Source organism: Rhizophagus irregularis, chromosome 30 (genome assembly GCF_026210795.1).
Source record: "Rhizophagus irregularis chromosome 30, complete sequence".
NCBI lineage: Eukaryota > Fungi > Glomeromycota > Glomeromycetes > Glomerales > Glomeraceae > Rhizophagus > Rhizophagus irregularis.
In genome coordinates this window covers 2,431-225,479 of record NC_089458.1, presented here as the reverse complement: position 1 = coordinate 225,479, position 223,049 = coordinate 2,431, and the positions used below count along the sequence as shown (strand labels likewise).

The following is a 223,049-nucleotide window of genomic DNA, read 5'->3' as shown; positions in this document are numbered from 1 at the left end:
ATCTTAATTTAGAAATTGCAGGCAAATTTACTTGCAATACAGTTTATTTTTTATTTTTTATTTTTTTTTTTGCTGTAGCACATATAGATCTTTATTAAGATTTAAAAAATAAGTTGATACAATACACGTAAAACTAATATAAATCCTAATTTAGTAAAGAAATACACCACCTGCTAATTTCGGCAAAGCAATCATATGTGCACTGTCAGTAAAGAACTTAGGCTAGGGGAGTAAATCTGCCTTATAGGCGGCCTTTTTTAGAAGAACCCTCTCCTCCAAGTCATGCTGTATGAGTGTCTAAAGACTCACTACTACGCGTGGACAAAACCCATTCAAACAAAATAAAATAAAAGGAGCAAAAACAATAAATCAGGGGTAAAAAAAAAAAAATTAAAAAAGGGATAACTAAAATAAAATATTAGTATTCTACAGATATAAAGTCTATTATACTGTCTACCACAAATTTACATATAGTCATCAAGGCCAAGTAGTCATCCTGTCAGTTCTTAAGCCTTCTTAGTAATGATCTAATTTCTGCTAACAGTGTAAGTTTGCCAGATTCACTACTGTCCATACCTTTTTTCATAATCTTTAGAATTGAAGATACGTATTTCTTTCCAATAGGCTTGCTTATCTTAATCTTGTTATCTGTAATATTTGTTCCAACCTTGTTAGCTGAGTTTTAGTTCTGCTTTTGATTTTGGCCATTTTTTGGTGATCGATTACGACCTTTAGATAGTTGAGAAGAAAAGTATCTAGTCCAAACACCTTCATATTCTTGCAAGTATACTTCTCCGCTAATTAATTACGTCATATTTCGGCGAACGGACCAATTCACTATTTATTATAAAATTACTATGAATTAATTACGTCTGTCAAAATACATTACGTCTGTCAAAATAAATTTAATTAGTATTTTGTCATTTTGACGAAAAGTATACTTGCAAGTTCAACTTGGTATTCGTGATTTTATCCAAATCTGCCCAATTTTTGTAATACGTGATGAGTTTGCGGGTATTTTTTTCCTGAACTACCTTGAAAGCTTTACATTCCAAATGGGATACTATGGATGATTGGGAAGAGTCTAAAGGATACAATATTGAAGTGATGACAGTTCCAAGTAAATCTTTTACTACAGCCTGAAATCATTCTCGTTCTTTTTTTTGTTGAAGATTTCAGTTAGCAGGATACCAACAAACAGGGAAGCCTCCTAAAGGAGCAGTCCAGACTTCTTTATTCCATAGATTTATTGCTCACTCGTTGAAGTTGATTGATATGGTGACCATTAAATATTTCTTCTAATGTTTAGTCTTGAAAGCGATCATGTAACCTATATTTCTCAAAATACTGAAGAAGTTCGAGCTAAGCCTAGATGGAGGGAATGTCGTAAAGAATAATTTCCCAAACGTTATTCTTAAGTACTGGATCATATCCGGTCATTACTGATTGAATTTCTTTCAAGGAACGCGTTGTTATTTTTTCTTCTGGCTACCAGTTCCTTCGCTATCCGATTTGACTCAATTTGTTGATCACGTTAACTTTTTGCTTATTATCAGATGGAGTCAGAGAAGTATTACGGTTGCTGCTTACATTTAAATTCCTGGAGACTATTTCTGCAAACGTAATAGTACGTTCTTTTCCTTTTGGGATATAAAGTATGGCTTTGGCATTCAATTTTGTAAAACTCTGTTTAGAGTTTTTTGTTAAAGATTCTACAATCACGTTCTTTGATTGGTATTCGGTATTTTGATCATCATGTTCTATATTTATTGATTAATGTTCGACATTTTCAAAAATTTCCGTTTCTATTGGCTATACTTGTGTTGATACTGGCGTATTATTGGCTAATTCTGATGACTCAAACTGCGCCACTTGTTCTTGGATTGTTTTCTCAATGTAATTCTTCAAAGAAACTTCGTACTCATCACATCAGGAAATTATATAGTGCGAAAAATTGCGCAAGTTTACACATCATAATATTTCGTAAGTTTCCAGACCCGCCACAAGTTTGCGTAAGCGTAATATTTCGTAACTTTTTAAAATATTTCGAAATATTACGATATGCAAAGCTTCGTAATTTTACGATTTGTAATATTCCGTAATTTTACATAATATTTCGTAAGTTTTCAGACCCGCCACAAGTTTGCGTAAACGTAATATTTTGTAACTTTTTAAAATATTTCGAAATATTACGATGCGTAATGCTCCATACCTTAATATTCTGTGATTTTACACAACGTAATATTTCGTAATGTTTCAAAATATTTCAATAAGTAATACTTCATTTTCTGTACTATAAGTTTATATAATGTATGTTTTATTAGATATTATTAAACCATAAAAAAATTACAAATATATACAGAATACATAAAAGTAAAAAGAAGAAAAAGTAAAAAGTAATAGACGTAAAAAGAAGAGAAACAGCTATAGTAACGTTAGTATTAGATATAAAGATAAAAGAAATATTGTTATTATTGTTAGCTAGTATTAAGGTAAAAAGAGTTAAAGAAACAGTAAAAAGAGTAAAAAAAACATGGATATTATCGTTAGTATTAAAGTACAAGTAAAAAGAAATAAAGGAAACGTAGATAGTATTGTTAGTATTACGACATAATAAAGTAACAAAGAGGTAAAAAAAAACACGTTAATATTAAAATAATTAGTATTAATAAATAAATATTTCTATACCTGCAAAGTAATTGAACAAAAGAATAAAGAAATAAAGAGAAAGGAAAAAATAAACATGTTGTTAGTATTGTTAGTATCGTTAGTATTAAAGTACAAGTAAAAAGGAATAAAGGAAACATGGATATTATTGTTAGTATTACGATACAAAATAACAAAGAGGTAAAAAAAAATGAAAATAATTAGTATTAATAAACAAATATTTCTATACCTGCAAAGCAATAAATTATGAAATATATGTAAATATATTGTATATAATTAAAGAAATAATAGAAAGAAAGAAGAGACAAAAAAATTAAAAATATTGAACAAAAGAATAAAGAAATAAGAGACAAAAATAAATAAGACAAAAAATGCGTGCATGATTAAATGATTAAATCACATGCAAAGATCAGCCTAATTTTGATTGGCCAGAAATCATGTACATGTGACATAAATAAATTGTGACTGAAATTTGTGTTCAATTTGTGTTCAATTTGTGTTGATAATTCTGGTAAAAAATTATTAATTTTGGCCAAATTAGAGCTCCGAACAGGTCAGCCAAATTCAGGTAACCTGACCTGACCTGACCTGAAATTCAGGTCAGGTATGAGATTTTTAAAAAAAATTCAGGTCAGGTATGAAGATTGACCTGACCTGATTGACCTGTTGACCTGAAACTATTGATTCTACTATATAATAAAAGTGAGTTGCAGTATTGCGATTCACTTTTTTATATTGATTTTATATAATAAAAGTGAGTTGCAGTATTGCGATTCACTTTTTTATATAGATTCTATATAAAAAAAGTGAGTTGTGGTATTGCGATTCACTTTTTTATATAGATTCTATATAAAAAAAGTGAGTTGCGGTATTGCGATTCACTTTTTTATATTGATTTTATATAATAAAAGTGAGTTGCGATATTGCGATTCACTTTTTTATATTGATTTTATATAAAAAAAGTGAGTTGCGATATTGCGATTCACTTTTTTATATTATTCTATATAAAAAAAGTGAATCGCAATACCGCAACTCACTTTTTTTATATAGAATCTATATAAAAAAGTGAATCGCAATACCGCAACTCACTTTTTTTATATAAAATCAATATAAAAAAGTGAATCGCAATACCGCAACTCACTGTTTTATATTGATTTTATATAATAAAAGTGAGTTGCGATATCACAACTCACTTTTTTTATATTAATTCTATATAAAAAAAGTGAATTGCAGTATTGGGATTCACTTTTTTATATGATTTTAATATAAAAATGTTGAATCGCAATATTTCGAGAAAAAACGTTGCGAAAACGTTTTTTCATAATATTATATTAAAAAAATGTTTCGTAACATTTTTTTTTTTGATATTTCAATAATAACGTTGTGAAAACATTTTTTTCATAATGTTATATTAAAAAAAAACGTTTTGCAATATTTTTTTCAATATTTTAATACAAAAACATTTTTTTTCATAATATTATATTAAAAAAAAAAAGTTTTGTACTGTTTTTTTTCAATACTTTAATAAAAATAGTCCTGAAATTTTTCAGGTTTCAGGTCAGGTCAGGTCAAACAGACAACCTGATATAACCTGACCTGACCTGACCCATTCGGAGCTCTAGGCCAAATTTCGTTAAATTTGTTAAATTTGTATTGAGTTTGTATTGAATTTGTGTTGCGTAATTTTTTATTTATCACAAGAGGATGATATTTAGTAATTGCATGTACGACGTACAAGATTTTTTTTTATGATTTTTTTAAGAAATGTACGCAAAATATTTAATCAGAATATAATTGTTTTATTTTTAAATATAATATATTGATGATTTTTTTTTTAAAATTCAATAGAATGTGCTAATAATAAATTGTTTTATTTTTAAATATAATATATTGATATTTATATTTAAATAACCAAAACATGTACATGATTTTTAATTATTTTTAATTGAAATCAAACTAAGATTTTTTTTTTAAAAAAAAAATTAAAATAAATTAAGTGATTTATATTTATATTTAGAATCATGATATTTATATTTAGATAATCCATATCCGCATGAGATTTAATAATATGTTTAATGATGAAAAGTCTAATAAATTAAATTTTAATTGAAATGAGAAATAAAATCAAATCAAAGAGGTATTGTTCAAATTTTATTTAAAGTGACATTTTACGACTTTCTTTCAAATTTTTACTCATCCCAAAATCAAATTATAAAAATCAAATTTAATCTAATAATGCCTCGCCACACACGTCGTCGTTCCCACTATAACATCCATTGGAACTGGGCTATGATGGACGAACTTGTTGACATACGCTGAGACAGAAACCGCGCCTACCACAATATTAATGGTAGAAGCCGCCAAGATTTTTGGGACTCTGTTGCCAATAGGTTCATATGACTAATATCTATAATTTCTTTAAGAAAGAATTTAAATTCAAATTAACCAATCCATTTAATTGAATCAGAATAAATAGAATATTTCAAACGAGGGTTTCCGGGCAACAGTGCAGCTAAAAGTGGAGGAACCTCGTCAGGGATTACCATGTAAGTAAATAAATAAAATTACATTCATATAAATTAAATGTATTTACCGAATATTCAAACTGATTTTGATATTCAGAACTATGTCCTTTATCGTAATGGTAAACCTGGGCGGCAGCTGTGGACGCGTACCAGCGCAAGATATTATCACGAATTTAGAACGAGATTTTGGGAGAGGCTGGGTAATTATACTATAATAAAATTTATAATTAATATTTACGTTCATGTTTTAAATTTGATCAATTTGATCAATTTTAGTCACGCGTGACGATCGTAGGACAAGGAGAAACTTACCTACGTATCGTAGAAGAAGATAATTATTTTTATTTTTTTATTATTTATTAAGTGAGTAGCTAGGCCCAGTCCGTACCAAATATCGGCTGGAGACTCACGTTTTTTTTGGGCTGTGACTGATACTGACGTCCACGCCGTACAGCCTGGGTACTATTTTATAAAATAGTAGCAAACAAGTATCAAATGTGTATTTTTTTATTAAGTTATAATAAAAATTAGAATTTACTTTAATTTTTAACATAAAAATTGTAAATAATAAAAAATTCGTAAATAAAAATAAATTTGCTTTCCCAAACTTAAAAAAAAGGTGTTTATATAAAAGAAAAGGTGTTTATATTATTTTTGATTATTCAATAGTATCACATGCCCCTTGTATACATTCTACTGCATATGCAGTTTACAATCTCGTAAATTTTCAAAATATTTTAACCGTAATATTACGCAGGTTTACAGTTTCGTAAATTTTCGAAATATTTCAACCGTAATATTACGCAGGTTTACAGTTTCGTAAATTTTCGAAATATTTCAACCGTAATATTACACAGGTTTACAGTTTCGTAAATTTTCGAAATATTTTAACCGTAATATTACGTAGGTTTACAGTTTCGTAAATTTGCAGAATATTTTGACCGTAATATTGCGTAAATCTTATGATATTGAAAACTTATGTAATATTTTAACCGTAATATCACATAAATCTTACGAAATTGTAAACTTACGTAATATTTTGAAATTTTTCAAAATATTATGCCATAAACTTTCGTAAACTTACAAAATCGTAAACTTACGCAATTTTTCGCGCTATAAAATTTCCTGATGAATAACTCAAGCCAGCTCAAGCTTTTTGAATTGAGCCTATTACTGGCTTGAGTTTATTGAGCCAAGCCTATTACCAGCTTGAGTTCTTTTCAAGCTAGTTTGCGAGCTACTAAGCCAATTTAATCGTGACTCAGCTCAGCTTAGATTGAAAAGCTTGAGCCAACTTGTGAGCCAACTCAGCTCATGCAGAGCTTTAAATATTGGATTTTCTTTTAGTATTTTTCTAAATGGATTATGAATACGAATGCATCACATTTCTGGTATTTCATAATCATATCACTTACCTAAAAGATATAATACTTCTAATATTCTTCAATATACTTTAAAGTTTACATCACTAAGTCTAAGTAAAAGAAACTTAAAATAGTTAGGCTTTACTATCTAAATTCATAATAGTATTTTAGTAGATTATAACAGATTATAATGATTTTAAAGTATTTTATCAATTTTAGCAATTTCAGTATGTTATATTAATTCTTTATCAACCTATACTAAACAATATCACCATTCAAATTTATATAGTAGATTTATTAGTTAAGAGATTTATAGCAATTTCACTGTTTTTTATCAATTTATAGTGATTTATAATAGTTTGTAACAACTATATTATAATAAAATATTGGATTTATTTTTATTTGATTACAAGCATACCAGGATTTATATAGAGTGCTAAGCTAATTTTATATTTACATGTATATGCAGTGTCTTTAGTTAAATTGGATTGTAATATGATGTATAATATACCACATTTGATCTCCTAAATCTCTGCCAGTTCCTTGATAGTTCTAGAAAAGTTTCAGGAACTGGCGAGTTTCTATAAATCACAAGATGATTAGCCAACCAGATTTCAGATTTTTTTTTTTTAACTAGATAGCCTTTAATCTAATGGAATTCAGAAAAATAATTACAAATAAAATGCACATGTTCAAGATGATTAGTTAATTTAGTTATGTGGATTTTTATTCGAAATCTTATTGGGAAAAGTATAACATTATTAATGTCCAATAAAACCTGGCAAAATTTTAAAACAGAATTATATATTATGTAGTAAAATGAGAAACCAGCAACTTTATAATTTTAACTCTGAGAGCCGTGACATTAATGTCATACTACTTTACAAATAAAAAATCAAAAATGGCTGTAGCTAACTCTTTATTATTAAGAGTTACACAAAATATATGTAGTGTAAGTTAAGGTTGCTGGAGAAACTAGGGGGTTTTGGGCTTTTGGCAAGTTGGCGAAATGCCAAAATAGCGAAACTTTGCCGAAACTATATAAAAGTTTTATTAAAAAGTTGGCAAAATTCTGGAAAAAAGCGAAACCTAATGAAACTTATTATAAATGCTGAAACTGCTAAAACCCTACTGAAACTATAATAAAACTATAGTAAAATCTTGCAGAAACTAATCGTAGAATTTTGGAGAAGTTTAGGCAAGCAACCTTAACGTAAATACTATTTATTCATTTAATCTAACAATATAGCAATAGCAAAATCAACATCATCTGGTATAACATAAATATTATTATATTAGTGAAAAGAATTTTATTTACAAAAAAAAAAGAAATTATTTTATCATATAGATTATAGTATAACTAGCTATACACTTTGAAAATATGCTTTATTTTTATCATATACATTTTATAAAATGATAAAAATAAAAAATAGATAATACACAAAATCTTAAAAGCTTATGATTAATTAGTAATTAATAATTCTTACATTTTTATTCTTAAGATGGCATCCTACTCCGCATAGTGAATTTTTACATTTACATCCATAGATATTATTTTCACACATGTCTTTGCAATTACATTTTATATTCAAGGCAGGCCAAATCAATTTCCAAAACATATTGCTTAAGATGTTTTCCAATCCAAGGTTCCATATTTAGAGCATTTTTGTCACCAGTAGTAGAATATTTCTGCTTTTTATAACTACTATATAATTTTGTTGGTACTACAAAATAAAAATATATATTACTTTCTGTTTCTAATTTACTTTGAACTCTTTTCAACCCACTAATTTTAATATTATGATCCTTTGCAATAGTCATTTGTAAAAGACAATTAGGAGCAATAATCGCATCTACTAATGGAAAAGATTTATCAAGCAGTATAGAGTAAGCTTCATTTTGGATCTCATCAATTTGAGTTAATAAAACTAAATCATGTTTTAGAAAAACAATTGAATCTTCTTCATTTGTATCTAAAGAACGACGTTTGAAAGTTCCTCCATTTTGTAAGATTTTGTGAGCAATCTGTTCAAAAACACAATCAGTGACTGGATTACTTTTACTCCCATTTATTACTGCATTCACATCTCTATGACATTTATCTATTACAATTTTCTTTAATTTAAGAATCACCTGTTGACCTATATAATTTGATGCAAATTTTACAATTGTCTCTGTATAATATTCCTCTTCAATAATGCATTCAACTTGAATTTGAGATTGATCAAGTGATAAATCAGTAAGAGGTTGATTGAGTAATAGATCAGTAGAAGATTGATAAGATTGATCAAATAATAGATCAATAGAAGGTTGATTAGATAATAGATTAGTAGAAGATTGATTAAGTAATAGATCAGCAGGAGGTTGACCTGATAATAATAATTTGAATAATGGACCAGTAAGAGGTTTAAGATTATCATTACTTCCCTCAGGAAAATTCGTCCAGATATGGATAAGTTTGTGACTAATATCATCTTTAGCTATGTCTCCTTCAATATATTTAAATATGCTTTCATTGCATGTATTTATTGCTTCATCAAGCTGTTTTTGAATACCTTTTGCATGAATACCCTCCAAAATATATCTAGGAATCCCTCCCCACTTAATATATAATTCTCGAACTTTATCTTCATTAAGATGTGTAAAAATATCAGTTCTACATTTATTGATTTCATTCCAGGACCACACTGGCATATACCGTATTTCTGGTATACGATTATCAAAAACTTTATAATGACTTTTAAGTGATGAACATATTAAAATCGTCTTAGCTTCAGAATCGTCTGGCGATTTTCCATCTACAATATACCAGGTGTCCCGATTTGACAGGCTTGTTTTAATTTTTCTAGCATTCTTTATTATATGAAGATAAGAAACTTCTTCTATTGTTTGACCAAATAAAATAACAAATGTTTTCATAGTATGGATATCATATATAACTGTTTTACCATTTTTCACAAGATGATAAATTAAATAGTAACCAAAAAAAGTTTTTCCAATGCCAGAATTACCAGTAAGACGCAGATTCCTTATTTTGTCATTATCAACAATGTTAAGCAGATCATTATAACATCTGCGAACAAATAGCTTTAAAGGTATACTTGGTTTCCCAAAAAAATTTACATCTTCTGTCAATTCCATGTGCGAGTGAATAATAATCAATGTTGATTGTATTTTTTAAAGCCTGCCAGAAATGCTTTAAAAGAATTTCATCAACTTCTTCTATATTCTCATAATCTGTTTCTTCAATTTTTGCACGCTTTCTAGGAGGTTCTGATAGAAATAAATGTAAAACAACAGATAACAAAAAAAATAAATTCAAGTTGTATTGATCAAATTTATTATGACTCACTTACCATTAGTAATAGTTTGCTCTACAATAATGCGAATGTGTTTTTTGGACGGGTTTGATAATAAGAAGCAGAAAAGAAAAGCACAAGATTAAGTAAGTATTTGGTATTATATAATTATATAGTATAACTTACCAGTAGAAAGTCGTATGATAATGTGTAAATTATCTTTATTTGGCTGAACAAAAAATAATCGCTAACTTTTTGTAATCCTTCTGACATTTCCACACCAGCATCACCTATATTATTGGTACAAATATTAATGACATTTTCATCCTTGTTACCTCTGAGGGGAAGATCGACTTTAAATAATTTAAGATCCTTTGCTTTTATACTATCAGGAGCAGTAATATCTTCTCTAATAGCTTTTTTGAGAAGATTAATATTCGTATCAACACCTATATTAACTGAGAAATTATCTTTATAAGGATTATTTCCAAAAACTACCCAGTTTAATGTGTATTTCATGGCTTTTGGTCATATCACTTTCTTTATTAGTAGTGATGATTTATCAAAAAAAGAAAAAAAAAATTGATATAAATATATACTCACACAGTGATACAGATCTGCAACTAATTCCCTTATGCAAATTAAAAATATCATGGGATTTCTGCATATTACATCATATGACTTGTTTGATCTTTAATTATTTCCATAAGTAACCTTAACAATAATTTTAAATAATTCTTTTTTAAGCAAAAATTTTAGTAATAATATATATACTATGCCTATAATTATTTATTACTGTAAAAATATCAAATGGCATGCATTTAAAAGTGATTTATCTTATAAGTATTGTCAAATACCACTATATCATTAAACCTACTATAATTAATACATTGTTTAGAAAATATCCAAATTATATACTTTAATCTTTGTGTATTTTTATTAACATCTATATAATAAAAAAATTCATTATTATCATATTTAATTTGCTTTAATACTATTATAAACTCTTTAGCGTCAAATTCTTTCTTTTCTGAACCAGAACTTCTAACTGATAGATAAAGTTATAAATATATTGTATACCTATGTAACACAATTATCAAACTCTTCTTTTAAAATTGCACATATAGTTGGAACATCTATACCAGCATGACACTAGCATGATATAATAATGCAATTCATTGCTTAACATCATCAAGAATATTTTGTTCATTAAACATAAAAAATTTATGGTACTTATCAACCATTTGATAATTGTAAGTAATATTTATATTAATAATATATCATAAACTATTGGAACTATTCAAAAGAAAAGAACTTATAATATTAAGATTTCAATTCATTTTTTGATATTTGAGTTTTCATTATCTAAAATATATTTCTTTGGTATAAAATAATTGGTTCTAAAGTACAATAATGTTCTTTTTCAAAGTTTTTTTGTTATATTCTTTTATTTTTTGGTATTTTTATTTTTGGTAGTATTTACATATTCAAACTTTTCAAATTTAATAATAAAATTAAGATTATGTGCATAATTTTTAATTTTATTAGCAAACTCATCATGATTTTTGCCAACTTAAAGTTGATAAGTTTGGGAAGAGGTCAAGTCTTTAGCCATACTATGCTTTTATATTTTACTATGATATACGAAAAACTTTAGAAAAAATTAATTCTGAAAAAAATACTATAAAAGTTTTTTATACTGTGTATAAACTTTTACACGTAATTTTTATTATAAAACTAGCCAGTATTTTATTATAAAAATAACTGATAACAGGTCTAGAATAACAAACTTAAACTTTAATCTAATAAGTTGTAAATATTTTATGGCAGGTTTCAGGAAATTGTAATGTCTTATAGCCCTAAAGGCAAATTAGTGACTCTTCCATTTATTTGTTAGTCGTAGATTGATGAAATTAAGGAATTAAAGTACATTTTTCATTTGAAGAAGAAAAATCAAAAATTACTTTTCAGGACATTACTTTGTGAAAAGTATAGAAAAATGCTAAAAGAAACACAGGAATACAAAAAGGTCAGGAATCAATATTTTCAAATGAATAATTGGCATAAATACATATTTTTAATAAAAGCAAAAAATCTTATTTGCTATTTATTATCTTTGATATCAGAGCAACTTTAATAAATACTAAACTATTAAACCATTACAAAATAATATATATAAGCTACATATTATATAAAAGCAATTAAACTATTATAAGATAAATAATAAATTAATATACTATATGTACATAGAACTTTGCTTACTACTAAGATATGTTACTGGTAAAAATTTCACTTTCATATGAATCCTTATCTTAGGATTTGCTTATTATTGGTTAATTAACTAAAAAGAAAAAAAATCATAACTAAGGTTGCTTGCCGAAACCTAGGGGTTTAGGCAAGATGGCATTTCGCCGAAAAGTGAAATTTTACCGAAACTATATTAAAGTTATATTAAAAAACTGGCAAAACTTTGGAGAAAGGCGAAACTGCCGAAACTTATTATAAATGCCGAAACTGCCGAAACTCTGCCGAAACTATAATAAATCTATAGTAAAATTTTGACAAAACTAATCGTAGGATTTTGAAGAGGTTTAGACAAGCAACCTTAATCATAACAATGTAACATAAAATTTCCTTTTATAGTAGGATCTTTAAAGAGTTTTATATGTAAACCTTACCTTAGGCCACAGGTGACCTATCTTAATAGTAGGCGAGTCCTATATACATACAAAATATATTTATTAATCATTTTTTACTTTAATCCTTATTAATCAGTATTTTAGTAATATTCTTTTTTCAATAACTTCTTCGCTACCTTTTTTTGATGATGTTATCACTAGTTAAAATAGTCTAATTTAATCAGATTTTATATAGGTAAATTTGGCTAGAATTATGGCTGAAATCTGGCCAAAGTTAGACGAATCTTCTAACTTAAAGTTTTTATTAAGTGTTACCATTTAGATTGCCACTTATCAAAATTTTAGCTAAATTTTGGTAGATTTTGATCTACTATTCACATGACTTTGGTTGCATAAATTTTGGATATATACTAACATTCAGTTACTTTTTAATATTTGCATTATTATTTTTTTTTTATTTTTTTTTAAACTTTATTATAGATACGATCATGTCTTATGCTTACTTACATATATAAACTTACAAATATAAGATAAACAAATACATATAAGAATTAAGCATTATGAAACAAGATTACTTTTCATAAAGAACAAGTCAACCTGTCACCTAAACGGTCACATTATTGTTAAAAACCATGATGCAACCTTAAATTCAAAGGTGACTGTCATGATCTACCTAAAAATTTGCCACCTTGATAGAATGCCAAATCATTCCATTTATTCCAATTACTTTCTAACATATTATAGCCAACATCTTTGACACCCACATCAGTGCGTTTTTTACTATGTGACTTAGCTTTTTTATCTTTACTGCTAATATAGTACCACTTTTCTTCCTTTATTTGTAATTCGTTCCTTGGTTCCCAAATTAACATTTTGAATTCTAATAAAACTCTTCCAGTTATTTGCTTCAGCACTTTATACAACAATTTTTCTTCAGTTATTTTATAGCACCTTAATAATTCTATTAATTGACAACTAACTTGATTCTTCATTAAAAATGTAAAATCATATAAACGTCTAATTTCCTATATACCAAGCTCGTTAATTTTACCTTTTAATTCTTATATATCTATATCATCTCTTGAATACTCCTGTATAATTTTAGCTAAAAAAAATTTTAATCGTTTAATTATATCTTTTACAACATCTTGAATCTTACTACATTTCCAAAAATGATCAAAGGTTTCTTCTTCTATTTTACAAAAATTACATTTCCATTCTTTATCATATAAATCTGGCTTACGTTTTTTTAAATTAGCACAGGTTGGTAATTCATTACAACAAATTTTAATCCTAAATGATTGTAAATAATGGTCCTCAAACAATGTATCATATTGATTTATATTATTTAACTTTAAAGATATTTTTCAATCTATTAGCCTTAATAGGTCTGATTGTCTATAAACTTTATTTTGTTGTAGCATAAGAAATTCTTCTATAAATTGAGCGTCCTTGATTCCCTTTATCATCAAAATAGGGTTACGTTCTATAGGCATATCTTTCCAACAAATCGTACCATTGTGTAATAATAATTTATCCTCTATTATTAATACACTTTTCTCAGCACCAGATTTAGCGAGCTTATCTGCTTTCTTATTAAAATTACAATCACCATGCGCTTTAACTTTGGTTATCTTTACGTTAAGACTATAGATCCTAATTATTTTAAATAAACATAACTATAAAACCCTATAATTAACTTTTGATCTTTCTATATCTTTAATCGTCAAAAAGTATAAATCATCAAATGTATTAACTACCCATTGAGAATCACTATATATTTTAACTTTTGCAGCTTTAAGACAGATCATTAAACTTAATATCACTGCCATTAATTCAGCCTTATTAGAGGATGGATTATCTACAATTTCACAATTAAAAATTTTCTTTATAGGAGTGCTAATTACAAACACACAACCTATCATTATTTCACTAGTCACTACATTTTTCATCAACCCATCTGTATAAATTTCTATATCAGTTTCTTGTGTTAAACTATTTGCAATTTCTATCAACACATTACAATAATCACTTGGAATATTTGCATTATTGTATTGTATTATAAATTTATATTACATTTATTTAATTCTAAATACCAAAAAATTGGAAAATTATTTAGTGATATTGTTATAGCCAGTTCTTTAGCGTTTACAAATATAAATAAATGGAAAAGGGTAAGCAGAAAGTATATAGGTAAACATAGCATGAGCTTGAATTTTATTAATTAATGCCGAAGTAACTTTAGAGAAACACAGAGTGATCTAAAAAGTACCGCAACAAGTGCAGAACTAATAGAAAAATAAAGAACAAATAATCTTCCGAATTATAAATAAGAAAAGCTAAGATTAAAACCGGCACCCTCTCTATATAAATAACTACAGCTACTCCCCTCAAATATATCTCAAAATGAGTAAAGTCGACTATACTATACGTAACCCATCCAGCGCCGTATCCACTCCTAGAATCGGTAAAGAACCTCTGAGCTACCATTAGCACTATCAGAAATGCCTAAAATTCAATTTCCCTTATTTGACTACATACTATAGATAACAAACCTATTTCACAAAGACCTCCGGGAACTTTTTAGTGTTGTACAGTCCAGCCGATGGGGAACTTTTTAGTGTCGTGCAATTCCCAAAGGGACACCCACCTCATTTCGAACGATCCCAAACGGAGGACACCCACCTCATTGCGAACGATCCATCGATCTAAGATCTACCTAGATAAGTCAATCCAATGATAGTCCATCATGTGACAAGCAGAAAGTATATAGGTAGGCGGGTATAATCAATAAATAAACTATATGTATAAACACTTAATAAACAATTCAATCAGACGTGTAGTATAGCACTGTACATCAGCATATTCTCCCAACACGAATAAAGGATAACAAATTTATATTTCATTAAATAAATTCAAATAACAGTTTATTTAATATAATCATTAGAACTATTTTTATTAAGAAAACTCTTTTACTTGAACTTTATTCAACTACAGGTCTAATTACAGGTTTATATATATGTAAAAATACTAGACTAAAAATATTTAACATATAAAATATTGCATATATTGAATATATTAAATAAATTAAATATATTTGATATGTTACATATATTTGATATGTTGAACATATTTGATATGTTACATATATGCAACATATGCAACATTTCAAACATTGATTATCACCTCGTGATTAGGCCAAATTTTGGTCACGTGATCGATCGTTTTGTTACAATATATTTAAAATTCTGATTTATATTACACTTTAAATTAAATTACATTAAAACTTCAAAACTAAAGATTCTTATTTCTTATTTCTTTAATCCTAAAATCTGCAAAGGAAAAAAAATAAGTTTTAAAGGCCAATCCAATACCTATAAAATAAAAAATTAAAATTTTTTTTTAATAAAAAAGTTTTAAGCAAAATTTTCAAAACTCACCTATTCAGTATCCAAGAACCGAAGTTGAAATCTACAAAATAAAAAAAAAATTAATAAATTATTTTTTTTAAAACAAAACTAAGTTTTGAAATGTTATTCAAAACAAAACTCATTTATCTAATATCTAAGAACCAAAGTTAAAACCTACAAAATAGAAAAAATTAAATTATTTTTTCTAACAACCAAAGTTTTGAAATGTTGTTCAAAATGAAACTCATCTAGTATCTAATGCCTAAAAACTGAAGCTAAACCCTACAAAATAAAAAAAAAATAAACTTTTTTTTTAATAATCAAAGTTTTAAAGTGAAATTCACCTATCCAACATTTAAAAAATGAAACCAAAATCTATAAAATAGAAAAAAAATTAATAAATTATTTTTTTAAAAAAAACAGTTTTGCATAGGTCGAAAAGTGAAAAATCAGGCATCAATCAGTTACCAATCGGTCACCAATTAGGTAACTAATTGGTAACTAATTGGTGACTGATTGGTGAGTGATGACTGATTGATGCCTGGTTTTTCACTTTTCAACCTGTGTTGAAATATTATTCAAAATAAACTTACCTATCCAATATTTAAAAACCAAAGCTGAAACCTACAAAATGGAAAAAAAATGGGTTTGAAATGTTGTTCAAAATGAAACTTACACAGGTAAAATGCTGACTAATCGGGTATTTACCCGATTGGTAACTTTTTTTTGATTGGTTACTTGATTTATTCAATAGTTAGAAATTGATGTACACTTCAATCGGGTATCAATCAGGTCAATATCCGATTGATAACTATTGTTCAGTTTAAATTTACCAATTGATTTCTATTGTTTTTTAATTAGACTATTGATAAACTATATATTTTTCTTTAACTAAAATTAAACTATTTTATATTATTGAAATTTACACTAACATTTTTTTCGAACATTTACTTTTGAAACTTTAAAAAAATTTTTTTTTTTAGGAAATTGGTTTTGATTTAGATACCGGAATCCTATAAAAGTTTTTTTTAACATTTTATGGTAAAGAATCAATTCCAAAGTTTGATAACAAATCCCATAGGTTAGTTTTGAAGAATTTTTTTCAAAACTATTAAAATTATAGGGAATTGATTACAACGAATCCCAAATCCCATAGGTTAGTTTCAAAAAATTATTTTTTGAAACTATTAAAAAAATGGTTTTAACGTTTTTTTCTAATATTTTGTTATAGGGAATCAGCTCCAAGTTGAATACTGAATCCCATAAGTTAGTTTTGAAAAAAAAATTTCAAAACTATTAAAAAACATTAATAAACATTTTTTTTTATTTTATTGTAAGAAAACAGTTCTGAAGTTGAAAACTGATCCCAAAAAGAAAGTTTCAATTTGAAACTTTTTTTTTATTTTATTATAGGGAAATCAGTTCTGAAGTTGGAAATTGAAATCCTAAAGTTTTAAAGTTTCTTTCTTTGAAACTTTGAAATATTTTTTTAAAAAAAACATTATTTTAACGTTTTTTTATTTCTTTTGTAAGGAATCAGTTCTGACTTGACATAGGTTAGTTTTGAATAATTTTTTTGAAACTATTAAAAAAAAATGTTATTTTAATGTTTTTTTTCTTTTTTGTAGGGAAATGGTTCTGATTTGGATACCGGAATTCCAATATTTCAAAGTAACATTTTAAAAATTTTTTTTTATTATTTTTTTTTATTTTTTTTTAGGGAAATCAGGATACTGGAATCCCAATATTTCAAAGTAACGTTTTATTACTTCGTTATTTTAAAATTTAAAAAAAAATGTTTTTTTAACATTTTTTTTCTCTTTTTGTAGGGAAACGATTCTGACTTGAATACTGGAATCCTAATGTTTCAAAGTTTCGTTATGAAACTTTAAAACTTAAAACTTAAAAAAAAATGCTATTTTAATGCTTTAAATAACATTTTTTTTCTTTTTTTTTAGAGAAATCAGTTCCGACTTGGATACTGAATTCTAAAGTTTCGACTTTAAAACTTTAATTGCATATCTGTGTATGCAAAAATTTATCAGAACGTTTGTTCTGATTTTTTGATTTTACCTTATATTATGGAATTTACCAAATTATTTATATTTTCCATGAATAGATCTGTAAAAGACTCATTTTTACAGAAATAATAGTAAAATTTTTTATAGAATCGATTCTGCTATTTTGACATTATTCCGTTTGATGTTATCATATCAGATAGATCACATAATCTGATAAGTCTGATGAACAACAGATTATCAGATCATGATATTTTTTTTTATAAAATTTAAATAAAAAAAAATTTTTTTATTAATCTTCTAAACACAAAACTAACAGAACGTCTCAGAAGGTAATTAAAGAAGGAGAAGTGGGATTTTTAAATAATAGACATTAGTGCCATTTACTAACATTCCATTTTCTTTTTTTTTTTATTATAGGACTCTCAAGACGCTTGGAAATTGACGAAACGTCTCAGAAGGTAAATAAAGAAGGTAGGGGAGTGTATTATTTTTAAATTATGGATGTTAGTATCATTTACTAACGTTCCATTTTCTTTTTTTTTATTGTAGGAATCTTCAAGACGCTTCAGAACTGACAAAATGTTTCAGAAGATAAATAAATAAGGAGGGGGAGGGAGGGTATTATTTTTAAATTAAAAGCATTAGTAAAAAATTAACTATAAATCATAATTAAAAAAGCCAATCAATTAATAATAAGAAAATTGTTAGCGTTCTACTGCGTTGATTTCTCGATTGGAAAATCAACTATAAATCATAATTAAAAAAGACAAATCAATTAATAATAAGAAAATTGTTAGCGTTCTACTGCATTGATTTCTCGATTGAAAAATCAACTATAATTATAATTAAAAAAGATAAATCAATTAATAATAAGAAAATTGTTAGTGTTCTACTGTGTTGATTTCTCGATTGGAAAATCAACTATAAATCATAATTAAAAAGTCAAATCAATTAATAATAATAAGAAAATCATTAGCGTTCTACTGCGTTAAAATTTGATATACTTTAATGCAGCAAATTATACTTTATCGAAATTTGCAGTAAAATCAAAAATATTCCTTGTATATTTAAATTCTGTAGCGATATTGTTATTATAGCAATACCACTTCGATTAATACAAAATTGTTACTTTTCAACTTTCGCTAAAATTTACAATTTCTTTTGATAAGATTTGTTTGGCATCCGAAAATAATAAATAAAATAAGCTTTTTATTTTAAAAATGAATGATTTTAACGCTCACCAGTGGTGAAATTCACCCAAGGTAAAGTTCACCTATATTACATAATTTATTAAAATTTAAATTGTTTTGTTTTAAAAAAAATAATAATTTTATTAATAAAAATATTTATATAAAATATATAGTTTAGATATAATAATATATTATACAATAATTCATAATTTAGTATTATTATAAAAAATGGATAAATCCTACAAGTATTAAGTAGATTTTATACTGCTAAACAACTTTCAATTAATAAAGGAAGTAAATTTCATTTGACTAAAGTGGTGAAATTACACTCTAAAGTTAGTAAATGGAAAAAAGAAAAATTTGAAAGTTAGTACTATGATGAAAAACGTAGATTTCTCCATATGTATTATACCTATATCCATAAAAATTAATATATAAGTAGTTTCGACCTTGCTGAACAATTTTCAATTAAGTTAGAAAGTCGATTTTATTTGACTAAAGTGGTGAAATTACGCGCTGAAGTTAATAAACAGAAAAAAAAAATTCAAAAGTTATTACCGTTATGAAAAATGTAGATTTCTCCATATGTATTTTACCTACACCCATGAAAATTAATATACAAGTAGTTTCGACCTTGCTGAACAATTTTCAATTAATTTAGTAAGTCAATTTCATTTGACTAAAGTGGTGAAATCACGCGCGGAAGTTAATAAACAGAAAAACATTTCAAAAGTTAGTACCATTATGAAAAATGTAGATTTCTCCATATGTATTATACCTACACTCATGAAAATTAATATACAAGTAGTTTCGACCTTGCTGAACAATTTTCAATTAATTTAGAAAGTCGATTTTATTTGGCTAAAGTAGTAAAATTACGCTCTGAAGTTAATAAATGAAAAAACAATTTTGAAAGTTAGTACTATTATGAAAAATATGGGTTTCTTTATATGTATTATACCTACACTTATAAAAAATAATATACAAGTAGTTTTGGCTCTGTTGAACAACTTTTAATTAATAAAAGAAATTGATTTCATTTGACTAAAGTAGTGAAATTACACTCTAAAGTTATTAAATAAAAAATATAAAACTTTAGGAGTTCCTGAACTTACTTTTAAAGCTATAGATACAAAACTTTGTAATAATAATTGCCCTCCTATTATCTATAATTTTGTTACTTAAAAAGTAATATTTAATAATAGTAATTTTTATTTTTTTTGTATATTTCTATGTATACCGATAGTGAAAAAGTGTATATTTTTTTGCCAAATTTTGCCTGTGTAATGATACTTATCTCAAATTCTAATCAGTAGATTTACAAGATTTTGGTATCAAAAGATTCTTCTCTTCAAAAGAAACATTTTTTTCTATAGTAAAAAATAATATTAACTTAATAAAATTACATGTTAAAAGAAATATAAAGTTTAAAACATAGTAAGATATGACCTCAATTATAATTATCCGGGGTCCTGTCTATGTCTGGTCCTAAGGGACGTGCATTTATAGAGAGTTGACTATACCAATATATATTATAGTATATATGTTGTGCCTCAAATTGATTCTTGCCTCAGCTGACTGACGCACCTCAGATCAAAATTGCCATCTGACGTGCCTCACTTTATAATAAAAATTTGATTATAATTAAGCATTAAATTTTCTAATCTAATGTACATTTAATTATTAATAAAACTTATTTGCTGTATTTTCAAATATTCAATCCTAAAATTTTAGATCAATTGGATTCATGATTGCTTTTGAAATCTTCATTTAAAAATGTGTTTATAATGCAAATTTTCCAAATAATATTTGCATTGTATATTTAATAGGAATTAAAATTGTATAAAAATTTCAGAATATGTATACATTATTGTGACAAATATATTTACTTATAATATGAAGGCAATTTAATTAATAGGAAAAAGTTTATTTATAGTAGATTAAATTTATATGATTCAAATGAGATGCATCAGATGATGATTTTAATCTAAGGTGTGTCAGCTATCAGCTGAGGTAAGAATCAATCTGAGGTACAACATATATATCAAATATTTCTTTTTATAATGATACCTATTTTACAAAAACTTTTTTTATAATTTTTATTTTTCAAAAAAGGAAATTTTTGAAAAATCATATATAAGTGTTATAATATTATAATACTTTGACTTTAAAAGTAGTAATATGTTGCAACTTTTACTATTACTACAATATAAAGTAGAATTATTAATTACATATTACATTTTTAAAAAAAACATTAAAAACATTTCTTTAAAAAAAAAAATAATATAAAATAGTATTTACTTGAAAATTTATTAATTTACTAATTTTTTTATTTAATCTGAAAAATTTAAGCCAATTTGGTAACCTGATAGATTATTTTGATTATCGGTATTTTTTAATTTTGGCTTTGGCTAAAATTATAAACTGGCATTTTAAATTCTAGCCAAGTTGTAATTTTGTCTAAAATTAAGTGGTAATTACTACAATACAAAAAATTTTATTGTTTAAAGTAAATTATTAATATATTAGTTTACTAATTAATTAATGGATTTTTATATATTAAAATTATTGAAATTGTTGTAATTATAAATTTTATTATAATTATAAGAGTTTAAATTTTTTAATATTTTATTAAACAAATTTAATTGTTATATATTACCTCTTTTAAGCATAATTCAACTTTCTTTAATCTTTTAATTAAAGAAGTGGCATTATAAGGAAACAATTTTTTTTCCATTAATGATTGTATTGATTGAATCAAACAATTAAAAACTCTTAGTACTTGTTCAGCACAATTCTCCATTTCTGAATTTTTTTTGTCAAATTTTTTACATATAATAAAAAATTGAGAAATATCTTGTTCAAGATATTTGCAATATTTTAAAAGAAATTCTAAAAAATTTGTTTCATTTGAAATTATAAAATCCAATAATATCGAATGATTAAATCCAGTTGAAATTAAAAATCTTAAGAAAAAATCATGCGAAGTAAAATGGTTTAAGATATGATTCATTTGTAATGAGACACTCTCCATTACCGATCTACAAAATAATCAAAATTTAGGTATTTGCTAAATAACCAAAATATATAAATTAATCAAAATTTACTTTATAGTTCTTTTTTGGGATTCTCCATCAAAATTGATTAATTTCTTTTTAAATTCTCTAAATGTAAGTTCTAACCGTACAAAGTTCAACATAAAAAAAGTTAGATCACTATCATTATTAGTGTACCAGTTGAATAAATATTCAACTGAATTTTCGTTTTGCAATAATTCTAATAAACAAAGGATAAATTATTAAATAATTAATTAAAATTAATTTATTAATTTATAATGATAAACTTACCATGACTGAATGATAAAATATTCGTTAAAATACGAAGTTTTATATCAGCTGAAATGTTAATCCCAATCATATTTATATTATTTTCCATGAGTAATTTCATAATATTAGTATAAACTTCCATATAAATGTCAATTAACTTCTTCGTACATTCAATATTGATAGAAACGTTAGAAACAACCTTATTGTTATCTTTTTGCCTGTCGAAAAATTCGGTGTAATCATTATCAAGCGTAGGACAGCCATTAAGCTTTTGAACATCAGAAGCAGCCAAAATTTGCCCAGTATAATCTCTTATACTAGTTAGAATTGTAAATATCTATTAATAGAAAAAAAAGAATAAGACCATGTAGTTTCATTTAAATGATATTTTAACATCTAAAAAGTAATTGTTTTCTTACCATATCAATGTTACTTGTAGATTTCACTGTTTGATATAGAATGTTCAAGACTTTTCTTATAGCAGGTAAATATCCACAGCACAATAAGACACATATTGATTCAATCTTTGAATCTACTTTTTCTAAAAAACTCTGAAAGATCTTCACTAAATAAGAATCTAATGCAACCTCTATTTCATAAATTTCAAGTTTTTTAATATCCAGTATGACAGTGAGAATCGGAACGATGATCAAGTTATTACTCGTATCAGCAATATTTGTGATCTGTTCCACTTTAAACTGTTCATTGAGTACGTTTAACAATCGACAACCCGCATGTTGTGATAAAATATTTTCAGCATCTTCATCAATTACTTCTGATAAACAATGTCGAAAATCTTTCAATATGCAATGAAATATTTCCAGTACTGATTCAATAGTAGCAGAGGAAGACATGTCTTTCAGCTTATCATTGTATAAATCGCATATTTTTTTTAATAATTGTCTCTGAGTCTCTTCTATATTGATATTGTCTACTATTGGCTTTTTTTTTGGATAAAAACAAATTGTAATTAAAAGTAAATAATTGAATAACACTTTTTTTAATCATTTAAATTATTACACACCTTCTCGTTAGATATTAATAATAACCATAGCGTCAAAAGTTTTTTTGTCAAGTATACAATAAAATTATCATTATGAATGAGATATTGTGCCTAAATTAATTAATAATTAGTAAATAATAATAAATCACGATAACTTTCCCGCAAGTTGTAGTATTATATAATAGTTATTACACTAGAATAAGTTGATTTTTAGAAAGAAGTTTGCAAAATTTTATTGCACATTCGTTATTAGCAATGCGAAAATCTTCCTGATAGCAACTCCTCAGTGCATTTGTTATAATAGATAATCTTTTTAAAATTAGTTGTTGATATTTGAATTTCTCGGAAACGTTATTTGTACTACTAAATGTACTTGAGAGTTGAAAGTCCTATTATGAATAAACAATAAATAAGCGCTAACGCGACGCGGAAAAACAAGCAAATTTTTTTTTTTTTACATTTAAGAAATCCTTTAAAATTTCTACGTGATATTCAGATAGTTCGGTCGTAGTCTCCATAGCAAACCGACGCAGTCATTTGATTTCGGTGTTATCTGTTATAGTTCGGAAAACGTGACAATCGTGACAATTGTGACGCAAAAAATTACGGAGTATGTACGACAAACATTCTTTTCTTGAAAATTAAAGCGTTGTATTTTTTTTTCTTTTACAAGAGTATAAAAAGAATTTTTTGCGGAAAAAATGATACGGTATGTACTTATTTTTCAAAATTAATTTTTTATTTTATATCAAAACACTATAGAACAAAGTTATTTTTATTAAATATCCAAAAATATTTCTTTTTTGTTTACAGTAAAGAAAAGAGAATGAGAAGTAACATTTATATATCACAATTGCAAAAGCAGTAGTTCGTGAAGAAATCAATTTTAATTATATTCATCATGTTCGTGGTAAACAAGTTTATACAGAAAAGCTTCAAGGAATCATTTTGGCAAAATTAAAATATGGAAAAAGCATTTGGTTTTGCAAAAAAGACTTTGGACTTAACACAAAAATTAGATTATTATAATGAGTTGAATGGATTACTTCAAACATATATTAATGAAAAGCAACAAGAATTACTTTGTAATCAAACAACTGATGAAAGTATTACAGGAAATCAACAAGAAAATATTGAATGTTCTAATACAGTAACTTTAAGATGGCGTGAATGACCCCCTAGGTCGATACTTAAGTGAAGGAGAAACTTTAAGACAGAATAAGAAACAAAAGAAAACTGAAGGCAACTTAGAGGTTAATGGAAATAATAAGAGTGTAAAGAATGTGGGGGTACAGGTCATGATTTGCATAATTGTAAAAGAAGAATCCTTAGTGAGAAAAATTGATGAATTATAGTTGAAACTAAAGTAAAAGGATTCTTAGTGAGAGTAATTAAGGAATTTATAATTGAAATTGCACTGTAAAACTGTAAAATTATTATGTATTCATATTTAAATTTTTAAATTAGCTTTTAATAAAGGATTTTTTTTTTTATCGCTACGGCGATACTTACGGCGATATATCGCTAGTCCTCAAATGTCACGTGTTTAGACTATTATCATGTGATTAGTTTATCGTTTAACATAACGTGTTCTATTGACATATTACTATTATCTTTTCTATTGATACATTCTTTCTGGGTTTTCAGTTCTGACTTCATTCTCAGTTTCAAACTGTGCTCAAACCGCTCAGTAGTGGAACTTTTCTATCCCTAAAGGAAGTTGTCCTTTAAAATAAAAAGAACTAGTAAAGAACATTAGTGAACGTTTTTACTCTCCTTATCAAAAGATCATAACAAAATTCATAAATCCTTACAGGTGAATTTTACATGAAAAAGAATGTAGTTAAAGGCCGTTTTGAAAATAATAAAAAGAATCCCTGAACTCCTGAATTCTGAAAGATAGAGGGTATTATTCGTGATTTTAATACCTTATGGCCTCAAGGGCAAATTAGTGACTCTGTGTAAAAAAATTTACCTTATGTGATTTTTCTTAGGTGTTTTATTTTGATTACTAAGCAAACTTTATATGTTTACGATCATCATGATACTAGTCAAATACAGTCAACCGTATGACTAAAAATTTGAGTAACTGTAACTTTTAATAAATATTCATGATAACTTATAAATACTCATCATTTTGTTTTGCTACTTGCTATGCAATAGCAGCTTCTTATTTCTAAAAATACAATATATCAAATATATCAACAAACTGATAAAGCACCTAAAATATACCAAAGCTCTTACAGAACTAAACGTGAATGATTACAAATATTTGGTCTCGTACTTCTTCAATTTAATCATGTTAATATTACTCCTGTTCACGTTGATACTATTCCTGTTTATTGCTGATATTATTTGCTATATTTATTATATTTATAATCATGTAAATATCATGTATCAATAAAACTAAAGTCTTGTTTTTTCGTGTGATTTTTGAAATTGAATATGATTTGTTTTTTTAGGAAAAAATTATGAGTAACTTTTCAAGCAAACTAAGTACTTGTCGTAAAGTAAGATGGGAACCCAATGCAAACAAAATAGGTATATCTTCCAGTTATAATTAAAACACTTTTGTTGTTTTTGTGAATTCATCTTAGATGCAAGGTAATTCCACAAGATCAATCGCCTATCAGTGGTTAGTTTATGTCCACAAAAACATTTTTATGAAGCACCTATGTATGCCATAAGAAATGATTTCGCAGGATCAATTAAAGAAGTTTCTTTAAATAAGGACTATTGATTTTGGAGAAGGAATCAGTTACCTTTCTTATTATAAAGAAACTTATGTTTATTTATATACTAATAAAAATACTACTACTTAATGAATTTTATTATTAATGAAAATTTTTTTCTTTTTAATAGGACAACAAAGAAAATGTCAATGAAGAAATTTCAATAATTAATAAAGTCATGAATATTAGAACTGGAATTTCACACTACAAGATAGTATTTTTATCAGAAGAGAATAATCTTGACCCAATCAAATCAAAACTTAGTCAGGAAGAATAGATTAAACTAGAAATAGATTGGTTTAAGGTTTGTTTAATTAATTGTATTATTATCAGAAAAACTGATATAATTATTAATTTTTTTTTTCAAAATGATTTATCCTATTTGTCCTATTAAATAGTGGTATAAATGAAAATATAGGAGAACTTTTAGAAATATACAATAATATGATTAGTGAGGCAATGTTTAACTATTATATTAATTTGGAATTTAGATCACATAGCTCTCAATTTTAATAAAAATGCTCTAATTAATTCAACTATACTTCTCAGTAGAATTAAAAAGTCAATGTCAAAATATTATGGCAGTGAATTATGGCATTTTAATTATGTCTAGAGCTCTGATCGGTTTCAGTAATTACCAAACTGAACTGAACTGATCAGTTTTGGTATTGGAACGGTTTTGGTATTCTGATTTACTGAACCAAACCTTTCAGTAAATTTACCGATCAGTTTTGGTAATTTCAGTTTCGGTATCGGTTTTGCGATTTACCAAACTGAATTACCGAACTGATACTTTCAGTATCAGTTTCGGTAAATTTTACTGATCATTTTGGTAGATTTTACCGATCATTTCAGAAGATTTTACCAGTCAGTTTCGGTAGATTTTACTAATCATTTTGGTAAATTTACCAAACCGATTTGCCAAACTTTTCACGTTGCGAATGTATTTTGACAGGCAATTTATTTTTATAAACGTAATTTATTTTGATAAATAGTGTAATTTGTTTATGACGGTTTTAATATATTAAAGCCATTTTTTATTAGTATTAAATTAAATTTTATTAAAATTTGATTTGACTTACAAAAAAAAGTAAAAGAACGTTAATAAACGTTCTTACATAAAGAAAAATTAAAAAATCGCTTCTCCCCTTTGAAAATATTCACCGGTCCCTATTTGAGTTCTGGATTGAAATCTACAAAAAAAATAGAAATAAAAGAACGTTAATAAGCGTTCTTACATAAAGAAAAATTAAAAAATCGCTTCTCCCCTTTGAAAATACTCGCCACCTCTCTCATTTGATTCTGGGTTAAAATCTACAAAAAAAAGTAGTAAAAGAACGTTAATAAACGTTCTTGCATAAATAAAATAAAAAAACCCCCATTTCCCTTTTTTAAAAATACTCACCGATCCCTATTTGAGTTCCGGGCTGAAATCTACAAAAAAATAGAAATAAAAGAACGTTAATAAATGTTGTTACATAAAGAAAGATTAAAAAGTCTGCTTCCCTTCTTTGAAAATACTCACCACCGGTCTCTAGGCCGAAATCTACAAAAAAAAAAGTAAAAGAACGTTAATAAATGTTTTTACATAAAGAAAAACAAAAAACCTTCTCCTGCTTTCCCCTTTAAAAACACTTACTGATCCTCATTTTCAAGCTTCCAGGTTGAAATCTACAAAAAGGAAAAAAGTAAAAGAACGTTAATAAATGTTCTTACATAAGAAACCCTCAAAAAAAACTCGCTTTCTCCTTTTAAAAATACTCACTGGTCTCCATTTCTAAGTTCTGGCCAAAATCTATAAAAAAAAGGAAGTAAAAGAACATTAATAAATGTTCTTACATAAAAAAAACAAAAAAAAATTAATTTTGGAGACACTTATCCGTCTCCATTTCCAAGAATAAAAAAAAAAAATTTGCCGTAATTATATAGATTGGCCAATCAAGTGTGTGATACATTGAACAGCCGCACCCATGTGGATCAGCAATTAATTTATTTAAAAAAACGTTTTGTAACAGTTTTATGATAATTTAATAAAAACGTTGCAAAACGTTTTTAAAACTGAACTGATAATGAATCGGTAAATCAGTTCAGTTTTCGGTAATTACTGGTCGGTAACGGTATTTATGATTACCGAAACTGATCAGTTTCGGTAATTAGCAATACTATTACCGATCAATTCGGTTCAGTTTCGGTTTTGGCAAAAACTGTACTGAATCGAACTGATCAGAGCCCTAATTATGTCTGTCATAATTCAAAAATTCAATTCTGCTGATAAGTATAGATTCAACAACCTATAGTTTTAGCTGAGATTAACTGCATGAATAGATTCAATCAGTATACAAAGTTTTGTAAATTACTATGAACTTATTATTTGAGTGTTTGGCCAACTGTAACATCTAAATGATATAACCTAATATTTGAAAATAGTTTATTATATTTCAGACTCCCAGTTAATCTACTTCATAATAAAAGCTTATCAGAATTTGTATATCATAACAGAATCATTAATCGTATTATAGAAGATATTTTTTTAGATATTAATAATACTATTAATATGATGATGTAAGTCATATTTTATTATCTTTATTTCCTATCTTCTGAAAAGATATTTTTAAAATATTAATATAAAATTTTATGACTAGCCAGAGGTGAAATTAAGAATCCAGATCAAAAAGCACAAAAAAATTTAAAGCGATTGTTAGGAGAAAAATATGTAATTGGTTGGTTTACAATATATTATTATTAATTAAAGTAAATAGCTCTGATCATCCTGTAGAATTTGGAGAGGTTGTTGGAAATGCATGCAATCATGATAATAAAAAAATGATAGAAAAAATCTTGAAGTGTAAGTAGTTTAAAAGTTTGTCCTTTTTCTCAGCTATCTGGCTAATTAAACTGTAGTATACTTTTAATTTTAATAGCAATACAACTTGGACTCCTCAAATTATAACTAATGCTACAAGTATGAGAAATTAATAAAAAAAAAATTAGAAATATTGAAACATTTAGTATTTTAGTATATAGTAAGTGAGTATTCAGTTCTGTAAACATTCTGTTTTTTCATTAGTACTTAATATTTTCTCATACATCCATTTATGTAAAAAAAGATTTTAATTTTTATGTAATGCATTGTGTTGATGGATTATATCTCAGATAGCATTACTTAATTTTCTGAATTATTAGATATTATTAAGATAATGTTTACTTTTAAGGTAATATTTAAATATAAATATACTTTTATGTAAAAAAAACCTTTTTAACATTGACAGGAATCTTATTTTATTGGTGAAATTGAAACTAAATACTAGTCAAAATCAAAAATTTCGGTCATATGACTTTTGGTTAAATTTCAGTCAAAATTCAGTTTATGTAAAGTTTCAGCTGAAATTTCAACACATGACTTTCTGAATATTATTTTCAAAGTTGGTAAAAATTATTACATGTATATATAATAATCTTTTTTAAACTTTTTTTATTTAATTTGATACATAAGTTTTAAAGTTTCATTTTATTTAAAAATTTTAAAGAAACTTCTTTTTTTATTAAAAAAAAAATTGTTTTTTAATTTTTAATTTTTTTTTCTTTTATTTTGTATAATTTTTGGACATTAGATAGGTCATAGATAACACTAGTCAAACAATACATGTCAAATCAGGGACTAATCAGGTGACCGAATTCCATCCGATTGGTCTCTATTTTTTAAAAAATTTTCATCAATCGGTAAACCCGATTGCTGCCAAAAGATAGCACAAAAGGAGGATATTCAGGTACCAATCAGAATATTCAATAAAAAGCAATCGGGTATTAATAGTTACCAATAAGATATTTACTATTTGGCATATTAGTATACTGATTGATAACTTTTTGATTAAATGTCAGTGTACTGATTGATTACTTTTTCGATTAATTTATAACAATGCATTTTTATTTAAAATTATTTAGAATTTATATTAAAATATTAAATTACAAAAATCAGTACATTATTTAATAATTCCATATATAAATTATAATACTAATATTATTATATTTTTATACTTTCAAAACTTTTCTAGAATCCAGTAAAAAAAGTTTTAAAATGAAACTTTTCAAAACTCACTGATCCAAATCCAAGTCTAAGATCAGAGACAATGGTACTTAAAAAAAACAGAAAAAAGAATAAATATTTTTTTAATTAAAAAAAAAATTCCAAAACAAAACTTTTCAAAACTTACCATTACCGATCCAATTCTAAAGATCAGAACCAATAGCTGATAGTACTTAAAAAAAACAGAAAAAAAATTAAATATTTTTTTTAAATATTAAAAAAAGTTTCAAACTGAAACTTTTCGAAATTTACCATTACTGATCCAAATCTAAGGAAACCGGTAGTACCTAAAAAATAAAGAAAAAAAAAGTTAAAATCTTTTTTTTTAAAAAAAAGTTTTGAAGCTTTTAATTGCTTTTCAAAACTTATCATTACCGATCTAAAGTCCAAGTTTAAAGATCAGAGCCGATGTACCTAAAAAATAAAGAAATAAAATAAAATTATTATTTTTTAAAAAAAAATATTAAAAGTTTTGAAAGTTTAAGTAAATTTTTGAAACTTATCGATCCAAAATTCATATCAAAGTCCGAAATCATTCCTAAAAAAAAATTTGAAAATTGAACATTAGTAATGTCTACTAATATTCCTAATTTAAAAAAATTATGCCCTTTTTTATTTACCTTCTGAGACATTTCATTAGTTCTGAAGTGTCTTGAGGGTTCCTACAATAAAAAAAAAAGAATTGGAATGTTAGTATTGCCAGGTTTAAATTTTTTTATTAAACTCAAATCCAAATAAAACAACATATTTTGCGAAAATTTAGTGAAAATATGTGTTAATGTCAGTTTGTTGTATTAAACTATTTTTTTTGGCCCTAAAAAATTTTTCAATCTTTTCTACTATCTGTCTCCTTAAAAAAAAATCTTCTTGCTATACTAATTTAGGATAATTGATCAAGTAAGATGTTCACACGCTTGTAATTTATTCCAATTTATTTATAATTTAATTGATGATGTTATAGTAGTTAGTACTAATAAATTTTATAGTCAAATGTAATTGCTTGTAACTACAAAATAAAAGTTTACTGTTATATAGTTCTCCATGATTTCACTTCTAAATTGATAAATTAAATTAATTTAAAAATAACCGTTATCGATGAAAATTGGTCATTTGCATTAAGTGCGTGAATGCAGTCCAGTGATGTAATCATTTATAGAAGGTATTCTAATATACCCGGGACTCAAATTTGCTTGCAAATGCAGAACATAGAGGAAGTGCACTTAGCTCTAAGTCCTGAGCTTAGGACCAAGCTATGGAATGCATATAGAAGAATGCAACTTATATAAAATGCCAACATAGTGGTGTTACTGTAATAAAAATTTCATTTCGTGCATTAAGAAATTGTGAAGTCACATGATATATATGATCACGTGATACCGATGCTGACTACCAGATGGTAAATAGCAAACTTCAATGCAAAATTATAAATAATTAGTAATTAGATTATATCATTAGATTCATTTCAATAAACAAATCAAATAGTAGTAAAATAAGCATAGCGGACATGCTTTTATCACTTTGCTGATCATTCATCAATCATATAATATATCATATCACATTAATTTTGAAGCTATGGTTAAAGCCATAAAATGCTTAGCCAAACAATACTAATGTCTTTTTATTAGTAGTATAATTTATGAAAAATAAAAAAAATTATATTGTCAAAGTTAACTTTAAACCGAAATTCTCAATAATTTGATATTTGCCTATATTTGCCGATCATCTGCTAATTTGACTTTGGAGCTTTGGGCGAAGCCACAGATTTATGGGCGAAACTTGAAATTTTCAAAATATATTATTTAGGTATTCAAGAATCAATAGCCAAAATAATCATGTAGAATTTTAGGTAATCAAAAAGTTATTATTAAGCAAATGTTTATGAATATTATTAAAATACACATATAGTCAAAATTTGTAAAATTTTATTAACTGTTTAAAGAATTTTTTTTGGTAATTTAATATGCAGTAAATTTAAATGAATGTTAAATTGTCTGTAAAATTATTATTATGTAGGATTTTCAACTGAAGTAATTATAATGAAGTGATAAAATTGAATAAATGATTGACAAATGATCGACAAAATTGTGATAAAGTAAAGATGTCCGCTATGCTAGTAAAATATCTTTCTACAATTGATATTGATAGAGTATTAGGGTTATAACTATAGCTCAAAAAACAATTTCAGAAATTGATCTAATGATTAAATCATAATAAAATTTATATATTAGATTCTTCTTATCAAGATGAATCAAATGGTGGTAAAATTATTTCTCTATAATCAATATTGATATAATTACAACTCAATGAAATAATTATTATTATTTGAATGATTTATTAATAATTAAAATATAGTAAAGAAATACATCTTATTTAAATTTTATTAATGGGATATTGTTGAAGTAAATCTTTTATTGATATATAAATTTGCTTTCTTGAATAATTTATACGTTCTTGGTGATAAAATCGGATGTAATCCATATTTGAAAATAAAGGTTTCAATGAGAGTTTAACTTCTAATTGTTGAAGAAATTCTTCATAAATGAATTTGTTTTTGTTAGAAAGAAAAACAAATTCCCGTTGAAATCCTTTATTTTTATGGTTATATGCCAACATGATAATAAATATATCCAATTTTTTTTCGTCTTTAAAATATTTAAATGAATCAATTAGTTTATCAATATTGTCATCTTCACGTTGAATCCAACCCTCTAAAGACCAATTTACACTACTTATACCAATATTAAAATTATTTAAATTCCACTCCTTATAATCTTTACGCAGCAGGTCAATATTTGACAAATGAGAAATATTGAATTTAGCAGATTGAATTGCATTAAAGTAATTACTTGTATAGAAATCTTGATCAGACTTAGGTATGTTTAAAATATCTAATAAAAATTGAACTGCCTCTTTATCTTTGTTTGATGTTCTTTCTTTTGACACGTCTAATAATATAGTGTCTACTAAAATTGGAGCTAATAACAGTTTGGCTAATCTAAAATCATCTCGGGAAATTTTTTTCTTCCAAACGTCTTTAAAATGTAATACAACTAGCGAAGTAGCAGATCCGACAAATTCAATTTGACGACACTTGATGTTGAGATATAATCTTTCGTCTTGATGATGATCCAAGATTGTGTCTATTTTATCATTAAATTTCTCACTCCAAGGAGAAATTAATTTATTATGGTCCACTAAAATCAGGTTTACATCATAATTGGAAGATAATTTGTCCAAGTGAGGTAATATATCATCTAAGAAAAGTAGTTGAGATATGTCAGATTCAGTAAACTCACATTCGCTAAATACGTAAGAACATTCTGGACGTAATGAAAAATCTGATTTTGGAATTTGAATGATTGGAAAATATATAAGGAAGGATGAAGTAGATAACGAGTTCAATTCATCAGGAGAAATTAATTGTTGACTTAGACATGCATATGCTATCGACGATATAATCGAATCCAAATCTGTACATGTATGAAGATAATCGGAATGAAATTTTAATTTAAAAAATAAAATTAATTTATTCATGGAAATTTGACTAACCAGCAGATTCATTTCCAAGCACAAAATAAAGTTTCTTCCTTTGTTGAGTGACTATAACTTCATTATTTAACTTATTAATTAATAATGAAAATTTTTTAACAAATTCAAACATTTTTTGGGAAATATTCGCTCAAAACTTTGATCAAACCAATCAATAATTAAGTACTAAAGTGCACGTGAACGCAAAAATTTTAAATCTGAAGATAAATAAATGTTGATTAAACTTCTAAGCAATATATTAACCGCGTGAGTTCTTCGAATAACTGAGACATTCTGCCAAAACTCCGCATAAATTATGTATGTAAAAACATATCTGGTCCGAAGTTAAAATGAACAGAAACACATGACAGTACGTATACACTAGTGGTTAACATTGAATTTTATCTTGCTCTAGAAAAACACGATCAAATTTCTGAAAATACCGGCCATGTCACAAAGTAAGTTTAATATGACTAATTTATTTATTATTTGATTCCTTTATGTTAAATAATTTTGTGTATATAATAACTTTCAAAATGTACACTAACATTTTAAAAGATCCACCTCCATTACCACCCCGTCCTAATAATATGGATACAAGCGAACATATGGAATTTTCAGCACTTGGAAAAACGCCTCCTGCTTGGCTTCATGATTTGATACGTTATAATCCTGGAGAGGATCACCAACACGAGTTTTATTTATCTATAGAATTCGATAACGACGTTGAAACTGTATTTTTGTGTCAAGAATGTCACTATTGGTTTTTTTTAACAACCACTCCGAATGCGATAATGGAACAATCAAATTGCGGGTTTGAAAATACTTTACATCACCTTCATACGACAACTACGACAAAAACATCTATATCGGCTAAATGTTGTGTGTGTAATCTTGCTGTGAATATCGAAATTAAAGAACCTTTTATCGACTTGAGGTTATTTAATGATTTGGGTAAATTAAGGAAACATTCGTACGCGAATGCTATAAAACATGCTGAATTTGAATATAAAACAAATTTAATCGATACCATTGAAAGTATGATAAAAATACTTAGTAATATAATTGATGAAGATTTACAAACTCTAGAATTCAACTGTAATAATTTTGAGATGGATAAAGTGAGGTTGGTACATCTCTTTATCCTTTATATGTTTGATAAGGATTTAGTAATTACGGCCCTCTGACAAACAATTTTACTCTAGCCAGGCTTTATTTGAAAAGCTTGGGTTCAAATTAATAGACGACAGTCTCAATCCACCCGATTTTCCTTTGTCTGATGATGAGAAGCGGAACATTAAATTAACAAGGGAAGAGTTATTAATGATATCTTATAAGTTGAGTGAGTGACTTGTTATTTATCATGAGATATTTATTAATCATTGAAATATATATATACTGTATGTATAATATATATTAGTAATGTGTTAGTGTAGTATTGATACATTTTGTTCTATAGATAAGTATTCGAAATACTCTGCAAAAAAACCGTATGAAAAGTTGAATAATGTCCTTGGAACGTCATGTAAATAACATTGGATTTTTTTTTGAAAATATTATGAATAATTCCTTTAGCGCCATTTCTTTAATTAAGAAAATTTTTACATATGGATATGCTAAAGATAAAGCTCTTTTCGCCGATTGTTCGAATTTTGACCCAGAATCTGGATATTCATTACACTCTAGCTGCTTTATCTTAGGATGTGTTCCTGATATGGATGATCAAACTTTAATATGGGCATATAATTTAGGAGTGCAAGAGGTTCCAGAAAAAGCTCCAGAATACTTGCAGGCTATATATGAAATGTCAAAAGAAAGGAAAAGCGAAGCTCTAGAAGAGCTAGTCGCCGTAGAAAAATCTAAAGGTAAATAATTTTCTACTTTAATATCATTCGGGTTGTGTTCTTAATAATTTATCATTTTACGAATTGTTTATGTTTATAGGTAGATTTCATGAAGAGGATATCAAAGAAGCTTATAAATGTTTAAACGTTGGAGATGTTGATGGTTCCACTGTTTCCGACGAATTTCTAATCGATACTTATAGCGTATTAGTAATTACTTATTTCTTATATTCATTTGTACTATTTCTCTTTTTTATTTTACTTTGAAATTAATATAACGTCTCTCTAGAATACTGATAATCCTTCTTCAAGAGCAAAATACCGAGAGGCTTTGAATATTATTGGAAAAGCTAGAAATAGTACAAAAATATTACGTTCTGTTAATGAAGGGCCAGTAAACGGTGAGAATATTCATATTATTATATAAATTTGCTTTGGAAATTATTATTAATAATAATTATGAATAAATTTTATTTTAGAAATGCCTGATTATCTTTTGGAAATGTAAGTGATAATTTTCGATTTTGATTTTAAACACACAAATAGCGATTAAATCATGTAATATGTTATTAGGCCAGTGGGGTTAGACAACATTGGGAATACATGTTATCTCAACTCTTTGTTACAGGTTTTTATTGATTAAGATCTATTGTTCGTAGTTGTGTAGATATACTAGATATATTTATATTATTTTTTTTCGATTTTAGTATTATTTTACAATACGACAATTACGTACAGCTGTTTTAGCCACTGATTCATCGGGTTCTAATGGCTATGAATTAGACTGGCAATCTATAACTATTGGTCATAGAAAGGTGTCAAAATCCGAGGTTAAAAGAGCAAAACAATGTACATTATAATTTCATTTGTTTTAAATATACTATATTATATTTTAATATATTTTTGATTATTTATATCTTTTTTTTCTTTTTTTTGATTAATTATAGTTGTTAATCTTTTGCGAGGACTATTTGTAAATTTAATACATACAACACAGAGATCTATCTCTCCAGATATAGATTTAGCATATTTGGCTCTTGTCAATGCCAAAAATGATGATGATGAATACAAAGATACGTCAAAATCTCCTATGGATGACAACAAGATGGCTATTGATGATTCAAGTCCAGGTCCGTCATCATCCAAGACCGTAGATAATGGTAATTCAGATATTTATACAGTATCTGAAGAAGTAACTGTAGAAATAGAAGGCACAGCACTTTCAGTAGACGATAGAATTGTCCCCGACCATTTTTATAATGAATCAAATACATCGCATTCTTTAAAGGGAAAGGAAAAAGAAAATACTGGGCCAGAATTGTCATCTGATTTTTATAACACCTCCAAAGAAGATAAACTTAGAGCGGCCTCAGAAATGCTGCTTGGGAGACAGCAAGATGTTACCGGTATTTAAGTTATTAGTCCATATAATTTGTTTGGTAAACTATTAGACTAAGATTCTTTCTGATGAATGTTTGTAGAATGTATGGACAATGTGATGTTTCAACTCGAAGCTGCATTGAAATCGCTTCCTATGACTGATGAAAATGGCGATGAACAAAATATTATCAAGAGGTAACGATTTTATTTTATATTATTTGTTATATAAAATTTTACATGCTCAATTGGGTTTTCAATCTTATTAGTTTATTTTATGGCCAAACAAGACAAATTCTCCACAAAAAACAAAATAGTGGTGAACTATTGACAAAAGAAGAATCATTCAACCACCTGATATCCTTTTTTAATTAAATAATTAAACATATTTTTCTTTCTTTATTTATTCTTTACCTTAATTTAAATTTGAACATTGTAGTTGCCGCTGATGGACGTGATCTTTATGATGGACTGGATGTTTATTTTGATGCGTCACTGGTGAATTAATTATGCGTTATCATTTGTTATTGGTACTTCCTGCCATTAGATTTTAATTTTAAATACAATTCACTCAGGTTGATTATGATGGCACTCAAGTGATAAGAGAAGTTACTATTACTAAAATACCTCCTATATTACAAATCCATGTTCAGGTGAGGTAATTTTGTAGATCATAATGCAATACAGAAAGAAATGCTTTTATTTTCATTACCAATTTTACCAATTGCATATTGGTTAACCTTGATTATAGCGTGTGCAATTTGATCGATCCACGTCCAATATTTATAAATCAAATGCATTTCTTCGGTTTGACAAGGTTATTTATCTTGATAGATACTTAGATAAGAATTATGAACTGTTAAAACAAAGACGACAAGAAGCTCATAATTGGAAACAGGATATCGATAGACTGCAAGCGGAACTTAATGACTATGAGCAGGATAAGGTAAAAGAGCCAAATTATATTCAGATAGATATAATAGAGATTCTAATAGTTTGCTTTTCATACATGAAAAAGACAACCAGGTTATCTAAGGTCGATTTACTTAAATTGACTGCCGATTTCATTCATGATGAAATGAAAAATGACATAATAGACGAGAATTCATTGGTTGCTGTGGAACAAGAAAGTAATCTTGTTAAAGAAGAATCTGAAGGCAGGTTACAATTAAGTGATGTATAAGATGTTTGCATGTAATGCATTGGTTAATTCGACGTTAAAATATGTTTTGAATTACATTATAGAATATCATAACAAAATATCACAATTAAAGTCTCAATTAAGCCAACATTATCAAGATTTACAGGAATGCGCATATCGCTTACATGCTGTTTTCATACATAGTGGTAAGTTGTAGGTTTGACTATTAGTTTACATTGATATATTAATATAAATTATATTTGTTAGGTCAAGCAAACTTTGGCCATTATTGGATATACATATTTGATTTTGAAAAGGATCGATGGTTAAAGTTCAATGATTCATATATAACAGAGGTATTTAAATTTACTAATTTAAACAAATAATACTGGTGTTTAATTGTAAAATTATTTTGATAATTTTTTATGAAAGGTAGTAGATCATGAGGTCTTTGCTGATACCACAGGTTCTTCAGCAAATCCCTATTGTATGGTTTATGTTCGAGCACAAGGTATTTTATAATTTTATTTTTTTTTTAAAAAAAAAAACGTAGAATGTATGTTTAGAAAGTATTTACTATTTGTTATTTATTTCAGAAGCCAAAGAATTAGTAGAAACAGTATGCCGACAGACTAATTGAAAATTTTATTAGTTTAATTATGCATTTTCCATACTTTTGAATTAAAATTGATTTATGATAGTGAATGTAATTTATGGTGCTTCTTTTATTAAATTTTATGCTGTTGATGATAATACCAAAATAATTTTAATTTAAATGGATGTAAATATTATATGTTTATTAATAAAGTTATTGTGATATATTTCACATATATAAAACATGTATTAGAAATCTTAGTAATTTTAAAGCTTTGGTAAAAGGCTATATTTTTCACCTTATAAAAAATACGGGTTAAAATATTCCAAATATTGACTAGTAAATCACTTACATCTGATGAGTATACTTCCATATAGTCACACCTTATACAACTTCTAACCCATCTTTTATGGTATAAGTAAAGTTGTTCCCTATACTTACTTTAAAAATTATATGAAATTTTAATAAAAATCAATTGATATTTTGTAAATTTGTTTGAAAAATAAGGATTTTAAATAGAATTATTTGTCATAATTTAAAACATATTACTGAGATTACTAACAAATTACACAAGTTTAAGGAAATATTTGATATCTATCTAAAGAACAAATTATGATCTAGAAAATTTAGTTATAAAAAAACCTTAAAAAAATTGGATCACTAAAAAATTTGGTTAAATAATTTGGTAATAATCTGCAAATAATCGGCAAACCAGTCAAATTTGCATAATACCCAAAATCTCAATATGCTCCAAATTGATGATAATTAATAATTAAGGCATTATAAAAGCTTTTGATAAGCTAGGCCAATCATTAATTTAAGGTACATGGGGCATAATATAATGTTGCAATACAGTCAACTCTCTTTATAGTCACACATTTGGGACAGTCCATATTTGGTAATTATAAAGAGATGTGACTATATAAAAAATTCTTATATTAGTATATCATAATTCTGGCCAAAAATTAATATAATTTTGGCTAGAATTATATTTAAAACTTTATTGTATCGTAACTCCGCCAATATTGATTGTATAGTAGAGAGATGATCTTACTGCCATTCGATTCATCTTGATAAGACAGTTCTAATGGTATATATAAAATACATTGAAATCCAATCACTAGATCAATTTTCAAAATTAAAAAATATTAAATGGTTTTTAAGTAATAACTCCGTCAATATTGATTACAGATAGATGTGCTTACCACCATTCGATTCATCTTGATGAGACGATTCCAACGAACTATTAATCGTCTTTTTGCAACCACTAAATACCGAGAAATTTAGCAAAATGTTAAATGGTGCAGTAAATGTAAATCAAGAAATATAATAATGCTGATGCTTAACATTTTGTCAAATAATTCATCAGCCAGTGATCATAAAAGGATAAAACTACCACCATTCAATTCGTCTCAGTGAGACGCTTCTAACAAGCTATGGTACATCTTTGTATGATTATTAGATGCCAAATTATTTAATATATTCTTTATATAACTGTGATTATAAATGGTTCTTTTTAATATAAGATTTTTGAGGATAGGTGTGATAGTGACTATAGATAGATTGTGACTATATAGAATAGATTTTAATAATAAAGTGTTTTGAACATTCAACTGGTGTGACTATATAGTAGAATGTGACTATAACGGGAGTGATTATAGAGGGAGTTGACTGTATATAAATTCAGGGAAAAAAATTAAAACCAAAAAAAAGCATTATCTTGTAATCTGGTGATTGGATTTTAATGATCTTTTTTCAAGTTTATAGCTTTCAATGCACTCTTCAAAACAAAAAAAAGATATTTAAAATTGGACTGGTATATCACAATATAATCACAAAAAATGATTTTTTCCAGGTAAATCTTCTGAAGTTCCAGATAAATCTTCCGCTGTCCATAAAAAATTATGGTTTCAATTATCTTGTGATATATCAGTCCAATTTTAAATATCTTTTTTTTATTTTGAAGAGGTACCATTAGCTACTAATTAGCAAAGAAATCATTGAAATCCAATCACTAGATCATGAGATAGTACCTTTTTTTGGTTTTAATTTTTTTCCACAAATTTATATAGTAATTTTCTGTAGTTTTTAAGCGGATTACTTCTTAAAACAATAAATTTTTAAAAATAAAAATAAGTAAAATTTTAAAATTTTAAAAGAAAACTTTGAAGTTAAATAAAATTGCTAATTTTATTTATCTTATACTTCAAAATTTTTAAAAACTTTACTCTATAAAAAATCTTTATACTTAAAATGTACTTAAAATTTTATTAAAATATACTTAAAATAAATATCTATTTTAATTTGTGATATACTTATAATATATCTAAAATATGCCTAAAATATTTTTAAAATTTTTAAAATATACTTTTAATATATTTGTTTTTTTGCCTAAATACTTAAATTATACTTAGAATATATTTAAACTAGAATTTAAGCACATTATAAATGTATTTTTTATATATTTAAAATATTTTTAAAATATGTTTAAATTAAAATTTAAGTATAATATAAGTGTATTTTTTATATACTTAAAATATACTTAATTGAATTTTAAGAATATTTGAATATTTTAAATATGTAAAAAATACACTTATATTATACTCAAATTCTAGTTTAAGTATATTTTAAGTATAATTTAAGTACTTAGGCAAAATCAAGTACATTAAAAGTATATTTCAAAAGTATTTAGACATATTTTAAGTATAAAAATTTTTCATATGGTTATAAAACTGGAACCTCTACAAAAATTAATTTTTTTTTAAAAAAAAATTTATTTTAACTTAACTTCAGTTTTTAAAAGAAAAAGATTAAATTTTAAAATTTTATTAAATAGTTTAAATAAATATTTAAATTTGACTAGTAATTAATCAACTTATATAATTAATTAATCATATGAGCTGATTTGTCTACCTTTAATTAAAATATTAAATTTGTTACATTTTTATTATACAAAACACTATATAATATACAGTAAATTGGGGATGAGTATTAAAAAACTTTTATTTAATGTTATTATACTATAAGTTGGTAAATATTTCTTTTAAATTAATGTAATTCTTAGCATTTACTATATATATTAAAAATTTGTATCTTAACTTTAAATGTAAATATCTCCAGATAGATTCAATGATCCAATTGGCAAGCTCTTTTTTCGCTCATATAGACCAGATCAAGGACTTTCTGAAGAGCCTAAATTTATAAAAAACAGATCAGTGAATCCCAAGATATTAAGCATGTTAAAAAGTTTGTACCTCAACTTTAAACATAAATATTTCCAGATTTAATGATTCAATTGGTAAGCTCTTTTTTCGCTTATAAAGTCCAGAATAAGGGCTTTCCAACAAGCCTAAAATTATAGAAAATGGATCAGTGAATCTTGATATATTTGCATTTAAAGATGGTAATACAAATTCTAACATAAAATAATTATTTTTATTGTTTGAAAATATCTATTATGATACCATCTTTTATATGATATTTTTATTATACTTTTATAAACATTTATAGCTACCAAGACTATATAAATTTTTATTTTACTTTATATTTTATTAAAATATATGGTCCGGTGCGAAAAGATTTGTACCTCACCAAAAAAGGGATGGATTTACGCCAATAAAAATATCGTACGACTTAAATAAGGTGGGCTGATATTCAAGAATTTGTTAGAACATATCCAAACACACATTCTCTCAAAAATTTTTTTCCATACCATGTATTCTCATTTCCTGAAACGAAATGGTGCACCATTAACAAATAACGAAAAATCAATGATAATTAACATTCACAACTATCTTTTGGGGGATAGCTCTACAAGTAATGATCATCATAAGCTAACATTACGCAAGCATATTGCTGAGATATTGGGTGTAGCTGAGGGTACAGTTGGAAGTGTGGTGTCAGACTGGTACAACCGCAGTGATGATACTTTTACACCACATAAAATCCTCGGAAGACCTAAATTTCAACCTGATGAAAATGTTTCAGAACTTTTGCGTACAAAAATTTTGGATGCTAACAAAAAGGCTGAGCAACTTTCCACAGTTATCCTACGACAGTATCTTCTAGAACAAGGATATAATTTTTCTAAATGGAAGCTTCTTCGAGTATTACATCGCTTGGGTTATTATTTTGGCCAGGGAGAACGAAACATTCTCCATGATCGCCAAATAATGTTGCATACCGTTGCCGTTATCTTCGATTTCGTTTTGCTAATTTAGAAGGAAAAATGATTGTTCCACGTCATCCAGAAGTCTTTCTTGATGAGTCTTACTGTCATTTACATCATACTTCACGCAATACATGGGTTCCCCATCAAGGTGTTGTTTAACATCTGGATACGGTCCATTAGTAGTAATTTTTGGAGCAATTATTGTATTCCGAAATAGATCTTCTAACAAACTACATGGTGAACTTGTTCCCAACTCTGTTCACATTTGGGACCCAACAATTAAACCAATCCTGGAAACCGGGGACGAAAAAGAAACAATGCTGATGAATGGGATAATATTCCCGATGTTGTCAAAGATGCAAATATTATGCCAAATCAAGTAGATTATCATGGAAATTTTAATGCAGAAATTTTTGAAGACCTTTTTTCAACTCTTTGTAAAGCACTTTATGAAAAATATGGACCTGTAAATATTCATATGGATGGAGCAAGTTATCATAAACGGTGGGTTGAAAATATTCCAACTTCAAATACAAAAAAGCAGGAAATAATTGATTGGCTAAATGCTCACAATATTGTTTTTTCTGATGAATTAAGAAGACCAGAACTTTTGGAGCTGGTTCAAATGAACAAAGAAAAGGTGACATTTGCTTGTGTTAAAATTGCAAAACAGTATGAACATGAAGTTTCATTTACCCCTCCATATCATTGTGAACTTCAGCTAATTGAAGGTATTTGGTCAGTTGTGAAGGGTGAAGTTGCACATTCAGGCCCACATCCAAACCTTTTATCTGTTCGAAATACACTTTTAAATGCTTTTAAAAAAAAAATTACATCACAGGTAATCATTGGGTTCTGGAGAAGAGCACTTAAAAATGCTAAGGAATACTTAGAATTTGATGATAACGCACAATTAATGGATGAAGATTTTGACAAATATGATAATTCTGATGAAGATTGCGTTATTTAATCTAATATTCATATTTTGATTTTCCCAACATGTTATTGATATAATTAAATAAATAAAAAAAATTTACATAATAAAAAATTTTTTTTTCGGTCCTCTGTTTGAGGTATAAATCTTTTTGCACCGGACCATACTTACTTTTTAATAATATATATTAAAAATTCTATATATATAAGAAATGGGTTTTTTATTAGTGAAATAGGTTTTTTCACACCTCTTTTACATTTAATAATTTAATTTTATTACTAAAAGAGTGGTAGTGCTAAAACTATTACAAATAAAAATGAGAAACATTTTCATGCCTAACAGCTAGTATACGTATATAGAATTCAGAACTTCATTCTCTATAGGACCTTACCCTTTAGTTAGACATTTAAGGTGAATTTAATGATTTAAGTTTTGCAAATATAAATTTTTGTTCAACTTATTATTTAGTCAAGTGATCATTAATCAGATGATTTTTTAGTATTACAAAAAAATTTTGAATAATGAAAATTGTGAAAATCAATTCAATAACTCTTTTTAATGCAGAGTAAACAAATCAGCCCATATGATATAAACTCTTTCCCACTCCATACAATTTATATAGTAGAAAATGAGATAGAATATCTATTTAAATTTTATTAAATAAAATACTTTATTTTCAGTTGATATAAGCGGTTGATGAGCCAGATTTTACTGAAGTGCTTAGCAAGCGAAATGTAAGAAAACAACAAAAATAACAACAACAACAAACTACTAGGCAGCATACTATGACCATCAGGTCATCTAGTACTGGTCCTTGGGTCGTTGTCGAATAACGAAGCTATGATAAATCAATATACCAACAGGCAGCCTCTAGTGTTTCATCACGAAGGCTGCAAGGTGGCCCTCATTTCCAAACGCTTCCCTCAAATGATTCGGGTAATGATCAATAAGATGAAACATCAATGGATCTCGATAATAATAAAACTGATAATCAACAATCTACTAGACAATCATCTAATGATAAGCAGGCTTCAAACCCGCCTTCAGAAGATTTAGATAATCAACAAAATGGCAAATTGTCTTTTAGGGCTAGAGCTCCATTCAATAAGATTCTGGGTAACAATAGGATCACTAAGATAAAATTCCTTAAAAGTCAATTGTATAAAGATTATAATATCGTGAAGATTACAACTATCTATCAGAAAAAAAATAAAGAAAACCTTTTCCAAATTGAGTTCAATAATCAAGATCAATACAACAAATTTATTAACGCTGAATTCAAATTTATGGAAAATGATGAACCAATAAAATTTCAAATAAAAAATGATAGTGATAAAATCGAAAAGACAAAAGAAAAAGAGGTGCAGAAGTTGTGTGTGATTCAAGTTCTTAATATTCCCCTTAACTATAAACCATACGAAATTCGTGCGATATTTAGTAAATATGGAAAGATTGAAGACTTGTATACTAGAGTTAAAGGTCTGTACCAACATGCCTATATCAGATACGAACGAGAAGATGATATCAACAGTTTTTACTCCCAATGGAGTTGCTATTTAGAATAACATACAGTCAGAGTTATTCCACTTTTATTAAATGACGAGTCTAGAGAAGATAGATATGGATATGCTCTCAAACTCACTGGCTTACTATTTGGTACTACAGGAAGAGAATTGACCGAATTGCTTAAGGGATCTGGCGCTAAAAGTGTAGTTATTCCCAGAAATCCAAAAAATTATAACTTATTGAAATATGCAATGGTGTATTTTCCTGACGAAGATGTGCTAACAGAAGCAGCAAGTTTGAAATTAAACATTAAGAGAAGCATACTTTTTTGGTTTAACCTAGACGAAAAAGCTTGTCACGTGTGCGGCTCTCCTGAACATATTGCCAAAGATTGCGACAAAGAACGACAAATTAAACCCAAATACTTGAACAGAACACAAGCGTTTAGTCAATTTAAAAAAAAGAAATCCTCTTCATATGCAGATGTTACTAAAGAAGGAAATAATAATAAAAGAAGACAACAATCTTATCCTAATAATAATCGTAGAGAATGGAATGAAAAAAATATTATCCACGACAACCCATATATGGGTAATAATGGTCATCGTCAATCCAAATCAGTCGACCCAGTCCGACAAGATATTGAGTACATTAAGGATGCGGTAAACCAGATTTTTAGACAATTCACAGCAATTCAAAAAGATAATAAAGCATTACATGAAAAGTTTATTGCTTGTAGAAATAAACAACAGACAAAATAACAACAACAACATAAATCAATCTTAAAAAATAATAATCAAAAATCGAAAGAAAAGGCTACTACTTCGTTCAACAATAACAATAAAAGAGTTCATATCGAAGATTCTGGATTGTCATCTGATTCAGGAATGGACGAATTCGAAGCTAAATTATCCAAATCTGATGAAAAAATTGAACAAAATATGACCTTATTGACTCAAATCGCGAAAAAACTCGACTCCCTTTCATCTAAAATTACATCGTCTTCTAATACGGCAGGACTAGAAGATGGAGATAACGCAATAGTGGAAGATTGATCTTCCTCTTAATTTTTTTATATATATTTTTAATAATAGTACAACAAAAAATACCTCAAAAAAAGAAATAAAAGAAAAAATTTTATCCTGCCTCCCCAAAAATTAATATTTATACTAACAAACAAAAAAATAACTTGTTTGAAAATAACAAAACAAAATGCTTCCAATTACAACCCTATCTTAATATAACTACTCTTAATGTACAGGCCTAATAATAGAAAAGCGTCAATTTATATTAGACCTTTTAGAGAAAAAGCGAATTAACATATTAGACATTTCCAAAACTTCATTAAAGAATTTTGAAGTTAAATTTATATATAAAAACATTACGAACGATTACATATCTTATTTTACAAATTTAAAAGATGAAGACTATGTTGGATCTGGAACTGGAATTATAGTATCTAGATCTTTAGACGCTCACATCTTTAATATAATGGAATATAAAGGACGAATCATAACATTAGATTTCCAATTTAAAGAGCACTTGAAAATTAGAATTGTACAATGCTATTTGCCAGCATCTTTACATGTAATATCAATTCAAAATGATTATATGAACGAAATCAAAAGACTATTAGATGAAGCTAAAAGAAAAAATTATGAAATAATAATGATGGGTGATTTAAATAATCACTATGATTCATTTTTAAAAAGGAAATAAAAAGGATAACAGATAAAATTAAAACATCAGATTTTTGAATACTTAGAAAATATACTGATGTTTGACACTACAAATCTATTATTTGATATTTCTGAAACAAATTCTAGACATACCTTTTATGGTAATGGTAATAATAAAGCCACGTCTTCAAGGATAGATTACATTTGGACGTCTCATTTTTTGGCACTTCAGTTAAATAATCAAAAACTTTACAGACCAAATGATATAAAAACAGACCATCTAATGATATTAAATCAGTTTTTCACACAAGAAATTGTTGGGTTAAAACAATTAGCTAAGCTCCAACAACAAAGAAGATGGAAAATGATATATGCATATGACGAAATGACAGATGAAGATTTGGTTGACATATAAAGATAAAACAGCAAAACTTTTTATAGACGAACCCCAATCAACAAGTAACAATATTAATGATTTAAATAAAAAATGGATAAATTTTAGGAAAAAATTAATCGAATTGATGCAACAGTCATGTGATAAAGAAAAGTCACGTGAGACATTGATTAAACAAAAGAAAATTATCATGTTAAATAGGAAAAAATCAAGTCATTTTAAAGATTCGAAATCTTATCAACATATATGCTTCATTAGGAATCTTAGAAGAAAGTTACAATGAATTTCTAAATCTCAAAAGAAGGATTCCTTTAATATTAATCACATGAGTAAATCACGAGCCTAGGACCCCGGATATCTAATATAAAGGTCATAATGGACTTTTGGCCAAAAACACCCCTTTTTGCTGAAACTCAAAAAATCGTTTTTTGTAAATATCTCAGCATCCAGTAATTCAATTTTAATGAACTTTTTTTTATTTTGTAGCCCTCATTTAGCTCTACAATTTAAAAAAATGTTCATCAAAATTGGACCACTGGATGCCGAGATATTTACAAAAAACGATTTTTTGAGCCCCTGAAAAATGGGCCAATCTGCCGAAAGTGTGACTTATGACCTGTTTTGGAGATATCCGGGGTCCTACGAGCCCTTTTCACAAAATCTGAAAGCGTTAAAAAAGTAGTACTTAATTATAAACAAAAAACAACATTAACAAGATAATGATGTAGATTAAGTTACTGTAGCTGTTTCAACAAGTGATATAACTCCAACAAATATTTTTTTATATCTTGAAAAACTCAAAGAATTTAATAATTTGTTAATAATACAATACAAAACAGAACTTATTTAGTATAGAAATATTCAAATGAAAAACTATATACAAGAAAGATGTGACGATTTAATGAACAATAAAAAGAAGATGATTAATTCATTCATGAATTGAGAAATAAAATCAATTGTCATTGATCGAGTAATAGTTACTGAGAATAATGATGATGTTTTAAAAACAGATCCTCAATCAATTAAAAAAGAAGTTAACAATCATTTTCAACAAATAGCAGGATCCACAAATCAAGAAAAAATATTGTTTGGAATATGGATTGATCAATATTCCCCTAGAAACTATGTTGATGAAAATATTTATGATGGTCTTATGAATCACATAACATAAGAAGAAATTGAGTATCATATTTCCTTACTTCTGAATGGAAAGGCATCAGGTCCGTCAAGAGTATCATACGAGATGATTAAACATAGTAGTTTAGAAATGAAGACATACATTAAAGATTATTTAAATGAATGTCTAACTTTAAAGAAAATTCCAAAAGAGTGAAAACTAGCTGATTTATATCCCATATCTAAACCGAAACCTTGGGCTTGTAAATTAATGAATACTCGGCCAATCGTCCTATTAGAAACAATGAGAAAGCTTTTAGTATCCATATTAAATAAAGGAAATAATGTGTTAAGAGGGAATTAATTTGCAGAATTAGAAGGTAATTCTACCTTTGAACCAATTAAAATAATTAAAGAAATAATACAGGATGCAATTGAAAATAAAAAAGAACTATGGATTTTAGTTTTCGATATGGCAAAAGTGTACGATAGGGTTAACATTCATATGTTAAAAAAAGCAATGGAAAGATTGAAATTACCAAATAATTTCATTTCAATTATTTGTGATTTATTCTTAGACCGAAAAAATCAAGTTTTTACCGCAGTTGGTAAAACTAATCCTTATAATGTTTTAACAGGAATAGACCAGGAAGAGATTATTTCACCACTCCTCTGGTGTATATATTACGATCTTTAACTCTGCCAATTACAACAAGGAAGTCATAGCTACGAAATTACAGCGAAATATAAAAAGGATATTTATTCTGATTATATTAAAGAATCGATCATATTTCCAGAAAAAGTGTACATGGACGATACCATGTTATTGGCAAAAAATCAACTTCAGCTGGAAACAATATTAGATATAGCAAATGAATTTTATAATTTGAATGACATTAAAATCAACAAAGATAAGTCTGAATTATTATTGAAAAAAATAGATAAATCATTTAATTATTTGAATAGTTTAATGATTAAATTTGGATCAGAATACATTAATATTAAACCTAAAAATCCTAGTAAATCTATTAGAATATTAGGTGTTTAGTTCAATGTCAACGATGATAAAAATTTCGGGCTTAGTCAAGCTAAATCAGAAGTTAAAAAGTTGATCAATAATATTAAACATAAGAGGATTTCTGATAAACAATTGCAATATGTATTCAACGCTCTTATTATCCCTACGATTAAGTATTGTGCTCAAATGACAATTCTTAATGATCGAGAATGTGAATCTATTATGTTACCATTTAGACGAGCCTTCAGAAAAAAATTAAGATTTTCTTGGCGGATGCCAACAGCAATAATTAAGTCATGATCCGTGAAAGATCGACACAAAATTACTATTAAATTTTGGGGTAAAAATTTGTCGATCATTTATTAAATAAAAATAACTGCTATCATTCGCAATAAGGCAAGTATTACTAAAACAAATTCACAGCTCAACCAGATCACGCAATAATGTAAAATATGGTTTGACAAAAAAAATTTCATTTAACCGACTTGACGAAAAATTTTTTCTTTGTAGCAGCTGTAGATTTTAGAGGTACACGTATATATAATACATAAATTTCACCTTTTCAATTTACGAATTTTTAACATTTATTAAACATTATTTACATTTCTCTCTTTATAAGTACTTGCTACAAGTATTTATTATGAATTTTCAGAGTCCATATTTTCTTCCAAAGTACGCAAAGCCATAGCCTCTTTCCATTTGCGTGAAAAAGTTAAAATCCAGTTTGTTATTGTAGTTACTTTAGGTATGTCATTTTCTTTAATTTCTCCAAGTTCTGCACGCTTTAAAAGTTCTTCATGCATCTGTTGTGCATTTAATTTTTGACGAGGATTTGCTGTTCCAGTATGGAACATTGATTCTAAAAGATACTTTACTTGGGGAGATATTCTTTTTACTGGTCCACGCTGACGAGTTTTTTCATTTTCTTTTAGAGCCCATCCACTGGTAAACGTTTGTTGACTACGCAAAAAAAAAATAAATAAATAATACAATCAACAAATAAAGATGTGATTGTTTAATATTTATACCTTTTGGTTTCCAATGATCTATTGTTTTCCAGGTTAGTCAGATCAGAAAGTATTTGGTTCACATATTCTTGGCGCTTATTATTGGTAATACAAATACATAATAGCAAATAGGATTATAATAAAGAATATAACGAAAATTCTAGAATTGAATATCACCTACCGATTCATTCTGTGTTGGATCTTGTTTGTCTAACAAGCAAATATGTTACTTTTATTTAGGAATAATATGGAAACAGGTAAACTCACTTTCTTTATTTAAAATTGGTATATTCCATTGCTTAATTGATTGTGTATGAGATGTAAAAGTAGGATTTGGTTTTTCAATTTTTCGCTTTTTAACAATCTTTTCTATTTTTTCAAGTGACCATTCTTTCCACTCTCCAATTCCCTGGTAGTGCACGTGCATGAATATATCCTACTTTTTCTTCGTCCGTGGGCCAAGTCCATTCTTGCAGGTTGGATATTCCCATAATTGTGCCCAATTTTGCTTTATCTAAATTGAAAATAAATATTAGATTTATTTCAAGTTTTACAGCTTGCTAATTAGAACTACAATTTACCATTATCTCTGTTAGGATTCAAATTAGAAACTCGGACGCCTGCTATACCTTTTACTGCTAATTCGATATCATCTCCAGAAATAACATCATATCCAAGCTTTACGTATCTTTTCATTGCTTGAGAAACCTTATTATTATCAATGAATTGATCAATCACTCAATCAGTATTATCTTTGACTCTCAATATAATAATATAGCAGAATGCACCTGTGCATGATGTGAATCAATCGAAGTTTTGGCTTCTCCTGCTTCAAGAAAGATCCATTTGCGAGGAATTATATTATACCACTCCTTCCAATGTGCAATAATCAACATTAACTTTGTACAGTGGTAATGCATGCCGTTATCTGACATTATTGTTACCCATTTGGGTTTTGGATTCAATGTTTCAATTACAGTATGGAGGGAAGATGCAGTAAACCATGCATCTTGGCGCGTATCGTTAGATCACAGTGATCAAATACTTGAACATCCAGTTGATTTTGTTCCATATTTTTGGTATATACAAGTACAGAATGAAAACTCCAACCGCGTTTTCCAAAAAACTCTGTTTTGGCTCACGTGCACTTTGAGGTAATATCCTCATTTTGTAATCTACAATCATTACAGCACCTTCTTCATCCAATTCTTCTAAATTTGTTCGTACATGAATATTCAAGTATATTTTACGGGCATGATGTGCCATCCATGCTATGAGTTTTTGCTGATATTCATCAAGAATTTCAAAATACTCTTCACTTATTGCTGCTTTTAATTCTTCAAAAAAACTAAAAATACTTTCACATTTTGAACAGGTAACTGGATGATTAAGATTACAGTCTCCAAAGGCATGTCGTATACAATGACTAATACAGGAATTATGAACCGCGATACCAGCTGCTGTAACCTCCAGTTCTTTTGAATATTCTCGACGTATGTATCGACGCAATTCTTGTGATTTTGTTAATAAACGTTTCTAATAAGATAAAATATATTAGAATTCATACTTGCAAATTTTAATAAAATTTATTTTTACCTTCAGAGGTTCATCCATAACATGGGCAGAAATAATTACTCCAATATCTCCAAATACCATATAACCACAGTCATTACATGTAGAACATAATCCACCTAAATTTTCTCGGTACACATATTGACCACCTTCAAGACATGTCATAAAAGATGTACGACGCATACCATTAGGATACTCTTCTGCAAATCTTTCCCATAATGCTTTTTTCGTGTCTTGTAAGTATTTGATTGGTTTTCCCGATTTTGCATCAGTTTTGTATGAACTCATATTGACAAATTCTTTATCATTTAAAAATCTGTCAATTTGTTCAAGCATTTCAGGTGTAAACCTTCTTCGGCAAATTATTGGTTTTACAAGTGGAGGGGATCCATAACCATTGATACGTGCATGCTTGCGAGATTCTACAATAGTATGTGAACCAACCTGTATATATTTATTATAAAAACAATATAAAATTTTACATTATTGTATCAGTAATAATTTTTTGCAAATTTTTCATTGTCTTTTTTACGTCTAGTTTATTTACATAATTTTAAAAATAAAAGAATAAATAATTCAAGAACGTGTACATTAAAATTTTACATATAAAGCAAAACTATAAAATATTACATTCAAATTTTGTTTTAGTTCTCCATAGGTAAACTCATTGGAAATTATAGAAAGTATACGTCTTTTTCCATCAGGAGTTTTTTTGTTGTTAGCAAGTGCATGTTCAAAACACATCCAAAATGTATGTGTTGCGTTTGGCATATTCTTTGGAATACTAGTAAGAAAACCACTTTTATATAAAGCAGCAAATGCTACCTTGTCTGCTTTTCCATTTGCGATTTTGTCCATAATTGACGCTAATAAAAAAATATTTATTTTAGTGTTTGAAAGATAAAAAAAATAACAATAAAAATATCACAAATTTACTGACCTTTGATTCTTCAGATAACCAAGGAGTTATATTTGTTGCACCAACTGCTTTTAGCATGGTTTGCCACGCACTTAATTCACGTTCACTAAATTCATATCCTTTTGGATATATAGCATGCAAAGCAGGTTCTAATTCAATTATTGGATTTTCAGTTTTAACCCAACTTGTAAAAAAATATTTCCAATTAGCATTTGCCAGAGTTCTTCTTTTTACATGATAATCAAATAACCTTTCTAAAATATATTCATCATTCCAGTCATTAAGAGTGCATTGAGTTCAATACTGCTGAATTAGATTTTTTGTAATTGGATTATCAAGACCATAAAGTTGTGTGCCGGTAAATTTTTTCAGTTGTCCTGTTTTTTCCCACACTTCATCTGGCGTTGCGCCTTTAAATTGTTTTATTAAAGCAGATTCTCGGTAAATTTCAACAATGCATTTTTTTTCTTCAATCCGTGATACAAAAATTGACTGCTTTCTTTCATACATATGAAGAAGGGATGATTGAAAACCTGAACCTGCATAACGCCATTTTTCGCGTGAAGAAGTCCCTATACCATAAATAAAAATTATACAATTTTCTACATTAACAGTAACGGGAATATGTTGAATATCTTGTTTTAAAGTTTCAAGGATATTTTTGTCATTCCAACCCATTGCTTGATACCCTGAATAGCGTGTTGAAGTATTGAAACGGTTTTTATAAGCTGTAGAAATAGCCTTTGTAGAACTTGGCTCTGTAACAACATGTAAACCACTTTGACAACAATACATTGGCATTAATTTGTTATTACCAGAACCAGTTTGTATAGTTAAAATGAAATCTACTTCGTTAAGACAAACTTTAGTCTGTTGTCCCAGCCTAATCGGAAATAAAGTTTCATTTTCGTTTGAAATTATCCACCAATAAAAAGAATAAGGTCCATAGTGAAGTTCAGGAACTATAGTTCCTGGTTTTATTAAAGTAACGCGTAAAGTTGGAGCCATTATGACAGTTTTTAAAGGTTGTCAACGAGAGATTTAAATTTATTACAACTGGTTATAATGTATCTTATCCCCAAATTTACTATACACAACTCATATGATCTGATGCCGATCATTCGCGGATCACGACTTAATCATAATTTGATCTATAATATAAAAGATATAGCAGATAATCAACTACAAGCAAAAGGTACGAATTTCCTAATATAATTAAATGATACTGAATTATTAGAAAAAATTACGACGCTTAGGTTTAAACAACTACAACATAAATTTTGGATCGAAAATAATATAGTATTAGTATTTCCATTTGATAATAATTTTTATAAAAAATTATTTTATAGTAAAAGAAATTATGATAATTGGATCTTAGAAAACATCATGTGTAATAAAAATATAAAATTACTATAAAATGTAATAAATCAATATGCAAGTCATAAAAAAAATTGCTTATTTCAATGTAATATATAAAGTCATAAACCAAATTTGCGTATTGATCTTAGTATAAACATTTGCTTATTTTAGGCTAAAATTTTGCTGATTATCTCTGACTTTTATATGTATTTTTCGGGGTTCTGGCGTACCCACTTTAGGTATTTTACTCAATATAAAAAATTTCCCTTGGCTTAAGACCCGAATATAATTCACAGAAGTTTTGTATTAGAACTCAGGTAGTATTTATTATACTTTTCGTCAAAATGACAAAATACTAATTAAATTTATTTTGACAGACGTAATGTATTTTGACAGACGTAATTAATTCATAGTAATTTTATAATAAATAGTGAATTGGTCCGTTCGCTGAAATACGACGTAATTAATTAGCGGAGAAGTATAGTATTTATATAAATTATATAAAAAATAAAAACTAACGAAATTCAATAAATAAACTGAATGCTGATTTTAAAATAATCCTATGACTTGTGCAAATATATATGTGGCTTTGATTTTATTGTGACATTAAATTTTTTACTAAATCATTTTGTTCAAATTTAAATTTCACGAATTCTCTGAATTTATTATATCTTACTGATTTGGTAATTTTGTTGTGTTACTCTTTCACTTCATGTAACATTTTTTATTATATTATTTGTAGATTTTTTTTTTATTCTTCTCTCAAAGCCCCTGAATACACAGATAGAACCCAAATTTTCAGGTAGTTCTGTCACATGTTTCTATAGTTTCTGATATAATGTTTAACCATTTTGATACTATAAAAACCGGTTTATACTAATTTAATTCTCTAAACAGGTAATTAGTGCTTCTAACAGATCAGTTCAGACCAGATTTAGCTTAAATCTGATCTGATCTGATTTTTATTTTAATAGATCTAATCTGATCTGAATCTGATTAGATCTGGTTCAATTTAATCCAAATCTGGTTTAGATCCATTTGAATCTGATTTGAATCTGATCTGAATCTGGTTCGGATCTGGTCCTTGTACTAAAAAAGGAAAGGAAACGTTAATTACGTTTCTTAAAGTAAAATAAAAATAAAAATAAAAATAAAAAAATGAACTTACCATAGTTCGTTCTTTTAAATCCTGATCGTTCAGCTTCATCTCGCATCCAGGTTTCTTAAAAATAAAAGAAAGGGAACGTTAATTACGTTCTCTTAAGTAAAAATAAAAAAAAACCTAAAAAATGAAATGAACTTATCATAGTTCATTCCTTTTTTAAATCCTGGTCGTTAATGACTTTTTCCACATCCAGGTTTCCTAAAAAAAAAAGAAAGGGAACGTTAATTACGTTCTCTTAAGTAAATTAAAAAACTTAAAAAAGAAATGAACTTACCATAGTTCATTCTTTTTTTAAATCCTGGTCGTTAACGACTTCGTTTACGTCCAGGTTTTCTAAAAAAAAAGAAAGGGAACGTTAATTATGATCCCTTAAGTAAAATAAAAAAAAACTTAAAAAAAGAAACGAACTTACCATAGTTCATTCTTTTTTTTTAAATCCTGGTCGTTAATGTTTTAACGACTTCGTTCGCCCAGGTTTCCTAAAAAAAAAGAAAGGGAACGTTAATTATGTTCCTTTAAGTAAAAATAAAAAAAAACTTAAAAAAAGAAATAAACTTACCATAGTTTGTTCTTTTTTTAAATCCTGGTCGTTAATGGCTTCATTCACGTCCAGGTTTTCTAAAAAAAAAAGGAAACATTAATTACGTTCCCTTAAGTAAAAATAAAAAAAAACTTAAAAAAAAAATGAACTTTACCATAGTTCGTTCTTTTTTTTAAATCCTGGTCGTTAACGTCTTAACGACTTCGTTCGTCCAGGTTTCTTAAAAAAAAAAGAAAGGGACTTCAATAATTGGGAAGCATATTATTCAGAACAATCATCAGATACAGCCAGTAATACAAGTAAGATGTCAGGGAAAGTGAATCAAAATAAGACAGATAAAAATGATGAAAGTTCAGGTAGTGAATAACAATTTGGAGGAACTGAGCCTACAACAAGTATACAAGACAAAGCATGGCAAGACCAACAAAATGAAGAAGGTGAAAACGAATAAGCAGAAAGTATAATATCACATGATACAGTACTCAAAAATGGTGAAGATAGTAGTTTCAGTCAAATAAGTATAAATGATACCTCAAATGACCACATTTATGATCCAAAAAAAGAAGTAAAAGAGAAGCAAAAGGCTAAAACCAGCAGTAGTTCAAATAAATGGAATACAGAACCGTTTTCAACTTATAAACCATATTCTGGTACTGGATTATCATTAAATCCTAAATCATTTGTAACTGTAAAACCGTTTCAGGGTTCATTCGGTTCTTCTAGTATTAGAACATCAACCCTGAAAACTTCTCGACAGAATGACCTTCTTGATTTTTCTAGTAATAATTTACAAGATGATGTAGAACCAGAAGAACAAACTCCTATTAGTGAAACTGAACAAAATAAGATCATGTTACAGTTTTTTCAACAAGTCCAAAAATTTTATGCAAAAGGAGTCGAGCCTAGAGAATCTAGACTAGTCGACTTTCCAGTTTTCAAAGGAGGAAATCAGGATCCTGTCGAATGGATTGAAGCTTTTAGTAGAACTTGTGTAGCTAATAGAGTCAGCGAAGAACGAGCGATTGTTTTAGTAGCATTCTATCTTAAAGGGACAGCATTAACTTGGTACAATCGTCAAAATATTACTTTTTGGGAGAATGATAATAGCCCTCAACGATCATTTACGCATTTATTTAAAAATCATTTCTGTAATCCCTTCAGGATTAGTCAATGGAAACATCAACTGCGAAATAGGAAACAAAAACAAGGAGAAACAATTGAAGAATATATCGCAGCAATCACAGAATTATGGAAAAGAGTGGATCCTACGAATAAACGAATGGAATTAGATAAAATCCATGAATTTATTGAAGGTTTAAGACCTGAATTTGTTGTACCTGTACAATCCGCTATACCTCAAACAGTAAAAGAAGCAATGGAAAAAGCACAAGCATTAGAAACTGCTTTTTCAATGGGAATGAATTTATCAGTCTATTCAATGATGCCAGAATATTTACAAAATATGAATGGAGGAATGATCCCTGCTCGAACCAACTTAGCTATGTATCAACCTGCCTATTTGATAAATTATTTCCAACCAGAAAGTGTAGAAAAGATGGTTGAATGGAAAATCAGTGAAGGAATTACTGCAGCATTAAGCCAAATGCGCACAGAAACTAAACCAACCAATCCTACTCCAAATAATAACAACAATAATAATCAAAACAGGAATAATTCAGGATGCTATGTCTGTGGAAGAACTGGACATATTACGAAAAACTGTCATCAAAGAAATAATCAACAAAATAATAATAATCGCAACAATAATGGAAGAGATTTAAGGAATGTTGATTGTTACAATTGTGAAAGAAAAGGATATGTATCTAGGAATTGCAGGTCACCACCATCAAATAATAATAATAGTAATAATGGAACCAATAATGGTTTCCAAAATAATGGTCGTTTAAACTACTGAACGCATCTCAGGAGGGGGAGAGTGTGAATTTTAGAAAACCCTCTAACGAAATTAGTACTAAAAGAGTGAATTGGAAGGATCCATTAGAAGAAATCAGACCTTTTGAAAAACCAATTCAACTGTTAAAAAGACCTACATATATTCTCAACATTTTATATAATAACTTTGGAATTTATTTATTGAAATGACTACAGAAAAATAAAATAATGTATAATTTATGGCAAGTAGCAGGAGGAAAAGTAGAGAATCGTGAATCTTCTCTTCAAGCTGTGCTTAGAGAAACAAAAGAAAAAATAGCGCTAGATATTAAAAAAGATGAATGTGTATTTTTATTTAATGATCCAGCTTTTAATTGTGATGTTTATATAACAAAAGTACCTGATTATCAAGAGTTACAGCGAACTGAACCTGAAAAACAAGGAGCTTAGACAATTACTTCTTTTGAACAATTCCAATTTATGGCAAAACATAATGAATTAACTCCAACACTAATTAATTATTATACTGATATTCTTAACCAATTGATTAGAGAAGAACCAGCATATCTTAATCAAAAAGCCGAAGAAGCTTTGTATGGAGAAGCGATTGTATATGGACAGCCTGTTAATGTCTTAATAGATTCAGGAGCTGTAGGTTGTATTATTTTTAAAAGATTCCTAGATAAAGTCAATAAAGGAATTGAATTACCTACGAATATTAAAATCATCGATGTAACGGGACAAAAGTCATCACCACTGGGAATGGTTCAACAAGTTCCAGTACAAATGAAGGATATTAAAGTTTATGTTAATATGATAGTTACAAACTCAGCTGAATATAATGTTCTGCTTGGTAATGAGTGGTTGAAAAAGGTTAATGCAAACATTGATTATGGACAGAATACCATTACCATTAAATATGAAGAAATCCAACAACAAATTCCTGTCACATGTTCTCAAAAATTGGACCCAACAAAATATACAGTCATTGACCCAGTAGATGAATTAGAATTAGAAGATGAGTTAGAAGACACCATAGCAGTTTCATTTTATAAGACAGAAATAACCCAAAGTACTTTTCAAATCAATGATCGAGAATATCACCCAGGATATTTGGAATATATTAAGCAACAAAGTCACAATAGTACTGGCGTAATTAATAGTAAAGGGCCAGGAAAATGCCTATGTAAAACCCTAGAAGATCGAGAAGTTTGTGATAATTGTCAAATAGTACAAGAAGATTGGAACATTTACCACGTGATGCAAGAATCAGAAAGTTCGAATATATCTAATATTCAATTAGAACCAGAAAAAGTTGTTCCGATTGGAGAATTAGAGGAAAATCAATATCAATCACTTCATCAATTATTAGATAAAAATAAAGACTTATTTGCTAAATCATTGCAAGAGTTAAAACAAACTCCAGAAGGGGAACATATTATTATCACTGAAGAAGTGCCACCTATCAAAAAGCGAGCTTATAGGACAGCACCAAAGGAAAATGAATTTATTGAGAGTGAAATTAATGACATGTTAGAACAAAGGCTAATAGAGCCTTCAACTAGCCCCTGGTCATTTCCAGTAATGGTAGTGAAAAAGAAGAATGGAAAACTTAAGTTTTGCGTTAATTATAAATCTCTTAACAATATTACAAAAAAGGATAATTACCCGCTTCCAAGGATTGATGAATTATTAGATTCTCTACAAGATGCACAATGGTTCACCACTTTAGATTTAGCATCAGGGTATTGGCAAATAAAAGTAAGGGCAGAAGACCAGGAAAAAACAGCCTTTATTACAAAATTTGGGACATACGAATTCAAAGTCATGCCTTTTGGACTTTGCAACGCACCTGCGACATTTCAGCGAACTATGGATAAAGTTTTACAGTGATAAAGGGAAAAGTTCGTTTTAGTTTATCTCATGATGTCATTATATATTCAAAAACTTTTAAAGATCATATTCAACATTTGAAAGAAGTTCTTAATAGAATTCGTAAAGCGAATCTAAGATTAAAAGCAGAGAAATGTCATTTTGCAGCAGCTGAACATCCAATTTTTAGGACATGTTGTAGGAAAAGAAGGTGTTAAACCTGATCCAGAAAAAGTCAATAAAATGGTTAATTACCCAGAGCCTCAAAATATTAGAGAATTACGCAGAGTCCTAGGATTATTCTCTTATTATCGACGCTTCATCAAAAATTTTGCTAAAGTTGCTGATCCAATGTACAAGTTATTAAAAAAGGATACACCCTACGAATGGATGAGTTTACAACAGAAAGCATTTGAGAATTTAAGAGATAAATTAACAATAGCACCGATTGTACAATATCCAGATTTTTCAAAACCGTTCTTTTTATATACTGATGCTTCAATTATAGGATTAGGTGCAGTACTTGCAAAGAAAACTGATAATCAAGAGCATGTGATTGCCTATACTAGTCGAACTTTAATACCGGCGGAAAAGAACTATGCCATCACAGAATTGGAATGCCTTGCGATTGTATGAGCAGTTAAATATTTTCGACATTATCTTTATGGAAGTAAATTTACAATCATCACTGACTATGCAGCGCTTAAATGGTTGTTGAATTCAACAACAGAGAAGATTGGAAAGATGGAAGATTGTCTTATCAGAATATAAATATGACATTGTATATCAGAAAGGAACTAAACATGCGAATGCTGATGCATTCTCTCGTCTTGACTCAACCTCAACCAATAATCACACCAATCCTTCAACCTCACTTAATGATTATGGATGAACAACTATATAATGAATTAATCTTATTTTTAACAACTCTCACTTTTATGGATGGTATAACTAATAAACGGAAAACCCAAATTCAAAAAAACTCAACCCAATATATTTGTCAAAACAATATTTTATTTAGAAAAACAAAGGATGGTATAAGAAAAGTAATTCTATGTGAACAAGTAGAACCTGTTTTATATCACTTTCATACAGATATGAGCGGTGCTCATTTAGGAATAGACGCTATAATTGGAAAAATCAAAGATCGATATTATTGGCCACAATTAGGAGAAGATGTAATAAAAGAATATATAAGAACTTGTGATAATTGTCAAAGAAGAGGACCTACTAATCGGCGAGAAGAACTGATACCAATACCAGTTAAGGGACCATTTCACAGGATAGGAATTGACATTAAAGGACCATTACCGATCACCAGTAGTGGAAATAGATATATTATTGTCGCCATAGATTATTTTACAAAATGGCCAGAAGCAAGAGCGATATCCAATATTAAAGCAGAAACAGTAGCAAAATTTATTTATGAAGAAATTATTTGTAAACATGGAATTCCACAAGAAATTTTATCAGATAGAGGAACATCATTTATGAATAAATTAATTGATGAATTATGTGAAAATTATCAAACTAAGCATCGCCTTACCTTAGCTTATAGACCTCAAACAAATGGAATGGTTGAAAGATTTAATTGGACAATTGGTGAATGTATTGCAAAATTAGTTTAAGATAATAATAAGGAATGGGATCAATTAATCGATGCAGTACTTTTGGCATATCGAACGAAAAAACATAATACTACAGGAAAAACACCATTCTATTTAACTTATGGACGAGAAGCAACTTTACCAATTGATTTAAAAATTCCATCACAAATACCTCAAAATGAAAAAGACCCAATGCAAAGACGAATTTATCAATTAATAGTTGAATTAGAGGAAGAACGAAATGATGTTTCGTTAAGAATTGAAAAAGAACAAGCGAAGCAAAAACAAGTATATGATCAACAAGGAATTTCAGAAAAATTGAAAATAGGAGATCAAGTCTTAGTAGAACGAACGTGGCTTAAAAATAATTTCTCAGCAAAATTAGAAAATAAGTGGATAGGACCTTATTTTATTCATGAAGTGCTTAATGATAATGTTTATAAACTTAGAAATTTAGACGGAAAATTAATTAAACATGTAATTCATGGAAATAGACTTAAAAAATATTACGAGCAAAGATTGAAACCAATAGTTATAGTTTGAAAATAGTGCAAAAGTTTTATTAAAAATAAGAAAATTATTATTGTTCATTACTAATATTATTATCAACGTTATTATTATTATCATTATTATTATCATTATTAATATAATCAGGACCATCAGCAACAAATATTTGATCGTAAGAAGAAGAGGAAAAAGATGAAGATGAAGATGAAGGTATGGGTGAAGAAGACTTGAGCATACTATCGTCAACAACAATCATACCATATTTTTGTATAACACTCATCACGTGATAATATTTAGTTTCAAAATATTTTGTACTATACATAGCGCTTTTGTTCTCCCTTTTTAGTTGTTTTACTTCGCCATTTAAGCCAACAATTTCTTCATCTTGTTGAATAACCTTTTTCTGGGCCTCCCAGCATTCCACTTTGGCGATAGCCCACAGTTCGTTATTGGATTGCGCTTCCTTTTCTTGTTGATGGATTAGCTCTTCTTGTTGATAGAGTAAACCAGATTGTAAAACTCCAAACTCTGTCAAAGTCATAACTTCTTCTTGTAAGGAATTATTTTCAACTTGTAAGGAATCATTTTCAGACTGAAACATTTGAACTTGATCTTGTGTTATTAAATGGGAAAGTAGAAACACCAAGTTAGTCAAAGACTAAGTGAATAAATTGATAGTCCAAAAAAGTTCTACAGGGGAGTCCATTCAAGACTAGATATCCTGGAGGTATAAATACCTGTCTGCAAGTCAAAAAGAGCCAGAGAAATCAACTGTTCAAGAACCGGATAAAGGTCAAAACCCCGTCTGCAGGCTATCCCCATTTAAGAAACATTTTTAGAACCTTGCGTGCAATACACTAGTCGAAATAAGGCAAATCGGCTAAAAATCGGATATCTGATTTTAGGTCGAATTATGGCTGAAATATGTCTGATTTTTACAAAAAAAATATTCCGATTATTATCCGATTGACTGCCAATCAGATGTACTTCAGAACATAAATCGGACATAAATCAGAACTAAATCATACTAAATTCGGACAGTCAATCAGATGTACTTCGAAACTTAAATCGGACATAAATAAGAATTAAATCATACTAAATTCGGAAAATTATTATATATAGAAAATTCGATTTAAATTTATTATCGTTATATATTAATTATCAGAAATATTTATGAAAAAAAAAAATTTAAAATAAATGTGATCGATAGTCCCGCTTCATTTAGCTAAATCATTACCGGCTGCACTTTTTTGACTATCGATTAACACCTCTTCCGTTTCTTCACCATAGTCTTCATCTTCGTCGAAACCACTTCTACTATCGATTTCCGTATCATATATAAAATCCTCTTGCTTGACATATGACCATTGTGGAGCATCTTCAGGGTGCATTCGGTCGAAGTGTTGAACTTCATCATCATACTGGCGAGGTCATTGTAATTTTGCCATTTAAATATCTGCCGAATGTGAGTCGATGATGTTTCGAAGTAAATTTTTTAGCTAAAAAAGACAATATAAATAAAATAAATACAAAATAAAGAAAGGAACGAGTGATATATCAAAGTATAAATATCGAAGTATAATAAATATCGAAGTATAAATATCGAAGTATAAATATCGAAGTATAATAAATATCGAAGTATAAACCTCTTGTGATCGCCAAGAATAATCATAGACGCATACGATCGTCTTATCTGGATTCTCTTCATCTGACTCACTGATTTCCGGCGAGTGGTAAGATCGATTTGCCAACATTTTTAATAATTGGCGTTTTTCATAACCAATTATTCTTTCGTCACTTTTCCTATAAAGATCCTTTGCAGCCTTAATTCGACGCAATTTTTTCTTAAATGATAAATATATAAGAAAATTAGCATAAATCATTAACATGATGATAAAGGAAAAAATTTGACAATTTTACATTTTGTACGCGACTGTTGTTGTGAACTCTGCGACTGTTCTCGTCGCTTTTTCCACTTTTTTTCAGTTGTGTTTGTGATCTTCGCAACTTATGGAGGGCGCTCAACCAGTTCGTCAATTGTGCTACTGAAGGTTTATAATTCGGAAACATCGCCCTTCGAAGTTTGGGAATTAATCTACTGCGAATTTCAACATTTTTTGGATTATTAAACGTTTCGTTATCATCCAAATTGTCATTAGGTTTAATAATTTTGAGGATCATTTTCATTTCAATCTTTAAATCGGAACAATTAGTATAAAAGTATAAAGACTGTACAATTCTGCCTAAAATTACAAAATTACAAACTCTCGCCTCCTTTTCACGTTGTTCTTCTTGTTCTTCTTTTGATTGATTTTTGGCGTAGTGTACCGTTTTCTTTACTTTTTTTGACCCATCCGATTTGAACCGTTTTGCTAACCGTTCTTCTGGAACATCAATAACATCAAGGCTTTCAGATGATGATCGTATCTGGTATTGTTCGAGTTTCGTTTTTAATTTGTTAACCTCTTCTTTCAAGTCGTTATTTTCAGAACTGAATTCTGCGTTAACACCAGCAAGAAATTCGTTATCTTCTCGTAAGCGAGCTATTTCAGTGGCAACGACAGCTGTATGTTTGGTTAATTCATTATTTCATCATTCTAACTGTAAACACTTCGCACGCAAATCAGATACTTCTTGAGATAATCTCCGATTCTCTGTATAAAAATGTAAAATTAACAAAAAAAAAAAATACTAAATCTAACTAACAATATATACACGATACAGACCTGTTGATGCATCATCATCATCGCAGGTAGGTTCATTAGTTTGATATCTGACCGGAAGCCGAAGATTTTTATATCTCTCTTTTGCACTTTGGACTCGTTCATGACTTGGCGCAGCAGATAGTGGTTGAGTATTGGACGAATCTGGAAGCTGAAGATTTTTATATTTCTCTTTTACACTTTGAGCTCGTTCATGACTTGGCGCAGCAGATGGTTGTTGAGTATTGGATGAATTTTTATTGATGTTAGTAGTTTGAGCTCGCTCATGAATTGGGGTGGCAGTTTCTTCAACAGCTTGTTGGATATTGGACGAACTTTTATTGATGTTAGTAGTTTGAGCTCGCTCATGAATTGACGTGGCAGTTCCTTCAACAGCTTGTTGGATATTGGACGAACTTTTATTGATGTTAGTAATCGTTTTATTTCAATTATCACTAGCCAAACCTTTTTCGGTATTTTTATTTTTTCTATTTTGGATCATTATTTTTTTGGTTGCGAATTTTGGCTCATTATTTTTTTATTTTTTTTTTGGTTGCAAAGAGTATTAGACATTAAAACTCTAAAAAGAAAAGGTTGGTGAGAAAAAATGAAGTTTTATTTAAAAAATTAAACTTTAAGAAACTTTCGCCATCATACTGATCGAATAGTCTATTTTATTATTAATATTATTAATCGAACGATTTGAACGCAAATCAACATCATGTAATATTTATAATTTAAGTGATAGTTGATGATTTTAATAAATTTAATATAATTTAAGTATTATATCGACAATTAAATTCTAAAAAGATTAAACTCTAAAAAGAAAAAGGTTGGTGAGAAAAAATGAAGTTGTTTAAAAAATTAAACTTTAAGAAACTTTCGCCATCATACTGATCGATCGAATAGTCTATTTTATTATCAATATTATTAATTGAATGATTTATATTTATAATTTAAGTGTAGATTGATGATTTTAATAAATTTAGTATTACATCGACGCAGTTGATGATTTTATTCTAATTTAAGTATTTTAAACGAATTATATTGATATTATTGATATATTATTAACAATTAACTTTATTTCGAAAAACGTTCACAAAAATGACGAGAAAAAGATCATTATCAAGTATACTCAATGAAGAATCAGATTCTAGACCTCATGCCATACCTTCATCACGTATACAAAGAACCAGATCAGTGTCAAATATAATTGACGAAGAATCTTCAAATCAATCTTATCCTACATCATCACGTATTGGAAGGTTAGTTGTATGTAATTGTTCTGAATGTAATGGACGATTAGTAAATCCTTGTACGAAAACTATCCATGAAATTAACCAAGATTCAGAGGATGATGATTCAGAAAGAACAGAAGTACATCTAACTGATGAAGCTGAATTGCCTAGTGACGAACCATACGAAAGTGCCTCAATATCAGATAAACCACGAATGAGAGAATCGGAAGCTGAATTGCCTAGTAGACAACGATCAAGAAAATATGTTCGACCAGTTATAATTGCTGAATTAGGAGATATAGTAGATGATAAATCTTCTGAATCTTCTGAATATACTACGGAGGAAGATGCAAATATCGATGATAGAAATGAATCATCCGATAATGAACCATCCAATGATGACGAATACCACGAAATTTTTGAAGATTATTCATGTCCACCTTTCGAACCATTTCAAGATTCTGATACTGAACAATCAATAAATAACCGGTTCTTATGGATATTATTATGGATTATGAGCTTCTGAACCAGGTTTAACTTACCAGAAACAGCTACAGATTCATTGATAAAATTCTTGAAGCTTGTTCTAACAGAAATCGGTAGTCCTGATTTTGACACATTTCCTGACACTTTATATCTAGCAAGAAAAGCCCTTAATCTTGAAGACCAGTTTCATAGTTTTGTGACGTGTTCCAAATGCCACAAATTATACAACAAACAGGAAATAAAAAGTTTTCTCCAAAATGAGCAACCTGCCATCATGAAGTGTTGCCATGTTGAATTTCCTAATTCGATAACTAGAAGATTAAGGTTGTGCCAAACACCTTTGGCACAGAAAACAACATTGTTAAATAACCAAATTTCAATCAAACCTGAATTATTATTTCTGTTTGTGAGTATTAAACAGCAATTGGAAGCAATGTATCGTTAACTTAACTTTGAAAATTCTCTAAGGCATTGGATAAATCGTCAAACTTTCGATAATATCCTAACTGATATATACGATGGTGAAGTTTGGAAAACTTTTAAAGAAACGACAGATGAAAGTTCAAATATTTTTTTCCGATCTGATGTTGCTGATTCGCACCTCAGATTGATTTTGAATTTGGATTGGTTTCAACCCTTCGATGGCACAATCCACAGCACTGGAGTAATATACGCTGCAATCGGTAACCTTCCGAGGAATGTCAGATTCAAGCGCAATAATATCTTGATTCTTGGCTTATTACCCGGCCCAGATGAAGTAAGTTTACATAAGATTAATCACTATCTGGCGCCAATCATTGATGAGTTGAAGTCACTTTGGGAAGGAGTGACATTAAATCAAATGTATGAATGTCAAGAAGGAAAAAGAATTTGCGCAGCTCTGATTCTTGTTTCATGTGACATACCGGCTGCAAGAAAAATTTGCGGACATATTTCCGCTTTGGTGTCGTGTCATAGATGCGAAAAGAAGGCGAATTATGAAAATCGGCAGCATAATTTCGCTGGGATAAATGAAATGGACGAATGGTTTACTTGCCGTGATTCGGCTCAACATCGTCAAGATGCTATAGGATGGAGACGCTGTAATTCGGACGCAGCAAGAAAACGATTTGTAAAGCAAACTGAAGTTAGATGGTCCGAATTATTGCGTCTACCATATTTCGATCCAATTCGGTTCATTACAATCGACCCGATGCACTGCTTGTTTCAGGGCATCACAAAATGGATTGTAAGAAGACTTTGGATCGAAAATGGCGTATTAACAACACATATTTTGAAAACAGTTCAGAAAAAAATGGATGAATTTAAAGTTCCAGCTGACTTGGGTCGAATCCCGGGAAAAGTCGATTGTGGAGATGGGTTTTCAAATTTTACTGCGGATCAATGGCGAATATTTTTTACAATATATGCAACCATCAGGAAATTTTATAGCGCGAAAAATTGCGTAAGTTTATGATTTTGTAAGTTTATGAAAGTTTATGGCATAATATTTCGAAAAATTTCAAAATATTACGTAAGTTTACAATTTCGTAAGATTTATGTGATATTACGGTTAAAATATTACGTAAGTTTACAATATCGTAAGATTTACGCAATATTACGGTCAAAATATTCTGCAAATTTACGAAACTGTAAACCTGCGTAATATTACAGTTGAAATATTTCGAAAATTTACGAAACTGTAAACCTGCGTAATATTACGGTTGAAATATTTCGAAAATTTACGAAACTGTAAACTTGCGTAATATTACGGTTGAAATATTTCGAAAATTTACGAGACTGTAAATCTGCGTAATATTACGGTTAAAATATTTCGAAAATTTATGAGACTGTAAACCTGCGTAATATTACGGTTGAAATATTTCGAAAATTTACGAGACTGTAAACCTGCGTAATATTACGGTTGAAATATTTCGAAAATTTACGAGACTGTAAACCTGCGTAATATTCCGTTTCGAAAATTTACGAGATTGTAAACTGCGTATGCAGTAGAACGTATACAAGGGGCATGCGATACTATTGAATAATCAAAAATAATATAAACACCTTTTCTTTTATATAAACACCTTTTTTTTTAAGTTTGGGAAAGCAAATTTATTTTTATTTACGAATTTTTTATTATTTACAATTTTTATGTTAAAAATTAAAGTAAATTCTAATTTTTATTATAACTTAATAAAAAAATATACATTTGATACTTGTTCGCTACTATTTTATAAAATAGTACTCAGGCTGTACGGCGTGGACGTCAGTATCAGTTACAGCCCAAAAAAAACGTGAGTCTCCAGCCGATATTTGGTACGGACTGGGCCTAGCTACTCACTTAATAAATAAAAAAATAAAAATAATTATCTTCTACGATACGTAGGTAAGTTTCTCCTTCTCCTACGATCGTCACGCGTATCTAAAATTGATCAAATTTATCAAATTTAAAATGTGAACGTAAAATAGAATGTAATATTAATTATAAAATTTTATTATAGTATAATTACCCGGCCTCTCCCAAAATCTCGTTCTAAATTCACGATAATATCTTTGGCCGGTACGCGTCCACAGCCGCCGCCCAGGCCGATCAGGGGTACCATTACGATAAAGGACATAGTTCTAAATATCAAAATCAGTTTGAATATTCGGTAAATACATTTAATTTAAATGAATGTAATTTTATTTATTTACTTACATGGTAATCCCTGACGAGGTTCCTCCACTTTTGGCTGCACTGTTGCCCGGAAACCCTCGTTCGAAATATTCTATTTATTCTGATTCAATTAAATGGATTGGTTAATTTGAATTTAAATTCTTTTTTAAAGAAAATTATAGATATTAGTCATATGAACCTATTGGCAACAGAGTCCCAAAAATCATGGCGGCTTTTACCATTAATATTATGGTAGGCGCGGTTTCTGTCGCGGCGTATGTCGACAAGTTCGTCCATCATAGCCCAGTTCCAATGGACGTTATAGGAACGACGACGTGTTTGGCGAGGCATTATTAGATTTGATTTTATTTTTATAATTTGATTTTGGGATGAGTAAAAATTTGAAAGAAAGTCGTAAAATGTCACTTTAAATAAAATTTGAACAATACCTCTTTGGTTTGATTTTATTTCTCGTTTCAATTAAAATTTAATTTATTAAACTTTTCATCATTAAACATATTAATTAAATCTCATGCGGATATGGATTATCTAAATATAAATATCATGATTCTAAATATAGATATAAATCACTTAATTTATTTTAATTTTTTTTTAAAAAAAATCTTAGTTTGATTTCAATTAAAAATAATTAAAAATCATGTACATGTTTTGGTTATTTAAATATAAATATCAATATATTATATTTAAAAATAAAACAATTTATTATTAGCACATTCTATTGAATTTTTAAAAAAAAATCATCAATATATCATATTTAAAAATAAAACAATTATATTCTGATTAAATATTTTGCGTACATTTCTTAAAAAAATCATAAAAAAAATCTTGTACGTCGTACATGCAATTACTAAATATCATCCCCTTGTGATAAATAAAAAATTACGCAACACAAATTCAACACAAACTCAACACAAATTTAACAAATTTAACGAAATTTGGCCAAAATTAACAAATTTTTTACCAGAATTATTAACACAAATTGAACACAAATTTCAGTCACGATTTACGCCCATGTTGTTAATAATTAAATAAATAAATCTGCATTTTATTTATGATATGGAAAACGTGACCATAAATTCTTTTAAGGATATAATTTTATTAAAATAAATCAAAACTCCTATATCAAGTGACTAAAAAATATATTTATTTACGAAATATTCATTTTGTTTATCAAATCGGGGTACTATGTGAACGACACCATGTATAGACTCTATAGCTACAAAGTTATATAATTCTATCAATTTTAAGTGAGGACATCCATATAAATATGGGTTCCTTTTAGATTTAAAATCGTACCATTGAATTAATGCGAGATTTAGCGGTGGGTCTGTTAATACTTCTGCTAACAATAAGGCCTATAAATAATAAATATTTATTAATACTTTTATAATAAATTATTACATAAATTGGAAAAATACCTGTCCATAACAAAGTCCTTTGTCTGATATATAATCATTTGATTCTTCAGAATCCATTGAAATAGCTATGTCGCTAAACCATACTTTATTATGATACCTGTTTGTGGCACGCATTATGGCACCATTTTCCAGTGTTACCGATCCGTATATGTTTATTCGGGTTTCACCAATAATTGTGAAACCATTAAGTAAATCTAGATATGAATCCAGACAACTTATAAATCTAGCAAAACCAGTCTGCATTTTATTGTCTACGGAATCTTTTTTTTCATTAAAAAATGTATTTGCATCTTGTAAAGAGAATTCAAAGAGTCTTGCAGAAAATTTACAAGTGCGAGGTGTTTTTGCCGGATTCACTGAATGTTGAGACATTCTAATAGATATTGCTTGACGTTTTATCTATTAATTTAATTTCCATCTTAAGTTATATAATAAATATATACAATAAATAAAATTTTCAAATACTTACAGTTCGTAAAATCTGAGGTTCGACATCTTTTTTATTGCTAATTCGGTAGGGTATTTTAACGAAATATTTGTGAAGACTTTCGTAAGTTTCTGTAGTATAGCCATTTATTGCGCCATAAGATCGTATTGAGTCAATAATATGATAAACCCATGAATGCAATTTAGGTAACTTCAAATTGGAAGGAGAAACAAATTTAAAAGCCTTGACAAACATCCGGGCCCATCTATGTATTGCATTCTAAAACTTAAATGTTAATTTAATTTATTTAATTTAAATTTTCAATTTTACTAAAATTTTAATACATACATTAAATTTCTCCAAGTCACTTTCACTAAATTCTTCATATCTACTTAAAATATACATTTCATTCCAATATTCGTACAATTTCGTAAGATCATCATTATTTACAAAATTATCTACTTCATTGTTATTTTCATCATATAAATTATCAATAACAAATATCATGACTTTCATCAAACTTCGATATTCATTAGCAGTTAATCTTGCAATTGACTGCAGTCCATTGGAAAAAATTTTAATGGCGGGAAAACGTGGGATTGCTGCTAGACGGCGATCTACTTCTTCAACTAATTTATTACCATTAACATGTTGCAATTTTAAGATATCGCACGTGAAGATAATTTGATAACGAAATAAACCTAAATCTAAATGATGCATTCTGTCAGGAACAGTAGCCAAGTAGATATTTATATTCCTTGATAATATAAATATTTATAATTAATAGATATATATGTTATTATAATTATTTCTACTTTTGCATACTTACGGTAAATCCCAAAAAAAATTATGTACAGATTCTATGCAAACAGATCTTTGTGTATCATTTTCAAAATGTTTACGCATTTCATCAGCGAGTTCTTAGTATTACATCGTTAACCGATAAGTCTATATTTGCAAGATTTTCCCTTTTAACTAAACAGGAGTGACATGGAAAGTTTGAATTGGAGGATTTATAAACTAAACAAAAACTTGCGGCCTCCGGCCAATCTGCAATAATAGTTGAAACTCTAGGATAAAACCAGGTATTTTCATTATTTATAAAAAGGTCTATACCATCTTTTAATAAAATAATAGGTTCTAGTAAATGACGTAAAGATTTATGAAAGGTATCACGAACCAGATCTTTATTTGCAGCTTCTAAAATTGGTAAATATCCCAAAAGTTGCTTTGCATCCTGTTTATTACGACGCCATATTGGGATATTACCTAATGTAATATATATTGGATGCAATTGACTTTTTCCTAATGTATCTGTAGTTGTTGCATCTGAATATAAAATAATTGATAATAATTTGGAACCAGTAGGTAAGGATTCTTGCGTAGTTTTCCACCATTTTCCAGTGTTTTGTTCACTGTAAATACTTTCTCTATTATACTATAAAATAATATAAATAAATTAAAATAAATATTATTTAAATTATTGAATTAACTAATATTTACTATTTACCTCATAGTTTTCGTAAGATAGCGCAAAATTTTGTGTTATGTCAGGAACAGTTAAGATATTTTTGATGCACTGTATTAAGTTTTGATAATAAAGAAAATAATCTTTATCTTTATGTTTTGTTATAAGAACTTTACTAAATTCTAAATTAGAAAACTTCATATTACTCATAAATGCTCGTCCCTGTTCGATATTTTTTGGTAATGGTGATTCTGTAAGATTTGAATGTTTATTAAAAAAACGTATTATTTCATTACCACCTTTATTGTTTATTTTATATTTCGTTACTAATAACATTAGATCTTTATAAGCATCATTAGGAAATTCTGTGCAAGTTTTGGTATTGAGATTTTTGGGTTCTTCAAAAATTTCAGGCTCTTCAGATGAATCTAATATATTTTCAAAGTTACTATCTTCAAGGCTCATCTCTGATATTGCACTTCCAATACTGTCAAATGACATATTTTGTACATTATTATCATCATTCACCTAAAATTATAAACCAAAATGAGTTAGTATAATTTGAACTTTTTCTTTAAAAAGAATAATCTGGAATAACATAATTACCTCAACTTTATCATTTTCATATTCACTACTTAGATTACTTCTTGTATCCATTTCACTGCTATATTTTTCACTATCATTATTATCATCATCATCTTCTACTTCTACTTCTACATTTTTTAAGCATTTTTGGGCGTGTTGAGTATATGCAAAGCGTTGACTGAATATTCGTATACAAAGGGGGCATTTGAAACTCATGTTACTAAATTAACGCGTCAAATTTGATGAAAAGTATCAATTCACTATTTAATTTATATGAGATTATGTGTGCTAATAAAATTATATTGCAAATTCATTGTAAAAATTTAATGAATTAATTGAATGGATTACAATTGATTGAGTTATTTGAATAGACACGACTACGCAAATTTACGCATTAATAAATGGAACTGGCTGTAAGAATCTGGTGGCTAATATCGCGGAATCATTCGCAATTTTACGCATTATAGCAAAATTTAAAATATGCGAAACACTCAGCAATTTTGCTGTCGGGAACTTGCCGAGTTCGTGGATTGGCAAATCTAAAAATAAATGTAACAAGTCTATGATGTACCATATAAATATTGTTTATTATTTTATTTACTATTTCAATTTGCCGGCAACCTGCCAAGTGAATCTGACAGCAAAAGTGCTGAGTGTTTCGCATATTTTGAATTTGCTGTAACGGGCTGTAAGAATTCGGATGGCTTATTCAATCGGCTAATCATCTGATAATCAGCCGCAAATTTATTGGCTTAACACGGCAAATTACTTTTACAATAATGGACGGATGATCAGCCACAAATTTATGCGATAATCAGGTTATAAGCGCTCAAGATCACTATCAATCTGATCAGCCAAATGAGTTCACTGGCTGCAACTTTTTTTTTCCATGCATAAAAGCCCCAACATGTGTAACATGTTATTTTTTTATAAATTGGATTTGATTAATATTTCGATTGTACTATGTGCTTTTACGAGAGTTTTTTTTTAAAGTTCTCTTATGAAAGTGTTACAATATTTTTTCGTAATATCACGATGCAAAATTTTTGCATTAGTACATTCATTTTTCGTAATATTTCGCATTAGTTCATCCATTTTTCGCAATATTTCGCAAGTTTTTTTTCTTTTTAGTATAGAATGGCGGAAATTACCTTATGACAGCTTGCCTCCTTTTTCTGAATTTCTGATTCATGTATTTCCCCCTTTTTCCTCATCCTTTTCGAATTTTCTAGTTCACCTTTTTCTCATATATTTCCTCTTTTTTCTCATATATTTCCTCCTTTTTCTCATATTTTCGTTTCAAATTTATTATCATAATGGCTACAAAGCGTGGCGAAAACGAAGAATTGACGATAATAAAAGATTTTCAAAACGTAGTACTGAGGGTAGCGAAGCTGAGAAGCGAGTGAGAATATCCGATGATAGTGTTGATGGTATATACTGACATAATATGTATCATATTCTTTATAAAAGAAATTATATAATATATAGTTAAATTATATTTTATTGTTAAAGTTAATAAAAAAACAATAGAAAAACTATTAAGAACCAATTCGCAGATAATTTCTAAGCTTGAAGTTCTTATCACCGGACAAAAAAATCTCGAAACCCGTCTCTCGAGCATAGAAAAAAAGCTCAACGATAATAACAAAAATAATAATAATACAATAGATCCGGAGTATGTAAAGGTAATAAAGATGAATATTATTTAATGTAAACCTGAAATGCTAACCTCGTTTGATTAGGAGCTCGTTAAGAAGGTGTCGAAAATTTTATTTGAAAATTTTGTTTATCCTTCGCAAGACGAAAGTACAAACTCGCTACCGAAAAATATTTAAAAGACGAAAATCCGGAATTTACGCGCCAGTTCAAAAAAAATCAATGGATTATTTTTTTCGAAAAAAAAATTGCCCCGACTGTAAGTTAAAGCAATTATGAATTTTATTAAATTTCATACTAACATTTTTTTTTAATAGTTAGTACAACAACATAGAAGCATACGAGGGACGTTCACGTCTACAGGAGTTAAAGACGTTATGTATTCTGTTTTCGAAGCGACTGGGCATAAATTACCGTCTATTAACACTCAGGCTAGTCCGTCAAAGATTCAGGAATGGAAGAGTAAGGCGGAGGTGAAAAGATGTTACAACAACCTATTTAAAAAGGTTAAAGATGGGCAACCTACGACATATATGTCGCTGATAATTCGATAAGTTGCGAAAAGAAAATAAAAATCCCTCAAAAACACAAATAGCGTATGCGATTAGCATATGTGAAACGTACTTAAATCCTAATAATCAAAACATTCAAATGAGCGAAAGTATAATGAAGTCAAAGATAATCAACAACTTAGTAAGTTTTTAATTTACAATTTGCAAAATGTGAATTATTTGAATTACAGTTTATTTATTTATTTATTGATTTTTAGCAAAAGTTGGAAAATAGGGATAAATTTACACATTCGGACGATGATTCTCATGATGGTAATGATGTAGACGATGGTGGTGATAGAGCAGCTGACGATAGAGCAGGTGCGGCTGATGATGATGTGACTAATGATGGTAGGCCTAACGATGGTGCGGCTAACGATGATGCGGCCAACGATGGTACGGCCAACGATGGTGTGGCCAATGATGGCATAGCTGACGATGATATACTTTCTATTGACTCTTATAACACGGAGGAGGAAGGTCGGTATGTAAATAGTTTATTAGAGAATTATGGGTTGCATAAAAAATAAATATTATTTTTTATATATATCACACGTAATAGCATTTTTTTTACCATAATTAATATAGTTTTAATAAATAAAATGGTTATTAATTCTTAACAACACGGGTGTGACATAAATAAATCGTGGCTGAAATTTGTGTTCAATTTGTGTTCAATTTGTGTTGATAATTCTGGTAAAAATTTGTTAATTTTGGCCAAATTTCGTTAAATTTGTTAAATTTGTGTTGAGTTTGTGTTGATAATTTTTAATTTATCACGAGGGGATAATATTTAGTAATTGTGCATATACAATTTCTGTGATTTTTTAAAATGCGGATTTCCGTAATTTTACGATATCGTATTTTCTGGCCAATCAAATTAGGCTGATCCTTGCATGTGATTTAATCATTTAATCATTTAATCATGCACGCGTTTTTGTCTTATTTATTTTTGTTTCTTATTTCTTTATTCTTTTGTTCAATATTTTTAATTTTTTTGTCTCTTCTTTCTATTATTTCTTTAATTATATACAATATATTTACATATATTTCATAATTTATTGCTTTGCAGGTATAGAAATATTTGTTTATTAATACTAATTATTTTCATTTTTTTTTACCTCTTTGTTATTTTGTATTGTAATACTAACAATAATATCCATGTTTCCTTTATTCCTTTTTACTTGTACTTTAATACTAACGATACTAACAATACTAACAACATGTTTATTTTTTCCTTTCTCTTTATTTCTTTATTCTTTTGTTCAATTACTTTGCAGGTATAGAAATATTTATTTATTAATACTAATTATTTTAATATTAACGCATTTTTTTTTACCTCTTTGTTACTTTATGTCGTAATACTAACAATACTATCTACGTTTCCTTTATTTCTTTTTACTTGTACTTTAATACTAACGATAATATCCATGTTTCTTTTACTCTTTTTACTGTTTCTTTAACTCTTTTTACCTTAATACTAACAATAATAACAATATTTCTTTTATCTTTATATCTAATACTAACGTTACTATAGCTGTTTCTCTTCTTTTTACGTCTAATAATATTGTTACTCTACTCTTTCTCTTTTTTACTTTTATGTATTCTGTATATATTAATAAATACTTGTAATTTTTTATGATTATATCTAATAAAACATACATTATATAAACTTATAGTACAGAAAATGAAGTATTATTTATCGAAATATTTTGAAATATTACGAAATATTAAGTTGTGTAAAATCACAGAATATTACGAATCGTCAAATTATGGAACATTACGCATCATAGAATTTCGAAATATTTTAAAAAGTTGCGAAGTATTACGCAGTAAAATTACGGAATATTACGAATCGTAAAATTACGAAGCCTTGCATACAGTAATATTTCGAAATATTTTAAAAAGTTACAAAATATTACGCTTACGCAAACTTGCGGCAGGTCTGAAAACTTACGAAATATTATGTAAAATTACGAAATATTGCGAACCGCAAAATTACGGAATATTACAAATCGTAAAATTACGAAGCTTTGCATATCGTAATATTTCGAAATATTTTAAAAAGTTACAAAATATTACGCTTACGCAAACTTGCGGCGGGTCTGGAAGCTTACGAAATATTATGATGTGTAAACTTGCGCAACTTTTCGCACTATATAATTTCCTGATGACGGTCTCTCTCTGGGAACATCTTTCTGAGAATGACCGGAAGATTCTCGTGAATTTTGTGAGAATTTGTTCAATTTCAGTAAGTCGAATTGTAGAAGTCGATTTCATGAGAGAGGCGTATCAGAGGCTAATTAACCTAGTGAAGTTGATAGAAGAAAATTACGGTCGTGATAAAATCACACCGAATTTACATTTATCACTTCACTTATATAAATGCTCACTCGACTATGGACCTTTATATACATTCTGGTGTTTTTCCTTTGAGCGCATGAATGGCATGCTAGGTATAATATTTTAAATATTCTTGTTACTTTCTAAAATAATGCATTTTTATCAACTTTTGTTTAAAATAAATTTAGGCTCTTTTCCGAATAGCAGAAGGAAAATTGAACCGGAAATTATGTGCCGCCTGATGTTTGATAATCAAATCAGTAATATCATTAATTCCGGCGTGGAATCAAAGGGCCTAGATTTGATTAGTAATAGACCATCTGTTGGCTCTCTATCAGAAGCTGACCAATTTTCTGCTGATGAAATGAGGCGATTTTGGTTGACTTCAAGAAACATTCATGAATCGACCACCACAGGAAAAGAAGCATTTCCGGGCGAAATGCTCAGACCAGTATTTAACGATATTGTAATGTCAAGTGATATGCTTGACTTAATAGTTGAATACTATATGGCGAGCTATGAAACGATGGAATTTTGGAAACCATTTGGAGAGGGTGCAGAAGATTCGATAATAGTTCAAGTTAAAATGAATCAATTTGGAAGGTGCCGAATTGGTTCTGAAATATTCAGCTCTTCGATATCATCACGTCATGTAAAAAGCTCATTTATCTTGGCAAAATTTATGACAGAAAGTGGTGATATCAATTGCTATCCTGGACAAGTCCAATACTTTTTTACACATGCCGTTAATTTGCCAGATGGGTTATCCGAACATAATCTAGCATTTATTTGCTGGTATAAACCTGCAGAATCATCAAATATTCGGTATCATTTCAGAGTTAGAGATGACGAAATATGCAATGTTGAATTATGGGGTACCGAGTTTTACCCAGAATCCCGCGATTGTATTATTCCAGTTCATCATATTCTTGGCCGATTTATACCAACGAAATACCGAATTTCAGGCAGGAGAAGTTTAAACGTCTATTTAGCGGTAAATCCAGTCAATAGAAAATTTCATATTCGCTGAAATTAGTATTTTTTTCGAACTTTATTTTGATGAAATGACATATAATTTCAAATAATACAAATATCGGAATTGTTTAAATTTCAAAATAATACAAATTTCAAATAATACAAATATCGAAATTTATTAAATGTTAAAACAATACAATACAAATATCGGAATTATTAAATGTCAAATTTACATATAATATAATTATCGGAATGTCGAAATATTATAATGCACAAATATCGGAATTTGAAATAAATATTGGAATTTTGCACCGCAAATCGGCTATGCCGAATGTTATCTGATATGCAGCCAATTATCGATCATATCTGAAATCGGAATTTTGCACCGCAAATCAGTTATGCTGAATGTCAGCCGATTATTGATCATATCCAAAATTTATCCAAAATTTGGCTGAAATTTGGCCGATTTGCCTTACTTCCGATTTGCCTTATTTCGACTAGTGATACTCACCCTCAAGTTGACGAAGTTGTGATTTACGAGCAGCTTTTAGGACCTTATAGCGAGCTTGTAATTTTTTTTGGGATGTTTTTGATCGATGGCAGCCCATTTTAATAATAAAGATGTTAGGAAAAATATGTAAGTTTTAATAAAGGTGATATATGCAAAAAGATTTTGCGGAGAAGTGAAGAACAAGGGGAAAGGAAAAATTAGGTTCTTAAATAAGAAAAAGACATGACGTGAGAAAATATGCTCTAAACGAAATAACAAAAATAACGCGAAAAATTCAATAACAGCTGATAATAATTACACGTGGAAATAATTAAGGAGAAGAAAAAATTATTTTTAGAATAAGGAGAAATGTTTCAAAATAGTAATATGCGATTAACTAATTTAAGGGGTAAAATCAATCAAACTAAATTAGTGGAACAATAATGTCACGATCTACTGAAATTAGTAGTTGATCATTAATAATATTAATTAATTAAGTGCGACAATGAAATTCTTATTTAAAGACGCGTTCTATTTTGTTATGATTCACTTTTTCTCATCATGATGCCTTACGAAATTGTGTTACAAGACCTATTAATTGAAGGAAATAGTTCTCACAAATTACAAGACGAACCTTATTCAGATGAAATGGATGATAAAACAAAAATTCATGTGACTTACCGATGTTTATTACGAGCTCAACGACTAAAACAAAGAATTTCAGCTCTAGTTTTTGCATATTTCTTAGGATAGCTTATTGAACAAAAAGAATTGACAAAGAAGCAAGTTAGACAAATGGTTTCAGAACATTATTATTGGATTTCTGTTCGTGTTTATTATATCTTCGAGACAAATCCTATTCAAATTTATTGTACTATTACAGCTATTTTCTAAATTATTGACCCTCCGTTATTTTTAAAAAATTTTTTCAGACACAGTCAGACGCAATCAGACGCAGTCAGACACAGTAATTCGGGCTGACTTATAGTGCCGGCCAGAATTATGAGTCATGTGGTTACACAAATTCCAAAAAAGGAAAATTTTGAATTTGCAAAAATCACAAAAAATATTTTTTTTGTGGAATGGGTATCGCCCAAAAAGGAAAATTAACACGATGTTATTTCCTTTTTTGGCGATACCTTTTTTGTGATTTTTGCAAATTCAAAAATTTCCTTTTTTGGAATTTATGTAACCACATGACTCATAATTCCGGCCGGCACTATAAGTTGAATAAGTTACTATGCATGATCAGCTCGACTGCGTCTGAAAAATTTTTTAAAAATAACAGGGGGCAATAATTTAGAAAATAGCTGTAATACTACTGTTAATTTGATAAGATCTTTAAAACAAAATGAAATTAAGCAATTGGTATTGGAAATTTAAAGACTCACAGGAGTTCGTTCTTTAAGGGGGAAAGTGTTAAAATAGAAATGTGATGCAGTAATTTTATGTAGATCAATTTTGTAGATCATTTGGTAGATCCCTTGATTTTTTCGATTTTCTTGATTTTCTTGATTTATTTGATAAATCTGATAAATCTGATATATTTGATTTATTTATTTTATTAATTTTATTTATTTTATTTGTTATATATTATTTATTTGATATATTTATTTTATTTTATTTATTTATTTTATTTTATTTATTTTATTTATTTATTTTATTTTATTTATTTTATTTATTTTTTATATTTGATTTATTTATTTTATCAAATATTCTTGATTTTTATTTTATTATAAATAGTGATAGGATTTTACCAAGTAGGAGGAGGTCAGTTAATTAGTTAAGAATTGTATTGTAGTTTTTGAGTTATATGAAAAGAGTATTATTCCCAGTAGTATAATTCAAGATAGTTAATTTCACAACCAAGAGATTATCTATATTTTTCGTTATATCTAAAATTTTACATTATTTTAATAAAAACCTATTTTCTTTAACAATGTTATTTCACGTGATTATTTGTGATCAACTTAAGACTCTCCTATTAAGTTAAACTCCAGTTAACCTGTTAAAGCGTTAAAGTTTTTCAGTCGGCTTTAATCGTTGACAGGATAACAGTATATATAATATTAGTATTAAAGATTTTACTCAGTTGGGTCATTAATAATTTGTTAAATTTTAGATAATGCTAAACTTGCGGAAACAGTTACTGATAAGTTGAATACAAATGTATTCAACGTCTTGTTCGCACTCTGGAGCATACTAAAAGAAACTAATATTAAGTCATTTACAATGAACGTTGAAACCGGGTTGATGTAATATACGAAATCAGATGGAATTTTGCACATTCGATCAGTTAGTGATCTTAGAATTGTAGAGACGAAAGTTAACGAGATTTCAATTACATACAATTTTAGTCAGATAGGTTCAGAAAGACAAAAAGCTAGAGATCTCAGAATAAGAGTTGAATATTTTGACAAATTTGTTAAACTGCTGATGTATCGAAAAACTACCTGAAAATCCTCTAATAAGAGATAATTTAATATTTAAACATTCTGGGAATTATAGGAATCGACTTATTGATTACTTAAATTTTATTAATCATAAGGACAAATTTTCTACTTTTAAGGGTGCTCTTTCAGTAGATTTGTATAAAACTAAAAGGACTCCTTCTGGCACACCAATATCCATTATTGAAATTGTGACTAATAATGATTTTGGATACCTTTCAGACAGACAAACATCTGTAGAAGCTATATTAAATACGCCAAGCTATTCATTACAATTATTTTTATCTGTCAATGAAGGCAAAAGAATTTCTATGTTGAAAGCAGCTATTAATAGTTTATCAGCTCACGTCTGGCATTCAATCAATAGTTTGATAAAGGACTCAATTTCTCAAGAAGTTGCTCAGAGATATCAGCTCAGATTTCTTGTTTCCATGGTGCAATCTTACAGAACATTGGAATTACTTTGTGCATTAAAACCTCATAAGCAAGGTCAAACTATTAAATCCCAAGTTACAAAAAAAATTTTAAAGAGGAGTAATGGACAATTAAATGAAAAGGATTTAACATTAAATTTACAATGAGGATTTCGCATTGAAAGAGTTCTAAATGCCATTAGAACTAAGTGGAACGTGCTAGATGCTATTAACACCCTTACGCCTTGTTTTTTTACCAGTACTATCAATGGATGCCAGAATTTCGAAATCTGGTTTGAAATTGTAGTAAGTAATGAAATAATCTCATATAATGAGGCGGACAACAGATATAAGTAATTTAAAATGTCTTCAGTATACGATCGGGTTCAAAGTATCAAACAAGCATATGAGAATAATGGCGTTGAAATTCAACAACCAAATGAGATGGATTTTAGTTTTGATTATTAGACTGTTTTATAAATACGTATCCCCCCTCACAGCTTCATTATTAAGACATCAAACGTTGTATTTCTTTTAAAAAAATATATTTTGGGTTGAATGTGGCATATTTTTACATTACAGTGATAATAAGTGAATATTATTATTCGGGTTTTCAAATATTTTGTTATAGATCAATTTTATTAACTCTATATTATGTTGTTTTATTGCTGATTCTTCCCATAATACGCTAGAAAGTATTTTTGGTTTATTTTTAATACAGTAAATAGGAAATAATGTTTTTATATTTTAATGTAAAATTTAATGTAAATAATAATGTAATATATTTTATCGCAGTTTTCAGAATTCTGTATACGTTATAATTACTTGATGATTATGATTACAGGATAATAACTGGACAATTACTGGACAATTACTGAGTGATTATGATTATAGGACGATTATAGGACAATTACAGGACAATTACCAGACAAAATTGTCCAGTTTTTGTCCAGTAATCGTCCTATAATCATAATCTCATAATCTTTTTTATTAGATGACCTGCAGGGGGTAGCACAATTTTGAAAAGCGCAATAAGTAGAATAGTAAATAATATTTTTATTGTTAGTTGCGACATTTTATTGTAAAAATGCAAATCCAATTTTAGTTTTTCTTAAGTATTAATAAATAAATAAAAAATTTTAGTATTACAGAAAAATAAAATGAAAAACAAATGAATCAAATTTCTACTTTAATCAAATTAATTAGTCTTCAGAATCTTCAAAACGAGCCACCTTATTCTTTCACTTCCAAATGCTTTTCAATATAGAACGCTCAATTACAGTATTAGAATCTTATTTATGTAATAAAAATTTTTTATGAAGGGAAATTTATATTTTTTACACATTCTTATAATATTAAAAAATAAAAAAACCCCAAAAGATTCGTACTCATACTTACGAAACTTTAGATTTTTCCATTCTTCAGAAGCCTTTCTGAGATACTGAACCTATAAAAAAGAAAAGAACGGTTAGTAAACCGTTCTATAATAATAAAAATAAATAAAAACCAAGATTCTTATGAATCTTGGTTCTCCATTCGTTAGAAGCCCATAGTTCATTTCTCATTTTAATCAAATTTTTTGTGCGAATAAAATATTTACCCATTGAATAACTTGAATAACTTGAATAACTTGATTTCTCAATTTAGGATCATTCTTTGGTAATTTTTCTTCAGAATTATAATTTTCATAAAGATAAATCGCAATTGCGGTTACCACTCTATAAAAAATTTTTAGTGAAAATGATACATTCATGGAAAAAAATATGGAAATAAATAAATTCATTCATTACGTACCTTGGAATTTAAAACACAGAACAACAACATTTTTTACAGGATACTCCATAAAATAAATTTTTTTTCGCACTTTGTATATTAAAGATCGTTTGTAATAAAGAAAAGTTCATTAATATAAATTTGTAAATTTATTAATAACTTTAATGACTTTTAACTTATTGGTTCAAATCATTGACGTCCTTAATAAAGTTTTTATTCCATTTTTTTTTGTCCAAGTAATAATGTTTTGCCTCCAAGATTAATTATACCGAATTTGCCACAATTTACAAAAGTTAAAAAAAAAATATGGAAGCGGTAATCATTATTGATTTTTTAAAAAAAAGATCGTATAATGCCCATATGATAATTATTTTTATAATACTATTCGTGACTGATCTGTGATCTGAGAAAAAATTGGACGGACAAAAAAAAATATCATAAAATAATATTATAAAGATATTGTAAAAAATATATATATATTTATACAATATTTTATAAATAACAATTTACAAAAGTATTGTATTAGTATTATATTAGTATTGTATTAGTATTGCAATTAACATAAAATAATAATTTTTTTTCATTATTCTTTTTATCATATTGTTTTTATGTTGTTTAAGCATTTTATTTTGACACCGTTTTTTAAATTATCTTTATTTTTATTGTTTTAATATTGTTATTATATCATACTATTATATAACTATATTATAAAAATATTTTAAAAAAATTAGAGGTTTCAGCAAAGAAGAAAACCAAGATTTGTACTCGTACTTACAAATCTTGGTTTTCCATTCGTCAGAAGTTCATCTGAACCTATAAAAAAAAGGAACGGTGTTAACTGATTTGGTACGTTGAATAGATTAAGGCTAAACCAATTTAATTACCTGTTTTACATTTCCCCCCTCCCCGAATTTCTTAAAAAATTGAAAAAAAAATACTCATGTGATCAAAAATTTCAGCCAATAAAAAGCATTTGTAATATCATATGATATATTCATTGATCTTCATATTGCTTAAACTTTAATTTTCTTTGTTAACAAAAATGCAAAAAATGCAAAAATGCACGTCGCGTTTTTCAAAATATCCACTTGGCGTTTTGTTTTACATGACACAACATTGTATAAAAAAATGTTTATAATTGTTCAAGTAAATGAGGATGCTAAAATTATAACTGGACCTTTAGTAAAAGAAGTAGAAGAAAGCAGTTTATTTTCAACCTTATTTGATTCAGTTTTTTCTGGAAACTACTTTCACCAAAATGTGCGTGTGGAAGTTAGAAAAACAGAAACTGGGCCTTGGGTACCAGTGCAAGAAGGGTTACAAGGTAAACTTTTACTAATGAAAACATTGGAATTTATATATCTCAAGTATATCCTTCTTCTGTGTGATTTTGTTGTACCTTTATCACAAATACATATCCTTAATGCCTTTACAAGGTTAATGGATTTTAGATATCAACTTCCAGCACAAAAACGTGAAGATATACGCGATATATTATTATATAATCATATTATTCAACTTTTTCAGAGTATGTGTGTTGGTTGGCCTGGAAATGATCACAACACTTGTGGAAAAAAATTTATTGAACGTTTAACTAAGGCTATATGGTATATAGACCCACACTTAGAAAAATTACGTTCAAGAGGATGCCATCTTCCATTATTATTTAGCTCTCTTCCAGTATATCAGCAAAATGGAGTTTATAATGAATACTATCAAAGAATGAAGAAAAAAAAATCACAACTTACACGCCTAGAACTTTTTCAATTAGCTAATTCTATAGAGCTTTCTTTAGCTGAACCTTGGGCATCTAAAGATTTTTGGCAAGAAGTTGTATTAAATGTTTTCGAACTTACATCCATGATGAAGAAATATTTTGATCATCTTGATAATACTAATAACAATATGAAAGCCCTTCATGAAAGTGAAAATCCAGCACGTGAACCATCTACTAACTGTAATGTTCGGCTTATTTCTAAATGTGATGAAAGGGAGATTGATTCAAGATATCATAGTTTAGATTCTGATCTCACGAACAGAGAATTATTTGATTTTATTGATCTCAATTTATATGTACCAGATGATCCTATAAAAAAGCATGATTTTATTCATAATATTCAATTATCTGTACTTACGGGATTATATAGGTAAAGTTTATTTATTTTTAAAAATTTAAGAAAATTATAATTTAAGAATTGCATGTTGGCGTGTGAATAATTTATATTACAAAAAATTATTTTACTAAAAATATTATTTTTTAGATATCCTCATGGTAATTATCTTGGGATACTAAATTTTATATGGAGAGAACCTGATACCAACGAAATTAATGAAGATTATGAAACTCTTAAAGCGCAGATGATCATTCGCATTAATGATATAATACCAGTATATTGTACAAGACAAATGAGAAAAAACATATTTCAAAAGGTATGGTAAACATGATCAATTTACAATAAAATTTTTTGTTAATTAAAAACTCAACAAAATTTTTTTTAGTATTTTCTAGTTCGCAATCTTTCAAAACCAGTACTTAGAATGCTATATCATGATCTAACTGGTGATGCTTCATTGGCAAATGATAAAATAAGCAAAGAGATGGAAGAAAGATTACGTCTTATGATGTTATTGGAAGATCTTTCTATAATAATCGATTTAAGGACTAATAATGGATTTCAAGGATCAAAATTTGATATATTTTGGGATGAACTTAACAGATATTTTAATGAGGTTATTAAATAATTTCCAATTTGTATTTCTAAATTCTAATATTCCTAATAATAAAATTAATTATTTTTTTATTTATATTTTAGCACAATAATACAGTTGTTAATGAACGTCGGACAGGTGCTACTCTATATATTCCATATGCTATATCTATTCGAGAGTTGCGAGATAGAATCATTACTCGCTTAAATGCAATATATCAAGGACCTCCTCTACCAAGTGATATCTTTATTCCATCAGAAGAGTGGATAAGATTGAATTTTGCACCATCTAACGCATATACTACCAAGGCTTTACAATATACTGGGCGTTTTAATGTAAAATACAAGGTGCAATCACGATTATTATGAAAATCCAGTGAAGATGAACATTATTGTCGCACTTTATTTAAATATGAATGTGAATTCAATATCAAATATCGAGATTATGCATGTTTATCTTAGCAGACGATAAACATAAAGTGCCTATTGGTGAGGGTGTACCAGTATCTACAGGTATTCGTAATAAAAAGACTTTAGCACCAGCCGAAGGAGAAATCACAGCTGCAGATCATGACTTCACAAAGTTGTCATTAACGCCATCTGTTACTTTATTTATTAATATACCATGTGATATATCTGAATCTTTTTATGATGGAAAAGTGTGTGTCAGCTTTAAAGATGCCGTATTTCAACCAAGTAGCGCATTAAGGCATTCAACAGAATTTTTTAATCTCATAAATCATCAGTATCATAACCAACCCTTGCCTTCAATATTATCACTTTATACTGACGGGTCCTGATCACAGATGTACTTTTGGATCTGCTCGTAGCGCTAATATGTTTGTTTTTAGCAGGTAATTTTAATATGCTAATTGCAGTTAGAACAGCTCCACATCACAGCTGGTGTAATCCCGCAGAAAGAATTATGAGTGTAATAAATTATGGGCTTCAAGGTGTTGCTATAAAGAGAGAACAAATGCCCGAGGAATATGAAGATGAATTTGAAACTCTAAAGACATTAGAAGATATACGAGGAAAAGCAAAAGAGAATCCATGCTTAAAATCAGAATTAGAAAAATGTATTGTAACAGTTCAAAAATTGCTTTGTGAACGTACAGAACATTTGGTTTGGAAAAATGAAGCATTTGAAACAGAAAATCCTGCATCTAATTTGGAAATTAACAAGATGTTTAAGGTAATATTTTTTTTATAAATTAAATCAGGCTGATATTTTATATTTTATTTTAATAACTTTTAATTTATTTATTACATAAACTAAGAACATATTGCGAATTGATTCCACATTGACTAAAGATGAAACTACTCAACAACAATTGCGAAAACATAAGCTTCTAGTAGAATTTATTAAAACTCATTGTCAAGAAAGAGCATATTCATTTCAGGTAATAAATTACCTTATGTAAAATGTTTTATTTTAAATATTTATATTTTCAGATTTTTTAGATTAAAAAATGTAATCAACCTTCCTGCGAAGTTTGTTATCCCATCAGAATGCCAATTGATGTCTTTTCAAAGAAATTTATATTTTTTGCCTGATCCAGTACCATCCAAAGAGTATTCTTTGTGATATTTTATATTCAACAATAAAATATTACTAAAATATTATTAAAATATTACTTTTTAAATAGATAATCCTGATCGTTATGAAACATTTGCAAATTTATATGGCAAATTTACAACAGAAAAATTCCGTCCTTCTTTAATTAATTTAAATTCTAAAGCTGAGCTGGCACCAAGTAATATCCTTATTTCTGCCAAAATCAGGGGTTATATAAAATGTAAGTCATGTGGAAAAACACGATGCCTTTATAGTGAATTAAAATTAACAGAACAAGAAAAACAAGATTTAGAATCTGCACTACAAACTTACACATATTCCTGTGGATCCCCAATTTTCCGGATGATCATAGTTTAGCACAAAAGGTTTTTGTTAGAGTTCAAATTTCCTGTGATTCGCCTATTGAATTGCTTTATTATACCTCAAAAAAAGCAGGAAATATTCCTATCTGCTATTGGTGTGGTGCGAATAATGACTTTGTAACTGTGCCTCAAAATTTACAAGAAAATTTTAAGTTAGTATATCCATTATGTAGTAGTTGTAATGAAAATGGGAAAACATTTTATAAACGGTTGGAAAATAAGGTTAATAGTAGGAAAAAGCAAAAGGTCAATCATGTTGATTAGTTTTTTTTTCGTTATACAATAATAATAATAATAATAATAAATTGGTTGCATGTGACTTATATATAAAAGTCACGTGGTTTCATAAAATTTTTTTTTTATTTGACCTCCCCCCCTCCCCTGAATTTTTATAAACAACTAATGTAAAACAGATAATCAAATTGGTTCAGCCTAACTATGATTTGCAGTCAGGGAGATTAAGTATGTTTAACTATAACTGAAATCCAATCAAACAAGATACGTTTAAAATAGGGAGTTCGTTTATAGTGTAAAACTTTATACTTTATTATAGAACTTTATAATTACAAGAATAAGAACTAATAGGAACTAAGTAAGGTTGCTTGCCGAAATCAAGTAGTTTAGGCTAAGGCCGAAACTTTTTTAAAACCGAAAGTTTAGGCAATTAAAAGTAAATTTGCCGAAATTATACAATGCCGAAACTTTTACCGAAAGGCCGAAATTTGTCCGAAATTATTGGCCAACATTAATACTATAATTCTGGCCGGAATAATGATCGACACGTAAATTTCCATTTATGGATATTTGTGTAACCTTCGTGAAACCGATTTCTCCGATTTTACTGGGAACCAAAATTTCCTTTTTTGGAAATTTGTGTAACGTCACGTGACACAATATCATAATTTCGGCCGAATTTTAATTTTGGCCAAAATTAAGACCGAGTTTCGGCCTAATTTCGGCATTTTCGGCATTTGATTTGATTGGCCGAAACCTTTCGGAATTTCCTTTTTAGTTTCGGCAGGCAACCTTAGAACTAAGGTGAACTAATTCGAACTTAACTTATAACGAAGGAAAATACCAACGTTATTTATATAAAAGTTACTACATATACAGATATAATAAATATAATAGATATAATAATAAATATAAGAAATATAACTAATATAATAAATATAACTAATATAATAAATATAGTAAATATGTACACTACACCGGGGGATATTAGTATCCTCCTCAAATTATCACATGATATATTATTAGATCACGTATTTTTGCAATCATAATGATATAATTTCAATTCCTACAAAATCAATTTTCCACTCTTCTTAATAACAATTTGTTTCTTTTTATTTGAAATTATTAACTAAATACTTCCTCTTCTTTAAATAAAATATTTTTTTTTTCATTAATTTTACTCTTTACACGACTTTATTATAAATTGAAGAAAGCCGATTTAAAAATGTCTGAGGTAGGTTGTCATTAACTTTGATGTTAACGTTAATCTAGAGTTACTTAAGGTTAGAGTTAGGGAAAGTTGGTTTATAATAAATAATTCATTCCTTGAAATTAACATTGACTTAGAGTTAATTAGGGTTAGTGTTAGGAAAAGTTGGTTTATAATAATTCATTCCTTTGAAATTAACGTTGACTTAGAGTTACTTAGGGTTAGGGTTAGGAAAAGTTGGTTTATAGTAATTCATTCCTTTGAAATTAACGTTGACTTAGATTACTTAGGGTTAGGGTTGAGAAAAATTGGTTTATAATAATTTCCATTGAAATCGTACTTACAAATTTACATTTTTTTATCATTCTTTTTATATTTTTTAGATAATTGACCTTACTCTTGATGAAAATGTATTTGATGACTCCTTTATTGAGATTAATGATAATTTATCTGAAAATAGTGCTTTGATGATAAACCTGAAGACAGCTGCTTAAAAATTCTTTACAATAGACAATCATTTACTTCCTTTGAAGTACTTGAACAATGTTTGAACCAGTACTCTACTCAATTGGAATTTGAAACAAAGATTGTTCGAGCTGAAAAAGAAGAAGGTGTTTGGTCACGAAAAACATATAAATGCAGACATGGTGGCAAGTACGAAGCAAAAAAAAAATTAGATCCCACACAAAATCAAGACAAAAAGTCAGCTTGTATTAAGTGTAATTTTACACTAAATGCCTCATATCGTAAATGTCCAAATTTGGTTTTTGTTAACAAATTTATTGAAGAACACAATCATGTAATGAATATTAATAAAGATCTTCAACAATTTACTCAATCATCTCATAAAATCCCTGATAATATTATAAAAGAAATTCGATTTTATGTTCAAGAATGTCATTTAGGTGCTACTGTTTTGAAAAGAATCTTGCGTAATAAGTTTCCTAATCAAGATATCTATCGTCAAAGTCTTTATGATGCAATAAGAAAATTCAAGGACAGTGCTCAAATAAAAAATGATGCTATAACTTTGCTTAATCGTCTGATAAAATTACAGCAGGAAGATCCTAATTGGTATTTTAAAGTAGATTTCGAAGGCATTGATAATAGGCTTACCAAAATTTTTTGGATGTCACCTGATCAAAAAAGGTTTTGGAAAAGATTTCACGATGTCATTATAAATGACAACACATGTAAAATAAACAAATATTTGATGCCTTTAAGTGTTTTTATTGTAATTGATTCTGATCATCGAAATCGAATAGTAGCAACAGCTGTAATTTGTGATGAAACAATATCAACATATGAATGGATTTTAGAATAAACGAAGAATGCTACAGGAGGTCTTTAGTCAGTCATACTTTTCACTGATGCGGATCCTGCAATGCAGGTTGCAATAGCCAATCAATATCCTAATACAATTGTATGATATTGTGCTTTTCATATTTGACAAAATTTGGTTAAAAAACTTAAAAAGAAGCTTCGCAATGAATGGAATTCTTTCATTACAGACTTTTATGCTATGCGTAATTCATTTATGGTTTTAGATTTTAATATTTGGTGGCTGGAGCTAATGAACAAATATCCAGAAGTTCAAAGTTATTTTGAACGTGTATTATATCTAACTAAAGAATGTTGGGCATATGCATTCACCAAATGCACTTTTTCAGCAAATACTCATTCAACACAACGTGTTGAAAGCATGAATCAAGTTATAAAACTGGAAGCAAATTCAGGAAGTTCATTATGTCAACTTCATACAGGAATTGAATTACGACTAAAGGACGAAGTCAAATATGCAAAATTGCAAGAATTCTGTAATATAAATCCTTTAGCAGGACTTCCTCATGTTTCTAATACCATTTTTAAAGATATTAATGATGTTTGTAAGAGATTTCTTACGTCAAATTCATTGGCTTTACAGTGAAAACAAATATTAGAGAGCCTACTTTATAGAGTAGTATTACAGGATAGTAGAAATGTTATTCAGCAGGTAATCAATTTTGTTCTACTATTTACCACTTTAATTTACTGATTAATAACTAAAACATCATTATATCATCAATTTAGAAATCAAATCAGCATGATGTTGGTTTTATAGAGGATGATTATGAAGAACCGCAGACTTTACTTGATATGGCTTTAGAAGATTGTTTTGGGAGTTATATCGATGAAATCTGGGAAGTGAAACATCTTCAATCTACAACAAATCATTCACAGTTTATTGTATTACTTGGTGATGGTTCATATTATTGCACATGTCTCCATTTGATCTACGCTGGTTTTGTTTGTAGGCATTTTTTTGCCGTGATGTTTTATTCTAAAAAGGCACTATTTAATATAAAATTAATACCATCACGTTGGTATTCTAAAGAAGGTCTCATATTGATGAATGAAATGCAAGAATCATCTATTTGTATAATTCAAAATAAAGAAGAATTACTTTCAACTGAAACTTTTCAAGCATTAAAAAATATTCGTGGACAAAATGTTTATGCTTCACCTGTTAAAAATTCAAAAAAAGCATTTTATGGACATAGATTTGGGCTATGTAAGAAAGTTATAAATCTAGCAATCATAAACAATTCTGGTGAAATTTTTGAAGATCTTCTGCAAAGATTTATAGAATAGCAAAAACTTGTACTTTTTACACGAAATGAAAATTTAGACGATATTGAACAAAATACAAATCAAGAAATTAATACTTCTATGATTTCAAATCCACTATAACATAAGGGTAAAGGTCGTCCATCAAATAAAAGATATTTATCAGCAATTGAAAACAATACCATGAAATATGCTAAGTCAAATCATTGTGATGAACCTGCAGAAGGGTTAAAAAAGAGGAATAAAAGGCAATGTTCGTTATGTAAGTCATGGTATCATGATTCACGCAATTATCCTTTGAAAAATAAGCCTAACTTAGAAGACGAGATTTGCAATGACAAAGAAAACATATAAAGATGATTTTTTTTCTCACACGTCAAATAATCAAAAATAGGCAAAAAAAATGGCGCAAATCGCATAAACTATTCACAAATTTGTATAAACTATTTACAAATAGTATAGGTTAATTCGTAAATAGCCAAAAACAGCCAAGAATAGCCAAGAATAGCCAAGAATAGCCACTGCTTTTCGCGCCATTTTTTTTGCCGATTTTTAGCATTTTAACCTGTGTCTGCTTTAGCATTTGTATAATGTTATAAAAATTGGTTCAGAAATATAATAAAATTTTTAGAATCATCTCTTTATTATTTTAATAAATTTTAATTTTGCGATCTTAATAAAAAAAATAAAATTCTGATTGTGCTGATCACATGATTGTTGAAGGAGAATACTGATATCCGGGAGTTATAAATAAAAATATTCATAAATATAATAAATAAATTAAATATACTAATAAATAAAATAATTATATCAATTATATTAAATATAATCAATATAATAAATCTAATAAAAATAATAGGCTAAATAGGCTGCGGTTAGGTCGGCTTGGCACAGTCACAGTAGATTCTAATCTTCCACATGATCTTTTGGCGTAGTAAGTTGTAACTCTACATGTAACTAGAGGTAACAACGATTAGTAAACTGTTCCATAATAATAAAAAAAAAAAATTTAAGATTTGTAATATAATACTACTTACGAACCTTAAAAGTACGTTCTTCAGAAATCCATCCACTTTTGTTTTACCCTTCCCTTTTGTTTTCCCTTTCACTTTCGCTTTCCCTCTCACTTTTGTTTTACTTTTCCCTTTTGTTTTACCCTTCCCTTTTGTTTTACCCTTCTCTTTCGTTTTCCCCTTTACTTTCATTTTTCCTTTTACTTTTATTTTTCCCTTCACTTTTACTTTTATTTTACTTTCCCTTTCGTTTTACTTTTCCCTTTCATTTTACTTTTCCTTTCATTTTACTTTTCCCTTTCCCTTTCGTTTTACTTTTTCCTTTTGTTTTACCTTTCCCCTTTCATTTTCCCTTTTTTTTTTCGTTTTTACTCTTCTCCTTTCGTTTTACCTTCTTTCATTTTCCTTTTTCTTTTTCATTTTCTCTTTCCCTTCAGTTTCATTTTACCTTTTCGTTTTTCCTTTCTTTTTCCTCTTTCTTTTTTGTTTTCCTTTTCCTTTTCATTTTTATTCTATCCCTTTCGTTTTATCCTTTTCCTTTCATTTACCCTTCCCTTTCAGTTTCGTTTTATCCTTTCATTTTCACTTCCCCTTTTGTTTTCTCTTGCCCATCACTAGTCGAAAAAGGAATATTCGGCCTTAATACAATTCGGCCTATATTCGACTAAAATTAAAAAATTCGACTTCAATTAGTAATGATCTACGATTAGACATATATTCAACATTGTTGAATAAACGTTACGCGTTACACGTTACGCGTATTAAAAGTTTAAAAAAGGATCATCTTATTGCATTCTTTTTTAAACTTTTTTTAATTTTCTTTCTTCCCCTTCCCCTTTCCCTTCGTTCCTCTTTCCCTCCTTTTACTTCCCTTCGTCCCTTTACTTTTCTTATCCTTTTCCCTTTCCCCTTTCCCTTCATCCCTCAGTTTTTTTTCTTTTGCTGGTCCAAGACGCCCATTTAGAAGGCCGGACTCCTATTTCAAGGTATATATATACCTTCAAATTTTATTTTGTTGTTTTTTAACGAAACGTTTTACTAACGTTTTCGTTTTTTGCTTTTGTAGATCCAAGACGTGACTGAGATTCGTAAGTATTATTACGAATAGTGGATTTTTTTTAATATTATAGAACGGTTTACCAGCCGTTCTTGTTTTTTTATAGGTTTCAAGAGGAAGTGAAAACGAAAGGGGAAGAGAAAACGAGAGGGGGAACGAAAATGAGGGAAGCGAAAAAATGAAAGGGGAAGCTAAAAAACGGGAAGAAAGGAAGCGAAAAAATGAAAGGGAAGCTAAAACGAAAGGGGAAGCTAAAAACGAAAGGGAAGCTAAAAGCGAAAGGGGAAGCTAAAAGCGAGGCTAAACGAAAGGGAAGCTAAAAGCGAAAGGGAAGCTAAAACGAAAGGGGAAGCTAAAAATGAAAGGGATAGGGTAAAACGAAAGAAAGGAAAAGGAAAATGAAAGAAAGGGGAAAAGGAAAATGGAAAAGAAAAGGGGAAAACGAAAGGGTAAAACGAAAGGGGAAAACGAAAGGGTAAAACGAAAGGGGAAAACGAAAGGGGAAAACGAAAGGGGAAAACGAAAGGGTGAAACGAAAGGGGAAAACGAAAGGGGAAAACGAAAGGGGAAGGGTAAAACGAAAGGAGATGGATTTCCGAAAGAGTATTTTAAGATTCGTAAGTATTGTATTACGAATCAAATATTTTTTTTTTTTTTTTTTGTTTTTTTTAAATATTATCGTTATGAACGGTTTACTAACCGTTCTTTCTTTTTTTAGGTTCGGGTGGGCTTCCGAAGAACGGAAAACCCAAAGATTCGTAAGTACGAATCTTTAATTTATTTTTGTTATTTTTTTATTATTACGAACGGTTTACTAACCGTTCTTGTATTTTTTTTTATAGGTTCGGGAGGGCTTCCGAAGAACGAAAACCCAAAGATTCACGTACGAATCTTATTTTTTTTATTTTTTTTTAATATTATGAACGGTTACTAATAACCGTTCTTTTCTTTTTTTTAGGATCGGATGGGCTTCCGTGTTCCGAAGAACGGGAAAATTCCAAGATTCGTAAGAATCTTGGATTTTTTTATTTTTAAAAAAATATTACGAACGGTTACTAATAACCGTTCTTTTATTTTTTATAGGTTCGGCCGTTTGGGTGGGCTTCCGTGTTCCGAAGAACGGGAAATCTCCAAAGATTCGTAAGAATCTTGGATTTTTTTTTTATTGTTTTTAAAAAAAATATTACGAACGGTTACTAATAACCGTTCTTTCTTTTTTTTAGGATCTGGTGGGCTTCCGAAGAAAGGAAAACCAAGAAACCAAGATTCGTAAGTAAGTACGAATCTTGGTTTAATTTTTTTGTTTTTTTTTTAATATATGAACGGTTTACTAATAACCGTTCTTTTCTTTTTTTAGGATCGGGTGGGCTACCGAAGAACGAAAACCCAAAGATTCGTAAGTACGAATCTTTAATTTTTGTTTTTATTTATTATTATTACGAATGGTTTACTAACCATTCTTTCTTTTTTTATAGGTTCGGGTGGGCTTCCGAAGAACGAAAACCCAAAGATTCGTAAGTACGAATCTTTAATCTTTTTATTTATTATTATTACGAATGGTTTACTAACCATTCTTTCTTTTTTTTTAGGTTCGGGTGGGCTTCGAAGAACGCAAAACCCAAAGATAAAGATTCGTAAGTACAGTACGAATCTTTATATATTTTTTATTTTTATTTTTTTTATCATTTTGGAACGGTTTACTAACCGTTCCTTTCTTTTTTTTATAGGTTCGGGCGGGCTTTTGTGTGGAAAAACCAAGATTCGTAAGTACGAATCTTGGTTTAATTTTTTAATTTTTTTTTTAATATTAATGAACGCTTACTAATAACCGTTCTTTCTTTTTTAGGATCGGGTGGAGTGGGACTCCAGCTTCGGGGAAAAGAAGAACCAAGATTCGTAAGTACAATCTTGGTTTATTTTTTTAATTTTTTTTTTTAATATTACGAACAGTTACTAATAACCGTTCTTTTCTTTTTTAGGATCGGGTGGGCTTCTGACCTTTGGGAAAAGAGGAACCAAGATTCGTAAGTACGAATCTTGGTTTATTTTTTTGATTTTTTTTTCAATATTAATGAACGGTTACTAATAACCGTTCTTTCTTTTTTTTTTTAGGATCGGGTGGAGTGGGCTTCGACCTTCGGGAAAAGAAGAACCAAGATTCGTAAGTACGAATCTTGGTTTATTTTTTTGATTTTTTTTTAATATTATTATGAACGGTTACTAATAACCGTTCTTTTCTTTTCTTTTTAGGTCTCGGGTGTCTCAGGTGTCTTCTGAAGAACGGAAAAAACTAAAGATTCGTAAGTAAGTACGAATCTTGGTTTTTTTTCTTATTTTTTTTTTAATATTATGAACGGTTACTAACCGTTCTTCTCTTTTTTTTATAGGTTCGGGTGGATTGCTAAAGAACAATCAAAGATTCGTATATACGAATACATGAATCATGTAATTGTGGAATTGTATTTGAATTAGCAATATTTTTTGTAAATTAGATAGATGCAATAATAATAATATAATTATAAAGTATTTAAGCATTAATAAATACATTTATTTAATAAATTTGATAAAAAAAATCAAAATAAATTCATAAATAAATGGGTTGTTATTAGACCATAATTCGGCTTAAAGTTTTAAGGTCAAATATTGGTCAATTTAAACCTAAATAATGGTCGAATAATTAGTCCGAATTTGGGACGATTGGCACCCTAAATGCGCCCGAAAATTTGACCTCAATTTGACACAGGTTAGACCATTATTCGACCTATATTCGACCTGGTCAAATTTAGGCCGAATTGTCCTTTTTCGACTAGTGCATTCATTTTCCTGCGAAACCTATATGGAAAATATGAACAGTTAGTAAACCGTTCATAATATTAAAATAAAATAAAAAAACTGACTTCCCCTTCCATTTACCTTATTATTTCCAGTGCATAGTTTTGACTGGCATTCTGGGAAGGAAAAGATGAAGTCTCACATAAAATTTTTAAAAAAAAAATAATAATAATAAAAATTTTTTTTTTTCACACCTTTAGAGCTAATAAAGGACGAGGAAAAGATGGAATAAAAGTTTAAAAAAGAATGCATGATTCTTTTTTAAACTTTTGATATGCGTAATACATAACATGACCATTCAACCAGCATGTTAGTTATTCGACCAATGTCTAATCATAGATCATTGCTAATTGAGGTCAAATTTTTGATTTTAGTTAAATATAGACCAAATTTTACTAAGAATGAATATTCCTTTTTCGACTAGTGACAGTTGGCACATGAAATCCAACTACTTATATATATGGCAGTTATACCAATTAATAAACAATTTTATTTGTAATAAAACAGAATTCATTTACATTTAAAATAAGTTATCTAATAAATAAACTTATAATTTACTAACAATCGGATTACAATTTGTTTTAAATTTATAAATTACTAACAATCAATTACAATTTGTTTTAAAGAGAGCAATCGGTAAATTTAAACTAAATGATAGTTATCAATCAAGTATTAACCTGATTAATACCTGATTGAAATATATACCAATTTCTAACTATTGAATAAATCAGGTAACCAATCAAAAAAAAATTACTAATCAGATAGATACCTAATTGGTTAGCGTTTTATCTGCGAAATGAATATTCCTATTAATTATGATCTTTTCAAAAAAAAAACTCTCCACCCAATTGAATCAAGAAGGATTAATAAAAATAAGCCAAGCATAGTATATAGATGGATTAAAGAGAATCAAAGAATTTTTTTGTCAAAAAGTAATAAAAACTGAGGCAATTAATACTAAAAAGAGAACATTATCAGTAATGAAAACTAAAATTTCTGATTTATTAAAAAATAAAAAACTAAAAAAGAATACTATGCCAAAAAATAATGGAAATCAATCATCTGATGTGTTGCCCATTCAATCTAATAAACAAGTTCTTCAGTCAGTTAAAGGTAATTTAAAATGAACAAGTATTGAATTAGACAATCAAAATGAGCTTCAATTAAAACGCCAAAGAATTATAACAACTGAAGAAAAAAAACAAATCTTAAGTTGCTTGTTACAAAAGGAAACAATACTCACAGAAACTGAAATTAATGAAGTCTTAAGTAAACTATTACAAGAATGGAATATCCATTAGGTATAAATAGGTAATATCTTTTTTTAAAGCAATAAAGTCAGGTTGTAATATTGAAAAAGTGCATTTCTATTACAAAAAGTGTTTTTACATATATAAAAAAAATCTAGCATGTAAACTAATTTTATAAGATAAATAAACGTAACTGGCACATCTTTTTACATATATTTTGGCTATTGTTGATATTTAACAGCCTGAAATTAAAAAGGATCTTGAGAAAAAAGACCAAAATAATGAAAAAAGTCTCAAATATTTTAATTTCTATTTTAATTAGTTAATGTTCAAAAAAAATGAATTTAATACCTAAAATTGAAGTTAGAAGTTGATAAAATCATGACGTAAACATTATACGATTAATGTTACACAGAATTTTAACAATTAATAGTGGTGATTGTTATAAAAATTTTAGTTTGACCACGTGATATTATAACAGCCAATCAGAAGTTTCTGGAATTTCGGAATAGTTTCGGCATTTCGGAATTATTCGGGTAGCAGCTTTAAATAGATAAATTATTTTTTTTTCAGTTTTAGTTGCACAAGCAGTTCTTCCGTATTATTCCAAAAAAAAAAACTGGGTTTGCAAAATGTTATCAAATAATTCAGAATCACATTTAACTCCAACAACAAAACTTTTAACAAATTTATCACAATTAAAATCTGAAACTCCTTCAAAAACGCCTGTAGTATTATTAACAACTGGATCGATGAATCCTATTCATAAACAACATTATAATAATTTTGAGATAGCTAAAAGAGAATTAGAATCGCGATTATCACAAGTTAAAGTTATAGCAGGATTCATATCACCTTCACAAGATTGTTATGTTTTTGGTAAATTAGGTAAATATGCTATTTCAATAGATAAACGAATTGAAATGTGTAAATTAGCTGTAAGTGAATCAGATTGGATTGATGTTGATTTGTGGGAATCAAAATCAAAAAAAAGTGGTCTAAAATTTATTGATTATTGGGAAGTTTTATATAGGTTGTCAAAATTTCTTAATGAACACGATGAAATTAATTGCAACATCAAAGTTTTCTATTTATGTGGAAGTGACCATTTTATGAAAACTGGTATTTCTCATACTCTATTGAGACATCATGGTTTTATTATTGTTGGTAGGAATGAAGATGATGGTTGGATAAGAAATATTGAAAATGATCTAAATCGTATTTTTGATGAAAATGCTTGGAAAGAATCTGTAGTGGTTATCAATGGAGAGGACAATAATAATATTAGTTCCACAACGATAAGAAAAGAATTAATTCATAATCTAAGTGATTGGGAAGATTTATGTGATCCAAAAGTTGTAGAATATATAAAGAAAAATAAAATTTTAACATTAGGTTAAATAAGATAAGATAATTATATATTGTTATTGGAGCTTCATCTCACTGATCTCAGTGATAAATTGACCCTCCTTACCCAATAAACACCTTGGAAAATTGTTTTATTAATATATTAATATATATCATTTCTTCATAATACTAACTATATTAGGATCAAGACAACAATTATTCTCTAGTACTTTCCTAGTCATAAGTAGAATATCCCGCATCCAAACAAATAATCTAGTATATAGCTTAAAACTTTCCTTTTTCATAAAAGTATTCGCAAAATCGGAAGCTTGTCAACTTGATTCTTAATAATAATTTCTGCCTGATCGCGTTTCACCATCAAATAAGAGTCAGCTTCTTTTCTTTACAAATGTGATTAATGATTTGTAATAAGAGCTTACACGATAATCAAAAAAAAATTTTAAATTTATTTAAAAAAAAATATATTACAAATAAAAATACTAATAAATAAATAAAAGGCTAAAAAAAATTATATATGATATTTTGTTTGCTTATGTATAAATACTTTTTGTTAATGTGAATTTTTTTTCTCAAATAATGGAAAGAGATTGGCTATCTTAGTTATCATAACTTTTTTTTCGTTCTCAATCCAGACGTATGCGAATAACAAAACACAAAAGTCCTTTCTATCTCTGTTTTTACATGCACAAATATAAATGTAATGAATGCCACCCTGAGAATAAAATTATTTCTCTTTTTGAGCCATAATAAAAAATCGATGACTTTGAACCGAAAGAAATCCTTCTTCTTGAATTTTATGATGGAGATTTACAAGTTGTTTTGAATATTTTTCCACTGTAAAGTCTTCAACTTGCCATGGAATTGCTTTCAAATAATAAACAATAGCCCCTACATCATAAAATTTCGTCTCTATAAAAGCTTCCTGTTTTTCTAAGATAGTAAAACCTGCAGTTTTTAATTCACTACAAGCTTGCTCTACATGCCATTCTCTATATCCAAGATGTTCAGGAGCTCCTAAAAGTTTGTTTAATTCAATATTATCTTTTTCACCAACTTGTTGTGTAACAAATAAACCTCCTCGCTTAAGAAGACGGTGAACTTCATAAACAATATAAGGTTCGTGACGGTTAATTATAAGATCAAATCGAGAATCATTAAGAGGAAGTCGTACGTCATTATCAGTAATAGCTAAATTAAAATTTGTTTAATTGATTATACCATTCAAAGTGTTAATTTTCAAATGGAGAAGCTGTACCTGTAACAGTTACTCCAAAAGGTTTTAGCCGTTGTCTTGCGATAGCAATGTTGGGAGCCCAACCTTCTGTCGCGCAAGTATCTGGTGGCAGCGGATTTAGTGATGCAAGAAACTCACCACTGCCTGTACCCATGTCCAATAGACCTTTAGAATTTGGTAACAAAGCTCTTACGGTCGCTTCATAGTTCCAAGGCAATAAATTTAATTGTTCTTCCATACGTCCTTTAAGATAGGAAAAATTCCAGCCTGTAGAAGGCCTACTAAACTCTGAAGTGAGATGACGAAGCAACTCCGAGTGGTTATGTTGTTCTTCATCAGGCAAAGAGTTTAATGTCATTGAAGTTGGAAAAGCCAAATAGTCGTTCATGTATGATAATTTACGTTTTCTAGAAAGTAAAAATATTTTGTTGATTTTTAACGGCTTTTGTAGGACAAGTCATAACTCATGAGATAATTGTAAAACCTTGGATTCCAAATTAAGTAACCTTTAATCTCTTTTTTTTACACACAGATACACTACATATGCACCTACTTAATTTTTAAAAGCGGATCACTTGTTAATCGAACTATACTATTTAAATTTTAGTCTCTTATACTGAATGCTATTAATCTAATTGATTTAACAAATAATATTCCAATTATGGTATACTATTTTTTTCTAACGATTTAATACCGGAATTACTTGTTTTTACTGAAATATCTTCTCTGTGTCCTTTGATGTTTGATTTAAAAGGATCAAAAAATGAGAGTTCTATATCAAGAAGTTGACGTTCTAGCAGCAGGGAAAACACTGCCGAGATTCTAACTAATACTAGAGATGAAATTCTCTTCGGTGAGAGTAAACCAAAGAAAAGATTTTATCAAATACTCCGACTTCCAAGCAGCTACTTTAGGAAATAAGAATAACTTACTAACATTTGATGTATAATTTAAATCATAACAGAATATAATGATAATTTTAGTTGCAAATGTGACATTTTTAATATTAAAACAAATGTTAATGGTAACATATTATCACCAACTATTACTTAATGATAACCACTCTGCTCAATTGTCCATCATGTTTTATCTATAACGTGATGCTTACTTTTTCACCAAAACCTGTTAAGGTTGCAATTACTGGGTTGGTAATACAGTCAACTTTTTATAAATGCATGCCCACATATCCAAAGCATTTGACTCTGTAGATCTTACTATGCTTAGATTTGCACTTGAATGTCTCAAATTACTGGGTGCCATTATCAAGATCTTGCTTACCTTATTCATAAATAGAACTAATCAGGTTGTTACCACACAAGACCCACTCCTAGTTATTATATCCATATTGGAATTGACCAAGGAGCAGTTATTTCTCTGTTACTCTGGATTATATATATTGACCCATTGTTAACCACTCTTATGTCTTCCATGGTAAACCCTTATATTCTTTATAAATAAACTAGTATTCACCTGTTAACTATGTTAATAGTTAGGGGTAAATCTACATACAGTCTATATAACAATTCCATATATTTATAGTAATACACAATTCATTTCCCTTTTCGATTTTATCCTTTTTTTTAAAAAAAAAAATTTCAATTGTCTTATTTTTATAATCGGAAGTGAAAACCTTATTTTTCAAAAAGTATACTAGATAGTACTGAGCAATTTTTTGGAATAGCATTGTTACAACATTGTCTGATTTAGCAAATTTTATGAAAATTTGGGAAAATGCTACATTATATCTCAAATGTAACATTTTGTAACATTTTGTAACATTGTTATAATATTGTCATTAAAATTAAATTTTGCTTTTTTTTTGTCAAATGTTCCAATTTTCTTGCAAATGGTGCATTTTTATGAAAATTCCACATTTTACCTCAAATGTAATAACATTTCATAAAATTGTTATAATATTATCAATTAAAATTAAATTTTGCTTTTTTTTTGTCAAATGTTCCAATTTTCTTGCAAATGGTGCATTTTTATAAAAATGTCACATTTTATCTCCATTGTGACGTCATTGTAACAACATTTCATAAAATTGTTATAACATTGTCAATTAAAAACAAATTTTGTCAAATATTCTGATTTTCTGGTAAATGGTACATTTATTATGAAAATTCTATATTTTTTGTCAAATGTTGCATTTTTTTAGCAAATTTCACGTTTTTTTGGCCAAATGTTTCATATTCATCAGAATGTTAATATGTTACATTTTTTTTTGGAAAATACTCGATAATATAGCATTACACTGAAAAATGTAGCATTTCACCAAATTCCACTAAAAAGTATCACAATTATCACATTTTTGGAAAATTCCACATTACATTAAATTATACTGAAAAATGTAGCACTATACTAAATTATGTGAAATTGCACTAAAAAATATTACAATTACACTAAACAATGTAGCATTACGTTAAAAAGTATCACAATTATCATATTTTTTAGAAAATTTTGTGTTATGTAACATTATGCTAGAAAATGCGGAATTGCACTAAAAAACACGGAATTGCACTAAAAAATGTGGAATTGCACTAAAAACGTAGAATTGCACTAAAAAACACAAAAAAAATACTACAATTACACAGGATAATGTAGCATTACACTTAATTACATTAAAATTGTTAGGATAATTTTTATTTATTTGTAAAATTATGGACATTATTAAATTTATAATATTTATATTCTAACGCATTATTTAACATTAAATTCACATTGTTAATATTAACAATGTATCAACACGATGTGTTGTTTAATTTATACGAAATCTTACTACTGAAGACTCCCTCTTTTTGTCACTATAAACAGGCAGAGGGAGAAAAAATGGCTCTCTCCCTATAGGTACTTTATGGCTTCTACCTGTTTACAGAGGAGGAGCTTTTCGTAAAGTTATTAGATAGATATATATATATATATATATATAAGTATATATATACATCTATCAAAAAAATTATAATAAAAAAAAAAATTTTTTTGGGGAAAATACCCCTATTTATATAAAAATATATATTATGTGTATTACGTAATATTACTAATAATTACCATAGCAAGCGCAGCTAAAGCTGCGCCTGCTGCAGTATAGTGAAAAAAATTAAGCTTTTTTTAGTAAAAGCTTAATTTTTTCTCACGATTTTTCAATTTCTTTTGCCCTTTTCTATTCCCATTTTGTTCCCTTTCCTTTTTCTCTTTCATTTTCTCCTTCCCATTTTATTTCCCCTTTTCTCTTTCATTCTTTCTTCCCATTTTGTTCCCTTTCCTTTTCTCCTTTGTTCTTCCTTTTCATTTCATTTTTTCCCTTTTTCTTTCATTCTCCTCTTCCCCCTTCTCTTTTCCCTTTCTGGTATTGTTTTTCAGAAAAATAATGGTAAGTTTTGAAATAAAACGCTTTGAAACTTTTTAAAAATTGTGTTTTTAATTTCTTTTAAAAACTGACTCCTATACTTGTTTTTTGTAGATATTTAACATATTCGATTTCGAAAAATGAGTTTTGCCGTAAAATTCGCATTGTTGAGAAGGGTTCCAAGATATGATTTATTCATTCTTAGGTCGATACGTGGAATTCTTATGTTTAGTAGGCGAGATGAAGAAAAACCTTTAAAGAGGAGTATAGTTTATCTTTAAGTTCGGTAAACTATAAAGTTTTGAAGTATTTACTTCGATATGATAAGTTTCGAAGTGAAACACTTTCACTTCGAAACTCAATTTTTTTTTTAATTTTTTATTAGAAAACGTTTAGAAAACGTTTCCTTTATCCTTTTTGTAGGATCAGAGTGTTCAGAATATTGGGTAAGTTTTGTTTTATTATGAAACTTTTTAAAAAATCTTTTTTTAATTCTTTTTTGTAAAAAAACATTTCTAACGTTTCCTATTTTTTTATATAGATCTTTCGGTATTCGATTTTAGAAGTGGAATCAGTAAGTTTTAAAGCGAAACTTATTGATTTTTTTTTAATTTATTTTAGAAAATGTTTCTAACGCTTTCTTTCTTCTTTTTTGTAGGATTTTTAATGCTTTTAATAAAACGAGGAAATGAAATGATGGTAAGTTTTAAAGCGTTTCGCTTCAAAACTTTAAATTTTTTTTTTTACTTTTATAAAGAACATTTTTAACGATCCTTTATTTTCTTTTGTGTAGGTTTTCAGTATTCGACTTCAGAAAGTAAGGAACTGAAAGAATATTTTTTAAATTTTTTTTGTAAGGAAATGTTTCTAAGTTTCTTTTTCTTTTTGTAGGTTTCAGACGTCAGGATTAAAGCTCTGTACAAGCTGGCTCGAGCCGAACTGAGCCAAAATTCGAGCTGGCTCAGTTCAATTAGAATTTTTGAGCTTGGCTCGTGTTGAGCCAACCTCGAGCTGAGCCAAGCTGAATTTTAAGGTGGCTTGGCTCGAACTGAGCTTTTATCAAATTCTGCATATTTTTCATGATTTTTTTTAATTTTAGCCAGAATTAAGTAATTGACATGGAAATTTCCTTTTTGAATACTTGAGTAACATTACACAATCCAAAAAAAGGCAATTTTATTTCTTATCAAAAATGGAGAAATGCATTACACAGGATTTTAAAAAAGGAAATTTCCATGTCGATCACTTAATTCTGACCAAAATTAAAAATCACGTAATGCCGGCAATAATAAAGAAAAAAAGTTCTGGAGCTCACGAGCCAGCTCATAGCTCGTGAGCCAGCTCAAACGAGCTGTATCAAAGCTTTTATTATATTTTATTTGATTTTTTTTTTCTTCTATTTTGTAGGTTTCGGCTTTGCGTTGAATATATAGGTGAGTTGAGTTTCGAAGCGAAGGAATCGAAACTCTTTAAAATAAATTATTTTTTTTAAAAATTTTTTTTAATTTATTTTTTTATTTTGTAGATTTCGGCTTTCGGTTCATGGGCTTTGGATGTACAGGTGAGTTTCGAAGTAAAACTTCAAAACTTTATTAAAAAAAAATATTTTTTTTAATTTTTATTTTAATTTATTTTTCTATTTTGTAGAATTCGGCTTTCAGTTCTTGGGTTTGGATATATGGGTAAGTTTCGAAGTAAAACTTCAAAACTTTTTTAAAATAAATTATTTTTTTTAAAATTTTTTTTATTTTAATTTATTTTTCTATTTTGTAGAATTCGGCTTTAGGTTCTTGGGCTTTGGATGTACGGGTGAGTTTTGAAGTAAAACTTCAAAACTTTTAAAAAAAATATTTTTTTTAATTTTTATTTTAATTTATTTTTCTATTTTGTAGAATTCGGCTTTAAGTTCTTGGGCTTTGGATGTACGGGTGAGTTTCGAAACTTCGAAACTTTTAAAAAAAATATTTTTTTTAATTTTTATTTTAATTTATTTTTCTATTTTGTAGAATTCGGCTTTAGGTTCTTGGGCTTTGGATGTACAGGTGAGTTTCGAAACTTCGAAACTTTTAAAAAAAATATTTTTTTTAATTTTTATTTTAATTTATTTTTCTATTTTGTAGAATTCGGCTTTCGATTCTTGGGTTTGGATATATGGGTAAGTTTTGAAGTAAAACTTCAAAACTTTTTTAAAATAAATTATTTTTTTTAATTTTTATTTTAATTTATTTTTCTATTTTGTAGAATTCGGCTTTCAGTTCTTGGATTTGGATATATGGGTGAGTTTTGAAACTTCGAAACTTTAAAAAAAATATTTTTTTTAATTTTTATTTTAATTTATTTTTCTATTTTGTAGAATTCGGCTTTCAGTTCTTGGGCTTTGGATGAATGTAGATAATTTTGGATAAGTGGATGATGGTAGACGATGGTGGATGATGGATGGTGGATGATGGGTAGTAAACGATGGATGTGAACGATGATTGACAATGGTTGACAATGGTTGACAATGGATAGTGAATGGTAAATGATAAATGGTAAATGGTGGATGGTGGATGGTAGGTGTAAATAGACAGATACTGTAGATATTTGATATTTAATATGATAATTTTTAATGTGTAATTTTAATAAAGTGAAAAAATAAAATATAATTTATTGATTGTTATTGCAAAATTAAAATAAGCTAAATACATAAAAATCGTTAACAATAAGACAAAATTAGATTCAATTTCACCAACATTCGGCAATTTGAATTTGGACGAATGTCTAGTAAAAGGTTGACGAATAGTTTATTTCCGATTTTTTAATGAATTTTTGCCGATTTGTGATTGCCAAGTGTAAGGTTACTTGCCGAAATCTAGGGGTTTAGACAAGATGGCGTTTCGCCAAAAAGTGAAATTCTGCCGAAACTATATTAAAGTTATATTAAAAAACTGGCGAAACTTTGGAGAAAGGCGAAACTGCTGAAACTTATTATAAATGCCGAAACTGCCGAAATTCTGCCGAAACTATAATAAATCTATAGTAAAATTTTGACGAAACTAATCGTAGAATTTTGAGGAGGTTTAGACAAACAACCTTAGCCAAGTGGCAGGCGAACTGTGCAAATCGTCCATAATAATTTTGACAATTTTTTTGGCAATGATCGGCCGAATTTAGACCAACTTTCGTCCAATATTCGTCAATTTGAAATTTGGACGAAATGGACTATTCTGACCAGTGTGTGTCTATACAGTTAAAAGTAGTCAGAAAAAATAGGTCCTAAGGAACAGCGAGTTTGGGAATATTCATACAAAATTAATCGTCAGCCATATGATGGTCTTGGTTTTGGAGATAAAGGTGCACCAGAACTTCCACCATATAAGCCAAAAGCAGATAACAATATTCAGGAACTCTTTGATTCTATATGGCAAAACAAATAATACTTCAATTCAGATCGTTATTCAGTTAAGTCTTGACCATATTAGATGATCCCAAAGGGATTGATTCGGTTTTAGTTTTTTTTTTACTTCTTGTCCAGGTATGGTCGTAAATTCCACCAGTCGTCTTACAGATTTCGAGTATCGGAATAGGTTCCCTGCTTACAGACAGGACATATTGTTCTAGGAAGGGCATTAAAATATCTGGAACATCCTTCAGGACGCCAGCAGGACCCCGGATATCTAATATAAAGGTAATAATGGACTTTTGGCCAAAAACACCTCTTTTTGCTGAAACTCAAAAAATCGTTTTTTGTAAATATCTCAGCATCCAGTAATTCAATTTTAATGAACTTTTTTTTATTTTGTAGCCCTCATTTAGCTCTACAATTTAAAAAAAAGTTCATCAAAATTGGACCACTGGATGCCGAGATATTTACAAAAAACGATTTTTTGAGCCCCTGAAAAATGGGCCAATCTGCCAAAAGTGTGACTTATGACCTGTTTTGGAGATATCTGGGGTCCTACGCCAGCACTCTTTCCCACAACTCGAACCATCTCTCTTGATGTATTGGCAGATAAAACGACCTATACGAGGTAATTTTGAACCATCTTTCTTAATGTATTGGCAGGTTAGACGATCCATACAAGGTAATTTTGATATTAATAATCTCAAAACTTCATCTTCACTTTTATTATAGATATTCAAAAATGTGTTATGGCGGTCTAGAGTATAAGCTATATTATTATTTTTTTTCTTCCTTTAACCCTCTACTATATGGTATCCCGAAATCTATGATTGAGGGATTTTTTCGAATTGAATTTTTTCTCACATAATATAAATAGAAGAAACAACTGAAGTCTACTTATATCGACATGGCTACCAAAATGGCTACTCCAAAGACCCGAAAACCTAAAGCTAATAACTTTGTATTGGTCTTAAAGCAGTTCTTAGAAAAGCATAATTTGATGGCCGACTCCACTCTAGAATAATTAAGCGAACATGCTTCTGAACTTAATGCTTCACTTCCAGATTGGAAGGCCCGTAAGTGCGTTAAGGAAGCCCTTACAAGAGGTACTGAAAAAAGAAGTGCAAAGAGCAGATAGAGGCTCTCGTGCCATATCAGAGAAATAAGATATATTCTGTCAGGAAAAAGGCCCAAGAAGTCGCTAAAAGCGAAGATAAGTGGGATATTTTCATTAATACTTTATCTTTGGGACCAAAAGGAAATAAGGATGGAGTAATTGATGATAAGGAAATGGTTGCTTCTAGCTCAAACCAATCACGATTTTGTAAGTATTTAGCAGAGTACGAGGCCGATCGTGAACTTATTGATCGCTATGCCAAAGATTCGAAAACCACTACAGCTTCCAACAAAATCCAGCAAGAGCGGACTGAGAAGCGCTTGGCTAATCCAGATAGAACTCCAGAACATTTCACCTTTGAGAAAGTGCATAGGAGACTCCAGAATATCGATACTTCTAAAATTCCCTCTATGCAGGATCTCGCGGATGTGATAGTAATGCTAAGCATGAGGCCTGCTGAAGTATCATCTCTCCAGATTATTAATTACAAACCAGATTCTGAAGATCCGCCAGCATGGTATAAAGCTGGTTATTCTTGGTATTGCACTGGATGTCGTAAACAGAGAGATAAACCGATGCCTAGTCGCTTACTCTCTATGGAAAAAGATCCAGAACATGCTAGAGAATTACTTACCTGGATTCAAGACACTATTAAGGCTGGAAAGTTGCGTGATCCAGTTTATACTGAAACTGGAAAGAGTAATAATGTACCATTTGCCAAATTCATAAAGAGTTTAAAAACTAGAGCTCCGAACAGGTCAGCCAAATTCAGGTAACCTGACCTGACCTGACCTGAAATTCAGGTCAGGTATGAGTTTTTTAAAAAAAATTCAGGTCAGGTATGAAGATTGACCTGACCTGATTGACCTGATGACCTGAAACTATTGATTCTACTATATAATAAAAGTGAGTTGCAGTATTGCGATTCACTTTTTTATATTAATTTTATATAATAAAAGTGAGTTGCAGTATTGCGATTCACTTTTTTATATAGATTCTATATAAAAAAAGTGAGTTGCGGTATTGCGATTCACTTTTTTATATTGATTTTATATAATAAAAGTGAGTTGCGATATTGCGATTCACTTTTTTATATTAATTCTATATAAAAAAAAGTGAATCGCAATACTGCAACTCACTTTTTTTATACAAAATCAATATAAAAATGTTGAATCGCAATATTTTGAGAAAAAACGTTGCGAAAATGTTTTTTCATAATATTATATTAAAAAATGTTTTGTACCGTTTTTTTTTTGATATTTCAATAATAACGTTGCGAAAACATTTAAAAAAAACGTTTTGCAATATTTTTTTTCAATATTTTAATAAAAAACGTTGCAAAACCGTTTTTTTTCATAATCTTAATCTAAATATTTAAAAACACTGCAATCACGTGGGCGTTATGTTTAGACTACCCATAAATTAACCATTTACAATTGTGTGACCACATCATGCGCAAAAGTACTGATCTTGATATTTATGTATATATAACGCGTCAAAATAATTACGCGTTTAGTCATTTCCTTTTTCCTTTTTCTTAAAAAAAAATAAAAAAAGTGTAGTGAAAAAAATAGAACCGAAAGAAGTAAACAAAAAAAAAAGAAGAAAAGATAAAAAAGTTAGAAATAATTTAGAAAACGAAAAGAAAACAAAAAAAAAAGAAAAGGACTTACCTGTATGTGAAACCGAAATGCCAAAGTGCCAAAGTAGCCGAAGAAAGAACTGGGACCTAAGAGGAAATAAGTTAGAACGAAGTAAAAATGAAAAAGAAAACAAATATAAACAAAAAGAACCCACCTTAGAACTGAAATGTGGAACTGAATGCCAAAGCGCCAAAGTTGCCAAAAAAAGAATTAGGACCTAAGAGGAATGAAGAGTTTATTAGAACGAAAAGAACAAAAAAATGAAACAACAAAGAAATGAAAAAAAAGATATACCTTTGAACCAAAAAGCCAAAATGCTAAAGAACTGGGACCTAAGAACAGAAAAAAGTTAGAACGAAACAAGAACAAAAAGAACGAAATAAGAATGAAAAGAATGAAATAAGAATGAAAAAAACAAAATAAGAATGAAAAAAACGAAATAAGAACGAAAAGAACGAAATAAGAATAAAAAAAACGAAATAAGAACGAAAAGAACAAAATAAGAACAAAAAAACGAAATAAGAACGAAAAGAATGAAATAAGAATGAAAAGAACGAAATAAGAATGAAAAAATGAAATAAGAATGAAAAGAACGAAATAAGAACGAAAAAAACGAAATAAGAACAAAAAGAATGAAACAAGAACAAAAAGAATGAAACAAGAACAAAAAGAATGAAACAAGAACAAAAAGAACAAAATAAGAACAAAAAGAACGAAATAAGAACAAAAAGAACGAAAAAGAAAAAAAGGTTAGAACAAATGAAAAAGAACAAAAAGAAAAGCAAAAACAAAAAGAAAAAACAACTCACCCATATGTGCCATCTTCCGTTAAAGATTCGCAAATCAAGAGCCAGGACCTAAAAAGAAAGAAAAGTTAGAACAAACGAAAAAGAAGAACAAAAAAGAAAAATAAGAACAAAAAAGAAAAATAAGAACAAAAAAGAAAAAAACAACTCACCCGCGTGTGCCATCTTCTGTTAAAGATTTGCAAATTAAGAGCCTGAATTTAAAAAGAAAGAAAGATTAGAACAAACGAAAAAAAATGAAAAAAAAGCAAAAACGAAAAGAAAAAAATAACTCACCTGTGTGTGCCATCTTCCGTTAAAGATTCGCAAATCAAGAGCCAAGACCTAAAAAGAAAGAAAGGTTAAAGAACAAATGAAAAAGAACAAACAAAAAAAAGGAACAAAAAAGAAGAAAACAACTCACCTGTGTGTGCCGTCTTCCATTAAAAATTCGCAAATCAAGAGCCAAGACCTAAAAAGAAAGAAGGATTAGAACAAACGAAAAAAAAGAACAAAAAAGAGAAATAAGAACAAAAAAGAAAAAAACACTCACCTGCGTGTGCCATCTTCTGTTAAAGATTCGCAAATTAAGAGCCGGGATCTAAGAAGAAAGAAAGGTTAGAACAAATGAAAAAGAAGAATGAAAATATGAAACAAAAAAGAAGAAAACAACTCACCCGTGTGTACCATCTTCTGTTAAAGATTCGCAAATCAAGAACCAGGACTTAAAAAGAAAGAAGGGTTAGAACAAACGAAAAACAATGAAAAAGAAAAGCAAGAGCGAAAAGAAAAAACAACTCACCTGTATGTGCCGTCTTTTATTAAAGATTCGCAAATCAAGAGCTAGAACCTAAGAAGAAAGAAGGGTTAGAATGAACAAAAAAAAAAGACAAAGGAAAAAAAAAGAAAAGAACACACCTTGGAAGAGCTGAAATGCCGAAGAGCCAAGTCCTAAAAAGAAAAGAAGCTTTCCATTAAAGATCCAAGCCGAAACCTAAGAAGAAAGTGGAGTTAGAATGAATGGAAATGGGAAGGAAAAAGTAAAAAGACGCACCTTAGAACCAGAGAGCTGAAATAATCAATAAGGAAAATAGTCTAAAAGTCTCCAAAGGGCGCTAAAAAAAAAGACAATAAAGAACGTTAAAAAACGTTCTTAAACGAAATTAATGAAAAAATAAAAAAAACCTTCCTATCTTTTCATTTTTAGAGGTCCGATTTCGTCTTTAGGGGCATTCCTACGAGAATTAACCAAATGAACGTTAAAAAACGTTCCTAAACAAATTAAAAAAATATTTTTTTTTAAAAAAATAGATATATCGATAATCTAAATTATAATAAACCACCAATAAAAAAAATTCTAACTTATCATGTGATAGGTTGAAGGGCGGTGAATATATAGTTAGACTGGATTTACAGGTAAATAGGAGAAAAGGTTTTCTTTAATAAATAACAACTAATATTATATTACTTTTGAAATCAGATCAAGGCGGGCCAATTTTTTATAAGTCATTTGTTTGGAACTTTAGGTGGTGGGTTTTGGAATAATATTATAAACATTGCAAAATAGAAACCGATTTTTTACCTTTGCTATTTTTTTGTATTTTACATATACTACTAATAATGCATAACAAAAAATTTTTTTAAAATAAAATAATAAATATAAACAAATTTTTTTTTTGAATAAAGTATTAGTTGGGGAATGTGAAATTCAAAAAATGGAGTTTTTTATTATCATTGATTTTCATTATATTTGAATTGGCAATTAACAGTTAACGTAGTTAACAGGTGAATACTAGTATTATATTAAAAAAAAAGTTTTGTACCAGTTTTTTTCAATACTTTAATAAAAATAGTCCTGAAATTTTTCTTTCAGGTTTCAGGTCAGGTACAGACAACCTGATATAACCTGACCGACCTGGACCTGAAAAAAAATTTCAGGTCAGGTTTATCAATTAACTTGACCTGACCTGACCCATTCGATCGGGCTATTAAAAACTAATCAGGGACGAAGATGAGATTACCCCTGAGGTTCTAAGAAAATAGGAGCTAAACACGCCGATGGTTCAGTGCGCCCAAATCCCTATTCCTCCTCTAACATCTCAACCATTTTTCAGAAATCGCAATAAGACATAAAATTAACCGTCTTGATGCAGGAAAAAATTACGCTTTAGGTGATCCAAAATCGAAGAAGGAGCCCAAATCTGAACCAGAGACAGGTGATGGTCCAAAACCCTAAACACAGGCTTCTTCACCTACATCTCAGTCTAGAAATAATGATCCAAAAAAGTCTCAGACTATGGATATGGATTCAATGTTAGCAGAAATTGATGCAATGTTAGCTGAAATTTGGAAATAGACGAGCCATACACAGCGCTTTTGGCCAGATTGTGCGATAAATATTCAGTTTATTTTTTTCAGATATATAAAAATGTTAAGAAGTGATATAGATGAAATGCCAGGTTGATTAATCAGCCCTCCCTTATTTCTCATATTTGTTCAGAAAAAGAATAGATTAATTGAATCGGATAAACTATCTAGTAATAGCTAAGAAATCAAAGAATAATCGACGTAAGACCACAGGTAAATTTACTACTAATCCCACACAATATTTGCCCCTATGCAATCCAGCCAAATATGAGCACACATATGATAGGACAACCGGCTTTATCACTGTCAAGAATAAAAGACAGGATAGGATTATAGGCGTGTTTGATTATCCCGAGCTATGTGAATATCTGGAGTCAGGTGCTCAACGAAGCGCTTTAACGGCTCATTAATAATATTTTTTTGATTAAAAACTCCCTCAAATAAATTCTTCGGGATGGAAAACATTCACCCTGCAGATCGGTAGATCAAAGGGGCGGGGTTGCGCCTGAATTTTGATAAGAAGTCTATATAATTGGTCTTAAATTAACATTGAATATATAGATTGGCATGAGAGCTTGAGTTTGCGCAAAAAGATGATTGTTCTTCTAAGCCAGCCAGTCCGGAGCAGTGATCACCAGCTCAGAAGAATTTGCTGAGCTATGCATGCTAACCAGTACTTTATTTTTTTATTAAGTATAATTGCTCTATTAGCAAAATGTCAGATGACGAGACAGATGAAGACTACAATGAATTTATCAAAGAATATGGATTGAGGTATGAATGGGATAATGAAGGAAATCCTGAATTTATACCAGAGTGGCAAGACTGGAAAGATCTATTTTGCGAAATCAAAATTTATTGGAAGACAAAGGCAGTCAGGCATTGGGGGGAGAAAATATTTAAACGATTTGTATATAGTCTGCCCAGTGTAAGAAATCCAACATCACTATTCCATGTACTCTTACAATCTGATGCTATTTATCTTCCACAAATATTGAGCCTAATAGGATTGCCATATTATCCGCTTGAACTTCGATCAGAAATATGGCCAAATGGTATAGATACGGATGAGATTAGGGGGTCCTAAAGGGATCGGATAGATAACAATGCAAATGAGGTTGATAAGCTCCGATGTGGGCTATTGCTTCAAGACAAAGACTCAATAGTGGATTATTATTCAAAGATAAAGAGATGTAATAATATTATCAATCTCTGTAAAAGTCATCTCGAAGGCGTATTCTTTGATGGACTGACAACAGAGAATAAAAAAACATATCACAGAATCTGGATTTTATCATGTTCATGATCTTGATAAAGTGGTAGAAATGCTTATTCAGACGGAAAGGGGAAATGCACCTGATTTTATTACTGTGCCTGATTTTACTACTGCATTTAGTGATTATCTTAGACAGGCTAGCAATGTTCAGATTTCGACCTAATCTGGGTTCTCTAATAATAATCTTATTTCTGCTTTTCTTAATCTGGAATTAACAAGACCCTCTATGGCGGGGTGGTACACTACCGATCTAGCTAATCCAGAGTAGTGATCGCCAGCTCAGAAGAATTTGCTGAGCTACTCCCGTGCGACAGAAAAATAAGTGGATCACCAGACAGGTTTGTGCGACATATTAATTTACGCATATATCAAAGAAAATATTAGCTAACCAATACCCTATTTTTTCCCGAACAAACATGAGAAAAATGTAAAAGGAGGTCTAGTTGCAACATAGGACTACTATAAAAGTAGATATTGACGTCAAAACCATATGTTATGAAAGGCTGAGGGAGTCAGAATTTTGGGATCTCCAGGCGTAAAACCAACTATGTCTTTCCAGTAGATCTACATATAAAAAGGTATGATTGGGTTATTTACATATGCTTTCGCCAGAACTTTTGGCATCGACAACAATACTAATTACGCCTCAATACCTCCTTATTTTTTCCCACAAGATATAAAGCTGTAATGGTATGTAGAAGTTCATGAACTTTCCCGTAAAAATTTTCCCAGAGAAAATAATGCAAAATAAGGTATGTATATGCCAAAAGTTTTGTATACATACAAAGCGAAAAGTTACTGCAATAGACCACGAATTTAGGAAAGTAAGAAGTAGCACTTTCACTTGCTTTGTTCGTAATAAGAGAACAAAGATATTTTCAATGTAACAATTAATGAGAATTTGACTGTTAATGAGCTGGAAGCTAAGATTAAAACTGACTATTCGGCAAGATTTAAAAGAAATAAACATCGAACTATATAGGAAAGATTTCTTTCAAAAAAATATTGCTTTAATTTCTACTGTTAATAGCGATATACCTGAAAAAAGATAAGGGGTATGGATGGATCCGCAAAAAAAAATTTCTCAATGTTTTTCCTTGGAGGAAGAAAACTCTGTATCACCTTTTCCTCTAGAAAAAGGTAAAATAAGACCTATTAACATCATCATATACCTTCAGGTTGAGTTGGAAAAAAAGCCCCCCTTGGATATTGGGCTTTAGCGAATCAGAAAGTAAACTTCTGAGGAGAATTTTACCAATATACCATTATCATTGATCTATTTTTTATCTATATTAGTATCATGCCGGTTCTGGCTGTAGTGCTATAGTCACAATTTTATGTATTGTAGGCCAGGTTCTGGCAACGTTTTATTTCATAAATAAAGTATTATCTTATCGAACGTATATGAGAAACGGGTCACGTGTAATAATGCAATGCCTGTGCTACATAAAAACCTATATTAACACTTGCGTTCCCACTAGAAATAAAAACTATATTTTCCTCTGGACGTAACACTATTTTTTTACCGAGCCAAATATCCCTATAAAAACGTAACGCTATGTCTGAAACTAGTACACCTTATACTCCAGCAGTCCAGCTTCCACCTCCACTACTGTTGCTAGAAATAAGACGGTCTCGCTGGCAGACGAAATTAAAAAATATGACACAGCCAAGCTTATAGATTTCTTGCGTGGAGAAAAGGACTTAGCTTGACGATGATGACTTAGAAATAATTCGCAAAGAAAAAGTTAATAGCCGTGCCTTCCTCAAGACGAGTAAGGAAGAGTTCCAGGGTTTAAGTTTGGGATTTGAACCTGCAAAAAATCTTGTGAACGCGAGATGTAAGGAGAAAAAGAAGCGTGCGTTTCATAAATACCGCAGTTTGAAGAAGGTGTTGGCGAAATATGGCATCGATAGTAACGGAATAGGCACTATTCATCAATTTCCACCGGTAAGTTTATTAAGCACTACATAGTCTTAGAATTTAGCCAAAGGCGCTAAAGGTATATGCAAATTCTAAGCTCCAATACGAACCATAGCCACCAGAGCTTGGCTCGAGTCAGGATGAGTCAACTCGAGTAAAACGAGTCAAGAATTTTTTTGACTCGAAAAGAGCTCGATCGGGGCTCGAGTTAATTTGAAGTCAAAAGTGCGGGCTAAAAAACTTATCCATAATTTTACCTAGACCGTTATGGTCATAGTGCCAGCAGGAATTACAATAGGGTTCAGCCGGCACTATAAACCACGTGATCTCGGTTGACTCGAGTCAAGAATTTCTGACTCGAGTGCGAGTTCAACTCGAGTCAGCTCGAGTTACGTAGTGCGAGTCCAAGCTATAAGCCAACCTCGCTGAAGACAATGATGAAGAATTGGTTCGGTGTATAAAGGAAATAAAGCGTAGGTTAGGAAATATGGAAAGCATACTTGCCGATAGTAATGAAGCCATGCGTTGTGAATATATTTCGGCCATTCTTTACACTTTGCTCTATATCGTCAAAAGAATAACAGATAAAGAGCTTACCTTAGCTCCTCAACTTGAAATCATTGGAGAAGAAAGTACTGGCTGGGTCAACTACGCAATCAAAGCCTTCGAGGAACTTCTTTGCATCATGGAAGGGAAGCTACATCAAGTGGTTATGGGTTTCGCTCAGAATCTAGTCCAGTGTAAAAGCGCTCTACAAGTTAATAAAAAGAATAGGAAACGTAAATCAGGCGAAACGTTCGAAGAAGACTTTGACTATATCTACGGAATCGTTACAACAGCCTCGGAATGGTATTTTATTCTTTTTGCCTCAGATGGGATATCAAGCACGAGCAAGGATCCCCTCAATATTCGTTTTTCAGAATCTGCTTTGAAGGAAGGATTGGATGAAGAAAAAGATTTGTGTAAAAATGTGAAGCGGGTTATGAAGGTCATTGTTGGACTGTTAAAGGATAGGTTGGAGTATATGGATGAAGAACCCGATAGGAAGAAAGCTAGAATAGAGGGTTACCGTTTGAAAAAATAATCATGTATAGGACACTAGCATAGACATCATGTATCCAAGTCCCGAACCTTTGTATTTATTTTTGCATTTATTAATAAAAAAAATGAATTTTGCAGGCATATATGATATGTGAAAAAAATATAGTCATGGAACTGCCATTCCAAGCTATAAACAAATTTGTATTGTAATCGAATTTTGCAAGTAGTGTGACAAAGCTAATACGTACTCTATTTCTAAAACATACGCTTTTGTGAATGTGTCGTATAATGCATTCGGTTTATATCTTGAAAGTACTAAATTTGGGTGATGGAGGAATTTTTTAAGTACGTCATCCCTCCAAGCTTTCGTCTCTTGCTCCCAAGTTATTCCTATTAACGTAGTTAAGTTGTCCTGGAATAGTTCGATTTGTATTAGATTCGAAGAGTAGATCGTTTATTTTTTTCGAGGATGAATAAGCTAATTCTCCTCTAAACAGCAGATTCGCTAATAGGAAAGTTTTTACAAATATCCGCTCTACTCGCTAAGATTGATAAAGGCGGAATTAGAGCTGGGTGGTAGAAGTCGGCTAAGGGATCCAGCTCAAATTCACCTACATATATAATTCCAATGTCTTCTAAATAATCTGAGAGTCTATCAACATATTTATAGCCTTCACGAATCAACTTCTGGAATAGCTTTCTGTTTGGATCGATCCATCGGCCGGTTAGAATGTTGAGTACTGTTTTTTCCAAGTCCATAGATGATATGATTTATGCTGTTGTATATGATTGATCATTTATGATATACTTTTTCCACCACAGTTCAATTCGGATTTTTTTATAATTTGAAATCAGATTTTTATAATGGAAGTGAAGAAAGAATATAATCTAAATACTTTAGATGGATCATATAACCTGTCTCCATATCAAAAGAGATGGGAGCGCTTGTGGCTGAGTCTGCACCTGCTTGGCAGGATGTTCGCTTCACTGGAAATCGGGTGCAAATAATATGCTAAAATTTCCATGTAGAATATGCAATAAACTTACATTATCTTATACGGGCTATTGCTCCAAGCATGCCAAAAAAATTTATCGTCGTCTTGAAAGGGAAAGGCAACTAGAGTCTTATTACAGCCGAAAGGGATGTATTACTCCAGAGTACTAACTGGTGCTGTCTTAAACATTTGTCCCAAACTATGTATTTATTTTTTTGCATGTAATAATAAAAAATTTCTTGGCAAAACCGTGAACAATGTTAAATTGCGAAAATGGTCTACATATTTTTCTGATTTTGAATACTAGCATTATAGAGCATTAAAATATTATCGTGTCATCTGAACTTGATTCGTTAAGACAACGCATTATTGAGCGAGTGAGAATGCTGAGGTTAAGGCCAAATATATCGAGGTTATGGATGAGAATGCAGAGGTCAAGGCTAAGAATGCAAAGTTAAGGTGCGCTTTGGAAGAATATGAAGCTAGATTCACGAGATTAGAGCAGAGAGATAAAGAAAAGACCAACCTTATTTCCAAAATGGATGATGATGATATTAAGGAAATCAAACAATTATTGGCTAATGCCAGCTCTGTCGAGAACCCAACAATGTTGTTCGCCTGGGTAAACTAGAAAAGATGGCGAAATCATCAAATACATCTGATAGCACATTTAATTCTAATGTATGCAAACCTATTCGCACAGAAACTAAGTCATTGGAGGTTAAAGAGACAGATGATTTCTTCGATGAGGTACATAAGAAAAGGGTTAGTGATGAGATAAGGCAACGTAACAAAGAAAAGAAAATTCAGTGTGAGTCAACTGTCTTCGGACTTATCATGTGTTACAGAAACCTACAGAAATGTGATGAAAATGAAAGTAACACAAAAACCGTGAACATTGTTCACAATTAAGAAAAAATTTCATTGGAAGACTCTGTGCAAAAAATGCCTGAAAGACTTAATGAGGATGTTTTCCAGAGAGAATTAGTCAGAACTTATGCTGAAATTGTACGGACTTCAGCTAGTCGAAAAAGGAACATTCGGCCTTAATACAATTCGGCCTATATTCGACTAAAATTAAAAAATTCGACTTCAATTAGTAATGATCTACGATTAGACATATATTCAACCTTGTTGAATAAACGTTACGCGTTATGCGTTACGCGTATTAAAAGTTTAAAAAAGGATCATCTTATTGCATTCTTTTTTAAACTTTTTTTAATTTTCTTTCTTCCCCTTCCCCTTTCCCTTCGTTCCTCTTTCCCTCCTTTTACTTCCCTTCGTCCCTTTACTTTTCTTATCCTTTTCCCCTTTCCCCTTTCCCTTCGTCCCTCAGTTTTTTTTCTTTTGTAGGTCCAAGACGCCCATTTAGAAGGCCGGACTCCTATTTCGAAGGTATATATATACCTTCAAATTTTATTTTGTTGTTTTTTAACGAAACGTTTTACTAACGTTTTCGTTTTTTGCTTTGTAGATCCAAGACGTGACTGAGATTCGTAAGTATTATTACGAATAGTGGATTTTTTTAATATTATAGAACGGTTTACCAGCCGTTCTTGTTTTTTTATAGGTTTCAGAGGAAGTGAAAACGAAAGGGAAGAGAAAACGAGGGAAGGGAAGCGAAAAATGAAAGGGAAGCGAAAAAATGAAAGGGGAAGCTAAAAACGAAAGGGAAGCGAAAAAACGAAAGGGGAAGCTAAAAACGAAAGGGGAAGCTAAAAACGAAAGGGGAAGCTAAAAACGAAAGGGGAAGCTAAAAACGAAAGGGGAAGCTAAAAACGAAAGGGGAAGCTAAAAACGAAAGGGGAAGCCCTAAACGAAAGGGGAAGTAAAAACGAAAGGGGAAGCTAAAAACGAAAGGGGAAGCTAAAAACGAAAGGGATAGGGTAAAACGAAAGGAAAAGGAAAATGGAAAAGAAAGGGGAAAACGAAGGGGAAAACGAAAGGGTAAAACGAAAGGGTAAAACGAAAGGGGAAAACGAAAGGGGAAAACGAAAGGGTGAAACGAAAGGGGAAAACGAAAGGGGAAAACGAGGAAGGGAAGGGTAAAACGAAAGGAGATGGATTTCCGAAAGAGTATTTTAAGATTCGTAAGTATTGTATTACGAATCAAATATTTTTTTTTTTTTTGTTTTTTTTAAATATTATCGTTATGAACGGTTTACTAACCGTTCTTTCTTTTTTAGGTTCGGGTGGGCTTCGAAGAACGGAAAACCCAAAGATTCGTAAGTACGAATCTTTAATTTATTTTTGTTATTTTTTTATTATTACGAACGGTTTACTAACCGTTCTTGTATTTTTTTATAGGTTCGGGAGGCTTCCGAAGAAGCAGCCCAAAGATTGCGTACGAATCTTATTTTTTTTTATTTTTTTTTTAATATTATGAACGGTTACTAATAACCGTTCTTTTTCTTTTTTTTAGGATCGGATGGGCTTCCGTGTTCCGAAGAACGGGAAAATTCCAAGATTCGTAAGAATCTTGGATTTTTTTTATTTTTTAAAAAAATATTACGAACGGTTACTAATAACCGTTCTTTTATTTTTTATAGGTTCGGCCGTTCGGGTGGGCTTCCGTGTTCCGAAGAACGGGAAATCTCCAAAGATTCGTAAGAATCTTGGATTTTTTTTTTTTATTGTTTTTAAAAAAAATATTACGAATGGTTACTAATAACCGTTCTTTCTTTTTTTTAGGATCTGGGCTTCCGAAGAAAGGAAAACCAAGAAACCAAGATTCGTAAGTAAGTACGAATCTTGGTTTAATTTTTTTGTTTTTTTTTAATATATGAACGGTTTACTAATAACCGTTCTTTTCTTTTTTAGGATCGGGTAGGGCTTAGAAGAACGAAAACCCAAAGATTCGTAAGTACGAATCTTTAATTTTTGTTTTTATTTATTATTATTACGAATGGTTTACTAACCATTCTTTCTTTTTTTTATAGGTTCGGGTGGGCTTCCGAAGAACGAAAACCCAAAGATTCGTAAGTACGAATCTTTAATCTTTTTTTTATTTATTATTATTACGAATGGTTTACTAACCATTCTTTCTTTTTTTAGGTTCGGGTGGGCTTCCGAAGAACGAAAACCCAAAGATAAAGATTCGTAAGTACAGTACGAATCTTTATATATTTTTTATTTTTATTTTTTTTTATCATTTTGGAACGGTTTACTAACCGTTCCTTTCTTTTTTATAGGTTCGGGCGGGCTTTTGTGTGGAAAACCAAGATTCGTAAGTACGAATCTTGGTTTAATTTTTTTAATTTTTTTTTTAATATTAATGAACGGTTACTAATAACCGTTCTTTCTTTTTTAGGATCGGGTGGAGTGGGCTTCCGACGCCGGGAAAAGAAGAACCAAGATTCGTAAGTACGAATCTTGGTTTATTTTTTTTAATTTTTTTTTTTAATATTACGAACGGTTACTAATAACCGTTCTTTTTTTTTTTAGGATCGGGTGGGCTTCTGACCTTTGGGAAAAGAGGAACCAAGATTCGTAAGTACGAATCTTGGTTTATTTTTTTTTGATTTTTTTTTCAATATTAATGAACGGTTACTAATAACCGTTCTTTCTTTTTTTAGGATCGGGTGGAGTGGGGGCTTCCCGACCTTCGGGAAAAGAAGAACCAAGATTCGTAAGTACGAATCTTGGTTTATTTTTTGATTTTTTTTTAATATTATTATGAACGGTTACTAATAACCGTTCTTTTCTTTTCTTTTTAGGTCTCGGGTGTCTCATGTGTCTTCTGAAGAACGGAAAAAACCAAAGATTCGTAAGTAAGTACGAATCTTGGTTTTTTTTCTTATTTTTTTAATATTATGAACGGTTACTAACCGTTCTTCTCTTTTTTTATAGGTTCGGGTGGATTGCTAAAGAACAATCAAAGATTCGTATATACGAATACATGAATCATGTAATTGTGGAATTGTATTTGAATTAGCAATATTTTTTGTAAATTAGATAGATGCAATAATAATAATATAATTATAAAGTATTTAAGCATTAATAAATACATTTATTTAATAAATTTGATAAAAAAAATCAAAATAAATTCATAAATAAATGGGTTGTTATTAGACCATAATTCGGCTTAAAGTTTTAAGGTCGAATATTGGTCAATTTAAACCTAAATAATGGTCGAATAATTAGTCCGAATTTGGGACGATTGGCACCCTAAATGCGCCCGAAAATTCGACTCCAATTTGACGAGGTTAGACCGATTATTCGGCTATATATTCGACCTGGTCAAATTTAGGCCGAATTGTCCTTTTTCGACTAGTGGCTTATTACAAGGATTTTTGGTGGATGATTTCCAGAGGGAATTTATTAATACCGAATTTATTGATAAAGAGCATTCTAATTCTTCACCTGTCACAGAAGAGCTTGCCCGTTTATTTTATCAAGCAAGTATAGCAAGGAAAAATTTGATCAAAGCTAAGCAGGAAGAGATTTCATCTTGGGGTCGATACTCTGAAAGATTCGAAGATAAGGTCATGAAGCTTAGATCTGAGGATAAAAATCTTAAGGATAAGACAGCAAGGTCCCAGATTTATAATGAAATGAAACCATACCTTTCAGGCGTTTCTGATGAATATTTGCGCAAGATAACAAGTAAAGCAAGGAAGATCAATAAGCTATTTGGATATGATTACGATTCTATAACTCTGAAAAAGATTAAAAATATAGAATGGCATATGGTTAATTGGGTTACCTATAGTGCTGACAGTATTTCCAGACTCCACTAACCTTCAAATTCAATACATTATAGATCGAACTTAAATATCACCAATAAAACCGCGAACAATGTTCACGATCAGAAATCATGCGACTTCAGAAATGATCACTAGCTGACACAACTGCTCCGATTCCACTGTTGAGCATGGGTCATATAACTAGCGAAAAAATCGTAAATGCATCTCAAACCATACCAGCTGAAGTACCAGCATTCTCTCAGCCAAATGCTTTACCAGAAATGATTTCATCAGACATGTTTCAAGCAAGTGTATCATCTGCATCCCAACCTAAGCCAGCTTATGATTATTCCTATTTTCGCAACAAGATATTGGATTAATATCCTAATCTATATAGAGAATGTAGTAGTGAAAATTTTGATTATTATGGGATTACTGATGAGACATCAGGGGACTATATCTGCCCATTATACAAATTAGGTCATGATGATGAAAAAATAGAAGGTAGGTATAAAGCAGGATCTTACTTTATTAAATACGAACAGCGTGAAATTCGAGATAGTTGCGTATAGCCTCATTCGTTTACAATAATTTTGTGAATTTTAATCTTTTTTTCAAACGAATAGGTCTATATTGGTAGAAAAATGATTTAAATTGTTTGCAGTCATATAAAAAGGAAAATGACTGAGCCTGTTAAAATACTAACCGCCAATTATCTGGATTGGCATGCCAAATTAACTCGGGCTTACAAGATTTTGACAGATAAGATTCGTTCCAAATTATACAAAAGATATAAAAAAGAAACTGAAATGAATTTCCACAGAATATCAGAAAGATACGAATCGGAAGTTATAAATTCAAAGCCAGAAAAAGGCCCATCACCTTCGAAGCCAGACCCGATCCAGAATTAATTATCAAATCCATCTTAGAGCACTTCCCATACTTGAAATTCTGAAATAGTTTTAGAGGGATTGATAATTATAATTTTGCATCACCTCAGCCGTGGAGCTCACCATGTCCTATTTGCGATGGAAAACATGGAAATTATGGATTACATGGCGAATGGTATAAAAATAGAACAGAATATTGTCTTACTTGCTTCACTTCAAGCAACAAATTCAAATTCGCGATCGTAGCATATACCAGTCATGTGAGACCGATCACCTGAAATGCGCAGTATCCAGAACCAAAATAATAGGACTGTGCAACATAACACTCAGTGCCATGACACATCGATCACTAATTAAAAAATTGTACTGCAAAAATGATTTGCACAAAGTCACAAATATTTTGCAGTTTTCTTTTAAGTAAAGCTTTTTCAGACCTTAGTAAACTTTTATTCTTCAGGTTCTTATTTACGTGTTTCAACCTTTTATTTAACAAAATAACACTTATTTGAGAAGTTTATATTAGGCTAACTTTTCCTACTTTTTTGACTTCAACCCCCAGATGCAAGTTTGTATGAAAACTAAATATTATTTAAAGTACTTAAATGCATGTAATTTTTTACAAGGAATCAAAATGCTTAGTGAGTAAAAGGTTGGTTTGATAATAATATTTTTATTAAATCCATGATTTTTGATTTTTTATGTAGTTTGTCTATATTAACATTGCAAAAATTACATGTATAAATTTAATTTTAACAGCATAAAAAGAATATTTGATGTATATTACATACTGTAATCAAATAATAAATAAATATTTTTCAAATTTAAAAATCTTTTATATATTAAATAAAATGTAAAAGTCATCTTTAATAAAAATTTTTCAATATGTATCCAATTTCAATAAAAATTGACTCACAAAGACTTTAAAATATTTTGAATTTATGTGCAAAATTTCAGTATATATTATTATATGAGATGGAGTAAAAATGTACTGTTACACAAATTTCATAGTAAAAAAGTCCCTATGCCGATCTGTGACATGACCGGTGTTTGATAAGGCTGAATTAATGAAATTTTGGTCACACAAGAATTTTTTGACTATATTAATACAATATATCATGCCGAATTTCTTACCAAACAATCAGGATAGTACAGCTTATAAGGAGCTGGAAGGCGCTTTGCTAAGGCAAAACTACTTTGAAAAATGGCATATATTTAGGGGATGGAAGCATGGTTGTAAGGTTTGTGAAGAATGCAATCATCACTCACATCTGTATTGCAAAAGGTGTAAGAAAGTAGCGGAAGGAATTTATAAGCGATGTGAATGTTCTCAAGTAATTTGATCAATAAAGCAATGATGCAAATTTACCAGACGTTTTATAATTTTTTTGCATGGAGTGAATGATGAGATTGTGTGAAGCAATGTGTGTGCTATTATTTTTTCGATCAAGTTTTAAAATTGTAGCTTGATAAATAAATGCGCGGTAATGTTATACATATATCACGGGAACAAGTAATTGCACAAAATAATTTATTCTCAAACTTTCTCGCATATTCTCAAAATTATTACGTATATTATTGTAAAAGGACCCCTTGATGATCTTTACATATGGATAGCGTTAAATTCTTTTATTGTTAAATTAAGGAGAGGTGGTTGATCAGATTTTCGTGATGCGATCATATTAACGTAATTTCCCCCAAAAGGACACTTCCAAATCGATCTTGCGATTTATATAAAAGGAGCTGGCCCAGATAGTGAACCTTTTTAACTGCTTGCGCAAATATAAGCAAATAATTAAGCGGAACTATAAAACATAATCAAACTAACCAATAATCACCGTTAATATTTCTGATCAAACTAATTCTATTTTTTCCGCAAAGTAAAAATAAAGTAAGTTGGTTTATTGCTCGGCTAACTTCATGAAACATAACATCATGATACTAACCATTTTCCCGACCCTTTAGATGTACAAAGCGGGCATATTTCTTTTCTTGTTTTATATCGGCACTTTGATCCTCGCCGAGAAAATCACGATTGCCGGCACGTGGCAAGACAGCGCAGTAAAATACTACAGAGAAATAAATCACATGACCATAATTTCAGCCGGGGCGCCCCTGCCGAAAAATCTTACTTATATTGGTAAAACTATATTATGTGCCCATGAGTCGGCAGGAATTTGGCGCAGTATAACAAATAAAATTTCTGGCAATAAAATAATAACCATCTTCACGTGCCAAATTCTTGAAACTTTGCGCAGTATCGTAACGGCGATAACTCAGAAAAAATTAAGCAATAAATTTCTTGTATATGAGGAAGAATGGAATGTTGTGAAAATGAATCATGGTAAGTATGAATTGGAAATATTAAATATTGCATTTCTTATTATTTTACCTCAGTGTTAATCTCCCGAATTATCCATAGATTCGAAATTACTTAATCCCCGAGAAGTTTCATTACGGGGAATATTATTTTACATAATCTGCGTGTTTGGGAGAGATATAGATAGACAAAAATCCTGTAGACATTGGTGGGATAATTTATTTCAGAAATCTAGTGTAGAAAGAGAGCATTGTTATGAGAATCTCGTAATTAGCAATTGATATAGAAATAAATTAGCTGTAGATATTTTTAGAAAGTGTGAGAGAGCGAAGAAATAACTTGATGCTGGGACTCGCATTAAATGGCCTAGGATTCGCGTACTCCCTCCCTCTTTGATAGCATCATACATTCGTTTGCTTCTTTAGCATTTTTCGCTATGTACAGTATCTGAAAAATAATAAATTTTCGTCCAATTTCACGGGCTTCATTTTTTAACTGGCACGGATAAATTTTGTACTATGCAAATCAGTATACACTATACAGTACTACAAATTACGTCAAATTATGTCATGTGATCGTGATTCGTAAATATAATAGGTTAGTAGTTAAAATAAAAAAATTTTTTCGTGTTCAAAACAGCTATGGAGTCTCATTGGAATAACTATTTCGAAGAAACACGACCGGGAGATTATCGTTTCATAGGTTTTTACCATTATCGTTTACAACAAGACGACTTCACCTTCTCCTTCATGAAGGAGTCTAACAGACTAAAAAAGAACCTTGATAATATCGTGAAGAATGGATCGGATGAAATGAGGAATAGTGCTAAACAGCTGAGTAATAGTTTTAAGGTGGTTTTTATTCGAGTTTTCAATAATTATTTTTTGTGGGAGGCTTAACACGACTAGGAGGGCTATGCTTGCGCGCTGGCCCATCTGATGGCTTGTCGTTACTGCATATTGAGGTTATAATGAACTCTCTTGCGGGAAAATGGAACCCACACAACTACGGTGGCATCTTGCGTGTTGTTCACCTTACGGTCTTGCGTGTCCGTTGTGTCTGTTTTCAGATGTGCTTCTTATCACACTCTAATGAGATATGAGATATACTAACTTTCACTAACTTCAGGGACACCGGGAATACTTCACGGATGTTGATGCGTTTTGGCGAGAAATCGAATTACACGAAGAGTTACAGCATATTGAGGTTTTTTATTTGCCATTTTTTTTCTGATCTATCCGATCAAACTTACGTCCATATTGACTGTATTCTTTTTTCATGACAATAGGAAGAAGCTTCCAGATCAATTATGCACGATACGAAAAAAGTTATCAATACTGCTATTGGAAATGCTCGTTCTACAATTGGGAACATAAATAATAGACTGGTATGAATAATAATGGAATTAGTGTAAGGATAAACCTAAAATGACAGTTGTTTACCCCATTTTGTAGGTTAATCCAAGAAAGCGTGCAAAAGACCAACCTGATTCCGAAGACATCAAGCGAGTCAGTATGGAATCAATAAATGTTATTTAACTCACAAAAATGTCTTCTCACCTTTTCACATTTACAGATTAAGGTGACCCAGAGTTCATCCGCGTCTGCTTCCTCCACAACTGGTAATAACGAATTACAAGATAATATATATGATATAAAAGATGCGATCGTTGATGATGAGCGAGCAGTCGATGAATTCGAAGAATTTAATACCGAAAAATCAGGGGGAGTAGATAGTTCAAATTATTCCGAGAAGGTAAGTACTAATTATTTTTATTGTTCATCATGATAATGCTTTTGAAAAATCATTTTTTACAATACGGTACAGGCAAAAACGTTTAACGTCTCATTTGACGAGTATGTTGACTCAGCCATAAACATACAAGATGAAAGTGAGATAGCTGAGTCAAGTGTTGAGGATGAGGAAAATAAAATTTGATCTTAATGATATTTCGATAGAATTGCAACACGAGCCAGCAGTTAAAGTATGTCCCGCGTTGGATTTTTGTTTATATTTTGCGCATATCTCAGTTTTCTTCTTTTTTTTAGTGGGAAGTCGGTGATATTAATGTAACAGATAGATTTCGGAATTATCAAAAAGATGTACTCAGGAAGGCGGAACGAGAAGGTCTAGATTACGAAAACATTTACGAATCTTTGTAAGTATTCTGAAATATAACATCCATATTTATAATGATTAATTATATCAAGATATCAAGATTTATTAAAATTTTTCGTCATTTCATTTAGAGCATTATCATCAATCATGGTTCTCCGTTGGCCATGTCCATATCCTGAGATATTTACGAATCGAGAATGGGCAGAAATTACAAAATTGAATCCGTATACCGTTAAAAACTCTCCGCTTCCACAAGAGATTTCAACATCCCTACATGAAGCAACTTGCAACCATTTCATTGGCGAAGATGTCTTTATGAATGGTGGAAAAACGAAGCTAAGTAGAGATGTAGCATGCTCATTCAATGATTTGTAAGTATGCTTGTTTCATCATATTTTGTTTGCTATCTACGAGTTTGTGGTTCACAAAGTCCTTTCTCTGATACATTACACAGATATAATGGCTTACCAATGGTTTCATCAAACATAATGGAAAAAATAACGGAAGAAGAGCACTGTTACATGTTTCTTTATCCAGTTACTAAACCTTTCTTTCTTAATCCGCTAAGGGAGTACAAACTTGTCTTGAATCGCGCTACACCAGGGTCAAGAAAAAGGCCCGACCTTTCTTGTGTAGTTGATGATATCACAATTCTCAACTCAGAAATAAAACCGCTAAAATGTACACCACTCCAACAAAAAAAGGACATCGTGAAAGCACAGTTGCGAGCCCGCAAATCGATTAATATGCAACTACAAGGAAAAGGCGGTCTGGCCGAAGCCGGTATATTTTTGAATATGGGTATGTGCTTACAAAGAAGTTGTTATATTTTACAGCATGTTACTGAATTAAGATTTTGTGATAACTAGGTGAATGGATGGAATCGTTTTTCATGGACTTACAGTATGACGGATTATACCGTTCCTGGCCATTTCTTACAACAAAGCTGGCGGTTGAAAAGGCTTCAATCCCATTAATAGAGTTTGCAATTAATCATGTTATTGCTTTGGAAGTATGTGATATCTTCGCTTTGAGTTTATAATGAAATAATTCTCATGATTTTTACCTTTTGCAATGTAGGAACGCATTGCAAATCTTGCAGAGAACTACAAATATCGAGATAATCAAAAAATTCGAAATGGTCAAATCACACCACCTACATCTTTCATGCGTAGATTCCCAGATACTCCACAAGTAAAATTGTTACTTAAGTGATAAGGGTTTTAGTCATAGTGAAATTAAAGCATTTTCTCCTGATAATTGTTATATCTCTGTATACTTAATACGTTAAGAGGCTTGGACAAGTGATGAATGCGAAAGTTTATTGTGTTTTATTTTTGATTTTACATATAATGCATCTGAAAAATAAAAAATGTACATACTTTATTGTATATTGAAAAGTGATCGGTGTTCCGTTTCAGAACGCACACGTGATTTTTTTAACACGAATGTTCCCCGGGATGAAACTTGCCATTTTTTACTCAAGTGTGAACATATGTTCACAGCAGATAAGCCAAATTTTACTCAGGTGTGATCGCCTGTTCACACTTGCCGAAGTTTTTCCATGTTTTAATATATTCGAGACATGTATAGTTATCATTCCACAAATAAAAACAGCGTATATGCTTATTTATTTTTTAACTTGTGTACGCCTATCAAATAAATAAATGGTGCATCCCGCTCTCTATCTTCGTTTTTACTTAGCCAGCCGGCCCTTTACTTCATGAAAAAATATAATAAAGAAATATCCAATGATGTGTTAGATAGCGAGGATGAATAATATAATGATTAGTCGAATGATAACGGAGGCTTAGTTGTCTTTTTTCTGATTGGCTGATCATCTCATGATTTATAGAAACTCGCCAGCGCCTGGAACTCTCCTAGAACTATCGAGGAACTGTCATGGAACTGGCAGGGATATTATGTGATACAAATTTTAGCCGAAGGCGCTGTGCATAGTTTAGCCGTCCGAATCAAAAATTTTACTCGAACAATCAAATAAAAATGAATCTGATATTTATTAGAGTATAATATTGCTAAATCAGCTAAAATCGCTAAAAACACTATAAATCAGCTATAATTGCTATAATCTGTTATAATCTACCAAAACGCTAATATGGATTTAGATAGTAGAGCCTATTCCAAGTTAATTCATGCACACAATAGTGTTGGAGGCTCTGAAGAATATATAAGAATCATTGTTGCTATAGGCCCTTTATCAGGAAGACATGATCATGAAACACCAAAAATGTGGTGTTCTCGTATTCGTGATCTATTTAGGAAAATACTAGAAGAGAACCCAAGAATCCTTTCTAAAAATGGATATATTACAAAGTATAGAAAGCTATATAAAGATGATAGGATTCACGGTCTACCAACCAATTATATATATTGTAGTGTATGCGACTCCTTAGTTTACACACCTGCAAATGGTCGTTTTGATGATCACTATCGAGATAACCACTTGAAGAGATGTATTAATGGAAATACTATTTCAAGCAAACATGCAAGAAGAAAAGATATTCTCCAATCTATTGATAGTAGAGAATTTAGAATCTGGCAATGTAAACAAGAAATATTACGAGAAGAGGCTAAAATAAATCGTCTTCACCTAGAGCTATTTTCTCAATCTACTCCACACTCAGAAAAGGATATGTTGACATCGGTATCATGTGATTTTGATAGTCGTTCAATTACCTATAAAACTTATAAGCAGGTTAAAATGACTATAGCAGAAAATACTATGCCAAGTGCTCCAAATTTCGAGCCAGCTTATATACCACCTACCAGGCAAGAAATGGTTTCACCAACTTCTTATCAATCATCGAATTGTAGAAGTGATACAGGCAAATTATTTATATCGTCTCAGTATGTAAAACAGCCAAAAGGCACTGTGTTGAGATTGGGGGATAGGTCAGAAATCACGGTAGTTTAACTAACTGATTCTAACTATATCTGTTTTGACTCCCAAAAAATCATAGAATAGAGATTCGATACATGTATTTTTATTAAGTTATATTATTAATAAAGCGAGTATACTGACCATTGGTCAGGATGTCACGTGATTTTTTTATTTTTGAATATTAACATACTAATACTACATTACGCAAGCATACAATCCGAAATAGATGATTCCAGATTGGCCGATTCATTAAAACAATGCATTGCTAAGCTTGAGGTTGAGAATGATAAAAACTATTAAAATCTTCTGGTGACCATTGATCATGCGATCAGAGCCTAGCTAATCCCCTACAAGATGTGTCATAATTCGTGATATAGGCGTGTAAATACTGATCTGATATAATAAAGTGGTCTATTTTTGAAATTCCATGAAATTCCATTTTTTTGCGCAATGTATAAATATATAATAGCATTTAATAAAGCATATTCTGAATTGCTAGCCAAGTTACCAGCTTCCATAATAAATGAGGCATGGATTCATCTCATATCACGGAAGTGTAACCCATTATCTGAGAAAGAGGCCAGTGAAATTAATCCAATTGTAGAGTCATTTTTAAAACATAAATAAAGCTATTAAATATCAGAAAAGATTAATGCATCAGAAACGAACTCAAAGTTGGCTGGAGTGCCCAACAATATTACCATTCAAAGAAATATCAACTATATATGTTGCAGATAATGGAACCCAAACTGATGATAGCATCTGGTGGGATTCTTTGAACCAGGCACTAAAGTACGATCATGAAGAAGAGAATAATCGCCAGGTTATGAATGAACTTAAAATACTATCTCAGCACCTGATCGATTATAATAAACGAACTTTTGAGAAATTTATGCATGACATAGAAAAGAAATATAGAGAGTGGATTACTGTAAATAAGAAAATGCACTATGAGATCAAAGATCTGAAGATGCAAGTGCTGGAGGCAGAAAAAAGAGCTGACATCTATAAAGTCGAATTCTATTCATTAGTGAGAATTTGGTTGGGGTACGTTTTTCCTTGTATTTCCGCAAAGTAAGATCACAGGCAAGATTATGCGCTTTACGAGGATTAATATAAATCAAAGGTTCTCCCATTCTCTTTTATAATCACAAAAAAGAATGGCATTTCGGAGGCCCCATCCAAGGCAGAGAAGAACATGTGAAGAATATAAAGCTGAACTGGAGGAGGAGAACTACCATCTTCGTAGTGAATTGCAAGCAGAAGTTGATAGTAACTGCCAAAATGAAAAGCATATCAGGGAGCTGGAATGTAAATGTGTCCGTTGTGAACAAGAAATCCAAACTCTTAATGATGAGATAGAACGTCTTGAGAATGCTTCGAAAGAGGAGATAGTAGAGCTAAAATCCGAAATTTCCAGCCTAAAAAAGCAACTATATCAAGCTAAGAAGGATATTCGTGATAATGAAAAACATATTTCTAGTATAGAGAGTTTGTTAGTAGATTCCGAGGAGCAGGTAGACACAGGTCGAAAAGTGAAAAATCAGGCATCAATCAGTCACCAATCGGTCACCAATCAGGTACCTGATTGGTGACCGATTGGTGCCTGATTGGCATTTTCGCCAAATACCGTCACCAATCAGGCAGTTTGCTAACTTTTAATCCAGTGATCAGAAAAAGATGAAATATAGCTCATTGGAATCGTCTCAACATGACGAATCTAATGATAGTAAAATCGCATCTCTAGGATTAATAGTTAATAAAAAATTAAATAAAATATAAATGATACATTTTCATTTTTATATTTTACTTAATTTCTCATCAAGTATTAATCCTAGAAATGCGATTTTACTACCATTAGATTCGTCTTGTTGAGACGATTCCAATGAGCTATATTTCATCTTTTTCTGATCACTGGATCAAAAGTTAGCAAACTGCCTGATTGGCGACGTATTTGGCGTTAAAATGCCAATCAGGACATCATCGGTCACCAATCAGGTACCTGATTGGTGACTGATTGGTGACTGATTGGTGCCTGATTTTTCACTTTTCGACCTGTGAGAGAAATTGCGATGCCAGATCAGGACTATCTCATCACGAAAAAATTCACCAGAAAGAGGTAATTCTCCGGACTTGTATAATCCTGATGATTATATGGTCACAATCACAGAGCTAGCAAATGCTATAGATAGTTATCTGAATAATACAACAACAGGTAGAGAAATCTTAGCTGATCAAATAAAAAGGGCGACAAGGCAGATTCACCGAAAAGAGAATAATTGGCATCAGGATTTAGTCCGTGAGCAAAAGAAGGGCTATGATGCGAGAAATTTAAGCGTGATAATGAAATTATACGAAGGCAAAATGCTGAAGAAGTAGAACAAATGGTTATTGCTGATCTTTATCAGTTGCGGACCAATGCTCGAAATCAAGTAAATAGAATGTTAAATAATATAACAGGAAAGCAAACCCGTATTGGTATATTGCTACAGGAAAAATTTGCCTTACAATTGCTGTATCAGCAAAATGCCCATCACTTACAGCAAAGTAGAGGGGATATAGGTCTGTTAGAATTTAATCGTGACAGGCTCTATGAGCAATATGAGAAATGGAAAAATAAGACTCAAGCAGAGCGCCAGAATAGTTTAAATTTGCAGGGACAAATTTTAGCGTTACAGAATAATCCACCAAATCAAATAAACATGGCAGGAATTCCACAACCATTTTTTGACTGGGATGATAATATTTCAGATTTTCTAGTGAAACTAAGATTATATCTGCAAAACCAAGGAGTAGATCTAGCAGATAATGCAGGAGGTCCACCCACAGGAAGAGAAGTAGCTATAGGATATTTAAGAGGCTGTATAAGAGGAAGAGTCTTAGAATGGTTTGACGAAGAGATTACTACAAAGCAGAATTGGGAATTAGCAAACTTACTTGATAATACAGGGCAGGCTAATTTAATAGCAGTAAATGGGCGAAATGCAGGTCAAATAGGAAATCAAGTATTGAATGAAGCTTTTGGCTAACCAGAAACTGCAATAGTCAAGTTGAGAGCTGTAGAAGATCCCTGGGATGAAGATTGGCGTATAGTAGGTGGTCGTCCTGCTAATATTGCTGTTAATGCACCAAATGCTAATAATGGTACCACAGTGGTTGTAGCTGGTATTTGTTTTGGTCAAGCCATATGGTGGCTAAAAACACATTTTCCTACAGTGGAGGAGGAGCTTCGGGATTTGATGTATGGAACAATTAGAAAGGGGAATATGACTATAGATGAATTGTATAGAAAATTATTACGAATAGGAAGACGAACTAACTATAGACCTGAAGAATTACGTAGAAAGTTCTTAGATGCGCTTTCACTCCCATGGCTTGAAAAAGCTGAGGATATTGGTGAACATTTGCCATTGGATGAATTAGCTAAAAAGCTTTATGAGATAGAGTTATGCCGAATAGTAAGACATAAAAGAGATAGATTACCTGACCCTCTAGTATCTAATCGAGCATCTCAAGAAATATATGAACTTTCACCCATTTCAGCCCCGCAACACTGCAACAGCAAGGAATTTCTTTAGAAGATATGCAAAAAGCAATTCAAAATGCATTGGCATAACAAAAAACTGAAAACCAGGCATTAGTAAAGAAAGTTACAGAATTACAATCACAAATGACTCAGTAAACGCAAGTACCTGCTCCACAAACTGTTGAACCCATTAGACAGCCGAGAGGTCCACCATCTTCATTGAAAACAGAGGAAGGTCTCAAGAATTATTATGTATCAGAATACTTAAAAGAAATAGGCTTATTAAGTAAGGAAGATTTAGACTCAGATTATCCTGTAAAACTTTTTCAAAGACCTCGTTCACAGCGAAACAATAATTCTGCTAGATTTGATAGGATTGAAGAAGGGCTTGAGGAAACTCAGAATAATGTAAATCAGTTAGCTGATCTATTTCAGAAACAAGCTTACATACGAAAATGTGGAATTTGTGGGGAAATGGGCCATAGCAAAGGAAGTTGTCCAAAAAGACTGATAGCTCAATCTAATTTCACTCGGTCATATTTTACGCCTCTTAAACCAATAGTTCCTCCTGATTCAGATGGTGAGGAAAATGATGGGGATGGCTATGATGAAGAAAATAATATGTGGACTGGGTATGATTTACCGGTAAAAAAAAACAGGTAAATGAGCTGAGAGGCGCTTCGCATAAGTTGGCCAGTGATACTAATGCAATCTTACCTCTAGAATTTAGCCAATCTGAAACATATGATCAGCTATTGTCTAAGCTCTCACCACCAATACGAAAAATGTGCTTATCTCGAAAGGCTCAGGAGGAGGAATTGAAAGAATCAGATGAGTGGGTCATCAGGCTGGTAGTGTGTCTTGCTACGCTCACCCCACCTCGGCCTCACGGCCTCGCAGTACCTACATCCTTCCTCTGTGGGGTAGGGAATCCCTATATATCTGAAACAATATGAAACAAGATCTGAAACATAATAATATAAGCAAAAAAGGATAAAATAAGGGAAAAGAGAGGAAAATAAGAGAGAATCAGAAAGGGTGTTTCGATGTTTCAGATGTTTCAGCAATTTTGGTAAAAGTCAGGCGAGGACAAACCCCCTAGAAAAAGTTTTGATTTTACCCCCCAGATCTGAAACTTCTGAAACCATCAGCAAGTTTGAAAAGTGTTGATTCACACCAGTATACGCGTTGATCAACACCAGCTAGTTGTTCAACGCGTTTTACAATATTAATCAACACCCGTATACTGGAGTATACCAACACATAATGTTAATATACGCGTCATTCAACTCTAATGTATAGTTCAACACATTATACATTGTTGTTCCACGCACTGTATATTAACGCATATAATTTATATTTATTTATTTATTTTTACTCACCTTAGGAACTGAACTGATTACCTCAACTTACAATATCATATCTCACGATCTAACCACTGTACTATTTAATTTAAATATAATATACATTTATTAAAATTAGTATTTAAAAAAAAAATCATTTCGGCAATATTATAATTACTCTATATCACATGTATCACGTGATACTGGATTACCACTGCGATAGCAAAAAAAGAAATTAAGCTTTTTTTAGCAAAGCTTAATTTTTTTTTGCTTTTCAGTTCCTCTTCGTTCTCCCCTTCCCTTTCGTTTTCCCATTACCCTTTCGTTCTCCCCTTCGTTCTCCCCTTCCCTTTCATTTTCCCATTACCCTTTATTTCTCCCCTTTCTTTTCGTTTCGTTCTTTTCCCTTTCGTTCTCCCCTTTCTCCCCTTTCCTTTATAAAAGTTTTATCCGTTATTTCTGTAAAAACTCCGTAAAAATGAGCCTTCACGGATCCATTCACAGAAAATGTAATAAGTTGATAAATTCCGTAATATAAGGTCATTAATTCCGGAGATATGAGCCTTTTACGGAAAAAAGTTTGGTGAGTTTCGCAACGAAACGTTGCGAAACTATTTTCATTTTTTAACGAAATGTTGAAAAACGTTTCGAAATAATTTTTTTTAAATTTTTCATTAAAATTATTAACGAAACGTTTTTTAACGTTTTGTAATATAATTTTTTCATTTCTTTTAATCGGAATGTTGGCTAACGTTCCGATTATTTTTATTTCATTTTTTTAACGAAACGTTTTTAACGTTTCGAAATAATTTTTTTTTAAATTTATTTAATCAGAACGTTGGCTAACGTTCCGATTGTTTTTTTTATTCATTTTTTTAATCAGAACGTTGAAAAATGTTCCGAATTATTATTTTTTTTCATTTCTTTTAATCGGAAGCGTTGGCTAACGTTCCAATTAATTTTTATTTCATTTTTTTTAACGTTGAACGCTTTTTAAACCGTTTTCGCGTTTAAGTTAATAATTTTTTTTCTTTTTTAATCGGAACGTTAGCTAACGTTCTGATTATTTTTATTTCATTTTTTTAACGAAACGCGTTTTTAACGTTTTCGAAATAATTTTTTTAAATTTATTTAATCGGAACGTTGGCTAACTTGCTGAAACGTTTTTAATGTTTCGTAATATTTTTTCATTTTTTTTAATCGAACGTTGGCTAACGCTCCGATTCGATTTATATTTCTTTTTTAACGAAGCGTTTTTACGTTTCTAATACTATTTTTTTCTTTTTTTAAAAATTTTTTTTAATTGTTTGTTTTTTTACGAAACGTATAACGCGTTCGATTTTTTATTTTTTTAGGGACCGCGGCTTTCTGGATGGCTCACGGATGGGAATTTTGAAGGTAAACCTTCAAAATTTTTTTGATTTTGTTTGTTTTTAACAAAACGTATCTAACGTTTCGATTTTTTATTTTTTTTAGGACCGCGGCTTCCTGGATGATTCACGGACAGGTATGGTGCATATCACCTAAACTCATCAAATAAAATTAGTGATTTTAAAAAGCTAACTACTTGTTAAAATTATATGATAATTAAAAATGTAAACTGATAAAATTACACTTTGAGTTCTTCTCTTTCAAATTATCGGATTACTTTTCCTTTATCTAACATATTTCAAAAGTTATTAAAGTTTAAAGTTAGCATATTTTTATATATCTCTATATTAACTTATATATAAATGAGAAAATTTCGGAATTATTCTATCATGTGATATTGATTATAACCAATTATATTGATTTATTTGTTATAATAAATTGTGATCAAAATTTTAATTACTAAATAAAGTTAGACTATTGCCTTATTTAGAAGTAATAAATCCTAATTTAGTAATGATCATCATAAAATAAAAATTCGGACTATTGATGAGTTTAGGTGATATGCACCATAAAATTAATTTTTTTTTAAATTTATTTTAACGAAACGTGACTAACGTTTCGTTTTTCTTTCTTTTTTAGGTCTGCGGATTTCTTTTTCTAAACGGGATTTCGAATATTATGGTAAGTTTTGCAACGAACGTTGCGAAACTTCATTTATTTTTTAATTTTTTTTTAGAAACGTTTACTAACGTTTCTTTAAATTCTTTTTGTAGGTCTTTTTTTTGGGAAACAGGAAAAAGGGTAAGTTTCGAAGCGTAATTTTTACGCTTCGAAACTTAAAAAAAAATTTTTTTTTATTTTTATAAGGAAACGTTTCTAACGTTTCCTTTATTTTTTTGTAGGTTTTTTTTTGGAAAACGGAGGAAAGGGTAAGTTTTGAAGCGTTTTGTGACTTTTTAAAAAAAAATTTTTTTTAATTTCTTTTTATAAGAAACGTTTCTAACGTTTCCTTTATATTGTTTTTTTGTAGGTATTTCTTTGGGAATCGGGAAATGCAAAGGGTAAGTTTCGACTCTTCGAAACTTATAAAATATTTTTTTTTATTTTTTATAAGAAAACGATTCTAACGTTTCCCTTATAATTTTTGTAGGTCTTTCGGGAAAGTGCAAAAGTGCAAAGGGTAAGTTTCGAAGCGTTTCGCTTCAAAACTTTTTAAGAAAAAATTTTATTATTTTTTTTATAAGAAAGTGTTCTAACGTTTCCTTTGTTTTTTTTGTAGGTATTTCTTTGGGAAACGGGAAATGCAAATGGTAAGTTTCGCTTTGAAACTTATAAAAATATTTTTTTTTTCATTTTTTTTTATAAGGAAACGTTTCTAACGTTTCCTTTATAATTTTTGTAGGTCTTTCGGGGAATACAAAGGGTAAGTTTCGAAGCGTTTCACTTCGAAACTTTTAAAATTTTTTTTTTCTTTTTTTTTATAAGAAAACGATTCTAACGTTTCCTTTGTTTTTTTTGTAGGTCTTTTGGCTCGTTTTCGTTCCAGAATATTGAAAACGGTAAGTTTCGAAGTGAACGCTTCACTTCGAAACTTTTTAAAAAATTTCTTTTTTAAAAAACATTAGGAAACGTTTCTAACGTTTCTATATGATATTTTTTTGTAGGAATTTTCGACTTCGAATCTTGGATAATATGGTAAGTTTTAAAGATTCGAATCATAAAATTAATTTTTTTTAATTTTTATTAGGAAACGTTTATTAACGTTCCTTTATTTTTTTTTTTGTAGGTTCGGAAGTTGAGTTTGAAAGTTTAAAATGGTAAGTTTCGTTAAAAATGAAACTTATATTTTTTTTAATTTTTTTATTAGGAAACTTTCTAACTGAACGTTTCCTTTCATTTTTGTAGTTTGGGAATATCCGGTATTAGATACGCGGTAATTTTGCACAAAGCTTTTTTTTAAAAATTTTTTTATTAGGAAACGCTTATTAACGTTTCCTTTATTCTTTATTTTTAGGTTTCAGGATATCTGGATAAGGGCTAACGTAAAGTTAAGTTTCGTTTCGTCATGAAACAATATCTTTAAGAAACGTTCTAACTGAATGTTTCCTTTTTCTTTTTGTAGGTTCAAGAGTATGGGATTGGATACGGGCCATGAAACGGTAAGTTTCGTGCATTTCGTTACGAAACTTCCGTTTTTTTTTGTTTTTTTTCTTTAAGAAACGTTCTAACTGAATGTTTCTCTTTTTTTTTGTAGATTCTTTTCGGCTCTGGATTTTCTTTCGTAGGTCAGCTTGGTACTTGGATTTTTCTTTATAGGGAAATGAGTAAGTTTCATAATATAACATGAAACTTTTCTTTAAATTTTTTTTAGGAAACGTTAATTAATGTTTCCTTTTTCTTTTCTGTAGGTTTTGGATTTCAGTTTGGGTCAACGGTGAGTTTCGCAGATTTTCGAAACTTATTTTTATTTGTATTTTCTTTTATTGAAAACGTATTGTTGACATCCATATTTCTTTTATTTGTAGGCTTCGGGATTCTGGGCTAAAGATTGGTGAGTTTCGTAACATTTTATTACGAAACTTTCCTAATTTTAATTGATATTGGATCGATCAGATCATAAGTTTCGTAATTACGAAACTTCTATTTTCATTTTTTTTTAATATAAACCATTTTCTAATATTTCTTTTATTTTTGTAGGCTTCGGTCAGTTTTTGGAATATTGGATAAGATTGTGTAAGTTTCGTTAACGAAACTTTTAATTTTTGTTTTTTCTTATTTGAAACTCACCTTGTTATGGTTGTGTCACCAGGGGCGCTTTGTCAATGGAAATTTAGTACGTTGATCGCTTAAAAATCCGCGGCAATCCGATTATAACAAGAGGTTAATTTCTTTAGATAATGTATTTGTATTATTTGTATTGTACTGTATTTTATAAATAAATATACAATATTTTACAATTAAATTTTATATGTTAATAATATACAATAATATACAGTATATGTTAATAAATTACTAATACTACAATTAAAGTTAACTATCGTACGATGACTAAAAAAATACTGTTGCTATACGTGTTTTTAATATCAATATACGCGTTTTTATAACATGTATACACGTTTTTAAACTATCATTGTTTTACTATGTGTAGTTTTACACTTAAATGAGTGTTGATTTACACGTTTTTCAACGTTTTTAAGTGGCGTTGATTAACAAAGGGTTCGTTTTCCTACGTTTTTTGGCGTTGAGCAACACATGGCGTTTTTCAACACTTTATACGCCTGTTTAAAACTTGCTGATGACATCTGAAACAGATTCAGGATTCCGTTCATTTTCTTATTGGAGGCAGTGAGACAGCAAACCGAGTGAACAGGTAGGTCAATAGCCCCTAGAAGGTCTGGAGAACCGCAGGAGGATAACCGTATAGAAGCACGGATCTTTGGAAAAAATATATTCGGCAATTGAAGATTAGGTAACTATAAGTAATATACAATGATAAACTTACATGCAGTCACTTCTCTTGCCGAAGACCTTAGTCTCGATCTTGTAGACATCTATGGAATCCATAAATGGATCCAAATGCAGGCTTCACCCCTCAATGACCCCGACATAGTAGTAGAGATGGTCAGAAACCTTCCTGTCAAAGAATTCGGAAAACATCTCAAGATTAACAGACTCTGGTACAACTGTTGTAAAGCCGAGTTGTGGAAGCGGCATAAAGAAGCTGAGGAGGCATACAACAGGGTGGTAGACCACTACAGGAAAGCCGTTGATAATTTCATTGAAGCCGATCAGAAAAAATACACCAGGTTTGCAGGGATGGTAGTAGTAGAAAAATCCCTCCTCAGGTGTGACTTTATAACGCAAGAGTCTGACTGGAAGAAATGGACTCAAATGACGTACAACATCCAATTGCTTAAAGAAGGTCATACTTTTGATGACTCGGATGATAAATCAGATGATGAAGAGGTATCTCTCGATGACTCAGATGATGAGGAATACTTTTAGAAGGCGGTACTAATCCATCTTCCTTTTTTTTGCCTCCTTAAGGCATTTATCAATACACTGTTTACACGCGTCATCAGCTTCTAAAATTTTTTGCCCAAGTTTTTTGCATTGCTGATTATAAACCGTCTGATGTCTTTTGGCCGTGGTTTCTTTTTTCTTCTCCTTGGTTTTCTTTTTGATAACCCAGTCTATCCCAGTAAAAGTATTCTTATGCATATCACAAATTACACAGTCACCATGTAGTTGATAACGCCCATTTGTGGTCATATCTTGTATTTCACTAGCAGTTTCAGTTTCTTTCTTACACTTTAGACAGTAAAATCGTGTCATCTTGAAATTTGAAGTCTGAAATCTTTCCTTTAATTTGTCGTAATATGTCACATTTAGAGAATTACTACAAGTACTACAGTCTATCTGGAGTACCGGCACGAATTCTAAAAGGTGAGGAGCACTACAACCTATACAAAAAGCCCTTAAAGGAGAAGTTATCAGAGCGTCTACGAGTAGTTGTATGGAAACCAAATGCAACGCATCAGGCATATCTCGCAGAGATGCCAGTCAACCCAAAGGATTCCACTATTTCCTCGTAGTGGTGGAAGTCGCAGGTAAACGAATCGACGCAGAACCCCTAAAGGATAAAACCGCAAATAGGGTTCTCAATGGATTTGTTAAAATCTACAGAAGAAATTGTATTAAGCCACTAATACATCAAATGGAGACAGACTCCGGATCAGAATTCACCAATGATCAGGTACGTGATTTTTTCCTGAACAGCCTAGGGGTGATGATGAGGTTTGGAAAGCCGGAAAGATACAAATAGCAATCATACACTGAACGAGCTATCCAAGCGATCCAGGAGCCTCTCCTAAAACGAATGATTGCACATGAGTTGAAAACTGGGGTGACATCCGTGGAATGGTCAGAAGATTTCCGTGATGTAGTTAATAAAATAGATGAAATCTGGCAAAGAAATCCTCCAGACATTCCGACTGGGTCACCTAAAGCGTCAAAAAAGACAGAACTTCTCTCTGATAGAACGCGTGTCTGAGTAAAGTTAGACGAACCTATTTCAGTACTCGGAAACAAACTCCATGGAAAATTTCGTACAGGAGACATAAGATGGAATCCCAATATCTGTGTTATCAAAAAAATGATCCTCTCACCTGAACAGCCTCCTACGTATCTTCTTGATGGGCCACACGGGCGACTAGGTGTATCCAGATGTGTGTATACCCGAAAAGAGTTGTAGGTTGTTCTAGAAAATGAACATCCCCCACCTGACTCCGTGATAAGAGGGCAATCCGAAAGATTTGTACCTGAGCGAATACTCCAGCATCGCATCAGGAAGGGTCAAGACCAGTACCTAGTCAAGTGGGAGCGATACCCAGATACAGAAGCCACTTGGGAACCTGCTAACTGGTTGGAGGAGGATGTCCCTGATTTAATTCGCAAGTTTTGGGAATAAAAAATAAATATTCCCTATTTTTTGTCTTCTCGATTCACGTCAGAAACTATCAGGATAAAAACATTCTTCCCATTACAGGTAAAGGCAATATGTTCGCGTGATTCATGGACATCATAATTGTAACGTTTCAGACACGTCCGGCTCAATCCAATCTCCCTATGCTTGTAATCGCTTAAAACCGCGAGATTCTCAGTGATTACACAATCAGGGGTTAGTTTGATTGACACACCCTTTACCATGCTGAATGTCCTACCAGATCCTGGAGCACCAGATATGTTATGTGTAATACTTTTGTCGATATCCAACCCTAATTCCTCAGCGGCTTCCCTCTGAATAAAAGACGCATTAGCACAAGTATCAGCTAAACATTGAATCGTTTTCCCATTGACCTTCCCATCCAGCACTAAAAGATCTTTAATATTCTCCAAACAAGCTATGTCAATATCCATCGGGTCATCTTTTCTGATATCCTCTTCTTGTTTTTCCTTAACTAGATCCTCCAGAATTTCCGTACTTTTACAAACAGACTTTAACTCTTCCCGAAGAATCTTGCGGAGTAATTTCCTAAAATCTGCAGACTTTAATAAACTTAATGAATCATTCTTGGTGACAGCTTTTATAAGTGTAGGCTTACTACTAGTAACCTTCAAAGGGATCTTAATAGGAGTCATTTTAACTGATTTTTTGGAGCTGATTTAAGAAGTTTTGAGATATTTACGCCCTTATCTGAGTTTACTTTTTTTTTGTACTTCGAACCGCACAAATCCGAAAACCACCTTCCTCATCGGGAACAATTTTCAAGTCATCAAAACTCACGGTATTAGTATCAATATTCATAGCATCATTATTAAGATCAAGGTTTCTCATTGCTCGGGCTAATTCCAAATCATCGCGTCTATCTTTAGCCTTCTGAAGTCGCTTTGGAAATCTTTTAGACGTCTCATATCCCATAATAAAATCAATAACATGTTGATCATCCTCCCTAATCCACCCAAGAGCATTAGGGTCATTACCAACATCAAGTAATGGATCATCCCAATCGGGATCAGGATAATCATCATTTTTTTGTTGGATAATGCGTGGCTGTGGCTTTGGCCGAACAGGTTTAATCTGTTGTCTATAGACTGGTGGTTTACGAACTGCCTTAGATACTTGTAATTGTTTAAATTGCGCCTAGAAATTCTTGGTAAGTTCTTCGGCTTGTGCCTTAAGTAATTCATGTAATCGTTCTTGAGTAATAACGTCTGTTGACCTTTGTATTACAGCACCTTCGTGTGGAGTTACAGGATAAGTATAGCCAGCCAATTCCTCTTTTTTAGCCTTTTCAATACCCTGGCGCCTTTGTAATCCATAGAACATTTCACCCTTTCATCGCTCAAGATCACTCAATCTATCGATTAATATATTAAGAGGTGCCGCCCCGATTCTAGAAGCTTCAATAACGTTTTCTGGCAAAAGTCCTCTATAAAACTGGTCAGTAACTATGATTTGATTATATCCTACAATATCCCCAGCCCTCTCAACTCGCTTATAGTAAGATCGAACAGGTTCACCTTGTTCCCGGTAAAGGTTACTTAAATTGTATCTGAAGTCTTTCTTACACAGGTTAGAAAATTTGTGCGCATATGCATAAATGCTTGATCCAGGAGAATCCTATGTAAGACTATCGGTTGATTCTGGACAGCAGCATTAAATGGACCTCCGTGATTTCCCAACCCATTAACGGGTTGATGAGTAGGACGTCCGCCCGCATGTCTCCACTACTCTTCAACTTTAAAATTCGTTCTAATGATATCAGCACGTGATGGGAAAAATGCATCTCCAACGGTTACCACCGCATTAGCTGCAATTCTTGAATATGCATCAGCATCAGACCCGGATAAGTAAGTACCAACATGTAATCCATTAGCAACTTCAGGAATAGCCAAAGCCCTAAATGCTCGATGAGTGGCACTGGCTCCACCATTTGCAGCAGCCACTAACCGAATACTCGAGAGTTCCCAATTTTTTCCAGTAAGTTCTGCATCAAACCACCTCGCTGCTTCATCTCTCATATAGCTACGAAGAACTCCCATCGCTCTCATCCGACCAGGAGGCGCACCGGCATCATCCAATAGATCAATACTAACGGTATTAATATACCCTAAAAAGTTATCAATAAAAAGATTAAGATCTTTATCTTCCCGACCATGAAATATGGGGGCAGCTATACCAATGGCAGCCATATCGTATTTTGTGGATGGTTGAGAGGAGATGGAGGAGGGTTTAATTGTCTAATTCGAAACTATTGTACTTGGATACGCAGAGCGGCTATTTGTTGGAAAAGTTGATTCTTAAGACGTCCCAATGTCCGAATTCCAAAAAGAACCTGATTATTGGCATATACAAGCCGATTTCGTGCCACATTATGCTCGCCTAAAGCTCTATTACGTTCACCTATAGCTCTATTACATTCTCCTCTCATAAGATTATATTGCTGCTGAAGACGACGATTAGACATCCGCATACCACCAAACTCACGTTCCAATTCAGCCAAATTAGCTTCTAAACCAGTAATAGTATCTTGTACGATATTTAGCTCATCTTGTGTAAGACCTAACAAACCTGTTTAAACTTCGAGTTTATCTTGTAATTCATCGCGTTCTTTTTGAGATCGATCACGTTCTGCTTTTAATATATCGCGTTCTTCGTATGTTTCTCTACAGTGATGAATTAATAAATTAAGAGCATGTTTAAGACGATGGTTTGCATTTTGTACATCTCGATTAACAACCATGCGATCACTGACAGTTAAAAAATCTGTTAGATCCTTGATTACCGCAACTAATGGTATATTATTCATATCACGCAAATCCCTAGGAGGCGGTCCAGTAGACTCTGAAGGAGTATAAATTGCAATTGGTGTCAATGTCGACATCATATTTAAACTAAGTTAGAATGAAATTCAAATGGATCTTTATGTATACAATTTGGATGAGTACACGACCGACTCAAGACAAGGTAATGAGTTTGCCCCATCATGGCCTTTCCGTCTTGCTGTAGCAGGAAGTTCAGACTCGGATAAGACAACTATGATCATTAATTTGTTAATGGGAGACAAGAAGGCAAAAGCAGATGGTGAAAAATATATATTATGTGACACAGTACTTTTAGTCGGCAGATATCTCGATGAACTGAAGTGGGCAGTCGTATATGATTTTTTTTTGAAGAAGAAATTCTGTTTACCGCAGTAACCTATAGTGAGATTCCAAATGTTGAGGACTTTGACCCTATCTAGGAAACTGTGGTAATCTTCGAGGATCTGATGGACGCACTTAAAAAAACCTAGGATCTCATCACTGGATTCTTTACATACGGACGACACAAAAATATTTCATGTATTTATGTAGCCTAAAGATTCTTCGCCATTCCCAAGGCTATTCGTGAAAATGTCAACTACATCTCCCTGCATGGAGGCCATGGAAGTCTGACTGATACTAAGAGGATTATCTGCCAGTATACAGAAGAATCGGAGTCATTAGCTCCAGTAATCGATGACCTTACTCTGCAACGTAATTTTGTAGTGTTCGATCTCAGAAGATCCAAGAACGATCTGTTATCTATTCGGGTTAGATGGGATACTAGTCTCAGTTCGATCTCAATTCAATCCCCATTCGATCCAAGTTTGAACCCAGTTCGATCTCAGTTCGATCCGATTTTAAACCCAGTTCGATCTCAGTTTGATCTGAGTTTGAACCCAGTTCGATCGAAGTTTAGTCCTTATAGCCAGAAAGCCGTAGCTGAAGCAAAAAAGTCCTTCCAGCTAATCGAGTTTGCTCGGGTATTTCCATCGCCTAAAGAGAGAAAACACCTCCTCGTATCTGGTGTTATAGCTAAGAACGCAGATACCTGGATTAAGTACGTCTTTCGGGAAGCCTACAGACTATCTGGTAAAACTCTGAGATCAGACTTCCAAAAATTCTTAGCAAAAGTATGGGTAGAACCACAAAGACTGAAATTCCAAAACCTGAGACCGTAAAGGAGTTATTCTTTCAATATGAAGTCCTGAAGTCTAGTCACCCTCTGGATAATAAAAAAATAATAGAAGGCATCGGGGTCCTTTTACAGATCTTTTCTAAGGGCCACATGGACCGTCGAGCATTACGAGTAAGGATCAATAGTATTTTGTAAGAATCTGGTTGCTTTAGCAACCCATCTCGCGAAGTTCTTCTGCAGAAGCCCTAAGAATCATGGCACTTTTTTTACGTCCTTCGAAGTTAATTCGTAGCATCCTAGCTTTTAGCAATAGCTCCTAAGGCTCGAGAAGCAAAGTTCTTAGTCGTATTTCTTACATGACTTACATAATTCTCATAGAATGTAGTAAAGGGTTCATCAATACCATCTGAATATGTATTCTGTAAGAACTGATATAAGGCAATTTCCCCACTGTCACATCCAATGGCTATAAGCTGTTCAAGAAGTCATTTCCTAGTATCATCGTATGAATTTCCGTCCATAATTTTCATATTCAGTTTTTGTGTGAATAATTGCGTAAAATCTGCATTACTTGCCCGACGGATAATCTGAACCAACTTATTCCTGGCAAGTTCCAAGGCTTGTAAAGGTTCACTCTTGTCGCTAATCTTCTTTATAATCTATCTGTATAACACGCTGGATAATCCTCTATGTGCTGTTTTTGGAGTGATTACTCCACAGTTTTGGCACTAGTTTATTATAATTGATGTTGACATGGCTATCTTTCTTTATGTAAAAAAGAATTATTTAAATTAAGTAACTATTCAGATGACCGACCATTGAGAGGACTGATCATTAGGAAGCGCAGTCCTTGCACAACTTGTCCGTTAAGTCACTTGGGCTTACAGGCATGAGACATTCCCTACACAACTCAATATTAAGCTCTGCAAGTCTTGGGGCATGGTCCTCCAAAGTTCGTGGATGACTGGGAAAAACCGAAGGAAAGTGTCCCGTTAGTCGTATCTTGCTGTAAGATAAAATCATCATATTCATCTTGGTCAGCTTGAATAGCGGCCCTGATTTGTTGTATATCATTGAAAGTTAACCGCTGGCCATCAAGATTTTCCTCATTATAGCGTGTTTCATTGATGATTTCCTCTATAAGCTCCTCCTCTTCAGAATGAACAAAATAGTAGTCCTCGACTACCTCATAGTTACTCTCAATCAGTTTATGATACCATCAGGAAATTATATAGTGCGAAAAGTTGCGCAAGTTTACACATCATAATATTTCGTAAGCTTCCAGACCCGCCGCAAGTTTGCGTAAGCGTAATATTTTGTAACTTTTTAAAATATTTCGAAATATTACGATATGCAAAGCTTCGTAATTTTACGATTTGTAATATTCCGTAATTTTGTGGTTCGCAATATTTCGTAATTTTACATAATATTTCATAAGTTTTCAGACCCACCGCAAGTTTGCGTAAGCGTAATATTTTGTAACTTTTTAAAATATTTCGAAATATTACTGTATGCAAGGCTTCATAATTTTACGATTTGTAATATTCCGTAATTTTACTGCGTAATATTTCGCAACTTTTTAAAATATTTCGAAATTCTATAATGCGTAATGTTCCATAATTTGACGATTTGTAATATTCTGTGATTTTACACAACTTAATATTTCGTAATATTTCAAAATATTTCGATAAATAATACTTCATTTTCTGTACTATAAGTTTATATAATGTATGTTTTATTAAATATAATCATAAAAAATTACAAGTATTTATTAATATATACAGAATACATAAAAGTAAAAAAAAGAAAGAGTAGAGTAACAATATTATTAGACGTAAAAAGAAGAGAAACAGCTATAGTAACGTTAGTATTAGATATAAAGATAAAAAAAATATTGTTATTATTGTTAGTATTAAGGTAAAAAGAGTTAAAGAAACAGTAAAAGGAGTAAAAGAAACATGGATATTATCGTTAGTATTAAAGTACAAGTAAAAAGAAATAAAGGAAACGTAGATAGTATTGTTAGTATTACGACATAAAGTAACAAAGAGGTAAAAAAAAAAACGCGTTAATATTAAAATAATTAGTATTAATAAATAAATATTTCTATATCTGCAAAGTAATTGAACAAAAGAATAAAGAAATAAAGAGAAAGGAAAAAATAAACATGTTGTTAGTATTGTTAGTATCGTTAGTATTAAAGTACAAGTAAAAAGGAATAAAGGAAACATGGATATTATTGTTAGTATTACAATACAAAATAACAAAGAGGTAAAAAAATGAAAATAATTAGTATTAATAAACAAATATTTCTATACCTGCAAAGCAATAAATTATGAAATATATGTAAATATATTGTATATAATTAAAGAAATAATAGAAAGAAGAGACAAAAAAATTAAAAATATTGAACAAAAGAATAAAGAAATAAGAAACAAAAATAAATAAGATAAAACCGCGTGCATGATTAAATGATTAAATGATTAAATCACATGCAAGGATCAGCCTAATTTTGATTGGCCAGAAAATACGATATCGTAAAATTACGGAAATCTGCATTTTAAAAAATCACAGAAATTGTATATACACAATTACTAAATATTATCCCCTCGTGATAAATTAAAAATTATCAACACAAATTCAACACAAATTTAACAAATTTAACGAAATTTGGCCAAAATTAACAAATTTTTACCAGAATTATCAACACAAATTGAACACAAATTGAACACAAATTTCAGCCACGATTTATTTATGTCACACCCGTGTTGCTAAGAATTAATAACCATTTTATTTATTAAAACTATATTAATTATAGTAAAAAAAAATGCTATTACGTGTGATATATATAAAAATAATATTTATTTCCTATGCAACCCATAATTCTCTAATAAACTATTTACATACTGACCTTCCTCCTCCGTGTTATAAGAGTCAATAGAAAGTATATCATCGTCAGCTATGCCATCGATTGCCGCCACCATCGTTGGCCGCACCATCGTTCCGGCCGCATCATCATTAGCCGCACCATCGTTAGGCCTACCATCGTTAGTCACACCATTATTAGCCGCACCTGCTCTATCATCAGCTGCTCTATCACCACCATCATCTACATCATTACCATCATGAGAATCATCGTCTGAATGTGTAAATTTATCCCTATTTTCCAACTTTTGCTAAAAATCAATAAATAAATAAATAAACTGTAATTCAAATAATTCACATTTTGCAAATTGTAAATTAAAAACTTACTAAGTTGTTGATTATCTTCGACTTCATTATACTTTCGCTCATTTGAATGTTTTGATTATTAGGATTTAAGTACGTTTCACATATGCTAATCGCATACGCTATTTGTGTTTTTGAGGGATTTTTATTTTCTTTTCGCAACTTATCAATTATCAGCGACATATATGTCGTAGGTTGCCCATCTTTAACCTTTTTAAATAGGTTGTTGTAACATCTTTTCACCTCCGCCTTACTCTTTCATTCCTGAATCTTTGACGGATTAGCCTGAGTGTTAATAGACGGTAATTTATGCCCAGTCGCTTCGAAAACAGAATACATAACGTCTTTAACTCTAGACGTGAACGTCCCTCGTATGCTTCTATGTTGTTGTACTAACTATTAAAAAAAAATGTTAGTATGAAATTTAATAAAATTCATAATTGCTTTAACTTACAGTTGGGGCAATTTTTTTTTCGAAAAAAATAATCCATTGATTTTTTTTGAACTGGCGCATAAATTCTGGATTTTCGTCTTTTAAATATTTTTCGGTAGCGAGTTTGTACTCGTCTTGCGAAGGATAAACAAAATTTTCAAATAAAATTTTCGACACCTTCTTAACGAGCTCCTAATCAAACGAGGTTAGCATTTCAGGTTTACATTAAATAATATTCATCTTTATTACCTTTACATACTCTGGATCTATTGTATTATTATTATTTTTGTTATTATCGTTGAGCTTTTTTTCTATGCTCGAAAGACGGGTTTCGAGATTTTTTTGTCCGGTGATAAGAACTTCAAGCTTAGAAATTATCTGCGAATTGGTTAATAGTTTTTCTATTGTTTTTTTATTAACTTTAACAATAAAATATAATTTAACTATATATTATATAATTTCTTTTATAAAAAATATGATACATATCATGTCATATATACCATCAACGCTATCGTCGGATATTATAGCTCAAACTTCTCGGCTTCGCTACCCTCAGTACTACGTTTTGAAAATCTTTCATTATCGTCAATTCTTCGTTTCTCGCCACGCTTTGTAGCCGTTATGATAATAAATTTGAAACGAAAATATGAGAAAAAGGAGGAAATATATGAAAAAGAAAAAGAGGAAATATATGAGAAAAAGGTGAACTAGAAAATTCGAAAAGGATGAGGAAAAAGGGGGAAATACATGAATCAGAAATTCAGAAAAAGGAGGCAAGCTGTCGTAAGGTAATTTCCGCCATTCTATACTAAAAAAGAAAAAAAACTTGCGAAATATTGCGAAAAATGGATGAACTAATGCGAAATATTACGAAAAATGAATGTACTAATGCAAAAATTTTGCATCGTGATATTACGAAAAAATATTGTAACACTTTCATAAGAGAACTTTAAAAAAAAACTCGTCGTAAAAGCACATAGTACAATCGAAATATTAATCAAATCCAATTTATAAAAAAATAACATGTTACACATGTTGGGGCTTTTATGCATGGAAAAAAAAAGTTGCAGCCAGTGAACTCATTTGGCTGATCAGATTGATAGTGATCTTGAGCGCTTATAACCTGATTATCGCATAAATTTGTGGCTGATCATCCGTCCATTATTGTAAAAGTAATTTGCCGTGTTAAGCCAATAAATTTGCGGCTGATTATCAGATGATTAGCCGATTGAATAAGCCATCCGAATTCTTACAGCCCGTTACAGCAAATTCAAAATATGCGAAACACTCAGCACTTTTGCTGTCAGATTCACTTGGCAGGTTGCCGGCAAATTGAAATAGTAAATAAAATAATAAACAATATTTATATGGTACATCATAGACTTGTTACATTTATTTTTAGATTTGCCAATCCACAAACTCGGCAAGTTCCCGACAGCAAAATTGCTGAGTGTTTCGCATATTTTAAATTTTGCTATAATGCGTAAAATTGCGAATGATTCCGCGATATTAGCCACCAGATTCTTACAGCCAGTTCTATTTATTAATGCGTAAATTTGCGTAGTCGTGTCTATTCAAATAACTCAATCAATTGTAATCCATTCAATTAATTCATTAAATTTTTACAATGAATTTGCAATATAATTTTATTAGCACACATAATCTCATATAAATTAAATAGCGAATTGATACTTTTCATCAAATTTGACGCGTTAATTTAGTAACATGAGTTTCAAATGCCCCCTTTGTATGCGAATATTCAGTCAACGCTTTGCATATACTCAACACGCCCAAAAATGCTTAAAAAATGTAGAAGTAGAAGTAGAAGATGATGATGATAATAATGATAGTGAAAAATATAGCAGTGAAATGAATACAAGAAGTAATCTAAGTAGTGAATATGAAAATGATAAAGTTGAGGTAATTATGTTATTCCAGATTATTCTTTTTAAAGAAAAAGCTCAATAATTATGTTATTCCAGATTATTCTTTTTAAAGAAAAAGCTCAAATTATACTAACTCATTTTGGTTTATAATTTTAGGTGGATGATGATAATAATGTACAAAATATGTCATTTGACAGTATTGGAAGTGCAATATCAGAGATGAGCCTTGAAGATAGTAACTTTGAAAATATATTAGATTTATCTGAAGAGCCTAAAATTTTTGAAGAACCCAAAAATCTCAATACCAAAACTTGCACAGAATTTCCTAATGATGATTATAAAGATCTAATGTTATTAGTAACGAAATATAAAATAAACAATAAAGGTGGTAATGAAATAATACGTTTTTTTAATAAACATTCAAATCTTACAGAATCACCATTACCAAAAAATATTGAACAGGGACGAGCATTTATGAATAATATGCAGTTTTCTAATTTAGAATTTAGTAAAGTTCTTATAACAAAACATAAGGATAAAGATTATTTTCTTTATTATCAAAACTTAATACAGTGCATCAAAAATATCTTAACTGTTCCTGACATAACACAAAATTTTGCGCTATCTTACGAAAACTATGAGGTAAATAGTAAATATTAGTTAATTCAATAATTTAAATAATATTTATTTTAATTTATTTATATTATTTTATAGTATAATAGAGAAAGTATTTACAGTGAACAAAACACTGGAAAATGGTGGAAAACTACGCAAGAATCCTTACCTACTGGTTCCAAATTATTATCAATTATTTTATATTCTGATGCAACAACTACAGATACATTAGGAAAAAGTCAATTGCATCCAATATATATTTCATTAGGCAATATCCCAATATGGCGTCGTAATAAACAGGATGCAAAGCAACTTTTGGGATATTTACCAATTTTAGAAGCTGCAAATAAAGATCTGGTTCGTGATACCTTTCATAAATCTTTACGTCATTTACTAGAACCAATTATTTTATTAAAAGATGGTATAGACCTTTTTATAAATAATGAAAATACCTGGTTTTATCCTAGAGTTTCAACTATTATTGCAGATTGGCCAGAAGCCACAAGTTTTTGTTTAATTTATAAATCCTCCAATTCAAGCCTTTCATGTCACTCCTGTTTAATTAAAAGGGACAATCTTGCAAATATAAACTTATCGGTTAATGATGTAATACTAAGAACTCATGATGAAATGCGTAAATATTTTGAAAATGATACACAAAAATCTGTTTGCATAGAATCTGTACCTAATTTTTTTTGGGATTTGCCGTAAGTATGCAAAAGTAAAAATAATTATAATAACATATATATATATTAATTATAAATATTTATATTATCAAGGAATATAAATATCTACTTGACTACTGTTCCTGACAGAATGCATCATTTAGATTTAGGTTTATTTCGTTATCAAATTATCTTCACGTGCGATATCTTAAAATTGCAACATGTTAATGGTAATAAATTAGTTGAAGAAGTAGATTGCCATCTAGCAGCAATTCCACGTTTTCCCGCCATTAAAATTTTTTCCAATGGACTGCAGTCAATTGCAAGATTAACTGCTAATGAATATCAAAGTTTGATGAAAGTCATGATATTTGTTATTAATAATTTATATGATGAAAATAATAACGAAGTAGATAATTTTGTAAATAATGATGATCTTGTGAAATTGTACGAATATTGGAATGAAATGTATATTTTAAGTAGATATGAAGAATTTAGTGAAAGTGACTTGGAGAAATTTAATGTATGTATTAAAATTTTAGTAAAATCGAAAATTTAAATTAAATAAATTAAATTAACATTTAAATTTTAGGATGCAATACATAGATGGGCGCGGATGTTTGTCAAGGCTTTTAAATTTGTTTCTCCTTCCAATTTGAAGTTGCCTAAATTGCATTCATGGGTTTATCACATTATTGACTCAATACGATCTTATGGCGCAATAAATGGCTATACCACAGAAACTTACGAAAGTCTCCACAAATATTTCGTTAAAATACCCTACCGAATTAGCAATAAAAAAGATGTCAAACCTCAGCTTTTACGAACTGTAAGTATTTGGAAATTTATTTATTGTATATATTTATTATATAACTTAAGATGGAAATTAAATTAATAGATAAAACGTCAAGCAATATCTATTAGAACACAGGTCGAACAGATGTCATTGTCGCAAAATTTGCCTGGAATTTTTCTGGCAAATTGAGAATTATCCCGGTAAATTGGGGTAAATTGTGTTACAATTTTGGGATAATGGAGGTCTTACAATTTGGCAAATTTTGTCAAAATGGCGGAATTCCTACAGAATTCCTAATTCAAATGTTGAGAAATTTTTCAGTAAATTATCATTAATTGTGGGAAATTTTAGGTAAATTTTTAGTAATTTTATGTAAATTGTAGTGAATTTAGTCAAATTTTTAGTAATTTTATGTAAACGTAATGTGAATTTAGTCAAATTTTTAGTAATTTTATGTAAACGTAATGCAAATTGTGGTGAATTTAGTTAAATTTTTAGTAATTTTATGTAAACGTATTGTAAATTGTGTAAATTTTAGGCAAATTTTTAGTAATTTTATGTAAACGTAATGCAAATTGTAGTGAATTTAGTCAAATTTTTAGTAATTTTATGTAAACGTAATGCAAATTGTGGTGAATTTAGTCAAATTTTTAGTAATTTTATGCAAACGTAATGCAAATTGTGGTAAATTGTAGTGTATTTTTAGTAATGTTATATAAACTGTTGAAAATTTAGGTGAATTTTTCAGCAATGTTGTGCAAACGTAATACAAATTGTGGAAAATTGTGGTGAATTTTGCATTTTTTCGGTAAATGTTAGCTAAACTTTTGATAATTTAGTGAAATTTAGGATAATTTTGGACAATTGAGTGTAAACGGTATAAATGCAACATTTTCAGAGACAATTTAGTGAAATTTTGGACAATTGAGTGAAATTTAGTAATAATTTTAAACAATTTAGTGTAACCTTACGACAATTTAAAACACTGTTTTAATAATTTCACATAATTTATTATAATTTTATTTATTAATAAATGTACAATTATTATTATTTAACGATAATCTATGGATAATCTGCACCTCTAATTCATTCATGTATCAAATGTCCAGTGCCAAAGTAGAAGCCAGTGTAAACCTAAAAAAAAAAGAAAAAAATGAAGCGTTAATAAACGTTTCGTTGAAAAAAATTAAAATAAAGAAACATTTCGAAGTATATACCTTCGAAATGTTAAATTCCATACGTTCAAAGACCGTTGAACCTAAAAAATAAAAAAACGAAATATTAATATACATTTCGTTAAAAAAAATCAAATAAAAAAAATATTTCAAAGTATACCTTCGAAATATTGAATTCCGGTTTGTCCAATGAGCCGCCAAACCTAAAAAATATAAAAAAAACGAAACATTAATATACGTTTCGTTGAAAAAAATTAAAATAAAAAACAAACATTTCGAAGTATACCTTCGAAATGTTCCTTTTGTTTTCACTGTTCCCTTTCGTTTTTCCCATTCGTTTTCACCTTCCCCGTTCATTTTCACCTTCCCCTTTCGTTTTTCCTTTTCCCTTTTCATTTTTTCCTTTTATTTTCGTTTCCTCTTCCCCTTGTGTTTACTCTTTCCTTTTCGTTTTACCCTTTTCCCCTTTCGTTTCATCCATTCCTTTACGTTTTACCCTTTCCTTTTCGTTTTATCCTTTCCCTTAAAGTAAAATGAAAAAGAAACAAAAATTTAATAAATTAGATAAACAAAAAAAATGAAAAATTCCCCTAATTCCCTTTCCCTTATTACCTTTCACCAAAGTCCAGGTCGTAATTTCATCCGGCATTCCTACAAGAAGGAAGAAAAGAAACGTCAGTTAACGTTTCTTAAAAAAAATAATTAACTATTAAGTTTCGCAACACAATGTTGTGAAACTCACCGGTTCGTTTCGAACTCCATCATCAAACGTCTGGCGTTCCTACAAAAAGTAAAAGAAACGTATGTTAGTATCGTTTCTTTAAAAAAAAAATAATAATTAAAAAAATAAGATTCGCAATATTGCGAAACTCACCGGTTCATTTCGATTTCTATTATCCAAACGTCTGGAACCTACAAAAGAAAAAAGAAACGTTAGTTAACGTTTCTTACAATAAAAAAAAATAAAAAATTAAGTTTCGCAATGTAACATTGCGAAACTTACCGGTCGTTTCCATCATCCTAACGTCCAGAACCTACAAAAAGTAAAATAAAGAAACATTAGTTAATGTTTCTTATAATAAAAAAAAAATAAAAAATTAAGTTTCGCAATGTAACATTGCGAAACTTACCGGTCGTTTCCATCATCCTAACGTCCGGAACCTACAAAAAGTAAAATAAAGAAACGTTAGTTAACGTTTCTTATAATAAAAAAATAAAAAATTAAGTTTCGCAATGTAACATTGCGAAACTTGACCAGGTTCGTTTCCATCATCCTAACGTCCAGAACCTACAAAAAGTAAAATAAAGAAACGTTAGTCGTTTCTTATAATAAAAAAAAATAAAAAATTAAGTTTCGCAATGTAACATTGCGAAACTTACCGGTCGTTTCCATCATCCTAACGTCCGGAACCTACAAAAAGTAAAATAAAGAAACGTTAGTTAACGTTTCATTTAATAAAAAAATAAAAATAAAGTTTCGCAAGACACTGTTGCGAAACTCGCCGGTTCGTTTCGAACTCATCCAAACGTCCGGCGTTCCTACAAAAAGACAAAAGAAACGTTAGAAACGTTTCCTAAAAAAAATAAAAAAAAAATTTAATTTTTTAAAAAAGAGTTCGAAGAGTTTCGCAACTTACCCTTTAGTTTCCTTATTTCCCAAACTCAAACACCGTAAATCCTACAAAAAAAAAGGAAACATCAGTAATGTTTCCTAAAAAAAAAGAATTTAGAAAAAGTTTTGAGGTGAATGCCTCGAAACTTACCATTTCATTTTTCCAAGTTGAATACGCCGGAAAGACCTATAAAAAAAAATAAAGGATCGTTAAAAACGTTCCTTATAAAAAAAAAAATTTTTATTTATTTTTTTTTTTAGTTTTCGAAACGAAAAGCTACCTTTCAGTTCTTCGTTTCCCGAAATCAAAACACCGGAAGCCTACACAAAAAAAAAGGAAGCGTTAGAAACGTTTCCTAAAAGGAATTAAAAAAAAAAATAAGTTTCGAAGCGAAACGCTTTGAAACTTACCCATTTCCTGGCTTTCCGAAGACGAATACCGAAAGACCAAAAAAAAGAAAGTATAAGAAGCGTTAGAAATGCTTCTAAAAAATAAAAAAAAAATTATTAAAAGTTTTGAAGCGAAACGCTTCGAAACTTACCCATTTCATTGGAAGATTCCGACGCTGATTACATAATTAATATGGTTATTGTTAATAATAGTAGGAAGGGAAAGGGGGAAGGGGAGAGAAAGAGAGAAGGGGAAAGGGCGAAGGAGAATGGGAGGGAAGGTGAAGGTGAAGGTGAAAGAAAGAGGGAAGGGGAAGGTGAGAGAAAAAGGAAGGTAAAGGGCGAAAGAAAGGAGAAATAAAGGCCGTGAGAAAAAAAATTAAGCTTTTTGCTAAAAAAAGCTTAATTTTTTTTTCGTTATACCGCAGTTGAAGCTGCGGTAATTATTAAGTAATATCACGTGACGCACGTGATATATAATTTTATATAAATAGGGGCATTTTCCCTGAAAAAAATTTTTTTTTTTTATTATAATTTTTTTGATAGATGTATATATATACTTATATATATACATATATATATATCTATCTAATAACTTTACGAAAAGCCCCTCTCTGTAAACAGGTAGAGGCCATAAAGTACCTATAGGGGGAGAGCCATTGCTGCTCCCTCCGCCTGTTTATAGTGACAAAAAGAGGGAGTCTTCAGTAGTAAGGTTTTGTATAAATTAAACAACACATCGTGTTGATACATTGTTAATATTAACAATGTGAATTTAATGTTAAATAATGCGTTAGAATATAAATATTATAAATTTAATAATGTCCGTAATTTTAATAAAAATTATCCTAACAATTTTAATGTAATTAAGTGTAATGCTACATTATCCTGTGTAATTGTAGTATTTTTTTTGTGTTTTTTAGTGCAATTCTGCGTTTTTTAGTGCAATTCTGCGTTTTTAGTGCAATTCTGCGTTTTTTAGTGCAATTCCGCATTTTTTAGTGCAATTCCGCATTTTTTAGTGCAATTCCGCGTTTTTTAGTGCAATTCCGCATTTTCTAGCATAATGTTACATAACACGAAATTTTCTAAAAAATATGATAATTGTGGTACTTTTTAGTGTAATGCTATTTTGTCTAGTGTAATTGTGGTATTTTTTAGTGCAATGCCGCATAATTTAGTATAGTGCTACATTTTTTAGTATAATTTAATGTAATGTGGAATTTTCCAAAAAATGTGATAATTGTGATGCTTTTTAGTGTAATTTGGTGAAATGCTACATTTTCTAGTGTAATGCCATATTATTGAGCATTTTCAAAAAAAAAATGTAACATTTTAACATTCTGACGAAAGTAAAACATTTGACCAAAAAAACATAAAATTTGCTAAAAATATGCAACATTTGACAAAAAATATAGAATTTTCATAAAAAAATGCACCATTTGCTAGGAAATCGAAATATTTGACAAAATTTGATTTTAATTGACAATGTTATAACAATTTTATGAAATGTTATTACAATGATATCACATTGGAGATAAAATGTGGCATTTTCATAAAAATGCACCATTTGCAAGAAAATTGGAACATTTGACAAAAAAAAAGCAAAATTTGATTTTAATGACAATGTTATAACAATGTTACGAAATGTTACAAAAATGTTACATTTGAAATATAATGTAGCATTTTCCCAAAATTTCATAAGATTTGCTAAATCGGATAATGTTGTAACAATGCTATTCCAAAAAATTGCTCAGCGTAATGCAGCATTTTCCACAATTTCCCACATTTTAGGGAAAATGGGGAATTTGCATTTTTGAATTTTGGACAATGGCGCCCCTTCGACCTGTGGAATGTCTCAACATTTAGTGAATCCAGCAAAAACACCTCGCACTTGTAAATTTTCTGCAAGACTCTTTGATTTCTCTTTACAAGATGCAAATACATTTTTTAATGAAAAAAAAGATTCCGTAGACAATAAAATGAAGACCGGTTTTGCTAGATTTATAAGTTGTCTGGATTCATATCTAGATTTACTTGATGGGTTCACAATTATTGGTGAAACCCTGAATAAACATATACGGATCGGTAACACTGGAAAATGGTGCCATAATGCGTGCCACAAACAGGTATCATAATAAAGTATGGTTTAGCGACATAGCTATTTCAATGGATTCTGAAGAATCAAATGATTATATATCAGACAAAGGACTTTCACTGGTAAAAAAATGGTCTATCCTACACATATCCTACACATATCTTACATATATCGGGTACTCAAAATGTAGAAAATCATACACAAATAATACACATATCATACACATATCGGGTACTTATATATATAGTATACCTATTAGGTACCTGATATATGTATGATATATATATTAGTACCCGATATGTGTATGATATGTGTATTATTTGTGTATGATTTTCTACATTTTGAGTACCCAATATGTGTAAGATATGTGTAAGATAAATCATTTTTTTACCAGTGTTTGTTATGGACAGGTATTTTTCCAATTTATGTAATAATTTATTATAAAGTATTAATAAATATTTATTATTTATAGGCCTTATTGTTAGCAGAAGTATTAACAGACCCACCGCTAAATCTCGCATTAATTCAATGGTACGATTTTAAATCTAAAAGGAACCCATATTTATATGGATGTCCTCACTTAAAATTGATAGAATTATATAACTTTGTAGCTATAGAGTCTATACATGGTGTCGTTCACATAGTACCCCGATTTGATAAACAAAATGAATATTTCGTAAATAAATATATTTTTTAGTTACTTGATATAGGAGTTTTGATTTATTTTAATAAAATTATATCCTTAAAGAATTTATGGTCACGTTTCCTATATCATAAATAAAATGCAGATTTATTTATTTAATTATTAACAACACGGGTGTGACATAAATAAATCGTGACTGAAATTTGTGTTCAATTTGTGTTCAATTTGTGTTGATAATTCTGGTAAAAATTTGTTAATTTTGGCCAAATTTCGTTAAATTTGTTAAATTTGTGTTGAGTTTGTGTTGAATTTGTGTTGCGTAATTTTTTATTTATCACAAGGGGATGATATTTAGTAATTGCATGTACGACGTACAAGATTTTTTTTTATGATTTTTTTAAGAAATGTACGCAAAATATTTAATCAGAATATAATTGTTTTATTTTTAAATATGATATATTGATGATTTTTTTTAAAAAAAAAAATTGATTTTTTTAAAATTCAATAGAATGTGCTAATAATAAATTGGTTTATTTTTAAATATAATATATTGATATTTATATTTAAATAACAGATTTTTAATTATTTTTAATTGAAATCAAACTTTTTTTAAAAAAAATTAAAATAAATTAAGTGATTTATATTTATATTTAGAATCATGATATTTATATTTAGATAATCCATATCCGCATGAGATTTAATTAATATGTTTAATGATGAAAAGTCTAATAAATTAAATTTTAATTAAAACGAGAAATAAAATCAAACCAAAGAGGTATTGTTCAAATTTTATTTAAAGTGACATTTTACGACTTTCTTTCAAATTTTTACTCATCCCAAAATCAAATTATAAAAATCAAATCTAATCTAATAATGCCTCGCCACACACGTCGTCGTTTCCACTATAACGTCCATTGGAACTGGGCTATGATGGATGAACTTGTTGACATACGCCGAGACAGAAACTGCGCCTACCACAATATTAATGGTAGAAGCCGCCAAGATTTTTGGGACTCTGTTGCCAATAGGTTCATATGACTAATATCTATAATTTCTTTAAGAAAGAATTTAAATTCAAATTAACCAATCCATTTAATTGAATCAGAATAAATAGAATATTTCGAACGAGGGTTTCCGGGCAACAGTGCAGCCAAAAGTGGAGGAACCTCATCAGGGATTACCATGTAAGTAAATAAATTCAATTACATTCATATAAATTAAATGTATTTACCGAATATTCAAACTGATTTTGATATTTAGAACTATGTCCTTTATCGTAATGGTAACCCTAGGCGGCGGCTGTGGATGTGTACTGGCGCAAGATATTATCACGAATTTAGAACGAGATTTTGGGAGAGGCCGGGTAATTATACTATAATAAAATTTATAATTAATATTTACGTTCATGTTTTAAATTTGATAAATTTGATCAATTTTAGTCACGCGTGACGATCGTAGGGCAAGGAGAAACTTACCTACGTATCGTAGAAGAAGATAATTATTTTTATTTTTTTATTATTTATTAAGTGAGTAGCTAGGCCCAGTCCGTACCAAATATCGGCTGGAGACTCACATTTTTTTTGGGCTGTGACCGATACTGACGTCCACGCCGTACAGCCTGGGTACTATTTTATAAAATAGTAGCAAACAAGTATCAAATGTGTATTTTTTTTATTAAGTTATAATAAAAATTAGAATTTACTTTAATTTTTAACATAAAAATTGTAAATAATAAAAAATTCGTAAATAAAAATAAATTTGCTTTCCCAAACTTAAAAAAAAAGGTGTTTATATAAAAGAAAAGGTGTTTATATTATTTTTGATTATTCAATAGTATCACATGCCCCTTGTATACGTTCTACTGCATATGCAGTTTACAATCTCGTAAATTTTCGAAATATTTCAACCGTAATATTACGCAGATTTACAGTTTCGTAAATTTTCGAAATATTTTAACCGTAATATTACGCAGGTTTACAGTTTCGTAAATTTTCGAAATATTTCAACCATAATATTACGCAGGTTTACAGTTTCGTAAATTTTCGAAATATTTTAACCGTAATATTACGCAGGTTTACAGTTTTGTAAATTTTCGAAATATTTCAACCGTAATATTACGCAGGTTTACAGTTTCGTAAATTTTCGAAATATTTTAACCGTAATATTACGCAGGTTTACAGTTTCGTAAATTTTCGAAATATTTCAACCGTAATATTACGCAGGTTTACAGTTTCATAAATTTTCGAAATATTTCAACCGTAATATTACGCAGGTTTACAGTTTCGTAAATTTGCAGAATATTTTGACCGTAATATTGCGTAAATCTTACGATATTGAAAACTTACGTAATATTTTAACCGTAATATCACATAAATTTTACGAAATTGTAAACTTACGTAATATTTTGAAATTTTTCGAAATATTATGCCATAAACTTTCGTAAACTTACAAAATCGTAAACTTACGCAATTTTTCGCGCTATAAAATTTCCTGATGAAACATTAATAATTATGATAAAAAAATATATGTATTAGTTATAATATTTATTAATTTAATTAATAAAATATTAAGTTAAAGTTATATCATTATGATTTAAATTAGATATTTAAATTAATGTTTAAGACTTTAAACTTTAAGATTACAATTAGAAACATAAATTTATAATGTATCACTTATAATTATAAAACATTATAATAGAAAATATTTAATAGTATTTAATTGTACATTATTTAATTTGACTAATAATATACTTCTTATTTATAATAATATGTCAGTCTAAGTCATATTGCTAACAATAAAATATATCAATCACCGGACAAATCCAGTCACATGATGATCAAATTTTTTAATTAGTAATGATCTACATATTACATCACCGATTTCATATAAAAATCGTCAAATAACTGAAGTTTCATACACAATAAAAAAATTATTGGCTGGTTAATAAGAAATGTGACCTAGTTACAGATCAAAAAAAGCCTTTTTTAAAAGTAGGTATGTTGTCAGAATGCACTTTTTGAATTTAGTTTAAGAGGATCTCGGCTATAAGGTTACTCACAATTCACAAAGCTTACGTATAAACTTTTAAATTCTGAAATATCTTTAAATAAAACACACGAAAAAGCCCCAAAAGCTTCACTTTTAGGAATATCAAGTATTTTACCAAAAGGAAGCGAAGAATATTGTCTTTTTGATAGTGAAAACACGGAATCTGAAACTATATATGATGATAATTTTGAAACTGAAATTGAACAAGTTACTTTTTCTTTGGGTGAAGAATATTTAAAAAAAGTTATTGATATAGAGGATACAAGTGAAACAGATAGTATATTTGACGATGATTCAATTTCAGAAACAGATTCGGAAGATAATGATATAATTATTGAACAAAAAGCATTTAAAAATTTAACACAATGTGTTATTGTTGATAAGATCGAAGGCCATATTAAAAGATGTGAAAATTCAAAAAGTTTTCGAACATTATGGCAGCTTTGTGGTGTATATCAAATAGATGGGAAAAGCATTGTTGAAGCAGATGGTGTATTAGAATGGCTAGGCGTTTGTAGTTATCATTTTAACAATAATCAAAAAAATCTTCATGAGCCGGGCTTTAAACAATTAAAAGACACAAGTCAAAGTGTATTTTATCGAAGAAGATGTTTATTTTGTGAAAAACTTTATTATTTTTTTACACGAGGCACAGGATGCGAGAAACATTCATGGAAGATAATTGAAAGGAATGTTCAAGTGGTCTGTAATGGCTAATTTAATTGTAGCGCGTTAGAACCATACAATTCTTTATGTGAACGTGCTTTTGATAAAATTAAAAATCCTCAATATGTATGTTGTAATTGTTATGAACATGAAGGAGGACATTTTCACACTAGACCAGGAAGAGGTCGAGAAACACTATCATGTAAAAAAAGGGAAGACCATAAGAGGGATATAAAAAAAAACTTGAAAATGTTGGCCAATTGGCTTCTACATGTCACAAATAATGAAAATTTTGAATATCAGAAAAATGTTCTTACGGCAATTTTGCCACAAATTAGTCCATTTTTTAATGCAAAAAATAAATCTACAATGGTATCACAACCAGACATATCTAATACACTCGATAAATCTCTATATTCTAATCACAGTGCTCCAAGTTATTTTATATTAAAAATAGTAATGAAATTAAACCAAATTCCTATCGAATTTTAAGAAAAGGAGTTGAATGAGCTAAAATATAAAGAAATTGGCCGGGAAATGGAACAAAAACTATGGCAATCATATAAATGTCTTAAAAAAAATATAAATAACTTACAAATTCCAGAAAGTCTTAATGATTATATTAGTGTATTTCCTGGGTCTTTACCGAATTTTTTTGAGTCCATGCTTACAACAATATTGGAAAGAAAGACCGCAGAATCCAACCAAAAATGACTCCTAAAAGAAAAATCATTAAAGGAATTAGATTCGCAAAAAATCAACCATCTTCTTTCTTTATTAATTTCAGCTTTAATTAATTTTACATTTCCATACCTAAATTTGTGGCTATCGAATGTATTAGCTTCATTATGCCGATAACCAAAATTATTATCTTCATTGCATGACCTTTTAACCAAATGTTCTATTATTAGACATACGAATAGACATGAACGAAGATTGGAAAAAATACGGATGAAAAGTGCTGACCCTTCTAAATGCCTATTGACCAAAAAAAATGTTTTTAATTTAGCTGTGATTGATAATATCGATTTTAAAGAAAGAAGCTTTCAATTTGGAAATATCTATGATGTAACTCGAGGTACATCACATGCTACGCTAAGAATGGTGTTTCAGTTTTCATTACCGGAAGTTATTGTTAAAAAATCAGAACCAATACGTGATCTAAATATTGATACACAAATCTTTGGAATATCACAAGAAATGCGCGATATTATTTTCAAAATAAATGAAATTTTTATAAGTTTGCTGGCATTCCGGTACAATGAAAGACAAGAACTAGAATACAATAAGATTGATCTTACAGCAATAAATTCAGAAATATTAAGGTAAACAGAATTCGGCTGTAATCTTCTACCTCTAAACGTAGTCATACTAGAACCAAGTGGATCCCCAAATGATAATAACAAAATCTTACGTGCTACGGAAATGTATAGAAGAGATTTTTCTTTGGAGGAGAATGATTTTCTAGATATTTGTGCAGATGAGGCGATATTTAGACTATTAATTAAATGCCGCAATAAATCAGAAAATATACGGCCTATTCTTGGTCAGTGGCACACCTCAAAGGATATGATGAGTGCCTTGGTTACATTATTTTCAAGTTACGGAATATATGATTTGGCTACAGCTTTAGGTGTGAAATTTTTGGATAAATTTGCAGCTGTTATTGATTATCGATCTACAAGAAGGGTTTAGAACTAATCTGGGTTGCAGTTGGAGCAGCCATTAATATATACTTACAAAAAAGTAAGATTAAAATCGAAGAAATATTAACTTGTCCTGCAAATGAGAAAATATGCTTAAGAATATGGTACTTATATTATGAATGGTTTGCAATATGGAAAACTCATCTTACCGGAATACGCTGTGGAAATTATGAATTACAAAAATTTGGATTAGCAGCTTTTGCTCCACTTTTTCCTGCCACGAGAAAAAGCAATTATGCTACTTCTGTTACACATTTTCTTGCGAATTTAGAAAAATATCCACTATTAGAAAAAAAACTTCATCTTTGTACTTCTATAAATTTAGCAAGAGAAGGACATTATCCTGCTTTTGACGAAGCGTTAGAAACTCATAGTGTTGCTTATATTAAACAGAATATTACTGGAAATTCGTGTAATCAAGAAAACTTAGAGTTACAAATTAAAGCAACTCAAGAGGAAAGAAATCGAATAGATACATTATTAAATGAATTTTTGGGTACTTACACATATCAACACAAGGATCACAACACAAATAATCGTATTGAACCATTATGGAAATTAGTGCATGATTTATTAGAAGCATTCGAAATGGATAATCCTATTAATTATGATCTTTTCAAGAAAAACTCTCCACCCCAATTGAATCAAGAAGGATTAATAAAAATAAACCAAGCATATATGGATGGATTAAAGAGAATCAAAGAAATTTTTCGGCAAGAAGTAATAAAAACTGAGGCAATTAATACTAAAGGAAGAAGGGTATTGTCAGTAATGAAAACTAAAATTTCTGATTTATCAAAAAATAAAAAACCAAGAAAGAATACTGTGCCAAAAAATAATGGGAATCAATCATCTGGTGTATTGCCCATTCAATCTAACGAACAAGTTCTTCAGTCAGTTAAAGGTAATTTAAAAAGAGCGAGTATTGAATTAGACAATCAAAATGAGCCTCAACCAAAACGCCAAAGAATTAGAATTATAACAACTGAAGAAGAAAAACAAATCTTAAGTTGCTTGTTACAAAAGGAAACAATACCCACAGAAACTGAAATTAATGAAGTCTTAAGTAAACTATCACAAGAATGGAATATTCAGCGTGTTAAAAGGTATTGGAATAATAATATTAGGCATAAAAAGAAAAGTAAATAGGTAATATCTTTTTTTCAAAGCAATAAAGTCAGGCTGTAATATTGAAAAAGTGTATTTCTATTACAAAAAGTGTTTTTACATATATAAAAAAAAATCTAGTGTGTAAACTAATTTTATAAGATAAAGTAAACGTAACTGGCACATCTTTTTACATATATTTTGGCTATTGTTGATATTTAACAGCTTGAAATTAAAAAGGATCTTGAGAAAAAAGACCAAAATAACAAAAAAAGTCTCGAATATTTTGAATTTCTATTTTAATTAGTTAATGTTCAAAAAAATGAATTTAATACCTAAAATGGAAGTCAGAAGTTGATTTTCTGTGATAAAATCATGACGTAACATTATGTTTGAATAAGTTAATATTGAATGAAGTTTAACGATTAATGTTACACAGAATTTTAACAATTAGTAAATTGATTTGTCCGGTGATTGATAACTCTGTCAATATTGATCCTAGAAAGACGATCTTACTACCATTCGATTCGTCTTGATGAGACGAATCTAATGGTATAAGATACATCGAAATCCAATCACTAGATCAATTTCCGAAATTAAAAAAATATTAAATGGTTTTTAAGTAGTAACTCCGTCAATATTGTTCGCAGAGAGATGAGCTTACCACCATTCGATTCGTCTCGATGAGGCGATTCCAACGAGCTATAAATCGTCTTTTTACAATCACTAGGTACCGAGAAATCTAGCAAAATGTTAAATGGCGCAGTAAACGTAAATAAAGAAATATTATAATGCTGATGTTTAACATTTTGTTGAATAACTCGTCAGCCAGTGATCAGAAAAGGATAAAACTCACCATAAGGGGTGATCCTGGACAGATGCCTGCTACTTCCTGTCCGAGTGGTCACTACAAAAGTATACCACTTGGAGTAAACAACTGTACTATCGGTGCTAGGTAATCGCGGGCTGTAGTGGCCTTTGAGTGAGACTTAGTACCTAAAATGGTGGTATGGAAGGGTACTAGATGGTTGATGTTACCTGTCGAAAGTCCTCCATGAAAGTAGATGCTCTCTAAAGGTCGTTAAATAAATTGAGTATCAGTATCATGCAATGGGTATAGGATGAGTAGGCGGCGTGTACCTAGCTTCAGATCAGCCTAAATGGCCCGATGGGGGATGTCTTCTATAGTGGTGCTGTTACCTGAGGAATTAAGTACTCGGTTTAATGGTTGCCCATTGAAGATGATAGGACACAGACCCGAGATTAGTCTCATAAGAGGCAATGGGTGGTCTGGCCGTAAACATTTGCAAAAGAAAAGGATAAAACTGGTATAGGATGAGTAAGCGGCGTGTACCTAGCTTCAGATCAGCCTATAATGGCCCGATGGGGGATGTCTTCTATAGTGGTGCTGTTACCTGAGGAATTAAGTACTCGGTATAATGGTTGCCCATTGAAGATGATAGGACACAGACCCGAGATTAGTCTCATAAGAGGCAATGGGTGGTCTGGCCGTAAACATTAGCAAAGGAAAAGGATAAAACTCATGACTACGGAAATAAAAAGAATTTTACTGCGGACGCTACAACCAATAGCGTGAAGGTACAGGGATTAGTGTAGTTGGACTGCATCATGGTGAATTAGTGTGTACGGTTAGGCCGCACATTTCAACTAAGGGTTATGGTGTCTTCTAACGTTCCCTATGAGGCCATTGGTATGTGCGCAGTCCTGTCCTTGAGGTCACTACTATACCTTGGGGGGACTTCCTGTTCAGGTGGTCACTCCACGATACCACTTGGGGTCAGTAATGGCTAGATGGTCGTCCTAGATGGTAAAGCTGAGGGTGCAATGTCTTAGTGGTAGTTTGACCTTCGGTTAGTGGTGCGACCAACCAAGGTGTTCGTGCACAGAACAGGTAGCATGGTTATGGGGTTCGATTCCCCACTTCTTGGGTCCTGGTTGGTGATCCCTGGTGGTTGATACCCACCATAAGGGGTGATCCTGGACAGAAGCCTGCTACTTCCTGTCCGAGTGGTCACTACAAAGTATACCACTTGGGGTAAACAACTGTACTATCGGTGCTAGGTAATCGCAGGCTGTAGTGGCGCTTTGAGTGAGACTTAATACCTAAAATGGTGGTATGGAAGGGTACTAGATGGTTGATGTTACCTGTCGAAAGTCCTCCATGAAAGTAGATGCTCTCTAAAGGTCGTTAAATAAATTGAGTATCAGTATCATGCAATGGGTATAGGATGAGTAGGCGGCATGTACCTAGCTTCAGATCAGCCTATAATGGCCCGATGGGGGATGTCTTCTATAGTGGTGCTGTTACCTGAGGAATTAAGTACTCGGTATAATAGTTGCCCATTGAAGATGATAGGACACAGACCCGAGATTAGTCTCCATAAGAGGCAATGGGTGGTCTGGCCGTAAACATTAGCAAAGGAAAAGGATAAAACTACCACCATTCGATTCGTCTCAGTGAGACGATTCTAACAAGCTATGATATATCTTTGTACGATTATTAGATGCCAAGTTATTTAATATATTCTTTATATAACTTAGAGTTCCAATCCGTCATCTGACGGATAATCACATTTTGACAGTTGTACGCTCATTTAATTAATATAAAAGAGCATTTTTTTTTAAGGATATCCTAAGAGCATAATACAGTATATAATTTAATAAATAAACTTTTTTTTCAAAAATGAAAGTGAGGAGAAATTAGGAACAGATTAAAATATCATCTGACGGATGAAAATTTCAATCCGACTAAGATTTCACCCCATTTATTTTATGTTCAATTAATTAAATAATGCATAGTCTGATCACCTTACATCGAATGCAGTTCCTAAATTATAAATTATGAAACATAAATGTCTCTTTCCAAAAATAAATGAGAAGAGATTGATCATCCGTCAGATGACGGATTGGAACTCTAATATAACTGTGATTATAAACGGTTCTTTTTAATATAAGATTTTTGAGGATAGGTGTGATAGTGACTATAGATAGTTTGTGACTATATAGGATAGATTTTAATAATAAAGTGTTTTGAACATTCAACTGGTGTGACTATATAGTAGAATGTGACTATAACGGGAGTGACTATAGAGGAAGTTAACTGTATATGTAATATATAGTAATTTATTTATTAAAAAGTTTTTTTTGCAATTAACTTACTATATAGCAGTTCAATTTTAATGAATTTTTTTTTGTTTTGTAAAGCATAAAGAGGTCTACAAAACAAAAAAAAGTTTATTGTATTATAATATATATATATATATAAAGAGTCAGGAAAGCTATTATAAATGTCTCCACCGATTTCTTTTAACACTATTTTTATGAATTTTAGTTGAGATTTGGTCGCTGTTTCAGGGGAGATTGAACTTTTTTTGAAAGGTCATTATCCATAATAAAATCCATGAAAATTTATCATCGATTGTTGTTTTTTCTTCCTTTTGATATGATTTAAAATCTGGTGGTGAATAATTTTCAAAAGTATTGGCAAAAGTTCTATCATCTGACTCATTGCCATCAGAAGAAGAAGAAGTATCGGTATATTGTTCATAATCAGATAGAATTGCTCAAATCTTCTGTTCCTGAATGTTTGAGCATAATTTGTGAGTGATTTGCGTAGCTTCTTGTACGGTTTCGAGGTAAAAAAATATATTCATTTTTGTTGTATTCTGAAGTTGTCGAATTATCTTTTTCATTTAATGGAATTGTTGTCAAATCTTCTTCAAAAGGAGTTATTACCAAAATTTCTTCATTTAATGGAAATATCAAAATATCTTCATTTATCAGATTTTCTTCTAATGAAGTTATTGTTGAATCCTCTTCTTGATTAATTAGTAACAATGAAGCCAAACTACTATTAAGATTCGAGTCAGTTGTATTTTCTGCGGCTTCATGAAGCATTTTAGTTCGTAATATAACCAGTTTTCCATTACATTTGTCATAATAACAAGGGACTTTGGTTCTTTTTTTGCTAAACCTTCTAGAAGATAGTCAGTTTGCTATCCTTTCTGAACCCATAATTTGATTAATTGATCTTTTTCTAGTTGTGTTTTATAAAATTTGATAAAGAATCGGTTATAATTAATATGTACTTTAAAATTTAATGAAATTTTAACAAATGAAGTCAATTTTTCTCTTGAAATTAAAATTTTATGAAATTTTTTTTTTTAATTTAAAAATTTTGGTTATATTTGATCCATTAGTAATTGATTTGATAAAAGTTTAATTTTGAGATTTCGATTAATTAAATTTTCAATCATGAGAATTTTTTTAATTTGAAAATTTCGGTTAAATTTGATCTGTTAGTAATTGATTTAATAAAAGTTTAATTTTGAGATTTCGATTAATTAAATTTTCAATCATGAGAATTTTTTTTTTTAATTTAAAAATTTCGGTTAAATTTGATCCATTAGTAATTGATTTGATAAAAGTAATAAAAGTCTAATTTTGATTAAACTTTTTTTAACGATTAATTAACTTTTAAATCAAATTTTGGTTTTATTTTTATCAAATAGACTTTTTCTCAGAAAGCTTATTTTGAATTTTAAATTTTATAAAGCTCCATCAATTGAATTTTTTTTGCAAAAATAATTTTATTTTTTCGATAAATAATTCTCGTAATTTTTATAAAATCTGCTTATAAAGCTCCATCAATCAAATTTTTTTCGCAAAAATAATTTTATTTTTTCAATAAACAATTCTCGTAATTTTTATAAAACCTGCAATTAAGGTTGCTTGCCGAAACCTAAGGGTTTAGGCAAGATGGCATTTCGCCGAAAAGCGAAATTCTGCCGAAACTATATTAAAGTTATATTAAAAAACTGGTGAAACTTTGGAGAAAGGCGAAACTGCCGAAACTTATTATAAATGCCGAAACTGCCGAAACTCTGCCGAAACTATAATAAATCTATAGTAAAATTTTGACGAAACTAATCGTAGGATTTTGAAGAGGTTTAGACAAGCAACCTTACCTGCAATACATTTTTATATTGATCGTTAAACGTAACTTTTATATAAATCGAACAATATTTTTCGTTATTTTGAAAGAAAGTTCTACTTTATTTACTAATTTTACTATTCTTCTGTTTATTAAAATTTACTATAAAGAATGAAACGATCTGGAAAAAAGTGTCAAAAAAATTTGTCAAGAGTCTCACAAACAAACTTCAGCACAGGAATCTGCAAGTTCTGATTCTCCCAAATAAACGTCAATATTGAAATAACAAGAATCTGCAGCTTCCGACTCTACCAAAACCCAAAAGTAAACGTCAAAACAACAGGAATCCATATCTTCTGGCTCTACCAGAACCCAAAAGCAAGCGTCAAAACAACAAGAATCTGCAGCTTCTGGCTCTACCAGAATCCAAAAGTAAGCGACGAAACAGCAAGAATCTGCAGCTTCCGGCTCTACCAAAATCTAAAAGCAAACGTCGAAACAGCAAGAATTCGCAGCTTCTGGCTTTACCAAATTCCAAAAGCAAACGTTAATACCAGAAACTTCAGAAGATACACAAATCGAAATGCTAAAAATTGGCAAAAAAAATGGCGTGAAAAGCAGTGGCTATTTTTGGCTATTTTTGGCTATTTTTGGCTATTTTTGGCTGTTTTTGGCTATTTGCGAATTAACCTATACTATTTGTAAATAGTTTATATAAATTTGCGAATAGTTTATGCAATTCTAGCCATTTTTTTTGCCTGTTTTTGGTTATTTAACGTGTGATAATGGGCCATTTCGTTTAGTGGTACCATCCAGCTTGCTGCCAACAAAGCAGGATAGTACCACCAATTCGTAATATAACTGTACAAAGAGAACTAACTCTATTTACACGTACTAAACCTTATAGGAGTAATATCCATCATAGGAAATTAACGCCAGCATACACCAAACCTTATTATACATTAGGAATTTAAATATGGCATAATGTTCCGTAAGTTTACAAATTTTTGTAAAATTACGTACATTTACGGCATAATATTCTGTAGATTTATGGATTTCCATAAATCTACGTAATTTTACGATTGAAATATTCCGAAATAATACGTGATCGTAAATGTTTTGAAGCATTACGGTTAAAATATTCCGTAATAATACGTGATCGAAAATATTCTGAAGCATTACGATCAAAATATTCCGTAGAATTACGATATCGTAAATGTTTCGAAGTATTATAATCGAAATATTCTGTAATAATATGTGATCGTAAATGTTCTGAAGCATTACGATCAAAATATTTGGAAATAATTCATGATCGTAAATATTCTGAAGCATTACGGTCAAAATATTCCGTAATAATACGTGATCGCAAATGTTTTGAAACATTACGATCAAAATATTCTGTAATAATACATGATCGTAAATGTTCTGAAGCATTATGATCAATATATTCCAAAATAATTTGTGATCGTAAATGTTCTGAAGCATTACGGTCAAAATATTCCGTAATAATACGTGATTGAAAACAGTACAGTCAAAATATTCCATAATAATACGTGATCGTAAATGTTCCAAAGCATTACGATCAAAATATTCTGTAAAATTACGATATCATAAATGTTCTGAAGCATTACGATCAAAATATTCTGTAATAATACGTGATCGTAAATGTTCTGAAGCATTATGATCGAAATATTCTGAAATAATTTGTGATCGTAAATGTTCCAAAGCATTACTGTCAAAATATTCTGTAATAATACGTGATCACAAATGTTTTAAAGCATTACGATCAAAATATTCCGTAATAATACGTGATCAAAAATGTTCTAAAATATTACGATCGAAATATTCCGTAGAATTACAATATCGTAAATGTTCTGAAGCATTACGGTCAAAATATTCTGTAATAATACGTGATCGTAAATGTTCTGAAATATTACGATCGAAATATTCTGTAGAATTATGATATCGCAATTGTTCTGAAGTATTACTATCAAAATATTCCGTAATAATACGTGATCAAAAATGTTTCGAAACATTACGATCGAAGTATTCTATAATAATACGTGATCGTAAATGTTCTGAAGCATTACAATCGAAATATTCTGTAATAATACGTGATTGAAAATGTTCCAAAGCATTACGGTCAAAATATTCTGTAGAATTACGATGTCGCAATTATTCTGAAGTATTATGATCGAAATATTCTATAATAATGCGTGATCAAAAATGTTCTGAAGCATTACGGTCAAAATATTCCGTAATAATACGTGATGTAATAAAGATTATCATATTTGTACTTGATGAACTTTACGCAATAGATAATGGTACATCATGTATAAAACTTATTAAATGTTATATTAAGTTTATTAAAATGTATAAAACATCAAAAAAAGAAAAATTTAAATGAAAGTGAATTGAAAAGTTTTGAGGTAATTAATTAATTTCAATTTAAGTATTAATAATGATAATTTTTTCTTAATTAATTTTGCAGTATGAAATAATTGATTGAACACAAAATTTTGTAAAATTGTTTAAAAACTTCTCTCCTAGCAATCTTCAATTACCAAAACTTCACATGTGGCGGTATCACACTATTCATACAATCAAACGTTATGGATCACTTAATGGGTTAGCTACTAATACTTACGAGACTTTACATAAAAATTGGGTTAAAAATCCATATAGAATGACCAATAAAAAAAATGTACTTGATCAAATATTAAAAACAGTAAGTTTTAACTAGTTTAAATTTTGTTTTATAATTAAAAAAAATATTTTTACTTATTATATTTTAATTTAGATTCGCCGATAAGAAATAATAACTAATGTAAAAAAAACACATGTTTCAAAATTAGAAACTATGAAATCATTATTATGGAAATTGCTGATTAGTGATCTACAAGCTCTTCGGGAAAAACTTGAACATGAAAATAGTGTAGATGAACTATGTATTGAAGGAATGCATCACCTAATTAATTATTTAGATGCTTATTTGGATGATAAATCCAATGTTACTGAATGTGAAGATATTTATTTAAAAATTTATGCTACAGGAGTATTGTCAAATAATGAAATTATTTATGCTACTAGTAAATTTCACAATAATGCAAAATTTAGTGATATCGCAATAGCAATGGATAATGTTGATTATTTAACTGATGATGGATTGTGTTATGGTAAAGTAAGTTTATTTAATATTGCTTTAATATTAAAAATAATCTTTAATTTTAATAATTTAACATTTTTTAATTATTTAGATATTAATGATAGCTGAAATTTTATTTCTTCCTAATTATTATCCTATTTTTCCTATTGTATTAGTGCATTGGTATGATTATTATTCAAAACGACATCCATTAAAATATGGATGTCCTCATATGAAATTAGTAAATCAATATGATATAATACATTTTAATTCTATTGCAGGTTTAATACATATGATAAAGAAATTTGATCATGAAAATGAATTTTTTGTAAACAAATTTCAATTTTAAAATAAATATATTAATTGTAAAATAATAATATAATAAATTTAAAGATAAAATTTATATAAAATTTTTAAAATTAAAATTCAAGAAATACTTAAGGATTTTTTATATAAGAATCCTTAAGGATCTATAAATTTATAGAATCCTTAAGGATATTTTACAAGTCAATAAGGATTTTTAAAGAATCCTTAAAATCACAGATCCTTAGGGATTCTGAAGCAATCTATGGAATCCTTAAGGATCCACGCCCTAAAAAATTTACTGATGTATATGTTTATTTAAAAGGTTTTATATATAATAAAGAGTTTTATTTAAAAAAAAAAAAATTTAAAAGTCACATGATTCTATCCTGCTTTAACAGTTCTCCAAAAAAAGAAAATTTTCTTCTCATAAAAATAAAGGATTTTAGTTTTACAAGTATTCTTAAAAAGAAAATCTTTGCACTGATCATATAATTCTAGCTGATATTGCCAGGTTTAGCACTTTATCATGTAACATTACTTAAAATCTAAAAAAGGAATTTTGCTTTCACAAAAAATAGGGTAATTTTAGTTTCACGAATATTCCAAAAAAGGAAATTTTTATGCTAATCAAATAATTCTGGTCAGAATTAAAAATATTGCCTCTGTTGTAAAGCAACGAGTCACAATTAGTTATTAATAAAATATGATCTTTAAAAGATAGTGTATAATGCAAATTCTATATTGTTCAAGATCCTAATAGATCATTGTTAATATGAATTAATATTACTATGTATTTGTTAGTAATTAATAAATGTTAACATATAATATATTTTATTATTACTATGTATTTGTTAGTAATTAATAAAAAACATATAATATATTTTATTATTACTACGTATTTGTTAGTAATTAAAGAACATATAATATATTTTATTATTACTATGTATTTGTTAGTAATTAATAAAGAATATATAATATATTTTTTATTATTACGCAATAGTTAGAAAATAATGAAATATATAATATTAATCACCAGACAAATCCAGTTACACCAATTTACTAATTGTTAAAATTCTGTGTAACATTAATCGTTAAACTTCATTCAATATTAACTTATTCAAACATAATGTTACGTCATGATTTTATCACAGAAAATCAACTTCTGACTTCCATTTTAGGTATTAAATTCATTTTTTCGAACATTAACTAATTAAAATAGAAATTCAAAATATTCGAGACTTTTTTCAAGATCCTTTTTAATTTCAAGCTGTTAAATATCAACAATAGCCAAAATATATGTAAAAAGATGTGCCAGTTACGTTTACTTTATCTTATAAAATTAGTTTACACACTAGATTTTTTTTTATATATGTAAAAACACTTTTTGTAATAGAAATGCACTTTTTCAATATTACAGCCTGACTTTATTGCTTTGAAAAAAAATATTATCTATTTACTTTTCTTTTTATGCCTAATATTATTATTCCAATACCTTTTAACACGCTGGATATTCCATTCTTGTGATAGTTTACTTAAGACTTCATTAATTTCAGTTTCTGTGGGTATTGTTTCCTTTTGTAACAAGCAACTTAAGATTTGTTTTTCTTCTTCAGTTGTTATAATTCTAATTCTTTGGCGTTTTGGTTGAGACTCATTTTGATTGTCTAATTCAATACTCACTCTTTTTAAATTACCTTTAACTGACTGAAGAACTTGTTCGTTAGATTGAATGGGCATACACCAGATGATTGATTCCCATTATTTTTTGGCACAGTATTCTTTCTTGGTTTTTTATTTTTTAATAAATCAGAAATTTTAGTTTTCATTACTGACAATACCCTTCTTCCTTTAGTATTAATTGCCTCAGTTTTTATTACTTCTTGCCAAAAAATTTCTTTGATTCTCTTTAATCCATCCATATATGCTTGGTTTATTTTTATTAATCCTTCTTGATTCAATTGGGGTGGAGAGTTTTTCTTGAAAAGATCATGATTAATAGAATTATCCATTTCGAATGCTTCTAATAAATCATGCACTAATTTCCATAATGGTTCAATACGATTATTTGTGTTGCGATCCTTGTGTTGATATGAGTAAGTACCCAAAAATTCATTTAATAATGTATCTATTCGATTTCTTTCCTCTTGAGTTGCTTTAATTTGTAACTCTAAGTTTTTCTTGATTACACGAATTTCTAGTAATATTCTGTTTAATATAAGCAACACCATGAGTTTCTAACGCTTCGTCAAAAGCAGGATAATGTCCTTCTCTTGCTAAATTTATAGAAGCACAAAGATGAAGTTTTTTTTCTAACAGTGGATATTTTTCTAAATTCGCAAGAAAATGTGTAACAGAAGTAGCATAATTGCTTTTTCTCGCAGCAGGAAAAAGTGGAGCAAAAGCTGCTAATCCAAATTTTTGTAATTCATAATTTCCACAGTGTATTCCGGTAAGATGAGTTTTCCATATTGCAAACCATTCATAATATAAGTACCATATTCTTAAGCATATTTTCTCATTTGCAGGACAAGATAATATTTCTTCAATTTTAATCTTACTTTTTTGTAAGTATATATTAATGGCTGCTCCAACTGCAACCCAGATTAGTTCTAAAACCCTTCTTGTAGATCGACAGTCAATAACAGCTGCAAATTTATCCAAAAATTTCACACCTAAAGCCGTAGCCAAATCATATATTCCGTAACTTGAAAATAATACACTAGTCGAAAAAAGACCATTCGGCATAAATTTGACCAGGTTGAATATAGGTCAAATGATGATCTAACATGTGTCAAATTGAGGTCAAATTTTTGGGCGCATTTAGGGTGCCAATCGTCTCAAATTCGGAAAGAAAATTTGGCCATCACTACACTACCATTCGACCTAAATTTGACTAGGTTGAATTTAGGTTGAATTTAGGTCTAATAGTGGCGTCAAATTGAGGCGCAGTTCGGATGATTATTCGACACAAAATTTTGTCTCAATATTTATTTATTAATTTAGTTCAATTTCAAATTTATTAATTTATTAAAACACTTAAATATACAGTACATGTATATTAGCATCTATCTAATGTATAAATAAAATAATTATACACAATTTCACAATCACATGATCGCATTTTGAAAAGAACGAATGTTAAAAGTCGTTTTACTATAACTAAAGAAAAAAAATAAAGTCCAAGTCCGATCTGAAATAAAAATTCGGAAAAACAAAACTTTAAAAAAAAAGTTTCAAAACGAACCGTTTTGAAACTTACTAATCGATCCTATCATCCGGGATAAGGAAGCTGAAACTACAAAATAAAATAATAAAAAAATTAATTAATAATAAAAAAAAAATTTTTTAAAAAAGTTTTTAAGTGAAAACTTACCAATTCGATCCGGGAAGTGCGAAACTGTTGATTTCTACAAATTATAAGATAAAAAAAATCAATAAAAAAAAATCAAAATTAATAATAAAAAAAAAAACTTACCAATTCAAAGACGTTGATCTACACGTTCTACTAAAGAAATCTACTGAAGCTGAAGAAAATTCCAAGAAAACGTCTTACAAAAGTAAGAGATAGAGAAATGGCGGGAAATAACGAAAGAGGAGAGGGAAGGTGAGAGGAAGAGAGAAAGAAAGCCCCAAAGTTCCTACAAAATAAAGAAATAGAAACGTTAATACAGTATAACGTTTCTTTTTTTTTAAAAAAAGAACTACTAAGATTCATAATACTTACAAATCTTAGTTCTTTTTCGTTCTTCAGAAGCCCACCGAAACCTATAAAAAAAGAATAAGAACGGTTAGTAACCGTTCATAATAATTAGAATAAAAAAAAAGAAAAAAAAACTAAGATTCGTAATACGGAATACTTACGAATCTTAGTTTTTTCCGTTCTTCATTCTTCGGAAACTCACCCAAACGGACGAACCTATAAAAGAAAAGAAAGGAACGGTTAGTAAACCGTTCCAAAATAATAAAAAAAAACAAAAATTAAGATTCATACTCGTATTTACGAATCTTGGTTTCAAAAGCCAACCGAACCTATAAAAATAAAAGAAAACAAACGGTTAGAAACCGTTCATAATATTAAAAAAAAACCTAAGGTTCGTAACGAACCTTAGTTCTCCTTTTTCCGATCCTCGGAAGCTCACAATATATAAAAAAAGAAAGAATGGTTAGTAAACCATTCGTAATAATCAAAAATAAAAAAAAAGATTAAAGATTCGTACTTACGAATCTTTGGGTTTTCGTTCTTCAAAAGCCCACCCGATCCTAAAAAAAGAAAAAAACGGTTATTAGTAACCGTTTATATATTAAAAAAAAAAACAAAAAAATTAAACCAAGATTCGTACTTACTTACGAATCTTAGTTTCTTGGTTTTCCATTCTTCGGAAGCCCACTCGATCCTAAAAAATAGAAAAGAACGGTTATTAGTAACCGTTCATAATATTTTTTTAAAAAATAAAAAAAAATCCAAGATTCTTACAAATCTTTGGAATTTTCCCATTCTTTGGAACACGGAAGCCCACCCGAATGGCCGAACCTAAAAAAAAAGTAAAAAAAGAACGGTTAGTAACCGTTCATATTAAATTAAAAAAAAATAATAAACCAAGTTTCGTACTTACGAAACTTGGTTTTTCCATACTTCGGAAGCCCACCCGAACGGCCGAATCTAAAAAAAAGTAATAAAAGAACGGTTAGTAACCGTTCATACTAAATTAAAAAAAAATAAATAAATAAACCAAGTTTCGTACTTACGAAACTTGGTTTTTCCATACTTCAGAAGCCCACCTGAACGGCCGAATCTAAAAAAAAAGTAATAAAAGAACGGTTAGTAACCTTTCATATACTAAATTAAAAAAAATAAACAAATAAACCAAGCTTCGTACTTACGAAACTTGGTTTTTCCATACTTCGGAAGCCCACCCGAACGGCCGAATCTAAAAAAAAAAGTAATAAAAGAACGGTTAGTAACCGTTTATACTAAATTAAAAAAAATAAATAAATAAACCAAGTTTCGTACTTACGAAACTTGTTTTTTTATACTTCGGAAGCCCATCCGAGCCTTTTAAATGGGCGTCTTGAATCTAAAAAAGAAAAAAACAAAAACGTTAGTGAAACGTTTTGTTAAAAAAAGTAAAAATTTGAAGGTATATGTATACCTTTGAAAGAGATAAGTGACGAAAGGAAAGGGGAAAGGGTAAGGAAGGGAAAAGCGAAGGAAGGGAAAGGAGAACGAAGGGAGGGAAAGGGGAAGAAGAGAAACTGGGACGAAGGAAAAGGGGAATGAAGGAAGGGAAAGGGCGAGTAGGGAAAGAAGAAAATTAAAAAAATTTAAAAAAGGATCATCCTTTTTTAAACTTTTATTTTAATACACGTATCGCATAACGCATAACGTTTGATTAACATAATTCAACTAGGTTGAATATATGTCTAATCATAGATCTTTACTAATTGAAGTCAAATTTTATTAATTCTAGTCAAATATAGGCCAAATTGTATTAAGGCCGAATATTCTTTTTTCGACTAGTGAATGTAACCAAGGCGCTCATCATATCCTTTGAGGTGTGCCACTGACCAAGAATAGGCCGTATATTTTCTGATTTATTGCGGCATTTAATTAATCGTCTAAATATCGCCTCATCTGCACAAATATCTAGAAAATCATTCTCCTCCAAAGAAAAATCTCTTCTATATATTTCCATAGCACGTAAGATTTCGTTATCATCATTTGGGGATCCACTTGGTTCTAGTATGACTACGTTTAGAGGTGGAAGATTACAGCCGAATTCTGTTTGCCTTAATATTTCTGAATTTATTGCTATAAGATCAATCTTATTGTATTCTAGTTCTTGTCTTTCATTGTACCGGAATGCCAGCAAACTTATAAAAATTTCATTTATTTTGAAAATAATATCACGCATTTTTTGTGATATTTCAAAGATTTGTGTATCAATATTTAGATCACGTATTGGTTCTGGTTTTTTAACAATAACTTCCGGTAATGAAAACTGAAACACCATTTTTAGCGTAGCATGTAATGTACCTCAAGTTACCACTGGTCAAAATTGGTGCTATTGGGTACATATCGGGTACCTGATATGTGTATAATATATGTAATATATGTGTATGATATTTAACAATACTACACATATCGGGTACCTGATATGTGTAGTATAAATGTAGAAAATCGGTGACACATCATGTAAACATCATATACACATCTTACACATATCGGGTAGTCAAATATCAGTGACATATCTTATAGATATCATACATTTAACACACACATATCGGGTAGTAAAATATCAGTGATATATATTATAGATATCATACATTTAATACACACATATCGGGTAGTAAAATATCAGTGACATATCTTATAGATATCATACATTTAACACACACATATCGGGTAGTAAAATATCAGTGATATATATTATAGATATCATACATTTAACACACATATATCGGGTAGTAAAATATGTAAAATATTGGTAATATATATTTTTATTGTATACGTTTGACAATTTCATATTAAAACTAATAGATTTATATCTCTTTTTTATTTTAATTTGAGCATAATGAAATTCAATTTTATTAAAATTTATAAATTTATTTACATAAAAGCAATAATACAAATCTTACACTATCTGCTACGTAAAATCAAATAAAGTTGAACATAATTATACTATGTAATATGTTAAGTTCTACTGAAAGTAGCAATGATAATAAAATTACCTCTTTGCTTGTTTTGTTATATCTGTTTATTATTTAAAAAAAATATCAGTGAAAATATTAGTAAGTATATTAATTAATAGGAGAAAATAAAATAGAAATGTTAATAAAAACGTTAGTGGTAAATATAGAAAATATTAGTAAAAATGTTAGTAGGAAGAAAGAAAAGTTAGTAAAATAGAAAATGTTAATAGGAGAATGTTAATAAAAACATGTTAGTAGTATTTAATATTAATAGAAAATGTTAAGTGGTAGAAAACATTAGTGAGAGAAAAGAAAAAAAGTATTAGAACGTCAATAGAAAATGTATATATAAAAAGAAAAAAACAAGATAATGAAAATATACCTTTATGTTTATTTCTAAATATAAAAATAAAAAAAAAAATATATTAATATTATTTCATAATAACTAAGTAAAGAGTTTGTTTTAAATAAAAAGTTTAAGAGAAAGGGCTTTTACGAAAGAAAAAAAAAATAAACAAAGTGCGAAATATAAATACCGAAATCATGTGATCAATCGCCTGATTACAATAACAAATTCTGATTGGGCCATGGATTTTAACCAGATTATTATAATTAATAAAAAAAATGCATTTATACTATTTATACTAGAATTACACTGCAAGTTAAACTCTTTATCGCTTTAAATAATACAAAACCCTACTTAAATATACCAATTAGTCACAAATCGGGTACTTATTGGTAGCCTATTTGTCACCTATCATGCATACCAGTCAACATGGTAAATCACTGATTTTTCATAATATCAAATAATAAATATTTATTTAGAAACTCCAAGAACCTACAAAAGAAAAAAAAAGTAATGTTACTAAGGAAAAAAAAATAAACGTGAAACTCCCCCTTTCCCATTTACCTTTCACTAAAGTCTGGTTCGTATAATTCGTCCGGCGTTCTTACAATAAAAGAAAAAAATGTAACATTAGTAATGTTACTATAAGAAGTAAATTTCTCTCCCATTAATACCTTCACTCAAAAGTCCGGTTCGTAATTTCATCCGGCTTTCCTACAAAAAGAAAAAAGAAACATTAGAAACGTTTCTTATTTAACACACATGACACACTACACCCACCCAACTTACATCAAGTGTAAGTCCACTTTCTAAGAGTCCAGCATCCTAGTCCTACAAAAAAACAAAGAAAGAAACGTTAGTACATTTCATTAATATTCAAAAAACCAATTCCCCTCCCCTATTCCTAACATTATCCAAGTCCGGATTCGTTTTCAAGAGTCCAGCGCCCTACCCTACAAAAAAATAAAGAAAGCAACGTAAGTACATTTCTTTATATAATATTAAAAAAACATTTCCCCTCTTCCCATTCCTTACATTATCCAAGTCCGGGTTCACTTTCAAGAGTCTGGCGTCCTAGTTCTATAAAAAAAATTAAGAAAGAAACGTTAAAAACGTTTCTTTAATATTAACCCTTCCTCTTTCCTTACACACATTCCAAGTCCAGGTTCGTTTTCAAGAGTCCGGCGTCCTAGTTCTATAAAAAAAAAGAAAGAAACATTAAAAACGTTTCTTAATTACAGTAAAACACATAATCCCAGTCTCCTTCTCCCACATTACCTTTATTGGTTCGACGGTTCATCCTGGTCTTCAAGGTCCGGCATTCTACAAAAAATAGGAGTCTGACCTACAAAAAAAAAATAAAAAATGAAATATTTTTTTTTTTAAGTATTGATTTTTATTAGATTATCAACGATCAATAAATGATTGAATCCTAACTGAAACTTCAGGTAATTTTGCGAAACTCTAGTTTTGGCAAGCAATCCTAGATCGGATATTACACGGATGACTGGATTGACCGGATTGATCAGATAATCTGGTCAAATCCTATTTTTTTTTATTTTTTTTTTTAAAAAAAAATATTTTTTATTCTCCTTCGGTCTTCCCCTTTGGAATTCGGCTTAAACAGCTTAGGACGTTCATTTTTCTAAGGGAACACCTCCCTGGAACTGGATTTCGGCTTGAAGGTAAGTTAGGAGGAGGGAATTTCGTTTCTTTTTTGTTTTTATTTATTTATTTATTTTTCTAACGTTTCTCTTTATTCTTTTTTGTAGACTTCGGCTTTTTGGATTATTTGGGATATTGGGTAAGTGTGTGGGGGTGGGTTCTTTTGGAATTTACTTTGAAGAAACGTACTAACGTTTCTTTTTTTATTCTTTTTTGTAGATTTTGTCTTTCCGGGTTCTTTGTAAGTGTGTGGGGGTGGGTTCTTTTGGAATTTACTTTGAAGAACACTGGTCGAAATAGTCCAAATCGGCTAGAAATCAGATGTCCGATTTTAGGCCGAATTTGGTGATAAAGATGGCCGATTTATTAATTTAGGCAAAGTTCCGATTGGCAGGCCGATCGACGCCAATCAGAATATCCAAATTGTATCTGAATTGCTTAGTATTTTTGATCCGAATTGTTTAAAAAAATATATTCATAAATTTACCGAATTGCAGTGAATTTATTCTGAATTATGATAAATTTTGATAAATTGCGATAAATTTTAATCTGAATTGCAGTAAATTTTATTCTGAATTGCAGTAAATTTTATTCTGAATTGCAGTAAATTTTATTCTGAATTGCAGTAAATTTTATTCTGAATTGCAGTAAATTTTATTCTGAATTGCAGTAAATTTTAATCTGAATTGCAGTAAATTTTCTATTCTGAATTGCGGTAAATTTTTTATTCTGAATTGTGGTAAATTTTATTCTGAATTGCAGTAAATTTTCTATTCTGAATTGCGGTAAATTTTCTATTCTGAATTGCGGTAAATTTTATTCTGAATTGCAGTAAATTTTAATCTGAATTGCAGTAAATTTTCTATTCTGAATTGCGGTAAATTTTCTATTCTGAATTGCGGTAAATTTTATTCTGAATTGCGGTAAATTTTATTCTGAATTGCGGTAAATTTTATTCTGAATTGCAGTAAATTTTCTATTCTGAATTGCGGTAAATTTTATTCTGAATTGCAGTAAATTTATTCTGAATTGCGGTAAAAATTTAATGAATTGCGGTTAATTTATTCTGAATTGCGGTAAAAATTTAATGAATTGCGGTTAATTTTATTCTGAATTGCGTCTGAATTGCAGTAAATTTTATTCTGAATTATGGTATATTTGCAGTAAATTTTATTCTGAATTGCAGTAAATTTGCAGTAAATTTATTTCGAATTGTAATTAATTTTTTTCTGAATTAAGACAAATTTATTTTGAATTATGGAAAATTCTAATACTAATAATTTGGAATATTAATTACATATATATATAGATTTTTGACGAAAAAAAGAAAGTTTTCTACCAAATTAATTCAGATTCGTTCATTGCGCATCATCCATATGTAAATTAGAATCTGAATTATTATGATTGTCGCTGACCGTTGATTTTGATGGTTTTTCTTCTCCTTCCTTGTTATGGTCTTCATCATTTTTGGTGGTGTTGCCAGTTGCTGGTGTTGTCCCTTTACTAACTTCTTCTTCTTCTTCATCATATTCAGTGATTAAACCCTGATCGATATTAGTATCGAATATTAAATCTTGTTGTTGTATGATATAAGACCATTCAGGAGCATTCGACAGATGTGGTCGGTCGTATTTTTGTACCTCATCGTCGTATCTATGTTCGCATATTAATTTCGACTTATTTGACGAGTGTACATCGAGTACATTTCATAGCAAATTTTTAAGCTGAAGAAACAATAAAATATAAAAATTAAATTCAGCGATTCGTCTGAAAAATCAAGATTCAGAAGTTCTAACCTCATCAGATCTCCACGAATAGTCGTAAATAGCGATTATGGACTTTGTTGGGTCTTCTTCGTCTGTCTCGCTTATTTCTGGAGAATGAAATAAGCGATTGGATAACATCTTTAGTAATCTACGCTTATCATATTTTGTTATCCGTTCATCATCAAAACTATATAATCTCTTTGCCGCCTTAATTCGGCGGATTTTCTTCTAAAATACGTTATAATTTGAATAAAATTCAATACATAATCAGAATAAAATTCAGCATAATAATTATAAATCATTACTAACGTCATGTACTCGATTGTTTGAGTGCACCCGGTGTTTATTTTCATCGGCTTTTCCCCTATCCATTAATCTTTGATGAGAACGACGAGACTTGTGGAGACAACCCAACCATTTTGTAAGTTGCTTATTCGAAGCGGGAAAACACGGAGTAAGGGCTGAACGCAATTCAGGGACTAGCTTACGACGAATCTTGAAATTTTTCGCGCTATTGAACGTTTCATTGTAATCTAGTCCTCGAGTTTCATCGATGGTTTTCAAAATAGACTTCATTTCAGCCTAAATATAACAATCAAATAATGATAACTGGTACTTAATTACTCAATACTGCAATTTTAAATAACTGAATCAGACAAATAAAATTAATATACCCTAGCTTCTTTTTCGTCGTACTCATCATTATTGTTGAACCAGACCGTTCTTCCTCTGATTCTTCCTCGTATCGCTCAGACTTTTTTGTCTTAATTCTTTTTTGACGTTTTGCCAGCTGTTCGAGATCCGTCTGCCTATGAATGGCTTTAGGCAGACGGATTCTCGAATACCTGTTTAAGCTTTTGCATAGATCGTCATTCTCATCTGCAAAGGCCTCGTTTATTCGAGTCAAAAAACGATTTTCGTCGAATAATCGGTTATTTTCGCGTTAAAGCTTTGCATTCTCTACTTGTACTTCTTCAATTTGTTTCTTTAATTTTAGATTTTCTAAATAAAGAATTTTATTAATAGTAATATTTTTTTACAAATAATTCTGAATTTATACGAATGAAGTCAAAATCGTACCTGCTTCTAAATCAGTATCGTCATCATCGATCATTTTTTCATTACCTTGATCGTCTTTAACCACTAATACAAATTTTTGTGGAATTCGAATATTCCCATATCATTTTTTCATTTCCGATAACAACTCTTGTTGATCTATAAAAATTATTAATTATCGTACATGTCAATCAGCAATTTTCCAAAATTCAATTACCTTTAGGAATATTTGGCGGTTCAATTTCTATAACCTCATCGTCAGACTCTTCTTGAGTCAGCTTAGTCAACTTTGCAGATTTGAGGATCGACTTGATGGGTGACGATTTGCTAGTTAACTTATTGGTTTTATCAATCGTCTCATTCAGATTACTTTCTTCTTCTGTTCTTTTCCATTGACGATTAGATCCTTCGTCAGGTGTTTCTTCTTGAAACCTTTGCTGCTTTTATTTGTTTGACTTGGTGAGTGACGATTTGCTAGTCGACTTATTGGTTTTGTCACTCGTCTCATTCGGATCACTTTCTTCTTCCACTCTTCCCCGTTGACGATTAGATCCTTTGCTCGGTGTTTCTTCTTGAAACCTTTGCTGCTTTTGTTTGTTTGACTTGGTGGGTGACGATTTGCTAGTCGACTTATTGGTTTTGTCACTCGTCTCATTCGGATTACTTTCTTCTTCCGTTCTTCCCCGTTGACGATTAGATCCTTTGTCAGGTGTTTCTTCTTGAAACCTTTGCTGCTTTTATTTGTTTGACTTGGTGGGTGACGATTTGCTAGTCGACTTATTGGTCTTGTCACTCGTCTCATTCAGATTACTTTCTTCTTCCGTTCTTCTCCGTTGACGATTAGATCCTTCGTCAGGTGTTTCTTCTTGAAACCTCTGTTGCTTTTGTTTGTTATTTTTTTTATTGTTTTTTTTATTATTGCTATTATTTGACATTTTATATTCACTCAATATTCGTTTAAAAAATCGAAGCGGGTTCAATATCGTCATATCGTCCTATTTATAAATTTAAAAATCATCAATTAATTAATAAGAAAATCGTTAGCGTTCTACTGCGTTGATTTCTCGATTGAAAAATCAACTATAAATCATAATTAAAAAAGACAAATCAATTAATTAATAAGAAAATCGTTAGTGTCCTGCGTTGATTTCTCGATTGAAAAATCAATTATAAATCATAATTAAAAAAGACAAATAAATTAAAATTATGAAAATCGTTAGCATTCTACTGCGTTGATTTCTCGATTGAAAAATCAACTATAAATCATAATTAAAAAAACAAATCAATTAATTAAAATTAAGAAAATCATTAGCGTCCTACTGCGTTGATTTCTCGATTGAAAAATCAACTATAAATCATAATTAAAAAATCAAATCAATTAATTAAAATTAAGAAAATCGTTAGCGTCCTACTGCGTTGAATTCTTGATTGGAAAATCAACTATAAATCATAATTAAAAAAAACAAATCAATTAATTAAAATTAAGAAAATCGTTAGCGTCCTACTGCGTTGATTTCTCGATTGAAAAATCAACTATAAATCATAATTAAAAAAGACAAATCAATTAATTAATAAGAAAATCGTTAGCGTCCTGCGTTGATTTTTCGATTGAAAAATCAATTATAAATCATAATTAAAAAAGACAAATAAATTAAAATTACGAAAATCGTTAGCATTCTACTGCGTTAAAATTTGATATACTTTAATGCGGCAAGTTATACTTTGTCGAAATTTGCAGTAAAATCGAAAATATATTGTTATTATAGCAATACCACTTCGATTAATACAAAATTGTTACTTTTCAACTTTCGCTAAAATTTACAGTTTCTTTTGATAAGGTTTGTTTGGCATCCGAAAATGATAAAGGGATGATAAAGTGATTATCTTGTAAATAAAAGTTATTTTAAAATAAAATAAGCTTTTTATTTTAAAAATAAGCTTTTTATTGTAAAATAAGCTTAAATCATATTGCAATTTTTAAAAGTATATTAATTAGAAAATTCACAAATTTATTATATAAAATTGCCAAATTTGCGAAAAAAAATATTAAATCCTAAAAAATTATTGAAATAATCATAGAAGCCAGGATTACATTAATTATACATACAAATTATACAAATTTTGTGTTATTCCAAATTTTATAAAAATCGGCCTTTTTACAAATTTGGATTTTGCCAAACTTATTAAACTTATTCAAATACTAAACAAATAAGCAGAAAAAGGTCAGTCTCTAGTATACTTGATGATCTTGATGATGAAGAATCACCTTCAAATCAGCCATCTTCTACTCGTAGAAATAGATCAATTTCTGGTATAATAAACGAAGAAATAGTATCTTCTGCTAGACCAACAAGTAATAAAAGAAAGCTAGTAGTTTGTAATTGTCCTGATTGTGATGGCAACTTGGTGGATTCTCGCACAAAAGAAATTCACGATTCTAGACATCATGAATACCAAGATTCGCAAGGTACAATTTTGTCTCAAGTTCGTCAACTTGAAATAGGTGAAACATCAATACCCGCTTCAGCTGGACGAATGATTGATGAATCTATTAGACAAGAATCAGAAAAATCAGATAACAGTAATCAAGATGATGTTGATGATGAACATCAAGATGTCGAATTTAACTTCTTATCTCGACAACGTGCAAGAAAGTATACAAATCGTCCGGAAATTTCAGAAGATCCAGAAGATTCATCATCATCCGAATATACTATAGAGGAAGATATCTACAGTGATACATTGTCTATAGGCAGTGAATCAGATAATGATCCAATTTCTGGAATTTCTGAAATTTTTGAAGACTATTCACCACCTAGTTATGAACCATTTCAAAACCCACCATATTTAGAATCGAATTATGATCGATTTTTATGGATTTTACTTTGGATAATGAACTTTTGAACAAGATTCAATATCACAGAGACAGCTACTGAGACTCTAATAAAATTTATGAAATTGGCCCTGTGCGAGTTCAGTAGTAACGATTTTAATGATTTCCCAGATTCGCTTTACTTAACAAGAAAGAAGCTTGGATTAAATGACCAATTTTATAGTTTTGTACCTTGTCCGAAATGTCACAAATTGTATAAAAAAGAGGAAGTGGTAGATTTCAAACAAGAGGACAATCCTGCTATAATGAAATGTCAACACATAGAATTTTCCAATTCTTCAGTTCGCAGATCACGTCTTTGCAATACGGCATTGTCTGAAAAAATTAGCGCATCGACAAATCAAACAATAATACGACCTAATTTAATGTATCCATTTGCTAAAATCAATCAACAACTTGCCACTATGTTTTGTCGGCCTGGGTTTGAAAATTCTCTCTGACATTGGGCTAATCGGTCAAATTTTGATAATATTTTAACCGATATATATGATGGGCAAGTGTGGAAGAATTTTAAAGAATTGGACAATGAAGATTCGCCAAATTTTTTCAAAAGCGAAGTGGCCGATTCTCATCTTGGCTTGATGCTGAATCTTGATTGATTTCAGCCATATGATAGTACCATTTATAGTATCAGTGTCATATACGCCGCTATATGCAATTTGCCACGTGATATCCGATTTAGACGTGAAAATTTATTGACTCTTGGCATTTTACCTGGGCCAAAGGAGGTCAGCCTACATAAAGTGAACCACTATTTAGCACCAATAGTTAACGAATTGGAAACACTCTGGGCTGGGTTAACACTAAATCGTACTTATGAATGCGAAAATGGAAAGAGAATTCGTGGCGCTTCAATCTTAGTATCATGTGACATTCCCGCCGCAAGAAAAATTTGCGGTCATGTTTCTGCCTTAGTTTCATGTCACAGGTGTGAGAAAAAAGCAAATTATGAAAATGGGCAGTATAATTTTGCTGGAATGGATGATGTAGGGTATTCTGCTCGAGATTCGAATGAGCGCTGACAAAACGCATTAGGTTGGCGAAGATGCAACTCAGACGCTGCTAGAAAGCGCTTCGTCAAAGAAACTGGCGTTAGATGGTCCGAATTGTTGCATCTATCATATTTCGACCCTATTAGATTTATTACAGTTGATCTAATGCATTGCTTATTTCTGGGCATTGCGAAGTGGATAGTAAAACGAATTTGGATCGATGGGGGTATTTTGACACCAAATTCTTTGAACAAAATTCAGAAAAAGATGGACGAGTTTCAGATACCATCCGATTTGGTCGAATTCCAGAAAAAATTCATAGTGGAGAGGGATTCACCAATTTTACGGCCGATCAGTGGTGAATATTCTTTACAATTTATTCAACTGTATCACTTTAGGAACACCTTTCAGACGTAGATAGAAGAATCCTGAATCATTTTGTCAGGGTTTATTCGATTTTGGTAAATCGGATTCTAGAATCTAATTTGGTGGATGAAGCCCATAGAAGTCTTATCAAAATAGTCAAGCTCATTGAGAATCACCACGGCAGAGATAAGATCACACTGAATCTTCATCTTTCTCTGCATTTGCGTGATTGCTTATCTGATTATGGACCATTATATGCGTTCTGGTGTTTCTCTTTCGAACGTATGAATGGTATTTTAGGTAAATATCCGTTAACGATTTTTTAACGATTTTAACGATTTCAATATTAGTTTATAATTTATTGATTTCGCACTTTTAGGTTCGTTACCAAACAGCAACAGGAAAATTGAGTCTGAACTTATGCGTCGATTAATGTTTGATAAACAAATCAAAAATATCATAAGTTCAGGTATCGAAGTAAAAGGTCTTGAATTGCTAAACAGTCAGCGTACTATCGGGTCCCTTTCAGTTACTGATGAATTTTCGTCAGATGAGATGCATCGATTTTGGCTGAATTCACAAAATATTAAAGATTCACAGATTTCTGGCAAAGAAGGCTTCCCAGGTGAATTTCTTAAGCTGGTATCTCATAATATACTACTTTCAAGTGAAATATTAAATTTAATGGTCGAATATTACAATGCGACTTACGAATCATTTGGATTTCAGAGGCCTCTTGTAGAAGGTTTAGATAACGATATAATAATTAGGGTCAAAATTAACTAATTCGGAAGGTGTCAGATTAGTTCAGAAGTCTTTGGATCATCATTATCGTTAAGACATGTAAAAAGTTTGTACGTCTTAGCGAAATTTATTACGGATGATGAAGATGTCGACACCTATCCAGGTCAAATTCAGTATTATTTTACTCACGTAGTAGACTTTCCGGATGGTCCCATCGAACATTTTCTAGCATACGTTCGTTGGTATAAACACCAAATCTCAAACCGGCAAAATGCAAGAGTATTTAGCCGTAAATCCAATTAGTAGAAAATACCAATTATAAACTTATAAGTTTTAGACATAAATTTATAATAAATTGAGTAATTGACTATAAATTTGGTGTTGATTTTTCCGAATTTCTGAATTTTAATGACAAATCATGTTTTTCAAAAGTTAATTTTGATGACTTTTTTTGTATCAATCAGCCGTCAATCAAATATAATGATTTTTTGCCGAATTTTTATTGAATTTTTATTGAATTTTTATTGAATTATCAATTTTCCATAAATCGGAAGTACATATTTGAATATTGGGTAAATTTTAGGTTGATTTGTCATTTTGTTTGATTTTTTTTTGATTTCAACCAGCATCAATCAGCCGTCAATCAAATATGATGATTTTTTTGCCAAATTTTTATCAAATTTTTATCAAATTTTTATTGAATTGTTAATTTTCCATAAATCTGAAGTATCATATTTGAATATTGGGTAAATTTTAGGTTGATTTGCCATTTTGTCCAATTTTTTTTTTGATTTCAACCAGCATCAATCAGCCGTCAATCAAATATAATGATTTTTTGCCAAATTTTTATTGAATATTTATTGAATTTTTATTGAATTGTCAATTTTCCATAAATCAGAAGTACATATTTGAATATTGGGCAAATTTTAGGTTGATTTAACATTTTGTCAGATTTTTTTTTGATTTCAACCAGCATCAATCAGCCGTCAATCAAATATAATGATTTTTTGCCAAATTTTTATTGAATTTTTATCAAATTTTTATTGAATTGTCAATTTTCCATAAATCAGAAGTACATATTTGAATATTGGGCAAATTTTAGGTTGATTTGCCATTTGTCTGATTTTTTTTTGATTTCAACTAGCATCAATCAGCCATCAATCAAATATGATGATTTTTTTCTGGATTTTCATTAAATTGTCCAATTGGCATCAATCAGATGTGCCAATTTGTAATGTCAGTCGATTTTGGTCTGATTTTTAGCTGATTTTCCATATGTCCGATTTTTTTGATTTTAACCAGTGGCATGAATTATATATTAAATTAACGTCATGGAGAATGTTGGCATTTTTATACTTTTTTTATGATATTTTAGAACATATAACACAGTTGAGTAAGTTTTTCCAAAAATGAAATTTAAGATTTTCCGATATAGACTTAATGATACAAGCCATGATTAATTCTATTCAAAAAGAGTATTTAATGGAAGATCAGTCACAAAAATTCGGATATAATGTTCAAAGATTTATCGATGAAACTAATCCATTTGGAAATAATTCAGTTGAATACATGGGTCATAACCTTTCCTTTACTGAGCAAGATTATGATGAATTCTTAATGGACGTATATAGCTATTCAACAAGTATTCTTTCTGAATTGCAACAACGATTCCCTAATAGATCGTTATTTACTTCTATGAAAATATTAAATCCACAAGAATGGCCAAAAAACTCTCAAGATTTACTATTTTTTGGAGATGATGAATTAGAAAATTTATTAGAGTATTATGAACATCTGAATATTCATGATAATGTATGTTCAAAGCTCACCACTCTTTGATGTTAATAAATGTAGGCAAGAATGGGCGGGATTTAAATTAGTCGTTAGCAATAATCTTTCTTCTAAAGATATAGATATAATTCTTCCCCTATTAATTCAAGATTATAATGATACATTTCCAAATATCATCAAATTAATTCAATTGGTATATTGTATTCCCTTTTCAAGTGTAGAATGTGAATGTGGTTTTAGTAGACAAAATCAAATTAAAACTAAAAGCAGAAACTTCTTGACAACAGATACCTTAGACAGGTTGATGTGTATCTCTTTAGAAGGGCTGGAGAGTTCAAAATTTAACTATAATCGTGCATATACCATTTGGAGTAATCAAAGAGACATATTGGCGTTGAGAAATAATTCATAGTTTCTATTAACCAAATAATGAATAAAAGAGTAATAGATTGTTGTTAACAATTCACCATAAAATTTGTTTAATGTACCCACTTATAGTGACAACAGTATGTCTAAACTTTTTTTCTTTAGTAATAAATATTTTTCGGTATAGTACATTGTCATGAAACTTTAAATTTTGCTGTTTTTTATTGCTTTAATTATTTGGCTTAGAAGTTAAAAAAATATAAATAAAATTTCCGGCATTGTCAAAATTTACTGGAAATCTGTTGTGTTACGTCCGAAAAAATTCTGAGTTTAAATAATTTTACCAGATTTATTGAAAACTAATCGGAAAATCTGGCAAAATTTCAATAGATTTTGTGCTCTGAACTGTATATAATAAAAAAGTATTTTATTAAATAAATATGACTCATATTGCATAAATAGAATCATAATTTAATATTTTTATATTAATCTAGAACAGACTAATATTCCATATATGTAATATATTTTCTGTAACATTTAATAGATTTAAATATTTTTTAATACTTTTTTTTTTTATTTACAGTAAATGTTTCCAATAAGTTATAAGCTATATACAATACAATCATAAAATAAAATCAATAAAATTAAATAATTTAAAATAATAATAATAATAAAAGTAAAACTACCAAAAATTCTAACATAAAATAAATAATCATATAAATATTATATTAAATCAATTAATCATTACCCAAATCAAATTCCTATATTAAAATAATAAAGTGATGATAAAGGTTTATAAATCCAAGGCAATAAAATGTACTTTTTGATATACAATTGAAGATGAAAGTGCATTAGGACTAAAGAGTCTTGAAAATATTATTAAGGAAAAATGTGAATAGGAGTATATATCATTTGTGTAGTAAAATTAAGGCCATCTAAAACAATAATTTCATCCTCTGTGATTACAAATCTGTTAGTACAGCAGGTCTTAAAGTTTCAATTATGATTAAGAAAATGTTTGTCTTGAACTGTAATATTACACAATTATTTCCATTTGATAATACATTTACATCTGTCTTTTCATAAATAGTTTTTGAAAAAAATAATGGTTTGCATTAGAATTTTAAATTCTAATTTACACTATCAGCTTGTGATAGTTTAAGATTTTTCTTCAAGTGGGAGATTGCTGCTATATTGATCTTTCCCTGCATGGTGTTAGAAAGTAAGCTAGTATATTCAAATAAGTCCAGTGAAATGCCAAGAAATAAGTATATGATGCATAATCTAATATGAGGAGGTAGTTTTTGAAATTCATTAGTGTTATTAAGGAAATAAATAAGTTCAGATCTAAAATAAGTTCTAAAATCCACTATTTGTGTACAAGTTGATAAATGATGTGTGGTTTTTTCATATATAAAATAAAATTAGCATTTAAGGTTGATATATAGAGTAGGTTTTCTTTGCTTTAAACACATGGTTATAAGTAGTTGATTATGAAGATGTTATCACCGATTTGGTCTGAAGTGATAACTAATGTCAGAGATGTTAAAGTGAACAGTCGTGACAAAAAGGCCAAGTAATAAAATGATAAGTATTTTGATAATATTGTGATCAAATATAAGAGTATTACTAATAATTCTCAGTAGAAAATTAATAATGATGGTAAACAATGTAAGAGTTTCTTAAGATAGAAATCTATCAAACAAATAATAACAAACACAAAGGTAAAACAAATAAAACACGCAAAAAGTTTATTACAAAGAAAAACTAACAACAAATCATACAAAAACACAATACTTCAGATAATACAATCTAAACTCACTGTTAGATTACCCAGGTGTTAACAACCTTTATTCAAAAGAAAATATTGCTCTATATATGTTTACATTTGCACACATGACAGTTTAAACTTATCAATATTATCCTATTATACTAATATGATTAATCAATCAATTGTCCTTTTTTCATTGCAATTATCTGTAGAAACCTTCCTATTGATATTTCGTATAAGTTCTATGTGTCTATATGATTCATCAACTATGTAAAGTTCAAGAAACTTCTCTAGCTAAACTAATAAAGCAATTTTCTAAGGTTATAATAATTAAACTGATACTTATAATTGAATACTCATGAGTCAAAAGTACTAATAATACTAAAAGTGGTTAATTAATGTAAATAACTAATAAAACTAAATTATATTATAAGTAATGTTTCATATTGTAATAAACTTAGCCATAATCATAGGATTTCTGCGTACTATATCATGTGACTTGTTCGATCTTCAACTATTTTCATGGGCAACCCTAACAATAATCTTTGATTAATTCTATCTTAAGCAAAAATTTTGGTAACAAAGAGCTTTGATAATAAATGACTAAAGGCTATTGTGTTTAGTAAAAGTACATTTAAAATTTGACTTGTTTAATAGTAGATCAAATTGGTTGGCAACATAAAATCTCTTTTTGTTTAGTCTACGTAGTGTTCTTTCCTTCAATACTTACTTTTAGAAATAAATGAACAAGCTCAACTTCTATTGTCATGTTAGTTGTAAGCTTCTGATTCCCATAATAACTTGGATATCATCTTCATCTATCAACTTCGAAGTCACATCTTGTATAAAATCTTAGGCTATTATATAATCGTGAAAAATTTTAGTTTCTTTGGGTAGTATTTGAAATGTTACTTCTGGTATCGTTTCTCCCAATGATTGTGAATTGCTTTGTTAGCTTCAGTTTCTACAAAATCATTGGGGTCTTCAAGGGATATATTAGAAGTATTTTGAGAAGTTGAATGCTTGTTCTGATTTCAGCATGAAAGTGCTGACTTATGCAAAAACTTCTTCTCCCTGTTTCTCTGTCTCATCATATCATTTACCTTTTTCTTACTCACTGAGACTAAGAATTCATCAGTCTTCCTATTCTCTAACGATTTATTAGATGTACTAGGCTGTGTTGCAACATTAACAATAACTTGCTCCTGCTTGATTTTTCTAACATTACAATTGAGTTCTGCAATGAGTTTAGCCTTTTCTTTATCACTCTGCTCTAATTTTGCAAGTCTGGCTTCATTCTCCTTCATAGCCTGCTTTAGTTTAGCATTTTTAACTTTAACCTTGGCATTTTCAGCCTTAATCTCAGCATTCTCAACTAGAAGCTTGATGACGCGTTGTTTTAATAAATCAAATTTAGATTGCATATTTGATAATAACTTTCATATAGAACACAATTATTTAAAATGCATTTTTACCTAAGTGGGACTTTAGGTCTCACCTTTTTTTATTTACTAATACATCTCTATATCCCATGAAAAATATACTTAATACAATGTATAACATTTTCAGCTTGAATTCTTTATTGATACAGTAAATAAATTACATGATTTGATAATACATAGACTTTTTTTACAATGTGAAATGGTAGGCATTTCTATACTAATGCCTACAGACCCACACCATCATCCAAACTATCTATACTAATATAATATCCCAACATTAATCCGATTTCATTTGTCCTTAACATCGATATTCTAGATAGAACAAAAATGGTCATCAGTTATGCAGAGCCAGAAATAAATTAACAGTATTGACCTTAGTAGAACTCACCAAAAGTTTATGTTCCCCTAACAAAAAAAATAGATATTAGCTTTGTAAGCTCGAGTCACTTCCTTGTAAATGTACAGTCATAACATACAGTATCTTTGTTTGCGTAATGTCTTCCCAACTGGGAATTATTTTGATTGGCACTCTCATGTGACATCATGACATGTGGCTGATTTTTGATTGATAAATTTTTTTAATTTTTTTCGATTTTGTATTTGGTCCTTGACACATTGCTGACTCTGTTCGTAATATTACTGACTCACAGTTCGTAGTAATTAGTCAACAACCGTTTATGAAAATATATATATATATGACATATAATCAAAATGTCAAGCTATTCTTCGCTATCTCGAGTACTTTCGCCGTTCCGGGTACAAACTAAATTCGAGGAAAATTCCCTACCTGCCAGTCCAGCGTTAAATCCAAAAAGGTCTTTATTTTATATTACTGAAAATTAATTTTTTGAGCCTTATTTTTATTTTAACTCTCGATTTTCGCAATTACAGATATACCGAAATTATGTTAGGTTGTATTGTTTTAGGCGAAAAGAACGCATTTCCTGTCGATTTCGATACAGGCAAGACCATAGGACATCTCAAGGGAGCCATCAAGGAGAAGAAAAGTGTGGCCTTTTGCAATACTGACGCAAACAATCTGAAATTATGGAAAGTCAACATTCCTGAAAGCAAGAAACAAGAGATATATGAAGGAATCGACATCAAAGTAAAGTTCGGAGGTGAGGAGCTGGACAGTGACCTCAAAACAATTGGACATGTTTTCGAAGAACAACCTCCTAGTGAGCACATCCACATCCTTGTGCAACTGCCAACGCCCGCCACCACTGGTAAGTGTCTCCCAATGGTTTACCTCTCGAACAAGAAATTCGCAGTAACAAAATATCGAGTTTGTTCTGATCTCTTTTTTTCGCGTGAAAGTAGGTCCCTCTCATCAAGGCGTTCCACAAGGTACGGTATCTCTAGTTAAATTTCCTGTGTTGTCTTAGTCTTTGTATTCTGGCCCGCCATTATTGATACATATAGGTTACTTGTACCGTATCTATTTGTTAATACACTGTGCTTTCTTATTGTTTACAAAACATAGTGACGTCGATCGAAGATGCCATGAAAAAGATTTTGGAGGGAATTCATAAACAAATGGACGTAGACAATGTAGACAATAATAAGCCCAAGCCCATGGCTCTAAAACAACGTGACCTTAAGCAAGCTATTGATGTGATTGACAGGAATTTTTGTAATTCCTTAGATAAACAAAAAGCTATAAAAAAAGAAACTCCCACGGCAAAGACAAACTATCGAATCCTTTTATGCGGTGGGGCACCTGGCATAGGTAACTTTCATACATTCTCTTGTATGTTTTTACTGCAGATAAAGCGGTTTTAGCCTTCTAATTAACAAATTCAAACTATAATTCACTAGGAAAGACACGTTATGGAGTTGAATTGTTTAATTGTCTCAACAAAGAATGGAAGATATTAAAAGGCCAAAAGCCTTACATGCTTTACATGCTTTTTGATTTCACTAATGGTTATGCTTTAGATGAGTATGAAATCCAGGGGGATATTAAAATTGCATCAGAAATCATTCTTGGATTGCGGTTGGCATACCACTATTTGGTCCACAAAAAATATGTGATGAGTTTTACAGTGTTCCGTACGAAATCCAATGAATATAAGCAATGTTTCAGATTGAGTAATGTCCTCTTATACATCCACAACCTTGAACATGAAAGTCTGATTCAACGTGGCAAGCATCTTTTCATTTTTCTTCAAATTGATGAATTTCAGCTAATTTTCAAAGAGCGAAATGGGGGGAAAAATTATTTAAGCAGTTAATGTATACCCTTGGGCATCATATGGCCGGAGAAATTCCTGAAGTATTTGTGCAGACTCTACTTTCAGGTACAGCACCACAGGATGCAAGACGAGCAATGGAACCTACAATATATTCTATTGAACCTCTTGACCTTCCACTGCTTTCCTTGGAGTCACGCCTTGAAATAATGAGGGAATTTGCAACAAATCATGGTGTTTCTGATTGTGTATGGGTACCAAAAGTTTGGATACATCAATTACTTCTTGATACAGGTGGTCTTCCACGTGCTTTGGAGTATCTTTTTGCAGAATTTTTCGGGCAAGATTTTACAAGGGTTAAGGAATTTTTCGAAGATCTTGAAAAAAAGAAACTAATCCCATCGACAATCTACACCAGCGTCTCAAAAGATATTGATACAGCATATAAAATCAAACCTTATGCTAGAGAACATAAAATGCTCATATACGAGCTTGTTTACAGAAATATTATGGAAATCGAATCAGATATATCTGATGTACTGCAAGATGGTGACCACCGTATAAAATTGGAACATCTAGAACGTGATAAGCACTTGATATTAAGGAGATTGGAAGAGAAAGATAAAGTTCAAATTGATATACCATACTTCTTTATGTATCATTATGCCAGTGTCCTTGGAGTTTTCACGGAACATCTAAACCATGCATTTTTACCTGACGAAATTTGGTCGTGGCAAAATTGGGAAAAATTTATCGCGGATTTTATAACTTCACGCATCAATATGATTGATGTGCTGAACAAAGAAAAATTATTAAAACTTGGAAATTTCTTTCGTGGTTCAGGTAGCAATGTTACACTGGGCCAGTTGATCAATTTCGGGTCTGTTGAAATCTATGAATTAAACCATCAATTTCCATGCCTGAACCTTTCTGCGAAAGAGGGAAAAACTGCTGTGTTAAAGCCGGGTTACATTATGATCAATGGTTATTCGGCACCATTTGCAGATATCTTTTTTTTAGTAGATGAACCTGATCCCATTCTTATTGCTATTCAATGCAGATTGAGAAAAAATCTTCTTAATCTGAAAACAATCGAAGATGAGCATAAGAGAAATGCAAATATTTCTCATAAAATGGAAGAAAAGGCCAGAAAACTGAAGAACGATAGCAAAATAGCGAGCAGAGAGAAGAAAGAGGAGTTACGAAAAGAAGCAGAGAAATATACGCAACTTGGTAACCTTTTGAGTAAATACCGTGTCATTACTATTTTTGTTACTACTCAGCGGTTTAATGAGGGATTAGAACGCATTCCTAATGATTGTATTCTGATTCATCAAGAAAAGTTTGATACTTTCTTCGGACCTGTATTTTCTTCTCGTACCAAGTTTGTAATGACCAGAGATTCAAATCCAAATTTGAGTACTGCAAGTCAATTGACGTCAAGATATAAAGCAATTAGTCAAGATATAGGGGAAAGAATTGAACAAACTAGAAAGAGAAGGATTTTTAGGTCACATGAAGAGTTCTGTGAAGAATTTAAAGAATTAGCTGATGTTAATGAGCTCCGAGATGATTTTATCTACTACCCATACCCTCCATATATAGAACCCTTTGAACATTCAAACAAGAGAACACGCGTTTAAGATAAAAATAATATCTTTGATTTTCTTCTACTGTATTTGATTTCATTGTTAGAATTATTGTTAATATTTATGAATAATATTGCTCTTTATCATATTACATCACGCACATATATTCACATATATACATAAAAAGACTTGTAGTTTTATTTTAATAATAAAGTATTACATGCGCTATATCATGCAAATATAAAACTCAATACAGTATAACAGCGTAATCATGTAGCATTTAAATAACTGATATAACAAGTTAAATGAGGTGTTACTTAAACCTGTATGGTATGGTTTTTTATGTATGTACTGTATGGTATGTATGGTTTTACGCAGTATGGATTTCAATCTATATATGCAAATCCATACAGACTTGCAATAAACCATACATGTATGAATTTTTAGCATACAAAAAATAATAATACATGACAATCAATACATGATCATAACAAATAGTATCTTAAAATAAACATGATATAACAATTTTATTTATTAAATCAAAATAAAAAAAATTAATTTTCTAATGCTTTGCGTAGCTTTATATTTTCTAATTCAAGTTTTTCAACTTCTGCTAAAGCTCTACGATTTGCTGTTTGCCTTTCAGCTAATTGCATTTTTCGTTCTTCAATTTAAATTGTATCAATCTCAAATGAATTATGTTCTTGATCATCACCATCAATTTTATTTTTTTTTGTTCTTACATTATCAATTGTTATTGTTGACTTTCTTTTGTTCTTGGTTTTTCTTGGTTAGTTATTTCTGGTATTTCAGAAAGTTATGTAGTATGATTGAGAATTTCTGTATAGTATGGTTAGAATGATTTACGTATGTATAATTTTAAAGTAGTATGTATGATTCATATTTATACATACATACTTAGATTACTATATAAAAAAAAATCATAGTATGTATGATTCATTTTTTTATTATTATTCTATACTACTAAAATTTAAATTTTAAGAAATTATAAATTTTATTTATATTACTTTAATACAAATTATATTTGATGTTACTTTTTAAAGTAATCCTAATGACTTCTTTTTTTCTAAATTAATTAGCTCCATTTGCTTCAGCTTTGGCAAGTGCCTTTCTGGCTGCAGCCTCTTGAACACAAATCTGAAGTTCACGCTTCTTAAGGGCTATTTTTCTCTCTTCTATATCAAAATCAATATTTTCAGTATTATTTTCAGTAATTTTGCATTGTTTAGAATTTCTAGTTGATGCAAATTGTCCTTTTCTTTTTGGTTGTAAACTTTCAGCTTTAATATTGGTTGAATTAACCAATATTGGCTTGTTTTTACCATTTCTTGTACCTAAATTTTTTAATGATAATATCATTATTAATTTTTAACTTTTTTTTTAATATATTTAGCTTATCAAATGCAAAAATACCTTTACGTGTAATTGCCTTAGAAATTTTTTTTGACTCTCCATTATCACGTCTTGAATAGAGAACACCAAATTTATTTTCAATTTCCATTATTTTTAAAGCTTTTTGATCAACTTTACATCTTCTAATGATATTAAAAAATAAAGAAAATAACTGATTAAAATGCTAAATATAAAATATTCAAATTAGAGTTAAATTTAAATACCTAATTATTGCAGTTAACAATTTAAGATGCTTTCCTTTTCAATTAGCTAATGTATGAGCAGCTTCTGCTACATTGGTATTATTTGCACTGCTTGCCCATATTTCAGGATCTATTTTTGATGCATTTAAATTTAATGAGGCAAGAATATATGGCTGGTGGTAATAACAAATCCATTTTAAATTTTACATAAAAATTTGATTAATACTGTAAAGTAATAAATATAATAATAATAATATAATACCTTTAATTTTTGATTCTTCTAATTGTTCCAATGTATAAAATATTTTTTCAAGTTCACCAATTGATGGTGCTGTAGGGATATTTAAAATTAAATTTAGAGTTTCAGAGAAGAATTTTTTTGCTCTTGCATTACTAAATATAAAATTTTGTTAATATTTTTTAACAAAATTTAACCATTAATTATTTTATAATAAATTTACCGTTCAAAATAGACAACTCATGATTTAAAAATATATTGTAAATGTGTTTTCTAATCCTTGTGTGTGTCTTTACTTTGTAGAATAAGCTCCAATCCTTTTGCCTGAATAGGATCAAGATCTCCAATAATACATTCAATTCCATTTCCATCTATATGCCTAAATTTGACAGCCTGTCCAGTTAGATTCTTGATTACATTAAAAAGATCAGTAAAAAGTTGTTGATAGCCTTCTGCTGTGGTAACATTAGTATATACATGTACATAGGAAAGAACTGTATATAAATAAATAAATAAGATTTTGTAAAATATATAAATACCTAAATTTAATAAACAATATTAATAAAACTTACTTAGTTTATGTTCAGTATTGTATGAATTTATTTCAAATTCGTTTATATTTCCTTTGACTAAGGTTGCTTGCCGAAACCTAGGGGTTTAGGCAAGATGGCGTTTCACTGAAAAGCGAAATTCTGCCAAAACTATATTAAAATTATATTAAAAAAACTGCGAAACTTTAGAGAAAGATGAAACTGCTAAAACTTATTATAAATGCCAAAACTGCTGAAACTCTGCCAAAACTATAATAAATCTATAGTAAAATTTTGACGAAACTAATCATAAAATTTTGAAAAGGTTTAGACAAGCAACCTTACCTTTGACCCTTTTAAATGTTAAGTCAATTTGAATTGATCCAAGTTGATGGATTAATTTGGCTTGATCCTTAAGCATATAAACAAAAATAACAAGTTCATTAGGGTAAATATCTAAAATAAAATTAACAATCAATTAGCTTTAAATGTATATTTAAAATATCTATAATAATTTTTACTTACTCATAGTATGTACGTAATTGTGAAGTTTTAATTGTTTAGTTTATATACTATAGATAACACTAAGCATTTTCTGACCGAATGGATAGATGTTTTTGTAAGTTTTCCTAAACAAGATATCGCAATTTGTTAATATTATTAAGCGATGCATGAATTTCTGATAATGTCTCTACTTTGAAATTAGCTTTTAGTAAATTCCTTAAATTGATTTTACTATTTATTAATAAAAAATCTTAACATATGGGCTGATTTGTCTACTCTGCATTAAAAAGATTCTCCTCTGCAATTTTGCGGATTTTATTCAAAGTTATTGATTGATTTTCACAATTTTTGTTACTCAAAATTAGAGCTCCGAATTTGACCTGACAGATCAGGTGACCCGACAGGTTGACCTGAAAAATTCAGGTCAGGTAGCAGATTTAATGACCCGATCTCAGGTCGGGTCAGTCACAGCCAGGTACCTAACCTGACCCATTGACCTGACATATTTTGGTCAAAAATAAGACGTTTCAGCATTTATTATATATAAAAAAATGCCAAACTGACCTGAATCTGATGTTTTTTCATTAAAAATAATTACAAAAACGTCTTTTTTATTAAAAACATCGGGTTCGATTAAAGAAACAAAAAAAAAGTTTCTTTATTAAAAAACATCGAACCTGACATTTTTTATTAAAAGAAATAAAAAAAAATTATTTCTTTAATTAAAAAATGTCTAACCTGACGTTTTTTATTAAAAGAAATAAAAAAAAATTATTTCTTTAATTAAAAAATGTCTAACCTGACGTTTTTTATTAAAAGAAACAAAAAAAAAATGTTTCTTTAATTAAAAGATGTCGGGTTTGATATTTTTTCATTAAAAGAAACAAAAAAAAATATTTCTTAAATTAAAAATGTTGGGTTTGGCGTTTTTTCATTAAAAGAAACAAAAAAGTTTCTTTAATTAAAAAATGTCGGGTTTAACATTTTTTCATTAAAAGAAACAAAAAAATGTTTCTTTAATTAAAAAACGTCGGGTTTAATGTTTTTTCATTAAAAGAAACAAAAAAATGTTTCTTTAATTAAAAAACGTTGGGTTTGACATTTTTTCATTAAAAGAAACAAAAAAAATGTTTCTTTAATTAAAAAACGTTGGGTTTGACATTTTTTCATTAAAAGAAACAAAAAAAATGTTTCTTTATTAAAAAACGTCGAACCTGACATTTTTTATTAAAAGAAACAAAAGAAAACGTTTCTTTAATTAAAAAACGTTGAACCTGACATTTTTTATTAAAAGAAACAAAAGAAAACGTTTCTTTAATTAAAAAACGTCGAACCTGATATTTTTTATTAAAAGAAACAAAAGAAAATGTTTCTTTAATTAAAAAATATCGAACCTGACATTTTTATTAAAAGAAACAAAAAAAAATTGTTTCTTTAATTTAAAAACGTCAGGTCCGACGTTTTTCATTAGAAGAAACAAAAAAAAGACATTTTGGTGTAATAAAAAGTGCCGAAACGTTTTTTTGACCCAAAATATATCAGGTCAATGGGTCGGGTCAGGTATCTGAACTGACCCGTGATATTTGGTCAGGTCACCAAATTCATGACTTACCTTGGGTCGGGTCAAGTCAATTATCCGACCTGATTTAACCCATTCAGAACTTTACTCAAAATTGTTTTGTAATACCAAAAAATCATCTGATTAATGATCACTTGACTAAATAATAAGTTAAACAAAAATTTACATTTGCGAAACTTAAATTATTAAATATAAAAGAGCTGTGAAAAATCCCATTTCACTAATAAAAAACCCATTTCTCATATATATGGAATTTTTAACATATATTATTAAAAAGTAAGTATATTTTAATAAAATATAAAGTAAAATAAAAATTTATATAGCCTTAGTAGCTATAAATGTTTATAAAAGTATAATAAAAATATCATATAAAAGATGATATCATAATAGATATTTTCAAACAATAAAATAATTATTTTATGTCAGAGTTTGTATTACCATCTTTAAACGCAAATATATCAAGATTAACTGATCCGTTTTCTATAATTTTAGGCTCGTTGGAAAGCCCTTGTTCTGGACTTTATAGGCGAAAAAAGAGCTTGCCGATTGAATCATTAGATCCGGAGATATTTACGTTTAAAGTTGAGGTATAAACTTTTTAACATGCTTAAATGCAAATATCTTGGGATCCACTGATCCATTTTTTATAAATTTAGGCTCTTTGGAAAGCCTTTGATCTGGTCTATATGAACGAAAAAAGAGCTTGCCAATTGGATTACTGGATCTGAAGATATTTACGTTTTAAGTTAAGATACAAATTTTTAACATATATAGTAAGTACTAAGAATTATATTAATTTAAAAGAAATATTTACCAAATTATAGTATAATAACATTAAATAAAAATTTTTTAATACTCATTCCCAATTTACTGTATATTATATAGTATTTTGTATAATAAAAATGTAATAAAATTAATATTTTAATTAAAGGTAGACAAATCAGCTCATATGAAGAGTTAAATATGTTACAATTAAAATTACCAGAAGTAATTGACCCTACAGTTACTGATCAATGGCATTCTTTTTAATATCTTGAAGGTCATCTTTGATTCCATCAGAAATTCTTTCTGGTGGAGGAGGAGGATGATTATGTATTCCTTTACATATGATTATAATGCAGGGACATTGGTTTAAATTATATAGGGTTAAAAGAGTAAATTGTACTTTACAAGTTCTTTCCTTAATATTTCCTCTAACTATATGACTAAGGTTGCTTGCCAAAACCTAGGGGTTTAGGCAAGATGGCGTTTCGCCGAAAAGTGAAATTCTGCCAAAACTATATTAGAGTTATATTAAAAAACTGGCAAAACTTTGGAGAAAGGCGAAACTGCCAAAACTTATTATAAATGCCAAAACTGCTAAAACTCTGCTAAAACTATAATAAATCTATAGTAAAATTTTGACAAAACTAATCGTAGAGGTTTAGACAAGCAACCTTATATATGACTATCAGAATTAATGTGTTTTTTCTAAAAAAAATTGTTTAATTAATTAAAGTTTAAAAGATGCAACTAAATTAACTGAATATTAATAAAAACAAATTATATTACCACATAATTTTTGTTTTGAGCTTCTTGAGCTAATTGTTGTGCAATATTTTAATAGTTTCCTTTCTTCCTATTATTAATAGTAAGGAAATATTATTAATTATTAAAATAATATTGCATAATATACAATATAAATTAAGACTCATTATTACAATATTGCCATTTAACAAATCACGTAATAAAGGAATATCATAAGTTGCAGGATCAACTTTTATATATCGATGGTATTTATCATTTAGTTTATATTTATCACAACCAATAATATAATTAGAAGTAGATGTTTGATAGTTCTTTAGATTGATTAATTTTGGCTTGTCAGAACAAAATATACCATTTTGTTTAAATTTACATTTAGATTCCATACTTCCAAGATATAGTTTATTATGATTTAAAGTAATTATTAAATAAAATTAATTATCATTTAACTTTTGTAACTTACACATAAAATGCACTATTGCAACTTACACTGGTCAAAATTGGTGCTATTGGGTACATATCAGGTACCTGATATGTGTATAATATATGTAATATATGTGTATGATATTTAACAATACTACACATATCGGGTACCTGATATGTGTAGTATAAATGTAGAAAATCGGTGACACATCATGTAAACATCATATACACATCTTACACATATCGGGTAGTCAAATATCAGTGACATATTTTATAGATATCATACATTTAACACACACATATCGGGTAGTAAAATATCAGTGACATATCTTATAGATATCATACATTTAACACACACATATCGGGTAGTAAAATATCAGTGATATATATTATAGATATCATACATTTAACACACATATATCGGGTAGTAAAATATGTAAAATATTGGTAATATATATTTTTATTGTATACGTTTGACAATTTCATATTAAAACTAATAGATTTATATCTCTTTTTTATTTTAATTTGGGCTAAATGAAATTCAATTTTATTAAAATTTATAAATTTATTTACATAAAAGCAATAATACAAATCTTACACTATCTGCTACGTAAAATCAAATAAAGTTGAACATAATTATACTATGTAATATGTTAAGTTCTACCGAAAGTAACAATGATAATAAAATTACCTCTTTGCTTGTTTTGTTATATCTATTTATTATTTAAAAGAAATATCAGTGAAAATATTAGTAAGTATATTAATTAATAGGAGAAAATAAAATAGAAATGTTAATAAAAACGTTAGTGGTAAATATAGAAAATATTAGTAAAAATGTTAGTAGGAAGAAAGAAAAGTTAGTAAAATAGAAAATGTTAATAGGAGAATGTTAATAAAAACATGTTAGTAGTATTTAATATTAATAGAAAATGTTAAGTGGTAGAAAACATTAGTGAGAGAAAAGAAAAAAAGTATTAAAACGTCAATAGAAAATGTATATATAAAAAGAAAAAAACAAGCATAATGAAAATATACCTTTATGTTTATTTCTAAATATAAAAATAAAAAAAAATATATTAATATTATTTCATAATAACTAAGTAAAGAGTTTGTTTTAAATAAAAAGTTTAAGAGAAAGGGCTTTTACGAAAGAAAAAAAAAATAAACAAAGTGCGAAATATAAATACCGAAATCATGTGATCAATCGCCTGATTACAATAACAAATTCTGATTGGGCCATGGATTTTAACCGGATTATTATAATTAATAAAAAAAATGCATTTATACTATTTATACTAGAATTACACTGCAAGTTAAACTCTTTATCGCTTTAAATAATACAAAACTCTACTTAAATATACCAATTAATCACAAATTGGGTACCTATCGGTAGCCTATTTGTCACCTATCATGCATACCAGTCAACATGGTAAATCACTGATTTTTCGTAATATCAAATAATAAATATTTATTTAGAAACTCCAAGAACCTACAAAAGAAAAAAAAAGTAATGTTACTAAGGAAAAAAAAATAAACGTGAAACTCCCCCTTTCCCATTTACCTTTCACTAAAGTCCGGTTCATATAATTCATCCAGCGTTCCTACAATAAAAGAAAAAAATGTAACGTTAGTAACGTTACTAAAAGAAGTAAATTTTTCTTCCATTAATACTTTCACTCAAAAGTCCGGTTCGTAATTTCGTCCGGCTTTCCTACAAAAAAAAGAAAGAAACGTTAGAAACGTTTCTTATTTAACACACATGACACACTACACCCACCCAACTTACATCAAGTGTAAGTCCACTTCATCAGGAAGTCACGGGAAAAATATTCATCAAATGTATATCGGTCACTTGATGTACATCATAAAGAAACGCTGAACATCAGACCCTGCAATGTACTACCGATGTCACAATATTTGATGTTTATCGCCAAATTAAAGATGTTCATCACCTGTACATTACGATTAATTAACACATTTATTAATGATATTAAAATACATGCGTTATTTATTATTATACTATCATTATACTATACAAATGTATTATTAACTAATTAATATAATATCTATGGCTATTTTAAATCTATATAATATGTTAAATACTAGATAAAAATTGATTTCCAAAATAAACCTATAAAGAAAAAAATGAAAATGTTAATAAAACTTTTCGTTAAAAATAAAAAAAAAGTAAAATTTGAAGGGATATATATACCTTCGAAATAGGATCCAGTCATGTCTTGGACCTACAAAAGAAAAAAAAATGAAACCGTTAGTAAAAACGTTTCGTTAGAAAAAATAAAAATTTGAAGGTACTGTATATACCTTCGAAATTCCATATAACTGAGTGATCCCAGATCCTACAAAAAAAAAGCAAACAAAAAACGTTAGTTTACGTTTCTAAAAGAAAAATAAAAAAATCCAAGTTTCGAAGTGAATTGAAATCTTCGAAACTTACCAATCCGTTAAGATTCGTCTTCTTTTTCCGTTCTTCAGAAACCCACCCAAGATCTAAAAGAAGAAAAAGAATTAGAAATAACAAAAAAAATTAAAAAAATTAAAGATTCGTATTGTCCTTACGAATCTTTGGGTTTTCTGTTCTTCAGAAGCCCACCCAACTTTGCTGAACAAAGTAATTTTTTCAAGATATCATATAATGCTTTTATGATATCATAATTGTACTTAAAATTCAAATTTTAAGATGGTTGTAAAAACGTTTTATATAATAAAAAATCGCTTTGAAAACCACGTTAGAACCCCAATTCCGATACTTACCAAGATATCATAAAAAATGGTATTATAATTATGATTTCAAAACCATTTCATGATATTTTTTTACGACTTTTTAAAATATTAATAAATTATTCTTAATGTATTTGTGAAATATCAATATTATGCTTTCAAAATCATTTTATGATATTTTTATATAACTTTTTAAAATATTAATAAATTATTCTTAATGTATTTGTGAAATATCAATAAAATTTTATTATTATACTGCTAAATAATAATACATATTTTTCAAATAATAACGATTTGAAAGATTATGTCTATCATAATTACAATCTCCATTACAATCATGCACGAAATGAACCCTTGAATTATGATCAATTAATGATATTGGAAATATCCTATTCCATCTTGTTTCTTCAGATGCCTGCAACCTATATTTTGGACACTTCAATAGTGTATTTTCTCCAATTTTTTCAAACCAATCAAAAATCACAAATGCGTGTAATTTTCTTGAACGTTCATGAGTAAAAATTCCCTTTATAATAGCATAAGATTCTTCTGTCTCACCTTCTTCAAATACGTCAACAACATCTCCTACACTTAATTGTACATCAACAAAACCATCATCATCTTTCACAACATATGAAATATTGTTATAAAATTCCACTTTTGAATTTATCATAGCACCTCTATCATTATAATATTCTGCATATGCATTAGCAAGTTCGTTGAAAAAATATTCATTAAGATGTTTTCCAACAGTGAAATTTTCTTGATCGCGTTGATGTTTATTCCACTTTGATCTTACATTAATATCCATTATTTCTGGTATACAAGTTACTATATTTGTGTCTATGTAAGTAGTATAAAAATGTTATTATGATGTAAAATACTTATTATGCAATCAATGCAAAAATAAATATAAAATAATATACATACTTTCAACATCATCATCATCATATGTTTTTGACAAGAGTGAAGAAGTTATGTACCAGTTATCCAATAAAGGTCTTAATGCAACGTCATTAACAATATTTTGAATGCCTTGACCAATAATCATATGTTCAAACCGAATATCTTGCCCTCCATCCAAAAGGTATCTTAAAGTTTGTAAAGTATTATCACGTTTAATTAAATCAAATTCCACATTTTTTTTGTTTGTATGTGGTACGACCCCTTTGTGTATTCGATGGACCATTTCTTTAATAGAGACAGATGTATTAAAAGCTGTTCCATAAGTTTTAGCATGTGCAACAATATGCCGATTAATATGAAGATTCGGAAGTCCACTAAATTGTTCAGGAAAAATCTATTAAAAATATAATAAAATTAGTACTAATGTTAAATTATCTTATAAAAAGTAATATTACACTACCTCCAATAACATCTTACACTCTAATTCTAACATTTTTTGTATAGTTTCGTAATTTTCATTTGTTAGAGTTCTTGAAAATACCATACGAGCTGTCAATGAAAATTGAACCCAGCATTTGATTATCCTATTAATTACATAGTTATGGGATCGCAAATCCATTCTTTCCTTTATACGCATTAAAGCTTCTCGTTTTAAAAGATCAGATGTAAGACATCTGCGTAAAATAAAAGGAATAATCATAGTAAGACGCAAAATATCTGACATAAAGTAACTTGCAAGATGTGTTATTGGATTTTGTCGTCGTGACCAACAAGATGGTACTTCAAAAAATTTCCATATTCTAGTAAAAGTATCTTCACCAGAATTCGTTAAAAGTCCAAATGTTGCGATAAGAAGCCTATTTGCTTTACCTGCAAAGCAATGAAAAATGTCCTGTGGTGTACTAATATGACGATCACGAATTAATTGATCTAGAGGATTTGGAATTAATCTAAGACCTAATGAACTCGCAAGAGCATGTTTTTGTGATCTATTAGGTAAACATTGTATATTTTCAAATTCAATATCTGTTAAATGATGATAACGTCGATGCTTAGAAATGTCAAATGATATGTCTGTAAAATCATCACGTGAAGCTTTACAAGTTCGACATCCATGTGTTGCATTATGTCTAAGAGTACCAGCAAGATCATTTCCTTGTGGGAGATCTGCCGTAGTGATTCCAAGCCCTCCTGAAATCCATACTTGTTGATTATCAATTGTCATTAAAAATCCACGTTCAAGATGTTGAATATCTTGAATAAAAAGTTTTATAGCATCCTCAAATTTTCCCCCAAAGGGAACAAACCCAACTAGAAAATGATTTCTTAATTTCTGGCGACTCTTAAGTTTCATATTTCCAAACTGGAGGTAAAGTCCTCCAAGGCTGTGATAGACGTTTCTATAAGTTCCGAAATCATCAAAGTAAAGATCACAAAAGATTTTAATTCTTCTACAATGAAAATCTGGGCGTGATAGCGCACTTAAGGTAGAATGATGATGTCTTAAGGAAATATCTCTTAATAGTAGTCGTGCGTTATGATAATATAAAATTTCTTTGATTATAAATTCATATGATAATGGCTGTTGAGTATCATATAACCATACAGAAACTTTATTAATTATTTGAGAAAGTTCTATTATCTCTAGATTTTCTGTTAGCCAAAGTTGTCTGGAATCTTGTCGTGATCTTGCATAAGTACGTGGCAATTCTGTATAGAAAAATGTAGAACATATCTTAATAAGTAATCTATCATTATCATCTTTGACGATAGCGTAAATTTGTCCAATTCGTGGTTGGGATTCAGTATCATATCTAACGTATCTGATAAACTCGCCAGGATAATAGATTACTTAAAATAATCATTGTTAATGGGTGTATTTTAGTTAAATATATATATTATTCATATTACCATTATTATGATGACAGCATTCTGCTCCAAAGAGAGGTGATCGTTGCCATAATTCCCCATGCCAGAACTCAGATTTGGAATCGGATTCAATTCCTTCCCCAAAGTAAAGATCATTTTTTAACTTTGGATTACTTAATATTCTTTTAATATGGTCTGTAACTGAAAAGAAATATGCCTCTTTTGATTCTTTGGATGTTGATGGAGTATCCTTTGATGAGATTTCAACGTTATGGCTTTTTATTGTCAATAATGGTAATCCATTACGAAATCGTTTAATTGATCGTATACTTTTAATCACATCTTCAACACGGAATTTTTCATGTAACAAAATAGAGACAAGACCTTCATATGCTGCAGAACTGATCATATGTTTTGTTACCCAAATAAATAATGCCATTGCTGTAAAGCTAGGAAAATATGGCCCATACTCCCCTTGAAAATGCGGTATATAGGATGAACCATCATATGTTTTAAATGATGGTAAAGCGTTGGAGATCTCCTCTTGATTTGTCATACTATCATCATCGTCATCAATTTCTTGATTTACAATATCATCATTGTCGTTATCATTGTTGTTATCATCATCGTTGTCGTTACTTTCTAAGGATTGAACGTCAGGCGCGTTTAGATAACTTGAGTTAAAATGTATGTCTTCTGTATCAAGACTATTATATTGCTGTTCCTTTGAAAACATTATTATTTCCAATATGATTAATATTATTTCAAGATAATATGTTATACCCCATTAAATCCCGTAGAAATTTGATCGTTCAAAATGTCATCCCATTCAAATAGTTCTGAAGGTAACGTATTCGCAGCTGACTGTTGCATAGTAGTGGAAACATGACTCGGTTTTGGTTTTTTTTTATATCTAGGAAGATTTGTAGACGTGGTTTGACGGAAACGAACTCGAGACATTCTATTCAGTTGAGTTAAAAAAAAAACTGTGAAAAAAAAAAGAAACTTTAACTATGTATAGGTTAGAAAGTATTGTATGACATAAAGTCTAACCGTAAATGTCAAATAATAACAATATTTTTATAATGATGAAAACACTACGTAATAAAAAGTCTGAAAAAGAAACAAAATTTTAATTTTAACTATATTTAGGTAGGTTAAAATGCAGTATACTGTATAGCATCACAATGCTGATCATTTTGTTGATCACTTGCGATTTTTTGTATAAAAATAATGTGACGAAGCATAATCAAAAAAATCAAATTGAAAATCCACATCAAAAAATATATAGATTACGCTAAATTAAAAAATTATTACATATGAAAGTTGACCAATAAAAGATAGATTTTAATAAAATTATGTAGGAACGGTACTCTATATCATGCGATAAAATCGAAAATAATTCACTGATGCTTTATATAGCATAGGATCTAACCATAAATGTCGAATAAAGATTTACATGACTATATTTTTATAATGACGAAAACACTGCGTAATAAAAAGTCTGAAAAAGAAACGAATTTTAATTTTAACTATGTATAGGTAGGTCAAAATTCAAATTAAGTATTGCATGACATAGGATCTAACCGTAAATGTCAAATAATTAACTTAATTTTATAATGATGAAAACTCTGCAGATTTTAAATCGCTGCGGGAGTTTTTTTAATGTAGTGGTTTTTGATTTTTTTTTTAATATAATACATATTTGAATCAAATAATTTAGTACTATATTTTATATTTTCTTATCTTGCGAATCAAATTCAAATATGCCCCCCAGGAAAAAAAAATCCTCAACGTTACAATCTAATAATAAAAGAGGAAAAGGAGGGAAAGGTAATACTAATTTGATCAATTAAATAATATTTTTTTATAAAACTGCTTTTATAAAATAAAATAAAATACCAATACTATTATTTTATTCATAAAAATAAAACTTAAAAAAAACGTACTCATTGTAATAACAAATGTTACCGTAGGTTCTACAGTTGATGAACCTAATAAATCCAGTAATAAGAAAACCTCCTCCCACAACATCAAGTCGTGAAAAACCCCTCCCATAACATCAAGTCATTTAAAAAACCCCTCCCATAACATCAAGTCATGAAAAAACTCCTCTCACAACATCAAGTCGTGAAAAAACCCCTACCACAACTTCAACTAGTCATGAGAAAACTCCTGCAAGTCGTGAGAAAACTCCCACCACAACCTCAACCAAAACTCCTATATCAACTTCAACTAAACCTTCAAGTTGTGAAAAAACTCCTGCCACAACTTCAAGTCCTGAGAAGACTCCTGTAACAGTTTATATCGATGATAAAGATTTCAGTGACTCATTAAGTGAATTAAGTGAATTTGAAGTGCATCAATCTCAACATCCAAAGAAAACGGCTTTTAATCAAAAAGGCAAGTTTATTTTTATTAATCTTTAAAAATATTACCTCATTAATATTAATATACTGAATGTATGAAAAAATTACAGGTTGGGACAAAAATAAAGCTGGTATAGAGCGACTACAAGAGCAACGTCAAGAACATGGTAAATATATCCACGTTTAATAATGCAATAAAATATAACCACAATTAAATCTGCATATATTTTTAGGTCGAAAATACCAAAGGTTAGACTTGGATGATATTATTGAACCTTTAAGTGATAGTACTTTTATTAGCAGTTCCAGAAAAAGCAAGAGTTCCGTCACATCATCTATTTTGTTTAATGATTGGGACAATTGGAAATTGGATGATGATGAAGACTTAAATAATGATGATGTGCAAAATAGACCAACCACATCTGTGACGAAGCACCATTTTTCAAAAGAACCTGTATCTCGGAATTCGGCAATATCTTCAGAAGATATAAATTCACATGAAATATCTTCAGCAATTGCAAATATTTTGCAACCAGAAAATTTAGAGGTTATGATACGAACTGCAGTCAATCGTGAAGTTGAAAAACGTGTCAAATCATTTTTTGATAATCGTGCAGATTTTATATTGTCATCATCCTCATCTTATTTATCATCTGCACCTCAAACACGAAAATATCGGGTAAATTTGATTTTTTTTTTGATAATAATTAATGTATTCTTATTATATATTAAATATATTGCTTCAGTTATCTCACATTCATTTTTTATATTTTAGGATCAGAACCATGTAATTACTACTGTAATGGAATTTACTAAACCACTGTTTATGAAAATGCGAAACCTTTCTGATACAGCTCTTGAATTAATAATTAATGCAATGTGGCCAGAAAAACCAACATTTGCAGATGAATCTGATATAAATGTAGCAAGAAGTAAAGCAAAAAAATTTTTTCAAGCATATCGTTGTAATTTAAATAACGATTTGTCACAACATGCTGATAATGTAATTGAGCGTTATAAAAAAGAAAAGTAAGCATTAATTTTTATAATATTGACTGGTTTATTATTGTTATAAAATTAACCATAACTTTTTTATCAATAGAAACATTGGTAGAATTAATACATTCACGAAATCAATAATCATAGATTATGTTTCAGATGATTTTACACGTGATATTTTTAATACATACATGATTTACACACCGACAATGAAAGATGATGTTGATGCATTAAATATTTTAAAATCATTCTTGTGCAGAGCGTTAAGCCATCATATTGGTGAAAAGTTGAATGGCAATAGTGATCATGAAGCAACCTTACATAAGGTAAAATCATTAGACTATATTACTAAAGATTTAGTATTAAAATCACGTCTTTATGCCAATATTATTAACAATATTTAATGGGATAGATTAGATAATATAAACTTGATAGCTTTAATTAGTAGTATGCTAATATTATTAACAATATTTAGTGGGATAGATTAGATTATATAAATTCATAGCTTTAGGTAACGTATTAAATGTATTGTAATAGTATTTGCTTTGAAAGCTTCTAACAACATTATAATGATAATATAATACATAATTATTAAATAGTTATTAATAGCATATTAAAAGCATTTAGCAATATTTTGTAAATAGATATCTTTATTTGCATTTAATAGTATTTTTAAAGTTAAATTGTAAAAACCTTTTCTAGTATTCTAAAGATATCTCGCTTTTAACAATGATTTTAAAGCATTTCGAGAAGCTAAAATACGTTTTAAGAGCATTTTTATGACATCTTAAAAAAATTAGCTTGCCCAGTAAAGAAAACCTAAAAATCAAAGAAAAGAACGGTTAGAAACCGTTCATAATAATAAAATAAATAAAAATAAACCAAAGATTCGTACTTACGAATTTTGGTTTTTTCCATTTTTCAGAAGACACCCGAGAAACCCAAAACCTAAAAATAAAATAAAAAGAACGGTTAGAACCATTCATAGTATTAAAAAAAAATAAATCTAAGGTTCGTAATATAATACTTACAAACCTTAGTTCTCCATTTTCCGTTCTTCAGAAGACCACCCGACGGAACCTATAAAAAATAAAATAAAAAGAACAGTTAGAACCGTTCATAGTATTAAAAAAAATAAATCTAAGGTTCGTAATATAATACTTACGAACTTTAGTTTTTTGTTTTCCGTTCTTCGGAAGACCACCCGACGGAACCTATAAAAAATAAAATAAAAAGAACGGTTAGAATCGTTCATAGTATTAAAAAAAATAAATCTAAGGTTCGTAATATAATACTTACGAACCTTAGTTCTCCGTTTTCCGTTCTTCGAAAGACCACCCGACAGAACCTATAAAAAATAAAATAAAAAGAACGGTTAGAACCGTCCATAGTATTAAAGAAATAAATCTAAGGTTCATAATATAATATTTACGAATCTTAGTTCTCCATTTTCCATTCTTCGGAAGCCCTCCCGAGATACCGAACCTATAAAAAAAAGAAAGGAACGGTTAGTAAACCGTTTCATAATAATAAAAAAAATAAAAAAAAACCAAGATTCTTACGAATCTTGGTTCCTCTTTGCGAAATCCCCTTCCACCATCCCCCTTTTCCAGTCTTTTACCTTAAAGTCTGGTTTCGTGAACAAGCTGGCGTCCTACAAAAAAAAACAATGAAAAAGAAACGTTAGATCGTTTCTTAAATTAAAAATAACAAAAAATCTTCCACTTTCCAGTTTCTTACTACCTTAAAGTCCGGTTTCGTAGTATTCAAACCAGCGTCCCCCTAGTAAACGTTCTACAAAAAATAAAATAATAAAGAGAAACGTTAGTTCATTTCTTAAATTAAAAATAACAAAAAATCTTCCCCTTTTCAGTTTCTTACTACCTTAAAGTCTGGTTTCATAGTATTCAAGCCGGCGTCCCCCTAGTAAACGTCTTACAAAAAATAAAATAATGAAAAGAAACGAAAAAAAAGATAAAATTAAAAAAAAAAATAAAAAAAAAAATAAATTAAAAAAAAAGTAACGAAACTTACAGGTGTGAGAAAAGGAAGAGAACGAAAGGGAAGTGAAGGACGAAAGGAAAGGGAAGGATATAGGAGAAGGACGAAAGGACAAGGGGACGAAGGGAAGTGAAAGAAAGGGAAAAAAAAAGTTTAAAGTTTTTTATTAGACTTTTTTTTATCAAAAAAAAGATCGATTGGCAAACTGATCACATGATACCGATCAATACTAACTGAAATTTACTAGTTAGTAATTATATTTTTATTATAGCAAAGATATATACATTGAATATTTATTATTAAATGCTGCACATCATGATAAAAATTTCATTGATGATGTTCATTAATGTTAAATATTACTTGTACATTAAAAAGAATGAATATTGCAATGTACATGATTTGCATAAATGTATATGTAATGTACATTTTTTTCGTAACTTCCTGATGTTTCTAAGAGTCCGGCGTCCTAGTCCTACAAAAAAACAAAGAAAGAAACATTAGTACGTTTCTTTAATATTCAAAAAACCAATTCCCCTCCCCTATTCCTAACATTATCAAAGTCTGAATTCATTTTCAAAGTCCGGCGTCACCTGTTACTACAAAAAAATAAAGAAAGAAATGTAAGTACATTTCTTTACATAATATTAAAAAAAAATTTCCCCCTCTTCCTATTCCTTACATTATCCAAGTCCGGGTTCGCTTCCAAGAGTCCAGCGTCCTAGTTCTATAAAAAAAATTAAGAAAGAAACGTTAAAAACGTTTCTTTAATATTAACCCTTCCTCTTTCCTTACATACATTCCAAGTCCAGGTTCGTTTCCAAGAATCTGGCGTCCTAGTTCTATAAAAAAAAAGAAAGAAACGTTAAAAACGTTTCTTAATTACAGTAAAACACATAACCCCGGTCTCCTTCTCCCACATTACCTTTATTGGTTCGACGGTTCGTCCTGGTCTTCAAGGTCCGGCATTCTACAAAAAATAGGAGTCCGACCTATAAAAAAAAAATAAAAAATGAAATATTTTTTTTTTTAAGTATTGATTTTTATTAGATTATCAACGATCAATAAATGATTGGATCCTAACCGAAACTTTAGGTGATTTTGCGAAACCCTAGTTTTGGCAAGCAATCCTAGATCGGATATTACACAGATGACTGGATTGACCGGATTGATCAGATAATCTGGTCAAATCCTATTTTTTTTATTTTTTTTTTAAAAAAAAAATATTTTTTATTCTCCTTCGGTCTTCCCCTTCGGAATTCGGCTTAAACGGCTTAGGACGTTCGTTTTTCTAAGGGAACACCTTCCTGGAACTGGATTTTGGCTTGAAGGTAAGTTAGGAGGAGGGAATTTCGTTTCTTTTTTGTTTTTATTTATTTATTTATTTTTCTAACGTTTCTCTTTATTCTTTTTTGTAGACTTCGGCTTCTTGGATTATTTGGGATATTGAGTAAGTATGTGGGGGTGGGTTTTTTTGGAATTTACTTTGAAGAAACGTCTTAACGTTTCTTTTTTTATTCTTTTTTGTAGATTTTGTCTTCCGGGTTCTTTGTAAGTGTGTGGGGGTGGGTTCTTTTGGAATTTACTTTGAAGAAACGTACTAACGTTTTTTTTTTTATTATTTTTTGTAGATTTCGTCTTTCCAGATTCTTTATAAGTGTGTGGAGGTGGGTTTTTTCAGAATTTACTTTGAAGAAACGTCTTAACGTTTCCTTTTTTATTCTTTATTGTAGATTTCGGCTTCCTGGATTATTTGGGATATTGGGTAAATGTGTGGGAGTTCTTTTAGAATTTACTTTGAAGAAACATATTAACGTTTCTTTTTATTCTTTTTTTGTAGATTTTGTCTTCCCGGGTTCTTTGTAAGTGTGTGGGGTGAGTTTTTTCAGAATTTACTTTGAAGAAACGTACTAACGTTTCTTTTTTTATTTTTTTTGTAGATTTTGTCTTCGGGTTCTTTGTAAGTGTGTGGGGTGGGTTTTTTCAGAATTTACTTTGAAGAAACGTACTAACGTTTCTTTTTTTATTCTTTACAATTGTAGATTTCGGATTCTTGGATTATTTAGGATATTGGGTAAGTATGTGAGGGTGGGTTCTTTTGGAATTTACTTTGAAGAAACGTCCTAATGTTTCTTTTTTATTCTTTTTGTAGATTTCGGCTTTCTGGATTATTTGGGATATTGGGTAAATGTGTAGGGAGTTTCAGAATTTACTTTGAAAAAACATACTAATGTTTCTTTTTTATTGGGATATGAGTAGTGTGTGGGGTGGGTTTACTTTAAACAAACATAATAATTTTATTTTGGTTCAAATTAATAAATAATTTCATATTACTATATAATAAACTATAAACTAATGAATATATTATGGCTTGAATTAAAATCTGAAAAAAAAAATTCGGTATAATAATAAAAAAATTATCAGATTGAACGGATTCAATCCCAATTTTCTGATGGATTTCGGGGCATACCTATACTGTACTGTAGGTTATATATATGACATACTATGCTGAAACATTTCACTTTTCACCGATATATAGATGCCCGATATATAACCGATAGCATAGATTTTGACCAGTGTGTATCGGTGATATATTGGGTACCCGATGAGGACTCCGAGCAATATATATATAGGTAACAAGAATGGTCAAAATTTTTATAATAGTTCTATGCAAGGTTTTTATTAAGATAAATAAGCAAACTCAACATGTGACTTCACAAATTGCCCAAAAATAAGCAATCTAACCATATGACTTTATAATATTATATTTTACAAAAATTATTTGATTAAATTTTCTCGCATTTATGATTTACAATTTCACTTTTTTCAATAGTAATATTATCTTAGCTAAAATATCCGTCTTAAAATTTTTTTCATCTTATTAGTATAATACCATCGCTTATATAGTTAAATGTTATATAATGCATTATTAAATAATACCAAATTTACTCAAAAAATAAGCAATTGTAATATATGACTTTTCAAAAATTCTGTGAAAATAAGCAAATGAAAAATATGACATTGGCAAAAAATATCATTAATTTTACGCAAATCTAAGGGGAGTTACACATATCACGTAATATTCATTTTATTATAAACCTTACCCCCCCCCCTGTTAGATTTTATAACCAATCAAATTATAATATTTATAAATCATATGATTTAAATAAGTGTAACGTAAAATTTTAACTACCCCCTCCCCCCTATAATAATTACATAATACGTGTAAGCTCCCTAACCTCTAACTGTGGCTAAAATAGTATGTGACTAAGCAAACAATATTGTTACCTATACATATATTGCTCGGGGTCCTACCCGATGTGTACCCGATATATGTAACTGCCCGATATATATCCAATTTATTACCGATATATAGGTGTCCAATATATACCCGATAGTATAGATTTTGACCAGTGTTATACATACGTATAGGTCTTTGATTTTTTTTGTCTCAACATGTTTATTCTTACTGATTTTTTGCCAAAATTCTGAATCAAAGTCTACTTCATTATCGGCTTATATTAATAATTTGATCGATAAATTCACATGGTCGATTCCCATACAGTTTCTTTCTTCTTTATTAACGCTAATATTACCAAAGAAGAATGGACAGTTCTTAATTGAACTTTGACCACCTCCACCTAAGGAATATTGAATCTGAAAAAAAATTTATTTGTATTATATTTAATAATTTTAATAGAATTAATAAAGCTGCAGATAAATAAATGATAATTACTTACATTTTTCAAACAGTCTCTTGGATTCTTCCAACCTGTAATATTATATACTGTGGATATTCTGAAGTTTTTGGATATTCAATTGGTATAGTGGCATAATGAACTTCTTGTACATGTGTCTTTCTTGAAAATATTGCAATTGAATCTTCTTCTTCATCACTTATATCAGTATCTTTATCACTTTCAATAGTATTACTATCACTTTCAACTTGATATTCCTTTAAGAAAGCCAAAAGAAAATTAATTTATTAAATTGAAAAACTTAGCCTCATATATTTTACTTACAGGATCTAACTCAATATAA

General features: G+C 29.6%; 49 protein-coding genes across 50 annotated transcripts in view; 28 read left to right on the top strand and 21 right to left on the bottom strand.

Moving 5' to 3' along the window:
* Positions 1-8,131: 8,131 nt before the first annotated feature.
* Positions 8,132-10,374, bottom strand: OCT59_021469 (uncharacterized protein; the record flags this gene model as incomplete). The annotated part of the gene is made up of 4 exons (XM_066146549.1): positions 8,132-9,584; positions 9,658-9,829; positions 9,909-9,930; positions 10,042-10,374. The coding sequence occupies 4 exons, from the start codon at positions 10,372-10,374 to the stop codon at positions 8,132-8,134; spliced, it is 1,980 nt and encodes a 659-aa protein (XP_066005675.1).
* A 2,782-nt stretch (positions 10,375-13,156) lies between these two features.
* Positions 13,157-13,366, bottom strand: OCT59_021468 (uncharacterized protein; the record flags this gene model as incomplete). The annotated part of the gene is made up of 1 exon (XM_066146548.1): positions 13,157-13,366. The coding sequence occupies one exon, from the start codon at positions 13,364-13,366 to the stop codon at positions 13,157-13,159; it is 210 nt and encodes a 69-aa protein (XP_066005674.1).
* Positions 13,367-21,583: 8,217 nt separating this feature from the next.
* On the bottom strand, positions 21,584-23,962 carry OCT59_021467 (uncharacterized protein; the record flags this gene model as incomplete). Its single annotated transcript, XM_025315779.2, has 7 exons — positions 21,584-22,156; positions 22,223-22,391; positions 22,463-22,778; positions 22,861-23,382; positions 23,466-23,555; positions 23,639-23,833; positions 23,903-23,962. 7 exons carry the CDS (start codon positions 23,960-23,962, stop codon positions 21,757-21,759), a joined length of 1,752 nt encoding a protein of 583 aa, XP_025181982.2. The 3' UTR covers positions 21,584-21,756.
* Positions 23,963-24,152: 190 nt separating this feature from the next.
* On the top strand, positions 24,153-24,980 carry OCT59_021466 (uncharacterized protein). Its single transcript, XM_066146547.1, has one exon. The coding sequence runs from the start codon at positions 24,409-24,411 to the stop codon at positions 24,616-24,618; it is 210 nt and encodes a 69-aa protein (XP_066005673.1). The 5' UTR covers positions 24,153-24,408; the 3' UTR covers positions 24,619-24,980.
* A 7,229-nt stretch (positions 24,981-32,209) lies between these two features.
* Positions 32,210-33,939, bottom strand: OCT59_021465 (uncharacterized protein). The gene is made up of 2 exons (XM_025331091.2): positions 33,810-33,939; positions 32,210-33,730 (listed from the first exon to the last, which is right to left on the bottom strand). The coding sequence occupies exons 1-2, from the start codon at positions 33,919-33,921 to the stop codon at positions 32,631-32,633; spliced, it is 1,212 nt and encodes a 403-aa protein (XP_025181980.1). The 5' UTR covers positions 33,922-33,939; the 3' UTR covers positions 32,210-32,630.
* A 297-nt stretch (positions 33,940-34,236) lies between these two features.
* OCT59_021464 (uncharacterized protein) lies at positions 34,237-38,982 on the top strand (the record flags this gene model as incomplete). The annotated part of the gene is made up of 21 exons (XM_066146546.1): positions 34,237-34,246; positions 34,347-34,914; positions 34,994-35,130; positions 35,248-35,313; positions 35,411-35,653; positions 35,733-35,842; positions 35,922-36,033; positions 36,112-36,136; positions 36,206-36,260; positions 36,340-36,481; positions 36,580-37,038; positions 37,114-37,207; positions 37,279-37,328; positions 37,449-37,507; positions 37,585-37,662; positions 37,761-37,955; positions 38,028-38,166; positions 38,255-38,356; positions 38,418-38,506; positions 38,583-38,661; positions 38,747-38,982. 21 exons carry the CDS (start codon positions 34,237-34,239, stop codon positions 38,788-38,790), a joined length of 2,856 nt encoding a protein of 951 aa, XP_066005672.1. The 3' UTR covers positions 38,791-38,982.
* A 3,476-nt stretch (positions 38,983-42,458) lies between these two features.
* On the top strand, positions 42,459-43,075 carry OCT59_021463 (uncharacterized protein; the record flags this gene model as incomplete). Its single annotated transcript, XM_066146544.1, has 2 exons — positions 42,459-42,867; positions 42,966-43,075. 2 exons carry the CDS (start codon positions 42,459-42,461, stop codon positions 43,073-43,075), a joined length of 519 nt encoding a protein of 172 aa, XP_066005671.1.
* A 208-nt stretch (positions 43,076-43,283) lies between these two features.
* OCT59_021462 (uncharacterized protein) lies at positions 43,284-43,886 on the top strand (the record flags this gene model as incomplete). The annotated part of the gene is made up of 1 exon (XM_066146543.1): positions 43,284-43,886. The coding sequence occupies one exon, from the start codon at positions 43,284-43,286 to the stop codon at positions 43,884-43,886; it is 603 nt and encodes a 200-aa protein (XP_066005670.1).
* Positions 43,887-44,812: 926 nt separating this feature from the next.
* Positions 44,813-46,411, top strand: OCT59_021461 (uncharacterized protein; the record flags this gene model as incomplete). The annotated part of the gene is made up of 3 exons (XM_066146542.1): positions 44,813-45,329; positions 45,423-46,018; positions 46,172-46,411. 3 exons carry the CDS (start codon positions 44,813-44,815, stop codon positions 46,409-46,411), a joined length of 1,353 nt encoding a protein of 450 aa, XP_066005669.1.
* Positions 46,412-50,201: 3,790 nt separating this feature from the next.
* On the bottom strand, positions 50,202-54,069 carry OCT59_021460 (uncharacterized protein; the record flags this gene model as incomplete). Its single annotated transcript, XM_066146541.1, has 12 exons — positions 50,202-50,523; positions 50,592-50,665; positions 50,752-50,780; positions 50,838-50,922; positions 51,011-51,084; positions 51,152-51,278; positions 51,359-51,469; positions 51,681-52,106; positions 52,167-52,586; positions 52,773-53,008; positions 53,079-53,315; positions 53,403-54,069. 12 exons carry the CDS (start codon positions 54,067-54,069, stop codon positions 50,202-50,204), a joined length of 2,808 nt encoding a protein of 935 aa, XP_066005668.1.
* Positions 54,070-63,222: 9,153 nt separating this feature from the next.
* OCT59_021459 (uncharacterized protein) lies at positions 63,223-65,209 on the bottom strand (the record flags this gene model as incomplete). Its single annotated transcript, XM_066146540.1, has 6 exons — positions 63,223-63,426; positions 63,652-63,849; positions 63,926-64,198; positions 64,271-64,569; positions 64,732-65,103; positions 65,173-65,209. 6 exons carry the CDS (start codon positions 65,207-65,209, stop codon positions 63,223-63,225), a joined length of 1,383 nt encoding a protein of 460 aa, XP_066005667.1.
* Positions 65,210-74,869: 9,660 nt separating this feature from the next.
* OCT59_021458 (uncharacterized protein) lies at positions 74,870-75,728 on the top strand (the record flags this gene model as incomplete). Its single annotated transcript, XM_066146539.1, has 4 exons — positions 74,870-74,906; positions 74,969-75,120; positions 75,203-75,340; positions 75,417-75,728. The coding sequence occupies 4 exons, from the start codon at positions 74,870-74,872 to the stop codon at positions 75,726-75,728; spliced, it is 639 nt and encodes a 212-aa protein (XP_066005666.1).
* A 5,510-nt stretch (positions 75,729-81,238) lies between these two features.
* OCT59_021457 (uncharacterized protein) lies at positions 81,239-82,037 on the top strand (the record flags this gene model as incomplete). Its single annotated transcript, XM_066146538.1, has 3 exons — positions 81,239-81,261; positions 81,364-81,444; positions 81,515-82,037. 3 exons carry the CDS (start codon positions 81,239-81,241, stop codon positions 82,035-82,037), a joined length of 627 nt encoding a protein of 208 aa, XP_066005665.1.
* A 2,733-nt stretch (positions 82,038-84,770) lies between these two features.
* OCT59_021456 (uncharacterized protein) lies at positions 84,771-85,793 on the top strand (the record flags this gene model as incomplete). Its single annotated transcript, XM_066146537.1, has 2 exons — positions 84,771-85,170; positions 85,258-85,793. 2 exons carry the CDS (start codon positions 84,771-84,773, stop codon positions 85,791-85,793), a joined length of 936 nt encoding a protein of 311 aa, XP_066005664.1.
* Positions 85,794-89,750: 3,957 nt separating this feature from the next.
* Positions 89,751-92,465, top strand: OCT59_021455 (uncharacterized protein; the record flags this gene model as incomplete). 2 transcript variants are annotated; one of them, XM_066146535.1, is made up of 5 exons in its annotated part: positions 89,751-89,759; positions 90,196-90,819; positions 91,306-91,617; positions 91,806-92,286; positions 92,404-92,465. In XM_066146535.1, 5 exons carry the CDS (start codon positions 89,751-89,753, stop codon positions 92,463-92,465), a joined length of 1,488 nt encoding a protein of 495 aa, XP_066005662.1. The 2 variants fall into 2 exon arrangements, with proteins under 2 accessions (XP_066005662.1, XP_066005663.1); XM_066146536.1 differs by lacking the exons at positions 89,751-89,759; positions 90,196-90,819 and having other exon boundaries at positions 91,258-91,617.
* A 2,368-nt stretch (positions 92,466-94,833) lies between these two features.
* Positions 94,834-96,050, top strand: OCT59_021454 (uncharacterized protein; the record flags this gene model as incomplete). Its single annotated transcript, XM_066146534.1, has 9 exons — positions 94,834-94,984; positions 95,131-95,170; positions 95,255-95,295; positions 95,371-95,418; positions 95,496-95,552; positions 95,636-95,681; positions 95,770-95,808; positions 95,888-95,926; positions 96,002-96,050. The coding sequence occupies 9 exons, from the start codon at positions 94,834-94,836 to the stop codon at positions 96,048-96,050; spliced, it is 510 nt and encodes a 169-aa protein (XP_066005661.1).
* A 3,026-nt stretch (positions 96,051-99,076) lies between these two features.
* OCT59_021453 (uncharacterized protein) lies at positions 99,077-100,362 on the top strand. Its single transcript, XM_025316761.2, has one exon. The coding sequence runs from the start codon at positions 99,127-99,129 to the stop codon at positions 99,892-99,894; it is 768 nt and encodes a 255-aa protein (XP_025179715.1). The 5' UTR covers positions 99,077-99,126; the 3' UTR covers positions 99,895-100,362.
* On the bottom strand, positions 100,280-101,536 carry OCT59_021452 (uncharacterized protein). Its single transcript, XM_025325732.2, has 2 exons — positions 101,118-101,536; positions 100,280-101,050 (listed from the first exon to the last, which is right to left on the bottom strand). The coding sequence occupies exons 1-2, from the start codon at positions 101,482-101,484 to the stop codon at positions 100,587-100,589; spliced, it is 831 nt and encodes a 276-aa protein (XP_025179716.2). The 5' UTR covers positions 101,485-101,536; the 3' UTR covers positions 100,280-100,586.
* Positions 101,537-104,582: 3,046 nt separating this feature from the next.
* Positions 104,583-106,827, top strand: OCT59_021451 (uncharacterized protein; the record flags this gene model as incomplete). The annotated part of the gene is made up of 14 exons (XM_066146533.1): positions 104,583-104,706; positions 104,984-105,016; positions 105,101-105,141; positions 105,236-105,259; positions 105,334-105,359; positions 105,850-105,875; positions 105,968-106,003; positions 106,090-106,124; positions 106,216-106,251; positions 106,335-106,370; positions 106,449-106,484; positions 106,563-106,597; positions 106,684-106,718; positions 106,796-106,827. 14 exons carry the CDS (start codon positions 104,583-104,585, stop codon positions 106,825-106,827), a joined length of 555 nt encoding a protein of 184 aa, XP_066005660.1.
* Positions 106,828-108,858: 2,031 nt separating this feature from the next.
* On the top strand, positions 108,859-109,717 carry OCT59_021450 (uncharacterized protein; the record flags this gene model as incomplete). Its single annotated transcript, XM_066146532.1, has 2 exons — positions 108,859-108,900; positions 108,983-109,717. The coding sequence occupies 2 exons, from the start codon at positions 108,859-108,861 to the stop codon at positions 109,715-109,717; spliced, it is 777 nt and encodes a 258-aa protein (XP_066005659.1).
* Positions 109,718-111,389: 1,672 nt separating this feature from the next.
* Positions 111,390-112,879, bottom strand: OCT59_021449 (uncharacterized protein; the record flags this gene model as incomplete). Its single annotated transcript, XM_066146531.1, has 10 exons — positions 111,390-111,441; positions 111,543-111,584; positions 111,667-111,714; positions 111,794-111,841; positions 111,923-111,970; positions 112,047-112,093; positions 112,172-112,219; positions 112,288-112,320; positions 112,424-112,438; positions 112,838-112,879. The coding sequence occupies 10 exons, from the start codon at positions 112,877-112,879 to the stop codon at positions 111,390-111,392; spliced, it is 423 nt and encodes a 140-aa protein (XP_066005658.1).
* Positions 112,880-113,797: 918 nt separating this feature from the next.
* OCT59_021448 (uncharacterized protein) lies at positions 113,798-114,146 on the top strand (the record flags this gene model as incomplete). Its single annotated transcript, XM_066146530.1, has 2 exons — positions 113,798-113,828; positions 113,908-114,146. The coding sequence occupies 2 exons, from the start codon at positions 113,798-113,800 to the stop codon at positions 114,144-114,146; spliced, it is 270 nt and encodes an 89-aa protein (XP_066005657.1).
* Positions 114,147-114,451: 305 nt separating this feature from the next.
* On the top strand, positions 114,452-114,823 carry OCT59_021447 (uncharacterized protein; the record flags this gene model as incomplete). Its single annotated transcript, XM_025331944.2, has 1 exon — positions 114,452-114,823. One exon carries the CDS (start codon positions 114,452-114,454, stop codon positions 114,821-114,823), a length of 372 nt encoding a protein of 123 aa, XP_025179719.2.
* Positions 114,824-118,466: 3,643 nt separating this feature from the next.
* On the bottom strand, positions 118,467-118,736 carry OCT59_021446 (uncharacterized protein; the record flags this gene model as incomplete). The annotated part of the gene is made up of 1 exon (XM_025329808.2): positions 118,467-118,736. The coding sequence occupies one exon, from the start codon at positions 118,734-118,736 to the stop codon at positions 118,467-118,469; it is 270 nt and encodes an 89-aa protein (XP_025179721.2).
* Positions 118,737-119,387: 651 nt separating this feature from the next.
* On the top strand, positions 119,388-119,603 carry OCT59_021445 (uncharacterized protein; the record flags this gene model as incomplete). Its single annotated transcript, XM_066146529.1, has 1 exon — positions 119,388-119,603. The coding sequence occupies one exon, from the start codon at positions 119,388-119,390 to the stop codon at positions 119,601-119,603; it is 216 nt and encodes a 71-aa protein (XP_066005656.1).
* Positions 119,604-120,880: 1,277 nt separating this feature from the next.
* OCT59_021444 (uncharacterized protein) lies at positions 120,881-124,037 on the top strand (the record flags this gene model as incomplete). The annotated part of the gene is made up of 13 exons (XM_066146528.1): positions 120,881-121,017; positions 121,159-121,197; positions 121,395-121,442; positions 121,522-121,578; positions 121,912-121,950; positions 122,027-122,071; positions 122,164-122,198; positions 122,283-122,331; positions 122,417-122,461; positions 122,689-122,742; positions 122,822-122,827; positions 123,246-123,691; positions 123,814-124,037. 13 exons carry the CDS (start codon positions 120,881-120,883, stop codon positions 124,035-124,037), a joined length of 1,224 nt encoding a protein of 407 aa, XP_066005655.1.
* Positions 124,038-127,505: 3,468 nt separating this feature from the next.
* OCT59_021443 (uncharacterized protein) lies at positions 127,506-130,197 on the top strand (the record flags this gene model as incomplete). The annotated part of the gene is made up of 13 exons (XM_066146527.1): positions 127,506-127,701; positions 127,773-127,912; positions 127,993-128,070; positions 128,153-128,251; positions 128,319-128,372; positions 128,440-128,619; positions 128,692-128,755; positions 128,823-128,848; positions 128,913-129,022; positions 129,114-129,353; positions 129,437-129,783; positions 129,852-129,994; positions 130,063-130,197. 13 exons carry the CDS (start codon positions 127,506-127,508, stop codon positions 130,195-130,197), a joined length of 1,812 nt encoding a protein of 603 aa, XP_066005654.1.
* A 901-nt stretch (positions 130,198-131,098) lies between these two features.
* Positions 131,099-131,917, top strand: OCT59_021442 (uncharacterized protein; the record flags this gene model as incomplete). The annotated part of the gene is made up of 1 exon (XM_025316764.2): positions 131,099-131,917. The coding sequence occupies one exon, from the start codon at positions 131,099-131,101 to the stop codon at positions 131,915-131,917; it is 819 nt and encodes a 272-aa protein (XP_025179727.1).
* A 2,669-nt stretch (positions 131,918-134,586) lies between these two features.
* On the top strand, positions 134,587-136,366 carry OCT59_021441 (uncharacterized protein; the record flags this gene model as incomplete). Its single annotated transcript, XM_066146526.1, has 4 exons — positions 134,587-134,872; positions 134,930-135,342; positions 135,609-136,069; positions 136,141-136,366. 4 exons carry the CDS (start codon positions 134,587-134,589, stop codon positions 136,364-136,366), a joined length of 1,386 nt encoding a protein of 461 aa, XP_066005653.1.
* A 2,436-nt stretch (positions 136,367-138,802) lies between these two features.
* Positions 138,803-140,861, top strand: OCT59_021440 (uncharacterized protein; the record flags this gene model as incomplete). Its single annotated transcript, XM_066146525.1, has 14 exons — positions 138,803-138,805; positions 139,027-139,053; positions 139,155-139,185; positions 139,275-139,304; positions 139,404-139,434; positions 139,527-139,547; positions 139,646-139,683; positions 140,030-140,057; positions 140,139-140,171; positions 140,247-140,283; positions 140,379-140,448; positions 140,533-140,558; positions 140,650-140,675; positions 140,822-140,861. The coding sequence occupies 14 exons, from the start codon at positions 138,803-138,805 to the stop codon at positions 140,859-140,861; spliced, it is 441 nt and encodes a 146-aa protein (XP_066005652.1).
* Positions 140,862-141,613: 752 nt separating this feature from the next.
* OCT59_021439 (uncharacterized protein) lies at positions 141,614-142,129 on the top strand (the record flags this gene model as incomplete). Its single annotated transcript, XM_066146524.1, has 1 exon — positions 141,614-142,129. One exon carries the CDS (start codon positions 141,614-141,616, stop codon positions 142,127-142,129), a length of 516 nt encoding a protein of 171 aa, XP_066005651.1.
* Positions 142,130-150,430: 8,301 nt separating this feature from the next.
* Positions 150,431-150,863, bottom strand: OCT59_021438 (uncharacterized protein; the record flags this gene model as incomplete). Its single annotated transcript, XM_066146523.1, has 2 exons — positions 150,431-150,745; positions 150,822-150,863. 2 exons carry the CDS (start codon positions 150,861-150,863, stop codon positions 150,431-150,433), a joined length of 357 nt encoding a protein of 118 aa, XP_066005650.1.
* A 5,426-nt stretch (positions 150,864-156,289) lies between these two features.
* On the bottom strand, positions 156,290-156,763 carry OCT59_021437 (uncharacterized protein; the record flags this gene model as incomplete). The annotated part of the gene is made up of 4 exons (XM_066146522.1): positions 156,290-156,326; positions 156,410-156,450; positions 156,528-156,570; positions 156,654-156,763. 4 exons carry the CDS (start codon positions 156,761-156,763, stop codon positions 156,290-156,292), a joined length of 231 nt encoding a protein of 76 aa, XP_066005649.1.
* Positions 156,764-160,222: 3,459 nt separating this feature from the next.
* On the top strand, positions 160,223-161,164 carry OCT59_021436 (uncharacterized protein; the record flags this gene model as incomplete). Its single annotated transcript, XM_066146520.1, has 2 exons — positions 160,223-160,498; positions 160,940-161,164. The coding sequence occupies 2 exons, from the start codon at positions 160,223-160,225 to the stop codon at positions 161,162-161,164; spliced, it is 501 nt and encodes a 166-aa protein (XP_066005648.1).
* A 2,713-nt stretch (positions 161,165-163,877) lies between these two features.
* OCT59_021435 (uncharacterized protein) lies at positions 163,878-164,875 on the top strand (the record flags this gene model as incomplete). The annotated part of the gene is made up of 2 exons (XM_066146519.1): positions 163,878-163,883; positions 164,180-164,875. The coding sequence occupies 2 exons, from the start codon at positions 163,878-163,880 to the stop codon at positions 164,873-164,875; spliced, it is 702 nt and encodes a 233-aa protein (XP_066005647.1).
* A 900-nt stretch (positions 164,876-165,775) lies between these two features.
* Positions 165,776-167,679, top strand: OCT59_021434 (uncharacterized protein; the record flags this gene model as incomplete). Its single annotated transcript, XM_066146518.1, has 3 exons — positions 165,776-166,149; positions 166,258-166,513; positions 166,576-167,679. 3 exons carry the CDS (start codon positions 165,776-165,778, stop codon positions 167,677-167,679), a joined length of 1,734 nt encoding a protein of 577 aa, XP_066005646.1.
* A 3,528-nt stretch (positions 167,680-171,207) lies between these two features.
* OCT59_021433 (uncharacterized protein) lies at positions 171,208-171,555 on the bottom strand (the record flags this gene model as incomplete). The annotated part of the gene is made up of 1 exon (XM_066146517.1): positions 171,208-171,555. One exon carries the CDS (start codon positions 171,553-171,555, stop codon positions 171,208-171,210), a length of 348 nt encoding a protein of 115 aa, XP_066005645.1.
* Positions 171,556-175,451: 3,896 nt separating this feature from the next.
* OCT59_021432 (uncharacterized protein) lies at positions 175,452-176,085 on the top strand (the record flags this gene model as incomplete). Its single annotated transcript, XM_066146516.1, has 2 exons — positions 175,452-175,772; positions 175,849-176,085. 2 exons carry the CDS (start codon positions 175,452-175,454, stop codon positions 176,083-176,085), a joined length of 558 nt encoding a protein of 185 aa, XP_066005644.1.
* Positions 176,086-177,491: 1,406 nt separating this feature from the next.
* OCT59_021431 (uncharacterized protein) lies at positions 177,492-178,787 on the bottom strand (the record flags this gene model as incomplete). Its single annotated transcript, XM_066146515.1, has 3 exons — positions 177,492-177,746; positions 177,881-178,209; positions 178,268-178,787. 3 exons carry the CDS (start codon positions 178,785-178,787, stop codon positions 177,492-177,494), a joined length of 1,104 nt encoding a protein of 367 aa, XP_066005643.1.
* Positions 178,788-181,531: 2,744 nt separating this feature from the next.
* Positions 181,532-182,053, bottom strand: OCT59_021430 (uncharacterized protein; the record flags this gene model as incomplete). Its single annotated transcript, XM_025332991.2, has 1 exon — positions 181,532-182,053. One exon carries the CDS (start codon positions 182,051-182,053, stop codon positions 181,532-181,534), a length of 522 nt encoding a protein of 173 aa, XP_025164342.2.
* A 4,048-nt stretch (positions 182,054-186,101) lies between these two features.
* OCT59_021429 (uncharacterized protein) lies at positions 186,102-187,085 on the bottom strand (the record flags this gene model as incomplete). Its single annotated transcript, XM_066146514.1, has 3 exons — positions 186,102-186,419; positions 186,540-186,737; positions 186,819-187,085. 3 exons carry the CDS (start codon positions 187,083-187,085, stop codon positions 186,102-186,104), a joined length of 783 nt encoding a protein of 260 aa, XP_066005642.1.
* A 367-nt stretch (positions 187,086-187,452) lies between these two features.
* On the bottom strand, positions 187,453-188,500 carry OCT59_021428 (uncharacterized protein; the record flags this gene model as incomplete). The annotated part of the gene is made up of 5 exons (XM_066146513.1): positions 187,453-187,511; positions 187,590-187,652; positions 187,783-187,949; positions 188,022-188,265; positions 188,377-188,500. The coding sequence occupies 5 exons, from the start codon at positions 188,498-188,500 to the stop codon at positions 187,453-187,455; spliced, it is 657 nt and encodes a 218-aa protein (XP_066005641.1).
* Positions 188,501-197,396: 8,896 nt separating this feature from the next.
* Positions 197,397-197,795, bottom strand: OCT59_021427 (uncharacterized protein; the record flags this gene model as incomplete). The annotated part of the gene is made up of 2 exons (XM_066146512.1): positions 197,397-197,516; positions 197,607-197,795. The coding sequence occupies 2 exons, from the start codon at positions 197,793-197,795 to the stop codon at positions 197,397-197,399; spliced, it is 309 nt and encodes a 102-aa protein (XP_066005640.1).
* An 846-nt stretch (positions 197,796-198,641) lies between these two features.
* Positions 198,642-201,768, top strand: OCT59_021426 (uncharacterized protein; the record flags this gene model as incomplete). The annotated part of the gene is made up of 6 exons (XM_066146511.1): positions 198,642-198,745; positions 198,822-199,159; positions 199,254-199,280; positions 199,417-199,662; positions 199,752-199,985; positions 200,120-201,768. 6 exons carry the CDS (start codon positions 198,642-198,644, stop codon positions 201,766-201,768), a joined length of 2,598 nt encoding a protein of 865 aa, XP_066005639.1.
* Positions 201,769-202,806: 1,038 nt separating this feature from the next.
* Positions 202,807-203,236, bottom strand: OCT59_021425 (uncharacterized protein; the record flags this gene model as incomplete). Its single annotated transcript, XM_066146510.1, has 2 exons — positions 202,807-203,069; positions 203,149-203,236. 2 exons carry the CDS (start codon positions 203,234-203,236, stop codon positions 202,807-202,809), a joined length of 351 nt encoding a protein of 116 aa, XP_066005638.1.
* Positions 203,237-203,389: 153 nt separating this feature from the next.
* OCT59_021424 (uncharacterized protein) lies at positions 203,390-204,627 on the bottom strand (the record flags this gene model as incomplete). The annotated part of the gene is made up of 5 exons (XM_066146509.1): positions 203,390-203,460; positions 203,593-203,661; positions 203,865-204,062; positions 204,444-204,554; positions 204,624-204,627. 5 exons carry the CDS (start codon positions 204,625-204,627, stop codon positions 203,390-203,392), a joined length of 453 nt encoding a protein of 150 aa, XP_066005637.1.
* A 6,490-nt stretch (positions 204,628-211,117) lies between these two features.
* On the bottom strand, positions 211,118-214,602 carry OCT59_021423 (uncharacterized protein; the record flags this gene model as incomplete). Its single annotated transcript, XM_066146508.1, has 7 exons — positions 211,118-211,125; positions 211,426-211,710; positions 211,798-212,167; positions 212,234-213,027; positions 213,229-213,624; positions 213,973-214,366; positions 214,426-214,602. The coding sequence occupies 7 exons, from the start codon at positions 214,600-214,602 to the stop codon at positions 211,118-211,120; spliced, it is 2,424 nt and encodes an 807-aa protein (XP_066005636.1).
* Positions 214,603-215,408: 806 nt separating this feature from the next.
* OCT59_021422 (uncharacterized protein) lies at positions 215,409-217,414 on the top strand (the record flags this gene model as incomplete). Its single annotated transcript, XM_066146507.1, has 7 exons — positions 215,409-215,475; positions 215,619-215,679; positions 215,741-215,988; positions 216,122-216,178; positions 216,245-216,690; positions 216,787-217,040; positions 217,114-217,414. 7 exons carry the CDS (start codon positions 215,409-215,411, stop codon positions 217,412-217,414), a joined length of 1,434 nt encoding a protein of 477 aa, XP_066005635.1.
* A 5,110-nt stretch (positions 217,415-222,524) lies between these two features.
* OCT59_021421 (uncharacterized protein) overlaps positions 222,525-223,049 on the bottom strand; it is a gene marked incomplete at both ends in the record, with an annotated part of 572 nt that continues 47 nt past the window's right edge. The window contains 3 exons of the mRNA XM_066146506.1: positions 222,525-222,665; positions 222,781-222,963; positions 223,031-223,049. The exon at positions 223,031-223,049 is cut by the window's right edge and continues 47 nt beyond it. Coding sequence (XP_066005634.1) covers positions 222,525-222,665; positions 222,781-222,963; positions 223,031-223,049 — 343 coding nt within the window. The remainder of the gene's footprint in view (positions 222,666-222,780; positions 222,964-223,030) is intronic.

What these genes read in the sequence shown, in the direction of transcription:
- OCT59_021465 (XM_025331091.2), bottom strand. Translation starts at nt 33,921, where the DNA reads ATGTTTGAATTTGTTAAAAAATTTTCATTATTAATTAATAAGTTAAAT. An exon ending in GCTTGGAAATGAATCTGCTG is followed by an intron (nt 33,731 to 33,809) that starts GTTAGTCAAATT and finishes ATACATGTACAG; the next exon opens with ATTTGGATTCGATTATATCG.
- OCT59_021452 (XM_025325732.2), bottom strand. Translation starts at nt 101,484, where the DNA reads ATGAACGACTATTTGGCTTTTCCAACTTCAATGACATTAAACTCTTTG. An exon ending in TTTTGGAGTAACTGTTACAG is followed by an intron (nt 101,051 to 101,117) that starts GTACAGCTTCTC and finishes ATTTTAATTTAG; the next exon opens with CTATTACTGATAATGACGTA.
- OCT59_021466 (XM_066146547.1), top strand. Translation starts at nt 24,409, where the DNA reads ATGGAAAAAGCATTTGGTTTTGCAAAAAAGACTTTGGACTTAACACAA.
- OCT59_021453 (XM_025316761.2), top strand. Translation starts at nt 99,127, where the DNA reads ATGTTATCAAATAATTCAGAATCACATTTAACTCCAACAACAAAACTT.